At 40.6% G+C, this 207925-nt stretch overlaps 4 protein-coding genes across 12 annotated transcripts; all 4 read left to right on the top strand.

Annotated features, from left to right (window-relative positions):
* The first annotated feature begins 16926 nt into the window (after positions 1-16926).
* MCF2L (MCF.2 cell line derived transforming sequence like) lies at positions 16927-162926 on the top strand. 9 transcript variants are annotated; one of them, XM_066545305.1, is made up of 33 exons: positions 16942-17119; positions 96127-96210; positions 105991-106105; positions 123914-124004; positions 133631-133750; positions 134580-134696; positions 135205-135354; positions 136030-136154; positions 137864-137978; positions 138937-139056; positions 139849-140040; positions 140230-140421; positions 141056-141215; positions 141361-141431; positions 142400-142476; positions 143519-143585; positions 147166-147281; positions 148309-148378; positions 149536-149628; positions 149777-149869; positions 151350-151475; positions 152088-152309; positions 152827-152919; positions 153372-153450; positions 153596-153668; positions 154499-154614; positions 156159-156218; positions 156568-156642; positions 157127-157240; positions 159475-159602; positions 160212-160324; positions 160451-160554; positions 160681-162926. In XM_066545305.1, the coding sequence occupies exons 1-33, from the start codon at positions 16942-16944 to the stop codon at positions 160773-160775; spliced, it is 3744 nt and encodes a 1247-aa protein (XP_066401402.1). In that variant the 3' UTR covers positions 160776-162926. The 9 variants fall into 9 exon arrangements, with proteins under 9 accessions (XP_066401397.1, XP_066401399.1, XP_066401402.1 ...); XM_066545298.1 differs by lacking the exon at positions 16942-17119 and adding an exon at positions 28059-28182; XM_066545301.1 differs by lacking the exon at positions 16942-17119 and adding an exon at positions 34913-34988.
* Positions 162927-170268: 7342 nt separating this feature from the next.
* Positions 170269-178631, top strand: F7 (coagulation factor VII). The gene is made up of 8 exons (XM_066545296.1): positions 170269-170338; positions 172544-172704; positions 173274-173298; positions 173390-173503; positions 174445-174585; positions 177063-177169; positions 177683-177803; positions 177994-178631. The coding sequence occupies exons 1-8, from the start codon at positions 170269-170271 to the stop codon at positions 178530-178532; spliced, it is 1278 nt and encodes a 425-aa protein (XP_066401393.1). The 3' UTR covers positions 178533-178631.
* Positions 178632-180654: 2023 nt separating this feature from the next.
* Positions 180655-191585, top strand: LOC136553635 (coagulation factor X-like). The gene is made up of 8 exons (XM_066545294.1): positions 180655-180903; positions 183115-183275; positions 184681-184705; positions 186943-187056; positions 187619-187759; positions 188380-188630; positions 189397-189514; positions 190248-191585. The coding sequence occupies exons 1-8, from the start codon at positions 180828-180830 to the stop codon at positions 190787-190789; spliced, it is 1428 nt and encodes a 475-aa protein (XP_066401391.1). The 5' UTR covers positions 180655-180827; the 3' UTR covers positions 190790-191585.
* Positions 191586-194211: 2626 nt separating this feature from the next.
* LOC136553636 (coagulation factor X-like) lies at positions 194212-200678 on the top strand. Its single transcript, XM_066545295.1, has 6 exons — positions 194212-194287; positions 195778-195891; positions 196454-196594; positions 198230-198480; positions 199247-199364; positions 200117-200678. Exons 1-6 carry the CDS (start codon positions 194212-194214, stop codon positions 200656-200658), a joined length of 1242 nt encoding a protein of 413 aa, XP_066401392.1. The 3' UTR covers positions 200659-200678.
* Positions 200679-207925: the final 7247 nt, after the last annotated feature.

Genomic DNA, 207925 nt, shown 5'->3' with positions numbered 1-207925 from the left:
TTGGGAAAGCTCAGGAAAAAAGTAACCAGGAGGGAGAGAAAACATACATGCCAAAGGATGTTCTGCATCGATGACAAAGAAAAAACCCATAGAATATTCTTGGTGCTTTCTGTCACTATGACAACAAAGACACAGAGACAGAAAATTTGCAATGTGAACAGCAAAGGTAGATTTTGGGGCTCTTGCACAAGCCATTAGTGGGATGAACGTGCAGCTTCAGCCTCCCATATGAATTTTGCTGCTTGTGGCCATGTCCCCAGCACACATTCTAGGGTTAATTTATTTAGCTGACAAGGTCTGGACCTTGCAGCCTGAAGCTGTAGAGTTTTGTAGGACCAAAGCATCTTCAGAGTCCCAGATCTCTAGCCAGGGAATCTTCCTCCTTCCATTTAGACACTTGGGGCTACAGGGAGATCTCCCAGTCCTCCCAATACCTTTAACAGCTGTGGGACTGCTAACAGGAGACCTCGTCTGACTTGTTACCCTGAAAGGAAGGAAGGGAGGAGAGGAAAGAGGATCATGTGCTCCACAAGTCAGATATGTTCCAGGAGTGGTGGAAGAGTCTGACTCTGTGCCAACCACCCAGGTAAACAACAGGACAGATTTTCCACAGCCACTTCCAGAATGAATATTTGCTAAATCAAAATGTGGGGAATGCTTGCCCTGGAGATTTCCCTGTACATGCAGGAAACCACCTCCTGTCTTGTGACAGGCATTTAAGATTGCATTGCTCTTTCAGGCCCTTTCTGGAAGCTCTTCTGTGCAGGGTAGCTATGGCACATCAGCTGCACAAACTCTGCTTGCTTTTTGCTGCTACTGCTGTCCACAGTGTTGGTTCAATTAGAATGGAAAAGCACAAAAAAAAAAACCAACAAACAACCTTTACAGATTTCATAAGATCAGAAGAGTTTTTTAATCTGTCCTTTTAAAGCCATGCAAATGGGAGGCTCTCTCCACATTTGCTGTAGTTTCCCTTGGTCCCCACTCTTGTTGCTATGGGTTTCCTAGTACCTTCCAATAGGAAGGTCCCACCAAAGGATTCTCCTTTTATTACCTGATTCCCTGGAGATAATGTTTGTCCCGGTTTATTCATTCCTCATACATCTTACAAGACTGGAGTGTATCTCCACTTTTTTTCCAGTGACAGGTTCAGAGAATTATGGCAATAAATGGTAGGAGATTTACAAAGGATGACTTGATCTCCAGAATGCTGTGTGTCTTCTCACAAGTAGTGACAAGAAGTCTCTTATTGGACCATCTGGTTTTTAAATCCCAAGCTTGTACACTGTTTTTTCAATAAGCAGAGTTCAGGGAGGGCATCAAAGTGCAGTTGGTGTGCAAAGTTTTTTCCTTGTATCTAATTAGCTCTCTTACTATTCACTGCACATATTTGAGTGTCTTGTCCATTTGATTCCTGCCCAAGCCAGTTCCTTTGCAATTTGTTATGGCAATTGTTCTGTGTTTCATCAAGAACTCTGGTGGACACAAAAGGAGTATCCAGCCATAACAAGCTGAACGTTCCACTGCACCCTTTGGATAAAATCTAACTTACTATAGGCTAAAAGGATGACCATGGCCTCTGCTGGTATTTGTAGCACATTCAGCTTGAATTTTCAGCCCTAGAGTAATCCTGAAATCAAGAGTCTTTCTAATATTTATGGAGAGACCGGTGCTATTTTTACTGAGTTCCTAGGATTTGCATTAAAGTAAATGTTTCATACCAGAGAAAGTAGAATTTCTGGAGATACTTTAAGCCATCAGAAAGCAGAGTATGATTGCAATAGTGTTCCCTGAACCTATGAGTCATGTTAATGTTCATGGTGTAAAAAGAAGACAGGCTAGATTTTTTAGTAACATATTTTGCTCACATCTTGTAAAAACATGATATTGTGCAGCTTACCAATGGGATTCTGTAAAGTCTTGACTTCCTTTTCCCAGTTTATTCACATTTTCACTATATTTGCCACTAATAAATTTTTCAGCCCTGTGTTTTACCTCTGTTGCTCAGTTTGGGGTTTTTTTAGACTGCCTTAATTTTAATCAGAATTGGTTTACATAATTCACTAATAATTGCTATAATTATAAAGAAAAGACTCATTGTCAATTTATGTAAAAAAAAATAATTGCTCTTGCCTGTATCCAGTCATTACTATTTTATTCTTGGTGTGTTTCAAAAATCTCCCTAACTTACCCTGGAGAACTTCTGCAAATAACAGCTTTGAGTCTTAGTTTTCTTATTTTTTCTCAGTACATTACTATGATTTTACAGAGAGTTTCTGATTCTGTACAAGTTCTGGTTCAGACCAGTTGCTCAATAAAGGTCTCAGATTTTTTGACAGACCCAGTTCATGTAATCTGTTCCTGAAAGCCAACTGGTTGTCATTTTGTAGCCCCTCCAGACTTCATAACTGGCAGAAACAGGTACAGCTGATACTAAGAAAATTTCATGCCATAGTGCCAGAGTTAGTTCTGCTCTCACTTGAGTTATGTGCACATGATAATGATTCCCTATTTAGATTCCTTTGTACATCTCTTCTTACTCCTTGAGATTTAAAGTAACAGAATGACAGAATGAATTAATTTGGAAAAAGCCTCTGAGATCGAGTCCACCATGTGACCAAACACCACCTTGTCAAGTAGACCATGGCACCAAGTGCCACATCCAGTCTTTCCTTAAACATCTCCAGGACAGTGACTCCAACACCACCCTGGGCAGCCCATTCCAATGCCTTTTCACCCTTTCTGTGAAAACTTTTTTCCTAATGCCCAACCTAAACCTACTCTGGTGCAACTAAAGACTGTGTCCTAAACATGTACTCTAGAGTGTTGTTCTGGACAATTTTGGCAACAGGCAGAAGGCACTAGGTCAGGAGAAGTTAATTCCTGGAGTAAAGGTCCTTCCTTCACTAAAATACTGTCTTCTGCCTTCCCAGCCAGACTCCCAAAACACAGCTATGCCAGTGAGTCTCAAACACCTTGCAGAGTTTATCCACAATCCTCAACATTTGTGTGAGAGATGAGCGAGTTTGGTCCTCTGTTCTCATTAGATCCTTCTGGTCTTGTCCAAGCTTTTGCATAAGTTGAAAAAAGGAATTATCAACACTAGCCCCATATTAATTTATAAACTTTCACACTGACAGCATCAGAAATAACATGTATATGTGTGTGAAGGAGGTGCTCTGTGGTACAATTTTTGCTAGAGCCATAATACTTCACTGATTTACAATTCCTAGGAATCCCACCCTATCCTCATATTTAGGACAGATATTTTAAGAAAATTCAACCTCTTTCCAACCTGCTTTTACCTTCAGCTGTTGTAATGCGAAAGCACACATTTGCTCTAGTGACTTACTTTCCTTCCTTATTAATTTCTTCAGATCTAAATGCCATCTGTTCTTGACATTTGCTTGAAACTTAACTGGTCCTGCTGAAATTTGCCCCAGCTTCTTAGCATTAGTCAAAACAAAAGTATTTTCCATGGAGTGAGCATTCTTATAAAAGCCAATGTTGTATTAATGAATATATTTTACATAATGTAGAGGAAATAACATTTCTGACTCTATTCATAATAAAAGTCTATTCCTAATATGATCCACTTCTTCCATAAACTCTGATACTGCTAGCCAGTGCAAGTGTATCTTTGAGCAAAGATTTCTGCAGAATGAATAAAATCTGCTCAATGAATAAAATGCTCAGATCTTCAGTCTGACTTCTCACTGCTTGACTCCAGCCAGTGCCTAAGGTTCTGCTTTGACACAGAACACAGCAGCAATCACAAAAGTCAAAAGCCTCATGTTACTACTAGCAAAAAAAGCAGGTCAGGAACCGTCCTTTGGCACAGGAACCAGCTGGCACAACATGGCTTTCATACACACAACTAAACTCTTATCTCCTGAAATAGGTCAGTTCCACACAGACAGTCTGCTGGGAATGGCCCCGGCACACACAGACCCTTGAGCTGTGCCACAGGGACTGCTCTTTGTTAGGACAGCACCACACCAGGACACCACCACCCAGGGGACACTGCAGAGGATCACCAGTGCAGTGCTTTAATCCTGAACACCAGACCCATTTAGTTTACTGCTATAGGGGTAGCTATAGGGATAGAGAGCAAAAAATGCCTGCAGCACCAAACAGAACTGAAATCTAAATTGTATGTTTGATTGCTGCCTCCCTTGTGCTTCAGAGACTTCTTTCAAAGCTATTTTTGACAGTATCTCCAAATTAAGGCATCCTCTTGCTCTTTCATGTAATCATTAATTGGCCCTTTTCCCTGGACAATCAAACAGATCTTTTCAACCAACACTGAAAATGTTCTTGTGAGGTTCTGAAAAAAAATATGAAAAAACAGTGATCTATCTGAATCTGCACTTTCTGTCTGTGGTCCCCTGTTTTGCAGTGAAGTGTTACAGGGTCACTCTTCCCCACAACATACTGGAGCACATCTCATGGAGAACAGCCCATGGCTGCTGCTCAGTTGACTTGGTTACCTACTTGCATCTCAGGTTATGTTTGATCCACATTTTGGGCTAAGCTGCCAGATACCAAAATCTTGTTTCTGTAAGCCATTTCCTGACACTACTCTGGGTCATTGGGCTTCAAGAAAAAGCATTTCAGGTTATTAGGGAGCCAAATGTACACAACATATCTCTGTCATCTGGTATATTTCTCAAAATCAGAAGCCTCTAGCTCAAGAAATAGGAAGTGTACTAAATATGTGCCTGCCCCACTTTGTCCTCAGCTCTGGAATATTTTTCCTGAAAAATTTAGTGTCTGAAACTTGCAGTATCATGAACTGCATATCCCTGTTGCAGCAGGGATGGAGAGAGCAGCATTGAAGACTGCTGACTGTGTGAGTAAAGATTGGGAAAGCCTGTGGCCAGTTAGGGACACACCTTGGGTGCTTCCTACTAAGCACACATCTCTGCAGCTGCCGTTTCTCATGTGTTTGTACATGCAGCACACAAAAGCACATGCTCTGCACAGTTTTGCTTAAAAGCAAAGGTTTTAATGCTTGGGGGTACCTGAATAAAAAAGAAAATACCTGTTGTTGGTTGGCATGTTGCTTTTTTTTCCCCCTCTTTTTGTAATGGGAAAACAGATCCACTTCCAGCTGTTCAATTGTCTGATCAAGATGTAAACACAAAAAGTGCTGCTACCTACGTATACACATTACAGTAAAAGCAAAACAAAACACTGGGAGTCAAACACTGAAACACCAGGAAACATCAGAACTGAGGCTGCAAAACTTCACGTAGCACACGGTGTTCCTCTCTGCTATTGCAGAACCAGGGAATTGTTCAGGTTGGAAAAGACTTCCAAGATCATCAAATCCAACCTTAGACCCAGCACTGCTACTAGACCATGTCCTGAAGCGCCACAGTTCCCCAAAAGATGAAGCGATACTCCTACAGGTAGCAACAGCTTTCCTGGAAATAACCACTTTTCACTGAGAAAGGCACACAAAGCCCTCACTGCGGAGAGCCCTCCCTACCCTACAGGGAGCACCTGTCCTCTGTGGCCCGCGGCGAGGAGCGGCGGTGCCTCCCAGCCCTGACAGGTGCTCGAGGTGAGCGCGCCCGGGGCGGGGACGAGGACGAGCCCTGCGCTCCCGTCCCTCCCTCGCCCCGCCACACAAAGCGCCCCGCCGCCGCCCGCGGAGCCCGCACGGGGCGGGGGATGCCGGTGCCGGGCCGAGGACCGGAGCCCGGACAAAAGGCAGCCCCGCTCCGCCGCCTCCCGCCCGCGGGCGGGGCCCGGCGGCGCCTCCCCCGCACTCCATCCCATCCCATCCCGCGCCTTCCCTCCCCGCCGTGCCGCGGGCCCCGGCGGGAGGCGCTGCCCCACTCGCCCGGCTGAGCTGCTGAGCGCCGGCGGCAGCGGCCACCTGGTCCTGCGGGCAGGGCGGCGAGGTGAGTGAGGCGGGCGCCTCATGGCCGCGGGAGCCGGGCGGGGCGGCGGGGCCGGGCCGGGCCGCACCCCGGGGCAGCCGCGCGTGAGGGGCGGCGCGGCCGCTCGGCGCTCCCCGGCTCGGCTCTGCCCTGCCGGGCGCCGTGCCGCTCCCTGCCTCGCTGGTTTGCCCCCTCAGTGTCGGCTCTGCCCTGCCGGGCGCCGTGCCGCTCCCTGCCTCGCTGGTTTGCCCCCTCAGTGTCGGCGGCGGTGGGTCCGGGCTGGGGGAGGAAGCCGAACAAAGGCAAGCACGGTAACCTGCCTGCAAACGAGCGGACAAATGAAAAACGTGGCGCTCGGCACGGGATGCCCTCTCCTTTGAGGGGCGTGGGGGAAGCCGCGGCTGCCCCTGCCCTGCCGTGGTTCCAGCAGGGCTTGTGCCCTTGGGGCTGCTTCCCCGAATTACATCCCCGAGTTGTAGCCCCCAACTGGAGAAACAAAGCGGTCCTCTGGTGTGAAAAAGGTGTTTTAGATGCGGGGTGTTGTTGGCTGGTGTTACCTGCAATGGTTAATCACAGGGACTATAAACGAGGATGTTTCTGCCTCTTGTGGCGTTTATTTCCCTTTGTATTTTATTGGGGCTGGACTATTAAAATAAATTTGCTGGTTATGTTTGTAGATTTGTCGATGGTTTTGTTGTTTTGGGTTTGTTTGTTTGTTGTGTGTGTTTTTGGTTTTTTTTTACTTCTGTTTCTTTTGTATCTACAAGAGGAAAGAGATTTAAGTGTTTGTAATCTAAAAACAAGAAATAAAGGTTTATTTAAAGATATTTTTAGCCAAAAACCTTGAAAAAGAATTTAAAACTTTATCTCGATAGACTTGGCAATGGCAAGAGCCTATTTGCTCTTGCAAGCCCTTTATTTCCTTTATAGAGCCAGTTTGATTTAGTGATTTCAGAATGACTGCAACTGTGACTAGCAGAGAAATAGAAAAACTCAGAAAGCAAATAAATAGAAGTATTTTTTTTTTCTTAAAGATCTTTTGTAGGTTACCTTTTAATGATAATCATAAGTCCTTTTTGGAGTTTATTAGTACAAACAGAGCTTTTCTGGCTTGGGGAGTGGAACAGTCAGTTTAATGTTCAGTAGCAAGCTCTGTGTTTATTAAAGGTACTTACCCTGTGCAAGTTTAGTTAGCATGTTGAAAGATAAATAATGCTATTCTGAACAGAAGAAAGCATCATTTTAGTAGGAGGGGAGAGGAAAAATATTTGTGGACCCTAATTCAAGAGGGTGCTAAAGCACATGTCTAATAAAGGCACAGTGGTAGGGTAGGGAATTGGACATTGTTTTTGTACTTGATGTTGCATGTCCTTTTCTTGTGTTTTGGGCCTGGCTGCTGCCACACAACCCTCTTGTCCATTCTTATCCCTTCTGTAGGGAGGTCTGGGTCATGCACATGATTTTTTTTTTTTTTTTTTTTTGTGTTGAACTTTGCAATTCTTGGGTTTCAGATGGCTTCCAGAAGTGATATGCTTCACTGATTTGGCACTGGACTGTACAAAAGTAATTACAGAAGTTGTGTGGAAAAGCCTTTTTTTTTTTTTTTTTAATGATGGAGGTCTGTAAAATCAGTCTTGAAGGCAGCCACCTGTGTGCAGTGATGAGGCTTTGTAGGAGCTTCAAAATAGCTACCAGATTTAATCGTCTTAAAACATACATCTGCTTGAAACTTCGAACACAGTGCTCCTTTCACAATTAAAGCTGCCAGTTGCTGTTTCTAACAAAATTACACTGTTGGGTAAATCTATAACAACTTCATTAGGTTGTTAGGTTGTTAGGATCATTCATCATGGTTACTTAAAGGAAATTAACTCTGAGTAGATTGGAAGAGAACTTACCCCTTCTTTCCTAAAGCATTACCTTTACCTTGCACTTAGGTTCAACAAATTCTGCAGGCACAGGACATGAGCAGCACTCTCCATCTCTGTAGACAGGCAGTTGAGGAAGGTTTCTTGAGCCTTAGGAAACCTCAGCCATGCCTTTTTTTCCTTCTGTGTGTGTAATGGTAAAAGACTGAATGCTGAAGCTACAAGTCTTGAGGGTTTTCTTGGTGGGTTATTGCAAACTGCTTTTGATCTGCCACAAGCTGGGTTTGGGGAGGGGTGGGGGTGGGAGGAGGAAGAGAAGGGACATGTGGAGTAGATGTTCTGTGAGGCCTTTGAAACTGGACACCTATTATGTGTTTGTCAGCAAGTTGGTGGTATGAAGTGACCCAAGTGATCTCTCAGGGACCTGTGTCCTCTAAGCTGAGCGGAGCACGTACTCCTGTTTTACGGTCACTGAACAAAGGCACTCTCCTTGGAGCTTTCTGCAGAGAAAGGTCTTAGATGTTCCAAGTTTTGATTTCAAGAGAAAACTGCTAATACTGTGGTGCTTGTTCTCATGATAAATAAATTAAAAACCAGAACACGCCACGTACTCCCTGACCTTCAGAAAGCAGCATGTATTTTTCTTCTTTCAACTGAATTAGTCTGGGAGTTGGGATTTGTGTGCTTGGTCACAAGTACCTCTGAGTTAAACAAATGGGATTTGTGTAGTGTCCTCATTCTGGTGGGCAGCATCTTGTGTTTGTCACGGCTTTGTGCATGGCATAATGCATGGGTGTGATGGGAGTTTGGATTTATCATGACAACAACTTGAACAAGGGGAGATTTGTCAGCCCCTTGAAATAAGGGGTCAAGTACAAAACCACCTCATTCTCCACAGAGTACCGTATAGCACTATCAGCTTCTATTGTGTTTCAGGCTTGATCTAAAAATGAAACCTGGCTTGTCATTCTCTGGGGTCTTGGAAAAAATCTGTGAAATGTGATCTGAGTGAAAATAGATACAGTGAACTGTTCTAGAGAAGTATAAACTGCTCTTCATGCTGCATTAGAAGACACCATGTTCAGGCCAGTATTTTATTTGACGTCTCACGGATGGAAAGAGAAATAAGTGGGAAAGAAAGCTGGGGTTGTGGGGGCTGTGTGAGGGGGCAGGAGGAAAAGTTTAGATATCTAATTCCAAAAGCTCCGTTTTCAGGAATGTAGGTGGTTTGGTGGGAGTTTTAAAGCTAAGAAAATTATGCTTTTACTAATAATGATCCCTAGGCAACTGGAATTCTATAATATGGAGGTTTTCTCACACTTATGTTAACACTCTCAGACTGACTTCTCTTATACTTCTTCTCTTATTCTCTTTCAGTGGTTATACTCACTGAAAATATGGAAGTCTTGCATTCAGCATTAGACATCACTTTGTACAAAAGGAACAACAAGCCACTTTTCAAATTCCATGCTGTATAAAAGTTGAAAACCCCATTTTTTCCTGTTTGCAAAGGGGAAGTGTGGCATGTATAAGGTCCAGGTTTCTGTAGGACGTGAGATGCAGCTCAGGTGAGGTTGCTTACAGCCAGTTGCTTTGTCCATAGCCCATTTCATTCCTGCATGGAGCTGGTGTTTCCTTGTCCTCGTGTTCTGCTCAAACAGTCCATGGGTGGCTTGGTGAGCACTGGGCCTGTAGCTCTGAAATGGAAGAGAATTTGGCTGAGTACTTGAAGCTCTTCCTGTACCTGTGTGCAGTGGGTAGAGTCAGGCAGTAGAGAAGGTTGCTCAAGGCTTGGGAACTCAGCTACCCTCTGTCATCCTAGGTTTATCTTTTTATTGTTCTTGTTAGAGGTCTTAAAATATAGTGCACAATTCAGAGTTGACCAACAAAAGAAAAACTTCTTATGGCTTTCTGCCCCAAAAGGAGGAAGGAAGACACCTGAGTGACTTCATTTAAATTTGTAAGCATTTCTCAAAGGAGTGGCTACCTATAGGATGAAAAGTTGAATAAATAAGAAAGCATTTCTCTTATGAAACACATTTGATTTTTTTCCTTTGTAGAGGCCTCAGGTTAGCTCTTGCTTAACAGTCTAGCATTTTCTTTGAAATTTGTGTTTTCTACATCAGCCTGTTAATGACTTTTAATGCTTTGTGAAAGGCTTTTAAATACAAATTGAGACCCTTTATCTTGAAGGACTGCTTAGTATTCAAGTTAAATGTTGATCACACTGCAATTCCAAATGAGAAAAAATTAGTCTTAAAACATGTCAGAGTATTCTGCATGCCCTAGAGAGAGATTAGAATGGGGCTCTGTTGCTGATTTTTCATCTTCATCTTTCTGAAAAAAATGTAAAAGGACTGGGAGAAGGGCGGGTGTATAGAAATACAATATCTCTATAGGAAGATCTTGAGTCATTTCATAGACTTTACTGAAATCCTGAAGTGTTTTATTATATTTATTTTGTGACTCATTCTTTGTGGCACTCTGTTGGTAATGTATACAAAAGTGGGACTTTTCATTATCCAAACTCAGGCTGATCTGCAGTTGCCTTGGACTCTCTGGAGTTGAAGTAAGGGACTGATGAGCCTCAGAGGATGCCCATCTCTCTTATTCCAGGGAATGCTGAAGTCAATGCTGGGTCAAGTAGGTACTTAACTTAAACATCTCAGTTTCATATCTGATCTTGGATGGGAGTAACCTGGGCTATAATGTGTGTCTGATGTATTTTGCGCTTTCCCCTTGCATTGGGAGATGGAAAGAATGGCTGACCAGCATTGCAAAGCATAAAAATTGGGAAGAATGCTGCAGACAGACACATGCACCTAAAATCAGATTCTCACCAGAGCAATATTGGTGGTTAAAATATCATTCAGTGTATTTTAATCCATCCTAAAATAAAGAGATATTATTATACAGAAACTGGTGTCCAGTTCAGTCCAATTGTCCTGCAGAGACCTGCATGGATGAACTCTTACACCATCATCTGGACTCTGCTATCTCTGTTGAAGTGGATGTACTGATCTTGGTGAATTACTACATTTAAAGCTGCTATCCAGGCTGGATATTAAACAGTTTTTCTTTAAGGGCATTGGCATTAAGTGTCATGGTGTCAATGGAAAATAAGTGTGTGAAATCTTAGTAGGTGCTGAATTAGTAGTGGTTTTCCCCACACAAATACATTTTGTTTCTTGGTGACTTAAATGGAACAATGATGAAAGCACAGTAAAACGCTGCACTGATTAAATGCTGAGGGAGGTAATTCACAGGGCAATCTGAAAGTATCACACAAGTGGTCTTAGAAGTGAGATATATTTAAATGTTTGTGTTACACCTGACTAGAAATAATGCCCTTCACCAGGGAAATGGCTGAAGAAATTACATCATGTGTCAGCAACAGTGATCTAGTAACAGTGCATGGATTGAGGGTGATGGGGACCCTGGGAGTTGGGTTTAATTGCTCTGGTGAAGTGGCTGCAGAATGTGGATTTAAGTTGCTGAGATAACTGTGTGCCTTACGTAATCTGGTTACATTTGAAGATAATAATTAACTATTCTGGAATTAAAGGGGGATTTTGGATGGGAAACTGAAGTTCAATGAAATGTGTATGCAAAGTGATTCAAATAGGATTCTTGCTTTCAAAAACTGTTCTTTTGTCTGAGTTCCATAAGCATTGTTTCAGGAAGCATTTGCACCTTAATTAAGGAGTAATGTGGAGTTAAGAATTAAAGATATTAAGAATATTATTAATTAAGTACAGCTCATTGGCCTGCATGTAGAGAGGTCCTGGCTGCAGTGAAGTCTACCAGTGCCTTTGTGTCCTGACAAACGAATCTAGATTCTGCCCCTGCTTTGCCTTGGGTATTTCACCAACTTTGATGTCTGCAATCTAATTTAAAGCAAACAGAAAACTCAAACTCTCAAGCAGTATTGGTTCTAGCACATGAAACTGAGGTTTGGGAGCAGTTGTTCAGATCTACAAATGTCAAAAGGAGATTTCAGTCTTGGACTTTTTCCATGGTGTATCAGCCTAGTTTTATGCTGGCTGAGGGCATGACTTTATCTTTGGATGCTTTGAAATAATAGGAAAAGCTACTTGTGTCTTCAGTGTCACTGCAGTGATCCAAGAGGAGGTACCTCCATCAAGGATGCTTTGACTATTTGGAACACCTTGTGTTAGCTCATAAACCAAAAGAAAAAGTTAAGATTTTTGGGGGTTTCTTTTTTCCTCTCTTTTTTGTGTTTCCCTTTTTCTAGGCAATCTTGGTCAAGAAATTTTATGAATGTGTGAGCTGCCTCTCTTCATGGAAGTGTGACAAACATATACAGTGATGATCTCTCAGCCCTCATGTATTTTTCCCTCACTTTCTTTGCCCCTAGAGTTCCTACCATGTTTTCTCAAGATCTAAGTTCACATTACCATTCTTAAAATCAAAATGGTCAGTGGATCAGAAAATAATTAAGGATTAAGGTCATAAATGTGTGTCTTTAACTGCATAGAGACACCTTTATACACTGTTTGTGCATAATTATTTCTGGTAATCTTCAGGTGTTTCCATTCCTTAAAGAAAGCCAATAAATTTAAAAAAATGATTCCTAGAGTAATTTGCTGACTTCTGAAGCATAGATCCAGCTGCCTTTTAGTTCACCTTGCACAGGAGAAGGGAGAAAAACTTAAGTTTCTGGGATTCTTGTTTCCTGCAGAGAAGACTTGCCCATCTTTGCCCCATTTTTTGGGGTAAAAAGTGGAGAAATTTAAACTTTGCTAAGTGACTTTAAGAATTAAAATCTATTTAGTGTCTCAGATGTAAGGGTAATTGAAAGAATTCCCCCTGCTCCCACAGAATTAAAAAAAAATTGAATTGCTATGAAGTGTTTTTTAATGAAATCCCCTGTGCACACTTGTGCCTGTCACTGCACATGGCAGACAGTTGTAGAGGCAGAAGCAGCTTAAAACTGTGTCCTATTTGCTACATACATTATTTACTAGCAGAATGTGCATTAGTACAGCTGGCAGTGTTTGCCACTTTCTGTGTGACAAGGAGGATGTGTGCAATGAACCTGTCCACTTCAGCAGCTATAGAAAGAGTTGAGCAATTTGCTTTTAACTCCATTACCCATCCTCTGACAAACACTGCAAAGCCAAAGTCTGGAAATAGGCAAAGAGAACTGAGGAAATGGCAGTATGTTGCCTAAAATAAAACAAAATTGCTCTCTTTAAACTGGGGAGAAGGTGCACCTTGCTGTAATACTTGAAGGATGTTTCATCTGGAAATCTTCTCTTCTGTTGAAGCACTGCAGTAAGTGCCAGAGAGAGTACTTTATTCTTCATGGGTGATTCCTGAGGGATCTGGTGCTAAATAATGTGTCTTTTTTTTGCCTTTTTTTAAACAGATAAAACTTTTATATTAAGAAGGCTTTTAAAGTGGATTTTACTTTGTTCAAATCTACAACTGACACTTTGAAATGTAATACAGAGAATGCAGACCTGTTGTTAATATCCATGGTCTGCAGTGATTCTTTTACTCAATTTAATCAGCAGCTAGAAACAGATATGCTAGAAACACTTGGATTTTGATGCTTGCATGACAAATGAAGATTAGGTATCTGTTTCTTTTCTAAAAAGCATTAAATTTGCCCAAGGAGATGCATATTTCCCCTACTTGGGCCTGGTGCTTTCCAGATGGACTTGGAAAGGCCTGTCAGGTCCTTTGTGTGTGGAGATTTGGACCATTACTTTTCTTGCCTATATGCCTTCTGATGGAGAGTGGGAGCAAACCCATCTCTGGATGTGGTGCAATTTCCTGAAGAGTACAGGGGAAGCAAGGACAGGCATCCTGGGAAGATTATAGGGATGCAGTCCAGTTGTAGGGCTGTGGTGAGGAAGGCCAAGGTGAAACTGGAACTGAACTTGGCAAGGGATGCAAAGAGTAACAAGAAGGGATTCTATGGGTATGTCACCCAAAAAAAGGAAAGCCCAAGAAAGTGTACCCTGCTGGTAAGCAAGGCTGGCATACTGGTAACAGTGGATGAGGAGAAGGCTGAGGTGCTCAGGCTTCACTGGCAGCCTCTCTTCCCACACTTCTCAAGTAAATGAACTGCAAAATGGGGACCAGGGCAGCAAAGTTTCTCCTACTGTAGGATAAGATCAGGTTTGTGACCACCTGAGGAGCTCAAAATCATGGGACCTGATGAGGTTCATCCCAGAGTCCTGAGGGAACTGGCTGATGTTGTCAAACCATTCTGTATGATTTGAAAAGTCATGGCAGGTGAAGTCCCAGGTGACTGGAAAAAGGAAAACGTTGTACCCATCTTTACAAAGTGTAGAAAAGAGGACCCTGGGAGCTGCCAACCTGTTAGCATCATCTCTGTGCCTGGAAGATCATGGGACAGATCTTCCTGGAAGCTGTGCTCAGGCACATGGAGGGATAGGGAGGTGGTTAGGGACAGCCAATATGACTTCACCAAAGGTATGTCCTGTCTGATCAACCTAGTGGCCATCTATGATGGAGTGGCCACATCAAGTGATGAAGGAAGGGTTACAGATGTCATTTATCTGGACTTCTGTGAAGCCTCTGACTTGGTGCCCCACAACATTATTCTCTCAAAATTGGAGAGACTTGGATTTGATGGTGGACTGTTCTGTGGATGAGGAATTTGTTGGATGGTCATATAGAGAGGGTGGTGTCAATGGCTCAGAGTCCTGATGGACATCAGTGACAAGTCATGTCCCTCAGGGGTCTGTATTTGGGTCAGTGTTACTGAATATCTTCACTAATGACAATGGGATTGAGTGCACTCCCTGTAGGTTTGCAGATGACACCAAGCTGAGTGCTGCTGTTGACACACTGAAGGACAGGATGCCATCCAGAGGGACCTGGACAAGCTCAAGAAATGGGAATCTTGTGTGGTTTAACAAGGCCAAAGGCAAAGTGCTGCGTGTGAGGGCAACCACTGATATCCATCTGGGCTGGGGAATGAACTGCTCAGGAGCAGCCCTCTTGAAAAGGACTTGGGTGTGCTTGTGGGTGAGGCAGTGTCCAGGTGCTGCTGGACACAGTCCAGCCATTTCTGCAGCCCAGAAAGCCATTGGGTCATGGGCAACATCAAAAGCAGTGTGGGCAGCAGCTTGAGGGAGGGGATTCTGCCCTTCTCTCTGGTGAGAGCCCACCTGGAGAGCTGCATCCAGCTCTGGGGTCTCCAACATCAGGAAGATGTGGACATATTGAAGTGAGTCCAGAGGAGAGCCATGAAGATGGTCACAGGGCTGGAGCACATCTCCTGTGAGGACAGGCTGAGATGGTTGGAGTTGTATTGGAATAGGATCTCAGTATTGCCGGATGGAACGTGCCTGGGCTCGTCTGGCCTTGCTGCCTGACCAGAGGCGGCAGCTGAGGTGGTTTCACCTCAGAGACACCCCTGGCTGGCTGTATGTTGCAGCTGGCACTTGGAACAAGTCCAGGCAAGCAGGAACTCAGGTTTACCTCTAGTGGAAAGGCTTTAGGCAATGGTGAAGAGAAAAAGGAGATGGATTCTGCCGGAGGGTTTAATCCAGAGTTTTATTCCAGGGTCACAGATCTCTGGATCTTGTAACAGCTCCAACAGAATAAAGACCGCATGGTCCCCGTGTCTTTTAAGCCCCAGGGAGAGGGGGAGGGGAAGGGGCAGGTATGCCACCAACCAGGTAGGAGGGGGGAAGGCTCAGGGGACAAATGACACTTGGATGGCCCAATTGTCCCCAGGGCTGAGAGGCATCTTTTGAACTTCACCAATCAGATGATGGCCTTGCTGGCCTACTGAGATTGACGGACAGCTCTCAGCAGGAGGCAAGGGGAGGGGAAGGGAGAAGGTATTGGCACACCTGAGGGAGGAACTGGTATAGCTAAAACAGGATATTGCATCACACTGCAACAGAGTTGTTCAGTCTGGAATAGAGAAGGCTCCAGGAAGACCTTACAGCACCTTCCAGTACCTAAGGGAGCCTGTGGGAAATCTAGAGAGGGACTTTCAACAAGGGTATTTAGAGATAGAAGAAGGGGTAATATTTTTAAACTGAAGAAGGATTGCTTTTATATTAGATGTAGGAAAGGAGGGACTTTTTGTTTGAGGTTTTGTTTGTTTGTTTTACAATGGGACAGTGAGACATTGGAACAGGTTGCCCAGAGAAGTGGTAGATGTCCCATCTCTGGAAACATTCAAGGTCAGGGTTCTGCGCAAACTCATTGAGTTTGTAAGTCAAACTGTTCAATGATTCAACTTTGCAGAGTTCCCAGCTACCTTTAACAGTAGGAAAGATCATTTTGGAAAGATTAAGATGTTTCCTCATGTGGACAAAGTTTTTCAAGTTAATGCTGTTCTAGTTATTTCAGGAAGGGGCTGATTTTTGTTTATGTTAAAAAACAAACTTCCCTGTAGTTCTCTGGCATAAACTGAGAAGCTTGCAGGTATTTAAGGATGTGCTTGCTCTCTTACCTGCAGACACATATAACAAGCCTGGTAATTTCTAGCTCCTTCTAGGCTAAGGGAACTGTTGCTGCTTCCTTCTGCTCAGGAAGAGGGCAGCAGTGAAGGATCTGGGTGCTGTGTCAGAAACCAAAGCTGGTCTTCTTGCCAGATTTCAAGTGGCAAGATTTCATTCAGTTAATTTGTTTATGAAAACTTTGAACTGTAATTTCAGCCTCCCATATAAGAGCATTTGAAGTATCTTGTCCTTTTTTGTCATTATTTTTTTTCTTTAACTTTTTTTATAACCCATGTTCTGGTGTGTTCTTTCACCTAGGTAAACTTGGCTTTAGATAAACTTGGCTTTTAAGATAAATATTGACTTGTTCTGTGAAAAATACAGAGTGATAATTATTTTTTTGCCTTTATGCAGATCACCTGTGATTTGATACTTGTATACTGGGTTGTTTGTTTTTTTTAATCTTAGCTTCCTAACCTTTGATATAAGCATTTTGAGAAATTACAGGGAACTCAAATTTTTTACTTTGGGTACTATAACATGGATGACTGTTGTAAGCTGCATATGTTTTCTTCAAATAAAATCCAAGATATGATAATTTGTATGCAATTGTTATCCTTAGCATTTGAGCCCCTTCTTTCAAGTAGCTAGGTTTTTTCCTTATATTTTGCAGAAAATGATTTTCTGTTTGTTTTATTTCAGAAATCAGCTCACGGAGTTTTCATGTCTGACTATTGGTATCGGACCCTGCTCCTGTGCAAAGAAACTGGAAGCTGCAACTGTTTTGCAACAGCCAACCAGCCTAATGAAGAGAAAGAAGAAGATACCAGCCATCAGGTTGTGGTGTCAGATACTATGCAGCTTGTGCAAGATAAGCAAGAGGTGACAGAAATCATGGCAGGTGAGAAAAATATAGCATATTTTGAAACTGGCTGGCTGCCAGACTGTTAAGAAGAGGATGGATGGCTTCAAGAATTTTAGCATTTGTATCTCATCTCTAACAATGAGAGTAGGACAGGGAGCCCAGGAAAAGGAATAGCTGAGTATTCAGTGGAAGGGGCTGATGTCATCACAAAAACAAACATTTAATAGCAGCCAGTGAAAACCTGCACTTGGGAGGACTGATGCTTCTTGTAAGGAATTAAAATCATTCCATGAATTAATTGTTTAGCAAAAAATAGCCATCCCAGAGAAACCTGACCTACCTTCCGTAGGAAGGACTGGGTATTTGCACACCTTCCTATAGTTTTAAAATCATAATTTTGAGAAACTGTTGAGAAGCAAGTGAAAAATATCTCTGCACTATATCACATTACTTAGTTGCTGTGGACCATAAGCAGAGAAAAGTGTAGTGAATGCTAGTTTATGGTTGCTGGGATTAAGCATACTTTTTTTTTGTCTGTACAATCTGATCTTATATTTACCCATGCAGGAGGTTGTCACATAGTTCATGTATGAATAGAAGCTGTTCTGTGGTACTAGTGCACGTGGACAGTAATTTTATAATTTGATTAGCAGTTGCACCTGATGGCATTTGGTCTTTTTTAACAGATCTTCATTTCATTTTGAAAAATGTTTTTATAAAGCCTCCAAGGTAATTAAATTTAATTAGGTAATTTAATACCTAAATATATTTATGCAAACCTCTCGAAGCTGGAAAGATGTTCCAAAACTGGAAAGGTGGAATTCACTAAAATACAGTTTTGCATTTAATACACAATTATAAAACAGGATATGACTCCTTTGTCCTAGCTGGAATGAACTAATGATGTTGCTACTGCAGAATGATTCATAGTCTGCTCTGACTTAACAGGAAGCAGTGATTAGAGTAATCATTTTGCTTTTGTACCAGTGACGTCTCAGCCAGAACGAGCTTTCTTTTGAAGGCAACAAGGAAAGATGCAAAAAACCCTGCAGTAATTCCAGAGGATGATGTCAGGGTTGATCAGATATGATTTTCTTGTTGTCAATAACTAATAGAATAGGAGCAAGAAAATGTGGACTTGATTCCTGCAGAGAAGATTTAGACCTAATTGGGGCAGTTATTAAACAGACTACTTAAAGAGTTTGTGCAGTCTCTAGCTTGTTCTTAATGAAGTCTCTAGTGAAACAAGCCACTGCTAGAGGTGAGCTGGGTGTACTTGATTCCATCTCAGTGATTTAAGCCAGGCTTACAGCACTGTGCTTCTGTGGCAGAAGATACGAAAAAGTCCCAGGAATGCAGCCCTGGAGTAGGAAGTCAGAGGAAAGATGGTTCTCTATTGTGTCATCTACAGGTTTTCAACAAATGGGAAATTGCTACTTCCCCTCCCCAGAAATTCAGGGGAGAGTTGCGTTGGGTTCAAAGTTGCATGTTTAGTCTCTGCTGAAGTGTCAGTGAATCAGTGCTTGACTGGTTTATCGACAAAGGAAGCTTAGTAAACTGCAGGGATTGAAATGAAAGGCAGACCAGGAGCTGAGCTTGGAGGTGCACTTCATAAGCATGAGACTGCCTATATTAGCCTGCACATATTTGACTATGCTAATTTCATCTTTTAGCTGTGGCTGCTGCCCTTCTATCACTGCAGTGCATGTGAAAGGGACATGAGGCTTAGTGAAAGAGGTTCTGAACTAAGTTTCCTGGCCTGAGAAGTAGCAGATTTTTTTGTTGGGGATTTATCTATGACTGGCCTGACAGCTGAATTGCAAGCCATTAATTGAAACTGCAAAGCACATGATGACACTCTTTATCCCTGGAAAAAGTGGGATGTAGTTTTCAAAAAAAGGTATGTTTGTTTTCTTTTGCCTTGAAGACAGCAGTGTGTAGACTGGGAAAGGAGCTTTCCCGGAAACAGGCAGAGACCACATGAGAAACTTAGTGGTAGATAATTTTCTGCTAAAGTTCATAAACTGTAGTAAATGAAGTATGAAAGGTTTTCTGTGCCATGTTTAATACTGTTGGTGCTAATATTGAGGATTGACTGAATCATTGTTTGTGGATATTTTATTGGGGTTTGATTTTTAACAAACCATTGGTCTTAATTAATGCAATTTTTATAAGATTTCCTGACTCAAGGGACTGCTAAAAAGAGTCTGGTTTGAAAAGAGCTAACAGGGTGAACATTTAAAATGAGATGTTTTATTCTGGTTTAATACTTATTCAAATATTTATTTCAAGAAAACAAGGAAGTGTTTTTTTCTGTTGGTGAAGGGAGCCATAGTGCCTTGTTCTGTGAAACTAATCCTTAGAGTCTTCTCATGGGAGAGAGAGATACTGCCATGGAAGATTATGTTGGAGTCTTCTGTCTTGTTATTTTTGACTTCTGAAAGCAAATGTGAGGGGTGTTAATTTCCCATGCAGACTAATAATACTGTATGATGGAGAGCATCTTTCTGCTTTTATTTAAACCATATGTTGCTGTTGCTGAGGTTTTAATTCTCTCTCCCTCCCCAGGAACTCATCTGCTGTGCTGTTGATACTTTATTAACAGCAATATTTTTACTGCAGTGTCTTCCTAGAAGTTATAATTAATATCAGGTCTTCATTGTGTCTGTGAGTGCACACACACAGAGAAGATACTGCATCTTGAAAGCTTTAAGAGTTGAGCTTGAAAGTAATACATGAACCAGCATGCAAAATTTAGCTTGGGGTAGAGCACAAGTGAGATGGGAACATCATAGCATCAGACCAACTTGTGTGTCCTCTTGCCTCAATTCAAATGGTGTGTGTTATTCAGACTTCCCTCTCCTGTCTTCAGCAGAGCCTGACAAATGGAAAGATACTGGAATTAATGGAGGCATGGAAGGCAATAATGAGTCTTTACCAATAATCATAAAAAATTAGAATTTAGTATTTCTATATTTTCTCAGTGCCTGTTTTGTTGTTCTACCTGTGTGGCATTGGACTTCAGGAGTGATGTGCTTGGAGGCCTATTTACATACAGCAATTGATATTTATTTTCTCTCTCCCTTCAAATGGTTTGACACCTTTTCTTTATTTGTTTGGATTTTTTTTCCCTGTTCAGTTCATGTCTGTTTGGAATATAATCTTTTTCTGCAGGGGTTTTTAGCCTCCTGCCATGATGCAGCAGAGGAAACTTCTGGTGGTCTCAAGATCTGGTAGTGTTACATCTTGGGAGCTGTAATTGCTGAAGTAGTAGGAAATAGCCATGAGGGTGCTACAGTCAAAGCTTTTACAAAAGTAAGGGACTATCATGACTCTGCCCAGGTTTTGAAGAATCCAAGAATGCAGGTAACAACTGACTGAAGTCTGAAGTCTCCTTAATCCAAGCTTATCTAACATGACATACTTAAGGAGTAGGAAAATATTTTTAAATTATTTCACGTTATAAAATGTGTGTCATTTTATCAATTTACCTGATTGTTGACATTTTTGCATCTGAAATTACAAGGCAGCTGAAAAGACAGCAAAGTGACTGTGATGTGCCAATTCCAACACTTGGAGCAGTGCTGCAAAGCACAAAATCAGCTGTTGCACTCACAGGCACTTGAAATGCTCACCTGTTACACTCATGCTCTTTGAAAGAAATGTGCGTGGTATAATCTCAAAATGTTAAATTGCATTGTTTTCCATACATAAACACCCTTTTAGGTACTTCTCAGTGGCATTACTGAAGGTGACAGCTTTAACTGAATTATATACATCTGCAACATGACTGGAACAGGATTGGAACAGGTTACATTCTCAAGATCACTGATGACTCATCACCTGCATCAGAAGAGGGGAAAAACAACATTTCTCTTAAACACTTATATGTCTGGTAACTTCAGTTATACTCAGAACCCCTAGTATAACTTCAGCCTTTGCTTCCACTAGGCAGAACTGTGTAAATACAAGATTTCAAAAATAATGTACAAGGGAAACATTGTGGGGATTCATTGTTACAATAGGTATACTGTTTCAAATTAAGTGACTTCAGAAAAACAGTAGTTAATGCTGTTTGGATCGAGTCCTTTCTATTCCTTGATAGTGTACCAAGGCAACCTTTAAAAATCTTAATTAAAAATGAAGAAACTGAAATCTGTCTCTTTGAAGCTCCTTGTATTGATAGCTGGAAGAGTGCCATTGCATTTTTGGAGAGAAGTCTTTCATTTATGCAATATATGTAGAAAGTTCCTTGATTCTTGGAACTGTTTTATATTCTCCAAGAAGCTTTATCAGATTCAATGCCTTAATAGAAGTTTTATTTTAATTGGCAGAGTTGTGTACATTGCAGTATGCTTCCACTAACAACTTTATGAAAAAGTTTTCTTTGCAGAGGATAACTTACAAACTAGATTGGTACAGCTAGAAGGTACATGTGAAAAATGAGGCTATGAATATCATACTGAGTTTTTTCTATATGCTTGGAGGTTGTTTGCATATACAAAAAAATAAAGTGTCAACCCCAAAATATGTGAGGCAATTGAAGATTTCCTCTTTGTTAGAATTCCAGAGGCATCTACAAGAAGACCACATTGTTTCATGGGTGTGACACCAATGTACTTTCATTAACATTGGTACATCTTCTGTGGAATGCAGCCAGCAAGGCAATTACAGACTTCTCAGCCTCAGTTTGCTTCTCAGTTGTGCAGGTGCTAAATAGCCCATGACCTTTTTTACCTTTAAATACAAGCCAACTAGGGCAGGACTCTCTAAGCCATAATACACAAGCCACTTAGTGATACAGGTCCAGCACGTAGCTGGGAGCTATTGCTGTCCCTGGTGGCATCTGTCACAATGCTCAAGGAGGGGGAAGTTGGGATTTGTTTTCTTTTTTTATGAACATAGATCTGGGCTCAACATAATTTTTTTGGCAGAAAAGGCTATTTGTTTTGCTGTGCACTTTTCTTCATCTCCTTGGTATCAGTGGGTTGCCCTTTAAAGACTGGTTGTGTTTTGCTGTGGAGCTTATAAGAAAATCTATGTAGAGCTTTCTGTTTGGTACTAGTGTTTTGATTGATGTGAAGTGCATGCCCAAGTAAGATACAGAAAATGTGTGCAGGGCTAGCATTTCCCATTGGTGGAGGCTGTTTGCCTATAAATGTCTTTACAAGCCTGTTCCCTTACTGGCTGCTGTAGGACTGGTACCAGTCTCAGCATGTGTTTGTGAGCCAGTGTTTTTATGTGTTAGCTCAAGGAGCTGCTTTTTATTAAAACTCAGTTTCAGCTGAGGGAATTTGGCAAATTCTTATGGGCTTTACTCCTCAAAATGAGACACGTTTAAAATTAATTGGAATAATCTGTCTAACAACGTGGAAAAGAAAGCCTTTGCATGGTAAACCTCTTCTGTGTCATGTTGCTGCTCTGAGGAATAGAGCAGTGAAATCCAGTCTGATTAAAATCAGTAGGAGTCTTGTCAGGATTTTCATCTTAAGACTTCTAAGCTGAACAAGTTAACCACCCTCTTAAATGAAATTAATATTAAACATCTTACTCTAATTCCCTATTTCCTGGGAATTACAGCAGATATGGAATATATAAAAATAACTTCTTGTTCAGTACAAGAAGTTAGAGCAGAGAAGCTTCATTAGTGTAAAAAGGCATTGCCAGCTAAAAATGAGCTATGCAGAGGTAGTTTGGCAATGTCAGGAGTGAAATTCTATGTGTTGTGTGTACGTATGCATCTGTCTGTCTGTCTCTCTGTCTTTGCAATTAAGTGCCACACTTGATGGATTTTCAGTTCAGCTGCTGTTTGCTGAAAAAGAAAAACATTTTCAGGAAAGGGTCCTGCCTAAAATTACTCTTAGCTTTTATCAAAGGCATGAAAGTATTTTTAATTGTTTCTTCAAAGTTCTTTAACTCTGTTGAGAAATATTTCAGAGAGATATCAGAAGCACAAGTTATAGGTGTTCTTTGGTTTGTAATCTATTTAAAATCTATGGGCATTTAATCAGAAGGGAAAGCAGTAACATTTAGTTTATTGAGAAAATTCCTAGCTTTTGTGATGCATCTGAAAGTAGTGAATCTTTCTCTTTTTATTTAAATTATGCTTTGCTTTTCAGATATTCTTAGTGCAGGATGAAGCAATAGATGCTTGCTGAAGCTAAAGCAGGAAAGCTTTGTCAGTTCTGTTTAGTCCCTGACATGAGTGAGTACCTTTGTGCTTTTGGTGCCTCAGGTGGCTCCAAAGAAATTGGACAAGTGTCTAAGCAGCAGCATAATTGAAATTCAAGAGGGGTTACATGTCTGACCTGCTTAGGCATTCTGTAAATTCCACTTTCCTGCATCTGTAGGCAGTTGATATCTTTGTAAATCTGTTTGATTCTAATAAATAAACAGAAAAAAAACCCCAAACTCTATATTAGAAACTGACTTATTCTGTAAGGGCAGGTTGCTTGCTGGTTTTGGCACTTGCTTCTTGGGTTGGGAAGATGGGGAAGTTGTGAATGTAGATGTTAGGTCTTGGATAGGTGCAGTAGGAACCATCTGACAAAGTCTCACATGCTGCCTTAATATCATATCAGTGTCATCTACGTATCTGTAGGGAAAATGTGGGGTTACAGAGCCTCACTGGCTTCCAGCTGGACTGTTTGTGCTGGACCATTTGTCATGGAAATAAATTGCTTTGCCTCAGTTCTAGCCAATACGCAGATTAAATGTTGGTTCAGTTGTTGCCTCTGGCACTGAGGAATTACTCAGGGCTGTTTCATGCAAATGCACAGATTTTCTGGGGCTAATCAGTGCACACTCTCTCAGCATTTAGGAAGTCAAACCCTCATTGCATAGGAGAAGAGAACTTTGGTAACAGAAAGACCTGAGAATAATGAAATCCAATATTGAAGTTTCTTTTCAACTCTAGTTTTGCTTTTTGCTATAGCTGGAAGCAATTTAAGTTGTTCAGTGAGAAGTTTTATTTTCTCAGCTCAGCTTATATCTGTTTAAGCCTATTTCTTGATCATAGGGGGCATTAGAAAAAATTGTGATTCTTTAAAATTATTTGTTGTACATAATTAGATTATTGTAGTCTTCAAATGTCGTCTTAACTAATTATTGATCACATTAATATGTTTTCCACTGACATTGCTAAACAACTCTTTATACAGAGAAGAGGAAAGTAAATTTGATGTTGTATCTGGAGTCTGTCAGTGAAAATTTCCTGCTGTCGAATTTGTGCAAGTCTGTTTTGCCAGGACTTACCTGGGGAAATGTACTTATTTACTGAGTGTGTGGAGAAAGGAGGGGAAGGCTTTTTGGTATCCCTGCAACATGTGTAACTTCCATCTGAAAATCATCTTGGAGAAAAACAGCTACACTGAAAATGACAGATTCAGTAGAAAATAAGGCACCTGGGCTTAACTGCTGCCACGGAAACCTGTCCAAAGGTGAAGGTTTTGGGGAGAACACATTAGTGGTGCTTCTGCTGAGGTTTCTTTGAGGTAGGGAGCAAGTCCTTGAAAGCCAGGCAGTCTTGTCAGCAGCTTCTGTTTCTGGTAAGGTATGTGGATACACGCACGAGGTGAGGTATATGCAAAGAACGTACTGGGGACTTTTGTAATGCTATTAGGAATTGCCAAAATTGAAACAAGGCTGGTGGTTCTAGAAGCAGCTCTCTTAATGCTGCCTGAAATCCTCTTCACTAGCGTTCTTTGTGTTGTGGACAGATTTTTTTCTAGGTGAAATACTAGCAGTTGCTTTTTTCCACAGACAGGGCTTGCAGTCAGAGGAGTAGGGGGAAAATATGGAAAAAAATGCCACATTACACATGTTTGCTTTTGTACTTTTTTTTCCCTTCCCTGTTATTGCTTCTTTTGAGAAACACCTCATTGTAGGACACTGACTGTATGTTCTGTAACCATACTGTGTATTGAAATTTGCTGTTGGTGTGCTGTACTGTGCCTCTGTGTGGTTTCAGTGCAGAGCAATGGTCTCATGTGGTGTATTGTGTACCTGGGCATCCTTCATTGCACAGAAAAGGGCTGTGCCTGCCCTTTTTACTGTTGCAAAACATGTTTACATAGGAAGGCTATCAGTGAGATTACAGGAGGTACCAAAATGACATCTGTGTGTGCAGCCAGGACCAGTCCCAAATGGAGCAAATGGGTTTTCCTGTTTTACCAACTGGTGGGGTTCCAGCAGTGCTGCTGGACGTTTGTTCACTGCACTGCAAAGGAAGAGGCTCCCCAGCAGTGTGTGGGAGAACAGTGCCAATGTTTGGGGCACTTTGGTAGCATTCAGGTGTTAAAAATCTGAGAGGGGGTAATTCCTTCAGCAGTTTTTCTGATGAGGACTGAGCTGCCTCATCATGGCTTCTCTTAGCTTTGCCCAGAGCTGTAGGCACACAGGTTGTGGTAATTGGGAGTGGGGCTGTGGCTGAGCCTCATCCCCAATGGGCCACAGCTGTGAAAAGCAGGTGAGCAGCATTGACAGCAATGAGCCATGGAGGGCCCAGGTGAACTGAGCAATCACCAAAGGGAACAGAGGGCACACAGGTGCAATGCATCAACATGAGGGGTATAAAAGGCTGGGCTAAAGGACAAGAAGGGTAGACTCTTGCAGCCTTCTGATGTGATATGATGTTACTCTGTTTGGGTTAAAGCCATCTGAAATGGTCTGGTGATAGTCTGTGTATTGTGGCTCTCACAACTGCCATATGTGCTGCAGCCCAGAGCTCCTGTCATTCTTGAGAAGGCTGTCTGCAGTTTGGTGTGTGTGGTGTTCTTGAGCTGCTTCATGTGCCCTGCACACACCTTGTGTGGTTTCTCAAATGGCAGGGCAGTCAGCTTCCTGCAGAAGGGGTACAATGGCATTGGGGTTCCTGACATAACACCATAGCAAAGTTGGGTGGAGCACTCACTCAGAAAAAGAGTCTCTCCAGTTTCCCCCTCAGCCTGGAAGTCTGTGTGGATGCTCAGTCTGGCTGCTGAGGTCTTCCTGGGTGAAGAGACTGAATTAATGAATTGAAGAGTTACTAGACTAGAGGGGGTGGTAGCAAGGGGAAACTTTATTTGCTGCTGACTGTGGCCCCACCTTGTAATAGCAAAGTCATGTGTTTCTCTCAGTTTCCAGTAGTACTTACACTTCTAATAAATAATCACTTGTTTTGTGGTGCATGGTGAGTGCTTGGAGCAGAGATCCTGTCTCATCTGATTGCATTTTAAAAGAGGGAATTGTGTAGATGTCAGAATCCAGGCAAGGGCTGAGCCCTGATTGGTGTGTGCCTTTCAGCAGGCAGGTGAGACACCAGTCCCTGCAGAAGGGCACCAACAGGGATGAAGCTGAGCTTGTCCCATTGCCATTTTCTTTGGATTGCTTAGGTGAGCGTGTCAGAAATATGGATTGTCCTGTGCTCCTCTCACAAGGCTCCACTTATTATGTTCTAGTTAGGGAATTTAGCCCCCAGTAGGTTCAATTATGAAAGGCAAATACTGGGTGTTATTAGGGCAAAGTTCTTTGGAATCCTTGTTCTGAGCATTTATTAGGTTCATATGTGTTCATCTTGTTCTTTGTGAAGTTTTGAAGAACTTCTGCTTGGTCTGATCTGGTTGGTTTTTAGTCATTGCTGGTTGGAATCAGTTTGGTGGGGTTTCCTTTATTTATTTATTTATTTAGCAAATCTGTGTAATTGTTAAACAAAGTGAGAAAATAAAGAGCAAAAAGATTCATAATAAAACTCTCCCTTTCATGAACTTGAAGAATATTTGAATACTTTTACTGGCAGAATTCTTGTCAACTGGTTCTGTTAGCACAGTGTATCTAATATTCCCAACTGTAACATGTTATTTGTCATATATATGTCATTATGTGAGATGATGTCTCCAAAGGCAGCCAGGAGTCAGTGCTGTCCTTCTGTCCACTTTTCTATTTGGTTTGTTTTCCTCCTGAAGAGGTGAAGAGAAAACAAATGCATATTTAAAAGTATTGCTCATTTCTGGTTTCACAGGGACTGCCAAAGTGATGCCAAAGTATCCAGAAATAGATACTGTACGTATTTAATGCTCCTGTCCCTGGCCCTTTAATCTTCAAGAAATTGAATCTTGCCCTTCTATGCCCAGTAGATGTTGCTGTTGATTCAGTAACACTGAAAGAGGACAAGTAGAAAAATGCTTTAGGAGCTCAGAAGATTTATAAATATTCTAGTATCTTATTTAGAGAAAAGAGGCTACTTAAAAAACAAATGTAGGGCCTGTATTTTAATTTATATATATTGGCCTTCCAATCTGTATCATAAATGAGAAATAAGCATTGTGTGAGTTACTGATTTAATGTCCTGTGGAAGAGCTGCATTGAAAGTGGATTTTGTACCTTGCATCTCTGTTATGGTTTTACTAAGTTTTTGTATTTTTATCCTCATCCCAAGAAGCGTGAATCATACCAATCATGATGATATCTCTGTAGCATGGTGCAATTTTGCAAAGCTATGCTGTATGACTGGAATAGGCATTCCTGTAGCTTTTCCCAAGTCAGCATTGTTTCTTGGGAGCTGGAGCTTTGCCAAGTCGTTAGAGCACTTTTTGGGATGAAAACCCATTGCAGAGGGTGGGTTTTGCACACTTCTATCGAAGGAGACAAAGCAAGGGAGGTAGGGCACTTTTGGAGAGGAGGCTGGAGGAGAAGAAAGAAGAAAACATTTAAAGGTGCTGTTTACTGTTCAGTAAGGTCACGTGTAGGGGAAAGTTTTTAAATTATTTTTAATGCAGTCTGGTCTTCTAACAGAGTTTGAGAAATAGTTTGTTATTGAGACCAAAAAAATGTGTGACTAAAATACTGAGTAGATAAGCTCACTGCTGAATTTTCATTCCCTGGTGTATGGGAAAACACCTGCAGCTGCTGGTTTCCTTGGTAACAAGTTCACTGCAAAATCTAAATGCACTGCACTAAGCCTGTCAATTGTACTGCATTTGAGGAGGGTTTAACATGCACAACTGGACCTTTTGATACATGAGTTTCTCAAATGCCCTGTCATTTATGCTGTTTTTGCATAAAATACCTAATTAGAGGAGATGTGCAACATGTTTTGGATTTTGGACAAAACTACAAAAAAGGTTGGTATTTACAAGTCTAAACATGGCCTCTGTATGTGTGCGTAAATATTTCCTTACAGCATCTTGTTTTCTGAACACTTTTTAAATCTTGCCTTTTAAAGCTCAGTGCTATTGCTTGCATATTGTTGAGTCTTAACTGCTTTTTGGAGTTGGAGATCAGAGAGCTGCTGAAAGGAATTGCTAGTACATGTGCCATATAACAAAATTTTGGCAGGAGATTGGTTTTATTTGTCTAAGTAATTCAATATGGAGTACATGTATATGTTCTCACAGAGGAGTATTTTTGCTCTGACTGAAATGAGTATGATTTCATATATTGTGTTAGAAGATTTTAGTGATGCTTATGATTAGCTTCAACTGTTCGTGCGAAAAAAAATCTGTGGAACAGTGTGGTTGTGTTATTATACCAGAAAAAATAATTTAAAACCTGTATTGTTGTACTTTAAGAAAGAGAAACTGTTGAGAAAGTATTGTTAAAGAGTTTGATTGTTTTTCAGCAAGTATGTTTAGCATCGCTTCATTGTGTGTACCTGGATCACAAGTACATGAAGTAAAAGTCACATTTGTGACTGCCTTTCTGTTTGTAAAGGGGTTTCCTGTATTTATTGGGAAAATAACATACAGTACTGAGAAGACTAGGCAGTATAAAAAACAACAACATATGTTGACAAAACATTGTCTGTAGCTTGTCAAATATTATAGCCATCTGGCAGTGACTCCATGGTGGGATTGCTCTCTAAAATAGGCTTTAAAATGTTTCATAAACTCCTTTTTCTTTCTAAAAGGAGGCAGCTGTTCAGATGAAATGATGTATGAGTTTAGTTACTAGACTCTTTGCATTTGGGATCTTATTCACGAGTATTAAACAACCTTTGAATCCGAGACCTTACTGTGTTTTTCCCCATAGATAATATTGCATATCATTAATGAGATATATCTTTTTAAAGAGCTGTCTCTAGAAAAGACTTGAAGTTTTCATGGACTTTCTTTTATTACTATTTGTTTTGGGTCCTCTAAGTTAGTATTGCATCAGAAGGGTCCATGAGCTCTGTGTGTACAAGCTGAGCCTGTTGGGGGATTGAGGAGGTGAGGAGAGCAGGCAGATATGCTATCTTTTACATGAGAAACCAGTCTTTAGTTTTAAATGCTCCCTTGAAAATGTCAGGGAAAAAGAAAAGGGACAAAAGGAGAGTGAAAGAACTATTTGTACAATGCAGTTATTTGTGTTCCATTTTCCAAATCCCATCATACCCCTTCTTGCTGCCTTTACACTTTGAAAAACATAGATAACAAAAACATTTTTTTCTATTGTAGAGCCATTAATTTAGATCCTTGAGCAGTATGCTGTCTCATTGTGTGAGGGAATAAAAGTTAAACCATCTAAAACTACTCTGCTTTTGAAAGCTCTTTGCTTACAACCCACTGCACCACTGATAATTACTCTACAACATAGCCCATTTGCACATACATGTCACAGTGAAGAGAAATCTGATACTTAGAAAGAAGAAGTAGAATAACAGTTTATACAGGTAATTTTGTGCTATGGAAAGCTTTTGGATGCTTCAGGAATCTCTGATTTCTGTATTTGATAACATGACTTCAAACATTAGTTGTTAGGTTGTTTATGGTTATGCATTTCTTTGGTTTTACAAAATAGGGCCTTCCAGACAAAGTTACATAATGGTTTTTGCTCCTGTAACAGGGGATGCTAGCAATGACAGATCCTACCATGCTAAGAACTACAGATGCAAAAGTGACTATTTCCTTAATGCCTGTCTTGTTTTTCTCTAAAGGGTTGGTGGAAATTTTGAAGGAAGTAAATGGGTCTTAGGGGGTGCTAATGCAGATCAGTCTCTAGGGGCCAAAGAGACTCCTCCTTTCATGTGTGTTGGTCTTGTTATAATTTAGCAATTTTCAGGTTGGGCCTTCCATGGTATCTGGTATCCTTAAGCCTCATCTTTATGCTGCCCTTTGGAATTCTGCTTTTAAATAACATTTCCTAATGCTAACCTGTTCTCCCTGCTGCTTGTCTGTGCTCTGCTGATGCAATGACAGTATTCAGCCCTGAAAATGTTCTTCCTCTTGGGTACACAAGTAGGAATGGTGAAGAGAATGCAAGTGTTCTTCTTCAGGGATTCAGATTTACCATGGCCCTGATGTTTTGAAGGTCTGGGAGGGAGCTGGCAGCTGAAGGAGTAATTTACAGCCGTTGAAACTGATCTTGTAAAGAGAAAAACACTGAGAGCAAAATTTTGCAGAAACAAACTTGAAGCATTTGAGAAATGGCAAGAATACATAACCTAAATTTTTTTGGAAATTTCACTTGAAACTTTTAGATCTTATGAAACGTGACATGACTTAGTGAAAACAGGTACAGTGCAAGAGCAGCATGATTACAAAGCAGCTGTTGAAAATACCAACGTTGAAGATACTTTGATTGCACTTCTTGGTGCATTCTGGAGATTAATTACCAGTAACTTTCTGCAGCTGACCTGACAGCATCTGGGTAGGGCTAGAAACCAATGTCTCCTGAACTGGAGTAGGAAATGGTGTACTGTACTCTGGGGCTGCGTCTGCAAGTGTGTCCCTCTGCATTAATCTTTGTGGATTTATGGGCCAGCTCTTGATCATGGTTGTGATATTTTTTTTAAGTATTTAGTAATTTTAAAACTTAAATTATTTGAAAGTGAAATCAAGGAAACCTCTTTTTTTATCAAAAAGCACTTAATTTTACTGCATTTTAAGTAAGTGAAAAACCCCCAGCATTGTATTAAGTTTCTCACTGACAAGCAAATCCTTGTTTTGGATTGGAAATAATTCTGAAGAGTCAAAGAGGGAAAATAAGAAAAAGCAACAGTGGTATGTAGTCAAAGAAACAAGGAAATGTATACATTCTTGCTTATATTTTTCTTTCCAAAGCAGTAACAGTTTAGGACTGTGGTCATTTGAGAAAAACTAACAGTAGGAGTTCTCCTTATCTTTTCTGGCTTACTCCATAAGCCTATTGAAGCAAAAGTTCAGTCTTTCTGTTTTAAGGAAGCATGAAATGGTGGTTTGGATATGGCTTACAATATAAAGAAATCTAGATGACCTTTTTCTTTCTGACAGTTCTACTATAGTGCAGCAGAGTAACTATAAACTGAAGAGTAGTCATTTTCCCTCATCTACTGAGGGGTTTTTGCAGATCATTTCCCAGGAAAGATCAGTTTAATTTGGCCTGTTTGAGAAGTACCATATTCCATGAAGAATATTAAATGAAAAATAAAGGGGATCTGAAAGTACTATTTCAAAAAAACCCCAACACAACAAATCATTGTAAATTGGATATAGTGATTTTTGCTTGTCAAGAAATGCAAAATGCCTTTTTTAGAGGCAAGTTTTTTCCTACCTGGAGTCTTCTGCCACTTTTGATGGTACCTGATGTATTAAGCATCCACCAACAAAAATAAGAAAATAATGCTACTTTATTTACTGAGGATTATTTACATTAAAATAGACAGGGCAATAGATCTGGTAAGGAAACAGAAGTTTTCAAGCTCTGTTGTAAAGGACACAACAGCACCATTGCAGGACATGTGATGAGTGTGAACATATTGCAGCAAGACAGATCTTGTTTGGGGCATGGCCTCTTTGGCTGCAGGTGAAATATCCTTGTGGTTGTTGGAAATTACTTTCCTATTTCTAGATGATTAATAAAAATAGATTTCTAGATGAGCAATAGAAAGATTACCTTCCTATTTTGAGATTTTAAAAATTTTCCTGTTGTGCATTAAGAGAAAGGCAAGTCCTTTAAGAGTACTTGTGGTGCATTCCAGGAGGGAGGGCAGCACCCAGTGTGGGGTGGTCAGCAGCCTTGGGGCAGCACATCTGCCAGAGGTGGGTCTGGCAGCTCAGCCAGACCAGCCACAAACTGTATCTTCCCACCTCACTGCATTCCCTGAGCATTGCACTACTTCCTCTTACAAAAGGGAAAAGCTTTCTGTCACCCTAAAGCTGCACTGAATGCTACTTTTTAAGATGTATGAGTGGAAAAGGGCGGTCACATTTTAACATCCATCCCATTCCATCCCTGGAGGTATTTAAAATCTGTGTAGAGGTGGCACTTAGGGACACAGTTGAGAGGTGGACTTGACAGTGCTGCACTAATGGTTGTACTCAATGATCTTAAAGGTCTTTTCCAACCTAATGGTTCTGTGATTTAAAAAAAGTTCCAAATTAAAGTTGACATCCTTCTACTGAGCCCTTTGTCTGTGTTAAAATTTGTCAGCCTGTTCCTCAGGGGTAAGCACTTCAGTTTTAGTCTGTGTAATCAAATTGAATGGTCCTGGAAAAACTCTGATTTTTATTCTGAGTAGGTTTTATATAGTTGATTGTATGTAAAATTAACAATTATATGTGGCAGTTAAATATCCCTTTCTGTTACAGAGAAATTTCATGAGTGTTTTAAATCAATCCTGACTTGAATGGTAGACCTGCTGAACTTTTCTGTGTGCAGCTTGTTCTTTTGAAATAGGGATTTTTACAAAGTAGGGCATGTCATAAAATTTAGACTTTTAATACTCAAAATCTGAATACACACAAATCATTTGATTTAAAGCTCAGTACTTTTTAGGATACCTCAAAGGTTTGAGCACTAAAGAAATGTTGGACAGACTCTTTTGGAGGGAAGAAATTACTTTTACGACCTCTCATCCAGCATTTCCTTTGAAAAGAAAATCACACTAACAACAGAAGACAAAAGGTGTGTGTTTTCTGGATCCACTTAATTTCAGCATTTGCATACATAATACTAAGTCTGTGGAAGAATATGGCTGTGGCATCTCTGCACCTATACTCTACCATCTATTTAATTATCATGGTGCCAGTAGCTGATCTTCCTGAAACCAGAGCTCCCTGGCATCCACTGTGTTATTTTTCTACATTTAAAGTACTGTGGTTTCATTTCTTTTGGGGTTGGAGTAGTTTCCCTTGTGAAGCCTTTTCTTTATACATATATATGGAAGTGTCCCAATGAAGGAAATAACAGTGATGCTTCATTTCCTTCCATATTACTCCTTTTTGCAGCAAATTCATTCCCTGCTCACCTTTATGCTTCCTGTTCTCAGTCTTCCTAACTTCCTGCACAAAGTACTTCCTTCATCTATAAAGATATCTCAGTAAACTTAGAAAGGAAGGGTCCTACTTGGCACTGCATTGGCAAAAGACAACATTCATTCATTTATTGCCATGCCTGCTTTTAGAGGAGTGCAGCTGTGGGCACATCTGGATAGTTTAGCTCCTCAGTCTGAAGAATAATAAAAGACTGGAGCAGGGGCAACTGGAGGTGTTACATTAAATAAACTCTTTCAAGGCTGTTGGCTCTGCAGTTATTACTGGCAAAAAAGGACAAAGAAGAAATCTGAATGAAGCACTTACAAAGTAACTTGGTACTCTTTAGAAACACAGCAGACCAGTAGGAGAGATTCAAATGACATTTTATCCAAGCAAGGGAGGCTGGAGAAAAAGAAGACCCTGCCTGTTATGCTAGAAAGTATTGAAACCTGTGATCTGGTCAATCACTTTTAGTTAATTCAGGCTGAAGAGCCTTACTACAAAACTTCACAGCAGTGTGAGAAATGCTTCTCTAGCATGAAGCTGACACAGGTTATGAAAGAAACAGAATAGGGAAAGTTAGTAACTAAATTAAGCTTTACGAACTAATTGATGTGGAGGTTTTTTTTGCTTTTGTTCTTTTGTTGGGTTTTTTGGGGGGAGGGATTTTGGTTTTTTTTAAGGAGAGGCTAGATTGCAATTGCTGGGGGAGGAAGCAAGCTGTTTGGGGAAGACTTGAAAGTACAGGGAGCTGGATTGTGGCAAGATTGGGCTAAACTGGAGAAGAGGCAATCAAATAGAGAGGAGTATGTTTGTTGCATTTCATCTATCTTTTACTACTTTTCAGCCATGAGCAATAATGGAAAAGGAAGGGGAAGGTGAAGCTTTTCCCCTCCTGCTGAGTACTTGATCTGGGTGTCACCTCAGCCTAGTCCCTGTGTGGGGATATCACACATCCCAGATGAGGGAGCCTGGAGAGCAGCTGCCAGGACCTCTTCTGTATGGCACATACTTTCTCAAAGAAAAATTTATTGAGTTTGAGGAGACACTGAGGACTTGATGGAGATTTGGTAAATTAATATATTAATTAAAGAAGGTGTAATTTTAATGGAACTATTCTATTAACTGCTCCTGCACATCTGAAAGCTTCTTTAGTCTGTTATGAATGAACCTTGCCCATATGCAAGGCTTTGTATGAGTGTTTTGAGCATCAAGTTTTTAAGAAGAAAAACTTTGATTTTTTTGTTTCCCTCCTTCCTCCATGTATTTGCTAAGTTCTCTGTATTTCTTGAGATTGTGAATCTAGGAACAATTTTCTCCTTGTGAAAGAGTGAGGTGTTGCCAAAAGCAGAATACTGCCATCTCTGCTTATGAATCCCAGTTTCAAATCCCAGATGCTTTACATAATAAAGCCTAACTGGGCTGATTACCAAGAGAACTCAGTCATTCAGGGAAATAAAAGGGAAAATCCCTTTTTTTCATGGAGGAAGAACTCGTGCCAAGAGGAGGTTGAAATGTTAAAAATGCATTTTCTGTTTGGATCTTTCATATCAACTGTCCTGTTTCCCTCTTCTTTCCCTTTGATTTACTGGGGAATCAGTATCACCCTTGTGCAGTGGGTGTATGTGGCAGTTTTTGGTAGGATCTGAGAGGACCTGAATTTATAAAAACCACGTTCAATGGGTCTCTTCCCTCTCTGCAGAAGCCCAGCTTAGGTAAGTCTCCCTGGCTATGTTTGCAGTGTCTTTGGAGAGCAGTGGTGCCCGGGTGCTGCAGTTTCTCTGCCCACCCACCCGGTCTATAGAGTTCTGGGGCATGTGGTGGGTGGGGCCATGCAGGCTTGGCTGCCTGGTGCCGACCCTGTGGCGTCGCTATAAGCTGTAAAGGATGTTTGGCAGGGCATTCAGATGCACAGGCACAACTGTGCATCCATATGCTCTGCCTCCTCCCTCTGCCACAAGTGATGGGGCAGGGCCTGTGTGAAGTGGCAGCAGGGAAACCTCGCTGTGCTTCCATTTCTTGTAGTCCTGCTTTATAGTCAATGCATAATTTTCCTTATGCTACAGCCACTCTTAGGCTCCATGGGTTAAACTGGAAGCCCTCTTGTGGATTAGTAATTGACTGAAAAATAAGAAATAGAGCGTTGATTTAGGTGGTCAGTTTTCTGTGGGTGGAGAGGGAGTTACTGGTGGAGAAAGGGATTTCTGCAGGGGTTCCTGCAGCTGTTCAACATAATCCTAAATGAACTGGAAATGGAAAAAAGCGTAGAAAGAGAAAATTTGCAAATCGGTGAAAATACTTATTCAAAATAGTAGAATTCAGTGCCGAGTGCAAACTGTTGGAGGATAAATTGGTGGTGCTAAGTGATCAGTAGAGAAGGTGAAATTAATTGCTTGTACAAGTGATGCAGATGAGAAAAGAAAATGCTATCCTGTAAGCTAAGCTGTTAACCTCACTGAGAGACCTTGACTGGCTGTGGGTAGTTCGCTGCAAACAGCAGCAGCTCCCTTGGCATTCAGAGTTGGTCCGAAAGGCAAACAAAACATTACAAACCCCTGAGAGGGAATGTGAGAACAACAAAATCCTTATGTCACTGAGTAATCTCTGCTGTGCCTGCTTCTGGAGTACCATGTCCAGTTTGTTCCCTTTGTTAGAGTAGAATTAGTGTACGTGGAGGAACGGAGCAGGCGGTCAGAGGTATGGGCTTGCTTTTATACAAATAGGAACTAATTAGTGTAGGAAATTTTCTGTCTGGAAAACAGGCAATTGGAGGAGACATAATATCACCTACAGTGGCAGTCTGTATAGTCATGAATGGCTTGGGGATGTGAAAAGAGAGTGTTTATTTCCTGTAGGGTTTTTTTGGGTTTGTTTGTTTTTGTGGTTGGTTGTTTTTTTTTTTTTTTTTCTTTTCCACTGCTTCACAAAAGAGAAACTGGGGCACACAGAAAACTTCCAGGAAGGTAGTTTAAGCAAAACCAGTTTTTCACACAGCACATAGTTAAATTTTCAGACTCACTGATAGATGATATTACAAAGATTAGCATAAAGTTAGCAGAGAAGTCTTTAGGTATATTGTTAAAAGTATCATTTGCTCAAGCAAAACTGATTACATGATTTTATGTTAATGACTTATGGTTACCAGTCTGGCCCCCCCACATGAGTGGATAGCTGAGTGTTACTTCTGAAACATTTTCAAAATAGCCACCATTTCTTGAAAAACTAGGTCATCATATTTGAGTGAAACTGTTTGGAAATAAAATATGTGTGATGCTGCTGTGTTTGAACAGGATTTGCTGAAGACTACAGCCAAAACCAGAGTAAAGTAGAGAACTGAGGGAAGAAATTATGTTGTTGGAGCTTTCAAATCTAATAGAAGTTTAGAAAAAAGTCAATACAAATCAGGTCAAATATTATACCCATGCAGCAATGGAAATCGATTGATTAAATTAAATACATTTGTGCCTCTCTTATTATCTTTGCAGTTTCACTGAAATAGACCAGTAGACAAAAAATGTTTCCAATGCATTTTTAACTTCTAAGACAGAACTGAAAGGTTGTGTACTCCTCAAATGTCTTTATGAATTCCTCTGTTGCAGCAGGGGCTTGCCTGGGACTGGTGAAGATATTTTGCTGAAGACAATACATTAGCAGAAGTTAAAAATCAGAATTCCAGAAGCAGCTTGAATTTTTAATTTAAAAAATAATCATATTATATCTGAAAAATTACCACATGTCCTACTGTATTTACAGACTCTCAGTGCTAGAACTGGGCATCAGTCCTTTTACTATAAAATTCTAATTAGGCATGAAATGTGTGGGACTGAAATGGCATGTTTAATTCCGTAGCATGGTTGTCATGATGATCCAAAGGGGTGTGGGGATCAAGTAAAAACTTAGAGTGAAAACTGCAATAGCTCTTCCCTGAGATACAGTCATGTTTTGATTCCATACATAGCTCATGGTCACATACTGGATTGCTTCATGTTGCAGGAGAGCTCAGTTGGGTCTTCCTGTTAAGAGTTTATTTTAGTTAGTTTAAGGTCTGTTTCTTTAGTCTGCCTCAAGGTTGTTCATGAAGCCATGGATGATCCTGTGTCAAACCAGCAGAGATCGTAATCCCACATTTGATTAAGTATCTTGAAATACTCTCTGTTTCATTCAGTAGAGAAGCTATGCCAAAGCCTCTTACTCAGGAAGACAAGGCTGCCTGATTTCCATGAATGAAAATGATTAAACAAGTACATTATTACAAACAACCCACTTTTAGGTAAACTAACTTTCAGCCCAGCTAACTGAACCTTTCATGTGGGTGCTGTGCTTATACTTTGCATGTTTGGAATTTGTTTGAAGGTGTAGAAAGTATATACAAAGTGGCATTGTTGGTGTAACTGAGGTTTAGCTAATGTATTAGGGTTCTCCATTCATTTTGCACAAGTGTAAGTTACTATGTGCTTGTGATTCTGAAAGTTGACTGGTTGATGTGGTAAAATTCTTCACTACTTTTTGTCTTCCTTTTTGTTTGTTATTTCACTGAGAAACTCCATGGAAAGATGGACTTGGATATATAGGAAGCTTAAGCAGTCTGCTGATTCTCCAAGGAAAACCTGAAATTATTCTTGAATTGAGTCAGGATACTCAGAGAAATCTGGGATTGAACTGTCATCTTCTCTTGCAGTAGGTGCTTATGAATGAGTACTTTTGCAGCACTTCTTGCTGCACCAGGAAACAGTGTAATGTTGCAGGTGAGCTTTGCTGTTTTGCATGTGCAGAAATGCCTTAGGCCTTTAACTTGCTGCAGTAACAAATCCCATTGGCTGTCTGGCATCTGGAGTTCTCCCTGGGCTGTCTGTGGGTGCAATATGGTCACACAGCTTTTGTTTGATAATGAGCCTCAGCTATCCCAGTGCACCTGCAGAGATCTCTCATGCATTTGTTCCTCCTGGGTCACCCCCAGAATGCCACGAGCCTGGTCTGGTCATCGTGGTCTTGCTGCCCATCGCTTGTTCCTTTGCATAAATGCAGTCTCAAATGGCAGTCACAAACAAATTACTTTTTGCATACAAAGTGCCTACAGATCCTGGTTTTCAGTGGTAATATTTTGTTATGGAAAAGCTTGACTGAAGACCTCATTTTGTCATTTCTATTAATATTGAAATGGAAATATATATGGCTCTAGTCATATCTAATACATGGAGCTGCTGTGGGCCTGTCATACTTTGAGTGGAAATAATGTGAATTAATGTAGTAAATGAATTATCTAAATTAATTTTATTGGCAGAGGAAGCCTAAATAATTTGATGGGTCCTCTTAAAAACTCTTTTTAGTTCATATCCTCTCTAATAGTATTGTTGAGAGTTCTGAACAACTCATTACAGATGTCCACTTATCTACCTCTGGAGGGCTGCTATTTTTACCTGCTGTATGCAATCTGTAGAAAAGAATCTTTATCTTAACACAGCACAGTCCTTTTAAACATAATGAAAAAACATCTCTTTTTCTTTCAGCCATGGACAATTCGTTAATGTTGGTTAAAAATTAGGATAAAACCAATGGGATGATTAGAAGAGTGGGGGAACTCAGCAAAATTCACCATCAGCAAAACCCTGCAAGAATGAGATTAGTAGGCATCAAGATGATCTTTGGAAATAAAAAGTGTTAAAAGCATCATAGTTTCAATCTTGTAAAACAGTCTGTATAAAAGCAGTGGAAATCAATTATGAGGTGCAGTTGCATAGAGAAGCGTTGTACTGCTTTCAGTCTTGTAGGTTTTTCTGTGTCCCTGGAAGTTTTCCAGTGGTACTGTACCCTCTATAGTAAGTGGAAGTTTATGAGGTTTGGTTTTCCTGGATGCCTTCTGCAGTAGTTCTGCTGCCATATACCTTGAGGGGTCCACAGAGCCCGACTCTGAAACCCCTTTGCCTAAGGTGGAAATACAGTTACTGTGGAAATACAGATTTCACAGAGTTATAAGACTGCTGTGGCACAACATTTAAGCAGGCTCCTCCAAAGATTCCAGAAGACAGCTGCATTTAAAGAAAATTCGACAGCGTTTAAAGGAAGTCTGAAGTCCTTAACCTTCAAAAAGACCGGTCCAAACCGAACGTGAACTGGTGAGAGCGGGATCTCCTTGACGTTGTCAGTGGGAAGGTATTTTCCTTCCAAGCTGCCCACCCTGGCAGCAATCTGGCAGGAAGGTGGAGGAGCCCCGGCGTTCACGTGAGTGAGGCTGGGGCGTTCTGCGAGCGCGGCTGCTCCCGTGGGATGCAGCGCAGCCCTTCCCAGCCCTTCCCTTCCCAGCGCCTCGCAGCGATCGCGGCTGGGTCCGGGCGCTGCGCTGCGGGCCGGCCACACGCGGCAGCGGGCGAGAAGTGCGGAGCGCTCCTGCTGCCACCGACACTCCCGGCCCGGCTGTCCCCGCCTCGGCCAGGCTCTGCCAGCAGGGAACGTGGGCTCCTGCCTCCCTTTGTGCCGAGGGGAGCCGTGCGGAGCGATTGAAATGCAGGGCTGCGAAGCGCTGCTGTAGCGGGCTGGTCTGGGGCTTTTTTCCCCCTGCCTCCTCTATTCCTTGAGCAGAGGGGGCAGGCTTGCTGTGGATTCTTTTTGTTTTATCTGAGAATGAGATGCTGGCTGAAAATTGAAGAAATGGCCCTAGAAGAATTGATGCAAAGATTAAATGCGGTTTCCCAGTGCGCTGGTAGGAGGAGCTGCTGGTCTTGATGTGTTGTGTGGATGCTGTTAGTGATTTTGTGGGATTTACAGAAAATCCTGGCAATCCGACTAGCTTTCTTTATGCATGCTCTCATTAATAGGAAAGAGAACATTAAGAGCTTTTGTCAGCAGGTTAAACTTTCATTGATATTAACACTAATTAACATTTTTTAGTGCTTAGTTATTCCTGAAGCATGCTTTAGAACATCATTTTGAGTAGCTGTTAGCCCAGTCATGTCCTCTAAATGGGTCTTGATTCCCTTTTTATCTGACTCGGCTGTACCTAAATTGGGGGAATTACAGATTTGTCTAGCGAAATGGGTCTGATATGGAGCAGTGAAAAGCTGAGCTAACTGTAAGCACTGCAAGTCAGTATTTTGGGTGGCTCTAAATTGCACTTCCATGAGAAGGAAGAGTTGCATGAATTAATCCTGCTAAATGTAGTTTTACATCTGTATGGATTAAAAATTAGACCAGATCTCCTAAAATGGTTTTAGCACTGTAGAAATATTATGAAAATTTCTGAGATTGTTTTATTTGTTGAAAATGTAAATGCTTGTGTGTTCAAAACTAGAACTAAGAAGCAGTGCACGATGAGGTGATCTTTGATTAGATCTAGAAGTGTTATCCTGGCTATTGCTCATGCAGAGATGTGAACATATTTCAGAATAAAAAGTTACCTGGAAAGACAAGAGAGGTGGTTTTTGCATCCTTTGAAACTGTTTGGTTTACTCTTTATTCTTGGTTGACAGATTACAGAAGTGTTGCATCTTCTTGTCATGTGAGACAAAACAGTGATTTGAAAATACAGAATATTATATGGTACTATTCATTGCTGTATCAAAACTTGGAATTTATCTTCCCCTTTTCCTAGTCTGCTGTTTCCTAAGGGTGACTTTTTCATCTTTTTCAATTTCCATGTGGTGGAAGCAGATAATTAGCAAGATGGCTGATGCTGTAGGCTGATGAACACATTGATTAAAAGACAAATATGGAATGAACAGATCAGCTGCTTCTGTTTTCTTGGATAGGGAAAAAAGATATTTTACCTTCTTAACAACATTTTTTGGGGGGGGGAACAAGATTTGATCTGACAAGAACAAGCATTAAATTACAAGTAAAGGTCACATACACATTTTTTCTCCTCCCTTGTTTTTCTTGTTGATTATCTTCCTATTTTCAAAACATGTCTTTATTAAATATCTGCATATTTGTTTCATTTCCTGTTTTGGTTTTCTGAATGCTTAAGAAGAAAGCCAGACTGATATTTGCTAGGGCATACTGTCTGTTGCAGTTTATTTTAGTAATTTGTACATTACTTTTTCCACTCCCATGAAAATGCTGATCTAGTTTTTTTGTGGCAAGATAAATTTTAAGAATGTGTGCTGGATTTGGTTGTGAATGTGGGAGCCTTTTCTTCCTAAGCTGAAGGAGAGGAAGGCTCCAGAGTGGGAGGTTTGCCTGTGACACTCACTGTCTGTCTCTCAGCTGTGCAGCTGCAGGTACACTGTGACCTTCATGTTAGCCACCAACAGCTCCAAATGCTGTTTGCATACTTGCTGGCAGCTCTGACCATGTGCTGGTTTTTAGCTTGTTAAACTTGCATATTTAAAGAAAAAAAAAAGAGAGAAAAGGCAGCCTTTACAGGCAATTTCATACTCATGTGATTTAGCTGGTCTCTCTCCTCCCCCTTCTCTTTCTTCCTCTCTGTTATAATCTTTATGCAGGTATTCTCAGGCCACAGGCAGTGCTTTTATACAGCCACTGGTTGTATTTATAGGTGACTGTTTCAGGTTTCCTTTTTCCTTCACCCCTTCCCCCCCTTGCTGCTTTCAGGTTGCTCAGTTTCTCTGGCTGTCTCCTATTCTTGGGCTGTACACTGTCCTTGGGTCTGATTATCCTCTGTCTGCCTTCACAGCATTTCTGTTGGTTCAGAAACCTTTTGTAAGCAAAGATTTCCTTAACAGCCCAAGATCATGTTTAGACTTTTTCAATATCTCTGTGCTCAGGAGTAATTGAAATGCCGAGGTTCCCCTGGCTTCCCCGGTACAGCTGCCCACCTTCACGCATCAAGGGATTTTCTCCTTTGTAGGATTCTAGGAAAAAAACCCAAAAACCTGTTCTTCTTCCTTAGCTCGTTTTTATTTCCCCCTCTGTATTATGCTGCAGGCAGACAGAGATTTATCCCAGGTAGTTTTAAGCTTCTGAGTCAGAAGAGGAATTCTAAAACCCTAGTGTGCTGAACAGAGAGAAGGAGGGGGCATGTTAAGAAGGGAAGTTCTTCCGCCTTCTGAGGTGTGCTGGTTGTTCCTGGGGGCCAGGGAGCCTGGAGCAGCTCAGCTCCCAGCCTGGCATCTCCCAATGCCTGACGTTAGCAGTGGTAAATCTGGGTGTGTCCGTAATCTTTCACTGTTCTGCCAGAGCAGCCTTTGTGCCTCTGGCTGCTTTCCCACTGGCAAGTCCCCTGTGTCAGTCTGGCACTCACAAACCTTTCTGGGCTACTCATCCCTCACTGCCACACCAGCATTTGCCTTAGAGATCCTGCTCCCTCTGCTCTGACCAAATTCCGCTTTACTCACATTCCCAGCCCCCATGGTAAGTTATGACCTCTCTTACTCTCATAGCAATGTGTGATCCTCTCACTGAGTCCCTCAAGTGCCTTCCTATGCCACATTTCACAAATCTGGACAGCTTTCTCTGGCAAAGCTTTGATTGATTATTTCTTGTTTTCCTCACCTTCACCTTATTCTCCAGCACCTTACATTATCTTCTCCTTCTGGATATACTTAGCTGCCAAAATCATGCTCCCTAGTCTAATACTATCATCTGCTTCATGTTCCAGCTCTGACTTCTGCTCCACAGTTCAAAATCACCTTGTGCCCTACACTTTCCCAACAACTGTAAAGGGTGTTCACATGGCATCTTTTATTTTTCCCAGATATGCTCCTCAGTCTTCCTAGCCACTTTCCCTCTATCAAATGGCCACCTAGACTTGGATGAGCAGACTAATTGCTTTTGCTGTTCTCATATAAATCCATAAAAGGCAGAAATAATTTAAAGAAATTCTCTGGCTGGGTTTTTTTTCCCCATTAGAATTTTGGAGTTATTTCAGAAAAAAACCTGTGAAATCACTGTCGATACTGAAAAACAAAACCCTATTTTTTCCATGTCTATTGTTTTGATGGATAATAGCATAATTTCTCTTTATTTGGATTGCAGAGAAGCCCCTCCTGTAGTTTTTATTTTTCTTCTTCTTTTTCAGTTCTGTTACTATGTTAAATTCAACCCTCTTCCACAAATTTCTCTTTATGGGCAGGACTTCCCCTCCCATGGAGCAGTAGCTCAGAGGTTGAAGCCTGAGATGATAAACAGTTCTGACCTGGGACCTCATGGATTGTCCATATCACTGACTGCTGTGGGGATTCTGCTTAGGACTCCTTTTGCTCTGACTGACACACAAACAGTGTTAAGGCACCAGCTCTCAGTGTCAGCCACTTCTCTACATTTGCATCATTTGGAAGCCTTGCTGTGGCGTGTTTAGTTTGTGCAAACAGGCAATACAAATCTGACATTCCCAGCCTTAAGCTTGTGGAAGCCCCACTATAATGGTTTCTTTCCACCTTGGAAAAGTGCCACTATAGCAGCTACCATCTGTTTCCTCTCCTCAAACACAATTTTAATGCTCTGCAGAAAGAAGAAACATCTGCAAACCAAAGAAGGAAAGCATGTGGTTCCTCAGTAAATCTGTGTGCAGTGCTGGCATTTTAAGTGCAGGTAATGTCCCATAGCCATTTCAGTCACTTTTCAGTAGCTCTGCATTTTCAGTCTTAGTCACAGTTTGGGCCCAAACTTTACATTACATTTCCCTGGCTTTCTGTTCTTGACAGGCAGGCTTTTGAAGCTTTGAAGGCTGGCTCACCTGTCTTGACAAATCAGACACAGATATGGGAGGAAGGAACTCACACACCATCTCCAAGTACCCAGAATCACTGGGGTGAGTTAGATTATTGCAAGGACAGGAACATCCTCAGGCATACTGAAGGGACATTTTAAAGTTGTGGGCAGCTTGGAAGGATCTGTTCTGTGTGTCCTGTCCTCCCTATTCCTACACTGTAGTGAGCTTGCCTGCTCTTTCTTACCCTTGTAGCTTCTGTCCTTGGTTCGCTTGATTTTCAACTTTGGGAACTCAAAAAGTCTTTCTCCATGTGGCAGAGTGCTCTGTATGCTTCTGTTAATTTGGCAAGCAGGCAGGTCTGAGCATGAAGGCATTGATTTACTACTTGGCAACTTTGTCAGCTTTCTGTGTTGGAGAGTTGGAGAGATCCGTGTGAGAGCTCTGAAATCTGCAGGTTGTGGGCACCCAGGTGGCCTTTAGCAGTAGTGGGGAATGCCTCTGCTGGTATTAACTTGCTTGCCCTTTGTTTCAGCTTTTCTGCTGAAAGTAGAAAAAGCAGGCATGCCCTTCCTAACATGAAGTTTAAAATTTTAAAAGTAAGGATGGGTGCTGCAGTTGAACAGACACAAGCATTTAGGAGTGCATTGCTCATATTTTCTGTGAGATGGCAGTGTCACAGATCCTGGGAGCACCTGCATGGCATCCATTTCTTGTCATATTCTGGCCTAAACCAAACTCTTTATTTTACTACTGAAACAGCTGAATCTAGTGAAACTAGTGGGAGTAAGTTCAGAGATGGCAACAGAATCGTCCTTATTAAAAGGTGCTGGCTGCTTTTTTGGAAATCTGAAAAAAATATTTTGATCAACATTAAGGTTTATTACATTTTTTTTTTAACCAAACTATTATTGCTTAAATATTGTGTCCCAAAACACTTCATCACAATAGGTTTTTTTTTTCTTTTACATACAACTTCCCCAACCCTTCCAAAAAAACCCCAGCTATCACTGACTTCATATCCAAAAATAGATATTAAACAGTAAATGATGGCACATTTAGAATGGCTTTTCAGGGGATTGTGGGGTGCATATTTGTCCGTCTCCTCTTCAGTTTATGGACTTGGAGTATATATACTTAAAGCTTGCAGAGCTGGGAGAGCCCTGCTGGGACTTAAGTACTTAGTGATATGAAAGAAGAAAAAAGCCTTTTTCTTTGATGTGTTTTTACAACCATGGTGTGTCAGAATATTTTCTTGGCAGGAGTGCCTGGCACAGCTGCTTGCCACGCTTCCAACCCCAGAGAGCCAAGCTGCAAGATTACCTCGTGCATATCAAATGACAGGAAACCTCTGCAGAGAAGGAGCAGCACAGAGCAGGGACAGTGTCTGCATGTAACACAGGCTGAGCTGTCTTCAAGGTGTTTGCTCTAAGCTGATGTGTAGGCCAAAATCTGGGAGTAGGAGGCATTTGGGTCACTCACTTTTTCATTTAATGAGGAAGATTAGGCCAGCTACCTGAGATTTTGTTGTTTGTGTGTCAGCTCCAACAACTTCTTAAGATTTTCAGTATCTGAAACACTGCATTTCAGCTGGAAGTTTGAGCCTGCTCTTTTACAATATCTGGCTTAGTTCCACTGTTTCTTTTGTCTTGTCCCATTAAGTAGCAGCTTTCATTTTGGACAGAAAGAACAGGATCTTGAATGCTTTTATATGAATAAATGTCATGTAGGTCTCTTGAGTTAACCCTGCAATACTGTGTTAGCTATTTTGACTTCTCTCCAGTTACTTATCCCCACAACTACATAGCTCAAGCATGAGCCACTTGGCTCAGCACACACAGGAATGCAGCTTTGTGGTGATGCAAACTGTCTGGAAGTCCAGCCCTTAACACTGCCTTTAACAGCACATGGGTGCAGCCTCCTCATGCCTTGTGGAACAGTCAGCTTAAGCACATAGTCCTGTGTGCAGGTAGAGATGGAATCATGATCTTGGAGGTTGAGTTCTTGCACAGAGTGGGCAGTTTTGGACAACAGATCCCCTTACTTACAGCAGTCTTGGGTGTTAGTTATATCCTCAGTCTGCCTCAGCTGGTTTTTTTTGGTGGCTTTTGAGTTTTTGTAATAATACTTTAAATTTTTTGATGACTGACAGGAAGTGCTATTTGAGTCGTGGTGTTCTAGAGGCATGGAGCTGCTGTTGGGCTTCCCACATGGTTCCCTGGAGCAGCTGGGAGTGGAACACAATGAAACCCTTGCTGCAATGAAGAAATGTTAAACTTGGTCACACAAAGGTGTAACTGGCTGTGAGTTTCAGCAAGGGAGAAAGCTGAAATGGAGAAGCAAATGTTTCTACCTTCCTGTGAAGGTTGATGGTGTTTGAGCTTGGTAGGAGCCAGTGTGATGGTCCCTTAGGCACTTAAACCCCTTTGAGGACACAGGGCAAGGGAGACTCCTAGTAGAATGTGGCACTCAAATTGTGGTGAGCTGATAAAGCACAGTGCAGCATGCTACTGCAAGGTTTTGAAGATTTTGGTGTGTAATTCTGCTTGGCAGCAGTCAGCCTTTTTGAAATTGATAATCTGGGCAAACAGGTATTTGGCAAGTTGAGAACTGCACTGCTGTGCAATAAGTAAGCTCCTGTTTTTCACCTGTGCTGTTACTTCAGGGCTGTGCATGCTGTCACCCTTCCTGTGCTTGAGGCATTTGCTAAGTGACAGTTTTACTAAAAGTCTTTCTGCCTTCAGCATTTCATGTGGCAGGCAGAAAATTTGCACCGAGAAGTGACTGTCCTAGTTCTTTTAAAGTCTCAATTCTTGTTGAGCCAGAAATGTATCTTCCTTTTCTTTCAATTCCTGCCTATCAGCTGATGGATTTAAAGGGAGGGTGGCTTTGCATATGAAACACCAAGATAATTTATATAAATAACAATTGATGAGAATACACATAGCTGATTTTAAAAATTACACTTCAGGCTACAGCCTTCATAGTTAAAAATATCAAATGATAAATTGCAGCCTTTTTTGTAAACACTCCTGTGTCTGGCTTCTGGGATGAATAAAGTTATTTCCCTTGGTCACTATTTTGTCCTGGGCTGCTGGTTTTCTCTCCCAGGTAACCCTGTGGTTAGGTTAGCTAACCATACTTAGCTGGTCATTTGAGGTTAATCCATGTCATATGCCTTGTGTTTGAACAAGAGCTTTGTAAAACCAGTCTTGTATCAGCTTTTGGCCCATGAACCACATGAACCAGTGTGTTGTGTGACTGGTTTGTTTCCTCTTTCTCTGTTTACCTTGCGTATGTCACGGCAGGCACGATGCCTGCTGAAGCAACTGCTGTGAAAGGCCCTGCCAAGCTGAAATGTTCCTTCTGGCTCTGTATCCTGCTCCTGTGGAATATTTGTACTTGCATTGGTTGTTCTCTATTTCCATTATCTTAATATTTGCAATTTTCAGATTCACTGCAGTGAAAGGAGTCGTTTGGTAATTCATGTGGTGAGGTGAAAGCTGAGTGGGTTGTTCTGATTTCCTGTCTACCCCTGAGAAGTGCCTGAGCTCTCAAGTGTCTCAGGTGTGGGAGGGAGGACAAAATTTACCCATCTTGTATCCTCTTGTTGATACATACATGAATTCCTCTCTCCAAACACTGGGTAATTCTTCTGCTGGCTTTTGTTTTCAGTCTCCAGCTGAGTCTGGAACTTGGTTGTTATTACCAAATGGATTTATAAAAGGAAGCTTGATGCTTTCTTACTTAGCATTTCACTTTTTTGAGACACTTTACTCAGCCTTTCAGCATGTTTGTAATGGCAAAGTACATTTATATAAAATACTCTATTCTTGTTATAATACTTAAAAAGCAAAATTAAAGGTCTCACCCAAACATTCAGTGAAATAAAGTAGATAAGAAAGGATGTTTATGTTTGGAAAAGGGATTTTTCCAGCTTACTTTGAGGAGTGTTGACAATGGGAGAAGGGGAAAGATGGGCTAAGGAAGCAAAACAGGTATGTTTGGTTATGCAGCTTGGATGAGAACCAAAAGCTGGCAGAAATGAGGTGATATAAAAAAGTTCCCTGGATGTTTTGCTCATAGATGGGCATTTAGTAGGACACGAAGCTGGGTCTGCATAATACACTGTCTGAAAAATAATAACTTTATGTTCAGTGGTTAGGATGGAATATGACCTACATTCACAGAATCACAAGAGTGATGAAAATTCATCATCATTACTTTATTCATGCTTGAGTGCATGCTAGGCTCTAATTATGAGATAGCTCCAGTCTGCTCAGGACCCAGACATTTACTATGTTCCTGGCACAGGTGGTTTTGTTGAGGACAGCCACACTCAAAAATTCCATTTCTGGGTTCTGTGCAACAGCTGCTGAGGCTGCAAGTGACCTGTGGGATGTACATTGGAGTTCTGATATTAAAGATTTGAAGGTAAAGAGAGGCAAAGAGCATCTGATTGCACTGGAGGGATCAAAAGGAAGTCATCAAAGTTGTTGATGGTTTTCAAAATGCTGCCAACAGCTGACAGGAAAAATAAAAAGGACCTTTCCACATCAGATAAATCACTTGTGAAGTAAAGGTAAGAAAAAAATACTAACCAACACATAGGGTTTTTTTGCTTTTTAATTCCATACTTTTGTCATTTCCTTCTGCTGAGTCTCTTCAGTGCTTCTTACTCCCAGCTCATGCTTTACTTGCCTTTCAAGGACATTGCAATCTGCATCTGACTTCAGTGCCATCATTGTTTCAAAGTCAATTCTTTTGAAAATTGTATACCTGAATTTCTTTGAGACCACAAAGCCTGGAGCAGGAGAGGGTTATTAATAGAAACTGCTTCGCTCTGTTGTTATAGGAAGACAGAAGATGAACTATTTCAGTGTGGCAGTGGGAGGTGTTTTTCAAAGCAATTGTTTACATTTTTGATCTAACAGGGAATTAAATAGGTCTGGGTGGCACAGAGAGCTGCCATAATTTTGCAGAAAGAGAGTAAAGGTGCACATTAACTGCTACATTGCTAATTTTGCAAGGTGTGCTTAGCAATTATCTAAGTTAAAGTAGTACTAACAGTTCCCACTCAGCCTTCAGGAAATCAGGAGGAAACTTTGCAGCATCCTACCTCATGCCTTTTAAAACATGGAAACAGAACAATTACTCCAAGCTTTATTTGATACTCTTTTTAAACACCCTTGAACCCCACAGTGATTCTTTTGGGACAATGGTCTAGGGCAGAATTCAGTAAAGACTCTGCTTGGCATTCATATGACACTGCAGGGAATTATTATTGGAGATGGTGGGAAGAGGCAGGATTTCAATTTTATCCCCAAAGGAGGGTAAGAGTTTAGAGATCCAAGAGTAGTTGGAAGGGAAATGCAGGTATTTGAGACAGGCCTGATGTGTGATTGCCAAGGCAGGAAGGGGTGTGGGTGTTACCCTTTGGCACTTGGATTGCAGAGAAGCCCCTCCTGTTCCCCCACATTCCCTTAGGAGTTCCTCTCCCATCCTTTCCCATCAAGTAGCTCCTGACTTTCTGCACGTGGCCATTCCCTGAGCTGCAGTGTGGCTGGTGGCTCTCTGGTGTGCATCCTGCCTGAGAGGGAAAGCAGGAGCAGGCAGTGCTATAAGAGAGGAGCCTTCCCACTCACTCAGTATCACCGCCCTGGACCAGCAGTCTGGCTGGTTTGACAACCAGTCTGCAAGTTTCCCTGACATGTGAGGCATGTGATGCATGGCTGGTACAGAGAGCTAGACCTGTGTCCTTAAATAGCAACAAATGTAGTTTATAATATTCAATTTTAGAGATGCTTATGGAAGAAAAGGCAGCATGACATGTACGACTACTCTCCTCTCTTTCCTAACCCTTTTTTCTGCTCCCTGCTCCTGGCAGCAGATCAGCTGTGGGTTGGCCTTACAGGGGGGTATTTTTACTCATTAGGTTCTGTGGGGTTCTCTCAAGCCTTGCCATCTCTGTGCTGCTCTCCTGTGTGGGGAGCAGGGCCACTCTGGGTGCTGTGCTGGGGGTGTGCAGATATTGTTTCTCCACAAACCCTGCCCCACAGCCTGCCTGGGATTGCAAGGGCTGCCCTGTCCATCAGGGCCCCTTCATCCCATTGGGATCAGGGTGCTTCACAAGCAAGCTCTGGCTACAATGTACTGGAGTTGAGAAGTACTCCAGAAAAAGTTGTTAGAAGTGTCTGGGTTGATTTTATGGCATCATTAATGCTGGAGCCCTCAGACTTTGAAAATTTTCAATGCATTGGTAATTGCAGGGGGAAGAACTTGTTTCTAACTATTTATGCCTTTAGAAAGGAATTTTGAGGGGTCAAAGCCTGGTTTTAAAATGTATTGCTAATAACACATTAAGGAATGATTTAGTAAGTTATTAAGTGTTGAGTAAGTGAAATTGTGTTTGTTTTAAAGGCTGGTCATTTGCTCTGCTCCATTTTTTGTACAGCCTGCCAAGCCCTTCGCTGGTGAGCTGTACTGCTCTGGACAGATCCCTGCCTCGAGTAACTTGTTATCTGTATTTGACACAGCAGAAAAGGAAACATCAGACAAGCGTGGTGGAATTGATGAGGGAGGGAGGAACATTCCCAGCAGAAATAAGGTCAGGCACATCACTGCACAGTGCTGCCAGTGGGCTTCAAGCAGTGTTTTTGTTAGGGAGAAGAAGGGGGGTGTGTCCCATGTATCTCTTGGCAGGTCTAGTCCTCTGCTTGCAGAGGTGAGAGTCTGGCTGTGGCTCCTGCCCAGCTCAGTCACCTGGGTTTCCTTTCCTCGAGGTGAGGAGAGGTGGGAGGGGAGGGAGCAGGGTGAGGCAGAGCTTGGCACCTGCGCATCTCCTCCCTGATAAAGCCAGGGCACGGCAGGGGTGGAGCCCAGGGAACCAGCAGCACCTGTCTCCTGTGGAGGCAGCCTGGGAGGGTCTGGCCAGTGCCCACTCTCTGTGAACTCAGATATCCAGGGCTGGTACCTGCTCTTGGTCTTCACCTCAGCTGCTTCTATCAGCAAGCAACCAACATTATGTTATGAACAGTAAAGACATGAAATAGCATTTTTGCTCCAATGTTTTAGTTTCCATCTTTGTCACTTTTTCCCCCCTATATTTTAAAAAATTGTGTGAAAAATGATGTAAAATATCACATTTTGCCATACTTGATGCAGAGTTGTGGGTTTGTATGGTGTAGAGTCAACACTGGGTGAGCTTATTACGTTCTGACAGCTGTTACATGTCCAGTCAACAGAACTGCAGTTTCCACAAACAGAAGTTTCTATTGTCAAGCAGCAGTTTGACTGCTAATAATAAACCATGTTGCTGTTACCTACTAAATGAGGCCATTTTAAAAAAACCAAACAAACAAAAAACCCAACAGCAATGATTTTTAATAAAGTTTTTGATTTTTTAAGGTTTTTCAAAACAGTCATTCCAAACCACTTTCTGAGCACGTCTACTTTTTTTCTCTCCATTGCCTTTGGCTTCCCATGGTTTCTCTTGTATCAGGTGAGAGATGGGTACCTTGCAGTGGTTTGAACCATTAAACTGCCAGTTGATTAAACAGAAATTTGCCTCTTTTTAGGAGAGAGAAGTGTGCTCACTGTCATGTCTGCAGCCTGCCCTGCCTCATCCTGAGGTCATTTGATTTGAGCTAATACCAGGGCAAGAGTGAGAACACATGGCCATGGCACTGGAGGAACAGGGCTGGGGCATGACTGCTCCTTCACTAGCAGTCTGCAGTTAACTAAGAGAAGAAATGGTGAAACTCCTGTTACCATCTCCCCTAATTTGTGTTTCCTGGATAACTGAATCAAGTACAATCATCTCTTTAGGAGTTTACTGCCTTGGTTAACTTCAGATCTGAAATGGGTGTTGAATGTTATGGCTGCTGGTTTGCTGACTGGCAGAGCAGAGAGAAACTGCCTGGTCTGCTCATTACCTTACTGCAGGTACTTGACTTCTGCACAGATCTGCCCATTAAGCCCCGTTTCTCAACTGAGTCTTTTCACTTCTTGGTGCATGCTTCTGTCAAGATTTAATTGAATTTTGAGCTCACCAGTTATCCTGGAGTTCACTTCAGTAGGTGTAGTATCAGGCTCCAAGTCTTCCATGTTGTGTGAAATAGAAACATTTCTGTTCATTCTGTCCCCTGCCTGTAACTAATTTCAAGGTGTGATATCTGCACACAGTTTGTTTTCACACAAGATTTTATTTGATTGTTGTGAAAGGTAGAAATAGTTATATTTTTTTGGTACTACTTATCCAAACTCCTAATTTTTTCACACCTCTTAAATATGTGATGTTTTACTTCAAAGAACAAAACTGTGTAGTTAGAAATTACAGGGAAATTCAGATTCTAGTATGTGTAAACCAATACCAGAATTTCTTCAAGTGCCACATTTTTTACTCACCTTGTGAGTAAATAGGATAGAGGTGCAACCAGTGACTGACTTAGACTGTGTTTCCTTTGCATTTTCATCTTGCACTATATCTAAAGAAACAAATGTCATGGGATGGTGATCTGGGAAGGCACAAGGCTGAAAGCTGAGTGAAAGCTGAGTCTGAAAGCTGAAATCTGAGTCTAAAAATTGACACTTTGTTGTGACTTTCATTTTACTTTCTTTCTGTAGTTCAGTTTATCAATTTACAGATTTGCCTTAGCTGAGTCCAAAATCAGAGAAAAAAGTTTGCTTAAACTAGAGACAAAATATACACTATATTAGTAACAACTTTCAAGTATGTAAGCAATCAGCTGCAATGATAAGAGCTAGAAATATTTTTTTAATGAGACACCTTTTTTGATTTTTTGCAAGCCATCTGTTGAGAGCTTCGAGTATTGTTAAGATTTGCCATTTGTCCAAGCAAAAAACATTGTTGTGGCAGCTATTTTTCTAGCCTTGATATGAAACAGGCTTATGAGATGCTCGTCTTTTCATTTGGAAGTCTATATTCATAGCAACTTATTTTTCAGTGCTAAATTATTAATCTTGAATGTTATCTGAGAACATTTCAGTCATTTACTGTTTATTAACTTTTATTATAAATTTATAATATTTGCAAAGTTAATATGGGATGTGTATTTTTATACTTCATGTCTGCTATCAATTCTTGTGTTGCAGTTTGATGAGAATATATTCAAGCTCTTAAATTTAATTTTTCAGTTGGAAAAATGCCTTAAATCATAGAATTAAGGCATGAGATTTATTCTGAACAGGAAACAAGATACATCTAGGTTTGTATGACTGCCCAGTGTTTGCTCCTTTGAGGCCTTGTGGGTTTAGCTCTGTCTGCTATTAGATCATGAAAGAGTAGGTCTCTCACCCAAGGCATTGTGTTTTATACTTTATTAAAAATTGCACCCATAAACTATCAAAACTTGTCAAAATAAACAGTAATTATGTTATTTCTTATTATGATTTGTTGTTTGCAGATGTATGCTCCCTTTCTATCCCTGCCTGCATGCTAGGCAGCATTTCTGTATCGATGCAATATGAACAGGATGATCCCAAGTGTTCCTCACCTGTTTCCTCCGAGATGCTACAGCAAAGCAGCTACTCCAAGTGAAGGCTCAGTCCCCAGCACAGAGCAGGAAGCACAGGAGCATTCTGGCAAAGCCAGGAGCAGTTTCCTTTGCATGGTAGAGGTGCTTTCTCCTCTCCTCAGAGTCCTGAGAGGTTACCTCTCATCCTGGCCTCTGCTCCTGTTACTGCTGTCCTAAGCAGGTCCCTCCTCAGCTCTCTGGCCTGATGTCCATCTGCTGCACCCAGCCTCACACCACACCTCCTCCCCTCCAGTGCCTGTATCTCCTCTGCCCTCACTTCTTTCAGTCCCCAGTACCAAGTTCCTTTCCTTCCACAAGCCTCCTTTTACTGGAAGTTGACTCTGTTCAGCCTCCTTTTCCATTTTGCTGCAGTCTCTGACCAGCCTTCCCCAAGCTGTGCGCTGGTGTCCACCCTGTGCCAGCAGCCCCCTGTGCTCTGCAGGGGATCCTTCTACCTCCCACACCTGGTGGTTTTTCTGCCAGTGAGAGGAGGCCGGGGCTTGCATCAGGGAAAGGAGTGAGCTCCAGACCAGACTGAGTGTTTCTGGGAGCTGTGGCAAGCCCCAAGGCTGCAGGTGCTTTAACCCCTTCACATGCTGTCATTCCACCAGAGCTTGTGTGCTGAACACCCTATGGATAGAAAACGACCTCCTGGCTGTGGTGGAGCTACTTGTAGGTGCTCAAAGGAGTTCCTGCTGAACCTAAAGGCAGTGACATGCCAGAAGAGTTTTTAGAAACAGAGGGCAGAAGAATGCTAATACAGTGTGGATAAGAGATGTGTCTTCTTGTTAGGATGTGGAGGAAGCAGATCCTAAATCTTTACTGCTGATGAATGAAGATTGCATCACCCAGCACCTAACAATAAATGCTACTTTTGGAGATCCTTTGTTGGAAGGGCCCCCTTCAGAAAAGAAAGGAGATCTTGTTCTGCCAATCCTTTAATGACTATGTCTCTCTGTGTGCATTCAGGGGAAGGGGGGGTTCAGATAGCCAGATGAATTTTAACAGAAGGTCTTTGTGTAAAATATATGCACATTAAGAAAGAAATATATTTTAAATCAGTTTTCAAGAAGAATGTGAAGTTATGGGGGGTGGGGGGGAAGTGTAGTGGTATTTTGCTCTGCTTTGCAGTTTCTGTGTAGAAAATACTCAGAGCATGGTGCTTCAAAACTATTTCCATTTTCCAAACCTATTTCTGGTTAAGTTTTATTTGAAGGAAGTTGTTCAGCTGCGTGTATAAGGCAGTAAATACATTTAGAAAGGTTGAATTTTGAGGAATTCTGTTTCCTGTTCTTGTCTTCATCATGTGTAGAGGTTATTTGGAGTTGTATAAAAATTCAGCAGTTTAATATTAGTTCTTTATTTCTTGAGCACCAAAATAAGAAGATGCAATATTTTATTCAAGCAAACTGAATAGGGTTGGTAATTGGAGACTTGAGGACTTAGGATTTGTTGGTTTAATAGCACTGTCCACCCATTACAAATGAATTTTTAATTTATTCTCCCAGTCTGTGATAACCTGATCACCTGCCAACACTTGACAGTTCTGCACACTTATGATTTATTCAATTCCATCTTTCTAAAACATGGAACAAGGTTTTAATTGCCTTTTGTGAAGAATTTTGCCAGCAGGGCAATGGAGCCTCATTCCTTCATTTGCAGACAGAAACTGCTTAATCTGGTAGCTCTGAAGTTTGTCCAGACTTTGGATCTGCCCTTAATACATTTGCTTTAGCCTTTTTTTATGCCTGAAAAAATTAACACAAACTTGAAGATTACTTTTCTGTCCTTAGACAAAAGACTTAGGCTGTCATGCCTATTGTTTTTGTACTTTCTAACAACTGTTAAATATATGATGCACCATTTATCTGCCCGCATGTGTATACAACTTGTAAATAATTTAATGTTTTAATTTACCACTTGGCCTCTTCACATAACTCTAAAATGAGGAAGATAAAATTCTGCTAAATTATTTATTCACAAGGAAATTGAAACAACCAACATAAATTAACCACGGAAAATGGTTCCCTTTTCCTCTGTGGGAATCAAAGCAGTGAACACAACTGGATAACAGCAAGGGAGCTAAATGGACCAGATGATTATAGAATAATTTAGATTGGAGAGGGCTTCTGTGGGTATCATCTTGTCCAACCACCAGCTCAAAGCTAATCTGCTTATTAGAGGCATGCTTAGTTGAGTCTTGAATGCCTCCAACAGCAGAGATGATCCAGGATGGAGGGGTTCAGGAGTCTCCTGTGTCCATAGGTACAGAGACAGGGCACATCAGATCTGTTGCCTGGCTGGCTGGTGGATTTTGGTGGTATCCTGCAGTGTTAGAAGCTTTCCTGCAAGTTAAAACCTTTGCAGCAAGGTGTACAGGTGCTCCAGTGCCATTGTGGCAGAGCAGAAAATTTTGCAGCTCACTCTAAATGGATCAAGACATACTGACTCTATGATGGCTTCTAGATCTTGCAACTTAAAATAATTTATTTGTCAATTTTCCTAGTAGCCAGTTGTTTCTTTTAGTTATTTACTGTGTTTGGTTTTTTCCCATATTCATGTAGTATATATTGTAGTAGTTGTCACAGATTGTTTTAAATGTTTAAAGATAATTAAATGATTGTACATAGGGAAATGTGGCAAGATATTATTAGTATCCAGAACAGCAGCAAAGTCCAGACATGTAGCTGCAAAGCAGAGCAGAGTATAATTTGTGGTTTAATAAATAGCCTTATAAAGTAAAGTTAAACCTGTGTTCTGCAAAATTTCTGCACTCAGTAAGAGCCCTTTTCTCTGATACTACTTTGGTTTTGATCTGAATTTATTTTGATTCGAGAGCAGCTGGGGAGTTCTGAAATATTTGAGTGTTGTATATATTTAACATGCACTGCAGTATCTGTGCTTTTTTTGTTTTCTTACCTGCTTCTCACTCCTGGGATATATCTGGGAATCCCATACGTTCTTCTGAAGGAGAAGGACTGTTTGCATAATGCTTTCCAGATGCCCTGCTTGTATTTAGGGATACAAAATAAAAAATATCCCAGGCAGACCTGTACATAACTGATAGTGGTACCTGAGGCTGGTGGCCTACACATCACAAATCTGAGTAAAGATTACTCCTATGACCATGTCCCTGATTTGTGTTGGATTGCACAAGGAGAGGTCCAGCTCCCTTGATGGTCCTGTCCTTGGGTTTGGCATTCCACTACTGATTCATGAACATCCTGCTCTGCTAACTGTTGTCAGCCACCCAGGTGAAATCCTGGACATTGTTTGGGAAGCAAATGACTTTTTCTGTGGGGAGGATGGGATGTGTGCAGAGACTAAAATACATTCAGTTTAAATGCACAGGGACAGTATATATGACATGGTGGATGGAGTAATTGTCACCTGGAAGAGATGCCAACTTTCTGGAGCAGATCACCCTCCTTAAAGATCCCTACTGCTGCATCCCTGAAACCAAGTTCTCAGTATCAGTCTTTTAGTGGGAGCACTTGTGTCCCTCTTCCTCAATAGTTCCATCTTCAGTGTCATCATCATCTTCCTCAAAAAATCTGGGATTGATTAAATCAGTGTGGTGATGAAGAGTGAAGCAACAGGATAATGTTTTCAGTGATCAGACTATCCAGAAACACATCCTTAATGGACAGCAGAGCATGCCTGTGTAACATTTCTCGTGCATAAAAAAGGAACACATAAAAACTGCTGTGACAGTGCTGTCTTCACTGACAGCATTTAGAATGTCTGGAAAAAATTAATCTGTGAATCCAAATGTAACAAAGGAGATCAGAATTTGGGAGGGAGAAGGGGACTATTAGCTGGGATTAAGCTTTGGTTTTATGGCTCTACAGCTATGGGGACCCACATTGCGTGCCCTTTGCAGGCTTTAGTCACATCAGAGAATATGCAGGCTAAGGGACAGCCTATGATTTTTTGCTAATGTCTTGACTTTTTCTTTCTCAGTAGCTTACATAGTAATAATGTTATTTTCCCCAGTATTTCTGTGCTGCATGACTATGTCAAGAGGAGCCATGATTTCATCACTGCCTATTTCTACTTCATATATTTAATTTACAAAATCTTCAATGTCTTTCAACACATTTTGGTGTTTAATAATTTGTTTGGCAATTGTAACTCTGATGATGTATTTACCCATTGTGCCTTTATTTGTGTTCTAAGTGTACAACCATAAATAGTCATTATTTATGCTATTAGTGTGATTTTATTTTATTTATGCAACAGTGCTATTTTATTAAATCATGTGGACATCTCAGCTGAGGAATCCAAACACAAGCACATTTTGCAGTACTATTTTAGGAAATATTCATTTAATAATGCAACCAACCTGGAAATGAATGGATATTTACAATTTCAGCAGCTTTCCACATGCCCCTTTGTGTACCATCATATTTGACTTCTTCAACCAGGAGCCACATCACGAGTCTCTGCTTGTCCTGCCTGGAACGTATCCATGCATAATTCACTGTTAGGCTGCACAAATGCAAATGCCCACACAAAGGAAGCAAGAACTCACTGAGAGCAGGAATCCTCCTTTTGGCAGCAGTGTGGAGTCAGGTCAAACAAAGTGCCTGTGTGATTATGGCTGCATTCAGTGTTGGTGCTTGTTGGTAAGATGCTATAGATGGAATGATCTTCTCAGTCATCTTAAAGGTTACAGTGATAGTAACTGCATATCATGCAGCATTTATTTTAGGTTTTCAGAAGGAAATTGTTGATTCTTAGTTCTCACAGGACTTTTCACTGCTCAAGTGAAGCATGGACTTGTAGTCCTTCGCAGTTCCAGATGGCATAAAGACCTTTTGTCTCTCTCTCACTGTGTTTAGAAAATCCCTAAGCTGTATATGTATATTTATGTCTTTAATTATGACTATGTAATTAAAATATGTCAATTAAAACTGAGGAGCTGATAAGCAGAATGAGGCAAACTAACTCTGAACAAACTAAAACTTTGACTGTCAAGGAAACTGTTGAGCATCCCACCAGAAATCCCTTCATCCCAGTCCAATTAAGCATGCTTATCTGTACACAGGAAAAATCCTACTTTGCTAGAGGCTGACATGAGCATCATCAAAATCAGCAGTTAATGAATTTTCATTAATATTATGAAAATCTCATTCCTTCTCCAAACACTTATGTGATTTATATCTATGGCCATTTCAGAAGATTGCTGTACACAACCTGCTGTGCTGGATCCTAATAGTAACCTGAGAAAAACTGTATGAAGTTCTTACAGCTTAGGGATTTTTGCAGCATTTTTGAAAGGTCCCTAAAAGGTATTACTTACAGCTGCATACAAGCTTTGTAAAGTATTAATAGCACTACTTCTTCTGTGCTGAGTGGATTACTGCCATATACATTTGTAATTGGTGTAACAGTGCATGCAGAAGAATTTCAAAGCAGCCACTCAGCTGAAAACTCTCATTTTATTAATAGCCCATTCATGAAGAGACTAAGTGAGGATTGTAAAAAGTGTAGAAGAATTGAAGTCTGATAAGAGAAGATGTGAGAACTGAGCACTGGATCCCTTGGGCCCAAAGCACATGGCAACAGAGAAAATTTTTCAGAGGAAGGAAGTTTAGGGTAGCAGAGACTGAAGACCGAAAGGGTACTCCTGGCCTGTGGAAGCAGTACAAGACAACATCCTCTGTTTATGTAGGTGCTCAGCAGTGATTTCCCTCTGTACACATTAGATTATTGAGAACTCCTGAAGCTGTAGCCAGGGCCCACCACTGCTGGGAGCATTGTCTGGATGCATTGATCTAGCAGTGGTCTCTACAATGTTTTGTATTTCATGGTTGTCTAAGGTATCATCTGCAGGAAATGACCTTCTCAAAATCATGGGGCTTGCATTTTCCTGGCCCTCAGCAAAATCAGCCCCTCTTGAACAGTTGAGAAATGTGTTCCCAGGTGATCTGTCTCCTTCAGAGAAACTGAGAAAGTGCAGGTTTCATTAGTGAGCTGTTTGCTGATCTCAAATGCTGCAGATCCAGTTGGGGAAAGCAGCAGTGTCTGTCTAGAGTGTAAATGCATTCAAACCCCTCCTCTGCCTGCTTCTGCCAGAACTCAACCTGATGGGGAAGTACTGCGTACCTGCTGTACTTGTTAAAAGATACAACTTTTGAACTAGAATTCTCTTTTAAGCATAATCAAAGTTCCTAAATGCCAGCCAGAGTTTTCCCATGTCAGATTTTGGTTCTCTCTTCCCCAGCTCATTCTGCACAGAGCTGTTTGCTGGGAGGTCAGTCAGTGTTGTTGACTGCATGTGTTATTGATTTCTATTCATTCATATGTGTTTGCATAGGCATATATATGCACATATTAGGTGCAGGTGATTTTTGAACACAGCTTTCACTAGCATAACTCAATATATTAAGTCAGCTACTTGTCCTGAGTCCCTGAGTTTGATTATTAGCTGGTACATGATGGGAACAACCACTGTGCCTCAGTATGTATGCACAAGGAATGACTGATAAACCTGAAGCAATAGTATCTTTATAGGACATAGGCAATAAAGCTGTATTTGATAAACCATCTTAAGCCTCTTCTTTTTGCTGCCAATTGTTTTATCTGATTATCATCAGCAGCTTCTTCTTGCAGTGACTCCATAGGGTGTAGGCACCAAAAGTCTCCCATTACTTTCTCCTTGTCTTGCTGCAAAAATCCATTCTCTACAGGCCCCCACCTGCTGTGGTCTCCTCCCTCCCTTGCATTGGGCTCACCAAGCAGCAGCAGTGAAGTGCTGAACTGCAGTTGGGTGAAAGTAGGGGTCCACATCAAGCTTAGGACTGAAATAATTCCTAATAGCTTCCTGTGCTTCTGTCTCCAGGAGCAGATTCCCCTTCACATGCTTTCATTATTGCAGGAAATCCAGGACTCCTGAGCAACTGACCAGTGTGATCAAGCAGAAGCTGTTTATTGTTTACATTACACACATATTTATAGATTCTACAAACTGCTAAGTACACACTTCTTGATTGGTGCCTTTGTCTGTTCACTTGTTTTCTGCCTGCATTTCTCAGGGTATATGATTGGTTACAGTCCAGGTGTTTCACAGTCCTCAGTTATCTAGTTCTTGCCATCTTGGTATTTGGTTTCTCAGCCTCTTCTTTCTTAATTTAGCACAATTTATGTTCCAATAGCCTTGATGAATTCCTGAGGCTTTGATAAAAACTTAGAAGCAGGCTGGCTGGTGCACACTATGGCCTAACCCTTGCAAATACATTGCAACATTTCACTTCCAACCAAAAATGTAGACTCATACCTCTGACAGACCTGTTCAATCACAACCTGTAATTGCCACCTTCCAGGTAATTTTACCTGGTAGAATTTAAGTAAATGAATGAGCTGGTGGTGGCAGTTGCATAACTAGCTCCAATATCACAGTGGCATTTACCTGTTGCTTTGCATTGGTACTGGATTCCAGTCAGGCTTTCCAAATGTTGTTACCTCCTGGTCTTTGTCAGTGTATATGCAGTTTCCAACATCTCTGAAATTTTGAAATTTTGCAGGCGATTTGCCTGCAAAAGTGAAAGGACTCAAAGGACAAAGTGGAAGTACTGTCTTGTTAGATGTTAAACCCCACTTCACGTGGCTCATCATAAAAAGACATTCTGCTCTGATTATTTCTCTGATCCACTGTGATTTTCAGAGTATTTTCTATTGCTAATGGTGAAGGAACTTGTTCTTTTGGAGATGGGTCACATTTATTGCTAACCCTCAGGAGATTCAGACATGCAACATAAGATTACCTAAATTAGAGGGACAGATGTTAGGCTTTAAGAGCTTTTTGTTATCTTGACAGTTAAGTGTTAATACTTCCAGAGTATTGAAACCCTAATCTTATATATTGTAATTTTTTGTTTGTTACTGTACATTTAAATTATGAAACACTCTGTTAGGTTTAGGATTTATTTTAGGTTTTGGGTTGTTTTTTTTTTTTTTGAGAGATCTTTCTGCTGTAAAGAAAGACTGACAGAAGTGGCTCAGCAGCATAATGTGCAAGTATAAATAGAATGCAAGCTGTCCATTTATCTCAGTCCTGATCTACTTATATTCATCTGATGCTTATTACAATCATGGTTTGTCTCTGAGCAGATACATCCAGTTAGGATTAAGCTTGGACAACTAACCTAATTCACTCTTGTAGCTTAATTCAGGGTTTCTGTCTAGATTTCTTGTGATACCAAATAATTCTTTAAACATCCAGCCCTTAATAAATCAACATCAAAATATTAAGGATATTTATTGCTGTCTATATTTTTTTGAGATACTGAGCTTGATTGCAGTGGGTTTTTGGTTCACCCAAATATATCTTCATTCATACCTATTTCTGAAATTTCTTCCCACTCCAGTTTCTACTACTATGTAATGGTATTTTATTAAATATATTTTCAGGGGACAGATTCTCTAGAATACTTGATAGTACCCCTTTATGCTAGAATGTTCTGCTAGAGTAGTCTGAAAGTGAAATATAAGCACATCTGTCCAATTCTAAGAAGCATAAAAATAATAAAGGCAAATGATTGTACCTAATCTTTATATTAATCTCATCCACATTGAAAAAGGAAGATTCAGTCTTTTCTTGTATTTCAAGAATCTAGAATGTCCATGAATAATGATTTATTTATTGGATTTTCAGACAGGTTTTTTCAATAGTTTCACTCTACAAGAACCCTGTGGATTTGTGGGTGTAAAAATATCAACCTTTGTGTCCTTAACATTTCAACCACATTTTCTTTTTCATTTAAAATCAGCCTCTAGTTGATTCTGTATTGTTTTAGCCTAGTGACTGGCCTCTGGCATGGATTAATCTTTGACAACTCGTTTTCAATTTTAAAAATTAACACAACCCACTTGCCATAATTCAACACTTATATAGGGTTATAAAAAAGCTCAGGACTAAGCATAATAACAATCAGTGCTAACTTGTTATGCTGTGTGGGTGTTCAGCTCTATAAAACAACTTTCATTTCAGATTAGAAATAACTTGTATATTATCTTTTAATGTGTGCAAAACAATCAGTCTGTACAAGAATGTAGGATGAGTCCAATTTATCTTTCTGTTTGTATGACTGTTCTCAACAAAATAAGTATGCAGGGCAAAATTGATGACACATGATTTGAAGACAAAAATCTAAACAACATTTTCACTCTTCTTCCCCCTCATTTTTCATTTCCACTGTTACTGCAAGTGTGCTGGAAGATCCACATGGCAAGATTTAGCTTGTATGTACCTTTATATTTGCTTTTAGAAATTGATCCAAGAAACAATAATTTTATGAGCTCTGCAGATGTGTATGGTAGATGTAGCTCCCCATGTAGTTTTCAGAGTCTTTTATATTCTTCCTGTGAGATGAGTCCTGCAGCCCTCTGGGTTGGTACGGGGGGTGTGAGGGCCCTTCTGATACTGGAGTTTCTCCTGCCTGCCAGAACTCCAGGGAAAATGAGAGGGTCAGTGGGAAGACACAGGGTGCACAGGTGGACTCTTGTGCCCTGTGTGCATGGTGAGATCTTGAAGTGCCTGAGAGCTGCCATGTTTCTTGTCTGTGAGATGTACTCTTTTCCCTGGAAAACATGGTCTACAGTAGGAGAAATAGCAACACCAGGGGCAGTGGCTTATCAGGAGATATGGAGAAGTGTGGAGAAATGGAATAAATTCAGAAAAAACTCTAGAACAGTGATGATTCTGCTGCCAGAGCCTGCTGCTCTGGACAGTTAGGAGAGTTACATGCTCATTAGTGTGAATCTTTCAGCATCACATCAAATGTGAGGATGTAAGGAAGGGCCTGTAAATAATTGTTAGGATTTGGAGGAAAATCACAGTAGAGCATTTGAGATGCCCTGTAAAGATAAGGCATCTGTACAAACAAAAAGATCAAAAGGAGTAGTAGGAACATTTAGTGGTGAAGAAAGAGATGGCATCTTAATTTAATGATTCCCAAGAAAACTTGAAGTTACTGTTCTAAAGTATTTTGTGGGTACCTGGGAAAGGAGGAATCAGGGAGTGTACAGCTGTAGGTCAGCGTGGCTGCTTCTTTGTCAATGTGCAACACTCTGCCTGCAGTCAGAAACAGACCTGGAAATGAAGCATGAGAAAAATAAGCCCTATTTCATTGCCACAATTGTATTGATTCCATCAGGCTGTCTTCAGTCATTTAAAGATAATTGGAGGGGTGTTACCCACTGAACGTTACTGTTTATGTGATGTGAAAGGAGAGATAGGTGCAGTCTAGTTGGTTCTGCCAACTAATACTCAAAGAATATTGCTGTCTGTAAACTCTGGGGTAATTTGCTGATGCTATACAGAACGGAGATGTCCTTCAAAGAGGAGCTTTTGTTATAGTAATGCCAGTAGCAAGGGAAAATATTCAGATTATTTTCCTGGAGATAGAAGCTGCTGCTGTTTGGAAAACAGTGCATTACACCATCTGTTTCCTTCTGATTGCGCACTACCATAGCCATTGTTGTGATTAATTTCTTTGCTTCTAGGCACAAATTTGAGTGCTTGAAAGAAGATTAAAAGCTTGTTTGTGGACAGGGATGTAGCTAATGGCTAGATTTCAGTAGGATTGTGTGTACTTACCAACTTTACAGTTTAAGTCATCAATCTTCTGCATGTATTTGATATGTGAAAAAAGAAAGGAGAACATCCTTTTTCCTTGTAATAATGGTCTACATGAATTGCTGGTGAGGTTTTCACCATGTGCCACTGGGGTGTGTCATCACACACTTAAAACAGCACTGGAACTAAGGGTCACTTTTCATAGAATCATTTAGGTTGGAAAAGACCTTTAAGATCATCAAGTCAGACTGTTTACCCAACACTGCTAGGTCCACAGCTAAACCTTGTCCCTAAGTGCCACATATATGTCTTTTTAAATACTTCTAGAGATGGTGACTAAATTACTTCCCTGGGCAGCCTGATCCAGTGCCTGTCAAATGTTTTTGTGAAGAAATATTTTCTAGTTTGCAATCCAATCCTCCCTGGTGCAGCCTGAGGCCATTTTCTCTTATCCTATCTGCCTCATTTTCTAGTGAGGCTTGGATGCTGAAAGAAGATGTGTAGTTTCATCCTTATCCCACTTGATTTGTCAGAACAGGTCCTTAGGTCATGAGGCCAATGTGCCCCAAGAGCCCCAAACAATTGGTTATCCTGCTAGGTGGGAGGGAAGCCCTGCTGGCTGACAAATGGCCACAGACATCTCCTGGCCACATTTGGTGCCTCCACTGGGAAGCTCAGCAAGGAACATGTTGTGCTGCTGTCTCTGTGGATGTTGTTGTTACCCTTGATCTGGCCAGAGCCTCTGCTTTGTGCCCCCAGTGACAAGCAGCACAAGAAAATGCAGAACTTTGCTCAATATGGATTCTGTGTCTTACCTTTTCTTTGAACCCTGAGTATACAATACAGTGGCAGTGTGTATCATGGTGGAGTTCCACCTCTAGGCTGTTGCTATCCTTCCTTCCTGTCCATTTCTGGGTACTTAAATAAGTTTGAAAAGCCTTTGATCCAGAACATATAGCACAGCTGCAAGATGCAGTGGTCCATCTTCTTGATATAATCAATTTGCAAAACAAGTGATATTTGCATTAAAATCATCTGTTCTTAATTTTTTTAAATGTTTTTCTTGGTTGTCACATTTCAAGATTGTCACATTTGTCCATGGTTTCATGCTAGGATTGTAACAATTCTCTCTTAACACAGTGTATGCAAACTAATACTTTGTAATAGGGTATTTAATATTTACTTCAATGTGACTTAACTAAAGTTTTCTGTTTGAATTTGCTTTCAGAGTAATAGATAATACATCATATTTTAAAGCTCTTCTTCAGGGTGACATGCATAAATATATATTTGGTGTATATTTGGTATATATTTGGGTAGTGTCAGATCTGTGGCCATACAGGACATGGTTAAACAGAATTGAGAGGAAAATTTTGACTGCCAAGTAAAGCAGCATTATCAATTTCCTCTCTCCTGCACTGAAAGAGACAGGGGGAGCAGACAGTGTAGGGTTTCCTGATATGTTTTAAGAAAGCCTGGGATTCATTTCCCCTCCCTTCCTTCCTATTAGCTGTTTGTTAACTCCCAGGAAGACCCAGGTTTTTTTCATAAGACCTCTCTGCTCACATATTCTGGGAACGGGCTCTGCCTTTGAAGGACTCATTCCTCTGTGCAAATACAGGGGGAGGAAGAGGAGTTGTATTGATGATGGGAGTCTGACTTTGGGCAAATGAACTAAAGAGGAGTTTCTAACTGACAGCATCGAATTCACAATGGTATTTTCTTCTAATCTGGCATGAGCATAGCACTTGTCCCTGAAGGAGACCAGGTGCTTGAGACAAAGTAGGAAATGCAGCAAGTGTCAGGGTGAGGTTTCTGTCTTCGGAGTGCAGAGCAAGACTGTAAAGGTAAAACAAAGACGTTCAACTTGACTTTCTTCAGGAGAAACCTCGCAAGTTCCTTTGCAGCAGCTGGACATCTCTCACGTTCAGGAGAAGGATGTGAAGAAGGAGGTGATTGTACAATTGTGATTGTACCAGCTACTTGGGATGGGCACTGGGACTGGATCTCCCTGTGTGGCTGGAGTGCATTGACAATCTGGATGTTTTGTGCAGGCTTTCCTTCATCCTAAACAGCACAGGGCTGTTAGTTTGGATATAGTTATTTTGGATAACACACTAAAATAGAGACAGTTTTGCACCTTTTTTTAATTTTCTTAAAATGTCACTTGCTAGTCTAACCTGCTTGTGTGAAGAGCTGTGACTTTTTTATTCATACTGATCCTACTGAAAGTAGACTGAAGCTGTGGCAAGATGTCCTGTCTGCTGGGTGCAGCATGCTAGGAACTGAGAGGGTGTTGCAGCTTCATGCAGAAGACATCTTGGTATTTTCAGTGCATTAACTGCAACCAATCTTTCTTTTTCCTTTCTAGTGGAACTAGGTATTGGTTCCTGAAGAAAAGCATACACGATATCTTTCTTTTTCCTTTCTAGTGGAACTAGGTATTGGTTCCTGAAGGAAAGCATACACGATACCAATAACTGCACAGCACGCACTTCCAGGACTTTAAATCTGAGGCTTTTTTCATAATTTTTGGTATCATCTGAATCTGACAAAGCAATTTTATACTCCATTGACATTTAAAAACAAAATCAGAGTGTTTTCCACTGTGTTAGAAGAGAGTAATTCTAAAGAGGAGAACTTTTATTTCCTTTGCTGAATAGTTTGGTGAAGATACACCCATGTCTCAGCGCCGCCTTTTAAGGGAAGGACATGAAAGTCCTTTTAGGATCCTACAAAGATTCTTCCAAATGCCTCATGGCAGAAGACACTCGAGAAATAACCCACATCAAATATGCTCTGGTGAGGTGAATGTGTACGTGATTCTATAGTGTGATGTGTGTGTACACAGAATGTTGCAACTACACTGGGGCAGTATGTGAGTGAGTTGAATATGAGCAGTAAGCAGCCTAGGATTTGTGTTACTGACATCTTTCAACTGATGATTCATGTTTGGTTTGGTTTGGTTTTTTTTTCCAAAAGTGTACTCATATAGGGATCCAGCAACTATTGCAGTTAAAAAATACAAATCTTTATCAACACTAGGTACTACTCATGATAGTAATTACTGTCTGTCACCAGTATCTACTGGAGAAAAATGTTATACCTTGTTTTTACTTGCATTTCCAGGTGCATGACGGTTTCTAACATAGATTTGAAAGCTTTACATCAGCCATCCTTTTATATTCTAGAAGAGCATTGCTTGAGTATTCCTCAAGAAGAAAATATTTATAACTGTACTTAAAAAATCAAGAAGCCTCTGATCACATCTGTAATGTACTAAATTTAGGACTTTGCTACCAGTTACTCAGTCTCAAAATCTGTTTCATACAGTATGTGTTAGTGCGACTGATAATTACATAATCTTTATGTTTAGTGAAGCTACATTTTGTTTTTTTCTTTTTCTCTGAAATGAGTTAACCCTGACTTGCTAAGATAAGCAGAAGTGGATTTTTCAGTAATTAATTAAAACTTTATTGTTTTCTTTTATGCACAGTGACCTATTATGATCTTTAAAAAAAAGAAAAGGAAGTTTTTTGTTTCTTTTAAAATTATTTTGGAAATCTACACCAATTTAAACAAAGCTGCCTTTGTTAATTTTAAAGGCTTTTCAGTATTCCTTTATTTGATGTTGACGTTTATTGTTAGAAAAAAAAAATACAAAGAGAAAAATGCCTGTCTGGTGATTTTATTTGCTTACACCTTCACTTGTACTATGCTCACTGAGTCTTTTGTTATCTATTGTATTTGGAATTAAAATTATAAGGGTTTTTTAAATAAACTTTTTTTTTTAATCACTTCTGAAATGTGAAGATTTCACCTTTCCTGACTTACCAGTTCTGGACATTTGTGAGGCCAAGATTTGGTACTTTTAGGAGTGCTTACTAGTAAATTATTAAAATCGAGCAACTAATTCTATTCAGCTGAGACTAGAAAAAGTTTTGATGTAAATTGCTGTTAATAACAGTAAACAAAAATCAGGAAAAATTTAGTAGTATTTTAACCATATGGAATGCCATCTTGTAAAGCAAAACAAAACAAGGTCTCGTCAAGTTTCAGTCTTACTTTCATGTAGGATTCAACTATCATTTGGTAGCACTCATACTGCAGTTAAATCCATAGTGTAGCCATGAAAGGCAATACTTTCACCAAATATTTTATATTTATGTTTTTGTGAGTTTCAAGCACCTGCTGGCCATTCATTAATGGACTGGAGCTAATCCAAAGTATAGGCAAAGCATTGACTACATAGGAGAAAAGCACAAATTTAATATATTGACCACATTCTAACAGACAATATTCCTAATTTTTGCCTAATTTCCTTTAGAACAAGATCCTTAATATATATCTTATAATGCTATGCAATCATGTCTTACATCTTTCTTTCACTATTTAGAGGTGTGTGTGTGTAGTCAGAAAATAGTATGTTTCTGTAAGAAGCTGTCTGCTCTGTCTCCCACCCATCTCTATTATTATTCCGAAATTCTTTTTGATCATGTGGCAGCCTTTTCTGTTTGAAGTCTTCAAGTATGCAAAAATTCTGTTTCCTTTCCTTCCTGTTACCCATTTTATGTTGACAGTAGGAAGGCAATTACAAGCTTTTAATGTTACCCTTGTAAACCCAGTAAGAATTACTCCATTGTTTTGGTCAAAGGTGGTTTCTGGCCTTTTGGACTGATACGAGTTTTCCCACCTTCCTGGTAGCAAACCTTGGCTTTCAGGGCCACTTGCAGACAAATGCTACACAGAAGGTGGATCAAAGTTTTAGACTGTGGAAAGGGAGAGGAATTCCAGCCTGAGAACATTTCTGTCCTGTAGCTATGCTGGGTGAAATCCCAATTTTGGCAGAATATGTTTCCAAAGTAAATGTGCTTGTGATTCTATGAATCCCATGATGTATGCACCTCTCTTCTTGTGACAAGGTTGAGCCGCTCTGTCCTGTTGTGCCAAGTCTCACAAGGCTTGGTTCTCTCTTCATTAGCATCTCTGGAAATTGCTGAGAGCATGTGTGCTTTGCTGTCACTTCATCCTTTCCCTGCATGTTAAAATATTTAATATAGCATATAGAAATGTTTAACTGAGCAATAAATGTCCTAGTTCATATATTGATTTTGCATTACCTTATTTACCTTAATAAGGAAGCTGGGCTGGCTTCCAGAGTCATCATACTTCATCAAATCCATCTCTGGTTTATTTTCATTTTAACAAAGCAGACTTTATTTACTTACAGCTTGTTGACAGTTGGCTCTGTCCTGCTTGGCCTAATCTTCATTGTGCTGTTCTCTGCAGGTGTCTTTTACTTAGGGCAGGCTGTGTTCCTTTATCCACTCACTCTGGCTGAGCCCAGGCTCTGGTGACACTTGCTCTTTGGAATGCAGACGTTTGGGACCAGGTGCCATGTGGCTCCTCCTGCCTGGACAGGCAGGGCCTGGGCTGGTACAGTGAGTGCTGTGAGACAGCATTGTGCTTTCTGAATCCATGCCTGACTCTGTGCCTTCTGTGCTTCTTCATCTCTGACTGCAAGCAGGTGGGACAGCACTTGTGGGTTTGTGGAGGGTTTCAGCCCTGGGAAGCTGTGGCTCTGAGCACTTCTCTTGGGACACCTGTCTCCCATCAGCAGGGGAGATTTTCCAAGGTGCTGTGGTCCTTTGTGAGGGGCATCTCAGCACAGGGCTCACAGACTGTGCTTTGAGATTCTCCCTCTTCTTGCCTTCTCTAAGCAAATGGAAACAGTAGGTCAGCTTAACCCAGAGCTGTAGAGCAGGTCTGGCAAGGGGAGATGCCAGAGACATCTGTCTTCAGTCTGTGCTGTGCGTGGTATGGATGGGGAGTATCTTTGGAGGCATCCTGTCGTCTGCATCTTTTCACTCTGGATTCAGGTTGGTTTTCTGACAAAGATGCTGAAGCTCTAGGGTGGGTTTTTGTGTATAATTTTAGGAGTGTGATGAATGGGTGGCTGAGGAGACTGTCTGTGTCACAGGGTCTTTCCAATCCAAAGAAGTTCTGTGAAAAGACACAGAGAGCAGCACTGTAATGTGGGTGTCTCATACTAATAGGTTTTTGTACTGGGTCAGACAGAGCTTGGTTAATCCATAACCTGAACAATCCACCACAAAGAGTGAAGAAGAGTCTAGAGGACTTCTGCATCATCTGTATCAGCCAAGAGGATGCAGATGTGGAGCATCTTTTCCTGAAGCTATATAAGTATTTCTGTGGGGTATTGGGCATTCTTGTAAGGGGAGAGGGAGTTGGCTTATGGGCAGGCTAGCAAAATGTGTGGATGCAGGAAATGTCAGAATGAACACACAAAAATAGCAGAAATATTTAAGTACCTGAATGCTTCAGTGTAGCCAAAGCCTGCCTGGAGCCAAAGACTAGCATTTCTGGTCAGTGTTAAATTCTGCCACAACTTCATTACTGTTAGTCCCCACACTAGATAGATCCAGGTGAGGCTGTGTTTACTGTTTGCTGCATTCATGCCTTTGTTTGCTGGCTGCATAAAGGTGTTTAAAAGAGATTCATTGGAGATTTTGAGTTTCTGTGCTTGGGACTTTGATTGACCTGTCCTGCTTGAAATACTCTTGCACTTTTTCAATCAGAAAGATGGAGAAGAGAGTTAGTTGTGATTCCATAGCAGAGGTGATAAACTGGACCTGTGAGTGAGCAATTCAATATGACTAGTTCCAGATAGCATTGTGAATATCTGCATGAAAAACAGTTTTGCTTTGCCGTGTTAAAGCCTAACATGAACAACTATATGCTAAGGGCTTATGCTCATATATACTGTATCAGACACTGGGTGTATCAGCAGTCTGTAAATATTCAGGGTGGAGTGATGAGGGGAAAACACTATAATTAAAAGAGATAATTACAAGAACAATGGCATTAGTGGGGGAAAATATATTTGTAAAGTCATCTTGTGCCACCTGTAGTATTTATGGAACAAAGTTCAGGTAATGCAAAAGCTCTTACCTACTCAGGGCAGTTTGTTCTGAGCAGGGGAAGGAAAAAGTGGACCTCTTTCTTCTCTGATGATGGATCAGAGAGGAATTTCAGTAGCAGAAATGAAGAGTTATTATTTTTTCTCAGAATGGTGTTCGTGGCTGGACTTTGTAGCGCAGGGTAAGTTGGCTTAACTTTTAACTCCTACATCTTGTAAATGTAAACAGACCTGTGTAGTCTGCTAAGTCAGGGTTGTGTAAGTTGTGTGGCTTGGGGCTGTGCTCTTTAATAAAACATTGTTTTATATGTGCCAAAAAACCCCATGTATTTCAAGATTCTTAGTATAAACTTTGCTAGCTCATTGGTCCTTGAAAATACCTTGTTCATAGAAAACACATAATTGGAGAGTCTGAGTGGTAAATGGTGGTATTTGGTTTGTACTTAAAACCCCTTTTTCCAAAGGAATTAAAGCATCAGGAATTTTAGGATTTAAATTTTCATATAAGGTTTTTATAGACTTTTTTTTTTTCAGAGAGCATTCCTCAAACTTATTACCATTTAATAACTGTGATATATGTAATTGATTTATTTGCCTCAGGCAAGTTACTTGGTGAAAAGTGAGCACTTCAGCAAAACCAGTCATAGCTGACATCCTTGTGGAGACAGAAAAGGTCCCAGGCAGGCTGTCCATCAAAAGTGAACTGTTTCTTCCCTGAAATTATTTTCAGAGCATCACCATACAATTTAATAGGGATGTGTTCGGTATATGTTATCTGATAAAGAGGTTCTTAGTATTCAGATACCAATTCAGCAACACTGGCAAATGTTTTTCTTCCTTCCCTTAAGTGTCTGTATTGACCTATCCTATAAATCTGAGGGACCTTAGCTTCCTTTTTTTTTTAAACCCTTTTTTTGACTTTTAAAAAAAATGTTAAAATCTTTATTTTTGTGTTAAAAAGTAAAAGTGAAGGAAACACATGATTTGAGAATTGTATTTTATGACATTATCAGCAAATTTGTGAGATTGGTCCCACTCAAGATTCCTGAAACTACTTATTATGTCCTATTATTTATGTTAAAGAAGTGATTTGAATACAATTAGAACATTCTGGATTGCACTGTTGTAAAAGTTACTATTTCCAAATTATTGGTGCCTTATTTCAGAGGAAAGAATGTTACTTCTCCAGCTGCATGCATAATAAGGAAGGAATACTTCTTGGGTTACTGCTATACAGACCACCACTTTTAGGTTCCTGGATGATGATTCTTCCAAGAAAATAAAGACTTTTGAGAATCTCTCTAATGAGCAAATGAGCAAGACACACACACAGAACTGGGAGCAATACAAGATTGTGCCTTTAGGCTTCTCTTCTGTAGATCCACACTGAACTCCATGAGCCTGCTCCCTTGGACCTCTTCAGCCTCTCTTCTGCCCTGTTTGCTAAGATTTAAGCTATCTTTGAGTTTTCTTGCAGGGAACAGACCTATTCTAAGGGGCTGTTGTTGTGTGACGTTAAGGGTTGCACATGTGAATGGAGGAAAAAAAAGTGAAAAATAATTCCATTACTTCAGTATATGTAAAATGAATCCTCAGAAAATGAAATCTAACTGTGCCTTTGACTCTTTAAATGGGGGAAAAATGTCTTCCTGACCATTAGTACTATTTGAAAAGCCCATTTAATTACAGGGAGTAGCTATATATGACATTATACCATAATGGGCAGTGAGATAGTAGGAATTTATATTTTTCCTGCTTTCATGGCCACTGAAGAATATATGAAAAAACAAAAAATAAAGAAGGGGAAAAAAGAACTTAGAATTTCCCTGATCAACAATCTGAGGGACTTTGCTTCAATAATTTAGAGTTAAAATGACTGGCTTTTCTTAGACTTTTGCTTTCCCACATGGTGAATTGTCAACAAGTAGATATTTACTCTCTGGGCAGAACCAGTCCTGGAGGCAGGATGTAGCTTTATTTACTCCCTTTATCTTCTTCATTGTTCTTCCAAGAAGTTGCCAATCTCATGTACTGTTGCAATCTGTTTAGTTCTGCTGAAGTTGTGCTTAGTAGGATGGTTTGCACTACTTCCTCTTACTGTGTATGCTTACAGTGTTTAACAAAATCCCATATGATCTTCCAATTAACCTCAGAGGTTAAGCCTACCTGAAAAGGTTGAACACACACAGCCTCGTGCTGAAGCAACCTAAGCCAAAAGGATCAAAGTTTATTGTAAGATTTCCAGCACTTCCTGACTAAAGCTAGCTCTTGTATTTACTTATTTATTTTATCTTAGTTTCGAGCCATTACATCTTCTTTCAAAGCAGGAAGCGGAGATCAGTCCAACTTCTATGTCTTTTATTTCTTGCTCAGTGATCTAAAAAACATCCCAAAAAAGATTTTATGTTAATCAGCAGTCAGTTTATCTGACATCACAGTTTGTTTCTTGCACTTGAACTTGGGTATGGCATGAAACCTTCTGCAGTCTTGTTGGTTGGTGGTTTTTTTCTGAAAATAATGGCCAAGGGCTGCTGACAGCTCTGGTTTTCACATCTCCTTACTCTTCATTAGTATCTGTCAGCAGTCTTTGGTGTCATTGACTGTGAGTTTGTCAACTTGCTCACAATTCAGTGTGAGGGACTAAGCTGTTGAGTAAGTTCATTCTTTCCTTTTGGAGTGAGGCCAAAGAACTAAGTGAAGGACTTGGAAATTTTCTGTAGGGACTGCTTCTTCTCCCTTCTTATCCCCAGGTGGAAAAAATATGAGATTTTTCTACCTACACTGTTGACAGCATCTGTTGACAGTGAATCTCAGCCTCATCTAATTATTATCAGTTTTACCCTTCTTTGTAACTTCAAATTTTCTAGTAAACTCTGGAGCTTTTGTAAATAGAGGTCACAAAAAAGTGAGACCAGGGACCAAGTTAGACAAAGATCCTGAAGGGCTCAGTGAGAATGGCTTGTGGCTGTCTTTTAGTAAGGAGTTTTGTCCACTTAACAAACCATAGCAGTTGGTGGAGCAGTTGGGAGGGACTGAAGCTGTAATCTCAGGTGTGAGCAATTAGTCAAGAGTACACTTCTAAAAACTGAGTCCAGTACAATTCTCCTGAAAATTCCTCTTAGAGTTGTCCTGGATTACAACAGCTCTTGTGATGTGTGAATTGCCTACAGTAATCTAAATGTGGACAGGGCTATCTATATTCTGAGAACAATTAGGAGTTTCAGATGGACAAGCTTAACAAAAAGTTAACAAAAACATAGATGCTTAGTTTTCTTCTCTGAATGATTCCCTCTCTTGATTTATTTCTCTGAAAAATCACTTTAGAATTATGTGACTTATAGTTCATATGATTCTTTGGCAGAGAGCTAATGGAAGGACTCATTTGTCTGTGTCTTTTGGGGAAGGAGCTACTTGCTTTTCAGGCTTTTATTTGAAGGAAAAATGCAATATATATTGCCTTTGTTTTTGTCTTTCATGAAACACAAGCAACTTGTTTCACGCAGTGAGTCTGTGGAGCAGAATATTCTCTCATTCCTAAGACATCATGATTAAAAAAAAACTTCTTCTCTGCTTTAGCCAGACACTTACATAATTCTTACCATCTTTGGTGGATTCCAAAGGTGTATATGAGAAAGTGGATAGGGATTAATACGTGTTTTTAAAGAGAGGTAGTATGTGAAATGAAGAATTCAAGATGTTGCCTCTATCCTTTTACATTAGAGAAACTTTACCTTTCTAATACTGTTTGTTATAGCTGCATATTTGAAACAAACTCAAAACATGTCTTTCTGGAGAGAACACAGCTCACCTTCAAGGCTCCATTCAAACTCTCCAGCTTCTACCATCCAAATCTCTAGTAGTGTCTTCAGACGTTTTAACTTGACTGCATTTGTGTCATCTACCATGATGGCTATCAAAGACTGTTTAAAGACTTCAGGTGCAAGTAAAGGTAGTGTCTGCTACTTTCAGTGTAAACTTTTGCCCTTTTGGTTGATAGCATTTGACCTTGGTTCTGTCTCTGATTTTTTTTTCTGACTTCCAGCTATTGAAAATTATGTTCTTTGTCTGCAAGGTAAGTTGTAATAATAATTTTCGCAGATGTTGTCATTTGCCTTTAGAGAGTTATTTTAGGGCTCAATTTTTTGTGAAAAAATTTCAAGATTCCAAGTTTTTTGGGGTGTTCTAAGCTGGTTAACATGCTCCCAGGTATGAGTAATGTACACCTCCAATTTAGCATAAAATCACCTCTACTGCTACATTCACTGAAAGCATTAAAGGAGGTTTGCTGGTATCTACCTTTAATATTAAAGCCTAAAAACATAAGAACTGTCTTAGCTGCTCCCAGTAAAGCCTGTTTCTTTGCCTTTGCCTAAAGAAGGATTTGGGGGTTTGGCCCAGTCCTTGAAATCTCTTTCTATATTCAGTTGTCTAAATACAGATCAGACTGTATGCAGAGAACTTGGGTGTGTTGGAAAAATCTGTAATGAACTTTTGGTTTTGAGGTGTCAGGAGGTTGTTTTGGGGATCATGTGCTTGGACTCAGGTGACAGCTTTCTCCCTGAAGGTGCCCAAGCCACCATTTGGCAGTGTTTAATCCCTAAACAACTGGGATTTGTCTGTCCTCTTTTTCAAGGATAAAAGTCTTACAGTCACAAGAGCTATGGATCGTTCACCCAGTGTTTTCCACTCTGGCATGCTTCCAGTGTAGAAAAGAGAAAAGGTATTCCCAAGCCCATCTTATCAGATGGGGTTTCAGCCATTTGCCCAGTTTCAGGTCACCTCAGTTTATCCCCTTCAGCATTACAAAGTAACCCAGCATATTTTCTGGGAACAAGGAGTCATAAACATAGTAATAACAACTGTTTTCCACATTAGTTTGCTTCCTTCTCTGGGTTACAAAACCCTATTATTAACCTTATTATTATTATTATTATTGTTTACATTTAAACAATGAGAATGCTCTGTCCCTGCACACCAGCATCGAACCCTTGTGGTCCACAGGACTTTTGTGGATGCTCTATAGCACACTCATGGTAGCATGCTGCTGCCCTGAAGTCTCCTCTGCAAACAATGGGCTTGTTCAATCTTGAATAGTTTAAATTTTTCTAAAACTATTTCCTCTATGTGACCATGTTTATTTTAGAAAGGAAAAAACAGAGATTGTTCTTGTAACCTGCAGAAGGCATCGGTGCTTTGGGGGGGGACATGTTTTAGAGCACAGTGACGACAGTTAAGCAAGTGAGAGGAGGCAATGTGGTACAAAACAATAATATAAAACCAGAGAAAACGTGACAAAGTAGGCTTTGGGTTGCAGTGTGCCGAACTGTGGAGTACACCAGAAATACACTGATTAGCTGCCAATCTCTGCTGTTGCATGGGAGGCAATAACTTTGGTGGAACTGCTGCCACAGATGGGAATAGGCTTACATTAGATCTATTCCTCAGCATTTAGGCTTCAGGAGAAACTTTGTTTGCTGGTTTATAGCACAGCACTTGCTCTAAAGTGCTCGCTGCAAGAGGGGTATTTGCACAAGCTCTTTATCAGCCAACTGCTGGTGGCTGCACCTGTAAACCTTTAATGCCTGTGAGTTCACCCCATGGGGCTGGCTGAAGCCAAGTACCTCTCAGCTGCCAGGGGGTGCCAGGCAAATGCAAGTGCTTTTGGGCAAGCTCATAGTAGAACTGAGTTTTTTCCTTCCACTCAAGTGCAATGACAGCTTCTTTCTGCTTGCCTGAAGAAGAAAACATGAAGTAAACTCAATGAAGTCAAGGTTTTTTGTTGTTGGTTTGTGGAGACTAACATACTTATATGCTGTTACCTGTTTGTAGCTGAGCTGCTGTTTTCTTCACTAGTTAATAAAATAGACTTATTAAAAATAAGATGTGCAAGTTTTTTTGTGCCCAAAAGAATTACATGCAAGTAACAGCAGGGACTTGAACAGCTTATATATAACACATATTCAAATTTGTTCATAGCACAGAAGAAATTCCATTGAAGAAAAAATTCTCAGAACTGATGGACATTTCCAGAGACTCAGAATGGGGAAAAAATGGAATATTTGAGGGGCCCTTATACCTTACTCCCCTAAATGCTGTGAAAAAGTATGTACAAGATATTTCCTAAAGAAAATTTCAATTTCTTGCCCTGAAACTTCCCTCAAAGATATAGTTCAGCAAATAAAGCCTTGTTGGGAAGTGGGGGTACTTTTAATACTCTTAATATTACTTTGCTGTTGTTCTGTTTGTCTGAGGAGTACATTTGGTTCTTTGCTGATCCTTTGAACTGGATGGGTGTCTGCATTTGTCATCCTTGGTATTGAGCATTTTGTGTCCTGGAAAGGTGTCTGTAGGTGTTGAGCAGTGGCTGAAGTGCTGCAGTGTGGGGCTGAAAACAGCAGCACTTACAGGATGTGCTGAGATAGAGGCTTTTGGCAATGGACATAAAATCTGTCATGTTAAAAAGACACTGTTAAATACTTCAAAGATGGGCTGTAGGATGAGACCTGAAGTGAAGAGGCCTCATTTGCTGCCACTCCAGAGCAGGGAACTACAAAGAGTGCCCTCACCTTTGATCCACTTGCCTTGTGCTTTTTCACTTAGTGCAAATACAGGGGTAAAGAGCTTTATGAGTTCAAATTATGTTGAACTAATCAGGTACAGACTTGGGAAGGCAGGAGCTGGTGGAAAATAAATGCATTTTTTGCAGAGTCAGCAAGAGGAAGAGCAGAAAAAATGTCTAGGAGTTGTGTCTCTGTTGTATCTTATTTTGTGACATTCATGGACATTAGTTCAGCTGCTGCATGTGTCAGAACAGGTGGAATTTGCTCTTTGCCCTTTGTTTCATCTTTCTTTACATCTTCATTCTCCTTAGGGAAAGGAGAAGAAACACAAAACCGTTTCAAAAGCCTCTTGGGGTTGAGGCATTTTCCCAGAGCTGCAGATGCAGGGGACCCCAGAAGCATTGCTTTCTGTTAATTGTGACACCCTAATTGGTGGAGGTTGGGAGGTTGATGTGGTGGGCTGCCAAGTTTATATAAGTTTGCATAATTACATCTCTTACATAGCTAGTGCATCTCTTTCTGCTACTGCTCATCTCAAAATAGTGTGAAGGTTTTTAAGGAGTGCTGAAAAATCCAGCCTGATGAGAGGCTGATGCTCATAAACCACCCTTGGCAGAGGTGGGGTTTTGTTGTCTCACGCCACAAGCCAGCCTGGGCTGTCACACCTGGGCCAAGAGCAAATACAGTAACAGGGCAGGTAGCTGGCTGTAATGTGGAAAATTAAGGTAACGCTGCTGTTAAAAAGCTTGTCCTCCACACTGCTTCCCTGAATGGGCCAGGAAGCATCCCAGGAGACTGGAAAAGAAGGAGAATGTTGCTTTAGGTTGATTAAAATTGCAGGGACTGGCTGCTTTTTCAATCAGGTAAGGGCATAGGCTTCCTGTTTGGATCCTGGAGACTGGAAACAGGACATGGCTACAGCTGCTGTGCTGCAGTTGTTTATGGATGTTACAACAGCTCTTTGCAGACTTAGAGGTTTTTTTAACCTTATTTTATAGAAGTGGCTGATTAAAGAAATCACTGCCTTTTAAAGTAATATGTTAATAGTTTCTTTAAACTCCTGCACCTACAAAACAAAAAGGCCAGGTGTTATCAATGTCATGTCTTTCCACAAAAAGCAACTCCTGTGAGCTTTACCTCTTTTCCACTGACTAAATTCAACCAAGAATATTGTGCTGCTAAGTACAAGGGATGAGGTATTTTGTTCTCTCATTGTGGTGACACTTCCTTTCTTTAAAGGAAGTGAATTTCTGTTGAGAACCAAAAGCAGTTCTCCTGGTAGCCTCTCCAGAAGAAGTCAGTCTGTTTTCTGCTTCTTTCCTTTTTGATCAGTGGAAAATGGCCTTGTCTTTTGCTGGTGTCAAATATCTTCTTGTCTTGGGGAAAATGTGGAGCTCATTGAAGCCCCGGAGGGTGAAAGAATTGGCAATGGGAGAAATTGAGATACCATTTTGGAAATATTTAAGTGTGGGGAATGGTGACCTTTGAGGATTGCTCAGTGCATTTTCTTGCATTTTTTCACACTTTTCCCATGTGTGGGGACTTTGTGGGTTGCACAGCCACAGACAGCTTGCTGCAGTGTGCACGCCTAGACCACAAAAATTCCAAATCATGAGTCAAAATCAAAATTGCCTTGATAAGTAAGAAGACAGCGGCATTTTTATCCTATCAGTTATGTAGATTTTACCATTTTCAAGTGTAATTTCACAACAGTGTGGGTCAGATTTATGCAGTGTAAGGAGGACTTCAGGTTGATGGCCCATTCTGAAGAATTTTGCTTACATTTGCCAATCTAAGATGACAAGTAATGATATGATCTTATAACCAAATTTTTTTCTATTCCATTTGAAGCTATGAGTAATCCTTCCGTACTGAAATATCATAATTAACTTGTCCAAACCCACCCCAATTGATTATTTTAGAGATGTGAAGGAATGAATATTTTTTAGCTCCTAATTTTGCCTCACATCAAAACCAGGTCTCTTTTCTTGGCTCTCTGTTCTGTTTGCTCTTTATGGATTTTTGGAAATGACGATTTCTGCAAATTTTCCTTTCCTTCCTTTGTAATAAATAGTTTTGTAGCCTTTATCTGTGCTCATCAGCATTACAGGAGCATATGATATTTTCTTTGGAACCGGTTCTTCCACAACTTTTGACCTGAAAGTTTTTCTGCTTCCCGAGTATCTTGTTCATCTGGGAAAAAAAAGATTCTGTGTACTTTAAGACTCATAAAAAGGGTTTCCTGTTGCTGACAAAGTTTTATTTTATACTTTGGCTATAAATATATTTGTGATTATGGCACAACACTTCATTGGTTGTAGTGGTCTCTGTTGGTTTTCCTTGCTTACTGAATTAATATTCTTACTAATATATATGTTTTAGAATACATAATAAACCTGTTTTTCGTTTTCCTGTGCTGCTTTCTCTTTCTGTTGTTATTACTCACTGTTGAGTTCTCCTTTCTGCTGCCACTAAGCTCCACATCCATTTTTTTCCTACTTCATTTGCTCCTCTAATCACACTGGTGATATAAAAATGGATCTCATCCTCTTGATATTTCCAAATTTTAGTCCTGCCTTCTATCCAAGCTCAGTAGTGATTTGGTTTCCACCTTTAATCACAGTTTCCAGTTGTCATCAGACTGCAATCTCCCACCTCTGGATTTTGAACACCACTGCAGAAACCTTGAGCCCTAAACCAGAGGTGCTTTTCTCTGGATAGCAGCATCTCTGTTTTGGCTCTGCTGCTGAGCCCTGCTGCAGTTTGTGGAGTTAAAAAGGTCACATCCATTTCTTTGTTGGCTTTGCAGCTGTGGACAGAAGGAACTGTCACTAAATACTGCAGAATAAAATGCTTACTACTAACTCCTGTGTGATTAAATTAATCCTGAAAAAAAAGTCCAGGTTTTGTGTCTCTCTGAAACAAGAAACCTTGGTAAACCCTGCAGCACAGCCAAGGAAAGGCCTGTGATTAGGGGAGCTTGTTTAGAAAGGACATGTAAATAAAAAAGTATTAACTGATTAAAATTCAGTTCACAGAACACCAGAAAGATGTAATTTTTAAATTAGAAATTGAAACAGATGTGTAATAACTGCATTCAGTGGCCAGGCTTCTGTCATGGCTTTGGGGAAAGCCCCTAAGAGTAGTCATGAGGCCAGAGAAGTACCATCCTTGGTAAGGTGTTACTCTGCCTTAAAAATTACTGACATGTTCTTTTGCCTTTTGTTTTACTTCTTAGATACCTGGTGTGAAGGATGTGCAATCTTCAAAACTTTGAAGTTTATTATTGTCTTACAGTGCAAAGTATACTTTTAAGATGTAATTTCTCAGCAGCTTTCCCTATGTTTTTTCCAGGCATTATCTTTTTGAAAGATAGTACAGGATTCAATCTTTTGATTGAACAGCATCCTTTTCTTTTAAGGTGCTCCAGCAACTATTTGTATTTTCCAGCATGCTCATTTTCAATGGAGAGAATATATTTCTTTATGTATGGAGGTTGTAATTGGTTTTTTTATTGTTGTTTCCTGACCATGATTTTTGATTGGTTGTATTTGCTTAAATTTAAGTTTGGATATCATGCAGGGACCTTTTTTGATGACTTAGCATCCAAGCTAAAAATTTGCCAAAGCAGTTTCAAAATTAGTTTTGTTGCTGTGTGAAGATTGAACAAGCTGCTTAGTAGAATGGATTTATACAAACATAGATGTATGTGTGTGTGTGTGTGTGTGTGTGTGTGTGTGTGTAGTGTGTGTATAATGGCTGTATAAACTAATTTTAATCCTTGGAATCTTTTGATGTAAACCAGACAGAATTGTAAATCTTGAGTTCTTGATGACTTCAAAAAGAATGAAACCTCTTTTGCATCCATTCTTTGAACAAAACATCAAGAAGGATTAGAAGAAGAAAATTAATGGAGCTTTTAAATAGTCTAGTATGCTAAATGAGAAGCCAGCAGATTATGCATCAAATTGCTCCATGTCTTCAAAACTCCACAAATTTATAAATTCTGCAGCTGCAGATGTGAGGTGTATTTTGCTAGGGATTTTTTTTGAGAGAGTATACATTTGCATTATACTAAGGATGAGCCTACAAGGATACCTCTTGTCATGCTGAATGCACACTTCATTGGTGTGCTTTTTGCTAAGTACAGCACCCCTGAAGGAAAAATATGTTTAATAATTGTATTTTAATGTTGAACTTGCTAGACTTTAATATCCTTTATCATGAACGTTGCCACCCTATGCTGCACACTTGCACATGTTTTATAAAGCACCTGCGGTACTTTGTATATTTAAGCCACAGTTGTAACTTCCTTCTCTGGGTTTCATAAAACTAGGATAACAGAGTCTTTAACCTCAAATGACTTTGCATCCATCCTTTAACAGCTTCTCCCACAGTGTTTTCCTCCATTCTGCAGGCTGGAGCCTGTCACTCACATCCCATGCTGAGGTGGGAGGGAGAATTAACCTGAGTGCTGAGCTTGAGTGGAGTTGAAATTAATTTCTTTGCATTTATAAATACATACTCTCGTGCCCACCAAGATTTTCTCAGGAGGGCTCTTGCTTCTTTGTGTTTTAATAGAGCTTAAATTTGCCCTAAAGTCTTCTTGCTAACATGCATGCCCACATAGCACAATTTTCCTCTCTGGTTCTATTTTAGGCTGGATCATGAAAGCCAGGGGAAGGTTTTCTGCTTCAATGCTTTTGCTCTTTCTTTCTGCTCTTCTCTGAAATGCACAGCAAGGAATTCAGGTATTATAACCACAGAGCAAACATTTCTCCCATGCACACAGGTCAAAATAGAGTGCTAACACAAAGAGCTATTTGGTTACTGGCTGGAACCCTCTTTTACCAGAAGAGTGTTTCCCCAGGTGCCCACCAGCCCAGCTTGTGCAGAATGGAACTGCTAGGGAGAAAAATCACCTTTGCCTGAGCACTTTTTAACCAGACATCTGAGACCAAGTTCCATAGAGGCACTCTGTGGACTTCTGTTCCTCCAGCCAAGTGGAGAGCAGGTTCCAAGGCTCCTCCACAGCAAACACTGAGCTCCCTGTAGGTACCTTTCCTTCATATGTGTTGCTAAGTCTCGAGACACTGGTCTCTAAAAGAGGGAGGTGAAGGTGTTGGTCAAGATTGAAAGATAACAGGATTGGAACATACAGTGCTTTATTTTGGTGCTCTTAGCCACAGACATTATTACATCTTGATCAATTTGGAAAAAGACTCCCTGGAGGTGTTCAGGTCCAGGTTGAATGGAACTCTGAACAGCCTGGTTGAAAAGTATCCCATGACACAGGGATTAGAACTAGATGATCTTTTAGGTCCCTTCCAACCCAGGCCATTCCATGATTCTATATTAAATGTAACTGTGGGGCGTGAAGATTTAAGGCTAGGAAGGAGTAATCTAGGTGGGAGCCTGAAGGATGACTGCTAATCCAAGAAAGTAAATTGTTTTTAAACTAGTATTAGGTTTTCACCGGAATTACTGATTTCAGTGCTGTTTTCTCTGCTGTGAAATCTGAAGGCAAAAGCCTGTTAAAATGTGGTTGTCCGCATAGGGTACAACATGAAGGGACTCTGGAGCAGTCATTGTTGATTAATAAAAGGTTTGTAGTTCTTCTCTGTCTTGACAATGAGAACAAGCACAACCAACATGTTATACATGTCGTTGTTTTTCCTCTTTTACATTCATGGAGGATTTTTTGGTTTTGTATTTCATATTTCTTACGGAAGTAGCCAGCTTGCCAAAGTATCATGTTCCCGGATCTTATTGTGTGGATCTAGATGGGAGTGATTCCTATCTGAAGAAGGGTGTAGCTCCTCTTTTGCATGGTTTTAATCTCTGAAGGAAGGCCATAAAACTTCCTCTCCCTCTCTATGGATGTTTGGAAAGTGTTCTCATGCCTGCTTTATCATCATTTATTATCAATCAGATAATGAGAGTCATATTTCCTGCATGCTGTGCTGCAGGTGACACCAAGCCCAGGCCACCACTAACAGAAGTATCTGGTCAGCCAAGCATATTGCAGTGGATTCTCTGCCCACTCACCAGCTTGGTGCTGGTGCGTAAGAAGTTAATATCAGTGTGTGTACTTGCATCAGGTATCTGAGACGGCTCCAGGAAGAACCTGGAGCACAGTAGCCAGAAATAAAAATGCTGTGAATTGTGATCTTTGTCTGAGGAGTACAAGTCATGATAGTGATCTGGGAGCACGCTCCACCCGGCGAGTTAGGTGGCTGTCCCGGAAAGGAGGGAGTCTGGGCTTGGAGCCGAGATATAGATCCTGTGTCTGACAGTGCAACAGATGCTGTTACCTGATCTCAGAGAGGTCACCTGCTCCATCTCAGCTTTCACATGTGAGAGTATTTACATGACTTGTGGGAGTGGTGGGAAGACTCATTCACTAATTTTTAACTCTCTGCACAATCTAATGTGCTAATCACTCATAAAATACAGAATAGTTAAGTAAAATATTTCTAAGGAGTGCCACTTCTTTTAAATCTACCTTAATTTAAAAAATCTGATATTGCTTAAAAAACTCTTGTGTTTTAGCTTACTATAAAACATAGTGACCCCAAAATGAAACAGCAGCATTGAAAATAAATTACCATGATTATGTTCTCCAGGTCACATATTATTGTCATGTACTGAGTGGAGCTGCTTATATAGATGGTAGATTTGTTAGAATACATCTCACTAGTGTGGGATTATCAACAGCTCCTGCCCCATGGCAGATGAGTGGTAGGAACACAGATGTAGGGTGCTTCAGAAAATAACCTCTAGTGTGGTCTGTGAGTGACCTGGGTTTGTTTTGGTTTGCTTTTATGGGATTGGTTGGTGGCCGGGAGTGCCGATGCAGAAATGGAGCTTTTTCCCATCTGCATATGGGATTTTGTGAACAGATGTAACCATCAATTCAAGCTTTTTATCCTCCCTGTCCTCTTTCCTTGACCTCTCTTGTTGGGAGAGGACTCTTATAACACTGTGAAGTGAAGAAAAACAATCCATTTGTTTTCATATGGCTGTTGCTGTCACTCGTACTCCTTGGCTCACTCTCAGTATTAGTGAGTCTGAATGGCCGATAACTAATCTCAAGTGTATTAATTAACAGGTAGTCTGTCACTGGGCAATTACTTGAAAGGATCAGGTAAAGCAAGTCTACTCAGCATTCATGTCTGAAAGATCATATGGAATACTTCTGTTCTAGTTTATTTTGTCATTTGTTGCCTTCCATTGTCTTATTCATAAGATTTCAGTGTATTTCCACTTGCAAAGTCATGTTAGTAGAATGCCTTTTTGCCAGCTCCTGCTGCTTAGGGGGTAGGCTCTTTCATAGGGAACAGGTGTTTGTTGGGTTTCCCACCAGGGAAAACACCCCATTTTGGTTCCACCAAAGACATGTGGGTGAGAATTCCCTTACCAACAGGAAAAGCTGACTGTATTTCCAGGGAGCTTTCTTGCCAAAGGTTCATTGGAAAAAGGGCAGTTAATTTCCCTGCATGGAGTAGGAGTGGGTGGTAGAAAAAGATAATACTAGATTTACTGTACCCTTGTTTGTTAGAACTGGAGCTTTTAAAGGGAGGGTTTTTTGACAAGGCACACTTAGGATTAATTTTTTAATGCATTCTTAGGCTGGTAATGTTTGAACAGTGCATGTGTTCATATTTGAAGCAAACAGCTTGCATCTAATGCATGCCAGCGCTTTATGCAGGAAGACAAGAAGTGGTAGCCAGCAGCCAGCAAGCCCTTCTGAGAACCTCTGAGCCTGCTGACAGGCACACTTACTCTGCATGTAATTTGAAGAAAGGCATTGTGCCCCCAGTGGCTTGGCTTCGAGTGAAAGATGGAGTTTTGCGCTCTCGTTTTGCACTGAGGATGAGCTCACAGATAAATAGGTCACTGTCCACGGAACTATTTTGCTCTAAATCAATTAGAAGCAACATGACCTTAAGCCTGATCTCCTTGCTCTACAAAGATATTGCTGAATTGTGGCTGCTTCTGAAGAAATGCACAGGTGTGTCTAGTATTTCGAATTTTCTTAGTTGCTTGATTGCAGGTCAGGCAGGAACTATGGCAGATAATGTTATCCCTACTGAAGAAAATGGGATGTGTTTTAGTACAAAGGCAAAAGTTGTATTCTGCTTGTGGGCATTCATGTAGAAATATCATTTATTGGTGTGTGTGTGTTCTGTCCTTGTGTAAATTTGCAGTGTATTGTTTTATTTTCAGATTTATCTCTCAGTACACCATATGTATCCACAAACTCTATTCCTGTATTTTACATGGAAGGTACTTTGCTCAGGATTCATTCATGCCATGATTATGGTGATCGGAACAGCTGTTAAAGCTTACAGGGAAAATTTGCTGTTGCAGAGAGCTGTCCTGCTGTTTACACTGTGTTTTCATTTTCAACTCACTGCATCTTTGTGTGACTATCAGATACATAATTTCTCCTGATCCCTATTGGAGGCAGAGAAAAAGCAATATTTCTTTCACAGGATACAGTTTGGCATCCCCTAGTTGTTAGTATAGGCGGGTTGATCTAAAATGAGTTATTTCTTTAATTCCTTCAGTCAGAGCTTTCTATAGTAATGTTGTTTCTGTTAAGAGATAATGAAATAGTAGAGATATTATTTGCTGTTAATAGTGCAGCCACAGTCCATTGCAAAATGAAAGCATGTTTTGTGGAACAGGGACAAGGAAAAATTGCGTCCTTATTCTGGTGCCTGAATCTACATTCCCAGTTCTGTTTTCTGCTTTTGGTATGCATGACTCTTGCAGAGGAGACAGAGCTCCGAGCCCATGGACTGGTGTCTAACCTTCCAATACTGTTGCTTTTGAAATGTCAGATTTAAATAAAACAGGTATGTAAAGGGTGGGTCTTCTAACTAAAGGGTGCATCTTCTTACTAATCTTTAATTAGTATTATTAATTATAAACACGTGAGTCTGAGTGCTCTGCTTCTCAAGCAGTGCTTGATGCTACCAGGGGTAATACTAAAAGGCATGCTGCTTGGGAGGAATGAATGAAAGGTTTAAGAAAAATGAGGATAATCAGATGGAAAGGATGGAGTAATCAGCCTGAGTAACTTTTGTTCTTTATGTGCATCCTCATCTGCATCCCTGAGAGGGGAGGGGTGGATTTAGGAAACTACTGATTACTGTAGGAGACAGTGAATGTGGAACCGGGGAGTGTTTTGTGTCAAATCATGGTGGTGCCTATGTAACCATGCCAGGACTGCTTGTGTAAATTGCCAAGTTTAAAACTGGGTGTTTTCATTTGTATTTGATCACTGAGAAATAAGTGAGCAGGGCTTTTGTTAGCAACTGCCAAGGCTTGATTCTCATCTGTTGACTGCCACCACCTCTTGTGGGCATGTTCAGTGTGCCAGACATTATTCCTTTCTGGAGAACTGTTGGAACATTCTGCTCAAAGTGGGCAGAAGGGTTGTCCTGTTCCCTGGCACTGTTCTTTCCTCTACCTCCTGAGCTATGTATGGAGTATTTTTTGTGCCTACAGTCAGCAGAAGGGAGAAAATGTAAGTGAAGGAAAGGTCTCAGCAGGGCTGACTGTATTGCACTAAATGAGTCTGTAGCTGCCTGTGGGAGATACTGAACTGTGTCCATGTCCTGCCTCTGAACTACCTGAAGTAGTTCATATTTGCTGTGTTGTAGAGAGGCTTGATGGGTCATCTTTTTCATGGCATTAGACAGAAAGCCACAGTGCTTCAAGAGTTCTTGATTAACACCTCTGTCATCTGTGTGGTAAGATGGGGCAGCCAGCTGGGTTAGGAATTCAGCAACCTCTTCTTTAGAAGTAATCTGTAATCAGAGTCTCAAATACTGGGAAGTTTAAAAGTAAATGTTTTTGCTGAAAGCTAGTACACAGCTCTAAACAAGCATCTTAGTGAGCACTTAGTCCTTCTTTTTCTTTCACACTCACACATTCCCTTTCAAAACATTAGTTTATAGATGTATAGTTACATGAAAAACTGTACTTGTGTGTACCATAAAATAATATATTGTCTCTTGGAAGTTATTCTCTCCATCCTCTGTGTTGTTGAAATGATAATAGTCAAGAAAGACCTTACTACCAGGCCCTGCAATGACTGGACAAGGAGCACCAGTTTTAAATTGAAAGAGGGTAGGCTTGGATTGGGCATACAGAAGAAAATTATTTTTACAATGAGGATGGTGAGACACTGCAAAAGGTTTCCAGAGAAGTCATGGATGCCTCATCCTGGAGTGTTCAAGGCCAGGTTGGATGGAGCCTTGAGCAGCCTGGTCCAGTAGGGGGTCTCCCTGCTTACAGCAGTGAGGTTGGAACCAGATGATCTTTGAAGATCTCTTCCAACCCCACCCATTCTGTGCAACCTCACAATTGTTAGCGCTGCTATAATTTATCTCCAGAATAGATGTGTACAATAAGCAATAACATTTTACCACTTTGCTGCTTTATAAAAGTGTTTGGGTTTTGTTTTTTGAACAAACAAAAATCACTCAATGTTTAAAATCTTACCATGCTTCCAAAATAGCTTCCAAAATAGCACAGAAAAATAACATTCTGTGTGGTAGAATTGCCAGGTATTCATATTCATACAGGTCCTTTGTGTGTTGAATTTTCAGTTAAAGCATTGGCACCTGCTTTGAGATCATATTTCTGAAGAGGATGAGTTGAAAGCAGGTGGTGGAGACAAACTTCCAGTTTAATTCTCTGAAACATGTCCACTTCCACATATGTATTTAAGCTAAGTGATTACATCATTAGTTTTTAAGGCTTACTGAAGATGGGTCCTTTAGCTTGCATGTGGCTCTTCTGCTCAGAGTTGATCTTTCCATTTTCTCTATTTGGAAGACTTCCACTTCTTTGAAGAGCTTTGATACTTAGAAAGCAAAATTCCTGTAATAATTTTCTCAGAGCATTAAATCTTACTAAAATGCAGTTGGCAAAATCTAATGTCTTTGTTATTCTGTAGAGGCTTGCTTCCTAAAGTACCGAGTGAGACACATCTGGGTAATTTCCCTTCTTATCAATTGGGTCCTGGCTAGGGGAACAATTTCTACTGCTCAGTTTTTATCTACTATTTCTCCATTAAAAAAAAAAAAAAACAACTTTGCTTTTTGCAAAATCTGCTGCTTGTAGGTGACTAAGTACATCTAATACTTTAGATGTATTTTTATTCTGTACACTCAGCATGATTTGCAGTATTGGGGAATTAACAATGCTGCAGTTTTGGCAATATTTAGGTGTGGTTCCTAGCAGTCTGAAACTATCCTGCATGAACAGAAAAGGGTTTACCAGCAGGCTTGGCTTCCTTTAGGACATCCTGGAAAGAAGAGAGCAATATTGTTGTTGCAATAGTTAAGAGCATGACATACACATGAGATTAATTATACATTTGGGTAGTAGGTACACCTGACACTGATGTTGCTTTATCTGTAAGCCCATTTTGTGCTTAATACAATTTTTGGCTTTAATATGGCTGTGTGGCATGATTCTAAGTTCCCCTTACTTCTCTCCCCCTACTTCTCTTTGGAAAGAGAGTAATTGTTATGACTTGAAATAGCACAAAGAATGTGTCTTTCTCACCAAAACAGAATGGGTGCACTTGAGCATGCACGCAGCAAAAGTGTGGTAAAACAGATTAGATGCTGTAACTGGTCACACTTTGAGATGTCTTGCAAAATTGCAGTGCACACCCCTCTCCCCTTTTGTCTTACTTTGGATTTTCTTCAAGAACAAAGAAATACTAGAGTTTGGGTTTGATCCCTACGTTGACTTTCTAATTATTACACCATTTTCTTCTGGTTACAGATTAGCTAGTGTTTAGTCTCTCTTGTAAGCCATATCCAAACTTAAATGTGATCCCTGACAAGCTGTGGACTACAGAATAGTGTATCAAGTAGGTGTGACTGATGAAGCAGAGGAGGAAGAAGCTGTAGTATTTAACACTCATAGTATCTTGTGAATGCGTCTCTTATACATGAAAGGGAGTGTAGTGTATTTCCTCTCATGTTTGTGTTTTGAGGGGATGTTATTTTGGCAAAACAAGACAAATAACTTTGTTGCCTTCCACAAAAGTGGAGGTGGAGGAAGAAAGAGAATAAAATACCTTGGCATGTATAATAAGCAGTCAAATGCAATAATACTAGGGTTTGAAAGAAACCAAAATCTTGGTTGGCTCTCCAAATGGAATACCTGCTTTTGAGCAGGTATTTAATAATTCGACTCAAGAAAATGGGAACTATTACTGTTCCTGTAATGAACTCCTGTCATTTTGGGCCAAGCCAACAGCATTGCATTTGCTGCATACCTCAAAACTTCTTTTTTTAAGGGAAGGATCAGTGTTTAATCTCCCTACCTGAAACCAAACCATCATTCTCATAGTTTGTAGGTAGTCTTGTGCCAAATCCCTAACTTTGTGATCTCAAAGAGGAAACAGGTGGACATTGTGATTGCAGAAAACAGAAATTACCTGAGTAAAGTAGGGGGTTCAGTAGGTTGGGTTTTATTTTTTGTTCTTTACTTTAACCCATGACCTGCCTCTCATTTTTAAATTCTGGAGTTGTAACCTTTGGGGATTAATTTGTGTGTCTTGAAGTAGTTGTGGTGTTCTTCAGATATGATCAATGAGGCAAAATTATCTAGTTTCATTTCAGTGAAATAATTTAAATTAATATTAATTAAATATTTAAATTAATAATTTAAATATTACCAAAATGTAGGATGTATGAGCAGTGCTGCAGAAATATAATTTCTGGACTTTGTGAAGAATCTGTCACGTTTTCTGATGCACTAGACATTTAAAACACCGCCCAAACAATAAGTGCCTGTGTCCGCTGTGCCTGGGCTTATAATACAGGGACTATTGTTCCGAAGAGTTTAGATTTTCTTTGGCAATACCACTTCTAAGTCTTGACTCAAATAGATCCTTACTTAACTGTTGTAGCATTGGACCCCTGAATGGGGAATAATTGGCATTGACTCCATGATTGCAGAAGGCTGATCAATTTCTTTATTGTACTACACTATACTATATTATACTGTTAAGAAGAAAACCATCACCCTTGCAGACAGTCTGATACAGCTTTGACCAGACTGGTCAATTAAATCCAAACACCATCACCAGTGGCCAGTTAAGAAATCACCCTTTGGAACAATCTTCATAACACATTCCACATTTGCACAACAACAGGTGCAGCAAGTGAAGATAAGAATTGTTTCTCATTCTTTTCTCTGAGCTTTCTCACAGCTTCCCAGGAAAATCCTGGGAGAGCTATGTCTCTATCTGTTCAGAGGATATGTGATTACCACACTTAACACTGAAGATGCATGGGATTCCATCCTAGCCTGTTGGAGCACTGGGTATATAGTAGTGCTGTTCTCTGCATATTGTGACAATAGGCCAGTCAGTCTTAAAAAAGGTACAGATTTTAGCAATGCTCTGGAAGTTGAACTTGTATAAAGCATTCTCTTAAAAGTAAAGATATTCTCTTAAAAGTAAAGGTATCTCGACTTAAGGATCTGCTTTACATACCAGGGCTTTTGAGAGGAAATAGTCTTTCTAACTAGGAGAGGAAATGGGAGATAGGGCTTAGCTGTAGTCTGTAAAGCTCTTAAAAGTAAAATTCTTATGTAACTACATAATTAAAAATGTTTATTGGACACTTAATGCCATAGAAAGCTGTTTGGAGCACTAATCTGTTTTATATTTCTTTGTGTCAGCTACTGGGATGCTGGTAGAAGGAAAGAACTTGCATTTTCTGCTTGCTTAGCATGTTTTAGCTCACCAGAAACAAACAAGTTGCAAAATGACTGTTTTGCCCTGGTGATAATTCCCTTCCCAACTATGCTTTAACAGACAACTGTGTTTTGCATGAAAATTTCTGAATTTATTTGCTCACTTTTCCTGGTCCATCATTTTAACGATGGTGTAGCCAAATAAAATCAAAATGAACTTTTCCTGAAGGTATTTTGAAATGGTGAGATTTGAAATCTTAGTTTATGAACACTTGCAGAAATTCCTGTCATCAGCCCAGTGTGGCTATAAACAGCATGAGGACCTGAGGAGCCTCATCTGCAGCTGTTGTGCCTGAGCATACCAAGCACTGAGCTTGCAGGCATTGTCACTAATCAGCAGTGATTTTTAAAATTCAGTTTTAAAGCTGGAAAGCTCACTTGGCATCTTGAGCAGCTCATTATTTTTAGGTGGCTTAGAGTTAGAAGAGGGCTTCTGTGCATCAGCTCTGTTGCTCTGGTTCTTCCCTGCTTGGGGGGGCTTCACAAAGGAGCTGACTGTTAGCAATGGTGGTCAGGGGGTGAAGATGAAGAGGGAGGAATGAGGAAATGAAAGATTTGCCTTGGGGCTGAGAGAGATGAAGGGACTGCTCTGAAAGTCATTATCTTGCATTTGTAATTACCAGATGGGAGGGTGGTTTAATGAAGAGATTTTTCAAATGAAGACCCCCTTCATAAAAGGCATTCAACTCTTTGGGTGGGTAAGCTGTTCCAGAGGAGAAGCAAAGCAAAACTGGCTAAGGAAAATACAATATTTCTTGAATTTAAGCCATGGATTTCATAGAGAAGCTGTAGACAAGTTTTCATGAAAATTTTGCAGACTCAGAAAGAAAGAGGAGGAAGAAAAATTATTTGTCATTTGATTTCAGATGTGCTCCTGGGATCTGTGTTGAAAGGCATAACTGTGTCCGGATGTGTACAAATAGATCAGCTTTTAAGTCACTATAAAGTAATGGCCATAGAATTTCCTGCAGAACCACTCAAAGGGTGGTGTAATTCCAGCTGGCTTGCTGGGAATTTTATTAAACTGGTTACAGGAGGCTCACAAGTCACACTGGGGGAGTTCCTTTGAGGACTGTGGGTGCAGTCAGTTCAGAGTACACTGAATGTTGTCTTCTTTGAAAATGGATTTCAACATGTCAGACAAACTACAAATGATGATGAGTTTTAGTTTGATCAGAATAGAAAGAGGAGCTTTTTATCAATAAGGGAAATTCTTGACTGCAGTGACATTGATTGTTTTCTCAGATCCCAAGTTCTTCAGGGCTTCCTGGCACCAGGTAATCCAAGCACAAGTTATCTTTGTGCCCTTGTGCTTAAATCTGTCATCTTGCTTCATCTGAAATGCAGTCAGGTGTTTCTGATGGGATGGGGTCAAGTCTCTCTAAGCCATCATCCTTTATCATTGAGACAGGACTATCAAAGCAAGATTTAAATTGAATTAGAAGATGATATATCTGCAAGACTGTGGTTCACATTTTTAGTGAGCAAGGCTTTTTGTAATAAGAATCATATATTTAACTGATTCCTTTATGTTAGTAAGATGACACTTCTGCCCTCTCTGACACTCATAATTTGAATACTAGATAATGTGAGGATCTTTTAAAGAACCTCCAGTTGTCAGCTTAAAAAAAAAAACCTTTGTGCATTCCAGCTTTTTTATGCGTTGGGGTTTGAAAAACAGTAATAAAAAAGCAGTACTAATTATAAAAAACTTTATTTTACTGTTTATTATCACCTACAATATCAGATGCATTATCATTTCCAGGGACTTTCTTTTAAGCTTCTTAAGACAGCTCCTCAGGAAAGACAGGATATTCAAGCATGTTTTGTTATGAGCAGCTTTTTTCAGCAATGAATTTTTGGTCCAGTAAAACAGACAGACTGTTAGGTCTCTGCATTGAAAATACTGTATGAAACAAAGGTAGAAACAAGAAAGGGTTTTGTTGTTCTACCTAGAAAAGGTAGAACAACAAAATAATGGGCTGTGTGAATCTTAATCTATTCAAGTACAAGTGAAATTAGATCCTATAAAAATTCCTTACAAAACAGTGAGCAGATTTTCAGTAATTCTGTATTTTTATGCGCACTTAATTAGCTTTAAAAAAATGGAAATGATCCCTAAAGAATGTAGCAGGTGGCAGATTCTCTATTTAAAGAATATTTCCAAGAAAATATTTTCCCCAAAGGCCGTGAGAGTAAGGAGTGTGTGCTCTCACAGTCTATTTAGCATGTGTGCTTTTTGTTGCCTTATCCTTTTAAAGAAACAGCATTTTGAAGTAATGATGGACAGCCTTGAAGTGAAATCAGATTGAACCCCAAACAAACTGTGATGAACTCTCTTTTCCAGAGGGATGCTAAAAGTCACGGAAACGGTGCAGAGCAATGAGTCTTTACAATTGCATCTCCTCTGAAGGAAAACATACTGAAGAGGGATTTCTGGCTAAATCTATGGGTGGTAATACTGGGTTCAAGTATATCCTGTCGAGCTGCTGGTTGTGACCTGTTTGGCAATACCGAGAGTTGCATTTCCTTGCACTTTTTTTGTGCTGCTATTTTTTATCTTGGTTGTTTCAAATTATTGAAAATCAGCTCTGTTCTTAGTGCATACTTGGCTTTTAGAAGTATGTCTTGAAACCAAATCAGCAAGAGCAAGATGAGATGGCTTTGGTGGAGGGCACTGCAGCAGGAAGAGCAGTTTGGTGTCTGTCAGTGCACACACTGCGCTGCTCCTCCAGTTGCTCTCACATTTGAGTTAAAACTGAGTTTAAAACCAGGGGGAGGGAGAGACTGTCTTTTCAGTGAAGCAGTATTTGACCAGTGTTGTGGGGCTGACCTGTGCAGGTGGCAAAAGCTGCTGCTCCTATCAGAGGGAACACTGGAGCAATCAAATCTAGACTTGGGTCTTCACCTGGCACAGTGGGGTTCATCACAGGGCTACATGGGGAAATAGTGACCCTTATGTAATGATACATAAATAGTTTCTCTTCCTTGGGAATGTCCTGCCTCCAAAAGCGTAGTGTGTCATGTATTTACTTACACATGCAAAATTCAACTGTTCTACTACATGCCATGCTGCACAGCAATGAAAATTATGTCTGCCTGTGACTCGAGCCAGGATGGCATTTTATAGACTGATGATGTTATTTTCCCATCTCCCACCAAAAAATTGGCATTAGTCCTGTAAGAGTTTATATTCAGGTTAATGGGTCCACCTGCAGGTATTGGTTTGCAGAATCAGGGCTGTGTAGTTTTTTAAACACTGATGCAGGAGGTCTCCTTGTATCATAAGGCACAGACAGCAAAAATAAACTCTAAAATCCTTTTTCCTTTGGGGAAGTGGGGTATTCCTCTTCTGGAAATTACTTGGCCATCTGAGATTGGAGTTTTGAAACATCTGTGTTCAGTGTTCTGTTGAAAACATTGAAATGGTGACATAACTGAAGGTCTGGGTGAAATATGACTTGAGAGTTAAAAGTATCCACTTATGGATTTGACAGCATGGTATGCAGAGGTCTTCTGATCAGGCAGCAGTTTGCCGGATGCAGGAAAATAGCTCTGATCAGTGTGTGACCTTGAAAGTGGTCATGGGTCTTCCTCTGCCCAACAGGACCACAGAGAACAGAGAAGTTCTGTTCCACAGCATAAGTTCTTCCACAGTTACTGTGGAAGAAGTAATTGAAAGTGGCTTTTTTGCTATTCTCAAATAATTGCAGTTCTCAGAATTTTACATATGTGAGAATTGCTCATAGAAGTGTCTGTCTGCTCACAATCTAGTATTTGAAAGACCTCAGTGACAGCAAGTCCTTGAGGACCAGAGCTCTACTTCAGCTTGTACTTCACTGCAGGTGACACTTATCTTTACATCAGTTTTAGGTTTTTACTTACTTTTCCTGTGCACATTCACAGCTCTGAGTGTCAAAACCTATCTTAATGGCATTCAATTCACATGACATTCATTCTTTCAATGTGCATTAAAACCCAAAACTTTAATGTCAGTACAATGTGAGATTAAAAGAAATGTTCATAACCAATTAAAGAAAAAGCTATGTTGTCTGTTCTGTACTTTTCCATGAGGCTAATATGTGGAATAATTATTTTTTAGGAATTGCAAAAGAGTAAAACTTCTTGTTTCCTTGTAAAAAATGAGATCTTAGTTTATGAATGAAGCAACTCTGTCATGCAGTATTTGTCACAATCAGCGAAACTCAGGTTTCTGCTTGACCTCTGGAAACATGCTGTGGGAAATGACTCTGCTGAAACACTGGGACAGAAAACCAAGGGTTGGGAAAGCAGAATGGTTGTCACTAAGCTGAAGTGGAAGGGCTGAGATAAAAGCTTAAGCATTGCTTTTCAGGGTGGAGGTAGAGTGTATGTGTGTGCTTTCAAGGGGAGGATGTACTTTCAAGCCAGTTCTACCTATCTTATTTAATGGTGTTTTCTTGGGGTATTTGAATCTAGATGACAGGCTAGAGAAATAATAAGTTTCTTGGTTTTGTTTGATTGAGAAGATTTTAATAAAAATTGAATTTAATACATAAAAATCCTACTGTTTATCATCGTTCCTGAGGAATATTAGTTCTACAGTGTTTTGTTCAGTGGCAGTTCTCTACTGCTTCTAAATGTCAGTAAATGTAAATTCCTCTTTTATATGTGTGCTATTCAAAGAAAAGTTTGCCCTTGGCAAACATGTGAAAGACTCCAGAGATTTTCATGTATTTTTCAGAAGTTAGACAGTTTTCTGAGTTTTTGTGTTTTAGGGATTTTTTTCTTAATGTGTGCTGTGAAATTTTGCATTAAATGACTTTGCAATGCAATTTTTTTTCTCTTCACAGATGAAATCATGCATCAGGATATCATTCCCCTCTATGCTGCAGATATTCAGGACCAATTAAAGAAACAATTTGCTTATCTGTCAGGTAAGACTGTGTTGTTCCCTCTTATACACACTGCTTAGATGCACAGTTCAGCCTGCTGTCCTTTCACAGTCTCTGAAGACTTTTATATGAGAAATCAATAAGTAACTCAAAATTCAGGCTACTAAGACTTCTTAAGGATTTATTAAAAGATTTTTTTCCTAAGTATAATAGAAATTTTAAAATTACAGTTAATTTTCCAGTTAACTGGAGATTGCTCTGGTGGTTGCTATGGTCTTGAAGTCCTCAGCTCACAGCCCCAGCTGCCACAGGCTCTGCTGTCATGTCTGAAGCCCAAGCTGGCACCTTGGTTGTGACCAAAGTGGTGGGAAAACACCCTGCTCCCACATCCCCCACAGCATCAGTGCTGGGCTCAGACAAGTGCAGCATCGAGTTCTGGGCAGGATTTTGACTTGGTGTCACTGACTGCATTCTGCAAAGGAGCCTGCTTTTGGCTGTAAGGCTGATTCCAAAAGCAGCACAGCCCCTTTCATGCAGCACAGAGAGTCTCTGCCCCTGGGCCACCTGTGCCAGCTTGGTGATGGGGCTGTGTTTGTGCCATGCAGTGTTTTGGTCATGGGGCTGTGTGTGTTTGTGCCATGCAGTGTTTTGGTGATGGGGCTGTGTGTGTGTTTGTGCCATGCAGTGTTTTGGTGATGGAGCTGGGTGTGTTTGTGCCATGCAGTGTTTTGGTGATGGGGCTGTGTGTGTTTGTGCCATGCAGTGTTTTGGTGATGGGGCTGTGTTTGTGCCATGCAGTGTTTTGGTGATGGGGCTGTGTTTGTGCCATGCAGTGTTTTGGTGATGGAGCTGTGTTTGTGCCATGCAGTGTTTTGGTGATGGAGCTGTGTTTGTGCCATGCAGTGTTTTGGTGATGGGGCTGTGTTTGTGCCATGCAGTGTTTTGGTGATGGGGCTGTGTGTGTTTGTGCCATGCAGTGTTTTGGTGATGGGGCTGTGTGTGTTTGTGCCATGCAGTGTTTGGTGATGGGGCTGTGTGTGTGTGTGCCATGCAGTGTTTTGGTGATGGGGCTGTGTTTGTGCCATGCAGTGTTTTGGTGATGGGGCTGTGTTTGTGCCATGCAGTGTTTTGGTGATGGGGCTGTGTTTGTGCCATGCAGTGTTTTGGTGATGGGGGCTGTGTGTGTTTGTGCCATGCAGTGTTTTGGTGATGGGGGCTGTGTGTGTTTGTGCCATGCAGTGTTTTGGTGATGGGGCTGTGTTTGTGCCATGCAGTGTTTTGGTGATGGGGCTGTGTGTGTTTGTGCCATGCAGTGTTTTGGTGATGGGGCTGTGTTTGTGCCATGCAGTGTTTGGTGATGGGGCTGTGTGTGTTTGTGCCATGCAGTGTTTTGGTGATGGGCCTGTGTTTGTGCCATGCAGTGTTTTGGTGATGGGGCTGTGTTTGTGCCATGCAGTATTTTGGTGATGGGGCTGTGTTTGTGCCATGCAGTGTTGGCTGCTGAGCTGGGTCCATCTCCATGCTGAGCCCGTGGCTGGCTGATAATGGCAAAGAGGGATGGTGCCTTTGCTCACTGATCAGGCTGAGTGAAGGAAGTTGTCTGATAAGGTTCTGAGTTTGTTCTCCTGTCTTCTGCCTGTAAAAGCTCTTGCAGATGTGCAGCTGTGAACTTGCTGGAGTTCTGGCCCTGTCCTGCCCTCTCTCCAATACACAAAAAGGGAGAGCATCAGTGGCTTTGCAGAGCTGCTCTGCATCCTTCAGCAGAAAGGCAATTTACTTCTCTGAGCTACAGCTGGACTCTGTGACTGTTCCCTCTCCCTCTGAATCCCATCCTGCATTGGATCCAGAGACATGGGGGAATGAAACAATGTAATATTTTACTTGGCAAGAGCTCACTGAACCTTTTCATACTCATAATTTACTATTAATTATGACTTATTTCTGCTACACAAGCTAAACTGTGGGTCTGCAGTAGTGACTGTATTTTCTATGGGGTGGTGGTAGCACTTGGAAAATAAGATATTTTTTATGAAGTTGGCTGTTCATGCTTCATTTGAGATTATAGTGTTTAAGCTACAATTCTTCTCTGGAAATTTATTTTTTTGACTTTCCAAACTCATTCTTATCCATGGGCAGAAAATGTCTCATAAGGGTGTTATGCAAGAATCAGCCTATCTATGAAACTATAAGTAGGGTTTGTATTTTGCTCCTCTGAAGTGAGGGGGAAAACTGGTGGCTGTGGTAGAGGAGTTGTTGAGATCACAAATCCACAAGTGTCTTCAGCACTCAGTAAATCCACCTGGCAGTGGGGCTTAGTAAGAGCCATTCCTCATTCTCTTTTCTTCTATCTATTCACACTCATGTCAATTAGAATTTTGTTTATTTGCCTCAAGGAATAGGTCAGCTGCATTACTGTGACTAGATTGTTGTACTTTATTATTCTTGGGAAATTTGAGTGTTAGGCATTTTCATTTCACTTTGGAATTTAGGTTTTTTTTTCTCTATCCTAGTGTTCTCCTGCAGGATGCTTGTGGATGATTAATTCTCTGTGCTGTACCAAATAGTGGTTTTACAGGTTCTGTGAATGACAGAACAGAGCCAATGTTTTGGTACTTGATTTATGTACAATTTGATTGTTGTTACAGTTGATCTTAAGAGGGGCTTTGCTCTAAGGCCACTTAAGACATTCCCAGTGTGTGAATGAGACTTTTTGCTTATTACTGTTGCATTGAGAATAGAATCTAAGTACATGGCATAAAACTCATTAAAATGAAAGTCCATAGATTACTAATGCCTTTGGTAAAATAGCAGGTTTGCAAGTATTGCTGAATGTCTTAGATACATTTCTGATTTTAGTTGTTGGCTTTTTAACACCAATTCAGTTCTCAATACTTGAGAATTGCTTTAGTTTCTCTAATAGGATGTATCTAGATCTCATGGGACACTGCTTGAACAGGGAATGAAACCCAGTCTGCTTCTGTCCCAGAGGCTGTGTCCCTTCCCGAGCTGCTTTCTGTGTTTTGGTCTCCATCGGGGTCACTTCTTACTTGTGTCCCTCATTGTGCTTAATTGTAATGGAAATGCTGCAGGAACATCCAAATTAGACTTGAAATGAAACAAAATTAAGTGAAAGCTTCCATTGATGCTTCAGTTTGTCAGTAAAGATATCCAAGTGCAATGAAATCAAGGTGCTCACTATTCCTGCAGACTGGCTCTTGCTCAGCAGTCATGTTCAGCTTAAATCTAATGGTGGGGCAAGCTGTGGATGAGGCTTGTAATAATCCTTCACACACAAAGTTTATAAAACCTGAAGTTAATATTTTACCTCAGGCACACTTGTTTACATTTTGCCTTGGAGTTTTTTCTTTCTGTGGAACAAGGTCCTTATCTGGGCTAGAATTGTTACTTTTGTTGTTGCTAGGCTATACCAAGTGTATACAGTTCAGTGTTTCACCTCTTTTACCTTTGTTTTCTTTAGTTACTATAAGTGCAACCAATTTTTCTTCCACATTTAAAAGGGTCTTCTGCCTTTGTTTTTGCTTGGGTTTTTTTTTGTTGTTTTTCTTTCATCCCATGAAGGACAGTGTAAGATCCATTTAAAAGTATCTGGAAAATGTATTCCTTATGTATTCCTCAGTCTTTCATTTGTGTTTTATATTTTCTTTCATAAGTACTTTCTCTTCCCCTGATTACTGTGTGACTTTCATACCCACCCAGCCTTGTGTCTGTCTGCCACCAGTGTGCAGATGTGTTAAAATAAATGTAGATGGGGAAGAACATACAGACACCTGTGTATGTTGATACGCATCTTAAATCATTCAAGCTATGTGATGTGCAAATGAGACTCTTGGCCACCATGAGTGCTGAGCCAGTTATTTAACTCCCTTTCCTTTGAATGCCTGTTTATACATTGAAAAACTTCAAAGTGTTTCCATTAAAGGAAATACAAATATGAGATCACACTATTTGCATTTTTATCTATTGATTCCTAATTGTTTTTCCTGCCACTGAAAAATTTAACATTGGTACTAGTTTTCAAAATGCTTATACCTTTGATTTATAAAGATACACATATATGCTCATACCTTTATCATTGTAAATAGTAAGTATCTCACTTTGTCTGAGTTTATTTTCTCCATGTGCTCTCCTCTGTGGAATGACCTGACCACTCCTCACTGGTCAGACTGTTCCCATTGAAGTAGCTCTGGCTGCTGAGTCTGTAAAATTATGTTTGAGAATTTCTGAGTGGATCCTGTATCACATACATTGCAACAGTTAGCTAAAAGTATCAGCCTTACTTTTGTTGCTGATCTAATATAGACAGTATATGTCTATATTACATGTCTATGCTGTGTATGGACAGTGGAAGAGGTATTGCTTAGCAGTCTTTGCCTTGCACAGGTGTCAGCTTAACTACTGTTTTTTTATTTACTGTGCTAAACCTGCTGTCTGTAGAGATTTGAAAAAATTCAAGCAAAAATGTAGCAAAGAAATAGATAAAGGAAAAATGTGAATCCTTGGCTAAGAGACTTCCAGTTCAAATATGTTCAGATTCAAATTTATGTATTGCAATCCAATTCTTAACCCACTATATTTGCTGCTGATCAGCTTGAGTAAAACGCAGCTTCCGAAGTTATGCAAGTAAAACTTCTCATTTCAAGGAAAGAACATTTTAATAAATTCCCCTTGAATCTGTTTTTCTTTGCAAAGGATATGCAGTGAAGCTTTTATTCAGTCCCTCCTTGAAGTCTACATGTAATTTCAAATACTGAATTCTCCAGTTAAGTATATTATGCAAGCAGAAAGGAGAAACTCCTTATCAGAAATGCACAAGCATAATAGCTGAACCACTACAATAGTAAAAAAAAATCTGAAGTAAACCCTTCCTCAGTCACATGAGGACTTCATCTTTGACAGAACTGCAATTTTTAAGCAGTGTCTTTTGATCTAAAGTTGTAGATCTGAGCCATTCAACAATGCTGGTGCTCTTGGATCTTGTGTGTTCACATTGATCAACATAGAGGTCATATTTTTTCTTAGAGTCAAATACTATTTCACTTGCATTATAGAATCAGGCCAAAATCTTTGCTCTGTCATCTAATTATATCCAGCTACTTACTTCCTTTTTGTGGGGGTGGTGAGAGTACTTTTGAGATGACCTTTTTATTTATGCCAACAGGAGCAGACTAGTTAGGGAAACATTACAAAATAATCTCTTACTCATCCTTCCTGGAAGTAAGTCTAAGCAATTTCTTTGCTGCTGTCAAACTTTGCTGTCCATACAAAACCCCAAACAACTAGCATGTCTTCTACAGGGCTGTGGGGAATTACCCTTTTCTCTTTGTTTGTGTGTGCCTGTGCACTTGTGTGTGTGGTTTTTAGCAGATGTTCAATACACGAGTTTTGTAATTTTCTGTGTCAATGCTTTTTTAAATTGAAAAGAATACTAATTATGTCTCATTTGAGTTTGTTTTTAGATACCAAGTTACTTATGTGCCTCTTGATTAGAAATTCTGAAAATGCTGTGCAACTTCCTTGGGTTAGCACTCCTCTATCACCCAACCTGCTTATTAAAAAAGAAAACAAATGCAGAAGACATAGCAACTGTGGTGGGAGAAGTTAGCTGTCACAGAATATAAAGAATAAATGCTAAGTCACTGGGACTTAAGGGAAACTTTACCAGTCCCATCTCACAGTAGCACAGCTAGTTTCCCATGGTTATTTTTTCTCCTGTTTTCATCCACAAGACCACGATGCTCTGGGTACACACAATTTTAGCAGTTGGTGATATTGCTGGTACTAATTGTGTTCAAAACCTAGGAACATGAAGTGTTATTTTCTAAGCACAGTTAAGTCACTTTGCCGTGGACTGTGGAGCTAGTACAATTCAATGTTTTTAAAATGTGTGTTTCCCCAAAACATAGGGCTGTCCCTGTTGTAAAAACTGACCTTAGACCAAGGCTCGTAGATCTATTTGGAAGAGCTCCACCTAGCAGGGCTTTGCTAGAATTTTCGAGGTTTATCCACTGAAAAATTACCATTTTATGAAGGCAATTTGTTTTGACACTTAATCTGTTCAAGAATTTTCATGTGAATAGGCTGCCAAAGTCATGTATAAGTCAGATAATAACAAAGTTTTCTATTAGTGAATGCTCACAGAAATAGGGTGGAAGCAGATCTGCTTAATTTAAAGCGGTGTGGTGTTTTTATTTTATTTAATTGCTGAAATAAGCTTCAGTCCTCTTTACTTCTATGCTTGCATTTGTAGCCTGGAAAGTAATAATCCTCTCAGCTGTAGAAGGTTTCTCACAGCTTCGTGTTATAAGACAAACATCAAGGAATTCTTGGGCATTGTTTCAGGTAGTATGTCTGCAGACTGATTGCACTCACTTAAGGACTGATGCTCTTCTGCTCTTTGCAGTAAACAAAAAACAAAAGCTGGCACTTGAGTGGCATTTATTTAATATTTCATGGAGAAATGATCCCAAATGTATTTCATAATTTTCATAGAATCACAGAACAGATTGGGTTGGCAGGAACCTTTAAAGATCTCTAGGCTGTCCCTACCCTGCTATGGGAAAAGACATCTTCCCCTTGATCCATTCAATCTGACATTTTCATAGTCAGAACAGGGCTCAGAATTTTTTAAACAAAAATAAGGGGATTTGTTATACTTTCAGAAATTTATGTTTAAAAGAAACAAGGCTAAGATTGGACTAAGAAAATATTCTCATAATGATCTCAGGTACTTGATTGTCTTAAAAACACATAAAACTATTAAATTCCAGTTGTGTAGTGCATCCCTGTGTAAGAAATAGGAGAGCAGGCTTGTGTGGGCCTCTGTGGACAGAACTTGTAGAGCACATCAGTTAAGGGTGTTCAACAGCTGTAACTGGAATTTCAGGACTCTGAGCTAGAGGGGAATGTGAAAGAGGTGATTTTCCAGAGGTTAGGGCTGAAGTAGTTAGATGTGGTCACTGTACCAACCGACCTGAATTTATTAAAATATTGCTGTTAAATTACTAATTTTTGTATGGTGATTAAAATTGCAGTAACTCATTTTAAAAACTCCTCTGTGTGTGTTGAATTACTTGCATGAGTTGTAGCACTCACTCACAAATTGTGTCTTTTTTTTTGTAATCAGGTGTATATAATTCTGAGGTGCTAGAAGATTATTATATGAATTAGTTTTAATAAGATATCTAAATTTTTGCCTTAAATCTGTGTTTCAAAAAGGATAAGAGGAGTGAAATTGTTCAGCACTTTTCACTTAAATGCTTTCCCTCTCACTAAAACCAAAATCAACAACAATAAAATCCCTCTTAGGTTCCTAAACTTTTTATCTCCTCCCCCTAAGTTCTGTGGCTTGATTTATTTCTGGGTGAAGAGAAGAAAATCACATTTTACACAGCTAATTTTATGAACTGTGTAATGATGCTTTTGCAGAGATGAAGAAAAATGAGGAAGAAAAGAATGATTCTGAATAAAGGAAAACAATAATTTCTTACTGTATCAGGTTCATTAAGAAATAAAGGACACTTTAAAAAGTGAACTCACTATTTCTAATATTTAATATAAACACAATTAATATGTAGGATTTTTACTTTATTTCCCATACAATTTTGTAAATTTCTCTGGTAAATGCTCATTTTAAAGCAGCAGCTGCTTTGGCTAGAGTGACCTCTCTTCCCTTGATGGCCATGTATTGAATCACAGAATCACTAGGTTGGAAGAGACCTTCAAGATCATCAAATCCAACCCATAAAGTTGCAATATAGAGAGCAGCTTCTGTGAGTCAGTGATGTTAAAGCTGAAATTTACAGAATTTGTAAATTTGTACAGAAATGTGTAGCATTTCAGGTCACTCTGCCCTAAACTCTTTTTAGCAGCAGGGTTCTGGTAAGGAAAAGCAGTTGAGGAGCATTTGAAGGTAAATGTGTGCTCAAGTGGCCCAGCAGGGAAACAGCAAAGAAAAATCAGTGAAGAACTGATTCTAAGAGCTCAGGGCAGAGTCATCTCCACCCAAGATAACCACAGATGACTGTACTAGAAACTGAAAATTAATAGGCAGTCACCAGGCAGGATGGCTCTATTTGCCCTTGACAATCAGTGCTGGTCTGGGAACTTCCTGAAAATCCTTGTCCAGACTTCTGCTTTTAGGACATGTCCTGCAAGTCTATTGTTGTTGTTCTTTTGTTTCATATGTCCTATTTATAGAAATGAAGTAGAACAAAAAAAGTAACCAATGAAGATACCACAAATAATGTATGATTGTGCCTAAAAATAGTTTCTCTAGAGAGAGCAGAACACTTCATAAGCAACAGAAATAATCATTATCATGCTTTTAACAACAGAGGAAAATGCTTTAGTCGTGAGAGCTTGAACAAAAACCAGTAGAGTCAAAATTGGTCTTAACTTACATTTGTGTTGTGAATATTTGTATAGCTAAAATTAGCTCCCTTGACTCAGTGTTTCCATGTTTGGATGTGTCATAAAGGTCATATTTGCAAACTTGTGATATTTGCATAATAATTACATTTTGTTGTTGTTTAAATACATCCAAAGCATGTTATTTTTTCATGTATTTTGATTCCAAGAACTTCACAGTGACAGCACTATGCCATCTGTAAGCTGGTAAATGGAAATCAGATTCACCACAAATTAACATAAAGATACTATTTCAGCTCTTCTAATTACATGTGGTTTGGAGGGAAGTTGTGATTTCTTTTATCAAATGAATCTGAGGTCAAATATTTCTCTTCTTTTTCCTGTGAGGTTAGATGCAAAGGGACTGGAAATGGGTAATAATCTTCACAAGTCACTGTTGTTCTCATAATTGGTGCTGTTAATACAGTTTAATGTTGGTTTCTGCACAGTTACCGGATTTCAAGGCTGGAAAAAAAATCCTTGTTATTTTATAACAGCAAATTTTTTTTGTCTTCTCCTGTTGAACAATGAATCAAAGATAACTTCCCAGCAGTGTATTCCTGCCACCCCAGAACAGTTAACTTCATGCACTTGCTAGGGCTCATCAAGCCTCTTGTCCTACCTGTCTTTATGAGTATATACTTGCTAAAGACATGAAACACTAATAATGCCTGTAAAAAGAAATTATTACATTTTGCATGTAAGAATGTGTGTGAAGTGCATGAAGAAGCATTATGTCTGTGAATTGTACCCAGTGGTGCAGATGCCAGGAGAGATACATGTAATGGTACCTAGCTCATCAGCAGCTCTACTGCAGTGTAGGTGTTCAGCTCTGCTTCACCTTCTGCACAACATCTGAGAATGGGAAATCTCATTTGAAACACCTACATCCATTTGTTTTAATGTTCTGCCCCTTCTGTTTCACCAACCTGGAAACAAAGCAGCCACTGAGCAGGGTAGGGGGTGTTGCATGAATGAGTTCCAACTGGTGAGAGGATTCAGTTCTAAATGGAGATTCACCTACTTAATTCTGAATTAACTTTTTTGTTTCTAAGTTGGTTGCTTTCTTTCTCCGAATTGCTTCTGCTTAGATGCAGTTGATGTTTATCAGAAGATGCACTGCCATCTGCTGTCAGAACTGCTCACATTTGTGCAGAAAAAAATCTCATTTTGTGACTGGGGTGTAACAAATTCCTTTCTATAAAACTTCCTAAGCACTGAAGAAGAGAGAGACTGTTCAGAATAAACTGTCCACACATGAGCCCTAAAAAAAAAAAAAAAAAAAAAAAAAGAGAGAGATAGAAAAAATGAAAAAATGCAGTTATTTTATTAGTGGGAAATTTCAGTCTAGGTAAAGAGACTTGCATGTAAACACATTTGCTGCTTCTTTTGTAGGTGGAAGAGGGGGAGATGGCTGCCCTGTTATCACCTTTCCAGACTATCCAGCTTTCAGTGAGATTCCTGAAAAAGAGTTTCAGAATGTTCTGACCTACCTGACAAGCATTCCAAGGTGAGCACCTGTCTAGAAGAAAATAAGCTTTTATCTGCTAAGGGACTTTCCACATTTGATCTCTGACATGTGGTGTAAAAGTCAGGCTTGGTATTTAATTAAAGAAAAGGAAAATTAGGCTTAGGATGCAGTGGCAGTAAGTGTTGGTTAGTGACAGCTGTCTAAGGTAGTTGTTAGTTAAATTACATGCTGCTATTCATATTTCATCAGAAAATTACTTCCTGGTATGTATGGATATAGGTCCCATGATGGACATTGTCCTCCTATGTCACTGTATCTTAGAATGCAATATTCAGAGTTTTAATTGAGCACATGTATAATTTTGGCAGAGCATGCTAATTCCTGGGTGTTGCTCAGGATATTACTCAGTGAGGGAACACTGTGCATCTACATACAGAGGTTTGTCCAAACCACTTGAGCTGCTCCCTGGCTGTGCTGAATGTATCGTGTCTGCAGACTTCCAGAGCTTTGCCTGATGGTGCAAAGCAGGCCCAAGGATTAATTCTGACTCTCTTAGAAGGCAAATAGTGCTACCAATGGGCTCTCCAAAAATATCATTATTTTTGTTGCTGGACTGTTAATGAATGAAATAGTGGGCTCAAAATCTTGATGGAGGTGAATAAGGCAAGTAGCAGAATAAAATATGTACTCTAGAGACTTCAAGAGAGGAAATTTTGGGCTTATTCAGGGAACTGGTAGGTGGGATACAAAGGAAGGCAGCTCTGAAGAGTAAATCTGCTGTGGAAGGCTGCCAAGTTTTGAAGGACAGTATTGTCCAAGTACAAGAAAGGCACGTCCTGGAACGTGAATGGACGTAACAGGAGGCTGACCCCGCTGTCTGAAAGTGAACTTGTGCCTGAGCTGAGATACAAAGGCAGCGTACAGGAGGTGAAAGCAGGGACAGGCTACAAAGGAAGAATGTAGATACATTGTCCACATATGCTGGGATGGCGTCAGAAAAGTCAAAGCACGCCTGGAGCTGAGGGACAAGAAGAAAGGGACATCAAGGACCGCTCGAAAAAACTTGCGGTGCTTTAGCAGTACAGGAATAAACAAGGAAAATGTGGACTTGTGCTGAATGGACTGGGCAAATTAGCAACAGCCAATAAAGATGAGGCTGAAACACTTGAGTTCTTCACTGCAGTCTTCTCTGACAGTGTCTCCCAAGCCTCTGTGTACAGAAAGAGTTCAAGGAGGAGAATGACAAGCAATGGCTAAGGACAAAATCAAGCATCTCTTGAGAAATCTTGACCCACATCTAGAGTTTGAGATAAGATGAGCTGCTTTGAGAGTGGTGAGGACACTGACCAGTGTCATAGTAAGGTTGCTCTGTATAATCCTTGAAAGGTTTGGAGATGAGAGGTAACCTCACTTTGATTTGTGAGAAAATCTTGGAGTGAGTCCTCTTAAAACATATTTTTGGGCACATAAAAGAAGGAGGTGATGGGGAGTAGCCAGTATGAATTAAACAACAGTAATAATGGTTGACCAGCCTATTTCTGTGATGACAATACTGGATGCATCAATGAAGCAAAGCTGTGCATGTTCTTTGCCTCACGCTAAGACTTCCAGCTCAGTCTCCCCCAGCACTCTTCTATTCACCTTGAGTTGTTACATTTTGGCAGGTGGGCTCCTGAGTGGGTAAGAAAGTGCTTGGATTATTTGGCTCAAAGAGACGTGTTTTTTGGCTGATGTTTTATCTGGAGACAGATTTCCTCAGGGAACTGTATGTATCCATGCTGTCTGATGTCCTTGCCAAGGATCTGAAGTAGGAGATGGAGTGCACCCTCATCTCGTTGTACTTGATGTAACCAGCCCCTCCTGGTTGATCTTCTTAATCCCCAGTTTGTCAGGGAATGAAACTCTGAAGCTCACAGCCAGCTTTTGTGTTTCCTTTGTTTATCCTGGTGATGGTTAAACTGCATGGTGCTAGGCGTCCCTTGATCGCATCTTGGGTACTGTTTCTGCAAATAATTATATTCTGAATTCACATCTGCTTCTCCCTTTGAAAGTCCTTGGTGGTGCACTTCATGGTGGCCCACCGAACTTATGCACAGAGTGGGATTCATGTGAGAAATTCTGATCAGGACAAACAGCATCTGGTACGGTGGGGGAGCACTGAGTGCACCCCAGCTCACCACTTTGATAGGAGCAGATTTTCTGAAGGTTTTTCTGTCAGTTGCTCCTATCTGACAACAATTACTCTGGGAGTATTGAGCCAGAAGTGGTCACTCTTTAAGTCTGGCTCTTCTTCTAACTTTCTTGCTTCTTTAATTCATAAGTGTTTAGAAAGAGGAGTGTTCTTTGTAAACAAAGGAGATGGCCCAGCTGTCTAGATGTTAAGAGTAAGGTATTCACTCTTGTGAATATAACAGTTCTCTAGGTTTAAAGTGATAACAGTTCAATTTCAAATCTTGTAAAAATAATGCTGTTGTTAAGATACTGATAAATTTGCCATCTTTTTGTGCCTGAGAATCAATAAAATCTCAAAGGGCTTATGATATTCCTGACTGATATCTTCACTAGCAGTGTCAGTAGTTTATAGTGTAAAATTGTGTTTTGAGGCCTTATGCAGGTTTATGGGAATAAAAAACTACAGAAATGACACTAGCCAGATGCCAGCATACATCCTTGTGAAAGGTATTTTGCTATTGATATGTTACATGTATTGATACGTGTAACATCAGTGACTGCAATTCTTAAATTGGGATATTTCTAGTGCTCTTAAACGTGGTGTAAGGTAGGATTTTTCCTGCTATCTTAGTGTTCAGATACTGTTTTAGGTGCTTTGGAAGTGGCTTTTAAAGGAAGTGGAGGCAGTTAGCTTTTAGTTTGTCAGTTGGTTAAAGAGGTGTAGGGGGTATGCATTTACAGAAAGGATGGAAATGCAGCCACAGCTCTTAAGCATGGACTGCTCTCTCAGGTTATTGTCATTTAGTTTATCAGAGAGGTACCTCTGTCTTTTGGCTGTTCTGACAGACTAAGGGCAAACGGACTTTTCTAAGAGCACAGACTGCAGAGCACAGACACATCTGGAGCCACCCCAGTTCCTCAGAAAACTACTTGTTCTACTTGGCCCTGTGCAAGATCACAGCAAGGGGTTGGCAGCAGTAGCTCAAACATTGTCCATCTGCCTGGAGTCATATGTTAAGGGAAACTATATTTCATGGGGATGACAGTAAGACACTACTAAGAGCCTCATAAAAAGACCTTTCTGTCCTCTGCAGTGGAGTTCACTCAATAGTATATTTACTGATATAAATCTTAGCAGTGACTTCAGGTTTTCAAGATCTCTTCCCAAGTGAAAGAAGGCTAGCTTAGGACTTTGTTGAAAGAGGAAAAACTGAAACCTCTCAACCTACCCTTTTATTCCTTCTAATTTTATAGATAAACATGTGCCTGTCACTTCTTACTGTTTTTGTTCTGTATTATATAAACACTCAGTTTTTCAAGTTTTTTCTGTGTGAACTTTCTCTTGTCTTTTTCACAGTAAACTTTAATCATGAAACAAAAATATCTTGTGAGGTATGTTGCATTTAGGAATAGAACTATTAAAAGTTGCATGCTATCAGCTTACATGATCATGGAGTGGAATAGTGTAAATAGTAGAGCTATTAGCATGTGCTTAGATGTGTAAATGCCTAATATGTGAGGATGTTAAGAAAGGACACAGTGGAAAGGGAATACCTCATCTCAGTTTAAAGATACTCAGTTAACCTTGGTGCAACTGTATAACATTAAGCAGAAAGCCGAACCGTATTCTTCAGGTGGGTGCTGTTAATGTTGCAACGTAAATTCGTGTTCTGTAGATGGCTGGATAAAATATGATGTCTAATAAGGTTTGTAGTAATCTCAAAATATTCACTTCAGATTGTTGACATAATGTGTGACAACAGTCATGTACCATGTGTACTGAAAGATTGTTGCCTTGTCAGGAAAAATAATGGATTAAGGATGACTACAATAGACAGCAGAAGATTGCAGCTAATGCTTTCATAACTTCTGTTTTGGTATTGAAATATATGTTGTAAGGTATCTGCATAATGCTTCTGAAGCAGGTTTTTCCTTTTAACAAATACTTTTTATTGTTATTGGAATATAAGATAAAGTTTTATTAAAAAGGTGAGAATTGTCTTAAAAAGATACATAGGGTACCCAAGTAGGAGAATCCTTGGCAGTACATAAGGCAGTACTTTCCAGGAAGAGTAGTTTAACTGAAATGCTGAATTGGTACAAATAGTTAACATGTAAATATTGATCCACATGAATTAATAATTCTTATCTATGGAGTTGTAGAATACAGTAATATCTCTAGATAAAGTGTCTGTAAGAGGTGACAACTTTAAATTCAAATGCATTTCAGTAGAGGTCAGCCATGTCTTGCATCCTTTTGGGACATTTTGAGATTTTATAATTTCCATGTGGTTGGTCTGATCCTCTTTCTGCAGAGAATGTCTCCTGAAACTTCACTCTGTGAGTCCTTTGGGGGTGACTGCTGAGCTCAGTAGGAGAAAAAGGCCCTGCAGATGAAGGTTGTCTTCTCTCTTAGCTGAGTAAAAAGCCCAATTACCTCCAAACACCATCATACTTACTGCATAGTGGGAAGCAGCTGTGCATTATTCCTTTTACATCCCACATGTACTGAGGCTGAAGAATGTTGCATTTCAGGGCATTCAGTGTTCTGTGTTTTTAAAGTTTGGTTGGGTTTTTTTTCATTTTTCTATTGATTCTGGTAAATTGACTTCTAAGATTTGCAGTACACCTTGAAGGCAGGTGTTATTAATATTTAATTTCTCCTCATCACAGCTGTTTCTTGAAATGCATTTTATTAGCTTAAGTGTGTACACATTGTTGGAATATGAATTTACCAAACATGGGTAGTGGCAGGAGAACTTGCTTCAAAAGAATTTAATAGATAATTGCAGTGGTTAAAAAAAACTTAAGTATACAGTATTCTTCAACATATGGTTTTGCTTCTGGTTAATTAGCAGTTTCTACTGCAATTAGAAAACAATATGCTGTTTATGAGAACAAGAGAGTATAGTTTTAATGCTTTTCTTTCCTGCTCATATAAACTCATCTTTGAACAAAGAAAGCAAGCTGAGGTTCTTGAGGTCACAAGAGATGGGAAAACTAATATTTTAAAAGTGTAAAGCTGAGTCTTAAACACAAAATCCCTTTCAGGAGAAATAAGTAGTGTAGATTAGAAAATTCAGAATGGTTTCTGATGGCCTGTTTGAGTCCCATGCTGCTGATTAAGTATGCTACATGGGCCTTTTTTCCTTGTATTCTGACAGAGCCTTGTACAATTTGTCTTTGTAATGCTATCCTGTCCTACTGCATGATCTTGAGCATAACTCAGGTTAACTTGGCATGTTCAGCAGTTTCCTGTTTTGAAAGGTGTCCATCAGTTTCCTGGCTGGGAGAGTGTTCCCTTCTTTGAGATTCCTGAGGGTTTACAAATGCTTGAACACCATGTAGCCTTCTAAAAAGTCCTGTTGTTTTTGATACTCTGTGGTGTAGGAAACTAGGGAGCCATCCTGTTCAAGTGATGGAACAGAACAAGATGTCCTCCAAAGTGTTGATGTCCGACAGTTCCAAAGCTCAGTAGTTAGGGTTTTCTAAGGGTTTGCTTGGTTACAATACCAGCTTCCCACTGGTTGGGATAACACTGGGAAACAGAAAGAAAAATGTGTGTGCTAAGCCTTTCAGTGGGCTCAGATCTGTGTGGGCAGTGCAAAGTGTGATGAGGTGGGGTTAGGCAGGGACCAGAAGGACAGGCAGCAGCATGGCACGGGTGTTGCTGGAGCTAGCAAAGCTCGGTGTCAGGGACACAGGGGAGCTCAGGGCTCACCCAGCTTGGGCCTGGCCAGTCTCCTTGGCACAGATCCACCACTGTGCTCTGAAAGCAGAGGCGGCAGTGTTGGGGTAATGCTGTGTTTTGAGCCTGTAAGTCCATCAGGGTCCAGCAGACCTTGCAAAGAGCCAGTGTTGGAGGGTAACTGCCTGTGTTTGCTCATTTATCTGCCAACTGAATGGGCAGCCCACCACCAGCTAACAGTTAAGCAATTTTGTTTTATGGAGTGCCAGGGATGAACATCATCACATAATGGGAAAGAAGTGCCAAAAACCAGCTGCCCTGACAGTTCATACTGACGTGCGGAGCAACAGCTTTGCAGCTTCAAAGTTTATTTCTGGCAGCTGTGCTTAATTTCCCTTCTCTCCTCTTTGTTGGATTACAATCCAGGCTGAAGATATGGAACCTGTACCCTGCTGTTACTTCGGCAGCCCCTCAGATTTGTCAGTGAGAATATCCCAGGACTTCCAGCAAAATCTGTCACGCTGTGTGTACCCTTCCTTTCTCAGAGCACAGCTGCCAAACAGTTGTAAATACCATATGTTGCTGTAAGCAGACAGGGTAAGGTCTTAGGTTTGAAGTAAGAGTGTTGTGTCTTAAACTTAAGTGGTAGTCCAAAGCTTTTGGTCAGATACATACTCTCACAAGATTAAGGTCAAAGCCCAAATTGTTATTTAGAGTCTGAATTTTACTGGGTTTAAAAATATTTATACTTGTTTCAATGTCCACCTTATAAGTGCCTTAAACTTGTTTTAAAGCCCAGCCCTGTACAGGTAAAGCCTTTCCACTCTTTAAATCCCATTTACACCTTTAGGGTTTAGAGGATTGGGCAGTATGTATGACACGCACCATCCGGTGATAAATTCAGTCTGCTAATAAGACAAAGTAAATTAAGCACTGTAAAATTGTGAAAGTTAATTATTAAAATTCTGGACTGTCACACAGAGGTTTTGATTAGTCCAGTATTAAATTCAGAGAATTTAACACCCTATTTAAGTGTAATGGCACAGTTCTAAGATAAATTGTGCAGCATTCCCTGTAAGGTTGTTCCAATACTTTGTGCAGTAGCATTAGTGGTTGTTGGAGTGTCCTGGAAATATGTATAGTTCTAAAATTACAGTTCTGAATAGGTGTAAAAATGTTTTATGGAGTTGGACTTAATAGTTCTAAAATGAGGGCCACACAGGCTTTCTGTTGCTCAATTTACTTAAGCTTAAACCAACATAGAGCCCTTTTGCCTTTATTGACCTATTTATCCTTAATTGTCCCTCCAGGATAACATGACCTACTTCAGCCATCTGTAGTTAAGTCTAAATGAGTCCTCAAAGTTGTTGTCTTTCTTCAAACAGTCCTTCTAAAAGCAGCTCTGCATGACCTGAAGAAATCACATTGTGTTTTCCATTTAGAAAATTATAGCTCTTCCTTAAAAACTCTTATTTTACTTAATTTCACACACTAAAAGGGGATTTGTTCAGCAACAACTTGTTAAAACAATTTTTCCTTTACCTGCAGAAATGCATTAAGGTAGCTCTGATTTTAGTTCCTTGGTGGGATAAAGTTTGTGAAGTTCTAGGCAGGCAGAACTCGATGATCTTTAAGGTCCCTTTCAACCTAAGTCATTCTCTGAATCTATGCAATCATAAAAAAGGTTGATGGCTACCACAGAAGGCGGTGAGTGCACATGGTACAAGCAGATGTCCAGGCCCAGGCAGATGATGATGCCTGGACAGTTTAGTTGTTATTTTTAACCCTGGCTTCATTCCCTCAGCTTCCCTCCCAACAGCAAAAGCTTTTTGGAGCAGAAAGAAGGTCAGCATATATGATAGAAGATAGCCAGCATTACCGTCTTCCAATCAGTCGTGGTTAAGGAGGAAAATTGCTGAAAGTGGAAGAGAGGCTAATTTGAGGACTAAAAGGAGCACAGGAGATAAAGAGCCGATATAGGGACCAATCAAGGAAGATACTCATGCCCATATCTCTGAATCTGAGTGGGGAGATAAAAGAAGTATGACTTGGATGTTATATAAATTGGCATAAATATTTAAAAAAAATAAGGTGTGTACCAGTGCTGGCCATTTGGCCAAGGAACATGAGCAGTGCTTGAGACAGAATTCCCTCACATAAGTATGTTGGGATTTGTATCTCACAATTTCAAGAGACCTGGTTCTGTGCAGACTTCTGGTTGCTTTTGGGACCAAGGCTGGAGGGCAGCTCTCCTGTTGGTCAGTGAGTTAGCATTTGCCTTGTTGCCAGGATGTCTCTGGTAGTGGCCCATCTTCCTTGAGGGCTCTTGGTCTGCTGGCAGTGCTGTGCGCTGTTGTCACAGTCCTGTGGTGACCAAGGAATTTTCAGAACAAGCATAGGGCTGCACATAATCACTCGTGGCTGTCTGACCTACATTCATTGTGAAGTTTTGAATTGTTAATAGCCCCTTAGACAAAGCTCTTTGAAGTTGCTGTCATTATTTTTTCTCCTATTTATCTGGCTTTTAAGATCTCCTGTCACTGACATAACATCATGTGTAATTATTCTTGCCTATGCCTATAAAGTGACGAAAGGCATGTACTTTATGGTGTCACTCTGCCTGGCTGTATGATTCTGCTCATCTCTTCTGCTTCATGAACAAATTTTAATCACTTGCCTATGGTGGTTTTTATTTTTGCTACCTCACAACCCAACATTCATCTAAATTCTTCTTTGCCCGCTTGCTGAAATATCCTAAAATGCAATTTTGGTTATTTGATGGTTCCCCAGTCTTGAGAAAATTGCAATACAGTGTGTTTTTAGACATGCCTGGGGCATGAACTAATAACAGCTGAGACCCAAAGTAAGCATAATAGGAAAGGAAAGAGAGAAGGTTTTCATCAGTGGTACCCTGGATAAGATTTAGGGAGAGTTAGCTGGAATGCAGAGAAATCAGAAAAAAAAAAAAGGTGCATAGCTGAGGAAGGGAAATGCATCAAATTTCTTATCTGAACCTTGTCTAATCATGAAGCTTTAACAGGTTCAACTCTGTTATAAATGATCAAATCAAGAGCCAAATTTATAAGAAAATTTAGCAATGATTTATTAAATTGTCAGTGAAACAGAATTTCCATCAGCAAAAACCACCACAGCCAAGGGCAGTGCCGAGCCCGGGATGGGCGCTGGGTGAACACACGGACCTGACCCCGAATGTCGGAGTCTCCCCTGTTCACGCCGGCTGCTTTGCGCAGCGAGCTTATATACAGTTTATTCCGCCTGAGACTGAGATGACCGAATGTTCCTCTGTGTCCCCTCACATGCAGGACCGGGGCCATACATGTGCAGGGTTAGACAAAAGTTCAGTCCGGGTGTCTGGATGTTGTCAGAGCACTCCGGAGAAGTTGGCATTCACATGTAACAGGGTGGCGCCGGTGATCACCGTAGTAGATGCAATCTTCGAGGTGCGAAATCCCTCTTGAGTGGTCCTGGCATTCCAGGGAAGTCAGTGATCATCGCCCAGGAAGGTTCCATTCTTACCTTAAAGGACTTGATATTATCTTAACGTGTCCAGGAAGTGTCCGGGAACTGGATGAATAGGACTCTGCTCCCAGCTGGGGTGGTCAAAAGACATATCTTGGATCTTACAATATTTTATACATAGCATGAATTATCTCTATCATATACTACAAACTCCAACACAGAAGCTCAGAGTTTCTTAATTTCCTGTGCAGCGAAATCTGTTTCTGTGAAGGGAAGGCAGTAGCTATCAAAAAACAGAATAAAGAGACAGTGTAAATGCTTTGGGTTTTTAAATGTGCATTTAAAAACATATCTATTCATAGAATTTCAGTACAGAATTAATTAGATTGTAAAATAGTATGGATATTGTTTTGGAGAGGTGGAAGGAGGGGAAGAAATTTTTATTTTCAAAATCAGTTTTGAAGCATAAGCATCAATAAGAAATTGTTTCTGCCTTCTTGCTTGCAGGTTGTGCTGCTGCTATGGAATGTCACAGCATCAGCTATGTTGGGTGAAATGTAGCTGTTAGTGGCAAGAGATTAAAAGATAATAATTTTTACTTGGCATTCAGTGATTTTGGACAGACCACTAGAGGCTGCACTTGTATAACAGCACTTCTGGCTCTCTTCTTTTAAATTTCCTCTGCTGGAACTCCTTCTCTTTCCTGTATTGCTTCATGAACAGTGGCCAGCCTTAGTTTGAGCTGGGTGGGTTTTGCCTTCCACAGTTACAGTTCATTGAGCTGACTATGACAGGGCTCAGTAATGAAACAGAACAAATTTTTCTACATCAAGAGCCTTCTTTTGTGTTGAAGAACAGTACAGGTTGCTCATTGGTTAAACACAGTAAGGAGGATCTGGCAAGATTTTCTCTGACTCCAGAGATGAGGCTATGGAGAGACAGGTGCAGTGCAGAGACTTCCACACCACCAGGCACCAGTTTTAAATTCAGCACCTCAGGGAGTTTGAGGTGAGCCTGTTCCTTGGGTCTGCTTTGGATGATTTTTCAATGAGACAGAAGAGATGGACATGTCCTTCCAGCACTTCTCCACTAGCTGACTTCTTCAGTGTTTTCAGTAGAAGAGATAGACATTACAAAAACTGAAGCCAAAACTATATTAATTCTGTCTGAAATTACAGAATTCATGTGGGAAGTTGTTAATCATTGCATTCATATTTCTGCCCCGTATGCAGTGCCATGTACCATAGATAGAGTGCACCTGTAATTTCTGTTTTTTCTCATAAATATTGCTGGAATAAGAACTGATTGCTTATGGACTAGTTACACACCTCAGCTGAAAGTGATTCTTGTAGGAATCTGAACTGAGCTGTCATAAATGAGTATCACCACAAGATGTCAGTTTTGTCACTGTTTGAACGGGAGCCAAAATGTCATGCCAGTTTGCTTTAGGGGCTCAGGAGGTCTGCTAGGTAGCCAAAGAGCTTCATCTGGGTGTTCATAAATGCTGCCTTTGTTAGGGCCAATTCTGTCCTCAGATTTGTTCAGGATACTTGACCTCAGTTAGTCATACATCTACATCTGTGGCAGAACTTGGCACCCCACTGCTATTTTCTGTCTAAGGGACTGAATGCCATGACAGCAACATGCAGTTGTATATGCAGCCATTTTTTGGAAATATGTTTTCATTCTATTTCTTTTCTTGGCAGATGGTTTCTTTGCCCCTGATATCTCAATTACAATGCAAGTCTCAACTTTTCTGTGGAAAAAATTAGAAAATATAATTCTAAAGTTTGCTAATTTAGAGCAAGTGTAGTTAATGGGAAGGTTTTACTGTTCAGAACATTTCCAACTTGTTTTAGGGGTGTAATTACTTTGTGATTACATATTTTATAATTTCATTAGTATCAAAAATGATAAATTGCAAGTTCAGAATATAATTTGTAACATTATGTAACTTTATAAAATGTGACATTTGTAACACATTCTAAAGGATTATAACTTCTTTTATTTGCCAGGCTACTCTTCAGTTATATGCTTTTAAACACTAATTTAAATGCAGTTTTTTAGAAAACTCATTAAGAAAGATCTGAAATAGCAGCAGGCTTACAAAGCACCATTCAGCTTAGATACAGTGTTAAAACCTACAGGCTTGCTTTGCAATTGAAACCACGAAATTCAATGTAAGAGCTCATATGGCTGGTTTATAGATCTTTTTCAGTTCCTGCTATCTCTAAATTGTTTTAATCAGGAACCTTCTGCAGTGAGGCTGGGTACTTTGGGCTATAAAAGCCTTGAGATAATATCTGAGGCTTTCAAAATGGAGCTTTGAGGAATATGATGTATATCAACCTATTTTCATCATTTACTCGAGGAAGCACAAGTCTGCTTTCTTTTCCTTAGAGATGTTGGTTTAAAATGTAAAGTCCCTAAGTTTAGTTTTACTTTAGATTGTGAGAAAGAAGCTGTCATAAGATGAAAATATTTAAAGACCAAATGAGTACAAGACATTTAAAAATTATTAAGCAGCTTTAAAACATTTTAAAATTAGGGGTACATGCCAAATATGATATTTTTGTGTCTTTTTTTAAATACCCAGCAGGTGGATTTCTTTTGGAATGAAGTGGATGAATTGGCCAGTTCTGAAACAAAGCAACCTTTACAATAATGACCAAGCAAGAATTGTAAGAAAATGAAACTGTTCTAGACCTAATTACAGTTTAGTGGCTGGGTGCTACATTTTGTATAATGTTACAGCTGATTTTTTTTTTTCTTTTTTTGTGTCAAGTTCAAAACCCATTAAATTATTCTGCTCTAGGAAACACTGCATCCTCTAGGATGTAGCTAATGATCAAATTGCAGTGTGGGTTACCCTACACAAGGGGCAGGAGCAGAGGAGATTGCAGCAAGGCCATGCCAGGTGAATTGTCACTGCCCTTTTCCTTGCTGGCAAACCAGCATAAAACTGGTGCAGTGAAATGTCACCACAGGGCTTAGCTGGCTTTTTTTTTTGCCTTTCCTAGTTGCTGTACTGGAGATTTTTATTTTGATTTGTTAATGCCATTGATATCGCATTCTTCACTATATTATTTGACTGTCTCCTAGAGCTTGTAAAGGCCATTAAGGAGGTGGCTCTTCTCTGCTTCCATTATTTGCTGGGGCAATTCTGGTTTCATTTTTTTAGTGTGTGAAACACTGATGATTAAGAAAGAATTTTTGTCTCCTCTTCACCCCCCAAGAAATCATTCCTAGCAGCAACAGGAGAGATGGAGAAGTAGTCTTTGAGGTGGCTCAGGCTCAGTCAGTTAAGTGTCTTGTCTCTGCAAATGTAGAATGCAAAGTTCCTCTTGGGAAGCAGCAACCTTGCTCATTAAGTGTCTGATTTCCAATGGCCTGTTCCTAAGGTAAGTGACCAATGATAAGTGGGTGAACCAATTCCAAGTCTTTCTTACATAGGTTTACAGTTGTATGCCAAAAAAGATCAGGATTTGCGAGGTGCCCCAGGCCTCACATCTTTTGAAGCAGTATGTGTGTGTCACTGTGCTGAGGGTGAGGAAGCTTTAGCATAGGGTGGTACCAAGGTTCTGCTTATGATACAGATGGCTGCAGACATTGCCTTGGTGCTCTGTTCAGTGCAGTAATTCTTTGTCAAATGTTGTTCAGCTTGTCAAATGTTGTTCAGCTACTATGGAAATAGCTGTCCAGCCCTTGAGAGCAAGAATTTCTAGTCCATTTGTATGCTGAGATAGTTGAGGTAGGGAATAGTCCTGACTATCATGTAGGCCAACTGTTTAATAATAAAGCTCTAAGACTGAATTTCAGTTTTAAATAAGTGGACTCAAGTAACCTAAAATGCTGTACAGAATTTCAAACATGCAGAGGTTTGATGCTTTCAGGTCTCTGGGATGAACCCAAAGATTTGCTTTGTTTCATTTGTAGCAGAGACCAATACTAAATGCTAAATGTATACTAAATGCTTTCATACAGCAGTGTAGAAGCAGTAGGAAATTATTGGTGTAGCAGTTGTCACCACCCATACCTTGGAGAAATGCAAGGATCTTTCAGAGGATGTTTATGTAATTTCTTCCACATACCCCAGAGGGAAGTTTCTTTCCACAGTCCCATGTACTATAAGCTTTCCCACCCTTTCCCCCAAGTGCATGAGCTAATAAGTCTTGCAAACAAGACAAAGAGGAGATGTCCCCATAATCTAAACTGAGGAGTCACTAAGTGGAAAATTCAGTTCCTGCTCTGCATGGGAAAGGCTGCTTGTTGGGCAGGTGTTTCAACCTCACTGTCACCTCCTCCTGATGGTTGTACACTGGCTCCCCAGGACAGGAGGAGGGGCCTGAGCAGAAAGTCCATCCTCTGCTGCATTTTCTGTGGCCCTCCTCCTCTTCCTCCACTTTCTACCTTTCTAACCTGGTCTTTGTGAGTTTGCTGGACACATTTCCTGCAAAAGCAGGGATGGTTCCCTGCCTGTCTAAAAATGTTCTGTTCTTTGTTCTGATTAATAAACACAAGAACAGTGCTTATCCCATGATGTTTTGAGTTTTTTGTTTTGGTCTGGGGGATTTTTTTTTGTGCATATATTAGGAGAGAAACAAAGGAAGGAAATACTAAATTTGAATTAGAAGTTTATATAAATTATGTTTCAGAAAGTACACCGGATACAAGTTAATACATTAAAGACAAAAAAGGTCATATGGGAAATGTTAACAAGCCTGAATAGACAGGTGCTTCTGCTAAAGTTTTCTAATATTTTTCACTGTAAGAGTTGTTTTCTAGTCCTTTACAACTATGCCAAATTTTCTTTCTATTTGTGAGGTGCCACCTGATTTTATGGTGTAAAGTTCAGCCAAAATAGCTGTGTGGTTCCTAAGATGCCAGGGAACAAATCCACCATGCTCTTCAAACATTGAGACAATTGTTTGAGAAGCTCAAGTGTCTACTTCCTTGGTTCAAGGACTCAGACTTGACACTCAGAAGAATGATGGCTTTTGTGTCAAGAAAGTACCTTGAGAAAAATCTGCCTAAACCCCAGGCCACAGATGCTAAGTAACTACTCAAGCCCATTGCCAAAAGTGCCCTGCTTCATCCTGGAGCTGAGCAGGAGCTTCTGTGTGGTTACAGGATGAGCTGCTCTAGAGCCAGGTCTGCTTCCAGGAAGGCTGTGGCATGGGGTGTGGGTGCCACCTCTTGGGCAGCAGGCAGTGCAGACAAGCTGCTGGACTCCACAGGCAGGAGCACAGCTGAGGGAAGTGTCCACCCAAGGAAAGGCACTGGGAGATGGAGTGGGACATAGCATACAGTTGGAGGATGAAGGGACTATGATATTCAGGAAGGGGTGAGAACTGATGTCATTCATCCTGAAAGTCTAAAATTAAAAAGAAAATAAAAAGACTTTTTGCATTGCTCTTGGGATAAGGAGTGATGAATGGGAGAGACAAATGTCAGTTGTGGAGACAAGTTTATTGGGGAGTGATGCAGAGGCATGAGAAGATGTGAGCTAAGCTGATGAGTGCAGTGCAGCTGGACCAAGGCAGGGAAAAAAGCTTGATGAGCTTTTGATGAGCTGTGCCCGTCAGAGCATGCTTCTGCTGAGACAGTGAGAGCATAAAAATTGCATTCTTCTCAAGGACATGGAGGGGTAGGGGAAAATCATTATCAGGATAAAACATAATAAATATGGCTGAGGGATAGAGGGACAGCTGGCAGTCACAGTTAAATCAGGAGCCAAAGGAAAATTGAGTAAGTGCTTGTTTCCAAAGCACCATTCCCTATGCCCTAGAAAGGAGGAGGGTATTGCAAGGTGTCTTGCATCCCCATGTGCAGGTGCGTGTCTGGCAGCAAGGAGAGGTCAGTAGAACAAGGGTACATTGGCAAACAGACCTGTTTTCAATATTTACTTTTCTTGAATGCATGACTTTGTTCTCTTTGTAATGTTCTCAACTTTGTTGTACACAATGTCTTAGTTTGGTTTGTTGCTTCCTGCCTGGGACTTGCTGGAGCTGGATCCCAGACTCCAGAGCCAGGCCTTTGCAACAAGGCTCTGTTGTCAAGATAACAAATACTTTTCCCACCCTGATTGATTTGGATCAGGGCATGTAATTTTTTTTTTTCCCACCGGTCTATATTAATGGAGTGTTAACAGTTTGAAGTCAGATCCTCAAGACTCTGCCACCGGGTCTCTTCTGGGCAGCAGTGGGGAATCCTGGCTTTTTATGTCTGAGCTTGCTGATTCATGCAAGCACACAACATATTTCATCCTTCTATTTGATCCAGTGGAAAAAGAAGGTTGGCTGAAGACGTCTTTTGGGCTATCTTAGAGATGTGCTTTTCTTTGTTAATTCTTCCACTTAAGTAAGCCTTGTCTTTTTATTTTTCTAGGATATTGATATTAAGCTCTGCTTATTGTCAGGTGTTTAGGCAGGTGATTAACTGTGTGGAGCTGCCATGTAGATAATTTCTGGGATCCCAGCTGAGCCTGTATTTTCGTGTGCTCCTAGAGAGAAATCCTATTGGTGCTCTTTCAGAGGCTTTAATTTTATTAATATTGCACTGAAATATCAGTACTTTCTTGAAAGACTATACAGATGTTGCATTTAGGTACTCTGAGATTATGCTTCCTCTGAGGAGGTATGGAGGGATTTCAGGGCTCCTGGGACCTTCTACTGAGTGGGGGAAAATAGACTCTTTATGAGTCTTAATACACTCCAAAATCCACACTGGCTCCTGTGGGGACAGCTGTAGCACTTTTTTCACTCCATTGATCCACATTAAGGCTGTGTGCCCAAGGAGTTTGTTTTGCCATCTGATTATTGTGGCACATGGTTGCTATTATAATTTTATTTTGCTCAGTCACTAAAGGTTAAAATTGTGAGACCTTTAAACGGGGAACAGGAAGAGGCTAAAATCAGTCTGAATCTCTCTCCTCCTCTTGCCCTTTAAATAAAGAAAAATAAGAGAGGAAACTTTGGTAAATCATGGAAATTTACTGTAGTGGGAAGCATATTGCTAATATAAAGCCCTGTTTGTCTGCAAGGGTTGTCAGGCTTACAAGGCAAGTGCTCAGATGTTGTTTATCAGTGTTGTCCTAACCCAGAGGCAAGAGTTAAGTAACATGCACTGAATGTGGGCAGTGAGGATCACTTCTAATATTCTGCTGTGCTTCTAATATTCTTCTGGAAGAAAGCAAGGGCTCCTTTGCATTTCTAATGATTATTCATGTTTCCCACTGATGAGTATGTCTGTAAATTTGAGAGATGCTGCATTTTATAAAAGAGAGGCAATAAACTGTGAGTCCTGTTTAAATCTGTAATTTTGAAGAGTAGCTTAAGATGACACATCTGGGTACCTGTGTTCTTCACCCTCCTAAACACCCTCTTATCATTATGCTACTGACATAATCTTATCAAGAAAAGCTGATGTTTCCATGATTCAGCAATCTTGAATAAAGAATCCTGACATTCTGTTGTGTTGATTTTTATTTTTTCTTTTCAGATATTACCATAACAAATTGATGCACAGTATTTCTAAAGGTCACACAGTGCCACAGCAGGCCTTGCAATAAATCATCAGATGTAAAAATACAGTACATATACTGAAAAAGGAGCAAATGTATGAGAAAACAATTAATCTGAGCCTGTCTGCCTTGCATTTGCCTGCTGTTTCCATTTTGATTGCGATTGGCTGGCAAGGGCTGCTGCTGGCATTGCACAATTGGCTTAGATGGGGAATTACAAAACAGGAGCACATCCCTTGGTCAGGGCTCGGTAGCACATGCAGCTGAGCACAGGCAAAAGAGAAAGGTCACCCGTACGGCAGGATTGGAGCAGAATCTCTCTCACAGATGTTTCCATTCGAGAGGAGTGCCTCTGAGCTCGTTGTTCTCATCTGTGGTTTGAAGAGCTTAAATGCCCTAAGGTTTTTTTGTTTCAGTGAATGTGAAAATGCACCTAGGAAGAAGTTTACAGCCTGGAGGCGTATGAGGATTTCAGATGCATGGAGCAGTATCATGGAATGATCAGAAGGATCTGATGGTTTTCAGGAGTTTTAAGTATCACTGAGGAGGAAGGCAATTCAAACAGAAGGTTAAAAAGCAGATGCAAAAGGAAAACAACTTCATTTTGATCCTGAAATTATACTGACAACATCATGAGGAAGGGATTATATCAGCACCAAACAGTGGAGAATCAATCAGTCTCATTTTCTTCTGAAATAATCCCTGTGCAATAAATGTAAATACTATCTTTTGTGAAAAAGAAGACTTCATTATTTGAATGCATTTTGAAACTCTGCAAAACGCTGTGGGACTGCTGCATCTTTGCAATGGTGTATAATGTATCTTTATTTAAGATATTTATATGAAGAAAATTCTGCACAAAAAGGTCAAGCTACTTTTTTTTTTTCACTGTTTTTTGACTGCTTTTCTGTGTGAGGGAATCAGGAGTTACATTTGTATTTTTAACTAAACTTTCCTGTTTTCTTCTCTCCTCCTCCAAACTTAGTTTACGAGATGCTGGAATTGGATTTATTCTTGTCATAGATCGCAGACAGGACAAATGGACCTCTGTGAAAGCTTCCATACTGCGGATAGCAGTGAGTACTCTCTTAAATTACTCCTTAGAAAGATTTTTCTATGTTGAATCATCCTCTTACAAGTGGAAAAACATAATTTTTTTTTTCTTTTCAACAATATGTCAGTTAATAGATGATACAGAAGGTACCCAGTAGGTCTTTTGTATCCCAGACAGAGCATCATGTGTCTATGATGTGCTTTTAATGCAGTCTGCAGCTCAGGACATCTTCCTAAGTATGCACCTGGAGAGAGTCAATGTGTGGGCATGCAGCTCTCCCAGGTGGGAGCTGATGTTTGCATGGACACCCCATGGGTCCCATAGAGTTTTCACTATTCAAGTGAAGAAATGAGGGTGAGGGTCCTGGTTGAGTTTACCACTTGTGAAAGGAGTTCACATGGAAAAACTGTTCTTCTGATGTTTGATTTAAAACAAGGATTATATGTAAGCAAGAAAATCCTATGTGCCTCCTATGATCAATCAACAGTGCATGCTCTTAACTTTCCCAGTCTCCCTTTCAAGTAATATGAAAAAGAACTTTATTAGAGGCTATTTTTCCCTTTTCTTTTTTCAAAAGTAAGGAAGGACAGATTCATGTTTATCATGTGCTTATTCTACTGCTGTTTTACTTGGTTTTTAAAGTTTTTGGTTCATTTGTTGCCTTTTTTTTCTTCCTTTTTATCCTTGCTTGAATTGTTAGAGTCAATAGTAAGGGCTGAAAAACAAATCTGTAAATATCTTTTAATTTTTAATGGCTGAAAAATTTTGACTTTGTAAGATAAAAGTCAAATCAAAACAGTAAATGTCATTTTAATGTGGCCTGATTATGGCCAAAGAATTTTTTGTATTATAAGTTAAAATTAGTTTATTACTTTAAAGTAATGCATCTTTAAAGGTAGTATATTACTCCCACTATATGATGTTTTATGAATGAATATATAATGATATAATATTCCCACAATACAACTCTTTACACAATAATCATGGTAGAAATGTTAAAACATTGAAAATACATTAAAGTATCAGCAAAATTTGCTTTAGCAGCTCAATTTGAAATTTTGAGATGCAGCATTGAGTAGAACCCAGTAGTGAAAACTGAGAGCAGCATAATTTAGGATGATTGAAGAAAAAGGCCTCTATCTGGAGGTTTGGCATCTCTCAAAAGTCAGTGCTGTAGTTTCTGCTCAAGGACAGATAAGTGTTGCCCAAATTATGGTCCTTTTATTTGCATAATTGGGGTTGTGAGGGTTAGGGAGCAACTGCAGACAAGTTGCTTATGGCTGTGATGATAACATTTATGGTAACATTCCTCCAGTGTGTGTTACTTTGCTTTGAAGCACAGTGAACAGAAGTGAGCAACTATTCCCCACTCTAAGGGGTCTGTCACTGTCGTGATGGTGTTGGTGCCTAAGGGATTTAGGATGTTAAGTGCAGGAGCACTGCACAGTTGCACTACTGCAGCTGATGGGTTATTTTGCTTTTTTCAGCTTTTCTCAGCTTTTCTCATTCTTCTGTGAGCTTTTTCTGAAAGAAGAATCACGCTTCTTAGCTGAAGTCTAATCTGTTAAAGGCAGGATTTTTTATATTTGCTTCTCTGTTGAACAGCAACAGTGTTGGCTTTCAATTGTACCCATGTATATATATTTATAGCAGTCCTCCTGTTGGGCTGCACCAATAGTCACATCAGCCCTGAACACTTGAAAATTTTGTGTTCCTATTCCAAAAGAAGATGTAGTGAAGAATTGTTTGCTCTTGACCATCATATCTATGCTATAGTATTTGATATAAATGAAATCTAATGCATTTCAGCTGTCTGTTGTTTAACAAAAACACAAAGCCAAATATACAAGATATGTATATTGTGCCAAATTAGTGAGGTCCTATTGATAGACAAAGATTTCTTTTGAATGGCTCAAAGGTAACTGAAGATTTCCACTTGTTTGGTTTTTCTAACAAGAATTGTCTTTTATGGTTTTCAATTTCAATTCAGAATTGTCTTTTGGTGGTTTTGAAGCATCTGAGTTATTTGGGCTATCCAGACTGTGCTCGATGTCTGCAAGCCTGATGGCTCTGGTAGTTTCAATCACAGAATCACAGAATGGTTTGGATGGAAGGGACCTTAAAGATCATCTAGTTCCAACACCCCTACCATGGGCAGGGACGCCTTTCACTAGATAAGGTGGCTCAAAGCCCCATCCAAGCCTGGCCTTGAACATTTCCAGGCATCAGAAATTCCCGCTTCTCTGAGTAACCTATTCTAGAGCCTTGCCATCCCCACAGTAAATAATTTCTTCCTACTGTCCCATCTAAACCTACTTCCTTTCAATTTGAAGCCATTTCCCCTTTTTAAAAATTTTTTCTTTATTTTTATTTTTATTGCTGAAGCTTATTGCTGTGTGTGAAGTCAGGAGTCTCATGTTATTTGAGATGAGAGCTTTGGCTGTCGGTTTATTTTATCATTTCTGCCATCTTACCTGTTTTTTCTCTAATCATTCTGAAGGAGTTAACCCTCTTGATTTGTGAAATCAGAATTGCTAGCATAGAGTGCTATGGCTGGAGCACTGCCTGACAGGAATATCCTGGCTGGAGCATCTGCCCATCACTAATACCCTGGCAACTGTAGGACATGTATTTGTAAGCACTGAGCAGCTGTTAAACAGAAATTCATATTAGCATGGATTTGTTATTATTATTTCTTGTTATTTTCAAGACTCTTCATATACATTTGGTTTGTACTAGTGCGTATTGGAAGTATGTTTTGAAACAAAAGTAACAAAATGTTTTGTTTCAGGCTGAAATTATTGTGAAAAATGTATTATTAAAAATTTCTAAGCTTCATTTTTCCTTCTTTGTTGTTAGGGTTATGAGCAGAAAATGAGCAATGATGAGCTGAATCTGTATTTCATGCTGATACTTAAAGGTTGTTGTAGTCAAGACTTTGGAGGTGAGGTTAACCCTATTTTTGCAGACATAGTGGAAGGCCAGTGACTGCACTGCTTGCCCAGGGTGACTGCTGCTGCAGCACATGCAGTGCAGGGGGACTGAGAGCAAAGCCAGGGTCCGGGGCTGAACTATGACATTTATTTTCCTGAGATGTGACAGAGATTGTGGCAAGAACATGCCCAGGCATTCAAACTTTGCTATTGTTTTATTCTACTTGATGAAGTTGCAATGCGCAGGCAGCCCAGGATGTTGTTGTGAGCAAGCACAAGAATGCAGGCTCTGTGGCTTAAGAGACACTGCAAACAACATTGTTCTTTTTATTTCTCACCTGATTTAGCTGAAGTGAACTTATTAGCCTAGGAAGAATTTGGTCTATTGGGATAGTCAGACTGAGATGTGAAATTCTGGTAGAGATTCCAAGAGCAAGTTTAATGTTAAGTGTGAAGTCTTGATAGCAAATTGTCATGTTGTTAGAGAGACAGTAGAATCTGAAAGTTCTTACAAGAAAAATACTGAACTTAGTAGTTGCAAATTGTTCACTTGTAATACATTATTGTTTGAAGATACAAAATTTTTTCAGCTTTTTGCCCTGTCACCTGTGATGATTCTTCTAAATTTGTATTAGAATGTCCTGTTTTCAGTAAAACATAGTATTCAGAGTATAAAGAGACATGCAAGACCTTGCTGAACCTTTTAGCTCCTGTGGCTGGGCAATTACGTAGTCTCATGGATAAGTGTGCAAGGAGGAGCAGTCATGGTGGCTGGTAAAGCAGCTCTGCATTGTCCCAGCTGAAGTTGGGTGAATGACAAATGCCAGACAAACTGATCCACTTGTCCTTTCCATGCAGTCAAAAATGACTCTTTTTTTATCCTTTTTTTTTTCTCTCCTAATGTTATCATACCCAAAAATGCAATATTCAATCCACAGTTGTAGGAGCAAGGCTTTTTACTGATCAATGTGTTCTAGGATTTCACACTGCTATCTTCACAGTTCCAGTGTATTTTCTTTTAAAAATGAAGTCAGTGTCATTACATTGTATTAGTTTCTTGTTGTCCTGTCAACATTGTCTTCCTCCATCTAGAGGGAAAGGTTGCAGTGTGAACTCACTCTTTTAGACAAACAAAAAACTGCACTCAACATCATTAAAAGTTTTACCATAGCCATTCATCAACCTCAACCCAGGGAAAATAAACTTCCTTGGTGCATAGGGCATAACGTACCTGTGGGCAACTGCTCTTGAGTAAGCATTAGGATGGAGGTTGGTTGTTTTGTTGGTGAGGAATTTTTATCCATTTACAAAACTTTGCAGCCCTTTCTAAATGGGACAAGAGATGAGTTTTATTCTGCCTCCTGGAAAAGAAATCTGCTTTGTGATTTGCCACCCCTAATTAAGGATGCACTGCGTGCAGATTTCATGCCTTTTGTTTTGGACTGCCTTGTCCAGAGCACTGCTTTTCTTAGCTGTTCATAAATCAAAATGCAGTCTTCAGTGTAACAGTGGCTTAGCCTATTAATTTCTTTGAAGATCAGGGCCAAGACTGCTGGCTGGCAGGAAGAAACCTGAAGCCAATGGACACAGCACACCAGAATGCTTAGGTTGGACTCAATGATTGTGGAGGTCTTTTCCAACCTAATTGATTCTTTGATTTTGTAATACCAGCCTAAACCTTGCAGAAGTTAGGCAGTCCCATTTCTGTGCCATCTGGAATCTTACTGGTTTGATATCCAAGGTGAGAAATGATGAATTGCAGTAATCCAACTTTGAGTTCTTTGGCCTTGTTTGTAGAGATGTTGAGTTTCTTAGTGAGTTCTTGATGTAGAAAAGATATGTTTTTTAAGTGGTGCCCCATGAAAGGCACTGTTTTATATTTATATGGGATAGGTATTTCCCTTTAGCCCAGTTTCTAGTTAGCTTTTTGCATCATGTCCTGAAAAGTAGTGACACTTCACACTTTGTATGACTTAAGTTTGAAAACACTGCTCTTCTTTCAGCCCCAGTCATGTTTCTCATTTTGCTTGGATTTAAGACTAGAACTTGGCAGCATGATGGAGCTGGAACAGTATTTGTATTAATTTTGTGGCTATTGTTATGACTGAGTACAGTAAATGATAAATGAGTACGTTTATTTTGAGATCAGTATGGTTTTGTCTGATTGCCTTGGATGTTTTGAGACTACTTCAAATGCAGGCACTTTTGCAGTTATCCTTGTGTACTTAGCCATTTTTATTTATTTTATGTGTTTGTTGAATATGTGAAAACAGAAGTGAGTCACTTAAACTCAGAAAGCAGGACCATAATGTCACAAGCATTAAATATAGATCTAATGCAAAACAGTCCTATGTTTTTAAAACTAGATTTCAAGCTGCTCTTTTTATGAACTGATTTAATTCAAGATTCTTTTGTGACAAGAATTATGTGTAAGGCACTTGTTCATTTTAGCCAGGAATAAACAGTCTTAAATAGGTAAGCAAGTAGTTATTAAGCCCTTTATATACAGAAGTATTTTGGAAAGAAGTGCTCTGTGGCTTATGGCATACTAATCAGTGCAGAAAGGAAAACAGCACCACAGAGTTTGGTAATGTGGGTATTTTGAAGCTTTTCATAAAATGAAAATGAGTTTTTTTCCAAATATTTTAAGACAGAACTACTAAAACCCAGTCAAGCATTAGCTCTTTGATGGCTCACATATTATACACAATATTTCTGCAAGCTGGCTTAACTTCAGGGTCAATACTGGTGGTACACACAGCCTCTCTGCCAGTAATTTCTGTGAAGAAAAATGATAGTGCAACTAATACATGGTCCAGAGGAGGCCACAAAGGTGATCAGAGGTCTTGGAGCATCTCTCCTATGAGAACAGGCTGAGAGAACTGAGGTTGTTGAGAAGAGAAGGCTCTGGGCCAGACCTCACTGCAGCCTTTTGGTATTTAAAGGGGGCTTATAAAATAGAGGGAGAGTGACTTTACATAGCAGATAGCGGTAGGACAAGGGGGAGTTGTTTTAAACTGAATGAGGAGAGACATTACATGTTAGGAAGCAATTCTTTACTGTATGGGTAGTGAGGCACTGGAGCAGGTTGTCCAGGAAGTTGTGAATGCCTCAGCCCTGGAAGTGTTCAAGGCAAGGTTGGATGAGCACCTGAGAACCTGCTCTAGTGGGAGGTGTTCCTGCCCTGGGGGGAGGGGGGTGTTAGAAATAAGTGATCTTTAAGATCCTTTCCAATCCAATCCGTTCTGTGATTCTATGGTAATTTGATTTTACATTTTGCCCAAAACTCAACTGGGTTCAGTCTATACATTTTCCCCTTTCCAGAAACCTGGGGCATGCAGTGAAATGTTCCCCGTCCCTGAGAAGCAGATGCCTCAAAGCAGGCAGGTTAACCTGCTCCTGAGAAACTATTAATGGGTTTTCTGGAGAACTTAAGAATGTTCCCCATTTTGTCCAGCCAGAAAAGGTTCTTCCCCTTATTCTAGGTTCAGGATACTTGTAGGGCAACAAAGATCTCAGTGTATTGGAACATTTTGATACTGGGGCTGTGCTGTATACGAATTCTTGATTTGATTAGATTTAATCAAAAGCTGATAACAGTGTGCACATCTATATTTTTTCTCTTTAGAATTGACATTGACCTGACTTGATGAGAAAGTGAAGGAGATGAGCAGATAGAAAACTAGTCCCATGACTGTCATGAAATATCAAACAAATGCAAGTGAGATGAATGAATGTATGGGCTGGGCTCTCCTAATTTTTGCAGAGAATATGAAAAACATGACTCCTAGTCTCTTTTGCATTGGCATTAAATCAGATAAATTCAATATTTGAGACAAGATGTTGAGGGTACTGTTAATAATAATTAACCTAGTAAAGAAAGACACTTTGCGGAAAAGAAAACCAACCCAGTTTTTGAACATACAAACCCTTCAACAAATCTGAGTAAGGTTCATTGACTTCAGTGAAACAGTCCTTGAAGACACTTTATTTGATAGCACTGCTAAACATAACATGAATATTTTTTGGTGCTTAACATTTAGCAAAGCATTATTGAGAAGTCATTGTTGTCTGGTTAGCATACAATGGCTTCAAACAAATATGCTACTGGGCTGGAACAGAGGATTTTTGTTTTGTTCCAGTGTTCAGGGTGAAGTTGACTGGTCAATGAAGTTCACAGGCATCTGTGGAGTATCTCTTACATCATAGCATTGTCTCTACAAGTCACCAGGGCTTTAGCAAAAAAATGTTAGGAAAAGTAGTAGTATTTTGGCAGTGCAGATACAACCTTTGATAAACTGTAATAGCTGGCACAAGTCCAACATTGTTTACTGTAGCACAACTTCCCTTTCTTGTTTCACAAAAATTAATTTGCAGATTTTACTCCTAGCCACAACAAGGGAAGGAGGCATCACTTTTTAAGGCATGGAGTTTTTTTTGAAGAAAGAAACAAAACCAAATGGAGACAGACTAGTGGAGACCAGTTTATACAGTAGACAAAGTCAAAGTAATCTAGAATTTGAGCTTTTGTTCAGAGAGAAGGGAAATTTCTGACAGGTTTTGAATGGGAATGCAAGTGATACCAAGACTTTATTGACCTCAACACCATCATTTTGGGTTGACACATGGAGATACAAAATAATTGCAGTGCATATTCTCTGTTTTCGTTGAATTGAACACCATACTTAATTTCATCATGCAATTAAACTCTGTTTCATAGGACCTAGTACACAGTCCAGAAAAATTTACTATTAGATTCCATTTGGGTACTGCTGTCTGCTTCAGTAATAGCCTAAATGTAATAAAATCACAGATTGGGTTGGGAGGGACCTTGAAAGACCATCTTTTGTGGGGAAAGGGAGCCTCAATGATATCATCTAGCACTCTGTCCAGGGCATTTCCCAGTGCTCCAAGTAAGGCTAAATGGGTTGCAGATATTGGCTGCCATGGACAGTGGGTCAGGACATCATGTGGTGGTGTGGATGTCTCACAAGGAGGCATCTTATTTTTTTTCAAAATATGTTACCTAAAAAATATCTCTTCTATCATTTTTATTCTGAAATATTTCATTGCCACTGAATAAACTTCACATTTTGAAGTTAAAGGTAAAAATAACTGCTCAGTTGGACTGAACACTTCTGTTACAGGCACAAAATAGCTTGACATGTCTGTTGAATGAGAGAAGTAAATACAGCTGTCATTCTAAAAGGCTTATCCAGGAGATTTAATTGAAGATTTTTTTGTCTGTTCTTTTAATGCTCTGAAATAAATTTGTGGGTTTGCTTTGTATGGTAATTCAGAAAAAATAGTAAGAAAAGTATAATCTTTTCTTTTTCTTCTGAATACAGTCAGAAATTTTCTATGAAAAGTTTTTCCTCTGATAACTATGGGTTAGTAACTTCATAGGCTGCACTTTTTTTAGTGAATTTTAGAGTGCAAGGCTGAGGAGCTAGTGAGGGCACTCAGAATTACCTGGTTTCTGTTCCCAGCCATCAGACTCCTTTGGAACTGCACCACTGTACTTTCTAGAAAATGTGGACATCACTGAGGTGGAGGCAGATTGAGAAGCCCAAGCCTTTAAGGTTCCTTAGACAAATGAAATCTTGGTTGTGTACTGAATATCTGGGGAACCACAATGGATCTTGAAGCTTTCCAGAAAAGTGTTAAACTACTTTTCCCTTTAAAAATTCATAATTTCTAATGCTAAGTACCTGGAACCCTTGGAAACCTCAAAATTGTTATTAAATCACTCTTTAACCTTCCAGATACTAACAGTTCCAGTAGGCTTGGAATAGATCATAGCATAACAGCTCCTTCAGTCAGTGGGGCTTTTGTGGTTGGCTTTTTTATCTTCCCTCTGGTAAACCAGTTTGCTAGAAAAGTGAAATAACTTCCAACAGTATAATGAAGAAAATTGCATACTTAATCATTATAATGATCATTTCTTTCGTGAATTTCACTGCCTCCCTACAGTGGAAATACTGAATAGAGGCGAATGTTTCCAAGAGTGGCTCAATGCCAAATATGCAAATCTCTGCCACAGCAGAGGTTGATTTTCAATAATTTAATGCTATATTTTTTAAAATTTCTTCTATCTTCTGTTTTCCCTCTACCTGTTGTAGAACTGAGAAAGATCCATCATATTGCTAGTTGGAAGTTGATGAGGAAAAAGAGAACTGAGATTTTTTTATGCTTGATTTTTATTTTTGTCAGCCAAATTAAAGCTTTTTTTTTTAAATTACTGCCCGAGAAATTCATCCTCTGTGGCAAAAACTTGTGTAGGCAACTGGCAAGGTAGTATATGCACAAATTAGAAATTTGTTGTTAGGTTTTTACAGAATGATGGAGGTTTCTTTGGGACCTTCTATTAAAGTGAAGATGAAGTAACCATGAAAGTCTTGCTGTTAAAAAAATACTGAGCCACTGCTGTTTGTTCATTAGCCTCCTTGGGTAGGTTGTAATCTTTAGCTGAAGAGCAGTACAAGCCAGCCCTGAAAAAAAATTGATTCCAAGAGAATAGATCCCTGTTCCCAAAGACAAGTACATGTCTTTTGAATGAAGTTCTTTGTACTAGCCATGCAACAATATGATTGGTCACCCCATTATGGGAGGCCTTTAATGCAGTTAGTTTGTGGTTTATCAGGGGCTTCTCCTTATTCAAAAATATTTTCTGGAGCTGAGGCACAGAAAATAACAGGCTAAACTTGCTTTGCAGGCATCTTTCCCAGGAAACCTGCAATTAGTCCTCGTTCTGCGCCCAACAGGATTTTTTCATCGAGCTCTCTCGGACATTGCTTTCAGATTCAACAAAGATGAGCTTAAAATGAAAGTACCTGTAAGTAATCCTCTGTTTTCACTTTACAACCAGGAATCTGTAAAAGTACTTAAGGTAGCCAAGGGGGACCAAAGAAGCCCCAACAAAAAGCCATGCTTAGAGGCAGTTCTAGCAATTTTAGCTAATTCATGATGGCTTTTTCTTGAAAGAGTATGTGAATTTTGAAGCAGATGCATTTCCCATGGACAAACGCTATGGTTTCTGTCACTTGAGCAAATGTACAATGGATGCCTGTTGTTATGTTGCCAGTAAACCCACAGATTGTACTTTTGTTTGCAAGTGTATGGCTTTTATATTTTAAAATAAAATTTGAAACTATTTAAGCTGATGATATAAAAGTTACTGTACTTACCAGATGTAAATTGCAAGGGGGAAAGATGGTCTTTAAGAAAATTTCCCCCCATCTTTCATTTATTTTGGTAAACCAGTGCTTACATGACAAATCCATGTAGGCACTATTATTCAGTCCTGCAGACCCAGGATAACAAGGAAAAATTAACAAGAAATGAATGTTGCTTTTAGAAAATAGCCAAGTACAGTTTAACAAGATAAAAAAAATCTGGCAGTGTTATGCTGTATAATCCATAAGCTTTTTTTTTTTTTATATGCCTGGTGCCCGTGTCCATATTCAGTCATTTACATTTACATCATCTTCACCTGAAAGAACTGTTAAATTTGTGTTTCTATACCCACAGGAAACTGTTCCATCTCTCACTTTTATATTAAAAAATGCATCTTCTCTGTCAGTGTCTGAAGGATGGGGCTCAGAATCATTAACAAGGGACTTGTCACCACTGATCACGTTCACTTTTTTTCTGTCCTGCTGCAGATCATAATGCTGGGCTCAGTGTCAGAACTGCAGGGTTACATTGATAAGACACAATTAACAGAAGATCTTGGTGGCACCCTGGATTACTGCCACAACAGATGGCTGTCCCGTCGCACTGTAAGTCGTAGGTTTTGTTATAACTTTTCAGCTTAATGAACACTTCTGTTTTATACCCTGTCATTTATAAAACAAATTCCAAGTGATGCAAGTTGACTTGCTCAGTGTGAGAAGATGTTCCCAATGGTACTTAGTCATCTTAGAGAAATAATATGAGTAATAACTTGGGAGGGGTTTTCTGAACACTTGGAGCGAAGGAACTACAGTGTGTTATTGTGTTGAGGTTTATTGGTTTTGCTACAGGAAAGAAAAAGCTCAAATTGTAAAATAACTCCAGATTATAAAAATATGAAGAAGATACACCTGATACAAGCCTAAGAAAAATATACAATTAAGGAATTAATGGTGACGGTATCTGTTGCTTGCAAAATTCTACTTTGGCCATTTTTCAGTCTTGTAATTCATCTGTTTGGGTTTGTTTTGAGAGTTATATTTTGTGTGCTTGTGTTTGTTTGTACATATGTGTGTGATGAACACAAAACATCTTTAATGCTTTTTATTCCAAAAGGCTATAGAAGGTTTCGCCCAAAAGGTTAAGCAAACAGCTCAGATTCTTCAGTCCTTTGGGACTGAGCTGGCTGAAACAGAACTACCAAATGATGTGCAATCAACCAGCTCCCTTCTTGCAACACACACAGAAAAGAAGGACAAAATGAAGGTACGTAAATTTTGTAGAGATGCTGTCTTCTAGTTAAACTGTCCTTTAATTTATAGCTAGCAATATTAATGGAAAATATGGACAATGCTAATAGACAGTAGTAATGTGAACCAATGATATCTTTTTGAGCTTGCTTTTTTTTTGATGTTAAAAATCCTTTTTGCATTGAAAAATGGCATTTCTTGAAACTAAGTTTACGTATGTACAAATGCATAATGGGTTGTATGAGAAACAGTAATTTCTTTGTAAGTAGTGGTGTGTTTAATTTGTAGTTTTGTTTGCAACAGGAAATTTGATTGTATTTGTATGCATATTAAAATATATGGCCTTTTGAAGCATGAACAAATGTTCTTTCAAAAAGGATTAAATGAAAGCTCTTTGGTGGTTTCAGAACTGTGCATCTAACATTTTTGAGATATTTGTAGCCTAAAGCTACACTAGAAGGCTGTCTACCATGAAAATTTAACTCAGTTACACTGGGGTCTTCAGATGGTAAACATGGAAGAAGCTGACATTTATCATTTACTGTCTGTTGTCAGCCACTGCTTTTAATAAAACTGTGCTTGCTCGAATGCTATTGACATCCTTCTTTCAATTCAGTGCCTTGTGAATTCTGCTTAAAAAAACAACATGCTGCTACAGTGTGTGGGGTTTTTCTTTTGTTTTGTTTTGTAGGAGGACATCAGGGTAGCAGTAGAACAGGGAGATGATATCCTTGGAAGTATTACAAAACCAGTTACTGAGAATCCTGATTACAAACTGAATCAAGATCAGCTAGACAATCAAACAACAGTAGAAAGGTGAGAGGTGTGAAATACTAAATATGCTGCTTTTCTGCTTTTTTGATCCCCCCCCCAGCATCTATATTTAATTCCATATTTATGCTTTGCAAATAAGCAAATGTTTCAATGTGAACATTAGAAATAATTTCAGAAACTACTCCTCTGCTGTCAGATCTGTCCTGAACAAAGTAACCCCCTAAAGTCCACTGCGGGTCACCTGGCTGAAGGAAAATGGGATTGGACTTCTGATACCACACTACACTGCTCTCTTTTTCATTTTTGTTACTTTTGGACTCTATACTTGAGTATCTTTTCCTTATTTTAAAGAATATCAATGCTTTGTTTAGAAACTCAAGTGCAATCCAAGAAATTTTGCAGCTGTACAGAGGGCATGAGTGGAAGACTGAAGTGATCTGTCTCTTCTTTTCAGTAGATTCATCCATTTATCTTTGAAGTGGGAGAGTTTTTTTTCTTTTAAACCTGTTAACTTATCAATGTTGTTAGTAGCTTTTAAAGGCTGTTAGGGAGTACACCACTCTTGAAGTATCTAAGCACCGATTTCCTATGTGCTTCCTCTGGGCATATAAGTAATAGGTATAGTTTTCTTCTGCTCCCTGCCTGCCACATACACACCCCCCTCACATTACTGCCAGGTTTGAAGACATTATATCACTGTAGCACAGATGTAAATTTTCACAAAGCTATGAAAGCATAGCTCATTTCCCCCAGGCTGCATTCTGCATTCTTTTTTTGTCTGTCATTCTGTGTTTCTGTTACACTCAGGCTGGCTTTCTTTCCAAATAACTGTCCATTCCAATCCACAAAGCTTGGCAGAAGTCACTTTTTTGGTCACTGTTGCTATCAGCTATCCAAAGACAATCAGGGTGGGGGTTGCTCATTTATCCATAACATTCCTATTCAATACAATATCTGACAGAAATTGGAACAAACTCTGTGTGTGTCACTGCCTTTTCTCTTGTTGGTTTTAACTTGTAAATTCAGAGTTCATTTCTGTAGCATTAAAGACAAAAGTTCATTAAAATTCTGATGGGTTGCCTTCCCCAGATGTAGTCTAAGTACAGCAAAATGCACTGTATAAAGTCCATGGGATATCACACTGTCAAATACAATTATAGAACGTAAGTTAAGAAGTGAAAGTTTTAACACATTTGCCAGAATTATAATCAAAGAAGGTTTTCCTCATCACAGTACTGCTGTACACTTGCCTGTGATATTTAATTAATTACTCTGCTTGGAAGAAAAGGAGCAATGGCCTTCAGGTTTATAGTGAGCTTTGCTCCAAAGAATGAAATGTAAGGGCAGCTGCCTGGTCATAGCAGTTCAAATTTTTTACCTTAACTTTTCCTGTTAGCCTAAGGCTTGGGTTCCTCTGAGTCTTAACCCACACACATTTGCATATTTATGTATGTTAGCCTCAGCTCCCCATGTCCCCAGGCCAAAGCTGAGAAGGTGCTTAAAATAAGCACTTGCCCATTTTCCAGAAATTAATGTTTGTGTTGAGTTTCAGTTTTTTACATCAGTTTTATTGTGGGAAATGATACTGTGTGATACAAAAAATGTTTCCTGTATCCAGTTTATTTGTCCTGAAAAATACTGCTTTGGGGAGGCTTTTTTTTATTTACTATAGAGGATTACATTGTCCCTTGAAGGTTGTACCCATCATTCTTAGAGTAATTTTTTTATGTGTTTTGTTTTGATTTTTAAAGGCTATTGGCTCAATTACATGAAACGGAGACCGCCTTTGATGAGTTTTGGACGAAGCATCAGCAAAAACTAGAGCAGTGTCTGCGCCTTCGGAATTTTGAACAGAATTTCAGAGAGGTGAGAACTTCTTGGTGGCAGTCAATATTTGGTAACATAGAAATGATTCAGAAAATGCTTCCTGCTCTTGATTTTACAGCTCTTGTATGTACTTGCAAGCTTTCTGCAGCCTTTTTCTTGTACTTGCCCTTACTTGACACACTGCTATCTTTACTAGTTTGGATTCTTGCCCATAGAGACATAACATTTTATTTTTTTTTTCTACAGTCTTAGGAAGTTCTTTTCCATGCACCCAGCAGTGTATAAGCATTCAAAAAGTCCTTTGAAACCTGTTCTGTACCACAGAAACATAAAATGCTGCTGCAACACTTTCATCTTGCCAATAGATCCTTTTATGGAACCAAGTCTCAACTAAACATTCTGGCTGAAATTTTATGAAAACTGTCTCCAACACTGTGGGTGGGAAGTTGCAACCATAGTGTTAGAAGCTGGGTGGAGGCTGCGCTACAATTTTCACAGCCAGTTTCTGATCTCATGTTGTTTAACTCATGTGCTCGATGACACCTACAGACCCTTTATCCTGGTGTAGCTGATCTCTGAGCATAGCCCCTGTGTCTCCACAAGAGCAACACTCAGAAACACTCTTGCAAGCATTTTTCTGTCGCTAAAACAATTGCTGGAGTGGGGACCTCTCCCTCATGGTCTGCTGTTAACATTAATGTCACTTTGTGTCCTTGTCATCTGGTAAAAGCAAGATCATAAATGTTTCCTTTGCATCTTTTTCTTGCATCTTTTTCAGTTCCAGGCAACAGGATTACTTCACTGCCTTTTCTTTGTATTTGTTTTCCTTTTTAATTGGAGGGGGGAGGTAGGCTGAAAAAAAAAGGTGCTTTGTCTCTGCCCCAGCAACCACCTAATGTGAGTCACCTGATCAAATAGTGGCTATCACCTATGTAATAGGTGGGTCTCTGCAGAGGTGGAGGTCTCTTCATTCATACGTAGCTGTGTCTCATTTCAGGTCAAAGCAGCTTTGGATATTGTGTCTGAGAGACTGTCTGCTTTCACAGATGTGGGAAACAGCCGTTCACATGTGGAGCATATTTTGAAAGATCTTGCCAACTTTAAAGAAAAATCAGATGTAAGAAATCTGCAAATCTCAATTTCTACTATGACAATGCACGTGCAGAGGGGAATGGGATTTTGTTCTTGAGTGTATCAGCTTAAGCTGACAACAAGACAGAATCAATGTCTCAGGTAACATACAGAAGGAATCTGAAATAAAGTCTTTAAGCATTGGAGCAGAGTAATTCTTGGACATCCCTCAATAAAGAGCAGAGTGACCAGACACAAAGTGTGATTGCTTCATGTAAGAATTGCATGAAGTGTCTACATAGCCAAGTTTTGCATTTACTGATCAAGGGGCCACTTCCAATCCTATTAAAGCCATGTCTTTCAATAAATCTTACAAATAAGAAAGCTGTGTATTGAATGTACAATAAAGATGACCAACAGAAACATATACTGAACAATATAGAAAGGGAGCCTTTTTCTGATCTGTGCCTCACAATGAAGCAAATTGCTCTCTAAGTGAGGTTGTTGGTCTTAAGGCTGAGATTGGTTTTTTTTAATTTGCATCGAGATTGTTGCTGTACCCCAAATTGCATTCATACACACACAGACCCTGCTGAATAAGGCATAGAAAGACAGTGGTTCCTTCACTGTGATTAAATTCACTGTTATTTCTGAGGTACTCTGGTACATGAAGGTTCTTGGGCATTTGGAAAGACAGGAAATAACTTTGATTTATTAAGCAAGGCAGATACGAACTAAAGATGTATTCTATATCAATATGTGTATTTCACTGTGGAAAATTGTTTCATTGATCTTGATCCAAGGAAAGATGTACTTTAATCGGTGCTTATTTTCTTAGGAAATTGTAACAAAAGCCAAAATGTTAGCTTCAGAGCGTGATGCTTTTATTCAAAGCAATCATTATGCTGTGGACTCCATTATTCCAAAATGCAGTGAACTTCATCATCTCTGTGATGCCTTCACTACTGAAATAGAACGGAGGAGAAAACTTCTTAACAAATCCCTGGAACTGCATGACTTACTAGAGAAGGTAAATGTAGTATGCAACAGCTGTTTCTCAAAACCTCAGGCAAACAATTGTCATAATGGTAGGTAACATTATCTCAGTGGGCTGGAAATTTTCTCTTTAGCTGAATACATGACAAGGTTGAGTGTTTTAGACTCTTAGTATGTGATGCTGACATTGGTGCATTCTGAGCCTGTTCTTCTCTGTTTCTAGTCCATGAAGTGGTGTGATGAAGGAATTTACCTGCTGGCTTCCCAGCCAGTAGATAAGTGTCAGTCTCAGGATGGTGCAGAATCAGCGCTACAGGAGATTGAGAAGTTCCTGGATACTGGTGCTGGCAATAAAATCAAGGAGTTGAATAAAATTTATGAAGAGTATGCTCACATCCTCAATGAAGACCTAAAGGTACCAAAAGATGTTTATGTGTGTCTTTGTGTCCATTTGTTCATTCTAGAATTGCTCTCTTGTACTGCCCTTGATAAAGCTAAATAATCAGTACTAGGAGTTATACCTGTGAACTGGAAAGCCAATACATTTCTGTGCCTGAGTCTCAGCATATCTTTGGATAAACACCAAGGTCTTCAGAGACTTTTCATAAATACTTTAATTTTTCAGATAGTAAAATTGCTTTTAAAAAAAAAATCTCCCAAGTGAGTATTTGAAATACCTTTTTTTTTTCTTACGTAGCAAAAATGTGCTTTTTTTTTTTTTAGAACTTGAGAATATTTTCCTTTTCTTCATGTAAAAGAACCTTTAGACAGTCAAAAGAAAGTTTTTTTTTTAATTGAAACTTGAATTTCAGATTTCTTGATAGTAAACACACAAAATCACAGATTACACCTTGTTAAGAGGGAAGAGTTAGTGTAATATTTCTATTTGTGGTATAAAAGTAATTGCAATTTCAAATCAGGATGCTGTAGATGCTGTAGATGTCAGTGTAGCTTCTTGATAGGTCACTGACAGGAATTTAAAAATTATAATAAATTATTTAAATTATTTTTTTAATTCAAGTTGGTTTTTATTTCCATGGCAACTGTAGGACCATGTGCAAAAGGTTTTCCAGAAGCAAGAAAGTATGGAAGAAATGTTTCAAAAGCGGCAAGTAAGTCTTAAGAAGCTGGCAGCTAAGCAGACACGTCCTGTTCAGCCAGTTGCTCCAAGACCTGAAGCATTTGTAAAATCTCCTTGTACCTCTCCAGGTAAGTTATCTGTATTAGCCTTTAGTTTTTTGTGCTATGCTGAGAAACTTAAAGAAACTTCCAGCCACAATTTGTGGTTGCATGAACATCTGTGTCAGATCTGATCCAGTTCTAACTTCTGTTTGGTTCTGGTTTACATGTTTAGGTCTCCAAAGAGAAAACATGTCCAACTCAGAAAGCAGTGCACTTCGGAGGGTAAACTACAGAAAAGCAAAGGTATTTTTGTCACTTTGCATTTTTCACACATGCACTACTTGAAATAGTCATAGTACAACAGAATATTCAGGAGCTCTCAATAAGTATGAGGGAATTCTACTGAGAAAGTGATGGCATTGTCCCAGTTGAAGTAATGCTGGTGAAACAGTCACATGGTTTAAATAGGGGCTGCTTTGTTGCTTGGCTGGTTATGAGGGAGGGTAAAGTAAATAGTTGGCAATATTAGGAAAAATGTTAGGGACAGCAAAATATTAGGTCTATGAACAGGAAACATTTTTTATTTGCCAGTAGTAATTGGCTACTCTTAAAACCATTGACAGTGAAGAAGTAGTTGTCATTGGCTCCAAGACAACTTCACCTGACCTAGTGGGTTGCCATTCCCAGGTGGGGATGGTCTTCCTGTCCTGCCTGCAGCAAGGGAAGTATCCTGACAGCAGCAACAGAAACAAGGAGTTTTTCACTGCATTAGAGAGTTGGATCAACTCAGCAAAGGTGCAGCAAAAGACAACACCAGGAGGAAGCCTGGGCCACGTGACCAGGATTGGCAACATTTGGAGAGAAAAGGGGTAGTTCAAGGAGGGCTTGAAAGCAGAACCCTTTCTTTTTTCAGCAAGCCTTAGTTAGGTTTAGGCATTACAGTAAAAGTTTTAGGATACCTTATTTTTAGCTTGGAAAACAGACTAAGGCTAGTGTTGCCTACAAGATTATGCTGGTGCTCTGATGCCTTCTTGAAAAGGGTTTTGAACCACCATCTTTTCTTAACTGGTTTTTGATGGAGAACTTTTCACATCCAAATATTGTGTGCTTCAAGACCTTCAGGGTGACTTGAATTTTTTTCACAGCATTCTTGCAAACTGCCTTCATTTTTAGTGGAGTACAGTCTTTCCATTGAAAAGTGCTGTGCACAAAGTTCTGTATTTTAAAGTGTTTTTTACTGTGATGCCATGATTATTTTTTTCCTTCTTTAGAGTGAAACAACTGAACTCCATCAAAGCAGAGGAGGATCTACAATGGATGATGAAGAAAACCTAGCTGTGTTACGACAGTAAGTATATTTTTATAAGCAAAAAGTGTGGATTTTCTCTGATTTGGTTCCAGTAAAGCCTGACTAAGGATTTGATAAAACAAGTATATTTCTCTGAAATAACACTCAGTGACTTTTGAAATGCATTGGCTATGTTCTGTGCACAGAGGAAGACATTTCTGTCTGCAGCATTATTTAGAGTTTGGGTAGTACCGGAATCTACCTTTGCTGCAGTGAGGTGATGATATGGCAGGACAACTACATATTTTCATTTCAGAGATTAAGCAGTTTTGAGTAATAAATCCCCTGTAAATCTATTGAAGGATTTGGTCTCCGTGCTTTAAGACTTTGTCTTTTTATTGGACTCTTTTTAGTCCTTTTTAGTTTTGATATGTGTTACCAAAAACCACTTTTATAAAAACTGAACAGCATGAAATATGTTAAAGAAATTACTTAGTACCACCTGCAATGCCTATGGCAGACCTTGCATTTTTACTTGTAAACTGGCTGCTTATATGGTCTGTTTACTGCTATAACCTTCTGTTACACCACACAAAATCACAAGGGAAGGAGTTTGGGGGGAAGTATGATTCAATGCTTGATCATTACGGATATTAATGCATCATCAAGATATTTAAAGGGTGCCCTAAATGTCTCTAATTTAAAATTACCAGTGTAGCTTTAAGTCTGTTTGATAATTCTATGCAGCTCCAACTCCAGCTCCTGCAGTAATTGCAAACACAGTATAACCAGACTTTATACATACAATGATAAAACACAGTACTGCTTCAATTCAGTTACTACAGCACTGAAACTGCTAGATTTTATGTTTTCCTGTTCAAACACATTTTCAAAAATTTAAATTTTTTTTTAAAATACTTATCTCTCAATATGGATATATAAAGAAATGACAGGAATATCCATGGAACATCACATTTTCCATTACCTGGAAACAGTTTTTTTATTGTCCAAAGTAAAGAAGAAAAACAGACAAAATTAATGTTGCCTCATCGCTTTACATAAGTGAATAGGCCCACCTTAACTATTGTTCTTTTGTCCACAGGCATGTAATGAATGAACTTATCGAGACTGAACGAGCATATGTGGAAGAACTTCTCTGTGTTCTTGAGGTAAAGGCTAAGTTTCTCTCTGGATGTTAATGAATCTCTTGCATTTCATGGATTCTCTTATGTTTTCCTTACCACCATAAAGCCTCTGTTTGTTTTGTCAAGCAATGTGTTCATTACATTTTTCCTTTCTCATCATATTTTCACAGAGGCAGCAATATGTGATTTTTTCCTAGAAATAGCCATACAACTAGGATTTTGTGTTAGAAAACAAAATTGAGCAGAAAATAAGATGTGCCTTAGGATTTAGGTGGAATCATAGTGAGATTTGTAATGATCATTAATTCCTGAAAAAGTTCTTTCCAGAGTCTTGGGTCAGTTCCAGGAAGGTCATGTGTCGCACAGGAACATGAATTTGTGTCAAGAGGCTCCTGTGTCAGAGGAGAAAAGTTGTTTCTTACGTCTTTCTTTGCATATCTTTAAGTTATCTTCCACATGTCTTGGGTACAACTGTGGGAACAGAATGCCTTGTAATAAAATCTCCATTTGAAATTATCAAGGAAGCAAAGGTGCTCCCTTTGTTCCACACTTATGGAGGCATGATTGCAGCACTGCTGAGTTGCTTGTAGAAATACACTGCAGTATTCTTTTTTCCTCAAGTTCAAGTCTTCAGCTATGGATGTGTCATTTTCCTGTAATCCAGTTTGATTTCAGGGAATGATGAAGTTGCAGGTAACTATGGCTGAATAATTTGAGCAGGATGAACTAGAGTTGAGACAAGTGGATATCCTTAGTGTCCATATCAATGTTAAACTCCTAAATGGGAACTGTCAAAAGTTACGGACCAGGACTAATAACTTCTGAGTACATACATTCAAGTAAGAGTAGTGTATGAGGGTTTTGGACTCTGGTCTTGGTTTTGCTAGTTTGTAAATGCTGAGCTTCCCACAGCATTTACATCCTGTGTTCAGTCCAAGTGCTGGGAGTGTTGATTACAGCAGCATGGTCACATCTGACATGCGATAATAAACCCAGGTCAGTTTGGAGTGGGCCTTAACTTTGTCCTCTGCTTTTGTATGCAATGCATCTGTACAGGTCTATTCATAAAACCATGATTTGAATAGTTTGGGGATTTTTGGTCCTTACTGGAGCATCTTTATATTCCCATTGTACTACTCTTGTTTTCCATAGAGTGCAGTAAAACTCCTGTCTTCCTAGGCCAAGTGTCTTGGTTTTGTGCCACTGTGAGTGACACTTCAGTATTCAGTGCCAGGCACACCTCTCTGTGCCTCCTTGCAGTTTGGTATCCCCCTAGCTTGAAACAGGGTGGTTGGGAGTGCCAGCAGTAATTCTGGGTCAGATACTTGCTGAGGTATGGCTCAGTGGCAGGCGTCCAGCTTTTGAAGAATTCTAGTTATTAGTCCATAGTTCTGGCTGTTCTCCCATTCCCTTTGTTTCTCCTATTCTATTAATCTTTCAATTTTTCATGTAAAATAACCTGGTATTCCTTTGTAGAGATAGTGTCTACTCTTATTATGTCCTGTTTGTTTGCCACGCATTTTCTGTCTGCCAAGGATTCCAACAGGAAAAAAGCAAGGTAGTTTCCCAAGATTGATTATTTGGAAACTGCTATAGCTTATCCATGATCAATACATTTTCTTTCATTAATAACCATGATCACCCCACTTCAGTCTGTGAATAATCTTTACTGGGAGAAGAATACTGGTCTAGTCTATTTTTAGGTATTGAATTCTACCCTTTTTTCCACTTACTTGTACTAGAGCAGCTTTCAGATGAAAGACTAAGCAATGCCTTAAACACTTTTAAAGTAAGATTAAATAATCTAAGTAAGATTAAATAATCTCTGTGGCTGCATTAAGTAGCTCTCCCTCTCTTTTCTTAAAACACAACTACTGCATAGGTACTAAAACATGAAGCTTTTTATAATAAATTTTAAATGTATATCAGCCTAAAGTGAAAAAAATTACTAAAACTTCTTGTCAATGTACGTATTTCAAGCTTTTGTTCCTTCAAAATTTGAAAGTAATGAACTCTGTCAGGCTTCCTTTCACCTGTGCTAATTCAGTACTCCTTTTTGCCAGTGCTGGCTGTGCTGCTAGGTTTGATATCATCTTGACTTAAAGTGGAAATCATTCTCTTTGTGGAGCTCTTCATCCAAAGAGCTCTTCTTGGTGGCTGCAGTAGTTATTTTCCTAGAAAAAAAATTAACTCCATTTTATCGAAATTTAAAAAAGTTTTTAAGGCTGTACAATTTTCCTTAATTTATTTATTCCACTCTCTTTTTTTCAGACTCTGCATTTTCCTGCTTGGGGGCAGGAAAAATATGAGAAAGAAACCAATGCTTAGCTCCTTATGTGATCCATTGACTTTGCCTATACCACTGGGAGGGGTTTTTTTTGGGGTTGGTTTTTTCTTTGTTTGTGTGGGGGGTTTTTTTTGTTGTTGTTGTCTTTTTTTTTTTTTTTTTTTTTTTGGTGTATGTGTGTGGTGTTTCAGGAAAAAATACCCAGAGTTTAAAAGGGCTGATTGTTCTTTTAAAAAAAATAATTCTATCTTATCCAAATGCTTGAATTCTTTAGGTTAGCTGGCTTTACCAGCTAGTTCTTCTACTTTCTGTAGTTTGGACCACATGTTGAAAATGTTGAAAATCTTAATTGTAGGTGTACTTTTACTTACCTTTTCTTTTAATTATTTAGTTTGCTTGTTTGGTGTGGCTTATTATAATCAATGTGCCTTAATGCAAGGATCGCCTTGTGTTTAAAAAATTTTAAAAATGAACAAAACCACAAAGCACAAGAGATAGAAATCTAATCCAAATCTAAAGAAGATGGAATCATCTTCCTTCAATGCCAGTATGCTAAGAAATTTATTTATATTAAGAAATCTGCTTATAATGCAGGTGTTAGATAATTCCTGCCATTTTTCTGGTTGACTGGTTGGGACTGGTTTTTTATTTAGGGTTTTTCAGTGTTTTGAGAGAAGGCAGATTAGTGACCTCAGGGCCAAAGGAGAACAGTCCTGGACTAAAGCCACTTGTGTCCTTTTCTGTGCCAGATAAACAGACAAGAGAATGTTGTCAATGTGCTTACATGACAAGTGGAGGATGTGGGAATCTAAAGCTACTCCTTTAGGTACTGAAACAAATGGAAGATTTTTAGCTTAATGGTGTCTGTTACCTGCAGAAATAACTACAGTCAGCTTATTCCTTCATAGCAATGGCTAAGACAGGCATGAAGGTTTCTGTGTGTACTGGAATTGTGACTCTAAATTCAGATGTGTAAAGTCTTAGCAAAAAAAGTATGAGCTGTAATTTGTAAGCAGTGTAGGAATGTAGAGCCTTTAGTTGGTGAAAATGATTGCAAACTTTGTTTCATCCTCACTTATCTAGAATTGCAGGATTTACTCAAGTGTCTTCCTAAAGACTCTGTGTATGTCTGAGTGGGGTGATGGGAAAACAGAATTTGTATTCTTCTTTCATGATTAATACTGATTAATACTTCTTCATGATTAATACTGAGCTCTTTCTTGTCTGTCTGTCAGCCTGAAGACAAACTGCCTTGTTAGAGAGAGAAGTACTGCAAGCAAAGGGAGATAATAATTGTGCCTCTCTCCTGTGTTGCAGGGTTATGCTGCAGAGATGGACAACCCCTTAATGGCTCATCTCATTCCACCAGAACTGCAAAATAAGAAAGATATCTTGTTTGGGAATATGGAAGAAATTTATCACTTTCACAACAGGTGAGGATTTGCATTCGGTTCTAAGAACAGCATTTGGATGAGATTCTTTACTTTGTATTTTAATTTGCCTTAGATTGCTAAAAGATCCTTACAGAGTTCTACTTGTCTATATGGCATGGCAACATTGTATTGCTTAGAAGAGGAAAAGCAAAATATCTATAGAAGATGAGCAAAGCTGTGTGAAACTGCATACATGCAACACACAGGTAGAATTTTGCATTGTGGTCATCTTTCTGAAGCAAGATATTTGGATCTGGTTACAAGATAATTAAAGTAGGTTTTATTTGAGTTTCTTTTTTTTATTACTTTTGCTATGGAAAGTGGATTATGGTTCTAAATCTAAATCTTCCATCTGATTGAGAGTGATTAATTTTATATTTCTATGGATGTATTAAATAATATATAAAATTAATATATAAAACCATATTTATTTGTATATATTAAAATATATAATGAGTGACCTCTCTGAAGCCTGAATCCTTGCTGCTAGAGAGGTATTTCTTCATAGGATAACATTTAATTTCATAGGAAAGGGAAATTGATTTTCAAGAGAAGTTAAGCATATTCAGTAGTTGTTTCTTATTCAGGCAAAACTAGAATGAATTTTTGTCACTGATTTTTTTTTGTGTGTGTGTGCATGCGTGTGTTTTGGGTTTATTTTAATTTTGGGAAGGTGGTTTTTGGGTTGTTTGGTATGTGGTGTTTGGTAGTTATTTGGAAGCAAAACCCAAACGCTTTAAACTGTACAAATCCTGCTGCTGAATACGTAAGGAAGGAAAATTAAATCCCCCTTCCTTCTCCAACCCTGTATTTGATTTCAGTTGCAGCAACAGTAAGCTGAAAAAAAATTGGTCAGAATATTTGTTCTAATTTGCTAACCCCTTTAAAGTACACGATCTAGAAGAATTATGTTTGACTTTGTAGCATTACAACTCTGTTTCCAAAAGTTTAGAAAACTAATTGCAAAACTGTGAACATTATGACAACTTTCCTAGTATGTGCTCTAAGAAAATTTTCTTTCTCATAGGATATTCTTGAGAGAACTAGAAACCTATGTGGAATACCCAGAACTCGTAGGACGGTGCTTTCTGGACCAGGTATGTGTGGCCTTTTGCTGGCACTGCATTCACAAACCTCTTTAGGGCTCATGTAGCAGTTACCACCACATCCCCTTTGTTTGTCCTGAGCATGTAATAGGTTGAGAATGTGGATGTTATTTGAGAGTTACAGATATTTTCCCCTGTGCAGCAGAATTGATTTTGTTAGGAAAAACTACCATATTGTTAAAACAAAACTGCTTTTTTAAAGTGTCAGTCAGGAAAGCATGAAGAGGAGTCATGCACTGCATTGTTTCACATCACTATAAATGGTTGGTTTACTTGGTTAGATTTCTTTAGTGGATTGTTGTTTTGTTCTTTTCCTTTTTCTTTAAAGAGTACACCTCAACAGATTAAGTCCAAGACATTTTGTTCCAAAAATAGAAGTCTATGACAAAAATAAACTTTTTTTTTAATTGGAGATGTACTAAACAATGAGTTTCACCTGTAGTGTACTAAAGACTAAATAAGAATGTGTGTATGGAAATCAGCCTATTGATGCTCTAAAGCTCCTGGGAGGAGCCATTCCTCCCTTCTGTTTACTGCCTACATCCATGGAGATGGTGTTTCCTGAAACTGAGGGATGGAGGTGCTTCTGTGCCTGATGATTTCCTGCCTTGTCTTTCCTTTACATCTGTGGTTACTACAACATTTTCAACAGTCTTTATTTCCTTTTGCTTTCAGCAAGTGCTGAAGTCATGCTATTTAATTTTTGAAGTAATAAGGGGGAGCAAGGTGCTTGATTTACCTTAGTGTGACTCCCAGTGAAAAACACATTTGTGAAAAGAAAGTAAAGGAAAAGGACAAAGTCTTTTAAAAAATCTACACAGTGGGTCTCATGGCTGGGCACACACAGAGATATTTTTCATATTGTAGTAGAAATATATTTTTAAATATAACATATGCTTCTTCATAATGTGTTTAACATTCAACTGAAGCAAAAATTAACAGGAGTGTTTTATTTTGTAAATTAGTAGCCATTACAAAATCAGTGATTTTGCAATTCCTTGAGGCATCCTAAGCAAAAAACAATGATTCAGTTTTTGGTGGTGGTGGATTCTTTCATAGCATTATTGAAAATGAAAAAAATTGTTATGAACTTTGTCTATTAAAGTCACAAGAATTCATGAACTTTTTGCTTGTCTCCCCGATTCCAGATGGAAGACTTCCAGATTTATGAGAAATACTGTCAAAATAAACCTCGATCTGAAAGTTTGTGGAGGCAGTTTTCAGACTCTGTATTTTTCCAGGTATGCTTACTTGAATCCCTAAAATAATGGTGGCTTTGGTTTTGTTGGGGTCTGGGTTTTTTGTTTAGTTTATTTTTACTGAACCTTCTCAAGACCAAATAGCACAAATACTGATTAGTGTCCTGATGAAATCCAACACTGATTACAGGAATGTCAAAGGAAACTCGACCACAAGCTCAGTTTGGACTCATACTTGCTGAAACCTGTTCAAAGAATAACCAAATACCAATTATTGCTGAAGGTAAGTATTACTAAACATTAATGCTAAGCACATTTTGTGCATTTTTTTTTTTGAATGCTGCTTCTCTCATCCTGCTGGAGGGAAACCTAAGAGTTAATGAGCAGAAATGGAAACACACAAATCTCTGTTCATCAGTTTTCAGCTCAATTCTTTTTTCTTTCAGTCAAAAAACTTCTAATAAGCAAACATTGCACAGAGACATCTTGTGTAACTACCTTTGCCCTTAGATTGCAGCTGAAAAGAAGGTGGAAAGTTGATGAGGGGAAAACAGAAGGTCCAAGAAAACCTTGAAACAAAGATGACAGAGTATCTGAAGGACTTCAATTATAGTCACCCCACCTGTATTGCAGGAACTTGCCTTGCTGTATTCTAGGAAATGCACTTGAGAGTGAGCACTGTATGGTGTTTGTATGAAGGATGCTGTTGTGACTCACTTAAATATGCTATACTGAGAGAGCAAAATAACAGCAATATACTACCATAAATTTATTTAAAGTATTATATAACATTTTGCCATATTTGAAATAAGAAATATTTCTCACAAAGACATGTTACAATTCTTGTATTTAACAGTAGCTTAAAAATTCACCTCAAACCAGATTTACTCTGGAGTTAAAACTGAGCTGTTAACAGCCTTTAAAGAATTAATTACTTTAGTCTTGTGTAAAAAGAGGAGACTTATAAAGGTTTTTTACTTAAAATAACTTCCTACAATCCATGAGTAAATTCTTATTTTCATACTGTGAAGTCGGAGGAATTCCACATGAACTTGCTGCTGTGTTTATCTGTATCAAATTGGAAGATGCTGCTTCACCTTCACCAATAATCCCTTTAGAGAAGGGATTCCTTTTTAAATGTGTAGACAATACCCAGTGCAGTAAGTTTAAATCTGTTACTAGCATGACAGGCCTTGCCATAATTAAAAGAGTAAATGAAATTTGACTATGTTTTTAAATTTGTTTTGAAAAGTAACAAATGAAATTTGGGCTGTACTAAACAATGAGTTTCACCTGTAGTGTACTAAAGACTAAATAAGAATGTGTGTATGGAAATCAGCCTATTGATGCTCTAACAATCCTTTTTGTTAGAGGAATGTTGGCTTGGTTTTGGTTTTTTGGGTTTTTTTGCAATTGTGATGAAAATGACGTTTGCAAAATTAGTCTTGTAAAGTTCTTACATACAGCTTACAAAACCTCTAGATGAACAAAATATATTTGGCTAATGAGCAGGAGAAATGAGAAGTAAATCTTTAGGATCTATTGAGTTCCAGCCACTATTGAACTACCTAGATTATATGGTATAAAGCTCACTTTGCTAACTTTAAATTCACAGAATCATAGAATGGTTTTGGTTGGAAGGGACCCTAAAGATCCTCTCATTCCAACCCCCCCTGTCTAAAATTCAGTGTTAAAATTTGGACATTCCTAGTTGCTACTGTTTCAAAAGCTAGGTAAATGTGTTGTCATTCCCTTGCACTCAGGAAATGCTGAAGTACAGTAAGAACTGTGAAGGTGCTGAAGATCTTCAGGAAGCACTAACATCTATCCTGGGCATTCTTAAAGCAGTTAATGATTCTATGCACCAGATAGCCATTACAGGCTATGATGTGAGTAGCAGTATTTTACTTACTTTTAACTTTATTTTCATTTCTTTTTTAGCTATATGTACAGCATGCCCTATACTGTGTAGTAATAATGAGAAGAGTGTTTTACAAAACATGCCTTTAAACTTAATTGTGTAATGAAAATAATAGGAAAGGGATCTCTTTATACTCTTTTGAAGTTTTCCTGCTATGACTAATATTTTCCTTTGTCTGTCTAAGTTGGTTTTTTCTTTGATCTTTGTGTAAAACTACACCCAAAACTTTCAGTTCCCAAAAAAATAACAAACCCCAAAACAATACATAAGCAGATTTGGAGCAGAGGGAAGCAAAATACAAAGCATGTATTTTGCTTCCCTCACTCTATGTGTAGTTCTCTGTGCCTCTGCTACTGGTACTCTTGACTGTAAAATCCTGCCTGAGCAGTGATGGCCAGTGAAAATTATATGGAGAAATTCAACACTGATTTCATTGCATTTCCAAATCCAACATAAACACTGAGATGAGAGATTATTGGGAACAACAGACTTCTAAAGACCTGTTCAGAGTCTGTATTGAAATCTGATGTTATCTCTGTAGTTACAAATATCACTGTTTTTTGGGTTTTTTTTGTTCCAGGGAAACCTGAATGAGCTGGGCAAGCTTTTAATGCAGGGATCCTTCAATGTCTGGACTGATCATAAAAAGGGTCACACAAAGGTGAAGGATTTGGCACGCTTCAAGCCAATGCAGCGACACCTCTTCCTCCATGAGAAAGCAGTGCTGTTCTGTAAGAAGCGAGAAGAAAATGGAGAGGGATATGAGAAAGCACCTTCTTATAGCTACAAACACTCCTTAAATGTAAGACACTGATCAGTCCTGATGGTCAGGGTACTGAGGGCTTAGCCTGCAGTAATATTCTAGTTGTATCTGCAAACCTGTGTTGCAGCATTGTACTGGGAACTTCACTCCTTCAGACAAACCTGACTGGTGCTGCAGGTCTGTGTTGTTTTGTGTTGCTGTCTGTCCAGCTGAATGGCAGTTGCATTAATCACACAGAAAACATAGGGAAAGGTAATGTGAAAATCATGAAGGGTTTGTTGGTCTGGATTTTAAAAGCAACATTTTACAAGTCAGTCTCAATCTAATGTACCTAAACCCTTCTTCCCTCCAAAGTAGCCAGGCTGATACAAAGCACCAAATCTCTTGTCTCCAATACACAGATCACAAATTGTTAACTATTCTTTTCCTTGTGCAAGAAGCCAGATGGGGTTTTCCTTTTCAGAAATAAGGTACCACAGAATACCAGTAGCTTCCCTCTTCTGTTTTTAACATAATTGCAATGCAGTAGGTCAGCTTCTGTTCTCTTTGCTTCCAGATGGCTGCAGTTGGAATAACAGAAAATGTCAAAGGTGATGCAAAAAAATTTGAAATCTGGTATAATGCACGGGAAGAAGTTTACATTGTACAGGTAAATGGCATGGCCCTACATTCAAAAAATAAAAAAATAGAGAGAAAGAGAACAGGACCTAGTCCTAAGAAGATCTGGAGATTTCTTTTCCTGTTATATCACTAATAGAGTGTGATGAAGGAAATGTAGAGAAAAGAAAGAAAACCTAAATCATATTTCAATGGAAAGAGACTTGTGGGGGAAAAAATAATCACATCTTGCAATGTCCATGGAGGAAATTGTATGCACCATTACTATGGCTGTCACTGGAGTAGTGGATGGCTTGGGAGATGGGGTTTGACTGCAGCACAGCCTCTGCCTCTGCCTGCTCCAGTTTCTGGTCACAGAAGCACTGGAGAGGGAGCTTTGTCTGTCCCTCTTGAATGATTTCTCTGAGGCTATGCTTTGGCATGTAACTATTTGTGTAATAACTATTCTGTGCTTGATGGCTGATTGTATTTATTTTTGGGTAGGCTCCAACCCCTGAAGTTAAAGCTACTTGGGTAAATGAAATAAGAAAAGTGCTAACAAGTCAACTGCAGGCATGCAGAGGTAAAACACTTTGGAGATTCTCTTCTTTATTTGTCAATTTTTTTAAAATCTATTTTTTCTTTGATCTTCAGATCCTGCCCTGTAGATCTTCCTGTTGTAGGACACAAATTGATTTTAATAGTTCTTTTTCTTTCCTCCATTTCAGAAGCTAGTCAGCACAGGACACTAGAACAAACACAGAGCTTACCTCTACCACTACCAGCATCATCTTGTGCAAGGTAAGTGTGTTGTCACATCATATTGTGAATATACTAATACATATGATTTTCAGCTCTTCATTGCTCCTACCCCTTTATACTGGTCTTTGTGTTTTAAGGTTTTGGTTTAGTTCTCTTCCTACTAGAAAGCTGTAAAGCCTGGAGTTTATACATCTCCAGAACTGTTAAACTGAGCAGCAGTGGCATGTGTTTTGCCAGTTGATAGAGAATGCCACAAAAATGTTATTTTCTGCACCAGCCAAAATCCCGGTGGTATTATGTGTTTGCTTGTTGAGTAGCTGATTATATACATTATGGTCCAGATAAGAGAGTTTGATGCAACAGCTTTTTTCTTCCTTCACTGTTCTTTTTCTTTACTTTTTCTTCCTTTTCCAATGTCATGTTGCCTTCTTTTTTGTCCTTTTCACTGCAGTATCTTTTCTCTGTCTCTTGTTCTTTTACTCCAATTTTTTTTTTTTTTTAACTGAAGTAATGTGTAATTTCTCCAATGTCCAATGTCCCAGTTTCTGGGTGAACTTTTTTCTTCTTTTCTCTGTCCTTCACCATACCAACCTATATATTCTTCTGTTCCCATCTGTTGTTCTGCCCTTGCCTGACATCTCTCTTTAATCCTCTGCTACTCAGTCTGGTTTTCCACATGTGTGGGTATATACCTATCCACAAGCCCATGTGCTCATGTCCATATGGTGTGTGCTCAAATATATATTGGTAACTCTCTGCCCTGCATTTCTGATGCATCTACTTTTTGGTCAGGGAGAATTTCCCAGATACATTGGATTTGTAAAAGCCTGTGATTGGATTGATTGTCTTCATTCTCTTGTAATAAACAGTCCTTCACGAAACCACATCAGAAATACCAAAAAAACGGAGGAGAAAAAAGCTGATCTCACAAGTCTAGAAGGTTGTGGCACTACAGTAGCACCAAAGTATCCTGAGAAAGGCAAAGGTGAGTTTGCCCATACATGTTGTGGTCTTTAATTGCAAGGAGCATGCCTGCACTGCAGATGCACAGGCAGATCCACCAGCAGAGTAGCCATGGTAGTGCAGGGGAGCCAGCAGGACTCCTGAACCAGCAGGGCTTTGCTGTTTTCAGCCCTAGGGCAGCCCACCCACAAAGTGCTGCTGGTCCCATCTGCCCTTAGCTTGGGATTATTTCTGCACTCCAGTGTGTGGTGTGGACAGGCCCAAAGCCATCTTGAATGGATGGTGGCCAAAGGCAGGTGGGAACTCTTTGTTCCCGAGGCCGAAGTCTGCAGTAGGTCTTCTCTTAAAGCTGCCCAGCTTCTCAAGGGTTCTCTTTCTCTGAAAAAAATTCTTGGCATTACTTGACATAAGAGGGAATTTTTTTGTTCTTTTTTTCTCTTTATTTTTTTTCCCATCATGGAAATTATTTATTGAACCACTGGTAGTACAAGCCCTTGCACAGCAAGAACAACTGGACACTTGTGTTGTACCTGGACTTTCAGTTGTCCCTTCTCATTCTAACAAGCAGGTTCCCTGGCATAGCTGCAAATGACTTTTTGCCTTGATCTTTTCATGGCCTTCTCCCTTTTCTTTCTGTGTCTCTCTCTTCCTTTGTAGACAACACTAGCTCTACCTCAGAATGCTCTGTACTGTCAAAAAAGCGCTTTATGCTGCAGGGCTTTACTAACCTCAAAAGTCAGAAAGGTAACTTAAAAAAAAGGCTAGAGTGTTTTCTGTGTAAGGCTGTAATTGAAGCATCACCTTGTGTGTGTGTGTAGTGTGATAGGTTTTCAGTGTGCACACTAGCTTGTTCTTCCAAGGTCAAGCTAGGTTCCTTAGTCGGTGCCTCTGACAGGGAGATTTCAAGGGAAGCCAGCTCCAGAGTGGGAGGGGGAGATGCAGCTAGGAAAACTGGGGCTATGGAGAGGCAAGAGAAGGAGTGTGGTTTCCACACTCACTATCAAGGCCAAGGATGAGGTTTATAGTACCCCATTTCTGTAAAAAAACTAGAGGAAGGAAATTGTCTTCTGACCAGACACCTGGCCTGCTCCTAGCTTCAGTGGATCTGCCCCAAATGCACTTGTACTTGGCAAAAAGGAATCAAGGTGATTCTGTGAAGGTTTTATAGAGGATTTTTTATTGGCATCCTTGCTAACAAAATTCTCAAAGCATAAATAACTACAGCAGAATATGTCTGACAATGTTGTTTTGCTGGATAGAAATATAAGTAAGAATTTCCTCTTCTTCCTTGCTTCTTTTTTCCTAAAACAGCAAAAAGTGTTTTGAGACTTTTCTTGCTTCCTCCTGCCAAGTAATCTCACTGGTACAGTCACTACTTCCTTTGAAGAGCTGTCTTTGAACAGTCTGAAATGCATTAAGATGATGGCACTTGAGCATGGTATTTTTTTCCCTGTCAGAATGCCTGTTTAAAACCCAATTACCTTTGAGTTCTTTCTGGAGAGACTCTAGGGTGGTTTATCTAATGCTATTGAGGTGAGCACTAATGTCCCATGCTTGCCTTGACAGAAACTCCATCTCCTTCTGCTAAAAGCCAGACATTGCCAATGATCCTTCTTACAGGACCAGGTATTGCTGTAGCACTAGATTTACACAAAAATGATTGCTTAATTTGGTAATGTTTGTCTGAAATTGAAGTTAATTGTATTCAGTTGATGCCTAGTCAATTTAGGAAAGTTTACATATATTTCCATCTATTACTGTAAAATAAATTTCTCCATTTATCTTCAAATATCTACTTGTAAATAGTTAATTCCTTCTGCTGCCATGCACCAGTGACAGCTAAAAAATTATTACAGAAATCCACTTGTTTTCCAGTGTAAACTCAAAGGTATTTAGCATGCAATCCACCTATTCTCTTTTTTCCAGTTCTTCAATATCTCTCTTCTGTGTTTTTTACCTATTCATCCTCCTGCAGCTTCTCCTACCAGTCCTGACAAAAAAGCCAAACGGCACGAAGTAGTGAGTGACCCAACTCCTTTTGGTTTAAGAGGTACAGTGATGCCACTTGTACTCCACAAGTACCCACATATCCCTCGTGTAATCTGTTACATCAGAGTGCTGAGAATACCTGTGTGATGCTGCTGTGTGTAGGAGTATTGACATCAGCTATGTTTTTCCAAGTGGATCTATATATACTGGTTTTGATAGCACAACTGGTTGAAGTTTTACCTTGGTTTAAATAAAGTAGTATATGGGTAACTAGTTTTTAGAAGACAGGGGGAAAGAGATGTGTTGCTGAAGAGAGAGCCAGAAGTCTTGTGTTTAATGGAATTACAGGGCTCTCCAGCTACTCTGCCACCATGGTTTTCCAAGTGTCTTGCCTTGTCTGTGGAAATGGTGCAAGCTCAGCTGCTGTGCTGGGAAAACTGCAACACCATTCACTTGCAGAGCAGCAGGCAGTGTATTGCTGGGCTAGACAAGTGCAGAAACACCACAAGGGTGCATATGAGAGTTACAAGGTTATTCTTCTGCAGGTGGCAGGCAAAACTCAGAGATCTCCAGGCACCATGGGAATCCTGAGGGCCCAAAAATGTCTGAAAGAAAAGTGTGCTCTATGGCCTTTTCCTCAGGTGCTGGAATTTTCCAAGGTAGAGAGTCCTAGATCATTGCTGATTTACTGGAAAATTATTGTGTCCTTGGAACAGGTTTATCTGGTTTGGTGTTCTGTCCAATCTAGAGTAAGAAGCATCTTACTTTATGAAAAACTGCTAAACCAAGTAAATCAATTTAAAACATCTACTAACTCCTCCTTCTGTCTTGCACTTTCCAACCTCTTTTCTTTATCTCTGGCACTTTATCTCTTCTCCTTCCTCTCAAAGAGGGATAAGCAGGGAGCTGACCCAGGCATTTTGGGATGAAACTGTGCCAGGTGATGGCCACAGCAGAGCTCATGGCCCCTATTCATTTCCTTTCACTGCTGTATTGCTCTGATTTATGCTGAGCTCAAGGAATATGAATTAGTGTCAGAATTACATGTTGTAGGCTGATCATAGCTCTTTGAAGAAACCTGTTAGATTATTTCTGAAGAGAAGCAGTTAATGAATTCTTGGTTTCCCTGGCATCATTATATCTAAAATAATTTCTGAATAACCTTGTCATTTCTCAGGAGTGTCTACCCTTTTCCTACCTTCCCTGCCTTTATAGGGAGCTCTGATGTAGTCCCACCCTGGAGAACACACACACAGATGAAATGTACATGCATCATTTCAGTCCCATAGTTTGCTAATGTGAATTCTACCATTACTGACCACCTCCCTTCCCAGCAGGAGATGGGCTTTTATAGAGACTTGTTAATTGTAGAGTTCCAGCTTGTATCAGGAGGAGTATCCTTGGTATGGCAAGATGAGGCCAGTCTGCTCTGAGCACATCAGGACAATATAAAAAAAGAAAGATGCTGAGGAAAAAGAGCTGTTACCCAAAATGTACCCAAGCTGTTACCCAGTGAGTATGAGGTTACAGGCACTTAGAGTGATTTTACTTTCTTTTTCTTCTGTGCAACCCATTGGTACTGTTTCTAGTGAGAGCTTGGAACAATTAGGAGAAAACAATTTTTTTTTTGTTGCATTGTTCCTAACTTAGAAATAACAGAAATGGTTTCAGCTTTGTCCAACAAGCCAACTACAAGATGTAAGATTCCAAGGAAATTTTCATGGAATACAGCAGAAATTTATTACTCAGTTTCTTCACAGAAAGTTCATTCTTAACCCTCAACAGGGCCAAATGGGTCAGTACTTCCAATCTTGTGCAGGTCACTGTTTGGTGTGCTCTGGGTGTGATTCCTTTCTATGACTTCTTTGGCTTTATTCTGATGCTGCTCAGGTTTTTCCTAATGCACTGGCATGACCAGCTGTGTGTCAAATGTCTCAAGAGCAGTGCAAAGCAAAAATGCTGGTGCTTTCTCAATTCAACAAATAGTTACATGAAATGGAAGGTCTGTTCTTCCTTTCATTCTTTTCATTGAGTTTCACTGTTGTTACTATTTGGCTTGAAACAAAATCTTGCTTACAAATACTTGTCTCTTTTATTATGACTTTTTTTCATTATAAGCTCAACACATTTATTAGCAGCTGCTGAACTCGGTGTAAAACATCCCACTAATAAAACGTAATGCACCTAATTTGGAAGAGGATTTTGTTCACTCTGAATATGATTCAGCTTTATGAATAAATTAAATGCTTCACCCTGAGAGAGAAAAAGCAGTAAATGACAGCCAGGAGATTGTTGTTGGGGTGTTTGGTGCAGTGACTTAACACCAAGATAGTTCAGAGCACTTTTTTTTGTGTCAGCCTGAACACTTGAATATTGGGCTGCCTTGTCGGGTGAAGTACAGAGTGCTTGTAACTTGTGTGGAAATTTTGGACAGTGTGAAGGAGACAATGCTTATCTATCCCTTATTCCAGCAAGCTGGTTAGGTTGCTTTGGGTGACAACCCTGTTTGTTCAACCTTTTCCCAAAAAGTGTATATTCCTGTCTTCTGCTTCCTCCCAAGAAAAAAAGATAATCTATCCCTCGTTTATCTTTGTATAACATATATTTATTATACAAATATTTTTATATATTTGCTTTTCAGTTGGAAATTTGCATTCTCTCCATTAATTTCCCTTTACATAAATCCAAAGGGCTAAATTCACTGCCAATGCATTTCCACAACTCTGCTTACTCGGATGGAAGCAGGCCAGCTTTTGCCAGCAGTGAATTTCACCCAGTGACTGTAATAACCTCCCTGTGTCAGTTTTTCTCCTGTTCATGTTGAGCTTTTCAGTGGGGAGAACATTTCTCCCAGTCAGTGGCTCAGTTAACTGTTGGCTGTTCCTTCCCCAAGGCTGGGCCAAACCATCCCATTCTCTTGATGCATCCGAAGAAAATGACGGCTGGTCTAGTGCCGAAGAAGCGCTGAATTCATCGGATGCGGAGGAAGAAGGAGCGGGAGGGGCAGGCGAGATCAAGCTGGTAACCAGGAATGCTTTCCTATGGAGCTGAGCAAGGGCTGCCAGCACAGTATGTGAGGGGGGATACAGGAGTGCTTTGGAAGCTGCAGGAGGGACAGTGTCTGCCTTGAAATGCTCAGCTGGGCAATATTCCCAGGGCAGTGGAGAGAACTCCTTCTCTCAAATCAGCCTGGTGTTTGTACCTTGGAGGTCCCTCTGTGCCTTTGCACACCTGCAGCCCAGCGAGTCGTGGCTGCCTGTGCCATGATGCAGCAATCAGGTGACAACAGCTTCAGTGACCATGTCAATAGACTTCCATACAGATGCCATGGCGTGCATTTGCCAGGTTTTCTGCTTCTTTTGGTTTTATTTTCTGTAGCCATATGAGTTAATTGTTGTAGTGGGAACATTTCACTGAATGTTTTTCAGGATATGAAAATTAATGTATTGAATTTGCATGTAATTAATCAGCAGAATTTTAATGCCCCAGTATGTATATTTTCACCATCTTCACCATCTTCAGTACATGGGGAAGAAGGGAAAAGTATTATAATTACATAACAAAAGCTGCAACATACCTTAAAGTACTCAACAGAAATATTTTGTTTTCTTTCCTCTTGTGTGCATTTAGACTCCTGGTAAATATACAGTTGTGACTGATTATGACAAAGGAGTTTCTGAAGAATTTACAGTGAAAAGTGGAGATCTAGTTCAACTGATTCGTGAAGGGGAGGATGGACTTTGGTACGCAGATCTGTGTTTGGAAATTTTTATACGCAGAACTGTGTTTAGAAGGCAGATGTTTAGGGCAAAACTTCTAAAGGCATCAAATGAACAAGTCTGACTTCTAATTTTTTATATTTTTTTTAGGTTTGTAAAGAACCTGAGCAGTGGTAGAGAAGGTTGGATTCCAGCAAGCAATCTGCTGATGCTCATAGGCAACTCAAAATCAGCTCAATCTTTAAGCAGCTCTGGTAGGCTATATATTTTAACTGAGATGATTGTCTCTTTGAAGATTCCTATTATCAAAGAAAGTAATGAAAAACAACCACTATATAACATTTTCTTGTTTGTTTTTTTCTCTACCTTTCTTTTCCCAGAATCAGGCACTGCCTCCAGCAATTTGAGCACATCATCAAGTTGCAGTGATAGCTGCAATGTCAGTAGCACCAGCTTCTCTGACATTAAAGGCTAATATGACATGATTATCCCACCTCCCTGGAAGGTAAATCTGGAGATTGTAATTTACTGCAGAGTTCTGGACATTGGACTTCATTGGAGAACCACCAGTACTGTGCTGCCAGCTCTGAGTATTTTTAGTGGTGGCTTTTACAGGTTCTCCCAGAGGATCCCAATGAAAAGTGCATGGAATGTGAAGTTGTAAATAAAAGTTAAATGATTTGAAATAGGATTTTGTAGAGGTTTCTGCTCTGAAGAGCTGTTAGCATCAAGCGTGTTTTCTCCTTGACACACGATCAGGTTTCTGCAGAACTGTATCTTTATGTAACAGCCAGAATCTGAATGTGAGCAAACAAAATGTGTTCAATGCTAAATGCTCATTGTAAACAAATAACATAGCAATCACTGTACAGGATAGGTATGAGGAAAATAAATCCAAGTTTACAATTTCTTCTCCCCAAGAAACCCTTTCTCCAAGGACATACCTCGGTCAATGCAGTGAATGGGACTCCCATGACAACCAGGAGGGAGGTTTGGTTCACCCTTTCCTCTTGGATTTTCAGGATATTCTTCTGCTCCCTAGAGGCTGGGATGCAGATATGACCAATTCACTGGCCACAGCAACATCAAGAGAAACTATTACTTTTTCCTTTCCAACGTTTTAGTGACATGTGCAATAGAATAGCCCTTTTTTTTGTTTGGCCTCACAACCAAATTCTTTACCGAGATCACTGTTTACATAGCCTTGGCAATTCAGTAGTATATTTTTCCTTATGCAGGTGCACAATGAAACACTAATGTTCTTATTCACTAAATGATTTTTTAATAAACAGTAATTGCATGGTTACTTTCAGCTCTCACAACATGCAGTTACAGGCAGAGGAAACTATTGTTACCGCACTATGGGTCAAGAGCCTTCCTTCAAACAAACCTATGAGGGCTAGAAATCCAACATAGTTTTAGTCCACAGTGTTTGTTCCAGATTAATTGAAAGATAAAAAAAACCCAATTACATAATTTTTCTATAGAAGTGGAGCAAAGGAGAAAAAAATAAAGAGTCAGATTTATATCACAGATGAATATTTTAAAGTTTTTTAAAGGAAGGGTGATGCTAAATTTACCATTTTTCAGGGTATGATGCAAACCAATGTTGTAAATTTTCACTTAGTCAGACATTCTTTGCACACCATCCTTACAAACAGTACAAAACTAAGTGCATATATACAATACTGTATTAATTCCTGTCCATCTCTCAAATATTTTTGCTTATATGAAAACAGGTTTTTAACTGATTCATGCACCAAATTATTTTCAAATAATGGGGACATGAAGAGCATAACTTTTCAGAAGCACTAAGCACAGCAGATTATGTCAATGGGAACTGCTGTTAATCATCAGACTCACTGATGGCTGAGCCCTGAATTCTCTCTTTATGCCAGAATTTTATGTTTTAGAGGCTTCAGATTAAATGACAAACACTCCTTGGAATGATGCAGAAGCAACCCTACCCCAGAGGCAATCAAAATGCAGCTGGCCACGGTCAGCACAAATCGAAGCATGTATATACACACACATAAATGTATGCACAGATACATGTGCATGTATGTGCTTGTGTGTATATATCTGCCTGTGTAGATATGTATATGTGTGTAGATATGATGTATCAATGTAAAAGATGTATTTATAGTCTTCATGCTGCTGAATGTGTCACTTTACAATTCATAAATACTTAGTTTTCTTGCAGTACTGCAATATAAATGCTGATCAGGGTTTTACTTCAGGCATCTTTTTCAATATGGAAATCCTCTGGTCTTTTTTTTATTATTCCATATAATACTGTGCTGACCAGGAATATTTAGTCTGATATTTAACAATGGAATAGCAACATGAGATTCAGCTTTTCTTCATCTATGTAAGTTATTTTGTAAATTATCTGTAACATAATTTACTTATATATTGCTGTCATTGCTTGGATGAGACTGTTGTTTCATTTCTCACTGCAGCCTCATTTGTGTTATTTCAATGGTTTTTCCACATCACTGCACTTTAATACAACCCATTTCACCATTTCCTTTTTTACTGCTGTTGTGAATTAGAAGTTCAAAGTCAGAGGTCTCTACTGTAATTAATTTGAATAAATTTCAGCGCTTCTTGCTGAATGCCTTTATATAGACATGCTCTGGGGTTTATTTTGTCTCACAGTCTTGAAAGGTTTTTATGGGTATCATATTAAAACAGAGAGAGGTTCTAGGATTTGGAACAGAAAACCAGGTCTGTGTATTCAAATCCTCAGCCTGCTTATTCTGGCACCATCTCAGAAAAACACCATTTCACCTTTGTGGTCATGTCTCACTTAGAATCATGTGCCTGGCACTAGGGAGTTAAAACCTGCCTGCAGGCTGAGGATAAAAAATGAAAGTCAGTGCCAGGTAATTGGATTGATTCCCTTTTTCCCACACACCCTTTTCTGAAAGAAGGCACATCATTGTTGAGTTTTCCCAAGGAAAGGCATGTATCCATGGATCCTCTGGTACTAGCAGAGCAAGTTAGAGGTCTGCATCTGGACATGGCTGGGTGAGAAACAAGACACCACGTTCACCCTTACTGCATCTGAAGAGGAACATGCTTGTACATGCAGTGATCGATGACTTTAAGCACCACCATGCCATGCCAGGTGAATTTCATACTGACTGGAGTGATTTGGGCTGAGCTGTTGGCCATGTGCATTACACAATCCAGTCATGGTGTTTTACTGAGACTTGATTGCTTTTTGTTTAGTCTTGATCTTGTCATCATAACAACTCCCTCTGTAACAGATAGTCCTACTTTTCTGAGCAAGAGGAGGTCCAGCCTTTTTGAGAAAAGAATGAAAGAATTCCAGCCCAAATGTACATTAGTATAGAGTAAAACGAAAGGGTTTTCCATATAAAAACCGAATAATGATTGGTTTCTTAGATCGCTGTCTCACAGTCGGGGCACAAACTGTTTCATAGATACAGAAGCAGTTTGCTAGCTGGAATACAAAACATTTTCTCCACCCTGCACAGATGTTGCCATTGAGCAAAACCGAGGAAGTTGTACCATAACTCATTTACATCACCTAACTCAAAATGACAGGAACTCCCATTCCCCTTCTCAGTGATATGTTAGATGTTACTATGAACTCCTCTATTTCCACACAAGTCCCCAGAATTAGCAGCCTCCCTAGATGTGTGTGGCAAGAACCAGGTCTGCCTGGTATGATGAAGCAACCCAAATTCAGGGGTATTCAGGTAAAAGTAATCAAATCCCTCATTAAGGATGCAGGAATAGAAAAGATAAATTCTGTTGTTCACTAAGACTTTGTGTAAACTTGTGTTTAGAGATTGTATTACCAAAATAAGACATTTAACTACTGAAGTGCCTTCTCTGGGCATTCATTTGAAAGGAGGTGAATTTTTATTTATTCCCAATCCAGTGGCAGGACAGCGAGGTCCCCAGCTACATTTAAAAGGATTGGATTATGGATTTGCTAGTGGTGCTGTTGTAGCTGTGAACAGTCAAGAAAAGGTTTTTAGCAGAATTAGTATCTCTCATTACCAACTGAGATATGTGGCATTAAACAGACAAACTTTGAAGCACACTGCCTTTATAATATTTTTCTTCCTTTATTCTCTCTCTATTTTCAGATATCCATCTCAAACAGTGAAAGAACAGAAAGAAATAACCTACATCAAAATTTAAAAAATACAATGTTAAGCTTGTATTCAGAGCTTGTCACAAAAAAAAAGTCTTCCCATCTTCTCTTTCCTCTTTGTGAGAAAAATTGGGGTACAGAACTCTGTTAGACAGACAGGTAGTTTTCTCCAAGAACATAGTTCTGTTTTGAGGTCTAAATCTCAAATAATTTACTTTAAAGTTTAGAAGCATAATACTGATATATTTATAGATTAGTTAACCAGAAATTATTAACTTGCTCAAAGTCTTTGCTTTTAGTCAGTCTGATAAATGACTGGTGGCAAGTTGCTACTGTAAATTCAAAAAGCAGATTAACCCTAAAGCTTTCTTACCTAGATACAGTTTCGGCAGCTTACTCAAATGATCTCTGATAGCCTCTTCAAAATGGAATTAATATTGATTTGTTTTTTAAAATTGTTTCCTGGTGAGAAAACTCATGTTGAAATGACCAATGACTTGTTTGATCAGATCAAACTGCCCAGTTCCCAATAGCTTCCATAATTATCTTCTCTTCAAGCCAAAACATGAAACTAAAACCAACAAAATTGTAAGAGTACTTATTTTAAAAATATCATCAGAAAACAAAGCAAATATAAAGAAGAACATGTTCTGAGCATCATCATGTGTTCAGGCTCATGTTTCTGCTTTAGATTTTATTTTGTATTACAAACATTTTTCATGTTTAATTTTTTAATTTTTTACTTTTTTAAATAAAAAACATCGTCACATCAAAAAAACATCCTAAATCATATTTTTAAAAGAGCTATTCCCAGACTGATTCTAGTAGCACCCATGAGCAGCAGAGGTACATGTTTGCATTAATATATATATTAATTTTTAATTGAACAGTAGTTAATTTTTCTTGGAATTGCTCAGAAAACATAAGCCAAAGCTGATGGCAGCACTGGCAAGGAGATTTATACAGCAGAGCTACGGGGGAAATCTCCTTAACTAGAGCACGACTGCACAAGAAGGAAAACAAAGTAACACACAGGAATCTTCTAGGGAAGAAAAACAAACTGTTTGCTCTCTGGCTGGTGACATGGTTCAACCCCAAACAGGACATGACCATGCAGCTGCTCACTCCCTCCCACCCAGTGGGCTGAGGAGGAGAATCAGGAACAGAAAAGTAGAACCTGTGGGTTGAGATAAGAACACTTTAATAACTGGAACAAAGTAAAATGTAATAATAGTATTGATAATAAACTGATGATACTACTACTAGTAGGAGAGAGAAAGAAAAAAAAACAAAAACAAACCAAACCAAAAAAGGACAAGTAATGACTATGCAATTGCTCATACCATGCAATTGCTGATGACCAGTGCCCAGCCCAGACCTGAGCAGCAATCACCCCCCTTCCAGTTTATATACTGGGCATGACTTCTAAGAAAGGAATATCCTTTGGCCAGTTTGGGTCATCACTCCTGGCAATACTCCCTCATGGCTTCTGCTGCAGCTCCTCACTGGCACAGCATGAAACTCAAGTCCCTCACTTAGCGTAAGCACTACTGAGCAACAGCCAAAACATCAATGTGTTATCATTATTATCACACTGAATCCAAAATCCCAGCATGGCACTGAAGAAGAACATTATCTCTGTCCCAGCTGAAACCAGAACAGTATCCAACCTTTATTCCATACCACTTGTGTCATGCCAGGTTCCACACTTCCAAATACCCGATCACCTTTCCCATCTTTTGCTGGATATTCACACAGATACCATTCTCTAAGTCTATAGGCCATGCTTATGAAAGTCCACTGAATTCATTCAATCCATGACCCCTGTCCTCATCTTCCATAATAATTTTTCAGGGCAGAAAAGATGGCATGTGGTGTTGGATTGTTGCATGTTGAAACCAGTTCTGATCCCATCATCACTGTGCCACCACCATTGCATGATGTGAAGAGGGGACCCTTCCTTTGAACATCCAATGCAGCACAAGTAGCCAGGGTGCCAGGAGGAGCTGTGCTTCTGTACCAATCACTTCCAAAGCCACGTCAGCACCTTCATAAGCTGCCAGTAGCTCTTCATCAGTTACAGTATAGTGGGCTTTCCATCCTCTGGAGTCAGTGTGACTCCATAAGGATCAGTCTTGAGTCTCCCCTGGTACTTTCTGCCAGAGGCTCCAGGTAGGACTGTCTCCCCTGTCTGTGGTGTGCAGCACATTCTTTACATCTTGTCTGTTCAGACTGGCTCAAGGGCTACAGCATGAATATCTCTTGCTTGACTGGTCCAGAGGCTTGTTGCTCAGGGCCCCAGCTGAAATCATTCTTCCTGGACACTTGGGAGAGATGACAATCAGACTGCAGTTTGGAATGTGCATTCTCCAGAAATGTGCAGCCCCTTAGAAAGCTTCTATTTCTTTCTTGTTAGTTGGTGGAGATATAGCCGTTCTTTTATGATCACCTCCGTTGGGATGTGGCAACACCCTTCTCACTGCTGTATTCCCTAAAGCTGCATCTCCTGTGCAGGTCCCTTGATCTTTACTTTGTTTTATGGCAAAACTCGTTCAGATTGAGTTAGACTTCATTTTCTTCCCTTTCTCAAAGACTTCTGCTGTATTGCCCCACACAGTGATATCATCACTGCACTGCAGGTGCTCCAGAGCTTCACCCTGTTCCGCTGCCTCTGGATCCATCCGTGGCAGATGGTGGGGCTGTGCTGCCACCCCCGGGGCAGTCAGTTTCAGGTGTGCTGGACACCCCTCCAAGTGAAATCAACTGGAGTGTGAGTAGCCCCAGTGCTCCTTAGCAGAATTTGAGTAGCTTCAGAGCCTGTTGCTGGAATCTGAATCCGTTTCCTCCCTCGAGCAGCAGTGCCTGTCATGGGGACTGGGGCTGGTGTAAGTATTAACAATTCCCAGTAGATGGCTCCCGAAATACGAAGGGACAGCGATGCCGAGAGCACACCGGGCTAGTTTCGCCGCCAGCGGTTCTTATCAGATCAAAAGCCGATACGAGGAAGTGCAAGAGAACCCAGGCCCCGAAGGCGACAGACACCAAAACAGCAACAAATGCTGCAAGAAAGGTATTGCTTAACACAGCCCTGAGAACAAGCACAACCACTCTGGTGGCAAATAAATCAGCATTGTGAGCAGTGACTATTAAACCAATGCAATGAAGGCTTATAACAAACTTGTTTTAGTACTCTCTGGTCAGAGCAGTCATCATCTCAACTTTCCAGGCCCTATGTTGAGCACCAAGGAGACTTCATGGTTTAATCCCTGACACCAAGTACCAGGCGGCTGCTCAATGCCAACCTCCCCATGAGATGAGGAGAATCAGGAAAAATGGGTTGAAATAAGAACAGTGTAATAATTGAAGCAAAATAATAATACTAATGTAATAATATTAGTAGCATAAAAAGCAGAGACACAGAAAGAGAAGAAAACAAAAAAACAAGAGAAACAAGTGATGTACAATACAATTGCTCACCACTCACTGGCCAATGCCCATCCTACTTCCGAGCAGTGATCATCCCCTCCCAGCCAACTCCCCCCAGTTTATACACTACATATAAATACACAAGCATGTATATAAGCATGGCATCCTATTGTATGGACTATCCCTTTGGCCAGTTTGGGTCGCCTGTCCTGGCTGTGCTCTCTCATTGCTTTTTGTGCAGCTCAGCACTGGCAGAGGATGAGACACTGAAAACATCCTGACAGGAGAAGCCCTGCTCAGCAACAGCTGAAATATCAATGTGTTGTCCTTATCCTCACACTGAATCCCAACCACAGCACTGTACAAGCTACTGAGAAGAAAATCACCTCTATGCTAGCTGAAACCAGGACATTTGGGGCCTAAGACTGCAAGGAAGGGAGAACCCTCCTTTAAAAACACAGCTCTTTAAGCAATGAACAGACCCAGCTGAAGTTAGTAGGAAACACCTGTGTGATGAGATCTGTCAGTACAAAGTTCTTAAACAAAGAGCTGGAATGTAGTCCTGAAGTGCTGAATCCTCAGTGACCCTTCTCAGGTTCATCCTGATACAGCCTAATTGCATTCATTTTCTTGGAAGAAGGATGGTCCCCATATGAACTGACCCTTTTTCCCAGCACTTGGGCTTCTTCCAGGGCTCTAAAAATAACTGTTTGGCTGTTTTCCCAAGAAATAAAAGCAAAACCTTTCAGGTTTAAGGGATGTCAGCAGAGGAAGGAAGGCAAAGATAAAATCCTGCATCAATCTCGTAAGGATGTACAGAATCTGCACATCATGAAGGAGGGGGAGGTTGCAGAGGTGCTGTGATGCCACTGCAGAGTGGCAGCCACCCCCCCATGCCTGGCAGGGAGATACCCACCCTGTGTAAGGAAATAAAGGCAGTGGGGGGCATAGGTGCAGACTCAGCCTGGCCTCAGGCAGAGAAGGCAGAACTTCATTCTCTGATCTGCATGACTCACACAGATAGGTGGGGCTAGATCATTCCCAAGAAAATGAGATAAAAAGAAATTTTCAAGATTAATTTTGGTCTTGCTAATCTGAAAATGGATTTGCTATTTTCAACTCCCTGCCACAGGCAAGTGAACAAGGAGTAAGGGCTGTGTTGGCAGACTGAGAGGTATGGAGAGGGTTCCAAAAATGCAGCAAAGGGCTGCTGTAGTTTCTTTTGCATTCCAGTAACTGGCTTCCTTCCTCTGCCTGGGTCAGGACATGCCCAGGAACTGGGCTGCTGGGAATTAGCCAGGCTGTGATCCAGAGAAGTGCCTGGATACTGCCTCTTGGGAAAGTGATTTCAAAGCAGAATATCCAGCTGTGTGTACTGCCCCCAAACAACAGGACTGCATGGAAACAACAGCCAGGAGCCTGACTTTCCTAAGCAATCACAACTTCTGCAAGGAGTTATGCTGAGCATTGGCACAAAGTAAAAATCCAGCAGTTGATTTCCTTTGCTGTAGCATGCAGATGCAGGGCTGACCCTCCTTCCTTTCCAGGCAGGAAGGGGAGAACAGCCTGGAAAACAGTCCAGCCTTCAGCTAATGCTCCACTTCTCATAGACAAACATGCTCTTTACCTTGCTGCTATCTTAAGTAAATATTTCCCCAAGAATGTTGTCAGCTTTCCAGTCTGATGCCATTAATTGATTTCCATTAAATCAGGGGACTGTTTATGTTCCAGATAAAGCACTGTCTGCAGAGTGACCCCTCAAGCCCTGGTAGCTCCTAGTGAAGTACAACACAGATCAGCTCAGTGCCACTTCCAGCTGGTACAACCTGTGCAGGCCACATGGCTCTGACAGCAAAGATGGGGAGAACCAGTGTAGGGTGTCTCTTGCTGGTTAATTAGTGTCTCCTAGCAAATTCAGGAAAAAGTGCAGAGTTTCAACTGGTGATAGAAAAATGGGAATAGATGCCAGTGGTACAATCATACTCCAAAGCACTGACAGGCAATATCTTGACTGCTGATGGAAGATAATATCACATCATTCCTCTCTGCATGTGGTGCTATGTGGCCAAGTTAATGCCTGTCCCTGGATTCAGGGTCCCAGCATTCATGTTTCTCGTGGAAAAGGTGTGTTAAATGGAAAATGCAGGCCTGGGATAGCAGCCTGTGTAACCAGCATAGCTTTTGCATGGGTCAGGAGAGCACATTTCAAAACCAAGCTCCCTTGTTTCTGTGAAGGATTTGCGTGTGCCCTTCTGCTCAGCTCACCAGGCTGTCATGGATCTTTTGCTGTTTCCATGACTTGCTGGCCCCTCCTCTGGCTCCAAGCATTTGAAGCTGAGCCCTTTGGCCAAACAGTCCTTGCTGAAATGTCAATACACTGCCAGAACACTGGCTCACAAGGTTCATCATGACTTCCAGGCAGTATGTGGCTTTGTTTCTCTGCTTTCTGCTACTGATCCCTCTTTCTCTGGATGCAGGTATGTTGTAGGATATAGCTGTAATGATGTTTACTGGCAATGGACCTCTTTCCTCTTTCCCGTTACTGAGGTGATTTCCACTGCAAGTTTTGAGCATTGCTGTGTGTTTGTCGTGTCTCCTGCTGTGCCTGTGCATTATTCTAGAGCTCCAATTTACTCTCAGCAATGGCTCCATGCACTTGTTCTGCCAACTAAGGAAAAGCACCTCTAGACTACTAAATTAATTTGTTATCTTGGTGCACAGACAGCAGGCAAACCACCAGCTGTCTACATGAAGAAAGGAACTAGGATTTACTGTTATTTCATGCAGAACTGGGACATTTTTCAAAGCAAAGCATGAAGAACCTGTCACTCAGCTGATGAGTAATTAAAGTGGGTAGGATCCACCCTGTTTCAGTAGAAGGCAGAGAAGAGGTAGCTCTTCAGTTGTATGTCCAAAAACCAGCTCCCATATTAATAAAGCAGATCCAGTGCTTCCAGAGCTCTCAGATCCTTCTTTAGCCATTAACTAGGTCTTGTTTGTTGCAGTGAGAAAGGTGGGAAAATAGGTAGCAAAGTCAGAAATTATCCAATACAAAAGAGTAGATAATGCCAAATGGATGTCCCAAGCCATGTGCTCAGGCATGCTCCTCTGTCAGAGTCTGTGCTCATGCACTGATACATGTGCCACATATCTGCAGCATAAGGTTAATTAAAAGCCTTTAAAGAAACCCATATCAAATGCAGACATCCTGACTGAAATCAAGGCAGAAAGACCCAGATGACATTCCTATAATGACCAAATGCACCCAGGGATAAATTCAGTGCACAATACTTCATTCTTCTAAGTAACTTTGAAATACAGGGGGAAATTACCATTATTCTGCATGTAATTCAGCAAATATCCTGAATTAGAGACAAATGTTTATGGAGACACCTCACATCACTTCAGACTGGAATAAACCCTCTCAGCATCTATGACTGAGTGTATATTGGTATCACACACATGAGTCTGTCTTTCAGCATCCCTCAGGGCCCTTTCAGCAGGTAGAAGATAGCTCCCACTCTTTTTGAGAGAATGTCCTGGGGAAAGGCAGGAGATATGCATCAGCCTCAGTCCCCAAATCTACTCACGAGCAGAGGTGAAACAGTTAAAGCACTGAAATGTAAACTGCCATGAAGCTCCAGAAGCTCCCCTACAGACATTATGGATAAAAAAAAAAGAAAAATTAAAAATTTCAAAACTTTTTCTGTGTAGTATGTGGAGCAAAATTACACACCAGCACTTGGACTTCTTGTTCCTTATCCTAAATTGTACTGGGAGAGCACAGTTGTGTGATGTGCTAATACCTTGAGGCTGAGGAGCAGGTCAGCATGGTGACCATGACATTGGTGTTTCCAGTGCACACTTCTGCCAGTTGCAGTTCTAGGAAATGAGCTCTGCTGATGCCTGCTATCAAACCTATGTACCCAGTATCTTTCCAAAGACTTCTTCCTGGCTGTAGTCTGTGGTGATGGCAGGAGCTAGGAGCCATTCACAGGCTCCACTATGAAATGCAGTCAGCATTGTCCAGCCTTCCTATGTACCTAACATAACCTTTCCCATAGAAGAAAATTAAAGACAATATATTAAAGCAGTGATTCATAAATTGTGGTCTACTAGTAGTGGGGTAAATCCCTTCTTCAGGTCCAACAAGTGGAGGGATATGAAATAACATGTGAGTGTGGGTGAAGGCATGACTGTGGTCCACCTGTCACTGTGACTGTATCAAGTACAGAAAAATCAGCTTTTACCATGTACACCAGTGCTAGATAAAGTGATACAAGCTTTCCAGTGCCATGTACACCAGTGCTTGATAAAATGACACGGGCTCACCACCTGCTACAGCTGTAAGAAACTGCTGCATGTGCTAAGATGCATATGACATGCAACAGTACCTCAGGAGTCACTGACATGCATTCAACACACACACACACACACACACACCCCACTGCTATTACAGGCCATCTTCTCCTAAGCTCCAGGATCTCTAAAACTCCTGTGTTGTCACTTTACCTTGAGGCAGACCAGAGAAAGGAGACTCTTTCACATCTGCCCATTTCTTTTCTAAAGAGTCTCAGAAAAAGCTTGGGAAGCAGAAAAGCTTTCAGGGGAAGTTGTCCCCCCATCCTCTCTGTCTGGCAAGCACAGACACATAACAAATAGAACGTGCTGCTGTTTTTCAGTCTTTCTAAAGCAGGAAGAGGCAAGCAACGTTTTGCAAAGACAAAGACGAGCCAACAGCTTCTTTGAAGAGATAAAACTGGGGTCACTAGAGCGAGAATGCATAGAAGAAAAGTGCTCCTATGAGGAAGCAAGAGAGATTTACGGTGATGTTGAAAGGACAGTAAGTAACACAAGGCTGGGTGAGCACTCATTGTCATAAGAACTCTCCCTACTCAAAGGTTGTGCTCTGACACCTTAAACCACCAGAGTTAAAAAAGCACTTTGTGTCCTGCTGTTTGCATTTTTCTTTTCTATTTACAGGGATAAATTCACTACAGCAGCAGTGAATTGCAGGAGGGCACACTACATGGGCAATCCCAAGCAGTAACCATTTAGAGGATGGTGGGAAAATGGATGCTCTCTAAGACATCTCCCCAAACCCCCAGTAATGCCTGCCCTGACAATACTTGAAATTATTGTATTGTGCAACATTTTTTTCAGTCAATCCCACCTCAGCTATATGGAGCTTATTTATGTGTTACCCATTTATGTTCATTAAACAAGGCCCTTCTCTATTAGTATGTAAAAATAATGTACAATCTAGAAAATAGAATATTTTATGAATATTAACTGTCACAAACTATAAAGGCAGAAGTGGCATCACTCTGTCTGTAACCCATGCTGTGCAACAAGGGCTGTAAGACATGATTTGATTCTTCTTTAATTAAATCTCACATGTTTTTCTTCCAGGAAGAGTTCTGGCACATCTATTCCGGTATGATCATGCAGGATGTTCTAACAGCTGTGGAACACTCCCACTGCTGCAGCTCTTTGAATGAGCTGGACTGACACTGAGTGTTTTACAGACCCTAACCAATGTGCCTCCAACCCCTGTCAGAATGGTGGGATTTGTGATGACCAATTCCAGGATTATGTTTGCCGCTGTCCTGTCGAATACGAGGGCAAAAGCTGTGAAAAAGGTCAGCTGTGGCATAACTTAACAAAATAAAAATGCTGTTATTAATTCAAAAGCAAGGCATTGAGATAAACAATAACAGTCATTGTAATTCAGGATTTGGACTTGAAGATCCTCATTGGTCCCTTCCAACTCGGGATATTCTATGGCTCTGTGATTCTGCATCATCCTAGCTGTGACAGCTTCTGTTCATTGTGCTTTTGGTGTTGAGGGATGGATCTAACCAGATAGCAAGTCAGGCACTGCAAGGCAACAAGTAACTTATTGCCCTATAATGACTTTGTGAAAAAAAAAAGAAAATTTGCCTTTGTGCACCATCTGAGAGAAAAGAAGGAATTATGTCCTACTCAGGTGCTGATGTTATTTTAACTTAGAAGCTCCATGCAGTATGTAAGCGAGAACTACACTGCATATGCACAGTACAAACCCAAAGGGAAGGATCCAGTGGTTTATGAAGTTAATACACACCTTTCCACTGATTTCAGAGGACACTGAACAATGAGTGTTACATCCTCAGAACACGCAGAGTCTGGACAAGGGCTAGGCACTCATCGAGTCTAGGCAGGCAGTCTCAACAGTCATCCCAGAGCATCCTCCTGCTAAATGGCAAAATGTCACAGAATTAAATTTTTTCAGTCATATTTTGCAATGGTTACCACACAATTACAATATCTCCATTCTTGAGACAGCTCAGGTACTGTATAAATGCTGATTGATTTAATTTTAGGCATATATTTCTTAACCAAAGCCTATCCTCCCCTAATCCCTGGAGATCCAGGCCCACTTAGCTTTTGATGGAAAGCACTTTTGATAAAGTTGCTCTGCATAAATCACAAAAATCTTTTTTCCTGCCTTGCTTTCCTGACAGCATTCCAATTGCAAGTTATCAATGTTAAGCACAAAAACCCAAGTCTTGAATCCTAAATGCTCTTTCTCTGACTCTAGCTGTGGCTGACAAGCTGAAGTGCATTTTTGACAATGGTGGCTGTGAACAGTACTGTACTGACAAGCAGTCCAAAACACGACTGTGCTTCTGTGATGATGATTACAGTTTAGCAAGTGATGGTGTGTCCTGCATCCCTCAAGGTAAGACACTAACCAACCTGATGCTAAGTCTAAGCCAGCTCTGGAAGAAAAGTATACAATGTGTACACATCAGGACATGGAATGCATGATGCTCAGATGCCAGCTCCTCACCTCTTCTCCATGGGCAGAGTCCCAAATCATACATTTGGCTTCTGGTGTAAGTTAGCTACCCCAGAAAAGCAGTGCTCAGCATGACCACCAAGCAGAGATCCTTTTGGACTTCTTCCTGGTCCCAGAGGTTCACTCCTCTGGCATGTGGCAAATTCAAGTTTGACCATCCCACCTGCTCAGAGCTGGGAGGAAGCTGAACCCGTCTCTTCCTTTGGGAGCACACTCACCATTAGTCACGTAGAAAGGAACGGAGCAGTGGAGACAAGCTCCTCACACCTCACTAGGTGATCTAAATAAAGCAGGGCAGCAGGTGGTCAGGGATTTGGGGTCAGGCTGAGAGGTATCTGGTGAGGGAAGGGGCTCTGGGCCTCAGAAGTCCTTTGTTTGCATTACCTTACACCCACAGTAGGAAATTACTTTGGGGGCAGATTTGTTTTACTGTTGTCTCTCCAATCTGAAACTGTGACAAGATTTTACCACTGCATTTATTACAGCACAGGAGTCAAGAGAGGAAGAGGCCTATTTAAACCAAAGAAAACCAGTTAATCTTCCCGTCTCTCCCTCCCTCCCTCTCTCCTCTCACTCCCTCTCTCCCCTCACTCACTCTCTCTTTCTTTCTTTCTTTCTCTCTTTTCTTTTCCTTTCTTTTCTTTTCCTAATTGTTAGGAATAATATACTTTTGGTATTCCTCTAGACACTATGGCTAGATATTTCTTTCATCTAGCAAGGTAAATTTCAGCTGGGACTAGAGTAGTGCAAGTTAATCTTTTTGCCAATACATAAGCTGGCACCTGACTCTTTTGTAGATGCCTACTTGAATTACTTTATTAGAGGGAAAAGGAGACCCCTGGGGATATGAACATAACAACATAATGGACAGAGCCACAGGGAGCATGCAAAGTAATTCTGAGGAGTGGTGCTCCCCTGCACACACCTCAATGGAACACTCATGCAGAGAGCTGGTAATGACAACCTAGCTCTCAGCAGCAGCAATTTCATTAGAAAAAAATGTCTAGTAATGTGCTTATCCCTTATTAACAGATTCTGCAATACCACGTGATGGGAAAGCTGCTTTTGTTAAAAGCTAAGAACAAACAATTCAAAATTCCTCACAGGCTTTTCAGTGCATCTTTCCCTGTAAGGAAGATGTATTTGTTGCTGCTTGCTTCCTGGGGACCAAAATAACTGTAAAATTGACCATGTGTTGCAAGTAGAAAAAATTGTGTAACTGCCAGGCCATCAGTCCCCTCACTGTCCCTCTGTCATCTCCCACAATGGCTCAAATTTGTGTTGCCCTACACACAGCATTAGATACTACGGGTGTTATGTGCTATGCCTGTTTAATCTTTCACCAGCTGCCATCAAAAAACTGGTCCTGTTTCTCCATACCTTGAAAGTACCTGTAAAACCTTGCTGCTGTCTTCATGTCAGCTGAAGACATGGAGCTCCAGGAGATGTTGCATGCAGCTCAGCAGAGACTATAGGGCCCTGGCTCCCAAAGAAGTAAAAACAGAGCACTCCTCCTCACAGTGTTACCCCAGAGTGAAGTGACTGCCAGACAGGAGGGATGGTGTGTTCAGTTACAGCACAGACACGTGGCACCCCCAAGGGTAGACACCCCCACACACAGGCACCCCCAAGGGTAGACCTTCTCCTTTACAGGAAAACCCAGCTGGGTGAAGGATGTACTGAAAACACCAAAACTTCCTCTGCACTACAGCTGAACTGCAAGTTCAGTCAGGATTTGATTCTCTGTATTGCTATTCTTCACATGCTGGCTCAGGCAGAACAGAGATGTGCAATCTAGAAGAATCCAGCAGGCTCTGGACACAAGCAAACAAGGTAGTGTGGGAGAGGCACACCAGAAAACAGCATCTGCCCTTGGGACATCTTTGGCTCTGCCCAAACAAAGGATGCCAAGATCCCATGATTAAGCCTCTGTCTCACCCTGCCGTGGATGCTGTGACTTAAAGTCAGCAGGGACAAAGAAAATTGTAGACTATAGAGCTTGTCAGGTCACTTCTGCACTCCAGCCTGCAGCCTACCTCATTGTGTTGATGTGTATCTTAAGCAGGTTTATTGACTGCAAAGACCTATGGTAGGTGACTCTGTGCCAGTGATGCTGTAAGGGCCTCAACTCTAACTGTAAGAGCATTTCTGGCTGTTTCCAAACAAAAAGAAGACTACTTCCCTCCTGAGCTGCTTTACATTATTTTGAGAATCCACGCTCCTAGACTAGAAATCAGTTTTTCAGCTGACATAGCTTCACTGAAGACATTACACATTTTGCTGTGAGTTCAGTACAATAAAATCTTTGTTGCCTTTTGTTGTTTTGGGTTTTGGTTTTTTGTTTTCTTTTTTCTCAGTGAAATACCCATGTGGAAAAATACCAATGTTGGCAAAAAAAAATTCAACTGCACGTGGAAGAATAGTAGGTGGTTTCATCTGTCCTCCAGGTGAATGTCCATGGCAAGTGAGTTTTCAAAAATCTTTCATTGCTTTTATTTTTTAAATTTCCTTATGAAATCACTACGCTAAATTCATTGCTTTAAATCTATGATGTTAAAAATTCATAAAAAGTGCCATGTCTTGATAACCAAATTCCTTCTTCATCCATAGCCAGCAGATCCACCTGTTTCACTTAGGCACCTTAGCTTTGTTCCAGAGTACCTGGTTTCATAGGAGTAGAGTGGTAGCACAGCTGTGTCTATCTCCTGACCCCTCAGTCCTTAACTTCACTGCCAGCAAGAATTTTAGTGGCAGCTTCCAGGGATATGCTTTGGGCCATAATATGCAGGGTCCATACTACAAGATGAAGAAAATGTCCATGGGAAGACTTCCCTTGCTAAGTTCTCCATGGAGTCAGCATGGTATTGTGGAACACAGATGCATAAAGGGACAGAAAGAAGCAATATCTCTACTGAGATCTATGTCAAGCACATTTGATGAAGGTAAATATAAACATAAATTTGCTTTTTGTTGGCAGGCCCTTATAATACAGGATCAGAAAGAAAAGTGTGGTGGCACGCTGCTTTCCCCAGAGTGGGTGGTCACTGCAGCTCACTGCTTGGAGCATGTTCACCCTAAACAGCTTCGGGTGAGACTGGGTATGTATCTTCCCCTCCTCATCTTATCAAGGTGGTGGCAGCTTCCCAACCTGATAAAATCAGAATAGAAGGCTTTGGCAGTACAAGGTAATTGTCCTTAGAGGTGTCAGACTAGAAACACCCCACATCCTCAGACTTCCAAGGACTCAAGGAGCTACCTGACATGACCTGCAATTAATAACTTTTCCAGGTGAACACAAAATAAATGTTGATGAGAAAACTGAGCAAGAAAGTGGAGTGGCCAGGATGATCACTCACGAAGAGTACAGGAATGGACAGGTCAATAATGATATTGCCCTCTTGAAACTGCAAACACCTGTGAATCTCACTGACCATGTGGTGCCAATATGTTTGCCTGAGAAAAGGTTTGCTGTGTATGAACTGTCCACCATCAAGTTCTCCACAGTAAGTGGATGGGGACGCCTAATAGACGGAGGTGCCACCTCTTCTGTCCTGATGAGAGTTGATTTGCCACGTGTAAAGACACAAGTATGTGAAAAGGAGACTGATTTAAATATCACAGAGAATATGTTCTGTGCAGGAGACCTGTCTGGGGTTAAGGACTCCTGCAAGGGAGACAGTGGTGGTCCTCATGCTACACAGTACAAGAACACTTGGTTTCTGACTGGGATTGTCAGCTGGGGAAAGGGCTGCGCTGTTGAAGGCAGCTATGGGGTTTACACTAGGGTATCCAAATACATTGACTGGTTGAGGAAGCACATGGACTAATGATGTTGAGCCACATCATTTCCAGGTTGTACTATTGCCCCCCAGTCCCTCTGTACCATTTTCCCATTGAAAGATTCCTTCATTATCTTAGATATTTGATACAGGCCGTACCCACAACACTATTAAAGATTTGAAGTGAGCCTAAGGCCTACTTGAATACATAAAATAACTTCTCTCTCAGTGTTGTTTGTAAACTGGTGTATCTTGTCAAGCAGGCAGAGAATGACCATAACAAATCAGACACAATGTCCCTTCTGTTCTGCATCCATTGCTGCTAAAAATCAGAGCTACACGCTGAGAGAGAGACTATCAGCTACACATCATGCAGACCATAAACCTTCCTCCAGCCACTCTCTCAGCTTCTGGTAATCAGTGAAGTACAGACTTCCTGAGCCAGAAGTTGCATTAGACTGAACAGTCATGAATGAATGTGTTGTCCATAACTGTGTGCAATCTCCTTTGAACACGTTTATGCTTCTGGCTTCCATAACTTCCTATGCTATGGGTCCTGTAATATAATAATGAAATAGCAGAAACAAAAATAGAAAAGGTGCTTCTTTTAACTTATGTTAGAGCAGCTTTCTCCAACAGTTGCAGTGGCAACAGGGAGATTTGAAGGGGAGGGACTGCAGACACTCTCCAGGACAAGAAATATGGGAAAAGGTTGATTCCATATTTACAGGTCTGCTATGAAAACTTGATTTAAATCTTCTTGCACCAAGTATTATTGCTGTAAGGCTAGTAAGTGCAATATTTAACCCTATATTTATGAGTGGTAAAGAATACCACTGATTTAATCTTATCTTTGCCTTGGTATTATGCATGTCGATAGAGTGCAAATGAAAGGGAATGTTTATCAGTTGTCCAGTATAATCTCAATTGTACTCTCTATCCTGAGATCTAAAACCAGATCAGGATAATTGTCTACCCCTCTGCAAAACACTGAACAAAGACCATTCACTAAAGTCTTAAGGCATGAATGATAGAACCTGAAGCTCTCTGAAAACATACACAGTTCAAAAATGTACTTTCTAACCTTAGCATGAAAACACTGAGAAGGTGAGGAAGATAAAACTGAACTAGGAGATTGGGAAACAGTTTAACTATCTCATGCAGAATTTACACTCTAGATTGTTCAAATAATGCAGAGTATCAACTCAATCACAAAAGCTTATCAGCAGGTAGGACACAATTGATCATACTCCATTATTAGGGGAAAACATTGTCATTGTATGGTACATACCATGCAGTACTGAACATCCTATAACCTGTTTTACCAACAGAGAAGGAAGTTTTACTGTTCATTTAGGTAGTGAACTGAACTAGGAAAGGCAGCAAATTTCAGAGACCTGAAAAACAAGAGATGTTACAGTATACATGTATACATGCACTAGAGGTTCTCCTTACTCCTAAAGAGAGTCCAGTCTCAAGGAGAAAGTAAGTAGTAACCAGCAAATAAAGCCTCATTTTCATTTAGATAAGGTGCTCGGCACTATAAAACCATCCCTGACGACCCCTCAAGGTAGAACAATTTCTATTTACCATGATCCACAAGATTTCTCCTCTATAACATTCCAGTGAAAATGCTGGTATTTGTGATCAAATCACCTTGCAGAAAAAAGGGTAAAACGCCAAAAGAAATCAGTACTAATAACTGTTGCACAAAATTACTTTTTCAAACAAATCTGGGGTTTAGATTTTTTTTTTAATACAACAGCCTACTTAGGAAAGCCAAGGAGATGAAGGAGAGCTGATGGCTGGCTCTGAAAGCACCGAGGACGTGGCCGCCGCAGCGCACTGTGAATCCCCCCAAGAAAGGGGGGACAGATTGAGGCCAGTTTCAGCCGAGGTCCCTGGTCCGGAGCGCGGATCCAACAGGTTCCAGTGCTGGATGTGGATGGGACACACGGCCGGGAGCGGCCCGGGACGGCGCTTGCTGCGGGCCCGGCTGTGCCCAGCGCCGGGACCACGGCGGCTTATTGAGGCGCGATTCACTTCCCCTCCTCCAAAATAAAAGGTGCAATTAAAACCAAACCAAAACAAACCCCCACGCTGCCTTGGGCTGTGAAAAAAGAAACCAAAAGAAGAGCAGCCACATCCCCCCGACTGAGAAATCCCGCCGCGGCTGTCACCCTGTCCCGGCGCTTCCGCTATTTCTGGGCAGGGTAAAGCTGCGCGGCTTCAGTCTCACCCCGCCCGAGGGGGTGAAGACTTCGGCTCCCGTCTGTCCCGTCCCTCCCGTCCGTCCCGTCCCCCCGTCCGTGCCGTGCCGGGAGCGGCACCGGCGGGGCCGCCATGTCCGGGCGCCGGCTGCTGCTGCTGCTCCTGCTCTGCGCCGCGCTGCCCGCCGGGCTCCGCGCTCAGGGAGGCGGTAAGGCGGCTCCTTTCCATGGTTTCGGGAGGGGGGAATCTCCCTTCCCAACACTCCTGGGGGCAGGCGGGGGCCTGCCGGGTGAATGCCGCAGGGGTGCCGGTCGGTGCTGCGGGCCGGGGGCGCACCGGGAGGGACAGCGCCGGGGAAGGGGAGCGGGCACCCCACGGCTCGGCTTCCCCGGCAGGTTCGGTTCCCACACGGCCGAGGGCTTATCAGCACCTGTGCCGACCCGGCACAGCGCCGTACAGCGGCGAGCTGAGCTGCGGGGGCAGGCAGCTGCCGTGGGCATCGCGGGGACGGTGTAGGAAGGTGGGATTGCCCGCCGCTCGCAGCCTCAGGAGCTCCCTCTCGTGTGTGAGGGGAAACGCGGCCGAGTCGCGGTTGGGTGCGCTTGGCCGTGGAGGAGCTGGGGCACAGCGAGGAGCAGGTCCCGCTGCCCTCTTGTGCCGCCAGAGTCAGCGCCTAAATCCAAGGTAGCATCAGCAAATAACTTTTCAAAAGCTGTTAACTCTTCCTTCAGTGTGTCAGACTGCTTGGGGTTTAAAACAAGGTCTTTGGCATGTTTCTGGAATATCCTGCTTCGGTTGACCAATGCCTGTTGCTTCTTGATGTCTCTAAAGAAGGGAGTATGATGGAGAGCTTGGGAAAGAGAACGAGCAGCCTCAGAAAGAGGCTAGTTCAAGTCTGCAAAAACATCCGCTAATCCGGGTGGCGTGAAAGCAAAGGAATACAGGGGTGATAACCCCACCGGCTGTGTCCTGTCCATTTCCTGTCGCTGAAGAAAGGGATTTGAGGACAAATAAGATAGTGTAGTGGGTGAATGAACTAACAGTTGCTGAGCTGCAAGTTAAAAGTACTTTCTGTAAGCCTTCCTTGAGAGGAGCCTTTTCAAAGTAAGTGGGGTTTCAAATTATATGAGCATTGCTTAATATAAATAACGCAATCAGAATTTGCCTCCCTGAGGAGGAGTTCACCAATTTCAGTGAAAGCAGAATAAGTCTCCTCTGTGCTCACTTGGAGGATATTAGGGTATATAATTACTTTTAGCAAGTTTATTTATCATGGAATTAAGCTGCATGAAGAATGCTCCAAAAGGAATGTGCAAGCCTCCCAGTGAGCATAAGTCATTGTCCTTGAAGTCACATCTGTAGCACACTCTTCTACACTCCAGCCTAAAAAATACTGTAAATATAGGAAATATTGGAAAGTATTTCCTTAGTGTAAATTCCAGGTGCTAGAACATGATTAAATGCCAACTTCCAAACTCTTCACACTTCCCCAGAACATATACTCTTTATAGGGTAATTAGCAATTTACTTAATCCTGGGAGGTCATTTTTGCCCTGCCCTCGGCACTGGTGAGGCCACAACCTTGAGTGCTGCATCCAGTTCTGGCCCCTCAGTTTGGGAAGGACATTGAGACACTTGAGCACATCCAGAGGAGGCAACGAGGCTGGTGAGGGGCTGGGAACACAAACCCTGTGAGGAATGACTGAGGGAGCTGGAGGTGTTTAGCCTGGGGAAAAGGAGACTCAGGGGCGACCTTACCACTCTCTACAACACCCTGAAAGGTGGCTGTAGTCAGGTGGGGGTTGGTCTCTTTCTCCAGGCAGCAGCTGACAGAACGAGAGGAGACAGCCTTAAGCTGCACCAAGGGAAATACAGGTTGGATATTAGGGAAAAACTTTTTATGGAAAAAGTGATAAAGTACTGGAATTGTCTGCCCAGGAAGGTCGTGGAATCACCATCCCTGGATGTGTTTAAAAAAAGACTGTATGTGGCATTCAGTGCCATGTTTTAGTTGAGAATGTTATGGCATGGGTTGGACTCAATGATGTGTGGTGTCTTCCAGCCTAGTGATTCTGTGATTCCGTAATCTTCCCAGCATTCAGGGAAAGTCATTCTATTCAAGACCGAGTCTTGAGCAGGAGCAGCAGAAATATAAGCCCTCATTGGCAACCTTTTCAAGATTAAAAAGAGTAGGAGACAATTTTGGGGTCCTACATTTTGTTCTGAGGCTACTGATTCTCAGAGAGACTGCTCTGAGAGATCTTGGGATGTATCAGCCTGTGTGAGGACTAACCTCACAGGTAATGTTGTGTACAGGTAGTGTGGTCTGTTTTGGCTTTGTTTCTACTTCACTCATTTGTCATGACTCTTTTCCACCACCAAATGTTACCCACCTGTATAATTTTTCTCTGCTATCTAGTATTCATCAAGAAAGAAAATGCTGACAAGTTCTTGGAAAGAACAAAACGTGCTAACTCTTTCTTAGAGGAATTGAAGCAAGGGAATATTGAAAGAGAATGCATTGAGGAGCGCTGCTCAAAAGAAGAAGCAAGAGAAGCTTTTGAAGACCAGGAGAAAACTGTAAGGATGAACTAATATGAAACATAGGTCTATATATTTCATGTTTAAAAATTACTATTCATGTCCTTTGAGCTGGTCATCAAAACTCACAGGTTGTTCCCAATCACTTAACACAAATAGTGATTGACTGTGGGTGGAATTGCTAAGGCGGTAATCATCCCATAACAGTTTTAATGTAGCTCTTGCATGGCCATCCCAGGTTAAATCCTCCATTCTTTTACCTGTTCTGATCTTTCAATTGCCATTGAAAGTTAATTGACGTTCAATGGCTTTGCTGCTATCAGTGTTGAAAATACATTCACCCTATCTGGGTTACATCCCTGAGTGCCATCACTGTGGTCAGGGCAGTCCCTAAGTGCCATGACTGTGGGAAGGCTGAGAAGGCAAATGCTGACATGGAACCTCATGAGGGAATTTTACTGAATTTATCTCAAGCAGCTTTACTTGTCATTTTGTAGCTCTTTTTAATTGAGAGAATGTATACTAATAACAGTTCATAAATGCCTTAATGTTGACTGGAATGAAGTTTGTATGACTCTTGTGTCACCTGCCCTATCCCAATGGCTTGCTTAACTTTAGACAGAAATGTGATTTCCCCAAGCAGAAGAGAAAGTTAAAGAGATGGGGGAGCTGTGTGGACTGTAAGTAGAAAAGGTGGTTTTGCAAACATAGGCTGTAGCTATATGGCTGTTTAGAACTACCCTGAAACTGGAGCTAAGGCCAGATTCACTTCCCTTTAGCATTATTTGATGGCAAAAATGTTCTTGGAGTGACCCTGAGGTGTCCTGGGTGTGGAGTCCTGGGTGCATCACCAGTGTACCTCCGATCATAAATGTTGACTTACCTGTAGCAGAACTGGCACAGCCTGTTCTGCCTGGTGACCAGATGTCACTGGAAAGGACTGTCCTGCACAGACAGCATCCTAGAGTCCTCAGCGCAAATGAAAAGGAGAACACAAATCAGACAAAATATTTTTACATGTCAGGATTTGTGAGGTCCTAATTGATGGGAGTATGGGGTGGGGATCAAGACTGAGAATTTGGCATTACGGGAATATAAGTAAATTTGGTCAAAACTGGTGGAAAGATAATTCTGCAAGAAATCAAGTGGCTTACACTGAATGGGTGACACTGGAAAAACTCTAAGGAGGTTCAGGTATTTCTGAAAATTGCATGGGACTTGCTTCTGTAGAGCTAAGCACCATATGGATCATATGGTTTTAAGTTATTAAATGGTAATAGTGGGCTGCTAGGCACTGTATGTATCTATAATGTAAATATTTCCTTTAACAATTGTTAGCTGCAAGTATCCTGTGTATGAAAAGTCCAATATTTTTCTGAGGAATTTGGTAATTCTTATCTAACTCTATTTCTTTTTCTTCTCCATTTCCCACACTTACCTGTAGGAGGAATTCTGGAACATCTATGTAGGTAAGAAACACTCTGTGTTTATTTAGAAGATTAAGCTTCCTTATTGCAAGGTTTGAAAGGATGCACCCCTTAAGTAACCCCTTCCTGCTCCCTTGCTTCCTCTCTTTTTGCTCTGGGACACCCTCATGTTGTGTTTCCTCTGAAAAAGGAATCTGATTTACTGCCTGCTGTTGCTTGAACCCAATTGCTTGATTTGAAGGCAAGGTTCAGCTGTCTCCAGTTGCTGGACTGACTTTTGTCCTCTCAAAAGAATAACAGTGGTCCTTTGCACACAAAGGACAGTGAGGAGCAGAAACTGTGTGTGGGACTGCCAGATAGTTTTCCTTCAGAGGGACAGCCCCAGACAGGAGAATTCAAGATGCAAAGAGTCACAGATGAGAGTGTGTCTTAAATGCCCTAACCAACACAAAGTTAAAATACATTGCATAGTCATTTGCCAGTTTCTTGTCACCTTCCATGCCAGTGTTGTTGGTTCTTGTCTTAAAGAGCATTTTTTGGTTGTGTGTTTTGCAGGACTGTTTGGCATTCAAGGAAAATATGCCAATGGATCCAATATGCCAGTAGATACTACCTAACAGTTTTCTGTTTTTTTGTCTAAATATGTGAGTTTTATTTATTAGGGTTCTAGTGTTTGTAAGCATTGTGCAGGGACAGATTTTATTGTATTAATGTTTGATAACATGTTCTCCAGAAAGTATATGTCCAGTTTGCACACTGGGTGGACTGCATCAAAAATGTTGGCCAAAGACAGCTCAGCTTTGTCTTTTGGAATCTGCAGAAAAATGAAGACAGTTGCCATGAAGAAGACACAGACTTTCACAATCCCCTAAGCACAGGATGAACTCTGCAACCTGCAGACTAAAATTTCAAGCAAAGCCTGTGTCAGTGTTACAGTAAAGAGGATTGCAATATTTTAAACCATTTTCTTATGAGAATACAAGCAGCAGAATATCAGTGCCAATGCTCTTAGCAGAAGTGTTAGTTTTCATACATTTTAAGCCACAATCCACAAATGCTTTATGAGTGTTCAGAAGTATTGAAAACCACAGCTATGTTCAGCCAAGTTACTAGAACAATTTGTTCTTACTTCCTACTTTAGTAGGGTGTTCTGCAATTTGTGCAATATTGATATAAAACTCATTACCACAGCTGCAACTACAGTGTAGGGTAAGAACTAAATAAGTATGTTTTCTAACAATAGGATGCTGCTTAGCTAAGACCACTACGGAATAGAGTGCTATGGCACTGCAGAGGAGGCAGAAACCAGAAGTTATGATGTAGGCCTTCAGTCTGTCTTTTTGTTTTGGTTAATGTTGGTCTTGTCTTCCTTCTGTTAAGCATGGACATCAGTTTCCAGAGCCTCCATGGCTGGAGCATTTTTAGAGTTCTATGTTTTGGCCACGTTCAGGTAGAAGATGGATCTTGATGTGTGGGTGCAGTACACAAAGCCCAGCAGCTGTTCCCCATGACAGGCAAAGCTGCAGCAGATGAGGTTATAGTCCAGAAATCCCACATAGGGAGCAATGCTGGATCCTTAGGATGAGTTGCTTCTTGCAAGTTGTTTCTGCTATGGACATTGCTGTTTCAACTGCTCCAAAGAAGGGCAGAACAAATGGTAAAAAAGGGGGATAAGAGCATGATATATAAAGCAGCAAATTATCAAGTGTCATTTTTCTGGATATCTTGCATTTTGTATGAAACAGAGCAAAAACTATAGGGAAATGCAAGGGGCCAGAAGTTCAGTATCTTTAGGCAGCAATTGCAATGTAGAAATGTCCTGTCAGCTCTTAGAGGCTTCACTGTATGTATATTCTGACCACAATCATAGTATCAAAAAATACTCTGAGTTGGAAGGACCCACAAAGATTATTGAGTCTGATCATTCACAAATGAATGGCCCATACAGAGATCAAATCTGCAACCCTGTCCATATGAGCACCATGCTTTAACCAGCCGAGCTAATTTCTTTACCTTCCCAAAAAAAAAGGGCTTGTGTGCATATCCTAATACAGTGGCCACCAAAAAGAGATTGCAAAACTGAGGATATAAAGGTGAATCATTGCAGGTTTGGAATGATTGTGTTTATACGGTTTGTTCCATCTGGAATGTGGCAACTCACAGGACCTATGTTTTGAAAGGAAGGATGAAAGATGGCTTAAGAAAACTAAGAGCCCTTCTGTGGCCACTGAAAATGCTTGCACACTTACAGTAATTTGGGGTTTGGTTTGTTCTTGTAGATGGGAACCAGTGCAGTTCAAATCCTTGTCACTATGGTGGCCACTGTAAAGATGGAATTGGTTCCTACACTTGCACGTGCTTGGATGGTTATCAAGGCAAGAACTGTGAATTTGGTAAGTTTCTGCTTTAGAGAACCATGGCGGTGAACTTCCCAGGGAGCTTTGTAAGGAAGCAAGTGTTGCATGGAAATCCTTCCTGAGGCTCACTTCTGTGGCATAGAGCTGCCCCTGTGACAGGGGGGGTATCATTAGCCCAGAAGTAAGAGCAGGAGTGTGGAATTGAAGTTTAGTCACAGGACCAAGGGGCAAGATGAGGAGTTGGAGTTTTTAGGGCAGGAGGGAGGAATTGTGTGAGGATTTCCACAATTATGTTCTGTGTTAGTGTTTTGTTCATTGTTCCCCTGACAATTTGTCTCTGCTTTTTGAGCTCACCATGCCATGGCCACTGGGCCCACTTGGACCTGGCAAGTACAATTGGTGTGCTGGATGTGGCTGCTTTGTAAGGCACAAGCTGATGTTCAGCACTCACATGAGTTATTCCTCAAGGGTGCTTCAGGTGCTTGGCAGGTGGGGATACAGATCCCATTTAAAGAGGGTGTTTTGTTTTGGAGAACTTCCAGATCTTCTGTGAAGTCAGTGTTTATGTCCAGTTTTTCTGCCATCATCTCTTTTATAGTCATACCAAAGTTCTGCAGAATAAACAACGGGGACTGTGAGCAGTTCTGCAGCGTCCGAAGAGATGGGCAGAAGGATGTGGTGTGCTCCTGTGCAGATGGGTATGTTCTAGCAGAGGATGGCAAACACTGTGTTGCAACAGGTACGAAGCCATGAGATAAAGCAATAGCAGTGGTTGGTGAGACTTGTTTCACTGTTAAGGGGTGTCTTGGTTTGCAGTTGAGGAATGTCTTTTGAATCACCAGTATCCTACATGACATAGACTCAAGAGTAAGGCTAACTGATTTATATTTCAAAAGCTTTCCATTTGTGAGGTGTTATGGTGGAGTGGATCAAAATGTACATGATTTTGAACCCTTTGCAAGATGCCTCTCAGCAAATTACCGCAGTAAATTCCACTGTTGCCAAGAAGAAAGTCATTGCATTAATAACTCATTTTCTTAAATGCTTTTGCACATCACATAAATTAGCAAACTGCAAAACTTTTCTTCTCTAAACCTTTCCTTTTATAGAAACTGAAAATGTTAGGTAATTATAATCAGCGCTATTTACACATGTACACTGTAGCACTCTTATGAAAAGACTCGTCAGAGGTTGTCAAAAATATTCTCATGTTGTTGTTGTTCTTAAATCGTTTTAAAAAATAACACATTGCTCTTGTGACCCATATTACTTCACTCTGTTTCCTTGTAATTTCCAAGAAGTTTTCTCTTAGCTTGGTGTTTCTTTCCATGTCTAATTTTATCATTCTTCTCTTTACAGTAAAATACCCTTGTGGAAAAGTTTCTGTGGCAAGGAAAAAAAGGTCTTTTCTTTTACCCGCTGACCACAGCAATGTAACAAGTGATGAAGAAGACCCTCCTCCATACGAAATGACCACAGAGGAGAACTTTGTAATTACCACAGAAAGCCCAACACCTCCACCTGACAACAGGACAAGCAGCAAAACTCCCTATGTCGATACCAGGATAGTTGGTGGGGATGAGTGTCTTCCTGGCCAATGCCCATGGCAGGTGAATGGAGGGGGCTTTGCCCTGCCTGTGGGGAGAATGTGTCTGAGGGAAGGGGAGCAGAGGCTCCTTCCAGCTGGGAGCCTTCTGAACATGACCCATGTCACGTGCAGCGGCAGTGAGACGTGGCTGAGCTGTGTGACCCTGGGCACTTGGATGTGCTGTTCTGCAAAGTGCAGCCTCACGGGGTCAAAACAAAAGGCTGCGTGCCATTTCAGGGGGAACTGCCTACCCTATCCCCAGAGAGGACTTTGGGTCATGCTGTTCTCCCAGGCCATTTTTGCAAGTTACATTTTGGTTCTATCTGAGACCATCCACCCAGGCAGCACACGCAAGTGCATGCCACATAAAGCCAGCATTTTGGTTCAGAAATACACCCTCATGTCTCAGTTTCACCCTTGAGTTTGGGTCAGCCAAAATGAATTCCTGTATTTGAACATTGTTTGGGGGGTAAGTCCAAGGGATGTGGTGATCAGGAATCTGCACTCTGCCTGCTCAGTCAGTCAATGCCTGAGGGACGTTACTCAGCACTGGCAGTGAAGTAATGTGGAAGGCAAATGTTTTAACTTCACATAGAGACAATCAGGACTCTGTAGCAGTCAATCTGCAGCCTCTGCATGTGGGAGTACAATGCTAGGAGATACATGGAGGGCCACATACATATTGCAGTAAGAGGCATCTCTGTAGTGTGCAGAGAAATCAGCACTTTATAGCTCATCGACATTAAACTGCACTTCCTCCTTCTGCCCTTACCTGTTTTGCTTCACAGGCTGTTCTGTTAAATGAGGAAGGAGAAGAGTTTTGTGGTGGAACTATTCTGAATGAAAATTTTATACTTACTGCAGCTCATTGCATAAACCAATCCAAAGAAATCAAAGTTGTTGTTGGTGAGTGATTATTTCTTTTACTCCTCTGAGGTGAGAGTAGTTGTTCTGCCGAACCTTCTGTGCCTTAAATCTCCCATGAGATGTACTCATGATTCATTAAGGCTTGTTACCTTTTTGCTGCTTTTTATAATTTCTTGTTATTCTGACCATCCTTCTTTGTAACAATAGATGCCTCTCTTTCTTCTCTGCCAGATAGCTGAAAGGGATTGCAGTTAAATATTCTAGAAATATTGGTTATCTATGTGTTCAGCAGAGCAGTGTTTCTGCAGGAAGCTCATCATTCCTGGCACTTCAGAATCATCCAGAGTTGTTCTTGCAAGAACCCTCAGGAAAGCTCTGACTCATGGAATAGAGCAGACAAGAACAAACTCAGATTTCCCATTGCTTTCCTTTTGAGCCAGCTTCATCTTTGCACTGTTGTAGTCCAAACCCTGTTCTCTTCTCTAAGCTAGGCTCAAGCTCCGGAAGTGCTTCCACACAAAATTGCATGAGTTTAGCTGAATCAGCATATGCCTTTCTGTAAACTGCTACAAAATCTCCATAGACCTAATCTCAGGACCAAAGCCAATCCACTTGCTGCTAAGAAATGTTGCCTGTTTACAGTTTCCTTCTGTGGTCTAAGGTCCTGGACAAAGTACTCAGAATGAATATACTACTCTCTTCCTCTGTCAAGGTTGTTCTGAAATTCTTATACTTTCTCCACATTGATGACCCTTTTAATGCTCTTGTGCAGGTGAAGTGGACAGAGAGACGATGGAGCAGTCTGAATCAATGCACACTGTGGATAAAATATACGTTCACTCCAAATTTATTGTTGAGACTTATGATAATGACATCGCCTTACTAAAGCTGAAGGAACCTATCACGTTTTCAGAGTACGTCATCCCAGCATGTCTCCCCAAAGTAGACTTTGCTAATGAAGTTCTGATGACACAGAAGTCTGGGAGAGTTAGTGGCTTTGGGCGGGAATTTGAAGGCGGGCGAACGTCCAAAAAACTGAAGGTGCTCGAGGTGCCCTATGTTAATAGGAACACTTGCAAGCAATCCACTAACTTAGCCATAACTGAGAACATGTTCTGTGCTGGTTATGACACAGAGCAAAAGGATGCTTGCCAGGGAGACAGTGGTGGCCCCCATGTGACCAGATACAAGGATACCTATTTTGTTACTGGAATTGTTAGCTGGGGCGAAGGATGTGCAAGGAAAGGCAAATATGGGGTCTATACCAAACTCTCCCGGTTCCTGCGCTGGGTAAGGACAGTCATGAGTTTGTAGTGGTGCTATGTCCCTTGATCTTCCTTGTTACCTGCCAAGGTGCAGGATTGGAAATGGAAACTTTCTTATCCTGCATATCTGCTAGGTTGGTTATGAGATCTCTTTAAAGTTATGGTCTGCTTCCATTTGTATTATTCCTGGCTTTAAAGCACAACTCTGAGGACTGTGGGGGTCTTTGGAATTGGTTGAATGAGGGAATTCCCCCAAGCAAAAAGGCTGCTGAGTGGGGTCTTTGGCTTCTTTTAATTACTTATCAATGGCCATTGTGGTTCCTATCAGTTGTCACGAGTGCTCCTACCAGAGGCTTCTAAATATGTTCTGAAGAGTCACTAGTCATGATGAAAGCAGGAAGGATGGGAGTCACTCAATCCTCATATTGCAGCCATCTGGCTCAGCAGGGAGTTTGTCCTCACTGGAGTTGTTTAGCTTCTACCTTCAGATGTGTTCAGAAGATGAAGGGAGCAGAGGATCTTGCATGGATAAAGCTGAGACACAATTAATCAATATGTGATGCTAAATAATCACTCATTCCACAAAATGGCCTGCTCAGATCACAGCAGCTCATTAAAAAGGGGTTTTGCTTTATAAGTATTCTACTTCTAGTTTGATTTGTACACTCTGCTCATCAGAATATATATATATATGTCCATATTCATTGTTTTCTGTATCTTGTTCTGGATTGTGTATGGCTGAGGATTGGAAAGCTCCTTGCATGTGTATTGTTCTAGATGTTTCAGTTAGGTGCAATATTGATGTACACCAGCATTTGAAATAAAGCATTCTCTTTTTTTTCCTCTTTGGTTGGGTTTTTTTCTAACAAAGCCCCATCAGCCTCTAACCCCCTTAACAATTCAATGGCTTTTCAAAGCTTCTCTAATCTCTTATGTTCTGTGCTCTGAGGAGCACTGCACTTCCTTAGGCACCTGCTCCATCCCTCTCAGGCTTTGAGCTGGTACTGGCTCGTCTCGCATTGCAAAGCAGACTGACAAACCCAAAACACAACTCTGCAAACTGCAAATATTACTGCAGCCAGCACTGATTGTGGGCAGGAAAGTGAGTGGGCAGGTCAGTTATCTCAGCTTGATGGTCTTGACCTGTATAACTCTTCAGTGGGCTTACTTCCATGTTTGCTCAGCAGTGTTTGTTCCCTGAATTCTGTCCACTGTGTTCCTGTTAAAATCCTACAGGTGCTGCTCCTTGTGCTCAATCAGGGTGAAAGATCCCTCGCCAAAGGAAAGTCTCAGGTGTGGGTCCTGCCCAAATCCTTCTTACATACTCTTGCTAAGGGCTTTCTTCTACTTAAACAGAGCTTGAGGTCTGAAGGAAAACTCAGATTGGGCTGTAAATGGGTAGCTGAAGGCATCCCTTTATGTCCATTGCTCTTTCTGTGCCAGCATATCTGCCCTGCTGAGAGGACATGAGTGAAAGGTGCTTGCCTGTGAACCTCCTATCAAAGGTCATAAGCAACCCTAGAGCATGCAGCAAATGGAGGAATTAGAGCACATTCTTTTTTTAATGTTGACAAATTATTTGGTAATGGTTTCACATAACAGAATTGAACAGATTGCAAAATCCAGGAAAATGGGACACAGCACACAGCTGCTGAGTAAACTGGTGGATTTTGAGATACTGGAATTCCTCCTGGCAAGCAGACATGGCTGGCTTAGGCAAAAGCTGACATGTACCAAGGATGGTGGACAGGGAGGCTCTAAGCTACCCTCTAGTGCTCAGGCTTCTTCGGCCTTCAAGGAAAAGCCAGTCCTGAGACTAAAGGGAGGAAAAGAAGGATGGTGAGGAAGCCCTGTGACTAGAGAAGCCCTGCAATAGATATTCCCAGGAGGGCAGTGAAGTCTCTGATGCTGGTTGTCTTCCAGAGTGGGAGATGTAAGGAGATGTCAGGTGTGCAGCATGATGGGGGCTGCCCTAAGGAACAAATATGGACAAGCTGCCCTTTGTTATGGCATCCTGCACTTTGGGAGGAAAACACACTGCAGCAGGCTCAGTGTCCAACAGTGCTAAAATATAATAGAGGTCGATTTGATCTCCTGTTGGCTCAGTAGGTTGGGCTGGGTGACCCTGTAGGTCTCTCCAGGCCCTATTTCCTGTGTTTCCAGGTGAGCAGTACCTGTCACTTTTAGGATCATGCCCTTGTGCTCTGCACTAGCATGGTAAGAACAAGCTTCCTGTGTACTGCTCCCTGGCCCAGGTGACTGACCTGGCAGGATTGTCTTCCATAGCTTGATTCCCAAAGCACAATGGCCTGTCAAGAGCTGTGCCCTTGGAGTAGTTTGAACAAAAGGAAACAGCACATAAAACCCATAAGCCTTCATTTTACGGTACAATATGAAATGTACCCAAAAGTATGTGTTCCATCAGCATCTTCATGAGCTGTTAAAACCATATCAGGCAGTGTTCCTTGTCTCCTTCATTACTCATCCTTGATAACTCCAGGGGATGTTTTTTGTTAATGGGCCATTGAGTGTGAGTGCATGATAAAAATACATCGTCCCATTGTGAGATGCTCCACCCAAGGGGAGGAACCAAGCTTTCCTATCTGCATATAATCTGAGGCTTGTAACAGTCACAGTCAGCCTTATCCACTGAATTCCCAGACAAGAGTTCCATAACCACCACTGGACCTTCAGAGGAAGAACAAACCCTTTTACAGGAACACTGCTTCAACAGAACCACATCTATCACTTCAAGAGGACTGCAGCCACCAGTTAACTGGACTGCTACCAACATCTGGACTAACAGGGTGTCAGGTTGTATTCTGACTCTATCAGTGTTTCTGTATTATTGCATTTATTTTAATTTTCCTATAAAATTGTATTTCTGACTTGGGATCTCCCACTGGTTTGCTTTCAAACAATAACAACCCCCAACTTTCATAATGGGATGGAAATTGATGAATTTGGGGAAGTGTGCTCTGTCCAAGTGTGCTTGTGACAGAGCTGGTGGGTAACAACTTTGCAAGGTGCTCACTGAGACCTGCAAACTCTTTGCCCTGATTTACTCCTCACTTCTGGAGTGCCTTCCTGCTTTGGCCCAGCATACAGGAGGCACAAAGCTCTGGCTCTGATTGTCTGCCTTCCTTGGGACATGGGCAAGAGCCACATCACCCACTATAGCTCCTGGCTGCCTGCATAGTCCAGCTGCTTTAGAGAGGCTTTGTCCAAATTTCCAGAGGAAAGCCTCTTAGAGGTGCTCTGCCAGCACAAAGCTATCAGTGGGGCATTGCTGCAGCACACACATGTGTTGTGTTTGAACACTGTGCCGTGGTGACACTGAGTGCAGACTTTGCTCTCGGAGGTTTTGTTTTCTCATGAGTGGCTGACCCTTGCACTGCGGTGTTTCTCCCTCAGCAGCTGCCCCAGAGCCCTGCAGAGCGAGCAGCGGGTGACGCGCAGTGCGCTCGGAGCATGGGCATGGCAGGTCATCGTGGGACAATGGGGCTTCTTCCTGTTGTCCTCCTTTTCCTCCAGATGAGGCAGACAGGTAGAGTGTTCGCTTCACCTTGGCTTTGTGCTGCTTTGCCTAAACCATGCAGGTAGCTGTCAATATTTTTGCTTTGCGGGGCAGGGGACATGAGTGAACACCAGGTGGCTTTGCTGTCTCACCAACCTTGCTCCACTTTGCCAGCTGCAGTGTAATGATACCCAGGGCTGAGGCACATGGGGAATTCCATTTTGGAGTGACAATTGTGTCAGTGTAAATTATGGGGTCTGTATGTTGATATGTAGTGTTTTCAAAGGCTCAGCACAATTAATGGGCTATTCTTCACATTCTCAAGAAATATGATAATTAAATAACCCTTACTATCCATTTGTAAGCTGCTGAGGGACAAAATGATGTCCGCAATATTTAACTGTACAGAGGAGAACAAGAACCCCACCCCATATATCACTGTGATTTTCTAATTCGTCACAAAACCATCACATCTCCACTTAATAAAATAAATTATCCCACCTATTCTGACCCTGCTCTAAACAGGGGCAGAGCAGGTGATAAAATTTAGAAATTTGAAATTTTTCTTTAAAGCAGTGAATTCTTGAGCAAGTGTCACTTCTCTGGATATCCTACTTCTTGCATGAAACAGTGCATCCCAGAGAACATATGTGAGGGGGTAACACATTTTTTGCAGCAGAGCACTAAATGGGAAAGACCATATCAGAAAAGGAATGAGATGGGTGGGAGAAAGAGCTGCTACATGAAACGTGTCTCCAAATGCAGAGTTACCTCCCTGACCTCAATGTCCTCATATACTGAATTTGTGAGGTATGTGTGGCTGGGGCCCTGCAGTCAGGTCGCCCGGTGTGTCTAGGAAAGGAAGAAAGGCTGCAGAACTCAAGATGCCAGCATAGATGTGGGCAGCATGAGGTAAGAGGTAATAGCTACAAGCTCAAGCTCATACCTCAATGGATACAGTGAGAAAATTTTGGTTCTCTAAGCAGTACAGAATAGAAGTTTGGCCTGCTCATGTGACTTTAGCAGGGTTTTGTAAAGTTTGGAGGTTTTATTAGCTTCTGCTTAATAAGCCAGTATCTGTGTCTTTAAATGAAAAGCTCTGCAGGCAAAAGACATGCAGAAGGCCTGACATGACCTTTAAGGAAATAAAAGTTGATGGTTTTCAGCCAGTAGTTGCAATATAGAAATGTCCTGTCTGGTTTTACAGGATTCACTGTAAGTTATGTAGACTCTGACCACTATGTATTACTTAACCTTCCTGTAAAAAAAAGGCTTCTGAGCACATCCTAATACAGTGGCCACCAAAAAGAGATTGCAAAACTGAGGATATAAAGGTGAATCATTGCAGGTTTGGAATGATTGTGTTTATACGGTTTGTTCCATCTGGAATGTGGCAACTCACAGGACCTATGTTTTGAAAGGAAGGATGAAAGATGGCTTAAGAAAACTAAGAGCCCTTCTGTGGCCACTGAAAATGCTTGCACACTTACAGTAATTTGGGGTTTGGTTTGTTTTTGTAGATGGGAACCAGTGCAGTTCAAATCCTTGTCACTATGGTGGCCACTGTAAAGATGGAATTGGTTCCTACACTTGCACGTGCTTGGATGGTTATCAAGGCAAGAACTGTGAGTTTGGTAAGTTTCTGCTTTAGAGAACCATGGCGGTGAACTTCCCAGGGAGCTTTGTAAGGAAGCAAGTGTTGCATGGAAATCCTTCCTGAGGCTCACTTCTGTGGCATAGAGCTGCCCCTGTGACAGGGGGGGTATCATTAGCCCAGAAGTAAGAGCAGGAGTGTGGAATTGAAGTTTAGTCACAGGACCAAGGGGCAAGATGAGGAGTTGGAGTTTTTAGGGCAGGAGGGAGGAATTGTGTGAGGATTTCCACAATTATGTTCTGTGTTAGTGTTTTGTTCATTGTTCCCCTGACAATTTGTCTCTGCTTTTTGAGCTCACCATGCCATGGCCACTGGGCCCACTTGGACCTGGCAAGTACAATTGGTGTGCTGGATGTGGCTGCTTTGTAAGGCACAAGCTGATGTTCAGCACTCACATGAGTTATTCCTCAAGGGTGCTTCAGGTGCTTGGCAGGTGGGGATACAGATCCCGTTTAAAGAGGGTGTTTTGTTTTGGAGAACTTCCAGATCTTCTGTGAAGTCAGTGTTTATGTCCAGTTTTTCTGCCATCATCTCTTTTATAGTCATACCAAAGTTCTGCAGAATAAACAACGGGGACTGTGAGCAGTTCTGCAGCGTCCAAAGAGATGGGCAGAAGGATGTGGTGTGCTCCTGTGCAGATGGGTATGTTCTAGCAGAGGATGGCAAACACTGTGTTGCAACAGGTACGAAGCCATGAGATAAAGCAATAGCAGTGGTTGGTGAGACTTGTTTCACTGTTAAGGGGTGTCTTGGTTTGCGGTTGAGGAATGTCTTTTGAATCACCAGTATCCTACATGACATAGACTCAAGAGTAAGGCTAACTGATTTATATTTCAAAAGCTTTCCATTTGTGAGGTGTTATGGTGGAGTGGATCAAAATGTACATGATTTTGAACCCTTTGCAAGGTGCCTCTCAGTGAGGCATGTCAGAGTAAATTCTGCTGTTAACAAGATAATAAAAAATCGTAGAATCACAGACTATCCTGTTTTGAAAGGAATCTTCAATGATCATGAATACCCACCTCATGGACTATTACTTGACTACCCCAAGAATAACTCCATGTGCCCGAGATTGTTGTCCACACATTTCTTGAACTGTCAGGCTTGGGGCCTTGACCCCTTCCCTGGGGAACCTGTTCAAATGCCCAACCACCCTCTCGGTGAAGAACCTTTTTCTACTATCTCCCCTGACACTGCTTCCTGCCATTCTCTCAGGTTTCTTCATGGAAAGGGCTGTCCAGTATTGGAATGCACTGCTCAGAGAAGTGGGGGGGTCACCATCCCTGGAGATTTTCAAGAAACACCTGAATGTGCCACATAAAGCTATAGTCCAATTAACAAGGTGGTGATCTGTCAAAGGTTGAATTCTATGATCTTGGAGGTCGTTTCCAACCTAAAGGATTCTGTGATTCCATGTCCTGGTCACCACAGAGAAGAGATCAGTGCCTGCCCCTCCTCTTCCCCTCAGGAGAAAATTATTGACCACAATGAGGCCTCCCCTCAGCCTCCTCTTCTCCAGGCTGAACAGACCAATTGACCTCAGCCACTCCTTCTACTTCCCCTCAAGGCCCTTCATTGTCTTTGTTGCCCTCATTTGGACGCTGTCTAAGAGCTTTATATCTTTCTGATATTTATAGGTCAAAAACAGTACACAGGACTCAAGGTGAGACCACACTGAGAAAAGTGATCACATTAGGATCTTTGCTTAAACACTTACAGGCCATACAAAAGATCAGCTTGCAGAAATTTATACTTAAATTGCAATTAACCTTATCAACTTGCAACTGAAGAGATAGTGCTAATCATAATTATCCAATGTATATATGTAAAATTTTATTGTATTTCAAAATACCACAGGGGCGGGGTAGGTCAACCATTTAGATATCATGTCAGGTTTTATATCTTCTATAGCTAATAACAAATTGCTGTCATTAGCCATATTATTCCTAAAATAAAGCACTTCACTCACTCTCCAAATTAAGTACATTTTATTAAGAGGAATGACATGAATATATCAATGTAAATACTTGAAGATGATGTATGAAATTTGTTAAAAACAGATTGATGATGGTGTATTAAATTTTAAATACTTTCAAAATATGACTGTGAAATGGAGGCTGAAGGAGAGCTTTCATGATGAGAAAATAGCACTCATTTTCCAAACCATGTGGTCTTTCTTCCTTGATTCCATGTGACAAGTCTTTCGTATTGTCTGGAAAATGAGGAAGCAGCACTGTATATTGTGAGATTGTATTTCCAAGAAGTTTCTTCTTGTGTTAGTGTTTCTATCATTAATTTTAGGATTCTTCTCTTTACAGTAAAATACCCTTGTGGAAAAGTTTCTGTGCAAAGGAAAAAAAGGTCTTTTCATTTACCCGCTGACCACAGCAGAGGAATGAGTGATGAAGAAGACCCTCCTCCATACGAAATGACCACAGAGGAGAACTTTGTAATTACCACAGAAAGCCCAACACCTCCACCTGACAACAGGACAAGCAGCAAGAATCCCTATGTCGATACCAGGATAGTTGGTGGGGATGAGTGTCTTCCTGGCCAATGCCCATGGCAGGTGAATGGAGGGGGCTTTGCCCTGCCTGTGGGGAGAATGTGTCTGAGGGAAGGGGAGCAGAGGCTCCTTCCAGCTGGGAGCCTTCTGAACATGACCCATGTCACGTGCAGCGGCAGTGAGACGTGGCTGAGCTGTGTGACCCTGGGCACTTGGATGTGCTGTTCTGCAAAGTGCAGCCTCACGGGGTCAAAACAAAAGGCTGCGTGCCATTTCAGGGGGAACTGCCTACCCTATCCCCAGAGAGGACTTTGGGTCATGCTGTTCTCCCAGGCCATTTTTGCAAGTTACATTTTGGTTCTATCTGAGACCATCCACCCAGGCAGCACACGCAAGTGCATGCCACATAAAGCCAGCATTTTGGTTCAGAAATACACCCTCATGTCTCAGTTTCACCCTTGAGTTTGGGTCAGCCAAAATGAATTCCTGTATTTGAACATTGTTTGGGGGGTAAGTCCAAGGGATGTGGTGATCAGGAATCTGCACTCTGCCTGCTCAGTCAGTCAATGCCTGAGGGACGTTACTCAGCACTGGCAGTGAAGTAATGTGGAAGGCAAATGTTTTAACTTCACATAGAGACAATCAGGACTCTGTAGCAGTCAATCTGCAGCCTCTGCATGTGGGAGTACAATGCTAGGAGATACATGGAGGGCCACATACATATTGCAGTAAGAGGCATCTCTGTAGTGTGCACAGAAATCAGCGCTTTACAGCTCGTCGACATTAAACTGCACTTTCTCCTTCTGCCCTTACCTGTTTTGCTTCACAGGCTGTTCTGTTAAACGAGGAAGGAGAAGAGTTTTGTGGTGGAACTATTCTGAATGAAAATTTTATACTTACTGCAGCTCATTGCATAAACCAATCCAAAGAAATCAAAGTTGTTGTTGGTGAGTGATTATTTCTTTTACTCCTCTGAGGTGAGAGTAGTTGTTCTGCCGAACCTTCTGTGCCTTAAATCTCCCATGAGATGTACTCATGATTCATTAAGGCTTGTTACCTTTTTGCTGCTTTTTATAATTTCTTGTTATTCTGACCATCCTTCTTTGTAACAATAGGTGCCTCTCTTTCTTCTCTACCAGCTAGCTGGAAGTGATTACAGTTAAATATTCTAGAAATATTGGTTATCTATGTGTTCAGCAGAGCAGTGTTTCTGCAGGAAGCTCATCATTCCTGGCACTTCAGAATCATCCAGAGTTGTTCCTGCAAGAACCCTCAGGAAAGCTCTGACTCATGGAATAGAGCAGACAAGAACAAACTCAGATTTCCCATTGCTTTCCTTTTGAACCAGGACACAGGATCAACACAGCTTCATCTTTGCACTGTTGTAGTCCAAACCCTGTTCTCTTCTCTAAGCCAGGCTCAAGCTCCTGGAAGTGCTTCCACACAAAATTGCATGAGTTTAGCTGAATCAGCATATGCCTTTCTATAAACTGCTACAAAATCTCCATAGACCTAATCTCAGGACCAAAGCCAATCCACTTGCTGCTAAGAAATGTTGCCTGTTTACAGTTTCCTTCTGTGGTCTAAGGTCCTGGACAAAGTACTCAGAATGAATATACTACTCTCTTCCTCTGTCAAGGTTGTTCTGAAATTCTTATACTTTCTCCACATTGATGACCCTTTTAATGCTCTTGTGCAGGTGAAGTGGACAGAGAGAAGAAGGAGCAGTCTGAATCAATGCACACTGTGGATAAAATCATTGTTCACTCCAAGTTTGATGCTGAGACTTATGATAATGACATCGCCTTACTAAAGCTGAAGGAACCTATCACGTTTTCAGAGTACGTCATCCCAGCATGTCTCCCCAAAGTAGACTTTGCTAATGAAGTTCTGATGAAGCAGAAATCTGGAAGGGTTAGTGGCTTTGGGCGGGAATATGATGGTGGACAACTCCCAAAGAAACTGAAGATGCTTGAACTCCCCTATGTTAATAGGAGCACTTGTGAGCAATCCACCTACTTTGTGGTAACTGAGAACATGTTCTGTGCTGGTTATGACACAGAGCAAAAGGATGCTTGCCAGGGAGACAGTGGTGGCCCCCATGTGACCAGATACAAGGATACTTATTTTGTTACTGGAATTGTTAGCTGGGGCGAAGGATGTGCAAGGAAAGGCAAATATGGGGTCTATACCAAACTCTCCCGGTTCCTGCGCTGGGTAAGGACAGTCATGAGTTTGTAGTGGTGCTATGTCCCTTGATCTTCCTTGTTACCTGCCAAGGTGCAGGATTGGAAATGAAAACTTTCTTTTCCTGCATATCTGCTAAGTTGGTTATGAGATCTCTTTAAAGTTATGGTCTGCTTCCATTTGTATTATTCCTGGCTTTAAAGCACAACTCTGAGGACTGTGGGGGTCTTTGGAATTGGTTGAATGAGGGAATTCCCCCAAGCAAAAAGGCTGCTGAGTGGGGTCTTTGGCTTCTTTTCATTATTTATCAATGGCCATTGTGGTTCCTATCAGTTGTCACGAGTGCTCCTACCAGAGGCTTCTAAATATGTTCTGAAGAGTCACTAGTCATGATGAAAGCAGGAAAGGTGGGAGTCACTCAATCCTCATATTGCAGCCATCTGGCTCAGCAGGGAGTTTGTCCTCACTGGAGTTGTTTAGCTTCTACCTTCAGATGTGTTCAGAAGATGAAGGGAACAGGAGATCTTGCATGTCTAAATAAAGAGGGGTTTTGATTTCTAAGGATTGTACTTCACTCTAGTTTTATTCGTACACTCTGCTCATCAGAATATATATATGTGCATATTCAGTGTTTTCTGTATCTTGTTCTGGATTGTGTATGGCTGAGGATTAGAAAACTCCTTGCATGTGTATTGTTCTAGATGTTTCAGTTACATGCAATATTGATGTACACCAGCATTTGAAATAAAACATTCTTTCTCTTTTTTTTGTTCTTGTTTCTTGTAATTTTAACAAGCACAGCCCCAAAAGCCTCCATCCATCATGTTCTCTGCCCCCTAGGAATCCTGATGGCTTTTTCAAAGCTTCTCTAATCTCTTATGTTCTGTGCTCTGAGGAGCACTGCACTTCCTTAGGCACCTGCTCCATCTCTCTCAGGCTTTGAGCTGGTACTGGCTTGTTTCACACAGCAGGTGCTGTGAGCACAGCAGACTGACAAACCCAAAACACAACTCTGCAAACAACAAGTATTGCTGCAGCCAGCACTGATTGTGGGCAGGAAAATGATTCCACATAGCAAAATTTGATCCAATTGCAAAATCCAGGAAAATGGGACACAGCACACAGCTGCTGAGTAAACTGGTGGATTTTGAGATACTGGAATTCCTCCTGGCAAGCAGACATGGCTGGCTTAGGCAAAAGCTGACATGTACCAAGGATGGTGGACAGGGAGGCTCTAAGCTACCCTCTAGTGCTCAGGCTTCTTCGGCCTTCAAGGAAAAGCCAGTCCTGAGACTAAAGGGAGGAAAAGAAGGATGGTGAGGAAGCCCTGTGACTAGAGAAGCCCTGCAATAGATATTCCCAGGAGGGCAGTGAAGTCTCTGATGCTGGTTGTCTTCCAGAGTGGGAGATGTAAGGAGATGTCAGGTGTGCAGCATGATGGGGGCTGCCCTAAGGAACAAATATGGACAAGCTGCCCTTTGTTATGGCATCCTGCACTTTGGGAGGAAAACACACTGCAGCAGGCTCAGTGTCCAACAGTGCTAAAATATAATAGAGGTCGATTTGATCTCCTGTTGGCTCAGTAGGTTGGGCTGGGTGACCCTGTAGGTCTCTCCAGGCCCTATTTCCTGTGTTTCCAGGTGAGCAGTACCTGTCACTTTTAGGATCATGCCCTTGTGCTCTGCACTAGCATGGTAAGAACAAGCTTCCTGTGTACTGCTCCCTGGCCCAGGTGACTGACCTGGCAGGATTGTCTTCCATAGCTTGATTCCCAAAGCACAATGGCCTGTCAAGAGCTGTGCCCTTGGAGTGCTTTGAACTAAAGGAAACAGCACATAAAACCCATAATCCCCCAACTTTCATAATGGGATGGAAATTGATGAATTTGGGGAAGTGTGCTCTGTCCAAGTGTGCTTGTGACAGAGCTGGTGGGTAACAACTTTGCAAGGTGCTCACTGAGACCTGCAAACTCTTTGCCCTGATTTACTCCTCACTTCTGGAGTGCCTTCCTGCTTTGGCCCAGCATACAGGAGGCACAAAGCTCTGGCTCTGATTGTCTGCCTTCCTTGGGACATGGGCAAGAGCCACATCACCCACTATAGCTCCTGGCTGCCTGCATAGTCCAGCTGCTTTAGAGAGGCTTTGTCCAAATTTCCAGAGGAAAGCCTCTTAGAGGTGCTCTGCCAGCACAAAGCTATCAGTGGGGCATTGCTGCAGCACACACATGTGTTGTGTTTGAACACTGTGCCGTGGTGACACTGAGTGCAGACTTTGCTCTCGGAGGTTTTGTTTTCTCATGAGTGGCTGACCCTTGCACTGCGGTGTTTCTCCCTCAGCAGCTGCCCCAGAGCCCTGCAGAGCGAGCAGCGGGTGACGCGCAGTGCGCTCGGAGCATGGGCATGGCAGGTCATCGTGGGACAATGGGGCTTCTTCCTGTTGTCCTCCTTTTCCTCCAGATGAGGCAGACAGGTAGAGTGTTCGCTTCACCTTGGCTTTGTGCTGCTTTGCCTAAACCATGCAGGTAGCTGTCAATATTTTTGCTTTGCGGGGCAGGGGACATGAGTGAACACCAGGTGGCTTTGCTGTCTCACCAACCTTGCTCCACTTTGCCAGCTGCAGTGTAATGATACCCAGGGCTGAGGCACATGGGGAATTCCATTTTGGAGTGACAATTGTGTCAGTGTAAATTATGGGGTCTGTATGTTGATATGTAGTGTTTTCAAAGGCTCAGCACAATTAATGGGCTATTCTTCACGTTCTCAGGAAATATGATAATTAAATAATCTTTGCTAATTAATGATAAGCTACTGAGGGCCATAACAAACCCCACAATGTTTAACAGTCTAGGTGGGAATGAGATCCCTACCCCAGGACCCACTGTAGTTTTTTACATCTCACAAAACCATCACCATCATGATAAATCATCCCACCTCCCCTTTAGGTTGGACCCTGAGATCTTCTCTACAGAGTAAATGTATGAATCACATTGTGGACTTGATGTGTGCCTTATGTTTCAATTTTGCTGTTGTCTCTGACTGGAGACAACTGAACAAACACCTGAGTCATCACCATTACAAGAGCTATGAGTTAGAGGTCGATTTTGACATCCCAGAGATGAGATGGGAGAGGTACTTAGTGAGACACAGGGTGCCCTGAGAGTCTTCAGAATGTTTCAAGGACGATCTTGTATAAACATGTCAAAAGCAATTGAGTGCACTTACGTGCATTTAATGTTAAAATACAGACTAAAAATTGCTGACAAAACAAAGATGCAAGGTAGCTTCTATAAAATTAAGTGTAAAACTGACAGAACTCATTAATGAAGTAAAGAAAAAGAACAAGTGAATAAAATTAATGTATTTTTAAAAGAAAGGCTAGTTCTAAAATCCCCACAAACCCCCAAAGTTTTTAAGGCATATGTCAAAGCTGTCCCAAGGTCAGGAAAGTACAGGACAATTGATTAAAACGGTGAGATCTTTTGTGACCTGACCTCCAAAAACAAGTGTTAAAGTGCCTAGCTCTGTATAAAAGAATTGTAAACGTCGTGACATAAAACCAGAAAAGCTGAGAAGTAAATATAATAAGATACATGTGATATCAAATCAAGAGCTGACCTAAGTATTTGAATAATGGAAGAAAGAACATGAGTGTTAGTCTGTGCCCAATGGAGAAGAAAGTCTTTCTTCCTTAAATTAGCAAATAACTTGCACCCCCCCAAGGGGGAAAGAAACTGCTGAACTGCACTATTCAGGAAAATAATCACATCAAATTTCTCCAAAGGAAAACTCACATCACTTTTCCCCAAAGACAGGATGATAGGCTGTGTGGCTGCAAAAGATGGAGTAAACCTCCCCTCCTTCAAGGGAGGCTTCTAACATAATTTTATCTGACACTTTTATTGCAACAGAAAGAGAAACAGCTGTAAGTTTGGTGCCAATCTGGTCAAGAAACTGTGCTACTTGATTGAAAGATTATATGGAGTGCAAATCTCCACACCTCTGAAGACCTCTGGCACTGGTATTTTCCACAGTAACATGCAAGACAAAAGAGAGTTTTCTCACTGCTTTTTTACCTCATTCCAGACTGGAAGGCCTACCATAAGTTGAGATGAGCATTCAGGCAGTCTTGGGAAACTGAAACACCAGTCCAACGTAAATAGAAGGCAATTATGTAAACACAAAACCAAAATTTCACCTTTGGTCCCACAACATGCAACCACAGAGATTTGTAAAATATGGAATAAAAGCAAGACTTCTTTGTTTTCATGAGGATGAACAGCTAGGACAGGAAGTAATGGGATCCCACCACTCTAAGGGCTACTCAGATTAGACATTAGAAAACACTTTTTAGACATTTTAAGGCTAATTAAGGAGTGCATTAAGCTGTGTGGGTGAGCTGTGGAATCTCATTAGGAATCTGCAGGAGCAGGTTAGACAACATCTTTAGGAGCAGTTTACTTGCTCTTGCACTGTTAGAGCCAGGAAGAGCTCTCTCACTCTGCCTGTGATCTTGCAATTCCAGGACTGAGCTAAGGTAGCACGAGCCATATACAGATGGAAAAGGAATATTGCAAGGATATAGCAAGAGCCCAGTACCTCATTTGTTACTGATGCTTTAGTTGTTGATGTTTTTTGCCTCTTATCCACACCCATGTTCATCTTTGCCTTAGTACAATAGCTGTTCTGGCAAGTACAGATTACTCCTTGAATTGCCCTCTGAAAGCTGTTAGTTACAGCTGGGAAACACAGCATAAGATGTGGAATAATAGTGCTCTACCTAATGTTGACAGCTTACCAATTTTTAAATAATAATACAACTATTGTTATTACAAAGGCCTTTTGCAGGAATTGTACTGTATTTCCTAAAGTGGTGGGGTGTTTGACTAATGTTTGCAAGCCAGCTTTTATAAGCTGCTTGTGCTTTTAGGAAGTCACCACAAACCTTTAACCTGCCTATACATTTGTCTCCTTTGCAGTCATACCAAGTGATGCAAGGTCAACTTGAGAACTGTGAGCAATTCTGAAAAACTGAAGATGGAAGAATCATAAGTCCCTGTGCTGCTGGCTATGCCCTGGGCAATGAAAAAACCTGTGGTTCTGTAGGTACAAAGTACATTTATAGTTCATTCTATGGGACACATCACATCTGTACCACATTTAGGAAGTGCTGCTGTGTTGCAGTGCTGTCGCAGACATCTTTCATGAAAAATCCTTTCTTAGGATTTTTCCTTGTGAGAAGCTGCAGTTTCAGCAACCAAAAGTAAACAATGGTTATCTGCTGCTGTGGAATGCAACAGGTAGACCTGTGATTGGTCTCCTGTGGATGTTTGGATTTCCTGACCACTCATGGCAGAGCTGGCTCTTGCTCTCTGTCTGAGACACAGATCTTTGTTATTCATTCTTTTCTATTCTTAGCTTAGCTAGCTTCTGAAGAAACCTTTTCCTTTCTATTTCTTTTTAGTATAGTCTTAATGTAATATATATCACAAAATAATAAATCAAGCCTTCTGATCATGGAGTCAACATTCTCGTCTCTTCTTCATCCTGAAAACCCTTGTGACCACGGTCACACAGTGCCACTGTAGCATGAAGAATAATGTTAATTGTTCAGGCCTTTCACATGACTTGAGCTGTTGATAACAAATTTTGTAAGACCTTAGCCAGAGGACATAGTTTAAGTAACATCAAATTATGCAGCTGTGAGGGATGTATGGCAGCAAAAATAGCTCAAGAAAGTATTCTGTGCAATTGGGTGTGTTCTCTCAGGGGACTGCAAAATCCGTGTCCCAACAGGGGGAAAACCATATCAGAAACTGGTGATTACAGCAGGGCTCAGATTCCTCTTCTCCCAAAGACTGAAACAGGCCTTCCATGCTATGGAGCATTTTGTTAGAAAGTAACAGGTTAGACTTTTGTTTGATAAAAGTTGGTGTCTAGTTTCAAGGCCTCTGGGACATGCTAAACACCTACAGATCCAAATAGGCCGAAATCCAAGAAATTTCTCCCTTTACAGTACACTGTTCACAAAGACTCATTATCATTTCAGTAGTAGTAACATCATGTGACTGAGTTATATTTCACTTGTTTCTCTTCAAATACCTACCCCACCTGAACCCCAACCTGTTCCATCTGAAAGAAATACAATCTGCCTTTCTCTTTTCTTCTAACAACAGGTTTTCTGCAGTTTTCATGTGGCAACCTAAATAGATTAATAATTACTGACACTGAATTTAATTCCATCATTTTTGCCTTCATTCAAATTGAACATTAACAATTACTAGTCTTAGTCTATTTTTCTGTCTGATATAATACCCTTTGTAATTTAAAGCCGCATTACTATCATGAGCCAAATTACTATTATGATTTCAAGCATAGAATACTTGACTCTATTTTCCAATAAAAAATATTTATTAACAGCAGGTACATAACAATTATACTAATAATGGAAGATGTTTAACTTTCAAATACTTTGAAATGCTGAACCCTCTTGCCTAGTTGCTCAAAATGGGTAAATTTTAAAAGAAATTAAAATAAATTTCATTTTTCAGACATTCCAATCTTTTTGCATGCGCAAAGCTTTTGTTAATATCTTGAAAAATCTAGCAGAGCCAAACCTGACAAGGACACCTGCATATCTAATTAGATTGTAAAATGCTGCTGTCAAGGAGTTTTCCTTCAAATGAGTGTTAAGCAAGTTTTCTCTTGTTTTCATGAAGGGTTGATTCCCTGAAAGTGACCTGTTTCCCTGCAAACCATTTTCCTCCACTGTAGGTATCTATCTGTAACTCTAAAGGCTGCTTTTGACGAAAAACCAGTGTTCCAGCCAGTTTGAATAATTGTAGGAAAACCAACTCAAGATGCAATGGAAACTAGCTGTACTTTCCTGACCATAAAACTATTCCTTATACCAGGAGCTCTGTCAAACAAGCTCTGCTGAGTGGCACTTCAGGGACAGAAATTGCTTCCCACGGCAGCTGCCTGCTCTACAGGGTTCCTTTCATGTCACTCAGCTCGGTACCTCAGGGACAGCGCAGGCACCATCCCCCGCAGAGATGGAGGACCATAGTCCTCAATTTCTGATATATTGGCTCAAATCAGGTGTTTCTGAGCTCAAATGGAGGCTGGTAACACCAGCTGAGCATGCACAGACTGTGTTCAGTGTTATGGACAGGGGCTCTTTGCTCTCAGCATGCAACACATGCTTCGGAGTCCCAGTACCACCACACAAGAAGCATTTTGATTATGCCATTGCAGTCCAGTTCCCACAAGGCTCAGAAATCATGAACTAGATGGCAGAAAGTCACAGGAATCACAGCAAACCC

Source organism: Molothrus aeneus, chromosome 2 (assembly GCF_037042795.1).
Source record: "Molothrus aeneus isolate 106 chromosome 2, BPBGC_Maene_1.0, whole genome shotgun sequence".
Lineage (NCBI taxonomy): Eukaryota > Metazoa > Chordata > Aves > Passeriformes > Icteridae > Molothrus > Molothrus aeneus.
Note: the sequence above shows the minus strand (reverse complement) of the source record. Positions and strands in the feature narration are given on the sequence as shown.

What these genes read in the sequence shown, in the direction of transcription:
- LOC136553635 (XM_066545294.1), top strand. Translation starts at nt 180,828, where the DNA reads ATGTCCGGGCGCCGGCTGCTGCTGCTGCTCCTGCTCTGCGCCGCGCTG. An exon ending in ATTCTGGAACATCTATGTAG is followed by an intron (nt 184,706 to 186,942) that starts GTAAGAAACACT and finishes TTGTTCTTGTAG; the next exon opens with ATGGGAACCAGTGCAGTTCA. An exon ending in CTGGCCAATGCCCATGGCAG is followed by an intron (nt 188,631 to 189,396) that starts GTGAATGGAGGG and finishes TTTGCTTCACAG; the next exon opens with GCTGTTCTGTTAAATGAGGA.
- F7 (XM_066545296.1), top strand. Translation starts at nt 170,269, where the DNA reads ATGACTTCCAGGCAGTATGTGGCTTTGTTTCTCTGCTTTCTGCTACTG. An exon ending in CCCTCTTTCTCTGGATGCAG is followed by an intron (nt 170,339 to 172,543) that starts GTATGTTGTAGG and finishes GCTGTTTTTCAG; the next exon opens with TCTTTCTAAAGCAGGAAGAG. An exon ending in ACAGCTTCGGGTGAGACTGG is followed by an intron (nt 177,804 to 177,993) that starts GTATGTATCTTC and finishes TAACTTTTCCAG; the next exon opens with GTGAACACAAAATAAATGTT.
- MCF2L (XM_066545305.1), top strand. Translation starts at nt 16,942, where the DNA reads ATGTCTGACTATTGGTATCGGACCCTGCTCCTGTGCAAAGAAACTGGA. An exon ending in ATTTATCACTTTCACAACAG is followed by an intron (nt 147,282 to 148,308) that starts GTGAGGATTTGC and finishes TCTTTCTCATAG; the next exon opens with GATATTCTTGAGAGAACTAG. An exon ending in AACTCCTTTTGGTTTAAGAG is followed by an intron (nt 156,643 to 157,126) that starts GTACAGTGATGC and finishes ATTCTTCTGCAG; the next exon opens with GTGGCAGGCAAAACTCAGAG.
- LOC136553636 (XM_066545295.1), top strand. Translation starts at nt 194,212, where the DNA reads ATGGGCATGGCAGGTCATCGTGGGACAATGGGGCTTCTTCCTGTTGTC. An exon ending in AGGCAAGAACTGTGAGTTTG is followed by an intron (nt 195,892 to 196,453) that starts GTAAGTTTCTGC and finishes TCTCTTTTATAG; the next exon opens with TCATACCAAAGTTCTGCAGA. An exon ending in AGAAATCAAAGTTGTTGTTG is followed by an intron (nt 199,365 to 200,116) that starts GTGAGTGATTAT and finishes GCTCTTGTGCAG; the next exon opens with GTGAAGTGGACAGAGAGAAG.